The sequence below is a fragment of the Agelaius tricolor genome, unplaced genomic scaffold (genome assembly GCF_023055355.1).
Source record: "Agelaius tricolor isolate 1412-34295 unplaced genomic scaffold, bAgeTri1.0.p SCAF_11, whole genome shotgun sequence".
Classification (NCBI taxonomy): domain Eukaryota; kingdom Metazoa; phylum Chordata; class Aves; order Passeriformes; family Icteridae; genus Agelaius; species Agelaius tricolor.
The window spans coordinates 12,277,696-12,564,563 of record NW_027269271.1 but is presented as its reverse complement, the minus strand read 5'-3'; the positions used below and the strand labels follow the sequence as shown (position 1 = coordinate 12,564,563).

The 286,868-nt window shown below is 38.3% G+C and overlaps 11 protein-coding genes and 3 long non-coding RNA genes across 34 annotated transcripts; 9 read left to right on the top strand and 5 right to left on the bottom strand.

Annotated features, from left to right (window-relative positions):
* Positions 1-27,945: 27,945 nt before the first annotated feature.
* Positions 27,946-51,609, top strand: PALMD (palmdelphin). Its single transcript, XM_071436187.1, has 8 exons — positions 27,946-28,383; positions 33,591-33,671; positions 38,683-38,813; positions 43,226-43,340; positions 44,210-44,243; positions 44,340-44,450; positions 45,144-46,241; positions 49,993-51,609. The coding sequence occupies exons 1-8, from the start codon at positions 28,339-28,341 to the stop codon at positions 50,034-50,036; spliced, it is 1,659 nt and encodes a 552-aa protein (XP_071292288.1). The 5' UTR covers positions 27,946-28,338; the 3' UTR covers positions 50,037-51,609.
* A 1,858-nt stretch (positions 51,610-53,467) lies between these two features.
* On the bottom strand, positions 53,468-68,855 carry FRRS1 (ferric chelate reductase 1). 10 transcript variants are annotated; one of them, XM_071436177.1, is made up of 17 exons: positions 68,618-68,855; positions 67,589-67,740; positions 64,899-65,094; positions 64,534-64,670; positions 64,091-64,185; positions 63,273-63,423; positions 62,274-62,453; positions 61,323-61,421; positions 60,681-60,828; positions 60,188-60,304; positions 59,286-59,401; positions 58,935-59,021; positions 57,937-58,034; positions 57,723-57,781; positions 56,960-57,103; positions 55,807-55,868; positions 53,468-55,701 (listed from the first exon to the last, which is right to left on the bottom strand). In XM_071436177.1, exons 2-17 carry the CDS (start codon positions 67,637-67,639, stop codon positions 55,609-55,611), a joined length of 1,833 nt encoding a protein of 610 aa, XP_071292278.1. In that variant the 5' UTR covers positions 67,640-67,740; positions 68,618-68,855; the 3' UTR covers positions 53,468-55,608. The 10 variants fall into 10 exon arrangements, with proteins under 10 accessions (XP_071292278.1, XP_071292279.1, XP_071292281.1 ...); XM_071436178.1 differs by having other exon boundaries at positions 68,674-68,855; XM_071436180.1 differs by having other exon boundaries at positions 68,687-68,855.
* Positions 68,856-77,848: 8,993 nt separating this feature from the next.
* On the top strand, positions 77,849-112,292 carry AGL (amylo-alpha-1,6-glucosidase and 4-alpha-glucanotransferase). 6 transcript variants are annotated; one of them, XM_071436173.1, is made up of 34 exons: positions 77,849-77,864; positions 78,772-78,912; positions 81,766-81,976; positions 82,849-83,015; positions 83,461-83,664; positions 87,547-87,728; positions 87,941-88,052; positions 88,345-88,465; positions 88,646-88,748; positions 88,837-88,934; positions 89,511-89,650; positions 91,359-91,546; positions 93,121-93,244; positions 93,791-93,954; positions 94,473-94,574; positions 94,803-94,955; positions 95,036-95,186; positions 96,321-96,445; positions 96,556-96,668; positions 96,782-96,916; positions 97,440-97,570; positions 98,136-98,272; positions 98,527-98,660; positions 99,780-99,955; positions 101,614-101,716; positions 102,937-103,162; positions 103,576-103,687; positions 104,064-104,199; positions 105,381-105,493; positions 106,208-106,419; positions 106,965-107,062; positions 107,615-107,702; positions 107,789-107,922; positions 109,220-112,292. In XM_071436173.1, exons 2-34 carry the CDS (start codon positions 78,831-78,833, stop codon positions 109,335-109,337), a joined length of 4,593 nt encoding a protein of 1,530 aa, XP_071292274.1. In that variant the 5' UTR covers positions 77,849-77,864; positions 78,772-78,830; the 3' UTR covers positions 109,338-112,292. The 6 variants fall into 6 exon arrangements, 5 of the variants coding, with proteins under 5 accessions (XP_071292274.1, XP_071292276.1, XP_071292273.1 ...); XM_071436175.1 differs by lacking the exons at positions 77,849-77,864; positions 93,121-93,244 and adding exons at positions 78,035-78,349; positions 92,636-92,759; XM_071436172.1 differs by lacking the exon at positions 77,849-77,864 and adding an exon at positions 78,036-78,221.
* A 35,939-nt stretch (positions 112,293-148,231) lies between these two features.
* LOC139594027 (uncharacterized) lies at positions 148,232-151,301 on the top strand. Its single transcript, XR_011680492.1, has 4 exons — positions 148,232-148,614; positions 149,250-149,267; positions 149,815-149,850; positions 151,259-151,301. It is a non-coding gene; the product is annotated as an uncharacterized lncRNA (long non-coding RNA).
* Positions 151,302-151,742: 441 nt separating this feature from the next.
* On the top strand, positions 151,743-181,109 carry LOC139594061 (loricrin-like). Its single transcript, XM_071435643.1, has 39 exons — positions 151,743-151,748; positions 152,232-152,261; positions 152,492-152,527; positions 153,493-153,528; positions 154,742-154,777; positions 155,748-155,783; positions 157,495-157,527; positions 159,007-159,039; positions 159,722-159,757; positions 159,882-159,917; positions 160,242-160,289; positions 160,882-160,911; positions 162,052-162,090; positions 162,729-162,770; positions 162,974-163,015; positions 163,983-164,021; positions 164,526-164,567; positions 166,950-166,991; positions 167,674-167,715; positions 168,774-168,815; positions 168,942-168,983; positions 169,455-169,496; positions 170,123-170,161; positions 171,170-171,208; positions 171,890-171,928; positions 172,177-172,215; positions 172,492-172,530; positions 172,793-172,831; positions 173,572-173,601; positions 175,013-175,054; positions 175,447-175,485; positions 176,259-176,297; positions 176,554-176,592; positions 176,944-176,982; positions 177,347-177,385; positions 178,808-178,843; positions 179,580-179,609; positions 180,513-180,548; positions 181,017-181,109. Exons 1-39 carry the CDS (start codon positions 151,743-151,745, stop codon positions 181,107-181,109), a joined length of 1,506 nt encoding a protein of 501 aa, XP_071291744.1.
* An 896-nt stretch (positions 181,110-182,005) lies between these two features.
* Positions 182,006-186,282, top strand: LOC139594288 (uncharacterized). Its single transcript, XR_011680571.1, has 6 exons — positions 182,006-182,131; positions 182,549-182,587; positions 183,769-183,807; positions 184,341-184,379; positions 184,642-184,671; positions 185,038-186,282. It is a non-coding gene; the product is annotated as an uncharacterized lncRNA (long non-coding RNA).
* LOC139594287 (uncharacterized) lies at positions 183,460-186,755 on the bottom strand. Its single transcript, XR_011680570.1, has 3 exons — positions 186,521-186,755; positions 186,272-186,417; positions 183,460-183,832 (listed from the first exon to the last, which is right to left on the bottom strand). It is a non-coding gene; the product is annotated as an uncharacterized lncRNA (long non-coding RNA).
* SLC35A3 (solute carrier family 35 member A3) lies at positions 186,586-208,638 on the top strand. Of its 2 annotated transcripts, none has more exons than XM_071436170.1 (8): positions 186,586-186,894; positions 196,663-196,867; positions 197,716-197,870; positions 197,986-198,108; positions 199,228-199,399; positions 201,418-201,536; positions 202,040-202,173; positions 204,767-208,638. In XM_071436170.1, exons 2-8 carry the CDS (start codon positions 196,681-196,683, stop codon positions 204,855-204,857), a joined length of 981 nt encoding a protein of 326 aa, XP_071292271.1. In that variant the 5' UTR covers positions 186,586-186,894; positions 196,663-196,680; the 3' UTR covers positions 204,858-208,638. The 2 variants fall into 2 exon arrangements, with proteins under 2 accessions (XP_071292271.1, XP_071292269.1); XM_071436168.1 differs by having other exon boundaries at positions 186,731-186,858.
* A 3,559-nt stretch (positions 208,639-212,197) lies between these two features.
* On the top strand, positions 212,198-226,377 carry MFSD14A (major facilitator superfamily domain containing 14A). The gene is made up of 12 exons (XM_071436161.1): positions 212,198-212,429; positions 217,742-217,837; positions 218,865-218,927; positions 219,479-219,606; positions 220,650-220,764; positions 221,874-222,092; positions 222,385-222,498; positions 222,937-223,008; positions 223,467-223,579; positions 223,734-223,831; positions 224,320-224,483; positions 225,053-226,377. Exons 1-12 carry the CDS (start codon positions 212,343-212,345, stop codon positions 225,257-225,259), a joined length of 1,476 nt encoding a protein of 491 aa, XP_071292262.1. The 5' UTR covers positions 212,198-212,342; the 3' UTR covers positions 225,260-226,377.
* Positions 226,378-226,909: 532 nt separating this feature from the next.
* On the bottom strand, positions 226,910-239,293 carry SASS6 (SAS-6 centriolar assembly protein). Of its 2 annotated transcripts, XM_071436156.1 has the most exons (17): positions 239,201-239,293; positions 238,161-238,221; positions 236,494-236,573; positions 235,199-235,303; positions 234,717-234,888; positions 233,699-233,776; positions 232,598-232,717; positions 232,318-232,509; positions 231,919-232,113; positions 231,496-231,585; positions 231,222-231,401; positions 230,519-230,600; positions 230,087-230,196; positions 229,149-229,271; positions 228,712-228,800; positions 228,173-228,264; positions 226,910-228,083 (listed from the first exon to the last, which is right to left on the bottom strand). In XM_071436156.1, exons 1-17 carry the CDS (start codon positions 239,266-239,268, stop codon positions 227,995-227,997), a joined length of 1,926 nt encoding a protein of 641 aa, XP_071292257.1. In that variant the 5' UTR covers positions 239,269-239,293; the 3' UTR covers positions 226,910-227,994. The 2 variants fall into 2 exon arrangements, with proteins under 2 accessions (XP_071292257.1, XP_071292258.1); XM_071436157.1 differs by lacking the exon at positions 238,161-238,221 and having other exon boundaries at positions 239,201-239,289.
* Positions 239,294-239,299: 6 nt separating this feature from the next.
* Positions 239,300-245,093, top strand: TRMT13 (tRNA methyltransferase 13 homolog). Of its 2 annotated transcripts, XM_071436162.1 has the most exons (11): positions 239,300-239,461; positions 239,783-239,829; positions 239,909-239,975; positions 240,800-240,862; positions 240,985-241,054; positions 241,443-241,549; positions 241,847-242,014; positions 242,288-242,360; positions 243,027-243,101; positions 243,982-244,387; positions 244,681-245,093. In XM_071436162.1, the coding sequence occupies exons 1-11, from the start codon at positions 239,300-239,302 to the stop codon at positions 244,874-244,876; spliced, it is 1,434 nt and encodes a 477-aa protein (XP_071292263.1). In that variant the 3' UTR covers positions 244,877-245,093. The 2 variants fall into 2 exon arrangements, with proteins under 2 accessions (XP_071292263.1, XP_071292264.1); XM_071436163.1 differs by lacking the exon at positions 243,027-243,101.
* On the bottom strand, positions 244,517-255,968 carry LRRC39 (leucine rich repeat containing 39). Of its 3 annotated transcripts, none has more exons than XM_071436167.1 (9): positions 254,842-255,968; positions 252,531-252,723; positions 251,579-251,684; positions 250,212-250,368; positions 249,526-249,662; positions 247,944-248,089; positions 247,420-247,572; positions 246,234-246,373; positions 244,517-245,215 (listed from the first exon to the last, which is right to left on the bottom strand). In XM_071436167.1, the coding sequence occupies exons 2-9, from the start codon at positions 252,653-252,655 to the stop codon at positions 245,160-245,162; spliced, it is 1,020 nt and encodes a 339-aa protein (XP_071292268.1). In that variant the 5' UTR covers positions 252,656-252,723; positions 254,842-255,968; the 3' UTR covers positions 244,517-245,159. The 3 variants fall into 3 exon arrangements, with proteins under 3 accessions (XP_071292268.1, XP_071292266.1, XP_071292267.1); XM_071436165.1 differs by having other exon boundaries at positions 244,517-246,373; positions 254,842-254,887; positions 255,427-255,968; XM_071436166.1 differs by having other exon boundaries at positions 244,517-246,373; positions 254,842-254,883; positions 255,427-255,968.
* A 137-nt stretch (positions 255,969-256,105) lies between these two features.
* Positions 256,106-268,203, bottom strand: DBT (dihydrolipoamide branched chain transacylase E2). 2 transcript variants are annotated; one of them, XM_071436159.1, is made up of 12 exons: positions 267,958-268,030; positions 264,889-264,953; positions 263,818-263,941; positions 263,570-263,645; positions 262,509-262,690; positions 262,035-262,162; positions 261,432-261,675; positions 260,491-260,657; positions 260,030-260,107; positions 258,855-259,046; positions 258,636-258,707; positions 256,106-257,782 (listed from the first exon to the last, which is right to left on the bottom strand). In XM_071436159.1, exons 2-12 carry the CDS (start codon positions 264,949-264,951, stop codon positions 257,615-257,617), a joined length of 1,494 nt encoding a protein of 497 aa, XP_071292260.1. In that variant the 5' UTR covers positions 264,952-264,953; positions 267,958-268,030; the 3' UTR covers positions 256,106-257,614. The 2 variants fall into 2 exon arrangements, with proteins under 2 accessions (XP_071292260.1, XP_071292259.1); XM_071436158.1 differs by lacking the exon at positions 264,889-264,953 and having other exon boundaries at positions 267,958-268,203.
* Positions 268,204-268,901: 698 nt separating this feature from the next.
* Positions 268,902-276,643, top strand: RTCA (RNA 3'-terminal phosphate cyclase). Its single transcript, XM_071436164.1, has 11 exons — positions 268,902-269,122; positions 269,229-269,329; positions 270,208-270,351; positions 271,126-271,249; positions 271,738-271,796; positions 272,313-272,454; positions 273,597-273,721; positions 273,855-273,913; positions 274,491-274,585; positions 275,636-275,740; positions 276,073-276,643. The coding sequence occupies exons 1-11, from the start codon at positions 269,078-269,080 to the stop codon at positions 276,175-276,177; spliced, it is 1,104 nt and encodes a 367-aa protein (XP_071292265.1). The 5' UTR covers positions 268,902-269,077; the 3' UTR covers positions 276,178-276,643.
* Positions 276,644-286,868: the final 10,225 nt, after the last annotated feature.

Here is a 286,868-nt window from a genome sequence, read left to right as displayed (position 1 = left end):
TCTTACATGGAACTGCAAACAAGCAAGCACTGCACATCCCTCTATCACAGCACACATCAATCAAGGCAAGCAGTTCTTGACAGGACACTAATCAATCACCACAGGGAGACAGCAGCATGGGGAGACATTCCAATATGTTTTCCTTCATTCTTCTTCCTGAAACAGGAGAGGGAAGTTAAATAAGGCTCTGCTGGAGCTTGTGATGCACATTTTTTAAGGTATGATAATTACTGCATACAAAGGAGACTTTGAGGCCTGTAAATTAGAATGAACAAGTCTTGGGGCAAACCAGGAAAAAAAAAAGGGCATATTTACATAGGGACTCTAAGGAGAGATGAACCTAAAAAGAGAAAAGAAGATGGGAAACTTGGTCTTAGAAACAATAAATATTTCTGCTTGGTTTTAATTTCCACATCCAAGTCCTGAGAAAATCTACAGAATTAAAACCAGCATTAAATAGACACTTCTTTAACAAACAAAGTGGAAACATGTCTAATATTTGGATTTGCAGAAGTGACCACTTATTTTGCCTGAGTACTAACTTCAAATGACAGTGTGCTGAAACTTACAGATTCTGTATTTGCTACTTATTTTTGCAATGACAGAAGAGAAGTGGGGCAAAGTGGCTGGACAGCTGTATGAAACCTCCATTCTGAATTCAAATCTGAATTGGACCTCAACCAATACATACAGGTCTTGAGAACCACTACATGCCTCCCTTAAAAATCCTCACTGCTCTGAATACTGGATGAATGTCTCCTTATGCATCCTGGCTGAACTGGGCTGAGACTTTCAGACCCAGTTGGGAACTGGGAGAAGTAGAACTGCACTCCCAAGGTTTAAAAGAAGTATCAATTCTAATAAAGCAGCACAGAAAGTAAATATGTACCTCTAAAAGTACTCATGTCAGCACAGTTAAATATTAGAGGCTTGAGGAAACACCTTTTATACAGTTGCTGGTAGAAGATGTGCAGACAAGCCCTATATTGGCCCTATATAACATTGTATTTATTTCTTACACCACCAGTTTTCATAGGCTTGACCTGTGCAACTGTAGAATAAAAAGAAAATAAAGAAGCAAATCACATAGAAATATGTGCCCCATATTCCTCACTCGGGGATTGAACAAAACAAAGAATGTTTCATTTCAACTTTCAAGCAGGCTCTCCATGTTTCTGAAGAGTGCTGATGCCCTGTGATATCTGAGCAAGACAGCATTAGGACTGTACACACTGCATTCCTCCTTGCTTTATTAATAAAACAATAATGAACTCAGTGGTGCAGAAGCAACAGAACATGCTGCTATGAAGGAGACCTCAAAGCCCACTCAGCTGCTTCACTGGTGTGTATTAAAATTAATGAGTTTCTGCTGCAGAAGGAAAGAGGTGTCCTTACAGGGGAATGAGATCTATGATCTTTATATTGTAGCACAACCACTGAGAAGCACAGAAAGCTGCACAGCTCAGTCTCAAATAACAAATATCTTTTTACAGAGGAAGGCAAGGACAGGCTGAATACACTTGCTGTACATATTGAAAGAGGGGATAGGAGAGTTTTTCATCTGCATCTTAAGCACCTTCCCACTAGTAAAAACTAGATCAAGGCTCTCTCCCTCCCCCACCCCCATTTTTATAGCTAAGTGAGAAAAATATTGGTGATATTGAATGCCAGCCAGCAGCTGAGGCTGCTAACTCAGCCATTATAACCACAGTATTTAATAGCTGTCAGTTAAAGAGCCCTGATATTTGTACATGGGAACACATACCTGGAGGTCAGCACACCTCATTAATATTTCTGTTTATGTCATCCTTCACAGTAGTTTTGAGCTTTTAATGCTTTCCAGTTAACAAAGCAAAATTTTGAAGAACTATTAGGTTGGTAAATAATACCATTTTAAAAATGATGTTTCATTAAGACAGCTCAGTTTTATTCCAAATACTTCAAGGCTTCATTCGACTGCAAAGAGGAGTTACTAACACACTGCTACAATAGCACCTCTGTAAAACTTATTTCCTGCTTAGAAGCTCCAATGAGAAACAAAAGTTATTAGCATGTTTCATATCTGAAGCATGTCAAGTATTTTGTGAGCTCAGTTCAAGCCACTTGCTTGGACTGAAGTTGTAACTGGAGAGTACTTTAACCAGAGATTATCCTAATTCTATAGAATAATTACCTAAAATCTTAAAGAGGATCATTTTCTTATCACTTCCTTTTCTTAGGTATTTCTAGAGATACATTATTGACCTCAGATATGTTAATGAGTGCTAGCTTCGAATATAGTTTAAAACAACAAGTGCTGAATCATGATAAAATTTAGAAAACCAGGATCAACTCAAAACTTCTCTGAACTGTACTCTGAGGCATCAGGTACTCCCATTAAATGAGGATATTTGACCTCAACCCATTCAGATTTGAATTTGAATGCACTTTCTATTCTAGAGTTCATTGCAATCTGCAGAAAATTGCTACAGAGCAGGAAAAAAGAGGAGGGGAGAAGGTGGGAGGGGGACACAGACAACACACAGGATAGATAGGCCCAAACAAAACCACCAACAAAGAAAGAAACACAAAATACCCACACCAAAACCAGGCTTGAGGAAGCATCAACAATTAAATTTCCTAATGTGTGGCTATGATTTATACCTAAAATCTTTACATCACTTGTGTAGAGCTTAGTGTTTTCCACAGCATAACCTATATCTCAGTCTGCAAACTTCTGTTCTAATTTAGTCAGCCTATTAACAGTATCATATAAAGGGCAGCATTTTTTTAATATCATTAAAATCCAGAAATTTGCTACACTGCCCTGCCATTAAGTCCCTGTTAGTCCAGAAACATTCCATTGGGGCTGCATTAATTCTTTACTGAAATATACTTTTCTTTTAGTTTCACTAGAGTCAAGCTTTACCAACAACATATTACATGAAGAAACATGTAGTATGTTTTGAAGTTCAGCCTCTTTCACTTCTTTTTTGGAGAAGGTTTTTGGAAAGGCAAGAAAGAATATGGAAGGGAAAATCTGTCCCAGAAGACTCCAGAACCAGTTATTTATATGACATAAAGAGAGGATGATCTATTTTGTCACTTGCAAATCTCCCTTTGTGTCTCTTTCCTCTCCCCTACTGTTTTAGATGGGGCAAACCTGAAGTTGAGTTCCAGAAAGTACCTGGGGGATGCTCTGATTTTGGGGATAATTTGAACCCAGCCACAGCTGATTCCAGTTTGTCCAGTTTAAGCAGAGCAGAATGTCAGCACTGAGTGATCTGACACATGTACAGCAAAATCATACACTGGGCTTTGGCAAAGAATTGATTTCCTTCCTTCTTCCCCCCTAACATGGAGAAGTGCAATTGGGTGTGTGGCCCCACAAAAGAGTGATTGTTGAGAGACATTTCCACAAGTACTTGCAAGGCCAAAGAGTCAGAGACCACCTCTGCTAAAAGGAGCCATAAGCAGCCAGAGGCCATGTCCACATCAGCAAGGACTGGGGGTCACTGGAAACAGAGCTGGGCAATGGGAGGGTGCTGATGACCTGACATGCTACCATGAATATTTCATTAGGGTTTATCTCAAAAAAGAACAAATCTGGTCCCTATAGGGATTGAATGCAGCCAGTGAGCATTGAAAATGCTCTTGGAAAACATTGTCCTTTCAGTTTAATCTGGAAGAGATCCAATAAAACACCCCAAGACTGCTCCATGGTATGAATCAAAGCACATTTACCAGGAACAAGCAGATTAGCTTCAGAAGCAGATTCCTGATCTGAACTAAACTACTAATCTAGATGCCTTATAAATTCTTCTGCAGGAGATCCTAACAGCTACAGAGGGGGAAAAAGTTATTTTGTACTATGGTCAGACATGCATTTCTGAAAGTGGAATCAGGATGCATCTGGATGCATCCAAAGTAAAGTGATGCTATGCAAAAGCCAAACAGATAGGCAGGCAATTTTTAAAAAATCAAAGATAATGGAAGGAAGCAATTTAAGGTAATTTTACTCCCTTTAAGAGTAAAAATTGTTTTTACATTTCAATTAAATGAGAGTATCTATGCAACATAAGCCACATAAGCCACAGAGCTAAGCACCAAGCAGTGTCTCCTCTACTGTCTTGGATGTTTCTCCAGTGGCATTCAGGTGACAGAAGAAAAATCAGGATTTTTTACAGGCTTAAGACCTTTGACACTCTCAGTTGTTTTTTTTTTTTTCTTTTTAATCTAATCCCACAAAATTAATTTAAAGATATTTTGATATGCCTCAATGGAAATAAAGTTCTTTTTATTCAGACAGAAATTAAATATAGTAACAAAACTCCAAAACAATCTATTCTCAGCACCCTGTGAGGGGCTAGAAGACAATAGCAAATGTGTATATTTATCTGGAAATGTTTACAGCACATTTAAGAATTTCTTTCTTAATTAAGAAATTTCAGAGTTACTAATGTCAATGGTGATCTGGTGCCAAATGAAACACAATTTTTATCCCCTGCAGTTGCTCAGTTCATAGGCAATATTTGCAAATCCGTAGAGACTTCAAGTCAAGCTGTGAACTTGAGTTTTGATATCTCAATGTTTTTACCCAATTTTAAGGAAGCCTAAATACGTTCAGCTCTTGACCGATTTAGGTGGCACTACATGAGAACTACATAGAAAAGTTGAGACTTCACACACTTTTCTTCTGCCTCTCAGACCTGGACAGTAAAACAAAAAATAATGAGCAAAAATCATGAGCTGCCCTGAATGTTTCAGTTGTTTTCTATTCTGGTTCAACTGAACAACAGTGAAAAAGATGATATCATAACAGAGGAGGAAAAGGTGCTCTTTTGCTTTGAAGTGGTTTTGGGTTAAAATTCAATAGTAGCAAGAGTCAAAAGAAAGTAATCAAGAAATTATCATGACATCTATAATACTGTGTAGCAGTTCTGGGAGTAAAAATCACCGCTTCACAAACAAACAAAATTCCTGTAGTCCAGCAAATAATTTTAAGTTACAGACACTACCATATCAAGACAAAGGTCTCAGTATAACATAAAGCCAAAGTGGTCAGTGCTCCTTAATGCACATGTGTGCATAGATTTGATTGTAGAGCACTGACTGCATGATCCTGCCTTATGCACCACATAGATGCAGATAACGCTTTCATAAATAACATTTTAAAAAATTATCTTATGGGAGTAAATTTCCTACCAAAGTATGGCAGGTCCATCTCTGCTCCAGTCTTTTTTCAGTATTTGGGTAAGTTCATTACCTTCTCATCCTGGTTTTAATATCATCATTCAGGCATTTGTTTTACTCAAAATTGACCAAAACTTTTGCAGCAGACCAAAATAAAACTTTTGTAACACTTGAACATGGTACACAGTAAGTCGTTATTAAAAATGCATATATAAGGGATGCATAAAAATTATATCATTATATCAATTCTTTAACTTCTCACCCCTTTTAAAATATGCTGATAGGCTTGTAGAAAATAAACAATTCCACGTGTGTATTTTTAGAGATCATTTAAAAACAATTCCGGCGAGAAATACTCACAAATGAGATGCAGCGGCCGCCAGAGGGAGAGCTGGCCGCGCCAGAGCCCGGGGAGCTCGGCAGCGGCTGCAGCATCACTGCCTGCACCGCGCACACACATACAGACAGACAGACAGACAGACACACACTGCTGACAGCCGGCGGATCCCCCATGCACAGAACTCCTTCTAAAGGAAATGTCTGTACAATCTCAGCATTTGGGTTCCTGTGTAATCTAAAGATGCAAATCTCGACTAAAGGAGTTGATACTCAGTGCCGTTAAAGATTAGACTCTAAACATCCTTTAAAATTATTTTCTTACTAGTATTTAAGGTATTTTTCTTATCTTTTCCTGGAGAAAAAATAACTAGGGCACTAACTCCTCTCTAAACCACAGAGAGGAGAATAAAAGGATCTGTAGGAGTTCTACCTGGCCAAGAGAGGAAAGGACATCTACAAAACTGTATTTGAAGAAAGGACACCTACAAAACTGTATTTTCCACTTATATTTTGTTTACCTACCCACAAGATGGGAATAAGTCAAGAAGGAAAGCTAGGAGGTGGTACCATGACAGAGTTCACCAGCCTTCAGTCTCTGCTGGTAGGAGGCCAAACCCTGTGACCAGTGAGTGGCAGAAGTCAGTAGATCTCCTGTCAGAAGGAGCAGACCTTACTTGAGCTGGTAACCTCAGCCAGCAGGAGAAGCTCTGGGACCTGGAGCACTCTGCTGCAGAACACAGCTGGGACCAGCCACATTGCAAGGACCTGGTCACAGATTGCCACACAGCTGGTGCTCTGTGCTAACCAAAGCCTGTGCCAACCTACTCTGACTCATATTACAGAACATATAACAATATCCCAGCTGGCCTTTGAATATTCCCACAAAGCAAAGAGATCCCACACTGCCAAAATGGAAAGAATTAAAAAGACCACGCCTTTCTGTTACAGTTCAGAGATTTCCCAGTCCCTGCAACCTCCACAGCAAAAGGGCTATGGCCCCTCAGATTTCTGACTTGTTCACTATCTCCCTGCTCCCTTAGCTCTTTGATCCTGACATATCTGTTTAGAAAAGCAGCTTTTCCAGATTATTCAATTTGTCTCATATACAGCTTGAACAGTTCAAAATGAATATTCCTTTGGCTAAGTCTCCCAAAGATTTGATGGAGATATTCTCTGTTATTGAAGTGTATGTTGAACCCTGCAGAGTCTGAGATATGGCTCAGAGGGCATCCTGCCAAAAAGCAGAGGCATTTTCCCTCTCATTCTTCCCACACAACTAAATGGATTAATCAAGGTGTCGTGAAAATTGACACAGGAAAATCCAACAGGTGCCATGAAATTATTGCTTTCAAAGCAATTTTGCATCAAACAAAACATGTATTGATTACATATCCAATATAGCATTCTCATTGTATCTCTAAGAAAATTCCCTGATCACAGAAGCTCCATTTTAGAATACATTTGCTGTGTTTTTTCCTGAGTACTGTCAAGAAACAATTTCATTTAAAACAGTTCATCATATGAAAATTTATCATTTTTTTTTAAAAGCAACCTTTAGCATCTGCCCAGCATTTTTATCTGTTCAGAAATTACAGTTAATGACAGCCTTTACCTCACCTGCTAATTTAGCTAGGATATGTCCAGAACAAAGGGCCACAATAAATGCCAAAGTGAGGGCTACACCCACTTATAAATCACACAGCACCGGGTCTCTTAGTTAGCAGGTTAAAAATTTACTAGATTTCAACTGACATACAAGACAAGTAGGTCCCTTCAATGACAACTGATTTATCAGAGGAAAAGTCTTTAGCAAGTACTCCTTAGCCCACTGTGGACTTGTCTAAAGTATCTGTTTCCATCTGTTTATCTTAGCCCCAAAAAAGACTTTATCGGGATTGATATGGGCATGAAGAAAGCACCATAACTTAACATCAAAAGGATTTATAATCTCAGACTTTGCTGCTTCCAGTCCTCTACCTTGTTGTCAATTGCAAAGAGGTGGTGATAAATGTGACATCAAAATGCAGTCTCACACTTTAGTTTCTGAACAACAACAAAAAAGGTAAGATCACTATTTCTTAAAAAATGTGTCTATCAAAATCTGTCTTTACATTGTATTTTCATCCTGGTCTTCATTCTGCTTTTCTTATTTACTACAAAAACCTCCTAGTTTATACATCTACAGTTATGATGTGGATCTGGAATATGAGTTGTTGTGCTTTCAGATGTGGGAGGAAAGGAGAGAGAACTATTTTTATGAATGCACTATAACTTCAATGCTTTTGTGCCAGCTCACAATGGAAGAGTACCTATTTCAAAGGTGAGCTACACAAATCTTAAAATATATGTGTGCCTATGACTGCAGCTATTCTTGAGAGACAAGGGGAGAATGGTGAGAGAGGATAGAAAGAGAAGATGGAGAAGAAAGAAGATGGTGTTTTTGAAATGTAGGTTGATTTAATCTAATTGTTCTAAACCTGCTTCTGTGACATTAAATAGCATTAGAGAGTGACTTTGAATACAGAAAAATACAGTGACCAAATCACTGTGCTGATTTGGTCATCAGCAAAGCAGCAATGCATAGCAATAATTCCAATTTACATAAATACACTGATTCTGTGGTTTGGCCCTAATTTAAATCAGACTTTTTCACTGTCAAAACTAGAATAATTTATTTTAATATGTGAGTCTAGTTAGCCAGTTCTTGTTGTTTAAACATTCTGTATGATCAGGAAAAGCATCAAAAACCACTGTGAGGAGAGCCATCACCAGGTAACAAATATACTTATGTATAACAAATGTATCAACAAATGCTACTTCTGCTTTGCTCTGTGCACATTCTTCAGACCTCAGAGCTATATCCAGCAGTGGACTGCATTAAACATCCCTCACACTGAGTTTCCTGCTGTCTCATGTGATGATTCCATTATCAGAAGTCACATTCTCATGAAGATTCTATCTGACGTAACTTCTCAGTCCCTAACCTCTGTAAATTACAATTCCTGCTCAGCTTTTCTCACTCTCAAAATTGGTTATTTCACCTTTCAAATACTCTAACACCTTAACCTTCGCTTTAAGTTGCTGAAAAAAGGTAATTTTAACCTTCTCCTTCTTGCCTCTCTAAATGATATCCTCAGATTGAAATAAAAGGACAATCTCAATTTTCTCTGTTGTATTTTGCCCCTCCCCTCCCTAACCCCCAACCTATCTATAGTTGCCTGCACAGACAGTTTTTCTTTTGCATGGAGACATTTCCCTTGACCTTTACCTTTCTGTCACACCCTGCTTTAATAGTGATATGCAGAATATTCATTTCAGATTTAAGTCTCAGAGAAGAAAATTAACAACAGTGATTTTTGCCTGCTTGTGGTAAATTATAGCCTTGGACATTCATTGTTTTGGATCTGTTTTGGTAGAGATATTTGTCTATTCTAGGAAAACAAGCAGATGAATTAGTAACTGCTTGAGAAATTACCAAGTTTCTCCCACATTTTCACTATTGCAGTTGGTGTTCAATATTTCATTTAAATCATACACATAACATAAAATATGGGTTTCTTCTTTTCATGTGTAAAGTTACAAATCAAATTAAAATGTTCCTGTGCAGGTTACCTAGGAATGTAGAATCTCAGTTCCACTGTCAATCAACTCTCCATGTACATCACAACAGAAATATTGATGCTTACACCAGGCACCCAAACACACTGTGTGAAAGGACACAAAGAAGGGAGAGGAAAATCAAATCCTACCTGATCAACATGGTATGAATTCTAAGGCACTTGCTGAACTCTGAAATCTACCCTACTTTTATGGTGAAGCTTGCACATAGAATTGGTGGAATGACATTTTCCACAAACTTCAAAAAAAATATTGGCATGAAATTAGTTTAATCTCAGGATACCTATCTCAACAAAGAACTCCTCCACAAAGTTCCTGGGAGAGGTATTAAGCAGATGCAGGGTAATCTAGTGAAGACTTTTATTGACTATGGTTTTTAAAATATCACTTATTATAAAAATTACAGGGCATCCAACCTCAGGCACAGAGAATGCTGAAATCAAATTCTGGCAACTTTAGTCCAACAAATGGCCATTGATTTCCATAGCCTTTTTTTCCTGAGGAAAGGACATATAAAGTTGTCTCGGTATTTGTGTGCTTCTGTTGGCTAAATATCATGGTAAATTCCTCTCAGAAATCTATGACCTAGACAAACATAAATGTTTTCCTGATTTTTCAGCAGTGCTATAGTGCTGTTCTTTTCCTAGTTTGCATCAGAAAAAAATATTTTAAAAAAATTCCTGGTGGGACTGTGTCAGAAGTGACAGAACATGGCTCTGCAGAGCAAAAGGCAGAGGGCAAACAGCAGCCCTGGGATTGCCTGGCACTGTCTGTGTCACCTTCAGCCTGGGACTTGCACAAATCAGTCACAACCAGCTCTGCAACTGATAGCAAGGTTTGTGTGCACACAGAGCCACAGGAGCCTGGATGAGATCACTAATTTGAGCACCTAGAAGCAGGAAAGAAAAGGCATAATAGTCTTGCCATGAAAGTCTGAAGGTAAAAGGATCAGGGGAGGGGAGGAAGGCTGGGTGTTGAGGGGAAGTCTGGACTGAGTCGGAGTGCCAGCAGTAACAGCCTGTTCCACTGTGGTCTGCCAGTGCACACAACTTCCAGCAGTGCTACAGAGCTGGACTCAGCAGTGGTGATCACAGCTCAGCACCTTTCCAGCTTCTTCCAGGTGGTATTTTTTGTAACAAAACAGAGTAACTTTACGAAAAAACTTAAATCACAGTAAACTGCTACTCACTGAACATGATCAGGTCTTAAGAGAGATGCTTCTATTTGTTTAAAGGCATGTCAAGTTTTGAAATTCCAGTGGGATTTCACAATCTGCAATGGAAATACAGTGTCGGATTCTCCAGTATTATGTATTTCCATACATGCCAAAGGACGATGTGATTCCTAGCAAACACTACAAAGGTGTGGCTATAGGGTTTTTCCTACCTATAGTTTTCTACATGTAGCACCAAACCTTCCCTTATTATAATTTTAGAAAGTATTTCTCTTATGTTAAAGCCAACACACTTCTATTCCTTTTAACTCCTGCACACCTTGTAGTACCTTTGTCCATACTGATTACTAAGGAGGTTCCAAGAGCCAGGTTTCCTGGAGGCTGATGGCAGGCAGTGAGGATGAAAGGGAAGCTGCCAGTGAGCAGCATTTACCTATTAGCCATTCGCTAGGGAGAATGGAAAGATTACTCACATTTGAACAGGAATATTCCCAGCTTGGGAAGGACTCATGCTTAGTAGATGGTAATAATTTTAGTCTAATATTTAAAGTGTGTCAAGCAGTGCAAACAGGTTAAAATATTTCATTATGGATTCATTGAAGTATAAATTAACTCAGTGGTGCTAGGCTGATAGCTTAATTCTCAAATTCATATCTAATTTTCTACTTTGGAAGAACCAGGCATTGATTGAAATAGTCAACATAGACCTGTGAACAAATAAAATTAGGGAAGAGGAGGTGAATTTTTGCCAGGTTTACTTTATAACACTGTATTTACTTTCAGTCTACAATATAGTCCCTGAAATGAGCATACCAAAATAATTTTCAGGCAATTAACACGTATAAGACAGATTTGGAGAGATCATTGACACAGCAAACACTTGACAGGCCTGACAATGAATATTCTAATGAAAACAAACTCATAGAAGCTACTGGAAGTTCTTTCTCAAAATGTCTGCTGGGGTCCAGACATCAAGTGATGGGTGACTGTCACACACTATTCCTACAAAGCAATCATTTCTAGCAATCACATAGTCTATATAAATATGCAAATAAACTTGTATGAAACAGGACTTTTTGCTGGTATTTTTTACTTGTACTTTTCTGGCAAATGGCACATAAAAGCTACAGAAAAGCATGGTTCCCTTTGTAATATACATACATAAATGGAATTACCATTCAGTGAATAATCCATTCCCATTTCATAATCTGATTTTAAGGCAGGGAGATCACAATATCTTAATATTTAACAATGAAATCTGGTCTGTCTAAATCTTGTTACAGAAAGTTTAAATGTTTTTTACATGTCCATTTACTCACAGCTTCATTGGTGCAATTCTATTTTAAATGTGCAAAGCTGCATTAACTATACAGTTATTCCATACAGTCAATGAATCTGAGAAATAACTCAAGATAGCAGCATTTTCTACCCTGAACAAAGTTCTGTGCAACTTTGTCTGCAAATTGCAGAAAAGGAATAAACACTAGTTGTGCTTTTTTGGGAGGCCTGAAAATATTGCCTTGAGAAAAAAAAAAGGCCAGATTTGTAGGATCCTGAATCCCTGTCAGAAAAATTACACAAGACTTGTCTTAAGTAGGCTACAGACATCTTTGTTACTGTGGTTGCACCCATAATACCTGACCCACTCCCAGTGACAGAACAGGATCAACCAACATCAGGACAAAGGCTCAGAGGTCCTTGCACTTTAACAGCTGTACCTGGAGGTGGACAAGTGGCCCTTGAGCCCAGTTCTAAAGTTTCTGCTGATGACTACAATGGAATTTGGGTGTGAATCCATTCACCTTCAATTCCTCTATCTAGAATGTGATAAGACCAAGCCAACAGTTCAAGCTATAGCTGTGCTTATACTTAAATGCCTTCTTTTCCTGTTGGCCACATTTCCTTTTTTAAAAGGCCATCCTGTGGGAATAAAGAGCTCAAAAGCAAAATAAAATAAAAAACCTTTTCCATTTCATACTGAGATGTTTAAAGCACTCATCTTCCTTCACATTACCAAACATTTTTCCAGCTCACAGATATTTCAAAGATGTATTTGAGGTCTGGGCACAAACAGTGCTTTGTTTCTACATTTATGGTAAGATTTTTGTATGTAAAGATTATAGATGTTTTCCATTTTCAAAGAGATGACTTTACAACTTGCTTCACTCATAAGAAAGTTTCCATTAATCTGGAAACAGCCAATGTTGGCAATGCTAGCTGAGGAAAGTGTAAACTGAAAAATACAGCAGATGTTACATGAGAGAGAATAAAGTAGGAAAATCAACAAACATTTCTCTCCAAGCCTGGGCTTGTCCATCAGTTAGTTTCACTGTGATGGCCTCCCAGAAGCAAGTACTTGAAGGCAGGTATTTGTCTGCTACATAAACTGGAATGCCAAGTATTTGCAACTTGCTCTAGGTTGCAAGAGATGTGAGTCAGTGCTGTTGAAATCATTATAACATGATGCTAAACTTGGGGTATTGGAGAAAACTACCATGGGGATTATCAGGTACAGAAAAAACAATTGCCCAAGAAAAAAAACATCACAAGACAGCCAGTGGGAAAAAATCTGAGCATGGGTATTGCTCTTCCTAGTGGGATCACACAAATGTTAATGCAAACAACTTTCACTACTTTTTGTATCAGCTTAAGATATAGATGAAATAAGTCCCTACATTAAGAGTTAGGGGAAAGAAGAGCAAATATTTTTCTCTGCTCGTAACCTTGACTGCAACCTAGGTGAAAGATTGTAGAGACCAAGCCTACTATGACTTTTTACACATAGCAGAGAGGATGAGGTAAAAGCACAGGAATCAAATAGTAAAAGGAACCTATGAAGTCTTTTGGGCATCAAGAGACATTTAAATGCATTGGTAGAAACAAAACATTGTCACAGAAATGCCTTTTATAGCTGACCCATCCCCTCATTTTCCCACAGCATACTGATGAGCCTAGGCATGATTCTTAATTTTTTCATGAGATTTTTTTTCATGTTTCACTGAAAACTGTGAAAAGGCAAAACCCTGTCTTTGCAAATGCAGCTTTTATACTGGCAGCAGCATGACTCATCATGAAAAATGAAAAGCCATGCTAAACACTGCAACCATTACAGAAAGGCTCTGAAAAGAGGATTCTCCTGTGAGATTCAGCACAGTCTTTATACTAAGAAGCTTGGGACTTAGTACAGTTATAACTCCTCTGACTTCAAAGGTACCCAAAGAATTAATTTGGCCCTGTTTGTTTTGGTTATGGCTGACTAGCCAGAAACAAAACCCAAAAGGTTCAGGAAATACCAAGGTAATCTTATTTCCTTTCTCCCTCATACAGCAAGGATAGAGCTCCCAGCACATAATACCCAGGATGATGTGGGTCTTGACTGTCATTTGTCAATGCTGCTGCTGCTAGAAATCAAAGATTTATGTTCTCAAAAGAGCTTTTTGGCAGAAACTCCCAATTGCACTGCAGGGTAATTCAATATACTGAAGCACATCAATGCAGTTTGCTTTGTGTATTTGCCCCCTGCCCAAATAGTCCTCTAGAGACTTAATACTTAGCTGTCAGGCAACAAGCATGAGCTTGAATCTGTCCAGACAGATTTTGTAATTATATGTTTTGAACAACAAATGCTTCATTTCTAGGTGCTCTTTACCTCCTCAGCTCTGCATCAAAGAGATTACCATGCCCTGGGATTGCTCAATTGAGTCCAAAAAGAGTCAGCAAATTCCTTACAACAAGATGAGACTTTTTGCTAATTAATCCTCATATTTCAAGGCATTGTTTTGCATAGTGAAACATAACTAAACTCTATCAACATGTTACTTTATTTAAGAATTAGAATTAAGAGATGCTTAAACTAGTAATGGATAACTGCTGTTTTGGTATTTACATTGAGATCCGTGCAAAACTGAGCATGGAGGTGGAGAGAGTCCATTCCCTAAGTGGCATTTTTGCTTGACGTCCAAGAACATTTTTTTCAAAATAAACACTTTCTTTTCAAGATGCTCACAAAGTACACAGAAATTGGCTTCTTGAAGTAAGAATTGCATAAAGAAGAGATTGATTTCTATCGACTCAGATCTTTTCAGGGGCTTCCAAGGCTCAATCCAAGTTATTATCCAAGTTATTATTACTCCCAGCATAACTCTAGAACAATTCTCAAAATAAAAGACAATGACAATGCTCCTTACAAAATCAATGCTAGGGGAGTAAAGATTGCATTTGTATGTGTTGCTACAAAGACACTCACAAGGAACATTGTTCTTGAAAACTACCCCCAGGAGTCTATGAATGAGCCAAAAACTACCTTAAGCATGCCACTGAAAATTACTTCTAGCTTTCCAGGCAATTTTGAGTACTGCAAGAGTAATGTTCCTTTGGTTAATTACCTCAGTGCAGATGAGGTGCTAAACCCTTTGGCTGGCCCCTCCAACAGCCCAAGCTTGCCATATCCCAGCAGATGCTATAAAGAAATTACATTCCACAGCCAGAACCTTCTTTAATAAATTTGATCTCTACAAATAATTAAACTACTCCCCCCGCCCCAAACCCCAGGAGCAAACTTTATGCTGTACCACAGAGGACTAAAGCTCTTTGAAACATCATGCTGCTTTGACAGTCCCCAAAGCTGCTCACAAACAGACCTGATTCTGTGTATTGCTGACAGAAAATTGAAGGTTTCACATGAGTTTAAGGGGACTTTGACTAGATGGAAACTGGTGAACAGGCACAGAGGATCAGGCTCTATAAATTGAGGTTTCATAATTTTCAGGTTCCATATATTTAAGTCCCAGACACATTTAGTTGTTAATAACAATTTCTCCATGCTGCAGGCTGGAAGGATCACAATCAGTCCCTATGAAGTGTGTGCTAGTGCCCACATGGCTCACGGAGTAATGGTGTAAAGCACCTGCAGACACTTCCTTGGCAACATTAGTTCAATCCAGTATAGAAAGCAAAGGGAGCTGCTGGTACCCTCAGAAAGAACCATTATCACATCACTCTTACATTAGACACCATCTCAAGCAGTATCCTGACCTCGATGAGTTTCATGTGGTCTGATGATTGTGTCACTATGTTGTTTCCACACAGCTACTGTGTCATCCCATATTTACCTGTCAGAACACAGCACAGCCGTCTTTCATAGGCAGTGAAGATGCCAGGGTCTGACAGAACATGTCCAGGATCTCCCCACCCACCACAGACAGCCAAGCTCTACAAGCCCCAGCAGGTCCATCCCAGGAGGAGCACCAGTTTCTGCATTTCCTTTTCTCAAAGTGCTTCCTCTGCTGCAGCTGAACAAGTAGTACTGGATGTGTTGTTGGTTAACCTGTCCATGCTCTTACTTCTCCTGCAAACATTGGTTGATAGAAGTTTAGTCTACTACTGTTTTCACTGATGCCCCACCAACTCCTGCTCCATGTCCCTCCTGTAACTCAGTTTCTTTGTCAGAATGAGGTATCAGCTGAGCAAGCCCTGCCTCATTCCCAGTGTGGGAGCTGAACTGCTGATCAAAGAGCTTTCAAGCTTTGTTATTATATACCTGATGAAGGCCAGACAAAAGGCCAAACTATAGATCGTGAAACTGCTTCTTCAGCAACTTACTTTCTCATGTATCAGTTAACTTTTTCCTAGTGTTCATCATGATCTCTGAACCTCATTATATCTTCCCTGGTTTTTGTGTTGTTGAGGTTCCAATTACAATTAAATATCTTCCAGAAGTTCAAGCATGATCTATTTGAATGTGTCCAGAGGTGTAAAGGTACATCTATAAGTTAGTAATTGACATGAAATAGTACCACAAATAAAATGAAACCAAATCAAAAGCAAGTAGTGGGCTTCCTGTATGCTTTCCTTATTTTTTTCTTTTTCTGGTCTAAAATACACTTTCTGAGGTTAATTCTCCCCCTATCTTGCTCAATGTTAGTACTACACCCCAGAGAAGTGTCCTACTACCTATGGCCATTCACTAGAAACATCAGTTTACTCTCATATTGTGTGTGTTTGGGACCATGACACACTATCCTATGGTCTGCCCTTCCCATTAAATTTTGTAACCTCTCAGGCAGTGAAATTTTCTGTATCTACCCCAACTGAAAGGTATTGTTAGGAATAAACACCATAAACACCCTAAGTGAGGTTATTGCCATGAATAAATACAGACAGCTGAGTTAGAAAAGGAATTATCTAGTTAGAGCTAAAGTTAAGGGAGTAGGAGGCTAAGTAATTCCAGCTAGTTTTACATCAGCTTTGGTCACAGTAAACATTGAATCATGTTATTTAAAGTACATTTAATGTCTTCTAACAGCACACTTTGCCTGGTATTGATAAGGTCTCTAACATTATCAGAAAAGGTGGCACATACAAGGCATCGCAGATTCAAAGCCAAGATTTTTTTAAGACCTCTTTCACTTTCTTAGTTTGTAAGCTCACACTGGCACCACTGCCCAAATGTTTGTAAAGCCCCCAGTATGACTGGACCAGAGTATGCAACACTGGTGATAAAAGACTGCACAGACTGCACTCTGTCAGTGGCCAAATCTCTGAGTGAAGGAGCAGTTAATTTATAGAGATACACATAAGAAGAGTATTTATGGATTTTTACATTCCTAGATACACATTTTAGTAATATGCAGGCAGGCCTCATCACCAAACCTAGGGCTGTCATCTGTTAATGCATGACATCAGTCTGGTTGCTCATTTAGAAAGGGCAGCAGATGAGATCATAGAGTCATTAGGGTTGGAAAATACCTCTAAGATCAGCTGAACTATAGCCCTCTGTGAAGATAGCCAGCCTGCTACACTCAGTGTCAGCATGCAATCAAATGAGAAGTCAGCCAAGCCATACACAGAGACCTTTTTTGAGAGGGACTAAATCACATGACAGGACCTCCCCCTGGCAAATGGACAGGGCCAGGCTGCTTTTAGCAAGGGCAGCTACTTCTGAAAAAGGATGGTGCTGGCATAAAATGATTAGCATAGGAGACTGTTCAAGGACAAAGCACATTTGCTAATGATGACTGTAGTGCATTAGCCTGCTGCTGGGTCCATGCCATCTGAAATAATTTGTTCAAAGGTAAAGTTCTGGAGACCAATAAGGCACAGAAGCCTATTGCAACTGAAACAAATTAGAACAGACATCCTTTGAAACAGAGGCAGCTTATACTTCATGGTGAGCACTCATGAGTTCCAGGGTTTTCAACAAAAATCAAGCAGATGCTTCCATTCTCTTTTGGTCTGGGCTGGCCTGAATTTTGGTAGCACAGTTTAGTAGGCAGTATTCCATTATTACTATGGCTGGCTGCAATTGTCATTTTGCACAGAAATCTATAAATTAAAAGGCTGTTTAAAATTATTTTTTTCCAACATTTATTTTACCAAATGACCAACCATCATTTTAGGTACACTACCAATTCAAATATCACCTAAATGGCTGTGCAAGGAACAGTCCATATTTAACAATGGCACACTTCTCTGTGAGCTAGGAAAGTACCATCCTGTCCATCTGGCAGATGGGAAGCAGGAAATACACAGAGAAGCAGGGCTGATTTTCCTGACTTACATAGATTCATTCACAATTCTCCTTGGCTCATGAAAAGACAGCATCTTTATACTCTCATTTCTTGATTCATGACACCAAAAAGAACGGCAAATTCAGTGCCTATTTGAAAATCACTGGTTCTGGGTTATAAAAGGTTACTGATTAAAATGTACAAAGTTCCAAAAGGAAGGCTGCAAGCAAGTGGATCCAGTAGCAATTGCCACGTCTCTTGTAAATACATTCTGTAACTGGCAGAGCAGGACTGTAGATGATATTATAATAGTGACAGCCAAAATAACCATCTACCCAGGACAAACAGCAAATTCTGAACTGTTAAAATTTTTAAGAATTGCTTCAGGAAACGTGAAAAGTCAAAAGGAAATTGAAAAAATATCAGTAAGAAGTCTTTTTAAGTTGCCCTTGATTAAGCCACTTTTGTATTATCTAACTAGTCACTTTTCTGAGCATGCTAAGAAAGTTCTCCGGTTTTGTGATAGGTTTCATCACTTTTGTCACTGCCCTGGAATTATTGCCCCTCTTAAAAATTTCTTCTACCATGCAATAATTTCATCTTTCAACATCCAATCACTGAATTTTCTTATCATCATTTTGCCTTTTACTGTCAAATTTCCATCAGTAAGAAACTGTGTTTTCTTGAAGAGCCAATTAACTTTCTATTTAATGAGTTGTACTAGTTTTGTAGAACATACTTTCTATTAAATTCTTCTATTATTCTTCTTATAACATGCCAGTCAGATTTCAGCATCCCCCTTGAAATATTTCCATCAAAAGTGGACAATCTATTCCCCACAACTGTTGCACTCATCCCTAACTCAGAGGAACTCTCAAACTCTTTAGAACATTAGCCATTCTAGCTACAGGTTTGCTATCAGAGTTAACATTCATCTGATGATTCAGTATGACTCCCAAACTCTCCTCAGAATCTTGAGACGTCAGGGCATGCCTGAATCTGAGGAATTTCATCCTCCCTAAACACACAGCCCTGCTTTTGATAGTATTCTTACACGTGTGAGCCTTAACAAAAATACATAAGATTCACTTTCTTACAGCTACAAAACACATATAGAGCAGTTTGTTATTTCTGTATTGCAGAGGGCCACAGCAAAGGTCCATTTGCCATGTTCAGACATCATTGTCAGTGAAAAAATATGAAACACTGCTAAGGAAGAGCCTTCGTGATGGCAGAAGTGCAAAGGAAAATAGAAATCTTCAGCTAGTCCTACAAAAGGCTTTGTTATTGATACGAGCCTTGTGAACCAGGGTTCGAAACAAAAAAGCCCAAAAGCCTTTTTTAGCAAATCTAACTCTTGTCATTAAACAGATTGGAGGCAGAAGCCATCAGAGACCCTCTGTAAAGTTCTGAAGTGCTGAAAAAACCCAGGCATGCTACTAATTCAGCCTATCATTCCAGAATGCCTGACAGACCTGAAACTTTATTAATCATCCCACATACACATGGAAAGAGAGAGCACCTTGTCCACAAATTATTGTAAACCTTTTTATTGCTCAGGAGGATCCAATTACTTTGAATTATTAAGCTGCAAAATAATTAAATAATCAAAGTTGTACAAACCAAAGCATTAAACTAATTCCTATCCTGCCTTTGTTTCTGAAACTGAGAGTATCTAGATAATAAACTGAAAATTAGAGAGATTAGACATTGTTCTCAGCAGCTAGGAGTGTTCCTGCAAATCAGGCAAAAGTTTGTTGGCCAACAAATCAAATGGTCAGGAGAAATAAGGAAATTAAAGTCAAAACTAGATTTAGAAAATACAACTAAAATGATAATGTAGGAAAATATATTGTAGGATCTAACTGTTTTGGAATTTGTTGACAGGATGCAAATAGCTTTAAAAAGGGGGGGAAATGGAACAGATAAAGAATTCCAAGATGCTGTTTTAGCACAGGAGGGTTTGTGTCAGCATCTAGCCCTTTATATAAAATGTTTTTGACAAGCTCTACTACAGGTAGCTTTTACCTTCAAGAATTAGAAAATCACAAATGAATAAGTACATTCAAGAAAAAGTTAATTAGAGAATGTAAAGTAATTTTCTGCAAGCGAAACAAGAAGAAACAGTCAGGATGTTTTTCTGATTGAAATCTCCATGTAACCAGGACAGAATCCCACTTGCTTGAGTCATGCTCATGATCCTTCAAAGTGTGACCTATACATCACTTTTTGCATTATTCATGTTGTTTTCACAACTGAAATTCAAATTTCACTTACTCAAAGACAGTTCTATACTACAAGCATTACATACAACAAAACCAAAAGGACCAGTATGTAAAAAAAAAACATTTTCAGAACATCTTATGAGCACTTAGAGCTGCTCTGTGGATTTCCTAACTGTTTGTTAGGGACAATTAAATGGGGAGATTCAAGCTGTGGTCAGATTTTTGCAGCCTCTCAGTACAGATGGTGCACACTGGGAGCTGTCCCCTGGACCTTCTTCATCAAATACTGACAGAGGTAGGCAGATTTGCTCAGGGTTTATGGGATTAATATAGGATAGGAGAAAGACTGAGGATTAGGATAATGTCTAGCTGAAGCAGGAGGAGGTGGAAGGGGTTGAGGCTCTCACAATGTTTTTTGGAAAGCAGGCACTGTCAGAGGTATTGCAGGACCAGCCAGGACCTGAGGTATTGCAGTCAGTTCTGCTGAAGATATAATAAGAGTAAGGCAATTAAGAAAAAAGGTTGCAGTCAAAGGAATAAGGATTTGGAGGAAGAGTTACTTTGAAGCCCCTAATGGGAGCCACCAAAGATACCCATTCCACTACCAACATTGCCAATTCTAATTGCTAATTTGCATATGGCAGCACACAGCTGCAGTGTGAGATCAGCTCTGGAAAACCCCATTAGGGCCAGTACAGGACACTCACACAGCTCTGAAATGGGGATTAAATTTCTAATTCAAACCCCAAGAACAAGTTTCTTAATGTCTTGTAGCTGCATCAGCTGTATGTCTGACAATACAGCCAGATCCATTTGGCAGCAGGCTATTATAATAGTGAAATGATAAATTACCTGACAAGCCCCTTTTCCAGATTAACACAATGCATCAAACCCTTTTCAAATAGTCATTTCACCTACAGGCTATACACAATGGCATTCCCAAATTTTCAAAGATTTTGTTGAAATAGGTTATTAAAATAGTATTGAACTCCTGCCTTTGCAGGCCATCAGTCTCCAAGTGATTTGGACAGTGAGAAATCTGTAAAGACCATAATAGATCTCCAAATCAACTACAGGTCCTACTTGCCAGGCTGCAGAGAAATTTGCAGACACTCTTCAGAAATTATATCTAATGAAGCAGTGCCATCACATGCAGATTAGCTTGGCTCTCCTTAAGTCACTGGGTAAGGAGCCCATTCACATCTTAAGAAGATATGACTAGAAAAGAACTTTTATAGTCCCCAAAATATTCTTTCATACAACCAGATTATTCTTTGCATTCATGAATGGTAATAAGACCTTTGATCTGATGAAAGTGTTTCAAAGGCCTATTCACCTCCAGGGGGGAAGAAAAGGAAAAAAAGAAAGCTTCCATACATTGTGTTACATAGTCTGTAAAGGTAACTTTACAGTTAACAGCTTATTTTATCTAACAGCTTAGCACTTTCCCTTTCTTCCCACTTGTCCCTCCTCTTCCACTGCTCTTTCCTGCTCCTTTGCATTTTCCAGTAGCCACAGTTTCACCTTCTATCCTCTCTTTACCACATTTTGGCACTCATCAGGCTTCCCTGGGCAATGATGTGACTCATCAGCATAGCAATAACCACCTTTTAGCTTGGTTACATCTCAGCCAGCTTAGTGAGCAGATTCAGTGAGCAGACAGCCACGTTACCTGTGGGAATATGGTACATAGAGACAGAAGCAGGATGTCTTCCTTCAGCTCCACAGAGCCAGTATATCAGTTCAAACTTCTTACAAAATTTCACCAGAAGCAAATACCAAGCAAAGAGCAGAACATCACTAAGAGGATCCACTTCAGATTCAGGTGAAAATAAGGACAATAATACCTTTCTGATTGGAAAATGTAGCTACGAAACAGGTCTGAGATCCTGACAATCAAAACAAAACTTCCACGAAAAATAAGGAAACTGTATTACAACACATTTTTTGGTCCTAGTTAATAATCACCACTCTAAGATAAAGGGTTAAGTAAATGTACAGTGCTGTGTGAAGCAGCAGTGAAATATTTGGATCTGCTGGAAAAGAAGAGTTGGTGACATACTGTCACAGGCATCCGGATGACTCCTTGGGCTCAGCTGCTGCCCTGGCACCCGGCACAGCCGGCGGCAGCTGCCAGAGCCCCGTGTCATTGAGGTGACCTCCCTGGCACTGCGAACAAGCAGGGGACAGCTGACATTAAAGTCTGAGTGACTGACAAGCTGAGAGTTTTTCCTCAGTCACTGCTTCCAAATAACAAACTCCTCAGCAAAAAACAGACCTTCAATGAAGAAACTAGGCCTGGATTTGCAACACTCATCATCTGACATAAACAATCTTATCACCTCTGCTAACAATAAAGTTTTGCATAATCTTATCATGTTTTTTTTTTTTCCATTAATACTTGGAAAGGCTTACGCAAAACAAATTGTATGTGGGATATTTTTTGCCCACCCACAGTGGAGGATACTTAATATCTGGAAGCACAGGAAGGATTGCCAGAGTCTGAAGTCATCGTGTTTTCACAGCAGTTTCAAGCTTCAGATAAATAGCTAAGCATACATGCTTATCATACATGTCAACATGAGGTCTCTTGTGGTCCCTGGACCACTCAGTGAGGTAAGCCTGAGGCCTGCAAGCTGGCTGAGTTTGTCTCACTGCTGCCAGAAGTCACATTTCCTACATCTTTCTTCTCTTGCTGCTTGTCTCCTGATCAGAATTAGAGTTCTTCTTACTCCCTAATACTACTGTTCCTGTCATCTCCTATTGAGCCTATTCAGCTCACTGACATAGTGGATACTCATGGATTTGGGAATTTAGGTTTGTTTTCAAATTTTCTTTTTAATTCCTTTCCTGACAGATTAGCAAATATAATTGCTTCACAGATGAATCAGATGAAGGAAAGTGACAGGAAAATGTGGCTGGAAGTGTGGGAGGAGAAAGCAGTAACTCTTTGCTCTGCTGGGAGCTATCAGATAAGGTTCATCCCATCTTGCAGAAGTCTGAGCTCCAGTGCTACAGGCACAGACTTGTCAGGCAGCTTCTCAAAGGAGCAGCGTGAGAGCTCTGCCCATGCCTCGGGAGAAGGGAGCCAGCTGACGTCACCCACACTGCTGCTCAATGCCTTCACCACCTCCAGTCTTGTCCCTGCCTCTTCTACACCACACCCTCCCCAGCTCCAGCTGCAGAAAGAGCTTTTCTCATCAGCAATTCCTACTTCAGCTCATCTAGACCAAACTGTCTGTACTTTTAAGGCTTTCACCAGCAGCACTCGGTACTGTGGCACAGGTACACCTGGCACTAAGTGTTCACAAAAATCCATCTGCAAGGCCCTAATTTTGCTCTGGCATCCTACTGAAGTCTCTTACATCCAATGATCACAACTGTCCTCATTGTGCTCTCCTCATAAAATAAGAATCAGAAGCATATGAGATGTAGTTTCCTTGTTATGGACAGCACAATACCTATTTTGTTACTTTTTTGCAGGATTTGGCCCTGGTTATGGGGCAGTTTGTTTTCACTTAATAAAACATAACCAAACTATGCAATAACTAAAGATGGTTCTTAGAGCCAGGCTAAAAATTCCCCACGCAGTTGGCTGGGTAGGATTTAAAACTCTGCCCTATTCTTAGAAGTGCATATCTGCAGCAGTTGGAAAATACTAGGTTGTGAGCAATGTGTTCCACAACATGTGTAAGGCACCCATCCTGAGTATTTCTGATTCTGTGGGTTTGTTTCAGTTTACATTTATAAAACAAAACAAACAAAAAAAAGCCTGAAAAAACTCCTCAAATGACCACAAAACAAACACAGTCCTATCACTTACCTGGGCACCTGAACACATTCTATTAAGAGTCTCACACTTGATATCACCTTAGTAATTACACTTAAACTATTCACTGAAGTGGGATTTTTAGATGAGACACAACAGTGTTAAAGGTGCTTTGGAAAGCCTCCCACATGCAGAGGTTCATAAAGTATGCAAGACTAAGAACAGACAAGTCTGGGAATAAAAATGCCACACAAAACACTGTTAACTGATTAAAAAATAATCAGTATACTTCAACAAAGTTCACTGTGTAATTTTAGAAAAGAGGGGCAGGATGGTCCATATTTAGCACAATAGCACTGTTAGCTGGGTTTAACTGTGTCTTATCAACATAAGATAGACCCCTACCACAGAAGGGACACCTAAGCCTGTGCTGCATTCTAAAACCTCTCCATAGCATTGAGAGATGCCTGAGCAGCAGATATACCAAAAAATAAAAAATCAATGTGTTAAAGAAACCTGATGATAATGACAAATAGCTGGGTTTTTAGTTTGAGTTTAAAGAAGTAATACATTTATAGTTATGAATAGCAACAGGAAGGGAGTTGTACCAACTGAAACATAATAGTCCAAGGCTTTTCCTCCCAGAGATTTAGGGTGTGTATCTATTGAAACAAGTAAATGAGGTAGAATTTAGCTTCATAAAACTGTATAAATCTGAGATATTTGGATATTGTTTTGTTTCAGTGAGAGGACCCAAGAAATTCATTATGTTCAAAGACCTGCCTAGTAGGGCATTACTCCTCCAAAACTGGTCTTCAAAGCAAAATTTAATCCCTCTGAGAGCTGGCACGTGTTTTGTTATAAACTTTCTCTAAAATCCTAAAATTTATACATTTTATAATAATTTCAAATGTATAATTTGATGGAGGGATGTGACCCTTATTTACATTTTCAAATTTCTATTTCTTGTTGGTTTATTTTCCACCTGCAAAATGCAAAACTGGGGTTCTAGCTGGAGAAGGGTCTGTCTCTCAATCATCTGAGGCACCCCCAATAACAGACTTTTGGGCCAATTGACAGGATGGCTGCAGTAAATATTTCTATTGAGAGACCTTCAATGAAATTTATCTCCTCCCTATTCCTGCTGTCAGAGTCAAGGCTACATGTAGACAAATGCATAGGGGCTATTCATTTGCTCAGTGTAAGAATATAGAATTCCTTTTGGTACTGAGTCCAAAACACTGTTTTTGTGTTTCAAACACATTTACCAAAGGCAGCTCATCACAAAGTAAAATTATCAAACTAGTTAAGATGAATAAAATGTGAATTAATGACCTCAGTAACCACTCTTTCCAGAAAGTGTAGGCTATGTTTTCAGCTGATAATGATCTAATCAACTCCATTCACTTCACTAATCAAGTAATCAACTTCCACTCACTTTTTGAAAAACTGAAAGCTTCTTTTTCCTTACCTTTAATACAATGTTTCTTCTCAGAGGCAATTGTTTGCTACCACAATAATCTATATCTCACTGTACCTTAGGCTAGTTACGTGTTTCAAAAGAAATCCCAGTACAATGAGCAAGAGTAGAACTGAGGCTGATATTGTATGTAGAGTATGGCCAGGGAAAGCCAGTACAGTTATCAAGACCATTCCAGGACTCAGACATTGCTCCAGAAATGAACAACAGATCTTGCATTTTCAGCTGTGAAAGTGCTTCTATGGTCCTTCTAGATTTTGGTTCATGATATTGCATTCTTCTAAATTAGCAACCCCTTTTCCGTAAGACTTCATAATGGTACTCTCTCACCTTGTGCTGCAAATTCGCATTATTATTCCAAAATGATACACAGTGCAAAAGGAAAACAAACAAAGAAATAAGTGAAGCAAAAAAAATCCAACCTGTATGACTCATTATATGATACACAATCATTTTCTGCATCACTTATGGAATCTATTCTACCAAAAGAAAAAGAAACTTTTTCTTAAAGTTGCAGAATAGGTAGACAGTTTCCTCTGAATATGTTCCTGGCAGGCAGGTTCTGAGATACCTTGTTCCAAGAATCCTGTGGGCTGAAAACACAGCTGTTCAGATTCACTGCTCTAACCTTTACTCCATGGATACTCCTACTAGTAAGGCAGGCTTACCGGGCAGACAAAATGACAGCTGGTCCATTTCTTCTCTTGCATATAAATCCCATTTAGAATAGGATTAAGATAACTGGAAAACAACCTATTGACTGAACAACAAATCCTGCCTAACAGGGGGATATATATGATTCAAACAATTTAAAATATTTAAAATGGGTTTTACATCCTTTCTTACTAATGGTCACCTAAAAACAGAAGCAACATTCTAGAAACCTTCAGATTACCTCAGCTTACTGGTTTGGTTTAGGGAAAGACATGCTAAATACTTTTCCAGTCTGTAACTGTATAACATCCACAAGTAGGATTTTTATAAACAAATAATTTTCAAGCATAAATTTAGGACAATATTTTAGACCATAAAAATTCTAAGCAATACAAGCCTATTGATTTTAATTTGATCTTGAAATACAGATCTAATTCCTCCACCCATTGAGCATAGATCCCATTTATTTCACTGTACAGATTCTGGCCCAAAACAGATATCCTTACTTCTGATGTAATCCATTGCTGCTTTAAATATTTTTAAACATTCTCAAGTCCACCTACACACTTAATATTTAAGGTGAACTTCACAGAGGACAAAGGTAAAATAAGTTGGTTTTGGTTTTTTTCAGTGTTTCGTAAGGCAGGCTATAGTAACTTATGAAAGCTTAAACAGAAAAACTCTCTCTATTGGCTTCTGCAGCAACAATATATTTATTTTCACAAGGTGGTTGAATTTATTCTCTTATCCATAAACCAAACTTATTTCAACTCCCATATAATCTGTCTCTTGATACACCTCAATATACTTGCCTTTGAACTTTGCATTTGCTTTAATATTGTAATTTTTAACATTTCAGATGCTGAACAAACAAAGCATATATTAATATTTTAAAAATAGAAATTAACTCTTCACTGGAGATTAAAAATGGGGTCTTTGCAAGTTTGAACAAAACCTCAGGGTGGATCAGAGTATAAAGAAAACATTAATGAATCCTTAATACCCATGCAGAGGGGGGAAATCTGCTCAAGTATACAGAGGAGTGATGACATACTAGAAAGGAAGAAATTGAAATTAAATATTGGTTTCTATTGGATTATAAGACTGCAATTTCACCATCAAGTGTTCAATTCTGTAGCATCTTATAATTTGCTAATAATGAGCTTGATTTGCCATTCAGCTTCAGGTCACTGTACCAACAAGTAAAATAAACCCTGTCACCAAATCCTGCTGAGTGGAGTCATGTCAGTGAATTAGCAGGAAAAACCCAAACATGCTGACTGACTCTTCTGCTGGTGTCCTTACAAAGACTTAAGTTACGTGATACTGAAGGTAACAAAGGGATTCCAGATTCACATTACACCTTTATGCTGTTTGATTTGCTTAGAATTCTTTCCACAACTGGATTTTACTAAGGCAGTTCCACTTGTTCTGCAAGTTTCCTAGATTGATTTTGGACAGCTGACTCTCACTCAGGTAATTGGAAAGGTCAAAACGTGCACCATTTGAACAGGCACAGAATGCTGTTTTCAGCAGAAATCTGCAGGAAGTCAACTGACTAAAAATCCAGCCTGAGAGCCACCAGCATTTTAGATTCATCTCGGTAACACTACAGTGATGATCCTGAAATCCTTACTTAGACAAAGCTTCCCCTGAGTCCCAGATAGCTGACCAGTAATTGCACAGATTAACACTTGCATTTAATGAAAGACCTGACTGCTTAAAGTTTATCTTACTTCAGGTTAGCAGTTCTAAAACTCTTCCAGCTATGAATACAGCTTTTCTAGAAATTTCATCTACAAAACTAAATTGAAACAGCTGTCTCAAAAAAACTCCATGCCATCTACAATGCTAATATTAAAACAGGTTAAAACATACTGGTGAAATAAGGTAAATAATTTAAATAATAAACTTTCTTAGTTTCAATAAATTTAATAAGTTTAAAATATCTGTTTATCACCAGTAGTATAGAAAAAGAAAGGAAAGATAAATAGGAACACAATAAAAGTTTACTTCAACCGTGGTCCTGTAAGAGTCTGTTTTGGGCATTTAACAGTTAAAGAAGCAGTGGCACGCTAACCGAGCACATTAAAACAAAGAGTTGGCAGCTCCTGAAGGAAAAGAGCTTGTGCTCCACTGTTCCAACTTGTCAGTCAACTCATGCCAGCACTCTCCCTGTCTGCCTCTTCTCCACACCCTCATTACATGTGTCTGTCTGGACTGATCTGCTCATCTGTTCAGGGACTCTTCTGACAAGTCAAAAATTCTGCCTCTTTCTGCTTTGGAATTGGATCAAATCACCTCAGCTTTTTTTTTTTTTTTGTAACCCCACCAGGAGGTTTTTTGCTTATGGTCTCATTCTCTTTGCCTTCACTACTTGTCTGTTTTTGATTTGTAGAATGGAGGAAGCTGAATTGCTGAAAGAAAGATTCCAGGCCATAACAGTAAGTGCTCATGGTTATAATTCTCTACTTAAAAAAAAAATAAAAAAGGCTTAGAAGTAATTTAGAAGTAATATTAGCAATGAGCTGCTGTGTGTTTGCTGAATAATGATTTAGCTCAGGACAGAAAAGGAAAAGACTTTGTCTGCTTGAAATTGTTACTTAATAATTTTAGTTTATAGGATATTGCTTTAAGAGAGCTAAGATGACTGTACTGACTTCATTATGGGTTGTATTGGTTGCATTGCACCTTTAAATTAAATTCAAAGCAGTGAAAGTATGTGTGCAAATCACTACTGGACAGTGTAAAACACACATTACAGAATGTTTGCCTGAAGGTCAGAAGGCAGCTAGAGAATTCCAGAACAAGTCAATTTTTACATTTCACAATGTGAGATTAGAGATTTTTCATTTGTACTGCGGAATTAAATACAAGTTCTGAATTATTAATGATCTCCCATAAGTATTGCTGTCTGAAAAGTAAAAAAGGACAAGCTTGGATTAAGAAAATTCCTCCTGTCAGTTTCCAGAGGACAGACTCAGTGAAGTCTGTGCTGGAGACATTAGAAAACATTTTCAGTTTCTCTTCTAAAAGGAAATCCAAGCAATGATTTCTAGTGTACAAAAGGAACAACTAACCTATTTTTAAAGTAATACAACCTGATGTTATAAAAATTGGCTGAAGCCAAATTGTCCTCTGATTTGATCTCCAACTCAACTTATTCACTTACAAAAGACTTAAACTGAAACAACATTTTTCCCTCTGAGATGAAAGGAAACCTCCGGAAGGATCACTCACTCTCTTAGTTAATAATAAATAATACAAACAAAGGTATTTGTCACAATCCTAACATGACAGATTAGTTGTGAAGCAAAACTAGCAGAATAAATGGTGGGCAGAATTAAAGAATACCTTATTGGAATCAAAATAAATGCAAGAAGGCATAACTGGAAATCTATGGGAATCTAACAGGTTGGATTTTAATTCAGTTGTGTTTTAATTATCGCACTTGATAAGAGCCAACAGGACCATTTACTGTGTTTACTTGAGACCTGACAGAAGCCCACAATAAGGTAATTTGAAATGTTTTAGAGGGTTTAGAGTACATTTGTTTGTTTAACTGCAATGCTGCCTGAACCAGGGTCATAACCTGGACTTTGTCTCTAGTGCATGGGCTCAAAAGATATCAACAGCTTTGGCACTCCAGAGAAGTCCAGGCCTCACAATGTTTTGTGCTCCCTGGGATGCAGGGGCAGGAATGGGGCAGCACTCTTGGCTGGTGAGGACTCCTATGAACACACTGAGGCTGGCATCCTCCAGCTGCAGCTTTACTTCCAAAGGAATACTGAAGCAGTTTTCTTTAAAGAAACTGGGACAGCTTCCAGTGTCTTGCATTAGAAGAAATAGGAAATAATTTTTGGGTTCTGCCTATGACTTCATTTATTACACTTGATGTGTGAAGGAGCAATGTGCCCTCTGCTTTCATCAATCCAGAGCATTCAGTTGAAACACATGAAGTGTTCCAACTGCAGAAATGAAGTAGCCTGATTAAAGTGAAGCTATCAGCCCTACCAACCTGCAGAAAGAGTTGTCCAGGGAAACAACACCCTGCAGTTACAACAGCAAGCTACTCCATGGCTCTGGGGGGGTTGGCTCAAGTAAAGTACCTGGGAATTTCAAGCACTACCTTCCAGATGTTTGCTGTACAGGATCTAACAGGATAGCAAGGGGCACTCCAGCAGTCAATAACTGCACCTGCACTGAAACTTATTGGTTTCTGTTGTTAAATACCTGTCTCCTTGACAGCAACACAACCAGTAGGAGCTCTCAAAGCCTTTTGCAAATCTTTTCTCCCTATAGCAAACAAAAAGGAAAACATGATTATTGTTTATGTTCATGATGTTGCTGTTATTAAATGTTTTGATGCTCCCACGGCTCTGAAAAGGAAACTTTTTCCTTTGTTATGTAGCTACCACCCGCTGCTGGAGTATCTAGACTAGAAAAGCAAAAAATAAAATGCCTTCATTTTGTTAGAAAGACTCTCATACCTTAAGATATGAAAGCTTTAATACCTTCATGCTTTAAAACCCTTAATGGGTTTTAATGTCTAGAAAATTACAAGAAAATAAAAATACATTAGTTAAAACATTAGCTGCTCCATGGAATTCACAGTATGTGGCATTTGCCAGGGGATCAAGACCACCATCTTTGGCCCCACTGTAGAACAATGACACAAACTAATGGACTTGGCAGACTAGATATTTCACAAGACACTGTTCTGTGGATGCCATTGCCTTTCTTTCAGGCAGATCCAGCCTAGAACACAATTCATTTTTGTGCACAAAAGTCAGGAAAGAGTCCCACATGTTTCAGTAGGAGTGAAAATTAACACCAAGTCTTACCTTTCATGGATGCACAACAGAAAGGAATGGTGAAGATGCTCTGTCATGAAAAGCAAATCCTGCACACATTAACAAGAGCATAGTAAGAGAGGACTCCTGGACTTCAAAGACTTCTGCCAGCAACATGATCATCTGGAGGGGCAGAGCATGAGGTTTAATAGAATCATGCCTCCCTTAGCTATCCAGGAATAAACATTTATTCCATTAGATGTACAGTCAAAGCTTCATAAAGCAAGACATGATGTGCAGACAAAGCATAGCAGAATGCATGGTAGAAAGTGTTCTAACAGGTTTTAAAAGTTATTTTGGCACATAAGGTTCAAAAAGATTCCTCATACTTCTTAGCTTCTAGAATTAGACTAAATTATATAGATATATAAACTAGGTATATAAAAGACAATCCATTTCAGCTGATTCAATCTGGATAACTGTATAACAGATATTTAATACCTACCAGTGAAATTAAAGCATGCTAGAACACCAGAGGATACAAGAAGAAAACTTAAAGAAAAAACATTGGACATAAAAGAATTATGAACCTCTGAAAAAAAAAAAAAACCAGGCAAAAGTTTCTTTACCAAATAGGTTCCTTATTAACAGTTAGTTTAAAATACACTAATTCATGCCTTTATACTCAGGTTTCTTTCTGCACAGTAGTTTATGTACAAACAACTCATTTCAGACTGCCCAAATTCTTATTGCATCCCCACTGGTAAAAAAAGAATACTCAAATTGACTTAAAATATTTTTTAATAGTATAAACCAAGTAAGAGTTCATTCTCTGGCTAAGAATCCTATCCAGAACTTTAGTAAAGACAAAAAGAGTTTTTCTTAAGAATTGTAATAATCTGTAAACACAATATCCTGTCACACTGCTCATCTAATGATGGGTTATTTAAAGGCCATTTATACCATGAGGGTATAGGAATATTTCCTAAGGAAAAGTGTGAAAATCAGAGACCAGATACTTAGTCTTTAAAATCAGGTCTGGCTAAGAAAAATCCAGCATAGCAGCTTTTGGATAAAGGCTCACACAAGGGTCATTGCAGAAAAACTACATATTGTAGTGATCCTAAATCTGTAACTTGTTTAATTGTATTAAAGAGCATTGGCAAAACACAAAACCACTGCAGAGATAAAAATAGCATGTATTTTGAGGAAAGAGCCCCACCTGTTCTGCTTGGAGTATTAAAAAGGCAGACTAACACCATCAAGGAAAAATTGTAAAGGGTTTATAAATAACTGCTATACTCTTCAGACTGTGAGAGATCAGTGTTGATATTCACCTGTGAAATCCCAGCACAGTATCAGTAGTGCCTGGCCAGCCTGTATCCTGCCCTTAAAGCTTGGTGGCTTCTTCCACTTCCTATCCTATCCTTCAAAAATCATCCTCAGAGCCTGTGGCCCCACTGCCAATTTCTCATTTCCAGTAACAGTGAAATGATTCAGCCAAGCACACCATGGCTCTTCCTGTTACCAAATCCCAGATCCCAGGGAAATGGTGGAGAACAACTCCCAGCCTTACATCCAGCACTTCCTTACTGACTTTCTCCAGTCCTTACACACAGCTGGTTCCACAGGTGGGCTGAAAGGGCAAGGCTTTTCCTCTGTTTGTGAAGGAGTTAACCCCTTCCTAAAGCATACTTGTCTGAAAACAGACTCTGTATTAAAAAGCTACCACCTTTTTAACAGAGCCAGGCTGTTCTAATTGAAAGGAAAGAAGGATTAGCCTCCAGTCAACAAACATTTCTGCACAGGACAAACAGAAGATTTACTTCCCCAAAATGTATCAAGAAACAAGTACAAATGTTTCTTGATTGGCATATGGCAAGGTGCCATGCCCAACAACAGAATTTTACAGCATTAAGGATGACCAAGACAATAGCCTATTAATACACCTTATTAAAGTTACTTTCCTTTGGCAAGATTTCCTTCCCCCGGCTGCTGAGGACACAAGGTACTAAATCAGTGTTTGGCCTCACACAGAGGAGCCACAAGGTTACTCCATGTGACAGTGCTATCCAAAAACAGGAGAGACTCAAGCAGTGCCAGTGTTTAGACATTGTTCACCCATTTCCTTTTTTCTCTAACCTGTAATAAAAAGGATTAAAGTGGCACTAGGATAGACCAGTACAACATGAGGTTTATCCTTCTAAATATCAGCAGCCACAAAAACAGTCTGAGCACAAACAAAAAAATTCTTTTTAAATTGAGAAAACAACATATATGAAGTATGTTACATTGCTCTTTTCTCATCTTTACCATTATTTGACTAACAAAACAAATTTCTAAGTCTTTGTTTATTCCTGTTTATTTCAGCTATTAGCCACAGGATACATAAACTCAGTGCTGGATTCACTGACAGCCCATTTCATCTAGTGATGTATCACAGCTGCTCAGTGCAGACCATGCAGACTCTTTCCTCTCCTAAATGATGCGTGGGCTGCCTCAGGAATTTTGATCAGGATCCATTTTTAGTCTCATTCTGCATGTACAATTTTGTTAAACTGTACTTTCTTCCTGTTTTTTCCCCCTACCCTTCCCAAGAGTAAATAAAATTATTTTACACCATCCCTCCTCAGTGGTCATTAACACATTTAATTGTACTTTGGAGAAAGAGCAGTGGAAACCATACCTGTGTAGGATCAAGTTATTGCTGCAAAGAATTATGCACTGCCTAAGCACCACATAAGATTTATAATAAGGCTTTATTTGCATGGATTGATTTCACCCTACTGAACACTCACATAATAATTTTATTAACAAGTAATTTCTCTAAACAAAGTTTTATTGTTCTTAATTTGTAGGACAAAAGAAAACTGCAAGAAGAAATTACACAGAAACGTCTAAAAGTAGAAGAGGAAAAAATGAAACACCAACATTTGAAGGTAAGTAAAGTGTTAGATTTATGTAACTAAAGATAGCCTCAAGTCATACAGCATGAATAAAGGTTGGGGATTTTGGAATGCAAATCTTCATGCATTAAAGTCGTGCTTTTACTGTCAAATTTTCACAGCTTTGTGGAGTCCTGCCAGGACTCCATTTGACTTTAATAAGCATCACTCTTTGAAAAAAATTACACTGGGGAGCTAATGTTACTTGATCACTTACATGGCATAAAATGAGATCATAACCAGGAAAAACTCACAGATGAAAATTAAGCCTCACATTTCAGACTGGGTGTGTTCACTCCCTAATCCCACAACAGCAACCCCACTTGGTACAGGGTGCAGCACAATGATGAGGTCTAACTGCATTTTTTCCTAGAATAAAAACACCATATTTATTTGGCTGTAGGGTTTTGTCAGTTTGTTTAATTATTCTTTAGTAAAATAATGCCTTTTTTGTATATTGAAAAAAAGGTATAAATGCTACAAATATTGTCCTCAAATATGGCCTGGTAAACTCAGGATTACAAAGTCCAGAGGTATAAGAAACCTAAAGATCCATCTCTGTAGAGGACTGAAATTGCACTGATTTCTACCCAACACCACTATTCTTAAAATGTTTATAGCAGTTTGGCAGTCCATGTCTTTTCGTTATGTGAGCAGATAAACAGTCTCAAGTGAGATATATTGAATCTAACACCAGGAGCGTGGCGTGTCTCCTCCAGCAAATGTGAGAGGAGTATATTTAAAACAGGCTCCTCTTCAAAACAGCCACCACCAGATCCTGAGCTTCCTCCACCCTTTTTTTTTTTTTTTGTGTCAAGCCAAAAAAATGAAAAGCCATGATAGACCAGTACACTGGGCCAGGCAAGCCAACACAGAGCTATGCCCAGGTTTTATTGGAAGCTAGTTACTCCAAGGACAGGCTTGGCCATTTGTGGAACATCTTGTCTAAAAGGGAGGGGAATATCCCTTCCAAGTCCTGTAACCTTTGAGTAGCAAACATGTGACTCCTCCATCATGGTACATGGCTACATCAAGTACTGAAAGTTTTATTTCAAGTTTCCATGTCTATAAATCCAGATGACTCTTTTGCCCTTCTTTACAGGGGGATAAACTGATCTGTTGTAGACAAACAGCTAATCCTCACAACTGCTGTGTGCAGACAGAGCCCTAGGGCTGTTTCCTTACAGACTTAGTACATGTTCATAGCTAAAATTAATAGGTCCAGTGGAGTTTTAAAAGTTAAGAAAGCAAAAACCAACCTTGTGCTTATTCTGAAGAAATTTTATGGAGTTTTCAGAGAAGCTAAAACACTCCTGGCAAAATACTACTGAAATGGTTTTACTTTGGAAGAGAACAGAGGATGTGATTTCTCTGCCTGTTGTATGAGAAATCATACAGAAAAGCTTTTAAATTAAATCAGTCCTCTTGCATATACAAAGCAAAGCAAGGATCTGTTGAAGAAATTATTCACTTGGAAAAGACGAATCAAGCATACATTTAAATATATACTTACATACACACGTATGCTGTATAAATACATGTACATCATTAGTTATTTGGAGCACACAAAATGTAGACTACTTTTTCAGTTCAGGAATACGACAGGCACCTAATATCAAACACATTAGTACATGAACAGCTTTTGCTTTATACCCCACAACTTTTGTCCCTTAATGAACATTCTTGCTTCAGACTAATTCAGGTATTTCAATGGAGTCAAACAACAAAAAGATCCAAAGCATGAATTGCTTTAAAACAGATTTAGACTTCTAAAACACTTAAACACTGCAGAAAATTTTATTAAGGGGTCATTTTCCTAGGGATTCAGGCTGATTCCACCCATTTATACACATACCAGTTATGTGCATGGTGAAATCCAGTGCTCCGTGATCTATTAATACAGCTCACACCTGTCCCCTAGGAAATCATTGCAGGTTAGTAAATCTCACTGCCAGAGATGTTCTTGCTAGATGGATAGCACTATCCTGTTCCTCATTTTGTCCTTCCCATTTATAACCCTTAGCAACAGGTTTATCAGAAGGTTGTTGGTTTGGTTTCTGGTTGTTTGTTTTTATTGGAGCTTTTCTTTGGTATGTTTTTTGTTTGTTGCCTAAAAAAGGAAGTTTTAGCTTCCTTTTTGCAAATAGGAATCCCTGCTCTAGCTTCCCAATTTCTTTATTTGCTGCCCCCAAGTAAACTTCTTACTAGAAATACACATGGGGCATCATGACAGATCTTAGTTATTTATTAGTTAGTTATTTGGTACAAGTGGAGAAGGAACATTAATTCCCTACAGGTACTCTTCTCTCAAATGAGAGAAGAGTACATGTGGGGAATGTAGATGTGGAGGCATGCAGGCAAATACACCTGTGTGGACAGGGCTTCACAGAGCTGCAAGGGTTATTGGAGGCTGCTAGTGTGGGTACAGAAGAAATTTTATCAGTAATTCCAGATGGTCCAAAAACCAATCCTTCCTTCTACTTGGAGTCCTTCTCACTGAAGCAACAAGGGAAAGGACCAGACAGAATTGTTTGAAAAGTGCAGTCAGTACTGATTTGCATGTACTTTCTAAGAGCTTTCACAGTTTAGTTTATTAATTTTCAGGCTTCTGACATGCCTGAACTCCATTAGTGCTACCTTGTAGGTGCTTGTCACACACCTCCTCCTTCCAGTGAAAAACCTGTCAGGCCCAAGGCAGCTGCTCCTGCACTGGCTCGTGCCGCTGCCTGGATGGAGCAGACCTGAAACCCTCTTTTATTCAAAGGTTCTTTCCAAACTACACAATGTGTCATTCTTTCAAAAATGGCTAATTAAATGAAAAAGATTACATGGCATTTAGTTGTGTGTAGCAGCAAACTGCTCTAGAAACATGCAAAAATAACACTATTGTGTTATGTTTGTATTTAGGGAGTTTGCTCTCTTGGGCCTAACCCTATACAGACAGAAGCTTTTGTTGATTTTAATACATGGTATTGGTTTCTGAGGTCTACAGTGCCAGCCCCACTCTAAATCTTACAAGGAATTATCCATTTATTTTTGGAGACATAAGTGCTAGACTAACACTGTTCCAGCCAAGATGAAAACCTCACTTTTCTAGAGGCCCTACTTATCATTAAAAGCTAAACAGCTTGATAGAAAGGGAATTAATAACTATGTGCCCTCCAGCTTGAGAATACAGTATTTAGTGGTCAATAAGAGTTATGCCAACACCAGGCTACCTGAATCTACCAGATAATGTAAAAATATCCTACTAAAATCTGCATTTATTTCATTAGAGCCCAAAAAACAACTACAAGGAAGTGCTGCAAAGTGATTCTACAGACAGAGTCAAGGCTCAGAACATCAGTTTTGAGCAATCTGTGTTTACCAAGATTTCCTAGGACCCAGAGTTGAGAGAGACAGACTACTGTCCTGCAGGCAAAGGCAACTGTAAACATTGCTCTTACATCCCACAAGTAAAAAAATTAAAAGCACCACAGTGCCCAGACTTCTCAGCAAGCCTGTTTTAGACACACTTTCTATGACATTATATGTCAAGTGGAAAATTACTTTTGACTGCAATAAGGTCCCACATATATATTCCTCTGCCAGTTGGGCCTCAGTAATAACCTCATGGAAAATGCAAAATAAATAGAAAAGTGCAGGAAGCAACAGCTGAAGTGACTCAACACAGGATGCAGGCAGGGATTCCAACAGCCCCTGCAAGCAGCACTGAGGTTAATGCAGCAGTGCTGGGCACACTGCCTCAAGCAGCGGTAGTCAAAATTCAATGTATCTGCATCCACATCCTGCAATTAACAAAACTGTATGGGGGGAGAAAACCAAAAACTTAATATGGAAATTAGACAGCTCAAGGAATCTAAATTATAACTGGGACATTCATGGTTAATTAAAGACTTTATATGTGTGCTCCTTTTTTGCCTGTTGAAAGAGTATTTCTAAAGAGTCCCAACTCCTTCCCCAAGGCAGCAACTGCATTTATACCCCTGAGTTAGACTGAAAGGAGTAAAAAGAGTGCAAGAAATGTGGCATGGTTTACAAGTTTCAGCCTGCAAATATGAACTTATCTCCAAGAATATTTTTTATTTTACCAGGAGTATTTTTGAGAGCTTTGATGACTTTCAGGTACCACCTTCCCTAGTGTAAAGCAGCTGTAGGAAGCAATCAATGCATACAATGGCATTTTTCAGAATTTGAAAACACAGCTGAGAGAGATACATTTACCTGTGCACACACAATACACCCATTTGTAAGCCAGCACTGCACAGGAAGAACTCCACAGGCACTAACCAGGTCAGGACCTAAATACCTAAGCTCTGGACTGCCCCTGCCACAGCAGCTCTAAATACACAGCAGGTCTGCTGAAACACTAAACACAGCAGCTACCCATGCTCCACCTTTCCACTGCCTCTCTTACCCCACACATCTTCACCAGATGAAATGTGAGTTCACTATCATAAGTACACAAGATCCTTTCAACTTCCAGGAGTACCACTGCATCTTTAACTCCCTAGAGATCTCTACTCCCATACAATCTTATTTACAGAAACTTCTCATCTTTTATACCTCCTTCCAGAAGCCATGCAATGCCAGGACCCCAGAAATTCTGGACATTGAAACAAAACTGTTGTGCTTCTGACTGGAGTCTTTCACATGAGTCTGTTGAATGTATGGTTGTACAACTGGTTTGCTTTACTGAAGACACACAAACCACTGGATCCACTTACCCATATTAATCTGTTTTGGATAACAGCTGACATACTCTACATTTTTGTTGGGTGAACTAATAAAATGGGGCATTGTTCCTAAAGACTTTGCTTTTAAGTCAATCTCAAAACACAAAAATTTAGTTTTTCTCTTCCAGTGACACTCACTGTGGTCAGGTTGCCTTATGCTGGATAGATCACAATGCTGCAGATCACATCTGTGCCATCAAGACAAATACAGCAAATGGTTAAATAGCTTAAATCTAGCATTTACTTACTTGTCTATTTTTCCCCACCAGAAAAAGGCCTTGCGAGAAAAATGGCTCTTGGATGGCTTTAGTTCTATGACTCCAAAGGAAGAAGAAGAAATGCAAAAGCAGAATCAGGAGGACCAACAACGGACTCATGAGCTGGAACAAGACATTTTCAGGTAGGGAAGTACGCCTGCCTTTGTGTCTCAGTTAAAATGGTCCCATCTCACAAGTCCTACCTTATTTTGTAAAAGATGAAAGTATCAACAACTGCTAAACACACACAGAGCAAAGCAATTCTTGTTGTGTTTTCTAGTCAGAATTAGAGAATACAGAATGCACTCCATCTCTGACACAGACAATAATTCTCTTGGCTTACAGGTTGCAGCCTCATGCTAGTTTGTCCTATAATTATGCTGACTTCTTGCTCAAAAGCACTTTTCTCTACAGAATATCTTGGTACACACCTCTGTAGTGCTCATTGTTGCAGTGGTAGGAGGCAGCCAGCAAGCCCTGAAAGCATCCCAGAGGCTGTCATTTTGAAGGCATGCAAGAGGGGCCTATAAGACACTAGGTACCAGAAAAGAACAGCATCTAGGGCTAGAATGGGCTAAGGAGCAACAAGGAAATGGTGCTGAACAAGCATTTCCCCATCAGACCACTGGAAGTTCAGCCCTTCTCTAAGCAGTGAGAGGAAAGATTAGATTCCAAGTCCTGTTAACTATAAGCAAAGCCTGAGCTAAGAACTTAGGAAGGTTTATTCACATGTCTTTTGCTATAAATTAAATTTCCTACCACTCCCTAATAACTATTTAGCAAGGGCATCAGGAAAAACATCCACACTGCCTTCTAAATAACATTACATCTTGTTTATACACACCCAAGCCAGTTTCAAACCAGCCAGCAGTGATACAGAAACCTAGGAATGTAGTCCACTGATAAATATAAAATATGCATCATACAGTTCTTGCACAGTGCTTTTGCTACACCACAGTTATCACCAAAGCTAACAAAAACCTGTCTGAACTTTGTCCTGCCCTGTAAATCAAACATTGCTAAACTGATCACATAGACACATCATACAGTAGAAATAACAAACTGAGAGGCTCAGTAGAATTCTTTCTCCTAAGCATCTGACTATTAAAACTCACTTGATTTGGAGATATCCAGTTCACCCTGTTGAATATTCTGTGTGTGTTTTGTCTTCAGTTAAAAATTATGAATCACTTTAAAGACTCTTTGATTACCCTTGGACAAGTCTTTTCTTCTTTCTCCTGAGAAGACAATTGCAAGTATTGACAGATTATTTACAGTAGTGGCATGGGCCTTGCCATCACCTTCCTAAATGGGATCTCTGTTTTGAAACATTCTTTACTTGAGTGTCAAATTTAGGTGGGGTATGTCTGCTAATCAGTTCAGATTTGAGCTTTTTTTTGTAAAAGGAAGAAGTTCCATTCTTTGTATCAATGACAAAACAGTGAATAGCAAGCAGCCTGAGCCACCTTGGAGACAAATGGCTGAATACTTTGGTTACAGACAAAAAATTGCATTTACACTATCTGTCCCATTTCCCCTCTGTACATAGTTGAAGCTTCAGTGAACCAAGTGAGCACATCCTTGGTCAGGGTACAAGCTGAATAAAGAAATAAGAGTCCTGTTTTCTCACTAAATCTTCAGCTAATAACACTCATTCTTGATGGAATTACTTGCTTAACAACGTATTTAAAAATGCAAAACAACTGAGGTCTATTCAATTGCTTGTAATGTGCTGCATGAAAGCAGACTCAAGGCTATACTAGAGAGCTGCTAAAGCATTTGACTCACCTCAAAGCCTGTGAGAGCTTGCTAAACTGCCTTTTCCCCTCAGTCTAGAATTCTTCAGAGTGGTATCTTCCTATCTGCTTTTTGTTCTCAAGCCATTTATTTTTTTCCCCGGGGTGGTAGTGATGCCAGCTGCAGCAGATCAGCTGATGGCCAGCAGCATCCAGGCAATCTCCATAGATCTGAATTCAGCTGCTACTTTGTTAGAGAAACCTTTCAATTAGTGTCTTGATTTCTAAGGTTTCTTCTCACATCCACACCTCTATACTACTCATTTCTCCCTCTCAAATAATCAGTGCTACTTGAAAAGAGGACAAATATTCAAAGGATAGATTTAATACAGTAGCTGTGTCATACTTCCATTACTCTCCTAAAAACTGCAGCACTGTACAAAAGGTAGTTTCATATAATTGCTAGAATAGTTGCTAGACCCTTTCAAGACAAACTGGGATATAACTTCATAAATATGTGATTGACTTAGAAGCTTGTAAACATTTAAACACACCAGAAAGACCTTGGCCTAACTTTGCAACCGCATGATGTTATAAGAGCTTCAATTTCTTTGAACTATACAAACCACACCTCTTAGAAATTTTCTTTCTACTAATCCCAGAGTGCACACTCACAGCACACACTGAAATTGAACCATAAAATCTGGTTTTGCAAGTATAAGTGCAAAAGAGACACTTTTAGAGTCTAGATGCAATTCCCATTACATGGGTATGAGAATTTCTCTCTAAACCCACTGAGAATTGAATCACTGAGAATTTAATTACCATATAAAGTGGGTATTGGTATGGGTGAAAGAGCATATATAAACTCTAATTTGTTTCTTGATCACTCAGGTAAATACATGATGTTTATAATCTGTGATTTATTTGGGGTATTTGGGGTTGTGTTTTCTCTTTTTCCCCACCTCCCTTTTTGAAAATATCTCCAAGATTTTTTCTCCTCTTCTTACACCTGTGTGTCTAGAAGTGTTTAGAGCCAAGACTAAAATAAATCCACAGTATAAGTGAATGATTTTTCAGCTCATTATGCTTCTGTGAGTCTTTAATGATTTTCAGATTATGAGAATATTGTGATCAACTCTCATCTAAAAATAAACATGTCAATAAAAATAAAACATCTCAATATATTAAACAAAGACTGTTCCATAAGAAGTGCAAAAATATGGCACATCGTCATTACTTTCTTTTATAGCTGTCCAAAAATATTCATCCCCCTTGAAAATTTTTTTAAATTTTAGCACTGTAATTGGTACCTTTGATCAGGGTTCTAAGGCCATCTTGCAGAGCTCAGGTCCAGAGTGTGAGCAGCTTTTAAATATTTTTTTAGCTTTTACTTTCATCCTGAAGGTTTTTTTTCCTGTATCTGTTTTGAGGTCTGTGATACCTTTGTATATCAAAGAAGAGACGTTGTTACCAAGAGATAAAAGTCCACGTAGCACCCTGTTAGTGTAGCTTTACATATCTGAGTTTAAATAGGGCAAGAGCCATGATGGTAATTCAGATTCCTCAGCCACACAGAAGGAAATCAATAATGCTAATCTGTCAACCTGCATTCAGCTTTTCTAGACTGATTACTTTAAAGGGATGGCAGACTTTAATAATTCAGGGTGACTTTGTGTAATATTGTGAATCCTAATACACAGTAAAGAAGTCAAAGTACAAAAATCCAACACTTCTTTCCCTCTGGGTTATAGGCCAACACTTCTATAACCCTGTCTGTGACTTGTTCTCAGCTGTAACTATTCTGACTGCTCTCAGCAAAAGGTGGTATCAGTTGCAGCTGCCTTAGGTCTACAGTCATTGATTTCCAGCATGGATTATAAAAAAATAGCAGGCATATTTCACTCATATGGAAAATATGGAAGCTTTTGGAATTTCTTTTTTTTTTTTAAGTTAAAAGAAGTTTTTTTAAGAAGAACTATGAGACTAAAGTTATACAGCATTAACCTACAGCATAAGACATTCAGTTCAAGTCCCACTTCAGAGTTAAATCTGGAGTTAGATTCTAGATCTTCATGGAGAATTGACTTCCCAACTACTCAGCTAGTAAGGCAAATTCCATTTAAAACCCAACAAATATGCACTTATGAAGAAAAGAATAGTCTTGATAAGAAAGAATAAAAAATAGGAAACAGGATACCTGCTTAAGTCACTGCCTTAGAGAAAAAATTGACTAAGATGCTTTACTTTAGCAGTGTGCTTTCTCCCTCTCTGACACAATTTTTTATCTTGGACTTTTCTGTCTAGAAGTGTTTGTCATACACTAAGAAAATAAAAACTCTGATCAGGAAAAAAGATACCTTGATCATTGTACTCAGTTTTAATATGCAACAAACCATACAACAGAGACTTACCACAGAAGAAGGGTAGGGAAAGGAGCTGTAACATACAGACCTACAGCAAGTGTCAATAGCCCAAAAGAAATTTTTACTTCTGAGCCTCAATACTGCTTTCACATAACAATAAAGGTTTTTAAAATAAAATAGTTAACCCATCAGCCAAGTCCTAACTGGCAAAATAGTGCATGTTTAAATGTGGAAGGCTTTGTTTATTGTTGGGCTTGGGATTTTTCTTTTTAAATGAAAATACTATTTCACACCTTTCTCCCAATGTGTGTGAAACCATAAGTTGATCTCATACAAGAGCAAAGTTTGTCAAGGTAAGTAGAACCATCTCTACTAGTGTCCATATTCCCAATGCATCAATTCCACAGTGTTGCTCTCTGCCTGGTATTAAATGAAATGCAACTGTGATTGCAGACTGGAGAAGGAAATTGAGGCTCTGGAAAGACAAGAAATGGAAGTCTCAGCTAAGGAAGAAGCAATTTTAAAGAAACTGAAGTCTGTTGAGAAAACAACAGAAGACATAATAAAGGTTAGTGTTATATTATTCCAGAAATAGAATTTATTACTCAATCATCATCATATCCAGGGAAAGGGGAACTAGCTGGATCCCATGAGTGGTCATGAGCTTTTGTCCAAAGTGACAACAGTTCAAACACGAGAGGGGTCAAGATGTTACATTGTTTAAGTGCCCATGTCTCCATTTGCTTATTTATGGGGGTGGGGGAGCAATTCCTATCTTGACTCATCTACAGCACTGCCACTGACACCAGCAGCTTTGCATCTCAGCCAGAGACAGACACACCAGGCACAGACCAGGTACCGAGGCTGGTCTGCTCATGCTCCTTCAGGTGACGTGCCCAGTTAAACTGCATCATGCTCTCCACCAAGTCCCTGACAGAGATCATGATGCATCTTAATATTATCAGCTGTTAGTCTTCGTCAAAAGGTAATTTTAGTATTTTTTAATTATCTTAAACCATCTCAAAAAATACAGTGATGAAACTAAACTTCAGTTCTCCAGCTGTTCTTACATACACTCACACATTCTCTGAAGCTACACAGGGAGATCAGTAAAACTGGAAAGTCAAAGTAGGACCTGTAAAAAAACCTTTGACACCAACCAGGCTGGGCCACAGTGGGAGGCCAGGTCACTGTTTAACACTTCATAATATTTTTGTCCTTCCCTGTGTGACTTGGAATCATAGTGGCATAAGACCCCAGAAATTTCTCTTTCTCACTTTCTATGCTCCAACTGAGCATATTTCACTTTTAGGCCCTTCTCTGTATGAAGCTGTGAACACAAAAGGTTAAAACTATCAGGGAAACCAAAGCACTGTCTAGTTAACATCTTAAAAGTAACTATCACATTCATTGTTAATGGTTCTCTTTCCCACCTAGTCTGTGAAGACTGAAAAAACTGGATTTGAAAAAGGTACGTTTAGTCAAAAGACTATTTTTTAAAAGGTTCTTGTAGAAATAAGTTAAAACATACTAATGCTTTGTGGATCTGTGGATCTTCTTTACTTAGAGGCAGCAGACTACATATATGCCAGCATCCCTGACCTTCCCAAGTATTTCAGACCTTCTGCACTGAGAAGCACAGCACATGCTGACACGGATGATGAAGAAAAAAGAAAAGGTACTGCTTATTAGTAACTCCAGAAGGTGTCGATATGTACAAGAGCTTCCTATATATTGAATCTAATTCACTGTAAGCAAAGACTACACATTACAGATATGAGACATTTGTTCTCATTTAAGCTGTGTTGCCAGTTAGGTCATCAAAACTGAGAGGTGAGACAGTGGTGTAAAGTATGTGCCACTGGGAATAACTTTTCACCACTGACACTTCTTTCCAGCACTTCATTCTTCTGCCTGTCATATGTACAGACTCCCTTCATATCATTCATTTCTCATTTTCTATCTGCACTTACAGCTGTTGGGTAGCCAGCAGTAGTCAGGCAATTTCCCAACTACTACAAAGCCTCCTAACCCTTCAGAGTGCCCAAGATTCTCTGGCATCACAGCACATGGAGCTTTTCAGCTGCTATTGCCCAGCATAACGCCTGAGGCCAAGGTTAAATCTGGATTTCTCAGTCTATCATGTAATGAAAACTGTCTCAACAGCTGATTCTTCCTCACAGAATGAAAATACTTTTTTCCACTGGAAAAAAGGGGACATCCAAAATGAGAATCTAATATACAGTTTGTGTATGTGATAATTTCACATATTTAATAATTCATTCTGACAGTTGTTTTCTATCACTGTCAGAAGTCCTGTATTTCTTGCAGCTACTGCATTGCCAGTTTAAGCACTTGTTTCTTTCAACAGCATTGTTTGCCATGGAAATTAAGGTTGAAAAAGACATGAAGACAGGAGAAAACACAGTGTTATCAACAATACCTCTTCCCTCAAAGGAGTTTAAAGAGACAGGAATTAAAGTCTATGATGATGGCAGGAAGTCAGTCTATGCAGTGTCCTCAAATGGGACCACAACACAAAATGGGATGGATGAACTTGCTCCTGTTGAAGTGGAAGACCTGCTACGGCAGGCAACTGAAAAAAATTCTCAGTCTCCCACAGAGTACCACGAACCTGTCTTTGCAAACAAATTCTGCAGGCCAGTTACTCCTCAGAAAGACAAATTAGTCCCGGGACCAAAACCAGAAGGCACTGATAAAAGAGAGATGAATGGATTTAGCAATCATCAGACAGGATTCTCTTCCAAAACAGAGCCCTTTATGCAGCAAAATAAAGAGAATGGCCTTGATCTTCCAAAGGTAATACAACCGAAGTCTCCCTCTCCAGTAATTTCTCATACAGAGAATAAAGTGCACACTAATCCTGACAACAAGATGATTCATAATGAAGAAAGAAATGCTGCACATGAGGAATTAAAACCTTACCAGAACACAACAGAAAAACATAGTGAGACAAGATTTTTAAATCCCTGTCATGCTAATGCAGCATCCCCTGCACCTCAGGATGAGGAAGATGTTCGGTACAACATTGTGCAGGCTGTACCTTGTTACGTGGATGAATCTGAGCCCGTGACGATGGTGTTCATGGGTTACCAGCGCGTTGACGATGACGACGCGGAAGCAAACCAGAAGCTGTCCCCATACGATGGGGTCATCCGTGCAGAACTCGTTATCATTGATGACGATGATGAAGACGACAGCAAATCTGAGAAACCAGCATATCATCCCATAGGCCATTACAGTAAAGTTTATCAGCCACCAAACAGGAAAACCACAGAAGCCCAACAGACAAACCCTGTGAGCAGTCTGGGTGCAAGCCTGAACAAGGTACCCCACAAAAATTCCATCTCCCTGCAAGAACAAGAGGAATGCTTAAGCTCACCAACACACCACACTCATCTTCACAGCCAGATGTCTGGAGATGGTACAGAAGATCCCTCACTAACAGGTAACAGAAAAGGAAAATCATGTAACTGCTGCTCACTCATGTAGCAAATTGATCTTGCTCTTATCTGCTGGCAACTGTATCACTTCTTATATTGTTTGGATTGTTTCAGACTAATACGCTATTAATAATCATTTGTTTGCTCTTCTTTGTTAACAAATACCAATCTACATTTTGGATCTGTTGAATTATTTTGTCTTCAGCAATGCACTAGTTACCATACCAAAATTTGGAAAATAAACTACTACAGAAATGCCATTCCTATAACCTTGAAAGATTAAAAATGGTTCTCTTTCAAGTTCCATTAATGCTACCAAAATTAGCAGAATTAGTTTTCATTTCTTGCAGGTAACTAACAGCATTGCTACCTAACAATTCCTCCTCCCTCACTGGCATGTTCTTCTGCCTGTCTGCATTCCAACTACTTCCTAGACCATCCAAGTTACTCCTTAAATAAGAAAGACTGCTTAATAATCACCTTTACTTTGTATTTTTAAGGAATCAACATTGCCAACATTGTCATGATAGTGTTTATGCAAGTTCTAACATTTTTCCATTAACCGGAGTTAGACATTTTTGTAACTTCTGAAAGATAATGAGAGAGTTTTCATCACTACACACTGTTTGTTCAGTAGTCCACAGAGTTATTTTTGAATAATTTTTATATTCTATAAATACATATGGTACCTATTTCTTACTATAAAGTTTTATAATAAAAGTTTGAAAGCAATAGCAGAATCTTCCAGAAATATAGAAAACTCTTCTTTATGATTATGTTGCATTTTAACACATACAATTATACTCCATTTAAGTATACTTATAGAGCAGCAGATTGCAGACTAGTCACATTCCACTTGAAAGAAAGAACAGTCTGGTTGAATTACAGGAAGATCAGGGGTCCTGATGCCACATTCTCTCCTCCAGAGAATTTGCAGCAAAAATGTAAATTTAGACCCTGTCTAAAGCTGAACTGACAACCCAGGAATTCTTTACACTACATGTAAAGCCAGGAAAGAGGATGATCTTTGGATCATGTAAGAACTTTCAAGTATTTTCGCATCAGTAGGCAGTGATTGGGAAGAACTGTCCAGCAAGCAAGGCTCTCAGCTTTTAAGAGGATCAACATTGTGGAGACATGCACACAAAAGCCAGAAACATTGCAGCAGTGCTGCCCATCCTTTCTCGTCAATAGGGCCACTACACTTTTCCATTACCTTTGCCTTCCTCAAGCACCCATCCTGCCATCTCTGTACTTCCCTGTGTTCTCCAGCACTAAGGGCTGCTGCCAGGAGCTTTTATATCAGCAACTGGAAGCAGAAGTAGTTAGTACAGGCAAAATAAACCACTCCAGAATCTGCTCCAGCCCATTATATTTTGGGGATGATCCCTTAATTCCCACATAACATAAGTATAGGATAACAGAGAAGGGTCACTTATAACTATTCCACCAATAAGAAAATGGCCAATTGGGAAAAACGGATCCCAGCTAAATTAAAAGCAGTTTGGCAATTGCCTCAAAAATTCCCCCAGTCAGCACTGCCTCCAAGTGCATATCTTCATGCCTAGCAGAACTTGGAGCTAAGCCATACTCTTCTTTAGCCCTCCACTTATTTATTGCCACTCCCTGGGACATTTTTGATCAGTGGAAAAAGCCAGGAAGTGACTCAATCTTTCCCAAGGAGCCCTATAATCCTACTGAGACTTCTAAAAGAGAAACAAAACCAGGAAAGCCTCTCAATCTAGAACAATGTAATTATACAGAGCTGTTTCTTAGAGAAATATATTGTTTTCAAAGCAGTCATTGATGCCCACCCTAGCAGGTTCACCCTAAGCACCGCTAGAGAAAAAAGTGGAGTCAATTATTTTTGGTAGCGCATCATTAATTAAACTAAAACAACGAACAGTAAAACAAAAAACAAATCCTCTTGGAAACTAAAGCTTTGGCAAGCACTTGCAGCATTTAAACATTAAACAAGCACTGGGGACTCTGAAAGACAATGGAAAACAAAGCACAGGACAGACCAGCATAATGGCCCCTTATGTAACAATTTTTCTTTAGGAAAGAGATGAACCTTCAGAACAAGTTACTGAACCAGTTAGCAATGGCCAAGGAGAAGGAGGCAGAGGCATTGTTCCATGTGCCAATCTATATAGAGACAGATCAGATTAAATTAAGAGCTTTTCATGCCCACAATCTTACAAAGATGTAGGACATACCTTTCCACATAGCAGCAATTTTCCTTCTCCCACAAGCTCCCTTCTTGACCAATATCTCAAAGTATGTGCCCTCAGAAAACCAGAGGGCAGAGATACAGAGAAAAGGATGACAACTCTATAATTGGTACACCCGTATTTGCATTATTAGGGCTTGTTTTCTTCTTCAAATTTCAGGCAAATTAATTCAAGTGCAAATGTTTTGAAGATGCAATACTCATTAGGGAAATGAAAAGTCCTTGGGAGGGAACAAAGGCTAGACATAGTGAAATGAATAAGGAAATGCAAAAGTAAAGCTGAATAAGCAGCAAAACATACTGACAGTGTGGAACAGGCTCTCATGGGACACAAAGGTCCAAGGGTTTTGGCAGCTAGCTAGTCTAGATGAGCTTTTTTTCCTACCACTGGAAGCTTTGCAACCTTCAAAAAACACAATGGAGACAGCTCCATTTGTGTTGAAGTAAAATACGAAAATCTTTTTTAATGAAGATTCATGCACACCATCTGTTCCTGTAATGTATAGAACAAGACAAAAACAGACTATGAGCTAGAAGTGAGGCATCAAACTGACTGTTCTCAAACCATGACCAGAGCCTGAATCCTTCAGAATTCCTCAGCCTGTAAAAAGTACACAGTGTCTTTGTAAGAGCTAAGGTTAACATAATGGCCCTATGATATAAAGTTACTCAGATGCTTCTATGATTTGCATCAACTTCAGCATTCAAAACATAACTTGAGCTGGACACTTGCTGACACGTGTAAATCAAGTAAACAGCTGCTTTGACCCCTCGTGTCTCAGCACAGACACATATGCAGGGTGCAGGAATGAGACACACTATTTTTGGTAACTCTTCAAACTAGCAGGTCAGAGTAATGGAGATTATTCAACAATGTGCTGGGGGGAGGCTTTTACATATCAAACAACAGCATTATATTGCTGTTCCAAAAATAACCTTAACATTAAATCATTTGCCTTTTGCTGTCCCTTTCAAACTTACCCCCATTATACCCAGTAACAGACAATAGCCATACTGATGTTTATACAGGTGCTGTTACTGCATCAGATGAAATCAGGAACGTGACTAACTCCCACTCTGACTCACAACACTGGGAAGAAAGGAAAGTTTTCTTTGAGCATCATCGAAAAGGAAAAGGTTTCCAAATAGTTATAGCTCCCACTGAGGAGTTTAGTTTAAACAAAGAGTTTGTTTAATTATTAATGTGTCCTTTTAATCTGTCAGCATCCAGTCAAGGGCAAAGCCAACTCAGTGTTAGTGATGGTAACAGAGACAAAATAGAAGGTAGCTGTGCTAATTTTTAAATAGCAGTTATGGAGTGATTTCTAAATATACTCACTTTATTGCAAAATTACCAGAACTAACACCTTCTACTGATTTCTTTCTATAACACTAAAACAATGCTTATTCTGCTGGATTAACCACCGGAGGTATGTGTATTCTTCATTTTTCTAAATAAGGAGATTTTGCTTCAGAATCAGAAAGAAAGACTTAAAATGCAATGGCTTTGTTTATTTTTGCAGCTCTGAGGATGAGAATGGCAAAGCTGGGGAAAAAAGTCCTTTAACAGCTGTAATGAAATGGAAGTAAAAATTACCACTCAAAGCAGATAAAGCTAAGAAGACTTTCTTCCACATACTTTTTCTGGATCGTAATGCTTGTTTTGCTACTCTGTTTCATGGGCTATTTTGCCCTCTGCATAATGCAATGGACTTTAACAGACTTTCAGATTTGACCAACTTCCACATGCACACACATCACATCCTGGGTTTTATTAAAAATAGTAGGAAGTTACATAAGGCCATAAATGCAGGGTATATACAAGTATGAAGACGTGCATACCTGTTCTGACAATCAGAAATATGCTGTTGCTATATACACAGAGCAGATAAACACCTATCTCCATGGAACTTCACGGGATGTTGTTTCACATTAAAGTGTGCCAATCTATCTGATTTTGACTGAAAATGCTGTTGCAGCATTCTTTTTGTAAAAGCATTGGTTAATAAAAAGCAAAATGTGAGAGAGGAGCAGGAAGACATGTAAATATAAAACATGCTTTCCTATTATACTACCTTGGATGAAATGTAAAGCATTCCTTTTTAAGTGATAGCAGAACAAACAAAAAATAATTAAGCCAGCATATTGAAATATTTAGCATCCTTCTAGATCTCCACAGTCCATTCACCCTTCTATGTTACATATGACAGTGTAGCCATCCCCACAGGCTGTTCTATTCACCATCCCACAAACATGCTGCCCACCCACAACCTCACAGATCAGTCCTGTGCCTAATATGAACAGCCTGACCTCCTCCTGAGCATGGTTTCGCCTCCCAGCCTGCTGAGAAAGCTCCTTGCTTTTCCAAGAAACTGGTTGCCAGACAGGCAGTGCTGTCCATCAAAAAAAAAACACAACAAAACAAAAAACAACCAAAACAAACAAACAAACCCCCAACAACATAAAAAAGGACTCCAACAGCCATAGTGTTTAGGTTTCAGTGGGCTGGGGAGCTAAAATCAGGCAAGCCTCCCACCAGAAATGCTGAGCTGCCAGTAGCTTGTTCTGCAGCTGAATACAAAGATCTGTTACAGGTGCAGCCACTGCTGGGCACAGTTCTCCAGCAAGTTTCAAGGCTCCCACCAAAAAACAGGTTAATTCTTTCCACATGGTAGAGGAGGTAAGAGCCCTAAAAGCAGGTTCAATCCCATCTGGAGAAATCACATCCAAGTCAGATTTTCCAGTACATAGTTCTTGGGAAGAAAGTGCCTCATAGGACGCTACACCATTATACTCAAATCAGTACAACAGCTTTAATTTACTAGGTCTTAGCCTCAATTTGTAACACTAAATAGATAAAGCTCATGTTGTGTTATTCTGGTATAGTTGACTCTAATTATGCACCAGTAAAAAAAACAAAAACACTGTAATTTTTTGCTGGTATTCTTTTCAAAGCAGGAAACTGAAGTTACTACCTCATACTGAGGCACGATGGTAGTAATTGACTGATTTGTAGCCTCTAAATACTTGGTGGCTCCCAGTCTGATGTGGGTAATAATCTCAAATTTTAAGACTTATCAGAAATGGTTACCTGGAGAGTGGAATAGTAAATAAGAACAAATAAATTTTATTATAGTACACTTCCTGTATGCCTATCCTCTTGTGTTTTGCTGTTTTATAGTGGTTTTTTTCCTTATGCTTCTTCTGTCATTTGCTGGTTGTGAAAGCAGAAAGCTTCAGCCTCAACTCTTAAGGATACACCAAAAAATGAGAGCAGGTGAGTGATAGGAAGTAGTCACAATTTTTGTAACAGAAGCAGATAGCTATGTACACTCATCCTCTGCTCCCCCAACAACCTGTACTTTTAAACATAAATAATATGGAAAAGGGAGCAACTATCATTACAATACTAGCCCAAGTAGTTTAAAGGAAAGACTAGAAAGCTTTGTGCTTCTGGAAAGTAGGAATGTTTGTCATCTGATTGCTACAGCCCCAGAGCTTTCCTGCATTTCATATCAACAAGAACAGAAATACAACATGGCAAATTATCTTTTCAAATGTCAGTAGAGATGCCATGCAAAACTCTAATTCATCATTAAAGCCAAGTGATTTCTAAGGCCCCACAAGACAAAAGTCTCTCAGAGGCAAAGCTGAAGCTGCAGTCATTCTTTGTGTGGGATGATGGTCATAAACAGCTGGTTCAGAGTGATGCAGCTTTGTGGTTCACATTATGTGAAGTCACTTTTGCACAGCACAAGGAAGACCAGCAGAAGCAAGACAGTGGTTGAACTAGGCCAGGTAGGAACTAAACCAGGTGGCTCCAAGCATGTTCTGAAGAATTTGTCCTGTGCCAGTTCTGCTGTACCACTTACTCAGGTATGTGCAACAGTTTCCTCCTTCACACAAACACGTTGAAGAAGTCAGAATCAGATTTATGTGAGCAAAGAATTTCTCAGACCTACTAGGAGATCATCCCTGTTAACCACCCTTCCACTCACTTAGACTCTTCCTACTTCAGCCTGCACCAAAACCACTGAGGTATTAACTTCTGCATAGAAATGCAGAATACTGCAGTTTTTCCTTGGCAACTGCTGCTCATCTTCTGTTGTCTGGACAAGAATATACTCACATGACACAAGAAAACCATCCATATCTGCTCAAACAAAAGCTTAATAATAGATAGACATTCTGGAATGGGTGTTTGATGGCTATCTGTATGAGATGGTTTGAATTTAAAGACTGAGTTTTTGAAAATTTTTCCAATTAGTTAATTTAGGAACACCCTATTTTGGAAAACCTTTCCACGTCAACCTCTCACGGACAGGTTACAGCAAGCAAGCAAAGCAGAAGTGCTGTTTTTTGAACAAGGGCGCCACGTAGCGTTTGTTAGGCACTGATGGAACACAAAGCAGGCAAGCTCTCCTCTGCCTTCCCTGGGTAAAGGAAACACACGGCCATTATTACAAGAACTGAACGTCTCCCTATCTTGGGATTTCTGACAAAACAGAAAACAGCGCAGCACTCCGTGTAAGAAGGAGAAATGAAATACACCTTCCCTGCTTCGTGCTGCAGCCTGAAATGTCAACTAACTAAAAACTACTTAAAGCAAAACAAAGTAGCTGTGAACTCCATTACATTTGCAGCAAGTAATTTTTGTTCAAAGCACAGGCAAAGCACATGATTTGTAGCTAAGCCAAGAGCAGGTGACGAGTATTTGGAGGCTGCACCTAGTAACCAAGACAGTAAACTACTTGTGAGACTATTCACAAATTTCAATCTGTCATCTATTTTCCTGCCAATATCAAACCCTTCTGCAGATTTTTTTCAAAGAAGTACAAAAAAAAAACTTTGGAAGATATTGGAATACAATGACATATTACTTCTTACTAGTTATGCAGGAAAAGGGTAGAAATGATGTAAAATAAGCAAGACTTTCAATCAATTAAGTTACAATATTGTACATAAGGGTTCCCATAAGAAATTAGACAACACCGCAAGCAGTGGGAAGAAAAAATTTATCCAGAACAACTGACAATTTTGTCAATTTAAAAGTTGAATTAGATGTGGAACAAGGAAACTTTTTTTCTTCTTGAGGAAAAGAAACTGCTTTAAAAAGTGAAACTATTTTAACATTCAATTTCAATAATAGTTTCTCCAGGAAGGATTTACATGGCTCTAATTTATAAAACAACATCTACAAAAAACTGACAATCCATTTTGCTCCTAGGCAAGCTTCTTCTAGTTTCCTTTTGACAGCATTTTCACATTACTAAAAGGGACAAGAACTTTTATTGAGATATTTACATTCATGTTTTAAAACCCATGTTCATTGTCACATGTAAATGAAACAACCCTCAGTACAGCTATTATAGAAAGAATTTGGCATTAACCTTAACTTAAAAAACTGACAATCATGCCTAGGTTGAGTGACTTTTCTTCTATAAATTCACAGTAGATGAAAGAGTCCCACAAAACTTTAGCAGTAGATGAGCCTGAGATTCCCAGGCTTTTTGAGATTAGAGTTCTCTAAAAAAACCTCACACCCACCCAGTTGGCCCCATACTCCTTGTCCTTCAGCTTGGGTTGTGACTCATTTCTTTGTAGTCCCCCTTTCCCAGGCTGCATGTGACTTTCCTAAGGAAGATGATTCAAGTTGGACTCACTGACAGTCAGCTGCTGCTGACAAAGGGATTAATCCCAGCTCCATAAATGCCCTTATGGATAAATCAGATATCTGAGCAGCCAAAAACATCACTGACTACAAACAAACATTCAGCTTCCTGACTATTACCTGCCCATGCAACAGGCTGCACTATGGACTTGGGAAGGTGGAGGAAGAGACAGAACCAGACAGCTTTGGTAACTGCACAGAACCACCACCTGACCCACGCCTACACGTGTTTTAGAGCTGCCCACACCTGTAGAGATGTTGCTGTAAAAGTCTATACTAAGTCAGGCCTCACTACTCACTCTCCTATCCAATCCTCCCAACATTTTAATTCCCAGCTATCTTAGTCTGCCTACCTGAAAAACATACCTTGAATTGCTACAATACTTTTCAATAAGAAAAATGAAGATGTGTGGGAGCAAGCTGTTCAGAGCCACAAAATACAACTGCAAAGCATATTAAGGTTTCATTTCCAAAATGTCATTTCAAGAGTATCCTTCCATACTTAGGCAAACCATGAACCAAAAATGTGAAACAATATAGAACCTTTTTAGTCTCTGTACCTAGTTCATATATTTGGAGAAACCTTTTGTTGACTAAAAAATTGCTCTCCAATATTCTTTCAGAATAAAGTTGTTATAGAATTATAATAGTTCTGTCTTCTAGATATGCCAGCTCAAAGGACTCTCACTTAACATTAACAGAAGCTACTTTTCCTGAAGTCAACCTAGCTCCCAATTTATGTTTTTCTCAATAGCACAATATTGAGAATATACAACTGCAACATTCCAGAGAAAGTATTTTCACTTCCATTAAAGCATCAGTTGGCATAAATGATTTAGAAGACAGAGCAGTATTTTGAGCAAGGCAAATGGTGGTTTTACTAAGTACTGAAGTTCTCTTAGAGCAGACAGTGCTTTTTGCATTTTATTTTTATCTATTTAGTTCATTCATCAACCTGCATTTGTGACAATCTTTCACTAAGTTTTGAGGTTTGGTTGGGGGTTTCTTTATGCACAAAACTGTCAAGAGCAAGAAGCTGCCATATCCCATATTAGAACACAGTAAAGGGGACAGATTAATCCAGACCAGTCATACCAGTTCCCCCAAGAATATTCACAAAAGGTTTAGGGAAATGACTACTCAAATAACACTTTTGGCACATCTTCTCAGTCTTCTTTTCACCTATAAGCTTCAATCAAGTTAACTAGTGTGTTTAAAAAAAATAGAGATTTCATTCCTTACTCAGGCAAAGGTTCCCATTAAAAGTCCCATCAGAAGACAGCTTTTGTAGGACTGCAGGATTTCTCTCTAGATTTGAATTCCCATCTCCCTAACACTGAGCATGACATACACATGCTATTCTTCTTCAATTACATCTTCAGGACCATGTTGAGAAAAAAGTTGTAGTAAAAACTTGCAGATTTTTCAATTGCACAGTATTTTGTCACAAAATTCTCAAATACTTATTTCATACTTGGTTGATTGCTATCAGGAAGGCAACAAGGAATACTATATTTCCACAGACATAGATGGTTAACACAATCTGTTTAAACAGACGACCCTGCAAGAAAAGGGGAAGAAAAGTCATTGGACAGTCAGTCTTTTTATTGGTTTAAACAAAGAATCATCCCATTTCACAGTAGTTAGTAAGCAAATTGTGACTCACCTCTGCTTCTGCACATGTGAGTGACTGCAGTATCTGTACTCTGTCATCCTCTATCACTTCAACTGTTCATGGGAAGAAAAACAGATGTCAAGTCTGCCCTTAAGAGGAAGGGGGGTTTCATTTTTGCACTGCGGAAGTCTCAATCCTGCGACTAAGTCTTACACAGCATCAAATCTGAAAAGGACTTGGGAGTTTCATTTGACATTTCAGGGCCTGTTACTATCACACTCACAGTACAAATGAAAAATTATACTGGTGCTGACATACAAAACAAATTCTGAACAATGAAGTCAAAAACACATTTTGTCTTTCGCTAGACTGGATAATCAAAACACTGAGTTTTAAACTAACACATCTTCCTTTTATATTTTAAGATAACTGGATTTCGTAAGAAATATTTTCATTAGCCAACATGAGAACACTCATTGACCAAACATTTCAGGTTAATTTCCCTACTTCTAGGAAGTAATTACTGCAGTTAAATTTAAATTCACATCTTTTATAATCACTCTGTCCCCACATGCCACCTTAAACAGACTCTTAATTAATCAAACTTCTTCAGTTCTGCAGCTGTCTCATCTCAGCCTTAGACCCAGGTCACTCACATGTGCAGTCAGCTCCTCTCTGTGACACCAGCCAGTGAATATAACAATTTCTAATTAATTACTACCCATCTCTTCCCTAGACATATTGGAGTCAGGATTTCATATTCCTTCCCCGGTCAATGAATATGGCAAGTATTCAAGCTTGCTCCTGCAATAACAGCTATTTTTCAACATTTAAATGAAGATTAAATCTGCATTAATTAATCTGGACTTAATATACCCACCTGGGATCAAAATTATGGCAAAAAGTAATAGAGTCTCAGAAAATATTTACGTATTTCAGTCTGCACACTTTGGCCCCCTATGAACTGTGGTTTGAGAAATGAGAAGCTACTATTTAAAATGGCACAAAACCCACTCTTCTAGAACCCTTGTCTTAAAAACTGGTTTTCTTCCATATTCATTTGTCTACAGAAGATACGACACTACTAAAGAGTTACTCCCTTTCAGCTTCCAAGTTAGAGGCCAAAGAACACCTCCTGAAATTCAACCCACACTGGTTTCATTCTCAGCAAGCAAGGAGACAGCAGGAGTTTGCTGGTGTGTACCTTTACGAACAAGACAGTAGCTGTGTATTTCCAGAAGAACATCAGTACCAATATGCCAAGCTACAAAGCCCATCATGGCATAGGTGTCCCATGGGTCTGGCAGGTCAAGTGCTGGCAGATCCATTCCCAAGAACATAGTCACAACTATTCAGTAAAAACAAGATAAAAAACCCAATAAGAATGAGGTGCCAGTGTGCTTTAAAAATTCTATCAGTGCTTTTTAAATAGATTTCCCATGAATTACCTAAAACTGCTTGAGGAACAACGTTAAAGGAGTTCACACAGCTGAAGGTTGTTGAGGACTTTTTTTTTGGAGGGATAGGGGGTTGTTTTGGGCTTTTTTGGTAGTCACCAGTCACAATATTAGTGCTTAAGGTTGCTGTGGAAGCTTGCCTCTATTACTAGAATTAAACCCAGCTTCTGGATCTGTAAGTGAAATTCCTGTCTTGCATTCAATAACATTGAACTATGCTACTGTAAGAACACTATTCTCACATCTTCCAAGGCAAAAATAAATTATGAAGATAAGGACAGGTCCTCATTACAGAGGAATTTCAGATTTGTCAGTAATTCCTTTGGTTTTAAAGTCACTTTTTCTCTCAGTTGTATCCAATGGCCCCTTAAAACTCACAAAAAAGATGGCCAAGAAAAAGGACCTTCAGACATGCCTGGACTGGATGTACATAGATGTTTTAAATGAACAACTGCCCAGCAAAAGACAAAGCTTCTTTAAATCAGTTAAATGGGAGTTACTTCTACTCACCAGCTAATATTCTAGCTGTTGTACCAGTACTCCAGTGAAACCAGTTAAACAGTTGCCTCCTACAAAACAATGAAACACATTTTATTGATTCCACCACTGGGGGAAGGAGTCAGAAATCAAAGAACATCTTTTACTTTCAAACTGTAAAAGCTTTCCATTTAAAGAAACAGTCACATTTAATTCTTGTGGCTGTAATTTAATGAGTCAGCTGTACCTTGGTGCATGACGAGATGGTCTGAAACCTGCCATAAGTGGTTGAAAGATGGTCAAAGCCATCACTGCACAGCCAAGATAAGGATGAAAACCTGCTTGCTAAACAGAGGACATTTTTCTTAAAAATCATATCTATATAAACAGAGAGAAAAGACACCAAAAAGTTGCAAATTGTATTTCTTCTTGTATTAGTAAGTTTCAATGGAGCAGCACTGGCAGAGGCAGCAGGACACAATAAGCTGCCCTACAGCCAGGTGGAGATTGTTTGCCTTGGTAGCAGACACGCTGGTATGTCCACTCAGGGCTTGTCTCACATTTCTGCTACATTGAGAAATTCTACCAGCTGAAGAGCAGACTAACATGACTATAGAAACCACAGTCCAAGCTCTCCAGCCTCAATCCTACGTCTCCAGGATAGACCTATTCTATAGCTCATCCCACCACTGGTCTTCTCTTTCACCCAAAAATGTTTTATTCAATTACCCCAGCTCACACCTGTGACCATATTCTTGCACCTTGAATTCAGATACTCTCTAGGTTTTCCAGCTTCTGATGTAACCTTGCATCAAACAGAATACATGTGACAGCAACAGGTATAAAATCTCTATCTAGCTACTGCTCCAGACTAAACTTATCACTCAGTGTTATGTCTAAGTTCACAAAAACCCTCACTCCCATGCTAATGTCAGCATCACATCCTTACTGCCCTCTCAAGATCATGTTCTTTGAGGAAGACCAAAGTAGTACATAAAGAAACTATGAGCAAAGTTATTTAGGTGAAAGAGGAAGGAAGGAAAACACCAAAATTTTTCAGCCGTAGTTTTAAAGGAGACAAAATTCCTCTTCTGGGCTGCCAGAATTTGTAATCAGCCTACTTAAAAACATCTTTTACAGAAAATTGGTTAGAAATAGTCATAATAGCTGACAGTGGACTTCCTTATTCTTTTAGTCCCACCTTTACCTTTCAGTTAACAAACAAGACAAAATGTACACACTTACTTGGCTCCAGCCTCCTCGGTATACAAAAGGCAACACAAAAGAAATGCTTGTAAGCATGACTGTGGTCAACATAAGCATACGATGCACCTAGAAAAGTTGAGTTTGCTTTTAGAAAATCTACAATTAATACATCATTAAAAGACATTAAGGAGACCTACAGTTAAAAGATATCCTTAATCCCCACGTTAGACTTAACATTTACTAGTAAAGTAGGTGAACTTCTGATTTTTAATTGTTCTACTTCATAAGATTATACCATGTTTAGTCTATTTCTTGGATCTAGTAGGTTTATAATTCTGCTCACAATAGTGCTAGAAAATACAGCTGGAGATAGGTGGGGATTTTGCCCACCTGAAACCACAACTCCTTTCCAAATAGGAATGAGTGAGACCAGACAGGTTTGAAGAATCGTGCAACAACAACACCAATACCAACTGTGGTCATCCAAGCAACAAACATTAGCGCTCCTGAAAATAGAAAAAACAAACAAACAACCCAACAAGGTAAATGATAGGTAACTTAACTGCACACAAATACAACTTCCAAATCTATGTAATTGTTTAGTCTATATGCACATGCTTAGAATTTAACAATAATTAAAAACATATCACCTGGTTCAGACTACAGCTTTATAGCCTTAATCTTGCTAGAGAACAGGAACATCCATGCAAAAGATCATCATACTTTTTCCACACAACACAACAGAGCAGCTCTGGTTACTGCACATTTCACGCATGCTAATACACTTTGTACACACTGGTGAGAGAAACCATTCTATCACCAACTCAGACATCAGATGATGACAGATGACAATGCTACAATTTGTGTGACAAAGAATGAGTGGCAGTCTGATCATGGACCTGTACTGAAGTCCAGTAGTGTGGGAGAAAAAATTCGCATTAACTTCAGTGGCTCTAGACTGCCAGTTCAGTGATGCCTCATTTCAAATAGAACTAAACCAAATATGCAACTACAACAACTTGAAATAGAGAAAAGGAGATAAACAAGTCCCAGTTTTAAATTTAAGGGAAAAGGCAATGGTGGGTTCATTTTCCTGGGCAAAACAATCTTCCAACACTGTTCTTGAAACAAAAAAATCAGGAACTTCAATCTGCTGCCAGAGTACAAGATCTTGCTGCCAACAGAATGTACAACACAAATGCCAGAAACACATGAGGGACGAACCCTGCAATATAACCCTCCAGTCTCAGCAGCTCTAGAGCTGAGAGACAACACCAGAAACTGCAGCTTACCATGAGCCTTGATGAGCCGTGGGGCCCGGGAACCTCCTATATCCTGAGGCAGGCCTGTGACATTGTACAGTCCATTGGTGACCAGGGGCTGACGGCGATGTTTGTATATCAGTCCACCTGGGCAGTGACAAAGTGATTTATTTCTTGCTAATGAAGCCACTGCACTGGTGTGCCCATCCCTCATTCATGAATTCAAGCCCTGTTGTGACCACTGCACATAATCATACAAGCTAACACACAGTACAGTAAGAACCTAACATCATCTAAACTCACCCAGCTACAGAAAATACAACACATATATGAGTAAATTTGCAATAACTTCCACAAGGAAACCCATGATCCAGAGAAGCAGTAAAGTTGATTGAATTAAAGGCCTCAAGCTTGGAAGCCTTAGTTCAGACACCAATTCTCATCTAAACCATATCTTACAGAAGAGTTACTAACTCATTTGGAGCTGTTAAAAGAGAAGCAACCATATGTAAGTCAAGTTTACCTTCACTAGCTTCCCCATCTGCCAAAAAGATGTAGTAACTGGCATCCAGATTAAATCTCCCTTTATAAGCAGGGAGACGAATCCTCCTTCTGAAAGAACATTGAAGAAGACCATCTGCAAGCCTCCAGGACACATCTTCAAGGGCATTCTGCAAAACAGGAGATACTCAATATCCAATGTTTTCAGACTGGCTGAGTAATTGGCTTAAAACTAACCCTGCAAAAGACAAGAGTATCACTGATATACAAAGAAAAAAAATGTAAATTATCCAGGAAAAGGGGATCCCTTCTGAATTGGCATACAAGAGGTAAGTCAGTAAGTCAACACAGCAACTTAGGGTTTGAACTTATCACAAATTTTTACAGCCTGCAACATTTAACTCAGGACATACCAGTTACAGCTGCAGTTCTAGCAGCTAAGCTAAGCTTCTAAGCTCCCATCATATGACTAGCTTTACAAATTAAATTTAGACTTCAAAAGTTAATACTTACTAGGAAGTAAGAGCCCAACCAATCTCACCTTAGAGAATTATGGATCCACCTCAGTATTTACCCCTGCTGTGCAAAACAAAAGCACAAAGCAGCAGCATACCTTACTTCAAAGCTACACCTGTCAAAGTGTCTGAGTTGTTCTAAAACACACCTCTGAATCCAAAAGAGGATAACTTCGCTCCTTCAGATGGGCGGTGCTCACGTGAATGTGGTGATCCACATTAACACACAGATAGGCATCATCACCACCCTGCAGAGTCGAAAAGAAAAATATAGCCCAATAAAAAACACTACTGGCAGTCTCCAAAAGGTCTTTGATTTAATATAGGCAGCAAGACCTGAGAGATTTCTGTAGTTATCAAGCTGTTATTCCCCATTTTCCAAGCACATCAGTATTATTACTAAGGAACCACATTAAGTCAAAGAGATGACACACAGAAACACACATTATGATTCACACTCCCCTCCCAGAACAACAACCATATTATCAGAAGTTTCTTTAATTATTTAAAATTTATCAAATTGACTAGACAAGACAGAGATGGATGTCAAAAATCCACTTCAGTTACAAGATTTTCTCCTGCACAGCTGTAAAAAAATAAGGGTTGTTAAGAACCAAGCATTCCTGCATTAGGGAGATAAACGTAAACAGCATCTCCTTTGTGCAACAAGCAGCTTATGTATTATGCATTTGTCAACAGCATTATCCCTTAAATTTAACATAAGTCAGAAAGAAGTATCTTTCAACATTTCTAAGACTGTTTGTATAGGAGTAACATTCAAGGATCAAATGCAAATGGTTTTCTGAACAACTCAGTTTCAGAGAGGTAAGATTTTTTGGATAGGTAGAGATTGATTTAACCAGGAATTTCAGACAGGCTGAATTCTACCATAAGAGATATCTAGAGGGAAATTCTACTGCAGTTATTCAGTCCTGAGCTAAAAGTGAATAGTCACCTATAAGAAACAACCTTTTTTTTTAGCACTATGGGATAGTCACACTTTGTGTGACATCTGACAGTATTTCTATTTTCCATATGCATTTCCATTCAAACTTTACTAACATCAGAAGAAACTATGGAAAAATAAACAAAACACTCACCATCCACTGGTCCTGGGAAAAAGCAAATGCTAAATATCCTTCACTTGGACCACTCATTTCAATAAAAACTGAACTCTCCTCTCGTTGGAAGGATAGAAAAAAACATGAAGCACTCCCAGGATCACAGTTTGTAGGGTTCCTAATGCAGAACTTCGTAATTCCACAACCTGATGCACTAAACTAAACAATTAAGCAAACAAACAAATTGTGAGCAATGAGAGTTTCCATTCTCTTCCTCCTTTTTACCCATGATAGAAAAAAGCATACAAGGAACAACATCTGTGTCTCCATAACAATCCCTTAATCCATGTCTACAATTACCCTAGGACTACTAATTAAAATGATAGTGAATTCCAAGTGAAATTTGAGTTGAATTTTCGTTTTAAAGACATTACAATATAATAACTTTGAAAAGTCAGCAAGAACTTCAGGAAAAATAAAAACTTCCTTTGGTCTAATATTTAGAGAGGTAGCATCAGCTGTAAATGAGAAAGAAAATAAGGGACCTACAGCTTTATGCTTGCTTTTTAAAGTAGAAACTCCACTGATACACATTGAGAAAATACATTGATTATAAGCCACAGTTATCCTGGATCAAATAGCTTGCTCGATCCCTTCAAGACTCAGCAAAAAATCAGTGAAACAGATGAACTCAGAAAGGAAAGCTTCTGAGCCTGCAGTTGCTAAATAGGAAGTTATTAGTCAAGAGCAGATTGAGTCTTTTCCCATCTCTCATGAGAAGTATGCATAATATTTTCTGATCATTGATTTCTAAACTTTCTGTTAATCTTCTCACCTGTGTGCAGCATGAGAACATTTAACCCTGCAAAGTTCAGGCAACTCACCTAAAGACAGCTGTCATGTTCTTAGCCTTAGATATCAAAGTTACTCATCCACTATCTCTCCATTTTTGTTACTAGGCTGTATCAATGTCCTCTCATTAAATTCCAGTCATCACAAGCATTAAAGACTGCCTGATTTAGCTTTATCATTACTTACTGGCTTTGATATGTAGGAAACTGGGTGTGAAGTTGACATAGCCTTTGATGTTGCATGCAAAGGTGGTGTTGGGGACAGCACATCAGGCTGAGAAACAATGGGACCCGGAATTTTCACCCAGAAAATCCTGTATTTCTTCACAACTGTGGCTCTTAAAAAACACAACACACACAGAATAATTACAGTATATATTTATAGTTGGCTGTTACTTTAAAAAAGAAAATAATCTATAGTTCACAGAAATTATAAAACCCTCATCTTTATGGAGATCTCTACCATTTTAGGGATTGAAGAAGAAAGTATCTTAAATCCTAGAAAAAGAATTTTAAAACAGAATACCACATGCTGCACAGAATATAAGAAACTTCCATGCCTATGGCATGGATTAGAACTTCAGAGAACAGTTGCATTGCTTCTATCCTGTAGTTCAGAAAAAGCTAGTAGTGTAACAGGAAGGTATGCATATCATTTAGTGAGGTACAGCAAAGAGAAAGATTCTTAAGTGTATATTGCAGGTGTGAGAAGTGAGAAGGTAGCTAGAAAGACTAAAGGAACCAATCTTCAAATCCCCTTATACACTCCCTGGGAGAAGGAAAAAAAAAGGAAAGGAAAGGAAAGAAAAGGAAAGGAAAAAAATCACCTTCAAGCTCTTCCTAAAAAAGTATCTGCATTAACACAGACTCTGCAGCAAGTAAGGGGTGTTAACTTTTCAGGTCATTGGACCCAAGGGCTTTTCAGTTGCTGGACAATGGTACAGGTTTACCTTTTCTGCATTTTAATAAATATAATTAATATAAACCTATACCAAGTTTACTTACAGAAACTGTACATGTTTTGGAGCATCTTCAGGAGCAATCCAATAAACTTTTATGTCTGTCTTTTTTGCTTTACTTGTGTGACTGACAGCTGAATTCTGAAAACACACATATATCAAGAATTACAGTGGATAAACATTTTGTTACTTAACACAGTCAGGAGAGGCTGCAGCTAAATCCTACACAAACACTGCATTTACACTGCACTACCCCAGTCATGATCATGCTCAGCACAGCAACTTACTCATACTAACAAATTTCAAGACTAAAAGGAAGGACTTTCAATCCAGAAAATTCCAGAAATGAGCTAGAGGTCCCTGCAGCATTTTATACAGAAATAGTGAGATTTTCTTAGTAAGGATATGCTCCACCTTTTAACAAGAAGATGAAGAGATAAAACAAGCCCCTCAGTGCCCACTAAATAATTGTGAAGCACTGGACTCTACCTTGGTACGACCACATGTCAGCAGCTGAGAATGTCTCTGGTCAGCTAGCACAAAAGATCCAACTGCAGGGCTATCCTGGTGCTCTGCATCCCGAGCCTGTATGAAAAATCCTTCAAAATCTGGTCCAGACAGATGAACTAAAGCAAGAAGAAGAATAAGGAAGTTTAACTCTACTCCAGAGGAAGAAGGAAGTATTTCAACAACAATTACCAGACACTCATTTTACAAGTACTGAATGATGGTTAATGGATTACCTAAACAAGATTCAACTGCTTAGATAAATCCAGTATAGAAAACTGAGGAAAGACACACTATAATACAAAGAAACAATAAATTAAACTCTTCAGCTGTAACTGACACAATACCTTCTATATTGTCCCCTGGTTTAAATTCAGTCCCATTCACTGTAATGGTGTGCTCAGGTGACAGATGAGGAGAGCCACCATGACAGGGTACCATGCTAGTACAGGCTTCTCTTACTTTTCCATTTGGATAGCCAACCACAGATGCATAGAGGCAAACAAACATCCAAACAGCAACAGCAAAACCAGGCAGCTCCATCTGTATAAAATAAAATTTACAGGCAATTAAACACAAATATTTACATTACAGGTCACCATTCGTCTTTAGGAATCAGTTGAATGGTAGAATACAAAACCATGTTCAAAAAAAGCATTCATGAGAAGACACCACTCCCAGCTTCTGAATAACTTCTGCTTCTGATAACTGCCAGACATTGTTAGAATGTTCAGATACCATATTTCAGGCCATCTACAGGCTGTCGATGGATCCCTCCATCTACTGGATGGATTATTTCCCTCCATGCATTTTGACAGCACTTTTTTAAAAAAAAAAAGGTCTTTTGTCAATCCCTCTCCTGTTCTCTCTCTATCAAAACAAAAAATTCAAGTTCCTTAAACATCTGCACAGGACAGATAGATCTTAAAACATGCTTCACAGATATATAAAGGTCAACAGTATTGAGGAACTACACAGCTAGTATCAAGCCCATTTTTGTTAATCATAGCTTCAAATTTTGCATCATTACAGACTGCCTTTTGTTTCCACAACCCATGTCCATTTCCTCACAGATGACAAATAATTCCCCAGTAACAAGTTCTTCTTTCTGCAGGGAAACTAAAGTTGCCAAATGCCAGAAATAAAATTTATACATGCAAGAATTAGAAATTGGTATGAAGATTTAGATAAAAAAATATGTATGTTTGCTGCAGACAAGCCCAAGATTTCTTCTTTGAACTCTTCCTTTTGGATATTGGACCTCTAGACAATTAGTCAAACAATGGATTTGGCTTGTCACACTGTTGTCAAGGGAACAACATGCATGAAAGACAAGGGATAGAAGGACTCCGGATCCTAAAACAGAACCCCTAACCTCAGCTTTCATCATACAAAGTTTTGCCCCACCACAATACTGTTTTCATAAAAGCTGTGGCAATCATTTTGCTGCTCCAGTAGCATGCAGGGCTTACAGCTGTACTGTGGTTTTACAGAACACCTTAGCGAACAAAAGAAAGCGTTTCCACATCCAAAAGGCCAGGAGAACAGAGAGAATCTTTATTTCAGTCCTTGGGCACAAGAAGTGAGTTATCAGCTCTGGTGCAACACAGACCAGGCAAGTTGGCCTGCCTTCTGGAAGGGCCATGCCCATTTTGCAACAAGTGATAAGATGTATCAGGTTATGAAGTTCCCTGACAGCATGGATGGACATGAAGATAAGAAACACACAGAGCCATTTCAGACTGAACTCTCGACACCTAAAAAGCAGCCAAATGAAGACAAGGCACATAATTATCTTACACAACAGGAGTCATCAACATGAACTCTTCCCAAAGTTCTCATACATGGAAACCCACAATTTTCAAGGCAATGATATGTTTGTACTTCAACATATGGGCTCCTCAGCAATTTTACACCACTAAAGAGAAGAAAATCAGAGGTAACAGTGTGTTGAACAGTTAGGTTTCAAGAATCAGAAAATTCTAGTCTCTCTCAACACTCAACTCCTCCCAAATATTCAAGATAACATTATGATCATATCTTTAACTTCTAGTTCAAGTATTTCCTTCTAATTGATTTTTTATACATAAGTTAAAGATGCCTATAGAAAGCTAAAGACTAAGGTTTAGTACAATTATATGTACCAGAGAAAATTTCAAAACAAGAAGAGATAAGGCTGCATATCACAGAGACAAGAAAAAGAGTAGGGTAGTATTCTGCTTTAAGTAGCAGAGGATGTGGTAGGGATGTAAAGGAAACAAGACATATTCTTGTCAGATTCAACTGACTCAAAAGCTGCAGAAGAAAAAGATTAAGTAGAGTTTAATAGAATTAAAAAAAAAAAAATCTGAAAAAGATTTGGATAAACGGAGAGCAGTAAGTTACTTCTTCCTGTGCTGAAAACAACTCTACAGTACCTGCAGGTAGCCCTGGTAGCCTAATAGCTCATAAGCACAATGCTCACACTCAGGATCTCTTCATAGAACTAATCTTCTTTCAGCTGTTTAAATTCATTAGCTGCCTAGTGTGAAATCTATAACTTCAGAGAGGAGGAAGAGATGAGACAACAGTAAAGGAAAACATACTGCCAACTCAAAGGTACAAAACTACCATTGACAGAAATTTCTCCTGAGCACCATCAGACAAGAGGGCCAACAAGAAAGGAAAGAACCACCTAAAGGGGAATAAGCTATATTAATATAAGGGGTTTATGACACATTCCTTTAGAAATAGACCCCTACAAAGGGAAAGAAGACAGTGTTGCTGTCCAAGAGTCACCTTCCCTCTCAATTCATAAAAAGAGCTTGAGTTGTCCTCTTCTGCTTAGTTAAAGGTGGTCATATCAAGACAGCTGGATTGAGCAAGGACAGAAAACATATTCATACTAATTCATTACTTTTAAAATATAAACACACAAACCCCCCCAGGCACACAAAAAATACACACCTCAGCATTGTGTTCTTTCTAGGAAAGAGAATTTCAAGGGCATATGTGTTTCAAAATTATTTTTTGTAACAGTTTGAGCGTAGGTACTTACAGTACAGCTAGTCCTTCTGTTGCAGTGACAAAGCCTGAGTAAAACTGCCATTGGCTTTCTACTTGTAGTAAAACAATTTATATGACTTTGTAATACCTTCTATTTGGTTTGCATCTAACTGTATTAACCTTTACCATATCCAGGAAGCTTATCTGAAAAAAGAAGCAGTACACACACAAAAAAAAAGTAAAGTTTATAAGAGAATCTTTACTTCACGTGCATGTTATACAGCTTCCCCACAGTTGAGCTGAAATGCATGAAGCCATAATGAGACACTGACTCTGCAGCTTCCTTTGCTTTTTCAGACACTTTCCCAGACCTCAAAGAGTTTCATACTAAGTAATTACTTCATTATCTTCTGGTGCAGTTAAGGGCAGGCAGGCAGGGGGAACCCACAACCAGCTTTTGATACCTTCTTCCTCCAAGTATTAGCTGACATAAATTTGCAGCATGATTTTAAAACTCATTATATATTTACTCCCTATCAAAGAGGCACTTTCTTTTAGAAGAAGAATAAACAATTTTTAAAATATGGTAACCTTCTCTTTTTTCTATATATCTCACCAAGAATGAACAGGAGTCAAGGATTTTGCCCTTTCATTCGTTTGCTTTAATGATTTTACTTGGGCAGCTGCTCTGCATAGAATCTTCATGGCCCCATCCTTGAAGAGCTTTTATTTATATGAAGAGCTCAAAGAGAGACTCATCTAAAAAGATGTAGTTTGCTATCCCAACAAGTAACTTCAAGAATAGCACGAGCACATTTACTGTCACAGTTACCATAGAGCCGTCTCCTATGCACGTTAAAAAGAAACAAAATACAAAACTAATATTCTCACAACAAGAAGCAAAAAGGATACCAGAGGAACGTTGGTGGCATGGCTTTGAGATAAAATAAGCCATAGCTTACCTTGACTCATTAAAGCATACAGGTTTAGGAGTTCTCTACAGCAATTCAGAAATCTTGCATAAAAGGCAGCATCTACACAGTGCCCTAAAAACGCCATCAGATTTTACTTTGCTTCATACCTGCTGCAGATATTCTATTAAGCAAATACACTTTCCAAAAAGCTTGCAGTACCCACTTCGAGCACTCACTGGCATCAGTTTAACCAAAGCACGACTCCAAAGGCTACAGCAGCTCCTCAGCCCCGCACGCCCTTGCCCCAGGGAGCCCCACCCTGCTCTTCGGCACCGCTGCAGTGGAAAAGGACGAGAGGAGAAGCGCAGCCGATCCAAGCAGGCGCTCCCTCAGCTCCAGCCTCCCCCGCGGCCGCGGCGCTTTTCTGCCTGCGGGGGCGGCCGCACGCGGGGCCCGGGCGGGGCCGCGACCGCTCCGTGTGCCCGCCCCAGGTGCCGCCCGCCCCAGCCGGGAAGCTGTTAGGGCATCTCATTTCTCTTCAGCCTCCCACCGCCGGCGGTCTGGGTGCCGGCCTGGGTTAACAGCTTGAGTTTTACTGAGAGATTGCCCTTGCTAAAGCTTACAGAGCTCATTAGCTGCGCTATCCGTGGAACGAAAGGTGGTCTCATCTACAGGCTTGCAAAGTCAGGCCTTTCTTATCAAGAAAGCAAATAAATACTGGCTGTAACTGGGCCTTTGCTGGCTGTAACTGCAATTGCTTACATAGGCTTCTCTGACATCTGTAGTGTTTAAATCAAAGTTCTCAAATGCTCACAAAGAGACCCAAAAAGACAATTACTTAGAAATCCAACAGTAATTTTGCCCTCACACATCATAGAAATATTGTGTTTGTGTTAAAAAACACCTTTACTGGAGATCTATAGTGATTCAGTTGCTTACTAGTAGTTCAGGGCAGTTTTAGAGATCCTTGTACTATTAATTTGGTAATATTTTCTAAAAAAATAATAACTATCTACTAAAATATGACAGGCTAGGAAATGCTGTGTTAGTGTTCACTCTTTTCTCAGTTTCCATAAAAGCAGCATTAACCTTTAGAGGTACCCTGTGGTAACATATTAAAATATATATTTAACGTGAAAAACAGTAAGGGATTATTTTGCCTAATCAGAAAAATTATTTGACTGTTACTTGTATTATCTTGCTCATGGGAGTTACTGGGAAGCTGAGATCTCACTCAGTGTTCAGTAACTGAAGAAACATCATGCATAAGCAATAGCTTGAAGTGAAAGTGAAATATGTCTGTTTCCCCCTAGCTGGGGGAAAAAATAATTCTGTTTCCAACTGCATTCATAAAGTTCCCACATATGAAAGAGTTTGATAGAATTGCAGGCCTAAGTACATACATGCTTTATTATGTGCCTGTGTGTTTTTAACTAATACAGATACATTATTAGTAAGACAAGTAATAGTATAAATATATTTACAGTAGGGAAACTGGTGACCAGAGGGACCTGTATTCTTGACAATATTTAGGTTCATAACTTTCACAGAGTATAGTAGATTTAATACAAATATTTTAAGATATTATTTTAGGGTCTTGGTTCATTGACAGAATGGGGTATATATGTCTGAAACATTATAATATATATAAGTATATATGGAAGTAATTTCCTAAGACTCATGAGAAGGGATGAAAATGCAAGCTACAATTCTGTTGGAAACGATAATCAGAGTTTAAGAAGAAAAAATAACTTTTATGTGAAAAGTAACGAGGGTAAGGGAAGGAACACTGTTTTGCTTATCATTGTATAGCTTCTCTTATTTGAAAAGATGTTAGCTATTGCTAAAGAGCTGCAAAGCAAGAAAACCAAGATAAAACCAAGAGAACCAGTGAGAAGAAAAACCAACTCTGTAACTACTGGGTACAAGTCCCCGGCAATCATCAATCTCTCTGGAAGGGCTCTTTTCAAACACACCAGCCTCCTTTAAAAATAGTACAATCAATAATTCTGCAGCCTTTATGAAAATGTTTCTATGAAAAGGTACTGCTTGATAATTTTTTAAGTGTCATATCCAGTATAAAGTAAACAGAATGCATTAGGGTATATGGACTATAAAAAGTCCACAGCTGCATTTTCTTTGTAAAGTGTACTGAAACTGTTGTTTGTGTATTCATAACAATTCTGTATTTATTTCAGAGCAGATGTTCTACCTTAACCAAATGAGATAGAGACATTGAGGGCTGAGGGTGGGTTTGAACCCTTCCTGCAAGCCTGAAGAGATAAAGCTGTGTAACCTACTATTGACCTGTGTCAGAGGATGAGGACGTCAAGTGGCAAACGAATGGAACAACATCTAACATGAAAAGAAGCTGATGAGGCTTTTTGCATGGTTTATTATAAGCACTTAAGGAAGTAAGTGGAAGCTTATAATTTTGAAAGCAACAGGAATCTTGTAGAGGAGACTTCATTCCAAGTATATAAAGAGGAATTTCTCTTGCTTAAGAATCAAGAAAGCAATTAAGTAAATATATATAATTTTGGAAGTTAACTATTGTGCAGTCCAGGGTTTATACTGATAGCTATTCTATTTTTTAAGCCCAAAGCTATATGGAAAACAATAAACCATTGAAGAGAGCCCATATTACCATGTGAGTCCTTCTAATCAACTTTCCTCTTAGGTATTAAGCTAACTATTCAGCAAAACTGTGGCATTTTAGGTCAGACCTTGCTCAAGTTTCATATATGTGCATTGAGCTCTATGTTACTGGCAAGTTATCATCATAAAACATCACTGGAGCTCAAATCAAGTGATATGCAAAGAGGCTGCATCCCTACCAGATTGTTTTGATTATGGATAACTAGATCGAAGAATTTTTTGTTACTAGAATTTCCTATTTTGGAATATTGAAATATGTTTGAAAAAGTGCATTGGAGTTGGCTGAATACATGCTGGATACTAGGCTTTCTCTGAAGAGAACAGTCCTGGCACCAATATTCACCCACCTCTCTCTTGTGTAAACTACACATACAAAACCATGCATTTCAAAATTTTTCAAGCTTTTCAGCATTATTGTCTTAGTTAAAGATTTATTAGGGAATTAATGACAATATTGTTATCTTAGATATAAAGAATTCTTCCTACCAAATCAGTTTGTGTATGGTGGGGTTTTTTCCTCCCAAAGAGAGGAGAATGTTGAGTCATTGAAACAATCCTGACCATCTAAAAGGAAATAAATTGTGATAAAGTCATAATGTAGGATGAGATTTTTTTTCTCCATAATTAATAATTTAGTTTCCCTTGAGCTTTGGCACTGTTTCATATTTACCTGGTTTGCCAACTTACTGTTAATTTATAAATTAGATTAAAGTATTCCCCTTATGTTCAGAAATGTCCTTCTACTGTATGCATTTTTTGATTCTTTACTAATCATATTAATTTCATAATTTTTCTATGTCACACCTAAAATGTAGACTTGGAACCGTATTTAACCGAAAATATTTGTTAACCCAGAGGTAAAAGGCATTTTACAGTTTTCAGTCAATGACTGTAACAAGCCACCTGGTGGCAGTAGCCAATCAGTCAAATAAGATTTGCCAGTTGACTGCCAGAAACCTGCTTTGGTTTTGCATCTTTATTCTGACTCAATAGCTGAAGTCCCTGCCCCACAGCTTTCTACCAAAATATGTATCGACTATGACTTACGTAGATTTTTTTTTTAAAAGTACTTCCTCGCTTATCTGACACTAAATATTTTCATTGGTTCCCTGATACCAATTTGAGACAGGTCTATATGGGTGTTATGAGAAAATTACACACAAACTGTCACCTTTCTAAGAGCCTCCACTTATGCAGTGCCCAACACACATAAATTGATAAAGGACTTCAGTAAAATCATTTCACCCTATTCAAGTGATGTGGGTAAGTGCTTTGTCTAATGCACATTATCAAGTTTTATCTGATGAAAGTACTGCATTATTAACTTGAGTTTTATGTACTTTCTGACCATTGCTGTGATGCTTTTTTAAATTATTAATTTCATTACATCAGCAAGATGTGATATGTTTTTATTGTTCTGCTTTACAGGGAGCAAAGAGCTTGCTGGCAAAGGCATTGACCTGTAAGTGCTTCAGTGTAAGGCACTTTAGACCTGATTACAGAATTCATAATGTCAAGCTAAAATTAATTGAAATCTTGTACAACGTTCTCTCACATAATAAGTTTCTTTGCCAGCCAATCTCAATTCCTCCTTTTCGCACCCCCCCCCCCCCCATCTTTTTTCCTCTGCCCTTTCACTTGGATTAGGAACTAATTTTCGTACCCTTTTTCATCTCATCTCAGAAATCCTTTCTCAGACCACCCAATTCCATTTCTTCATCTTTTCTCAGCAGCTCCCAATTTAATTCCTTCATGGCTTTAAATGCATTCTCTGTTCAGACCCAGCATGTCTGTGGTTTTGCAGTTGCTTTAGGTCCAAGCACAAGCAGTGCTGCTGGAGGGATGATGCTCAGCACTGTCAGTTGTAGCAACATTCCAGTTAGTTCAGTGCCCCTGTGGGGGAACCATGATGTTTGAGTACTCCCCATGGGAAGGGGGACTACTTCATCCTGCTCATGTTTAATATCTTTTAAAACAAATGCTTGTGGTAGTCATACATTTGGTGAAATATTTTCCTTCTGCAATATATCACCCCATGTTAGCTTGTTCAAATTACCCTGGCTTGAATTCTACTTGTGCTGAAAGATTACAGAGCAGGACTACAGTTCCCAGTATTAGCTTTCAGATAACTTAATGTAATTATTTCTTTGCTTAAAAGTCAGATGTCAAATATATAGAACAGAAAAGAAAAATCAGTTGGTTACCATTTGAACTCAAAGACCTATCTAGGTAAGATTTAAGGATTATTATTTTAATGGACCAGGAAAATATTCATTATATTCTTAGTATAGTTTGATATATTAGGAAGGAACATCATGAAGGAGATGGAGTGTGCAAGAGACACTCTGAATATCTATTTTTGAGGAGAAAATAGATCTGCTTGATAAGACAAGCTACAGTTCATTTAGGAATAGATCCACTGAAGTCTTAAATCTCGGCATATCTCACTAGTATTATATGGAACAATTCACAGGAAGACAGAAGTGGTTCAGCACACTGGTATGATAAGTTCTCCTTCTACAACAAAAGTTGGCCAGGTATATGTGGATCAATTTTACACTTAACTAAGTTAAATGGTACAAGAATATAATTCAGATAGTTTTGTTTGCCAAGTCCCACGTTTGCAGATTATTAATATCAAAATAATGTGATGCTATTAGCCAAAGCACAGTCAAATGTATCTTAAGCACTTATGTGAAAAGCTGCCTTTAATGGCATTTTATATGGTCCTCTTTATAGATATTTGCATTGAATTTTCTATTAAAAATTAAACCTGATTAAAAATTAACTTTCCATGGATGTTAGAGCATAGATTGTTTGAGTCCACACAGTAAAAGAATGGCCAAAGTGGAACTGAAAACAAACCCAAAATGTTAATCTTTGAAAGGTCAAACACTTCCTTACATGAAAGGACAAACTGAATAGGTTCATGTCCTAGCCTCTCCATCTCATACGATTTCTGACTTAAATAGACATTTTTATTCCAGCCTATCATTTATTCACTGCCCACCAGGCTATTGCAATCTGTTTAGCCATTTAGAAGGGACTTTTAAAAAAGGCTATAGGTGATTACATCAATGTTCTCATGAATGTTTTCACTCAATACTAGATTCTAATACCTAATTATGTTTGAGAACATATCCAAATTTCTGCCGAGCATTTAACTGTCTAAGAAAGCAGTTGTTTTCAGTAACTGCATAGCAAAGATCTAACTCAGGAAAGACTGAAGTTTAACCAAACTGCAGATATACACTTTTAAAGAAAAGGAACTTTCTTTCAAGTTTGCGTTTCTGGTTGAGAAATCCCCATTAGAAAACAAAAGTTAGACAGAAGACTCAACACCTCTTAAGCTTCTTATTGTTGGAACAATAACACAGTGCTAATTCATGAATTTACAGGGCATGAGTGTAGAGCATTGAGAAGAAATGTGCTCACTTGAAATTTTATGAAGTCTCATATTTCCTGTGTTCAGGTCAAAGGAATCTGCTTTTAATTTAGTTAGATGTTCAGCTAAGTTCTCTCTGTGCTAGTTGGCCTTTATTGCTGTTATTGGGGACTGTTTTTCTGTTACTAAAAAACTACTGCCACCATGTAAGTACTCCAAGCTCCCATACTGTGTTTGTACCCTTTAAAAGTACTTAGGGTACTTTTTACCCTTTAAAACAGGCATAAGCACTATGACATTAGTGAGATGTGACACCTAGTGATAAGCTCCCCAAAGTGTATTGACACCACTACTAGGATAAGTGCTCTGTAACACTGTGTTGCAAAACAAGAGGAAAGAAAAGTGGACCACTAGGAAGGTGTATGTAAAAGGACTGAAGAACTCCAGTATGAGTAGATTTGCAACTGCTGCAAAATTATTTCCTGATGATTAATATTGATACGGTATACACTCTTATTTTGAAGCAACTATTGATCGTTTCCTGCTGTGGTGTATCATAATCACACACTGAGAAACTGCAAACAAGATAAAATGGCACTGTGAAAATCACCCCTTAGATGCCAGCGTAGTAAATGCTCAGTTGGTGTTGGCTGTGTTCTAGACAAAAGTGCAATGCTCAAAGGTAGCACTTGTGCAGTCATGTTTTGCTGGCTTCCATACAGAGAAAAACTGCTCAATTGACTTGTGCTAAATGAACACAGACCCAAAGTCTGTAAGGGATGGGCCAGCAGAAGAAATGATGGCGATGGAGAAAGGATTGGAGAAGTCTGCTCTGTTCCTGATTACACTTCATCAAGAGACCTGCAACATTCATTATCTTTGAAACAGCATTTTTTTAATATTGAATTGAAAGCCAATGAAATTATACTAAGTGATTATAAATATATAAATTATACCAATTATTAAGTTATTTCACAGTACCTAGGAAACTTTTTTGCTGTGTAGTGAATCAAGTTCTTTATTTACACTGTTGACATCTGGTTTAGCTACAGTCACAAATGATGTCAAAATAACTGGCTCAGGCTTAGTTTCACAATGATCTAATGTCCAAGACACTAAAAAAAATTCTTTTTCATAAACCTGGTTCCATTTCAAAATCTGTTTCAATGCACAGTATAGAGGAAATGTGCCAATGCAAACCTAGTCAGGGTAGGGTGAGTTTCTGTATGGAGTAAGGAAATCAAAAGAGCCACATTTTAAAACTTAGTAACAGGAGAGAAATTGCCTTCAATTTATTCAATAGGAACCCTTCTGGTTTCTATCTTGCTTTTCACAAAGTATTCAACATGCACTTTAGGATAACTATTTATGCAAAGGACTTGGCTACATAGGCATTATTTGCTCTCCCTCTCTTAGAGCTGCTTTCTATGTAAGCAGCTAATGAAATTTTAAATCCCAGCCCATTTTCAGTATGTGACAGGACAACAGCAAGCCTGGAAAAGACATTTGTGCAAGGCTCTGTAGCAGACCAATTGCAGTCACTTCAAGGTACTGAAGCTTGCAGAGGACCCTAGAAAAAAGATGGCCCACATCTCTTTCAGTTACCTCAGTTGTTTTTTTTCCTATGATTTCCATAACTATTGAAGCTTCCTGTATTTCCCATTCCTATGTTATATCATCTTCTTTTCTGGGACACATCCAATTCAGAGGAACAGCCAGCATGCCAGGAGAGCCAGGGTTCTGCTAGGTGCAAGTCTGTCCTGTATATGAACACAGGCCAGCAAGCTGACTAAAGAGTAAGGGGGCTGGAAAAGACAAGGACAATGGGAGGGAAATAGACATTATGTCACAAGGACAATAGGGAGGGAAATAGACATTATTTCACACGTCTATTTCCTACTGAGCAGGAAATAGACGTGAAATAACTCAGATTGTAACTATCACATCTGAATCATATCTGAATGAGCCTTGATGAGGTGATTCTGCACTCACAGGGGCACTTGATGAGGTGATTCTGCACTCACAGAGATAAGGGAACTGCACTCACAGGGGTGCTTTTCCTTTTTGCCCCATTCTGTTTAGGAAACCTAATATATGTTAAGGGCTTACAAGTCGACATATTCACCTATACCAACATGAAAACCTTTCTCAACAATACCAGAAAACATTAACTGTAATGAGGGACAAACAGATTTCTTGACATTTGCAGAGGGAGGAGCAAGTGAAAGAGAAAATAAAGGAGAAAAGCTACCAAATGATTAAAAAACTTCAGTTTGAAATGGGCGGAGGTGTTTCCATGAATATCAAGACCTTTAGACTTTCCCTAAATGCACAGTAATTGGCTAAACACCCTGCAGTAAAATACACTTATAAGGGTATGCATGGGATGGCTACAAGTAAATGGTTAAGCCTGAATTGTTTTGCAGACTCCTTCCAATTCCACAAAATACATATTCCACCTTCGAGAACTAAAAAAGAAAAAACAAACTCAGTATCTAACACAGTGACTGTAAATTGAGAAGCACTTTTTTAAAAACGTATTTCTAGGCAATAAAAATAGACTGACCTTCCAAAGCTGCAAGGCTGACCTTTACACTGGGGTGCAGTTAATAACTTCGGTCGTGAGAGGCCTGGAGCAATTGTTCCAGGTGTTCTGCAATACAAAGCAATGGTAGGGGCTGAATGGTGTCAGCACTTCGGATGACAGTATGCTGCAAAACAAGGCGGCGGGGGTGTGTTGTTCTGGTGTGTGGGATTTTTTTAAAAACCATGCTACCTCTTAGTCAAAGACAGATCCACGGAGTTTGTAGTCTTGTCCACACACTATATATAGCACTTAAACTCTGGCTGACATCATGTTTTTTCAGCAGCGCAGCCTATCAGGATGGAGCCGGCCGCCCGGCGCCGGGTGCCGGCCCTGAGGCAGCGGGGCGGGAACGCTGAGGGAACTCGGCGGAGCGGCGTTTCAGTCACCGCAAGGAGCGGCTGGGCCCAGAGGCATCAGCCGGGATACTCCGGACAACCTTTACAGCCACCTAGCCCTCAGCAGAGTGCCCGGTAAACCGCACAGAGCTCCGGACTCAGGTGGCCGGGCCCCGCAGGGACGCCTCCCGTGCGCACCAGCCGAGCGCAAAGGCGCTGCTGGGGCTGTGGCTGTGGCTGTAGAGGCTGACAGCAGACGGGAGCAGCACACCGCGCCGTCCGACAGCCCTGCCGGGCTGCAGGGCCCAGGCTCGCGGAGAGATCAGCCCGCTCGCTGCTGCAACAGCGCGGGGCACGGGGGGAGCCCCTGAGGTAGCCCTGAGGTATCTCTGGGAGAGCCCCGGGGTAACCCTGAGGGAACCCTGGGGTACCCCTAAGGTATTCCTGAGGTATCCTCTCCCTTCAGAGAGCGCTTCGCGGAGCCGGGAGCGGAGGGGCGGGGTCAGTTCGGTGGGGCAGGGCCGAGAGCGGAAGAACGGGGCCGGGAACGGAGGGGCGGGATCGACGGGGCGGGACCAAGGCCGGAGGGGCGAGGCCTGACCGGGGCAGAGCGAGAGCGGAGGGGCGGGGTAGCCCCGGCCCGGCCGCCCCGCAGTGCCGTCGGGGCGGGCCCTGGGCTCTCGCGGGAGCTGCGCCGGCGCCGCCCGTCTACGAGCGCGGCCGCCGCGGAACCAATAAACTTTGTTTAAAAAAAAAAAGGCAAGAAAAGGGCAGGAAAGGAGCGCTGCCGCCACGGCTACGGGCAAGTGCGTCACTGACCGCCGAACCGGCCCGAGGTGGCCGCTGCGGGCAGCTCCAGCCCCGGCTCCGCTCGGCCTCGGCAGCCGTAGCCCTCCGCGGGGAGCGGCGCCTCCGCCGCTCTGCGGGCCAGCTCGTGAGTATGGTGGAGCGGCTGCGGTGGGCAGCGCGCCCCGCGGAGGGCGGCGGGGCGGCCGTGAGGGGCCTGGCGGGGCACTCCGGCAGCGCCGGGGCGGGCGCGAAGAGTGACAGGTGTCAGGCTTCCCCTTCCCGGGGGCACCCGTGTAGCTCTGGCTGCGGGCCGGGCCGCGCTGTGGGACGGGAGCTTCTCCGGGGTGCTGCCAGCGGCGGTCCCCGACCGGGGCAGGGCTGGGCTCTGCCTGACAGCTCGTCCCTCACCGCCTCCCCTCCGCCCTGCCTTGCGGTGCCGAGTGTCCGCGCTCCCCCGGGACCGGGGAACATGTAAGCGCGGCCGGCGGCGTGAGGCGCTCCTGAGCGGCCGCGTGCTGCCGGGGGTCTCCGCTCACCCGCGGGGTTTTGTCTGTTCCCCCACGGCAGGGCTCGCCTCTCCCTCCCCGCACTGAGAGTCCGGGAGCGCCGGACGGGCGGGCGCAGCCATGGCGGGCGGTAAGGAGACGCGGCTGCTGCATCTCGGCGAGATGGAGAAGCTGGACAAGACCCTCTTCAGGCTGGAGCAGGGTAGGACGGGGTGCCGGGGCCGGGTGAGAAGGACATGGCCGGGACCTCGTCGTCGTCTTTGGGTGGTAGTGGAAAGAAGAGCTCATCCTGAAGTGGAGGGCTTTTGGGGGTGTGTGAGGGGTGTTGTTAGCTTAGGTTTGGGGGTTGGTTTGTTTTGTTTTGATTTGTTTCCACTGCAGAGCTCTATGGACTCCGCACACAATTTAATCTGACTCGTTAAACTCTTGAGAAATGAAGAGCAGATTGGCCAAGAGCCGTCAGTCTTCATGGGCGCAAAGCATTTTTTAGACAGGACTTTTCCTTCTCCTTTTATAGCCTGTACTTCAGTGACCTGAGAAAGTCCTCATAAGTCAAGGTCTCCAGTGTTTATCTTCTTATGCAGCACCCCATGTTTTAATATTGCAGTTTTGAAATCTATCAGTAATACTTGCATTTTGCAAAGTCTGCAGGTTTGAGGTAGTGTTTCAGAATATAAGCTCTTTAACAACTCCTAAATCTTGTTATCAGATTTGTTATATGATCAGAGCTATATATCATGGTGCATACTTAAAAGAACTTGATGTTATTTCTTCCTGAGAATGTTTTTAAGTTTATTTGTAAAAAAAAGTCCAAAACCAAAACCCATCTACTAATTGGTCTACTATTGTGCTGCTTAGCAAATTGAGACTATAAAACTAAAGCCCTTGTCTTTAAAAAACATTTTTAACAGTGCAACAATTTTTAGTGAGAGTTTTTGTGGATTTTTTTACGGTGTGTTACTAATCTAGGAACATAAAGGAGCCAGATTTTGGTTCTTGAGAATAAAAATTCTCTTCAACTATATTGATTCCAAAATCTTCTGACCAGCCTAATATAAAGAAATGTCAATAGTGAAGAAGTGCAGAGTTGATCCTAACTTCCATTTTTAACTTATCCATCAAGTTGTGTAAATTTTCTTGAAAGGAGGAAAGCAGAAATGCATGGCTGTCAAACATTCAAAGTGCCCCTGCTGGTAGCAGTCTCTGAGAGGGCATAGCTAATTTTGAGCACAGCATTTCTGATGTCAGTGTAACTCTTAGAGGAAATAAGATATCAGTGGTATATATCCCTGTGCTCTAATTTTAGTAATCCCTCTAACAAAATGTCAGGCCAGTACTGAAGAGAGCGTACTTAACCTTCCAAAAGTGGTTTTATATCTATATCTATTACATTTGAATGAGCTTCATTTTACCTGACAGACATTCAGATCTGAAAACAACTCCTTTACCTGGTGGGCTTTGGTGCAGTGATGATTTTGTTAATGAGAGAAACACAAAGCTGGATAACACTTATGTTTAAATGTATTCAGATATTGAACTCTGGTATTAGAGTCCCCATGATTCTATTTAATAAACAAGTAGTGTTTTTCAGCTTAAGGTATTGTAGCTCGGTGTCCAGAATTTTTTACACTTTGATTCATTATCTGTATACTAATAATTTTCCCCTTCTTTGCAAGCACTCAGGTTTCTTTTACTCCCAGTTTTGTAGGCTGCTAGGGCTAGTAGGTGATTTACTGCACTTAACTACGTGACTGGCATGTTCTGTGTAAGAGCTTACATCTGTTTCGTTCACTTGAATGAGCCCTGTACTTAGCCACTTGTGATGGTGAGCCTCATACCTGCAGGTGGAAACCTTTCTAAACCCTCCTGACTAAGCAGAATTTTTTATGTCTTACTCAGTAGAGTACATATACTTTTATGTTCTAATTTTTTAACTTAATTTTTTCTCACTCTGACAAGTATCTTAAGCCTAAATTTAAGCCTTTTTCTATGTGTGTGAGAGACCTGGAGCACACGTACAAAATTCCCTTTAGTTTGTTGAGCTCTCTCAAAGTATACATAATTCTTCAGTTAAAGCATAAGAAATTTACCTGTTTAGTGAATCCTTAGTGAATAACGAAGGTATTTGAAATATTTTCTGGTTTTAAATGTGTTCCTGTTTTTTTTCAGATGTTTTCATGGGTCAGCCTACTATATAGACTTGGTAAACCTAAGTACTTAAAGACTATGTAATCCAAAATCTACATAAAATTGTGTGTAGTCTGATGATCTTGGTGTTTTGCTGTATTTTATTTTTGAAACTTTATGTAGCAAAGACAAACAAATTGGAAAGAAGATGAATGGTGCCATGTAAGTAAAGGAAAAAGGATATATGTAAAGTATGCCAAGAACAATCTTACGAAGGAAGGGAGAGATGGTGCAGTTTTGAGTGCTGCAATATAAGGTTTGAATCTGTTAGAGAGTGTCCAAAGAAGAGCAGTGAAGATGGTGAAGGTCCTTGAGGGGAAACCGTCTGAGGTGTGGCCGAGGTCACTGGGCCTGTTCAGCCTGGAGGAGAGGAGGCTGAGGGGAGACCTCATTGCAGTCTGCAACTTCCCTTGTGAGGGGCTGATCTCTGCTCTCTGGTGCCCAGAGACAGGAGCCAATGGAATGGCATGGACCTGTGCCAGGGGAGGTTTTGGTTGGATATTAGGAAAAGGTTCTTCACCCCCAAGGTGGTTGGGCACTGGGACAGGCTCTCTAGGGAAGTGGTGACACACCAAACCTGACAGAGTTCAAGAAGCATTTGGACAACAGTCTCAGGCACATGGTGTGATTCCTGGGGGATTCTGTGCAGTGCCTGGAGTTGGACTTGAGTGGGCCTTGTGAGTTGCCTTCCAGCTCAGGATGTTCTATGATTCTATGCTGTAGAAATTTATAATTGTGCTGAAATTCTTAGCAAATATGATGGTGTTATTAATATGGTAGCAAATTAGGAATTGTAATAAAAGACTAGAGATATCTAGTCCTCCTGATCAAGTGATTTTACCTTTTGCCTTTTTCTTTTTTTCTTGAGGTTTTGAGCTACAATTCCGATTGGGCCCAACTCTTCAGGGCAAGCCCGTTACTGTGTATACAAATTATCCAGCTCCTGGAGAAGTATTTGATCGCCACAAGTTCAGGACACTGTCGTGGCACAATCCCACAGGAAAAGAAGATGACTCTGACAAATACTGCAAGTTGGATCTCCAAATTTCTGGGTCATACCAGTACTATTTTAGTCTTGGGTAAGTGAAATTGGTAAACCTGCAGCCAAATGCAGTTTGCTCCCTTGGTCTACATCTTCACCTGAAAAACCCCCTTTTTTTCATGCATTTTTCGAATTGCAGCCAAGGAACCAATTAGAATCTGCCAATGAAAGATAGTAACTGGTGGTTATATAGTACTTTCTGATGCAGAAATATTCTGGAGAATATACAGAACCAAGCTGATCAACTTTCTGTGAATGTTGGAGAAGCAATCTGTTTTTACAAGTTGAAAAATTCATCAGCATTCTGAGTATCTCAGTGATTATTTTGTACTTTCTTCATTGACTTTGAGAGTTGTTTTCTATCTAGCACAGATGTTCTGGCATTCTTTACTTGGATCCTTTACTTCGTCTTTTGTTTTAGTGGGACAACTGCAGAAGAGAATGCCACTGTCTGTAATAATTGTAGTCTGTTATTTTGTGTTTCTGGAAGATGGGTGGTTAAATTCTTCCAGGCTTAAGACATTCAGCTCAGGTACCTTCCTGGGAATGGGGCTCAAAGTGTAGATCTAGATGTAATAGATGGGCACTTGTGCTTTCTGTGTTTCCATATGCCAAAAGGAGAAACCAGTACTCCATCTCAGAAAATGGCAAAGGTATCTCACTTTTCCAGAGTTTTAAGCTCTGTATCCCATTTGTATTCTTTAAGTCCAGTAGAGAGATGATGCATAAGAGATGAGCATTTCAGTGTTTACTATTTCCTTCATGTGTCATGCAGTCCTGTCCCCCTCTCTCTCTAGCCACTGTACTGGGCTACTGTATTTCTGAAAACCTATGGTATTAGAATTCTCTCTTTGAAACAGACTGGTACAATGGGTGTTAATTATACCAATGCAAATTACTTTTTCCTAGAAATGAAAAAAGTGGTGGTGGTTACATAGTTGTGGATCCTATTTTGCACGTTGGAGCTGATAATCATGTGCTGCCATTGGATTGTGTTACACTCCAGACATACCTCGCTAAGTGTCTGGGACCATTTCATGAATGGGAAGATAGGCTGAAAGTGGCAAAAGAAACAGGTAATGCTAATAGACATATTCAAGGAGAGAAGTTTTTGTTTTATGATCAAAACCCAAAGTTACATGGAGGAGCTTCAGTGTAAACAATTAATAGATTCTTTGTTGATAATATATTTTCTACTGTATTCAATTTCACTAACAGATTTAATCAATTCGCTGACTTAAATATTGGCAGAAGTGCAGAAATTCAGGGATTTCCTAATATTGGAGACCACTTATTTTATTGTTTTAATTTCAGATAGACTTGGAAGTTTGTAGAACTGACAGGGTGATTTTTTAAAACTTGTGTTACGTAGAATTTCAAGGGGAAGATTCAGATGAATTTACATTGGTTATTCCAAACAGCAGCTCTGAGTACATAAGTGCAGCTTATTATGCTTCTTTCAATTAATTTTGATTGGTTTGGTTTTTTTTCTCATTTAATAAATGGGTTTTTATTTCATAGGTTACAACATGATTCATTTTACGCCACTACAGATGCTTGGACTATCTAGATCATGTTACTCACTGGCTGACCAGTTAGAAGTAAACCCTGAATTTTCAAACCATAATAAAAAGTGCACTTGGAGTGATATAGGAGCACTTGTGGAGAAACTGAAAAATGAATGGAATATGCTTTGCATCACAGATGTAGTCTACAATCATACTGGTATGATTTTCATTTGTTAATAACCAGATTGGCCCTATAATTCTATTTTGTTATTTCCCTTAACTTCTCCCTCTTTAACCCATTTTTAGTAGCTGTTTTAAGCAATGTAGTTGTGTCTGTCTTTGAGTCTCTCAAATCGGGGACAACTCCTTGCCATTATAACTGATACGTTTCTGTAACAGGTATAAAAGAACTTAGTATTGCTACTGAAAGAGTGAGGAGAGCCCTTCTTAAAAAGAATTACTAAGTTGTGTATCTGTATGTATATAATATGCCTATCTTCATTATCTGTGGTGTGCAGTGACCATATATTTGAACAGAGTCTGTATTATGAATTGTTTGATGAATATAACTGAGTACTTCCTTGTTAATAAGGTATTATGCTTGTAGCTGCTTAAAAGTAACTGCTCTAATTTGGGTCTAACATGCAGACTAGAAACAGAGTTGGGACAAGAAGGTAGGATTAAGTAATGGGGAAAATGTTACAGCTCAGTCTGTGGGGGAGGAAAGAAGAGAGCTTTGTATTTGGGGCAGGCTGTTTTTTAAGCATAGATTTGTTAATACATCAAAGCTGTTACTTTTCTCAATTGCTTGAGGGGAAGTGGATTTTATTCTGTGTGATCTGATGAAATTTAAAGTGTAGTTCTTAAGAATTTGTAATTTTGTTGATTATTTGGATAATGAATTTTCTTTGTTTTTAATGCAGTTGCTACTGCATACTATAATCCTAAAGATCATAATTACCATTCTCATACCAGAGACTGCAGAAAGGGGTTATGTAGATTGACATCTTTTGAGGGTCAAAAATGCCTAAAACTAAATCATTTGTGAATTTCAAGCTTTATTTGCTTTGGTTCTTTGGTGTTGACTTTTTCCAAACATTCCTGTCCAATCAGTCTGGAACACAGTGCTTTCCCTGTCTGTTGGTTGAGAAGTTACTAATTATAGTTGTTGGCTCTGTGTCTGAGGGAATCAGGCTTTTGAACATCCTCCCAGTTCTCAATAAAAAATTTCTTATGCTTTTTAACTAGATGTTCAGTTTCTCTTAGCAATGCTTGAGATCGTCTCATTTTTGAACAGTGTATATTTGCATGCTACTAGGGGGAATTTTTTTTGATGGACAGAAAGATCTTAACTACAGTAGTTACACACCAGAATATATTTGAGAAGGAAAATGTCATGTTATTTGGCTACATTTGTAGAAGGACTTTTTCAGATTACATTCAAAGTTAAAGTAATCTTCATTGGGGTGGATGACTCAATGTTTGTACTATGGTGGAAAGATGTTCAGAAGTATCTTCTAAGAGGATAGAAATATTCAGATGATTGTGGTTCTTAGATCATTAAGCAAGGTATCCTTGATGACTTTGTTGCCTCTCATGACCCTTCAGCTTCCAGGGGTTCTATCTGTTGGTAGTTTCTGCTTTCTAGTGGAGACCATTGTATAAAAATGGCATTGATTCCCTTCTCCCCCTGTGGGAGCCAAGCAGCATCACCTGTAGGATCAGGCATTAAGCTGAGGTGTTTGGTTTGAAGCCCACAGTGTGAGCACAGCAGGGAACAGTGGGAATCAGCTCTGGATGTCTCTGTGAGGCTCTAATGAAAGGCAGCATCTGTGGCTCAACTTGAAAAATGAAGTCATGTGCTGACGTAAAATGTCCCCAAGCCTTTGGCATCTTTGCAGGAGTATCACAGATAAACTTGCAAACCCTCTCTGGTAACTGCCTATATTCAAATAAGAAATATATTTACATTTACTTTTCACCAGGAGACAGAAGAAAGACAGTTGGAGGTTTTTTCTCTTTTCTGAGCTTTCCATGGCTGTAATAAATCATATAAAGTTGTAAAAATAAGTGAAGTAAATTATGTATTACTTTTCTTTCACAAGAGGCAAATGTTGTACAATTGAAATATAGCACTTGAGTAAATCTTACCTTCAAGTAAAGTTTGTGTTTAATTTATGTAAAAAATGTGTTAGTTAAGAAAATAATTTTGGATTTTTATGAGAAGAATGTAATGAATTTTAGAAAGTTTTCTGTAGTTCCTTATCTTGGAATTTCCATATTCCTATACTTACTTTATTCTATACACATACTCTTTATTATGGTATTATTTCCTTAGCTGTAGCAAATGTCATTACCAGTGATGTTTTGGATAATTTTTCTTCTGCAGTTATGTTACATTGCAAATCACTGGAACTTAATTTTTGATCAGGAAACATCCTTCTGTTCTGTACCAGAATTAATGGAAGGCCTGTTGACTTTTTTTTAATGCTAACTCTTTAGGTTTAAATTATGTGTTGTCTTTTTAGAATTATTTGTATTTAGTTATGAAATTCCTTTATAGTAAATTATAGTTCTTGTTAGAAGAAATAGAACAAGCTGGTTTTACTTTTTGGAGAAGCAAGTTTTTTTCAGAAGTAGTAAAGGATAGAGAAAAAAAGAGTAGGAGGGAATAATCCGTTTGGCCTGGAACAGCCTTTGACGGCCTAAACTTGATATTGCTTTACATAACTTTAAAACATGGTGGATTTAGTAGTAGATTTTATTGGAACCACAAGGATTTTAATTTCCACAAAAGGTTTGACCTTATAATAATGAAATTTTGCTATATCTTGAGATACAAGATGGGTGCTCAGAAGAGCTGTTCACACCATAGACTGAGGTAGTATTTCTCTTTTCCGCTTTGACATTTTTGTTTTAACTTCTTTGAACTAAGTACACTTGGGATTTTAAGTGTTACTTGTTCTGCTGTAATTCTGGACACATCAGTGACTCTTCATGTTTTCAATATAATAATTTGTTATATATTTTCCCATGTGTGAAGTACTACTTCTGTTTTTCTCAGCTTTTCTGAAAACCTGTTTTTTGTTCTTAGGCATTCTGTGAGGTTTTCTTTTTATTTTCAGTTTGAAATATTCATTCAAAAGAATATATGAAATTTATTTTCATTTAAACAGCATAGCAAAAGAGATGCAAAAATAGAAAGATATTAACTCTGGGATTTTTCTTCATTATTATGCTTCCAAAATGAAAATTCTGTGCTATGTATGTATTTACCTGTACTGCTGCATGCATGCTGTCTATATTAGAATACCACATACTATACCTGTGTTCCAGTGAAGTCTCCTTACCTTCTCTCAGTTAATTTTTAATGTCCAGCAATCTTCTGGTGCTTGTTGATGCTGCAGGGGAAGCTTGGCAGATAGACACAGGGTACAGTGTTTGGCCTGAATGAGTGTTCATTTGCATGCACCAGACAGTGCACTCATCTTGCTGTGTAGGACTCAGGGATGCTGCTTCCTACAACTCAGCTTCTTTCTCTGGACACCAGTATCACAGCTAATCCTTTCTTAAATGCCCATTTAACTATATTTTGCATTAATTATTTTTGGTATGTGGGCACTCTTCCTCTCTAGCTGTATGTAGCATCTTGACAGGATGAAGAATATTAAAAAAGAAACAACTTTATATTATAAGTTCGGGATGTATGTTTGGCTTTCAACACACAAGAATATCAGTATCAAATTCAGTATTTGATGTATTTCTTGCACCAAAATTTAGTTGGTTTTTTTTGGTGTTTTAGAATTGGTGGTACTATTGCATATCTTTATATAACTAACAGAAAGTTTTTCTAGAGTCTCTGCAGTTGTATGTTTGACCAAAAAAATCAGTAATAATGGTCAATCAGTAATAACATTTCTGCACAAGATAGGATTTTCTATTGACATGGGAAACTTCAGTTTAAATGTGAATAAATGAACTGTATGTGCTATAGTAGCTCAGCTTCTCGATGTTAGGATTTTTACAAAATACAACTAAGGGTTCAGCTTATGTATTTATGTTTCTGTTTGGTTTTTCTCCCCTCCCTTTCTTCACTAAGCTACTAACAGTGAATGGCTCAGGATGCATCCGGAATGTGGCTATAACCTTGTAAATTCTCCTCACCTGAAGCCAGCTTGGGTCCTGGACAGAGCTCTGTGGCATTTGACTGGTATGGTGGCTGATGGAAAGTGTATTGCCAAAGGGGTCCCTCCCTTGATTGAAAATGATCAGCACTTGAATGTAAGTGAATGAGAACGAAGTATCAGCTAATGAACTGCATAAATAGCTGAATAAACCTTTGATATTTCTAGAGTTGTGTAAATACACAAAAAATGGTGTGTGCTTTGCAGATAGATTTACTGAAATAAGCCCTTATTTCCCCTTTCTTTTAACTTTTCTTAATTATATTAACAAACAACCTTAGTAACTAATGCATTTTTTTATTTTTACAGTGTTTACGTAAAATAATTTATGAAGATTTATATCCAAAACTGAAACTATGGGAATTTTTCCAAGTGGATGTTAACAAAGCTGTGCAGCAATTTAAAACCCTTCTAACTCAAGGTAAGGGAAGATCATGTTGCTGAGGCATGTGAATTATGTATTTATAGTTCAAGAGACTTGGGTAAGCTTAACAGTTAGACAGAAAACAAGATAATGCTATTTTTTGCTATGTGAGACATCCCCTGTGCTGATTTAGGCATACAAAAATGCTTTGAGGGCTAGGAAAGTCTTTAAAGACCTTCAGTACCTTCATCCACCTGCATCTTGGTTATGCTAGAATTATAAAAATTGTGTGTCTGTTAAATGTAATTCCTGTTTTTACTTTGAGTACTCATTTCTGTTTTGTTCTCAGGCAAAATGGGCACTAAATCTGATCCAAATCAACATCTTCAAATACTTCAGGACCCTGATTATAGACGGCTTGGCTGTACTGTAGATATGAACATAGCACTAGCAACATTTGTACCACACAGGTACTGTATTACTGATTACAAGTTAAAATCTAAGTGAAGCTAAACTTACAAAGCCAAAAAAAGACATTCTTTTCAGACATGAGGAAAAATTAGTTTTTGATTCTTTTTAGTAATCTATGCTGTATGTTTTTAAAATATTTTTCTCTAATTGTTCTCTGCTTTTTATGTCCTCCTGATAAGCAATGGACCAGCTGCAATAGAAGAATGTTGTAACTGGTTTCGCAAGAGGATTGAGGAACTAAATGCTGAGCAATACAGACAAACTTGTCACCATCAAGAACAGGTGTTGAAATGATTGTTTTAATGCTGAATTGTTTAAAATTGCAAATAAACAAAGACATTTCAATAATGCATCATTTGATTACTTCCAGGCTGTCAATTGCCTTGTGGGGACTGTGGTTTATGAACGAATCGCTTGTAATGGTCCTAAGCTGGGACCTATCAGTAGAAAACATCCCTTGGTTACCAGGTATATACATGTTTTCTTGTTTGTTTGGAAACTATTAGAATCTACCCAGGGAAAGCAAGTTCCAAGTTCAATAAAAGTATACATTTATATGTAGAAATACAGGTTTTCTTTGACATGGACAAATGCCACTTAGCAAATTGACAGGGTTTTTTTAAGCAACAGCAATAGCTATTTCAGAAACAAATGTGATCAGAAAGCATGAGACAATACTCAGAGCACATCAAAACCTTACATAGTGCAAATTGCTCTTGTAGGTGGAAGAGGAGTAGAGCTAGGAAAGTTTACACCTTTCATGTTTTATGTGCTTGATGCCCCTCATATCTAAAGAGCTACGGCTTTACTCTTACATTACCAGCTGACACCAAGATAGTGGCAACATCTGTTCTTGCTCCTTTAAAGCTTCCTTCAAAATAGAAAACTCTCCATCATTTATGCAAGTTGCTCTCTTTTTTATCTGTATTATGTACAAGCCACTTCATAGCAGATGCTTTAATTTCAAAGACAATGAATCGCAGCTTAGGTTACCATACGTAATTTCTCTTTGATTTCTCTTTTAATTGCCTGTCTATTCCATAGATATTTTACATATCCATTCAAAGAGCTGACTGTGGAGGAAGAAGAAGCTATGATACATCAGCCAGATAAAGCTTGTTATTTCATGGCTCATAATGGCTGGGTTATGGGAGATGATCCTCTTAGAAACTTTGCAGAACCAGGTTTGTAAAAGAAATCTGAATTCTTACAAACCATTTAATACTCTAGCCAAAGCAATAAGGATTTTATTTAATCTGTCTGTTTTCCAGATGTATTCCTATGAAGCTGCAGAATAGCAGATACTAAGCTTATAGCACTTTAATTTCCCATTCAGCATACAGATGAACTATAAGAACTGGAATTTGAGGTACAGTTTTACAAGATTTGAGAGGGAAATTACCAGCTTTCTGCCACTGAAATGGGGATGTCCTGCCTCCCCACTTTTGTCATTGTCTTTGTTGCTTACTTTGTACTTTGTTCCAACACCAGTGCTTGTTGGCATTTCCATGAGACAATGACAGTGTGGCAGAAAAACTAATGCAATGAAAAGGTGAATAGTGTTTTACTGCATTAGTGAGCAAAAACTGGATCCTTGAAAAGTCCACTGAGTGGCAGTCAGGCAGTCAAGAGATGACCCAGTAAATCCAAATTAAGTATGCAGATTACTTGTGAAGGTAAAATAGGGCATGAAATCACCATGCACTAAAATACTGCATTCTAACTCCTTTGGAGACAGTGTTGATATCCAATAAATGAAAAAAAAAATTGTGTTCAAAGCCATTCACTTGGTAAACTAAATGAAACAAAGGCCAGTTTAATTGTAATTAAAAAACATCTGAAAGTTTGAGTTTGATTTCTGCAAAGTAATCTACACCCCTTTCACTAAATTTTATTTACTTTTATTATTCTCGAGGATTGAGATAATAGGTGTTTCAAGTTGTTTTTGTTTAGTTGCCTTCAGATTATTGCCCTTTCTTCTAGACAGATTTTTGTATTTTTTTTTTCTCTCAGTCGCTGGCTTTAGTTAGCATTTTTAATTTCCATTACTGAGGTTTCTCTTGTTACTCAGCTACAGGGTTGTGAGTACTTTATATTTGTGTTATGCCTTTGTTTTATGCCACACATTAATTCAACTTAGAACACAATGTGAAAATGTGGTACACAAAGGCACCATAAAGGAATTACAAAACAAATGCAGCCAGTTCTCTAAATGATCCTTTGAAAAAATTGCAGTGTACATCCAAAGAAACACCGTTTTTCTCTCTGTCTGGCTGTGCTGTGGTTAGTGAAGAAAAGGGTTGGCTGTGCTTACGTGAATGTTTTGGGAATTTCTGGTAATTTATAGTTCCTTTTCTTGTGCTTACTGGCTTTGGAAATTCATCAGAGTCTGCTGTTAATAGAAGATAAAATTGTAAATTGTGACTGTGACAGATTATGATAAAATAATGAGATTCTTTTTTGAATTTTACCAGTGTGAAAAACAAAACTACTCATTTTGCTTGTTTGATGGTTTTTTCTTTTTCTGAAGTGCAGGTTTTTATACTACTTTAAAGAATTAAAAGGAATTTTATTTCAATAAGAAGAAATGTTGCAGTATCACTATAGAAGCTAAATGTTCCCATGGAAGAGTGTGAAATTTTGTATCAGTGTAGTATATGATATTGATGTGATTTTTGTTAGAATTTTTACTGTTCATTAGTGTTTTTCTGTTCTTCAGCAATAGAAAATGCCACATTTTCATTTTGGTGCACATTCTATACTCTTTCTCTCTCTCTGTGTATATATATACATATATATATATATATATATATATATATATATATATATATATATATATATATATATATATGTACACACTAAAGTGAATTTATTTATTTATTTCCTTTACAGGTTCAAATGTGTACTTGAGAAGAGAGCTCATTTGCTGGGGAGACAGTGTGAAGCTGCGTTATGGTAATAAACCTGAAGACTGCCCATACCTCTGGGCACATATGAAAAAATACACTGAAATCACTGCCAAGTATTTCCATGGAGTTCGTCTGGACAACTGTCACTCAACACCAATTCATGTAGCTGAGGTACGCAAAATTAAACGTGTTTGTTAGAAAGCAGCTCCTGTCAGTGAAATAGATCCTGCAGATCTCACAGCAACAGTGCAGGACTTAGGTGGCAGAGTTTAACTGGGAATGAATCTTCCTCATTGCATGAAATCAAGGTTTCTTGTCAGTTGAGGTTCAGAAATGGTTTCAGCTACCTTAAACAGTAGAGTGGTATAGCTTTATATAGTTTGTATCTTTTACTTCTCTACTTTAGCTGAAATACTGTGGATGTGGATGGGCCTGGCTAGCTTTTCCCTCACTGAGCTGTGGATGTAGTGCAATGACTGCCAGTATCCAGTATGTCAGTTTGAGCTGGAGTCATTGCCAAGACTTGATTGAAAGTCTGGCTGTTTTTTTTTTTCCATATATATTTTGCTATTGCTAAATTAAACAAGTGGTTCACTTCACAGAATTTAAAAGCTGGTAATGAACTCCTGCAACAAGTTTCATGTGGCAGGTGTATTGCTGAGACTAGTGCTTCTTGTTTCCCAGGGAGCTGACTACATCCCAAAGTTGTATTTGCCTAGTAAACTAGCTTTAAATAGGTTTGGAGTAGTGCATCTTGTTAGTGCTTAGTCTTAACTTTGTAACAGAGCTTACCCAAACCTATGAAGAGGAAGAGCTCTCTAAAACAAGTTGATTTACCCATACAACTTGTAAGTAGCTCCTAAATGCAGCCCTTTCAAAACTTCTGCCATTCTTTTGTTTAGTGTTACTATTTTTGGAACGGTAACTACAAAGGCTTAAACTGAAGTGGTGCTCAGATTTCTTTGTTCAGTAGATGTCTCTTTTATCCAACCTTTGCTTTTGTCTTTGGAGCTAAGATTTTGTTTTAAAACAAAGTAGTAGTTAGCTTAAAGTCTATGGAATATTTCCTAGAAGTACTCAATCCATAAGTAGTATCTGTAAAATGTAACCAGGGTTTTCTGAAACTTTCATGTTATCAACATTTTTAATGTGCTGCATATATTGAATTATCATTTATGTTCTGTTAACATTCATGTTAATGCTTGTGTGTACATAGCTGACAATGGATGTCTTGCATTAAAAATGTATTGTGATCTATAGGAGATGCTAGCAACAGCCAGATCAGTCAGACCTAATCTTTATGTGATAGCTGAACTCTTCACGGGCAGTGAGTACATTGACAATGTTTTTGTCAACCGCCTGGGAATTACCAGCCTGATTAGAGGTACAATAAGCAGTTGAAAATTATGTAGGATTGTCATGTATGGTTTGGAGTTTTAAATGTGAAACTAACATTGGTATGCTTTTTTTATTTTTCTTACATATTCATGTTCTTTGCTTATGCAATTACCTTTTCTTCATGTTCTGTTTAACTTCTCCTGTGTTGTATGCTAATTCTTGGTTTTGCTTATGTTTGTGTGTCCTCTTCTGTGTAACAACTTGTTTTGTTCCTTAATTTTGGCTTTCTGTTTATCTTTGCTGCATGGCATTTTCCTATTGTCCAATCCCTGCCTAGCTTTGAAACTTGTCCTTTTTTGTATCTACCTTTCCCCTTTCTGTGGCTTTTTTGGCTGTGCTTTTTGCAGTACATGCTGGACACAGCTAGAAAATTGCGAGCCGATTTGTATGTAGTGGCTGAACTGTTCACAGGAAATGAGGAGCTGGACAATATCTTTGTGAATAGGCTGGGCATTACCTCCTTAATAAGAGGTAGGCTTGCTGCGTGTGTGGTCTCTTTCCAACAAGAGATTATAGATGACATGTTCTTTTCAAGAAAAAGTTTTCTACTGGATTATGTCCTTTAAATTTCCATATTGTGACTTTTGATAATTGGCAGAAAATAAAGTACTAGCCATAAAATAAGAGAAGCTCTCCTTTGTTAGTTTACAGAAGGCTAAATATTTCATTCTTGATCTAGTGAAGGAAAAAGGAGTTGTAGCACAGTTCTGCTATGTAAGTCTTGCATCATGTCTGATTTTTGTTGCATGAGTTTTTTAAAGCCTGTGAGAAATAGCTTGATCTCTGCTTTTTAATCCTTTTTTTCCGATTAGCTTTCTCTTCCTTAATCTGTTATAGTAAATTGAGTGTCCCAAGGCTGTGTTTCCACACTGGAGAATATAGCTATATGTGTTTTGGGTTTTTTTTATGATTGAACACACCAAAATAACAACTCCTAAATGCCACGTTAACATCTTTGTGAGTGCTGTGTGTGTGGTAGTTATTGTTATGCAAACACTTAGGTGTTCTGTTCTGTAGAGGCCATGACTGCCTACAATAGCCATGAAGAGGGGAGGTTGGTCTATCGCTTTGGAGGTGAGCCTGTGGGATCTTTCGTTCAGCCACGTTTGAGGCCTTTGATGCCAGCTATTGCTCATGCACTCTTTATGGATATCACACATGATAATGAATGTCCAATTCAGGTGAGCACGTAAACAACAACAACAAAAAAATTACCTTTAATATTCTCAGGAGTGATATTTCCGAACTGTGGGAGGGCTTGATGCAATCTGGATATCCTGAACAATATTTAGAACAAATGCAGTTCAGCTCAAGCTTTCATGCAGAGAAAAAAAATTTGTAGCAATACCTTCTGACATTTAAGACTTTGTCTTTCAAGGGAGAAGTATATAAAGTTCCTAAATAAACTGATTTGAGTCTTCCATCCAGCTGCTTATTGACCTGTTCTCCTGAGCTTGTTTACAGGCAGGAATGAGAGGAGGTGGTGGGTAGGGAGTGATTATTTTGATGATTTTTCTAAGTTGCTTTTCTTAGTTAATTTGTAGAAATTTTCTCCAATAATTTGTATTTTAATTGAGGAAATGATGACCATGGGATTAGCATTTCCTTTATTAGATTGAGTGCATCTTCTGTATGTTGAATTGGGAGAATTGAATTTTCCTGGTTTCACTATTCATTACCTATATATTTTTTGATGTAGCACCGATCTGCTTATGATGCTCTTCCTAGTGCAATGATTGTTTCCATGGCATGCTGTGCTACAGGAAGTACCAAAGGCTATGATGAACTAGTACCACACCAGGTACGTGTCTCCAGTTCAAATCCTAAGCTATCTTTAAAAATACCTTTTATTCTCACCGTAGAACACATATTTTAATGTTGTTTGGAATCCCAAGTAGTTTGCTGACTGACATTATTTCAGATTGTGTAGCTTCATAGGAAATTTGAATTTTTTTCTACAGTTCAGACCTCAAGGTGTGGTTATTTCCCAGAGTACTTCATATTTGCTTAAATTTGTTTTTTTTTACAGATCTCTGTAGTATCTGAAGAGAGGTTTTATTCAAAATGGAGTTCAGCAGCACATCTGACCTCTGGTGAAGTTAATTTCCAAACAGGAATTCTAGCAGGAAGGCTGGCCATAAACAGGCTGCATCAGGAGCTGGGGGCTAAAGGCTTTAATCAGGCAAGAAGTGAGGGTAACACTGCAATTTCTTCATATGTGTGCTCTGAGTGAGCACAGTTGCAATGTTATGTCTTTTCTAGGTGTATGTGGATCAAGTTGATGAAGATATAGTTGCAGTGACAAGACACTGCCCTAACACACACCAGTCTGTTGTGGCTGTGTGTCGAACTGCCTTCAGGGATCCTAAAACTTGTTTCTACAGTAAAGAAGTACCTGAAATGTGTATTCCAGGTAAACAGACTTCTTTCCAAAAGCTGTTGTCATGTACAAAAATTTCAAGTTATTTATGCTTTTTAACTTCAAGCACATGCTCACGAAATCCATATGAGAATTTTCAGTATATAACACTCCTTTTTTATGTACTAACATGTATGTCCCAAAAGTGGTTTAAGAACCAATAACAGGCTTGCAATGCTTAGGGTTTTCAGAAACATTCATATTGAGTATAATCCTGCTGCAAGTTCCCCGTGAGGGGAGGGGGGTTATAGTCTTGTTTGTGAACTAGTAATAGTTCATAGTAATTGTACAGAGTTGGGGGGATTATTGTTTATTCTGTTATACAGGGAAGAAAGGTTAAAATTTTATCCTATTCTTTGATTTGATTGTTGTTCAGCTTTCAAATATATATATGGTGGTTTTGAAGCTTGAAAATATATCTTGATAAATCTCTGTATTGAATAAGTTAATGTGAAGACAATATGTATGCATTACATATATTAATACATAGTATATGTATGCAATAAATAATTAATTATGCAGAGTATTTACTGTACTTAAAAGTAGCAAAGTATAATGACTTCTATGCATTACTTGGAAATGTTTCTGAAGAGAAGCTTTCCAAAGTGGCTTTTTAAATATGCTTAATTCTTTGAGTGCATCTGTGTGCTTGTTTTAAAATCAGTTGCATTATATTTTAAGTTATTTACAAGACTTGCATACCTTATGTCTGTGAATTACTTGAAAGATACAGAAAATTAGAATTTGTATATTAATAATAAATTGTTACCGCTTAAAGATAAACCACCTGTAGCTGCAGTTTGGAAAGCAGTCTAGCATAGTCTCCTAAAAGACAATAGGCAAATTAAGAAAGCTGATGACCAGTAAAAGACATCTGATTTTATTATTAATTTATTATAAAATAACAAAAATTGCCATTTTAAATACAGTACAGCATATGAGTGTGTAAAGAATATTTATAGGTATTTGAAATACTTGCAATATGTTTCTGTTCTTTTCCTGTGCGACAGAGACTTGTCTATTGAATATTCGGCTTTTTCATTTTAGCTTTTGTTTCATAATTTCAAAAGAATCACTTTTTTCATTTCAAATATCCTAAGAGCTGCAACATGGTTGAACTTTTTCTAGGAAAAATAGATGAAGTAGTACTTGAGGCAAGGACCATTGAGAGAAGTGCTAGTCCTTACAAAAAAGATACACATTTTATAAATGGATTGCCTAATTTCACAGTGGAACTCAGAGAGCATATCCAGGTAATTAGCCTCCTTCACTATTTTCTGATACAATATTTTTTAATTTGTCATATTTTGTATTAAAAATAAAGACAGTGGATTTCAGTTGCAAATTTATTTTCTTTTTTAAGATAAAAGAGAGTAAAATCATAAAGCAAGCTGGAACTGCTATAAAAGGGCCAAATGAATTCGTTCAAGAAATAGAATTTGAAAGATTAACACCAGGAAGTGTAATAGTATTCAGGTATGTTATTATCATTGCCATATGGCTGTGTGGGTTTGAAAAGTGTGAAAGGAGACTGGAGAATAGTTCTTCTAAGTGCTGTATTTCTATAAGATGTGCATTTTTATGTACAGAGTTAGTCTGGACCCAAAGGCACAAGAGGCTGTGGGGATACTCCGCAATCATTTGATCCAGTTCAGCTCTCATTTTAAATCTGGAAGTCTTCCTGATGATCACTCAGCACCGATATTAAAAACACCATTTTCTTCGTAAGTATTCTTTAAGTTTCTGACTTAGAACCGAGAGAGCTACTAGAGGAGCTGAGAATATTATGTACATCTACTGGGGGTTGTTGAGTTTTGGTGGTGGTGATACAGGTGGAGTTTGAATTGTCAGAGTGCAATGAAAACTATGAGAGGTCTTCTTATATGTGTAATAGTAAGTGGAGCTAATACTGAAAAACTTCCCAGTTTGTGTAATTGCTGCCTAAAGTAGACTCTTTAACATGGTCAGTAGACTGTTTAAAAAGTCTACTTCTCAGTGTTAGGGTGTGATTGTTTGGGTGTGATTTTGAACATAATACTGTGTTTCTAAATAAACATTGAAACATCTGGGAGCATCTTGAAGACCTGAAAAATTAGGCTCCTAATTTCCAAGATGAAGTATTGAGAGAACTGTATATATTTTAGTATTTTAATTTAAGTCTGAAATGAGAATTGTTTGTGAAATCCTTTCCCTCTTTCCTTACTGATGTTATTTTGGGTTTTATTCTCTTCTCCCCTGTATTTTCAGAATTGCATCTAAACTAACTTTGGCTGAACTAAATCAAGTGCTGTATAGATGTGAGGCAGAAGAACAGGAAGATGGTGGAGGCTGTTACAATATACCAAACTGGTCACCCCTAAAGTATGCAGGCCTCCAAGGTAATAGTTTCAGCATTATTTTTTCTGTCAAGTAAAAAAAGTAAATGAGAACTGGTCAATTTAGATCACATCACACAATAATGCTGTTGTGTTGCTGCTGCCATTGTTTGGTATAAAAATTAGGTTTTTTCTGCTTGACCTTGCTACTAATTGGTGTTGTACCCAGGAAATCTCATACTAGAACAAAACCCCTCTCTCTCAATGCTTTGAAGCTGAACACTGTAGCCCAGGATGTGTTTTAACACCAGTGCCTTGACTTTTAAAGTAAAAGAAAAATATACTTCCAGTGAAAAGTTGCATTAATCTAACCTGAGCTGTTAGTAGATTACTGAGGAGTGTCTGTTATTTATCAAACATACAAATTCCATCATGCTAGTTATTTGCAAAGATGTTCATAAATTTCTAGGATTTATGCTGAGGAAACTAGAATTGGGTTGTAGCTTGTTATGCAGATGGAGAGAAGCAATCCGGTTAGAGCATCTGTTGCTATGTACCTTTTGCTCCTGCATTGTAACTGCTATTTGTGATAATGTCTTTTAATACAGAGTTGGGTTTGTATCTTCAGGGTTAATGTCAGTGATGGCAGACATTAGACCAAAGAATGATTTGGGTCATCCATTTTGTGATAATTTAAGATCTGGAGACTGGATGATTGATTATGTCAGTAATCGTCTGATTTCACGTGCTGGAGCCTGTGCAGAAGTGAGTAAAAATACTTATTTGGTAACTTCAGGGTTTTAAATTGCTAGTTAGTTTCATTTCCAGTTACTAATTTTTTTTTTTTTTTAATTCAGACTGTCTATAACACATTTCCTAACTCTGAGAAAGTTTAGAGCACTAGGGTACAGCACAACTGGGGTGTAATACATGTACAAAAACTGTAACAATATGGATCCTGAAGGCACTGGCTTTTGAACTTGGATGGATCAAGTTCTAATTCTGTTGTATTTTACTAGGCTGGTAAATGGTTGAAGGCCATGTTTGTGTACCTAAAGAGAATTCCACGTTACCTGATCCCATGTTACTTTGATGCCATATTAGTGGGAGCATACACAACGCTTCTGGACGTGGCATGGCATCAGATGTCGAGGTATGCTTGGCCTGTTTATCAGAGCTATAAAGGCATCTGGGTACTTATAAAATTTTATCTGCTGGAGAATGCAATTTGAATGTTTTCATAGTCCTCTAATGTAGAAGGGAAAATTGATAGAGAATTATCAAATCCATCTTCTAACAGTGGTGGTTTGGAAGACTTGAGTGTTCAGACATCTATCCAGGGTTTTAATTTATAACTACTGTTGGGATTGCACAGTAGGAGGAGGAAACCCTAAGCCAGCATCTTTTTTTGCCAAGCTTTGGAAGCTTTTTCTTTGGCCATAATTTTGGTACCAATGCAATGATTCCTTAAAGTTCAGGTAACTAAGAAAATACCAGATTGTATTTGATGCCTTCTTCAATACTTCTTCATTATTACTCTCCATTACCTGAGCACTCTGCTTACTTTTTGAAATAACGTCAGAGTCTTCTTCTTTTTTTCTTGCAGAGGGAAGGAAGACTCATTTCATGGAGGCTTCATTGTAGCTATGACTATACTGAACAAGTCAATACTGTTTGATATGTTTTGTAAAAACAGGGACGTTAAAATGAGAATAGAATCTGGTATGGCTGTGCAATCATGGAACGTAATGCATTTTCTGAAAAAATGCTTGGAGATCAGCTAGTCAGGAATGGAGATCAACTATTTCAGGGAATGCCTTAACAGATTTTTTGATTTGCACTTTTTGTATATATATGTAAAAATATGAACTTTAAAAATACTGACTAGTTTTGACAAACTTTTGTTCATAGTAAAATATTTTTTATCATATTTTTGAAATCTTAGGTGTGTATAGGCATTAACTAAACCAAAACAACTTCTTGTTTTTAACTGTTTTGTAGAAGTACATGTTATAAAAACTTCCATGGCAGTAATCAATTAAGATTTGACTCTTAACATTGGGCACCCATTTTAGGAAAATATGTGGTTTACAAATTAAATCTTAGATAAAAAATCAGTTAATGCAAAATGCTAGTATTAGTTCATTGCTAGTTTTTTTAATTTCTTATGTGTAATGCTTGTCATAGCCTTCTGTAAATGAAAAAGGGTACATTTTATAGACTGCTATAGTTGAATGCAAAGTTATTTTAATTTAATTCTGTTGAATTACAGCTTTGTGCAGAATGGATCAACATTTGTTAAACACCTTTCCTTGGGTTCCATTCAGTTATGTGGGATAGGAAAATACCCCTGTCTGCCAGATCTGTCTCCTTCCTTACATGATGTTCCCTATAGGCTGAATGAGATTACAAATCAGAAAGAACAATGTTGTGTTTCCTTGGCAGCTGGTAAGTGAGAAAAACCTTTTAAAAAAAAATAAGTCTTCCAAAACAGTTAAATTGCTTTCAGTAACTATATTAAAATCTTCTGCATCATGTTTGAGAGCCATATGTCAGAAATGGTGTATAAAATGTAGCAATTTCACTCACTTTGCCTTGTGTTTAAGGTAAAGATTTGCTCATGTTAAAAGTATGGGAGTTTTCTCTAGCAGTAGTCATGGAGGTTGGGAAGGAGAGCTTTGTGTATAAATGCTTTATTTAGAGACTTTTCTTGCTATATTTGCTGTTACCATATACAGAGTTCTAAAAAACGTTGTGTTCCTTTCCAGAAGACTTGTTCGAGATAAGTATACTTATCATAAGGGGTTTTAGTCTGTCTTTTATAAATGTGAAATTAAAAAGTGAATTTTAATACAGAAACAAGAGTGAATTTATGGTTTACCCATTCTCAGAAAGAACTATTCGCAGACCAGAACTCCTGATCTAAAACTGTCTCCAAAAGGAAAGAGCATAAAAGCAGTCAGCAAGTAGTATTTATACCTCCAAATGTTCTGCCAGCATCTGGCAATCTTCCTATGGGCATTTGCCTATGTCCAAAGTATTATCTCCTGTGGCTTAGAATGAGTTTATTTTGGTTCTGAGTTGGCTCATTCCTTTTCTGAAGCCATGGAAACTTTTAAGCATCCACAGATGCAGTGGCATCTCTCTCAGTGGAGTGCTTTTCTTCTTTTTGCCATCGTTCTTGTGTAGCTTTATTGCTCTTAGTTTCTGGATTTTAATAACATTCCATCTGCCTGCTTCAGTGTAACCTAGAAGCAGAGAGACACAGTGTTCCCTTAAACTGGTCATAAAGATTAATTATACTGAAGGGTTTGGTTTTAAATATTCCTTTCACTTACTCACTGGTAGATGTGCCTGAGATTTTTAAATTGTACACAGATTGTCATTCTCAAGTGCTGCTGCCATATACTGTAAATTTGCAGAGATGTGGAGGCCATAATTGAGAATTAGCAAATACTTTGTTAAAGTGACCGAGCATGCACAAGAGACTTCTGGTTTGAAACTTTTGCCATGTGGAGTTTCTGTTTAATAGATCATGAAAGGAAAGAAATGGCAGAAAAGACAAGTATGGATGTTACTGTTGCAATTATTATGCCTTATCAGTAGGATCATTCCTAAAGCTGCATGTTATAATGTCTGCAGTAAAATGTAGATGTCTAAGCTGCTGGAAAAGAGAAGCAGGATGTCTTTCACAGTGTCTGAGAACAGTCTCATCCCCTTTATGCTGCTGAGATGCCACAACCCTCATGCATAAACTCTTTCCAACAAAATGTTCCAATCATAATTCTGATTTTTTGGTTAATTTTCTTTCTGTTTCTTTTAATTAACTTTTGGTTAAGTTGCCAGGTGATTTAATAAAAATTTAAACATCAGTGTTAGTGGTATGAGAAATGCTTTTGTGTGATCTTGAAATTCTAGAAGACATTATTCTAGAGTAGGATGTATTTATCAAGAACTCAGTCTAGGTGATTGTTTATTTGAAATATCTTAATCTAGGAAAATGTTATATATGAGGATTTTTTTTTACTTCTGGTTATTTTATACATGTGTGCTTGGAGATTTCTGCTATATCAATTAATTAGATGAATAATGACGTTTCTTTTCAGGTTTACCTCACTTTTCTTCTGGAATTTTTCGTTCGTGGGGAAGGGATACTTTTATTGCACTAAGAGGGCTACTGTTAGTTACTGGGCGCTATCTGGAAGCAAGGTAAGACTGGCATAGCCTTGGTTCTTGTTGGCTTTGTAGGCACTTAAAAAAAAGCAATGCTCTCAAAACCTGAGCTGAGGGACAAGATGTTTGAAACACTTGATGTGCTGTATAAAACTTTAATGACACTAGACATACTTGGGAGCTCCCTCTAAGTGGGATTAAAAATACTACTCAAATAGTCTTTTGCCTTCTTAGCACTGATACAAAGCTGATGTTCTGTAGAGATAAGATAGTTTTAACTCCAGCAGTGCTACTGTTTGTCCTTAAACAAAGTGATTGTTTCACTAGTACTTGCATCATTCTTGCTGAGCAATAATTTCAGAGTTGTTTATGTAAAAACTTGAAGTAGCAAAAGAGAATACTGTTCTAAACAGAAAGGCATGAATGCAGGTCTTTAATTTTTTTTTGTAACTGCAAGTATTGGTCTGTTGATACTAGATATCAACTAATTGTGCATTGTTGTAACCTGGTAGCTATAAATATTTAACCTGACAAATGAGCCAGACATAAGCCAGATGAATTTGGTACTTTGATTAATATTAATTTGAATGGAGTTTGGCACATAATAGAAACATAAAAATTAATTGGTGTAAATCAGCATGTATTTATGCTGCTGTACATTTGGCCAACTGTTAGCTTTGTCATGCAGAGAGATCTGCAGTCAACTAGGATCTTTTAAAGCTAGTTGGAATCTGTGTTTTCTGCAAGGTATGCGCAACGGTTCTCAAATGAAACTTCTCATAACCTCAGTTGCTGTCACCTCTCTGTATTTTAATAGGAATTTCCCATCTACTCCTGCCCTCCGTCCCCATTCCACCCCACCCATCAGAATGGATACCAGGGTAATCATATAAAAGGTCATTAAAAACCTTCCCTGTGACCTCAATGGGATTTGGATTTAGGATCTATATCACTAACTATTAAAAAGCAAATCATCTTTTCCATATGAATAGATGATGTATGTTTTGTACAAACTGACTTAAATGTATTCATGTTGAGGAATTTGTTACGGAATGGGTGGTTTTTTTATTGTAAAAGAAGTTCATGCTAAATTGAGTAATTTGTAGCTTTCAACAGCAAACTTTTGGAATCTATCTTTAAAATGCTGTTTGTCTTCTTGCTATTATCATAACCCTGTATGCTTTATACTTGATACTTGGTCTAACAATGGCCTTGAAGGCAACTTAGTCAAGACTGTGATTTTTCTTTTGTTCTAGAAACATCATTTTAGCATTTGCTGGGACTTTAAGACATGGTCTCATTCCCAATCTGCTCGGTGGGGGGACACATGCCAGATACAACTGTCGTGATGCTGTGTGGTGGTGGCTTCAGTGCATCCAGGAGTACTGTAAAATTGTTCCCAATGGATTAGACATTCTCAGGTGTCCTGTTTCTAGGATGTACCCAAGAGATGACTCTTCTCCTCAGCCTGCAGGCACTGTGGTAAAAAATTCTTCTAATTGAATTATTTAACAAAACTATAATGTTTTAATGAAAGGATGAAATTTTTTTCTAGCTACAAGAACCTGTTGCTATCTGCTATTTATGGTGAAATTTGATTATAGCACAAGAATTCCACATTTTAGGCACTTCTTGCATCACCTGATTAGACCAAGTGCAAGGACAAAAAAAAATTCCATCGGCTTCTAAATCTTTTTGTTGCTTTTTGTCTTGAAAAAATGTTTATATGAAAAGTTGCGTACAATGTTATTGCCATTGCCAAGAATGCTACTTGAAAATGCTTGATGGTGTGGGAGTTGCTTTGGAATATCATATAAACTAGAGGTTTAAGAAATGCTTTCTACTCATTTTTCATCTTGCTTTTCACATGTCATCCAAACATGTAATGAATCTAGGATCAGCCACTTTATGAAGTAATACAGGAAGCAATGCAACGACATATGGAAGGCATAAATTTCCGAGAAAGGAATGCTGGTCCTCAGATTGACCAAAAAATGAGAGATGAAGGTAACATACACAGAACATTTGCTGTGCAAAACAGCAGAAGTTGATGAGTATATTTTGTATTTCCTTTTCCTCTTATTTTCTCTTTCTATTGAGAATTTTTTTTAATATATATTTATTGTAACTAAAACTGTATTACTTTATATATATATATGTAATATTCTTGAAGTGCCTAAATAATAGCTTATTGTTAGCAACTGGTCATATGTTATGGTGCAAGTTACCTTTAAAATTTCACTTAAAGTACAGTTGCCTTCAGAAACCTACCTCTGGTCTCTTGCTGGAAGGCCTTTTTGTTAGGAAGTTTGGGTTGGGGGTGTGGGTACTTGAGATTTTGTTTTGCCTAAAAAAATTAACACCTGATATTCTTTCTTGTCAGGTTTTAATGTAACTGCAGGCATTGACCATGAAACTGGCTTTGTCTTTGGAGGGAACCGCTTCAATTGTGGCACTTGGATGGATAAAATGGGAGAGAGCGACAAGGCTCGCAACACAGGAATTCCAGCTACTCCAAGGTATGAAAGCCCGGCTTGAGGGAGGGTTTTTTAAATTTATTTTTAACTTGAATTCTTCTGCAGAACCTATGAGTTCTATTGACACATCTGAGAGGTTATCTCTCAAATGTTCTAAATGTTTCCACCTACTAAAATGATTATGGATTTTTTTTTCTTTGTGCTGATTTGAAGTCAAAAGCTGTGTTCTTGGGCAGCTGTGTTCTTGGCTGAAGCCCATGGCTTCTGTCACAGTCTTAGCTCCATGCCAAGAGTTGACTTCTGAATTCAGGTAGTAAAATATAATTTAGGAAATAGTGTATACTTGCTGTACTAGCAGTACTTTGTTATTCAAACTTCTCATCTGAGTTATATATTGATAATTGTGTTGTTTGAATGCTTCTAAGTTTGAATTCAAAAATATTTACAGCATCTACATTTTAAGTGTTGAGATTAAGCATTTTGACATAGACTCTTTATTATGTGCTAGCAAACTGCTGCAGGCATCCTTGCTTGAATTTAGTACAGTATCAGTTTCAAATTAATTGCCATAAATGGGTAAGAATTGAGGAAAGTGTTACCTTGTTGACAAGTTGAGGATTTTAATTGGGAACCAAGAGCGGTTGAGGTACTTTCCAAAAGAAGCTGAGTTGGTGATATGAGAGAGAAAATTCCATCAAGTAGACAGTAAAGCTGAGTATGATACAATATGAAATATTTGCATATACTGATTACATGAATATTACCTGAAAAAAGAAGCAAGTCCAAGAAGTGCATTTAGTCCTAATTTCAATCCCTCACTTTTGACTTGAGTAATCTCTTATGGCAGAACTGTTACCTAAGTTACAGAAGTGTGTGTGCAGTTGAGAAGCTTTGTATTGAACAGTTTTAACATCAGAGGACCACATTTGGGGTTGATCCTTTTTTCATGTTCTTAATCACTGGTATAAAATTATCTTCCATTTGTGCTAATTAGGTGGGTATGATAATACCACTTTAAATAAGGCTGTTGGACACAAACAGATAATTTGCTACCCAGTTTACAATGAAGTTCATTCCTTGACTGAGAAATAGAGGAATAGTAGGAAAATAAGAAAAAAGAAATTGTTTAAATAAGAGACTTAGGAATTTGTTTCAGTTACTTATTGAGCTTTAATAGCCTTCTTAAAGTAAATAATGAGGGTTTTTTATCATTATTATTTTAGAGATGGCTCTGCTGTGGAAATGGTTGGCCTGTGCAAGTCGGCTGTTCGCTGGTTGATGGATTTATCTGGGAAAAACATATTTCCATTTCATGGAGTCACTGTAAAAAGACATGGTAAAAACAGGCACATCTCATAATTGTATTACTGGGGTATAAAAATAACTAAAACAATGAAATAGTAACCATATAACTTCAGAAGAAGATTTAGGGGTAAAAGGGCAAAAACTTGAGAAAGTATCTTGTATGATCAAAATCAATTTGTCAGTATAAAATTATTAGATGTTTATATTGTCTTCTCAATCTTTCAGATAGTTTATTCTGTAGATTACAAAGGAATTTCAGAGCCTGAATACCTTTTCTCAAAATGGGTATAAGTGATGAGGTTGCTGTGTATTATGATGATTGCATTATTCATTACAAGAATGCAAAGTAAAATGATGCAGGATACTTTGTTATCTTTCTGTCCCTCCCCCAGTATTCATAACACAGAAAACCCCTTGCTGGGAATATTTACATAAATATCGTAGGAAGTCCCTTATCTTTTGGAGGGAGTACTCTTCTAATCACAAATTTACTTCAAGCTTAGCCAGCCCAAGTGAATATGTACCCTGTGCAGACTCTGATGTTGCGTTAGTATCACTAGAAATTTCACTGAGCTGTTGTTCCTGTGATCTGTACAATTGGCCTAAAGGTAGGGAATCACAAACTGAGAGAGGTGCTCTTGGTCTGCTCCTGTTATATTAAGTGTCAGGAGTTCAAGCAGCATACTTCTGCTGTTGTTGCTGTGGCTGATTGCAGAAAATTAAAACAGTGTATAATATCTTGCAGGAAAGGAGGAGATTATCACATACGATGAGTGGGACAGGAAAATTCAAGGGCACTTTGAAAAGCTGTTCTTTGTCTCTGAGAATCCAGCAGATCCTGATGAAAAACACCCAAATCTTGTACACAAACGTGGAATTTATAAGGACAGCTATGGAGCTTCGAGTCCATGGTGTGATTACCAACTCAGGCCAAATTTTCCAATAGCAATGGTTGTGGTAAGTGTGGGCGAATGGGAGGAGGGCTTTGCACTTAAATGCAACCTTACCTTAGTTTTTTATATAACTGAACTATGTCTGCATGGCATTCTATCAGGAGCATACATTGCTTGGAATAACTTTTCGAAAGCAGCTTTTTTTCCATGCTTTTAATATTCATCAATTTTGGACTATGTCCTAAAAATATATCAAGACAGGACTTGCCAATTTTCTGTATTCACTGTATTCAGAATATCTTTCATGGCTAGGTCTGGGAGGCTGCTTTTCCCATCAAATTGGCTCTTAACAAATCCAACAAAGTCTTTGTCTTCATTGGATTTGTAAAGAGCTTCAGTGATGATATTTGTCAAGGGTATATAAAATAAAATCAAAATTGAAAAAAGAACTGGATACCTTCTGTGTTCTTGCTTACTCTGACTTTCAGGTTCCAGAAGTTGATTCAGTAATCGAAACTCAGGCTTTTTGTTGTCTTCTGCATTTGTATACACAGCCTTATCTATGTTTATGCACAGACATTATTCATTAAATCTTTATTATTTTATTAGGCCCCTGAGTTGTTTACACCTGAGAGAGCTTGGAAAGCTTTGCAGATAGCAGAGGAAAAGCTTCTTGGTCCATTAGGCATGAAAACCTTAGACCCAGAGTAAGTACAGTAGAGATAAGATCAAGTGGTAATTCCTAAGACAGTAAACAGAAGAGTAGGAATTATTTGATGTAGGGCAGGGGTGGTGGTGATGGTGTGAAATCTTCACTTATACCAATGAAATAAGGCTGCAGGAAGTACATCCAGAACAATTGTTTTGAAGTCTGTGTAATTGATTTCTTTGTATAGGCAGTGGCTGGGTGATTTTGGATGGCTCACAGTAAGCAAGTCAAATTTGGTATCATACCAAAAATGTTGAATTTGCATCTTGGGACATAGAGTGTTTGGTACAGTGCACAGCACTACAGATTGAGTAAAAGTAAAAGGGTAGAATTATGACTCTTAAGTCCTTTCAAGATGTTAATCATTTTCCTACAAATTTAAACTTTATTTGGAATTTCACTGTCATGTAAAGTACAGAACCTATTGGAGACCTCCCTAACTTAACCATCAATAAATGTAAATGACAAGTTTTTTGGTTAATTTCTGTTTTCATTTTTTGTGTATCATTTTTAATTAAGACTTTGTTTGAATAATTTTTTTTTTTTGCAGTGATATGGTGTACTGTGGAGTCTATGATAATGCTCTTGACAATGACAACTACAATGTAGCAAGAGGGTTTAATTATCACCAAGGACCTGTAAGAGCTACTTCCTTCAATTTTAGAGAAAGTGTAGTCATCTTTTCAAACCAACTGCTTTGATAATCATCTCTTTCTTTGTTTAGGAATGGCTGTGGCCAATTGGATATTTTCTTCGTGCCAAACTGTATTTCTCTAGGTTGATTGGTCCAGAGATATATGCAAAAACTGTAGTTATGATTAAGAATGTTCTTTCTCGCCACTACGTTCATCTTGAAAGGTAAGGTAACAACAAACACAGATACAAAATACTGAAAATACCAAGCTAGTGGTATCCACCATCCAAATGCATGTAAGAGTACAGATCTACTGTATAAAGAGGATCTCTTTTCTAGATAGGAAGTTGACTGCTATATGTGCAATTGCAGATCTCAAGTCAGATTTCAAATACAGGTGAGATCTAGTGCCTTTCACAGATTGCAGAATTCCTAATACTTACCCATGTTAAGACTGGGTGAAATAAATCATACACAAAAATTAGCATCTCATTTCATACAAGAAATCAGTTTCAGAAAAAAGTGTCAGTGAGTTATTTTTTAAAAAAACTGAAGTATTTAAAAACAAACTTTGTAGAACATAATAGTTGGAGGGCAAGTAGTGACAGATTAAAATTGCAGCAGATAAAATGATGGAAAATATTGTTAGATTTACTGTGTTCTAAGTGAGAAAATCAGGATTCTGAAGCTGTCATACTAATAACCTTGATTTTCTAAAGAGACAGAGGAACTTGCATTTGGAGTTTTCCGTCAAACCAAACCCACACACTGTTTTTCCTCTTTTGCTATTTTAATTAATAAGGATTTGAGACAAACTAAACTAAACAAAACACCTTGCCCTTGATATCTCTTCTGTATAATCTGTTCTGCAGCACATGAAACATGTATTTATTTGTGCCCAAAAGAGTAATTCAGGACTCATGACAAAAGAGTTTGTCTGACCACACAGGGAAGAAAAAAGAATTTGTGAAGCATTAAAGTAGTGTACTTTTTTTTTTACTTCTCTGTTTTGATACTTTGTTTCTGCACAGAATAATTAATGCAGCAACAGGCTTTATTTGTATATTTGTAAGTGTGCTAGTTTGTTGGAGGAGTTTTTGTTCCTAAGGAGGAAAAGAAGGTTTATGTAAACACGCTGTCTTCCAGCCCTTGTCGCTTTTTAGCAGGATAATCAATTTAAAGTATAGTTTGAATGCTATTGTTATCTCATCTTCCAAATGCACAACTACCAGAATGAGAAACAGAAGCAGTACACCAGTTGTGTAAGTTCAGTTATTATTAGTAGCAGAGAGTCTGCTTTGAAGAGACACTTCCACTACAATTAACAACTGCAGGTGAAAAAAGTATTAGGTCTCAATTATTAAAGGCTATACTATGCTTGTAGCAGAGCAGACTTCTAGTCAAGCTTTTCAGTTTCCTACTGAGCTTATCTTCCAAAAGGCTTTAAAATGAAATGTTCACTTTTTTTTTTTTTCAACCTATAATCTAACAACAGTACTTATTTCTGTTTTCTTTTATCAGATCATCCTGGAAAGGACTTCCAGAACTAACCAATGAGAATGGGCAGTATTGTCCTTTTAGCTGTGAAACTCAGGCCTGGTCAATTGGTGTTATCCTTGAAATCCTTTATGACTTGTAAAAGTTTATTTTGATTGATTTGGTGAAACTTCTGTGGTCTTGTTATTGGGCATAAATGAACACTTGGCTTACACTGCAAGGGAAATTAACTGTTTTGCACAATCGCTTAAGTTGTATCCTGACTTTCAGAGATGCTGAATGCCAGCAGCTTCTGTGCCCTATAACTGTGTGGGGCTTAGGTGTTTTGAAAATCAGGGCATGACAATAAAATAAAACTGCAGTGCACACTCGATGCAGCAACTTTTAGTAAGGAGCAATTTCAAGAATATGCACAAACTTAATTTTAAGTAGCGTTGGTTTTTTAGCCTTTTCAAAACAAAATCTTAATGTAACAAAGTAAATTTTCTCCTTCCTGAGCTAAAAATAAGCTGCACAGCTCTTATGTTTTTTTTCTTCGTCTCTTAAAGAGTAAATGGATGTTTTTGCAAATGCATGCTTAAGGGGGAGTAGACTAACCTCTAGCTTTCTAAGTTTGGTATGCTTTGTGCTCTAGCACCTTGCATTAATGAAGGCATAATATGTTATCTCTCCATTGAACTGTACAATGGGGATGTTTCTGTATGTGTTCAATTGAACACTCCACTAAGCAACCACAGAAATCAAGTGTATGAATACTGTAATAAATCAACTTTTGAAGTTATATATAAAATTTTAAAAACTTTACTTTGAGAGTTAAGCAATAACGAGGTAACATCCTATGTTAATCTGTCTTTAGATTTATTTAAATACCATGAGCCATATAGCAAACCTGTTTTTTCATTTATATCTGGTTTTCACCATGGCTAAAAGAAGTGTGCATACAGTGCACAGCCTATATGTTAGGGAAGGCCAAAGTGCTTGACTGCTTATGAAATTAATTTATTGAAGAGATAGGGTCACCTGAGCCCTTCTTTCTTGGGAAAATCCTAGCTCTATTAATCAGGTAGAAATGCTTAACACAATGGGAAGACATAGTAGCCTACTATCAGAGAGGAGAATATGAGGCTTCTGGACCTTCTGAAATTGCACCAATAACAATAAGCATACTGTGTGGTGTCCTTTGGGAACAATCCAGTGAACATGATGCAAAACATGTTTTTTCATATTTGGATGCCTGCATGTCCTTATTAAGTTCAGGGTTCACAAACTGAGAGGAGAGCAGTTGGTAATTCTTAAACTCTTCGTACAATTTTTTCATCTTAGTGCAATAAACAGGCAGAGAGTGAGGTTGACAACACCTCCCACACCACAAGGCAAAAAAGCAAAAGCACTATTTCTGAATGTTAAACAACATATGCTGAAAAAATAAATACAGGATGTAATTTTAATGCACTAAAACACAGATCAAGGTTTTATCATGTCTGTACTTTAAAGTTTCTGTATTCTGTCTAAAGTACAGTGCACATGCTGTCTTGTTCAGGGAGATGTATTTCAGGTAGATACTGTAAGGGCAAGTTAACTGGTTCAAGAGATAAATTGTAGCAAGTGGCTATACTCATATACTCATTAACCTTTGCTTGAAAGGTTAATAAGGATTTTAACTCCCTTGCTCAAGTGTTCAGTCTTTAGAAGTTAGGAATGGGTAACGTCTATATGATACCTGAACTTTTGAGCTGCAGTACATGGGTTGGGAATTTTTTATTTTCTCAACACAATGCATAAGAAATGTCAATTGATCAAAAATGTTACTGAAATGTCAGCTACAGATTATTTTTTTAATGTGCAAGAGGCATAGAAAGTATTTTTCATACTGCACTGAACTTTCCAAAATTCTTGATAATTATATTGAAGTTTCTGTCCTACTGTTTCACTAGCTTTACTGTTTTCCTGGATACTTATTTCTTGTCTATTATATCAAGGTATGTTTTATGGCTCCTGTGGCTTTGAAAGCAGGAACAAAATGGCAGAAAAGAATTTCTTCTTACTTCATGAAAACATTTTAAAATTGGAAGTGAAGCTTAAGAGCTATAACTGTTGAAGATTTCCACCAGGGGTCAAAATTATATTCATTGGCAATAACACTCTTTAAGTGTTGGGAAAAAAAACATGAGTAATTTTTCATCAAAACCTTCCTATGCTATGTACAGATTGCTTTCCAGTTTTGCAACCTGCACTGCTGATAGAGACTGCATATTTGTCACTGCTAGGGTTTTTTTCCTAATTTAATAGTAAAATTTTAAAGATAAATCACCACTGTGTACACAAAAATACATATGTTATGAAACTTCTAAACATGCCCATTTATAATGTTGCTTCTGCACTGATTAGTTGAGCATAGTTTTAGTGACAAATATTTTAAATAGGGAAAAAATATGTATTGGTTGACTTTGCTGTTAAGTAGCAACAAAAGTAAGATTTATGGTTATTAACTTTCTTGGGGGGTGGTGGTTTATTGGTTTTGGGGTTTTTTTCTTTTTTTTTTCCTCAAAAAGCTACTCAACACTTTGTCAAGCCAGACAGTTTAAAAATGAAGAGGGAAGAAAACAGTGTTAACTTTGAACATAAAATGAGCTGATATCCATATAGATCAAGTCATTATCCCCTAAAAATAGCTGACTTATATTGACTGATCCTGAGCTGTATCATTATCATTTATAGTTTACACTCAAGGACTTGCAGTAATGCAAACTTATGATTGGTAAAATAGAATTAAACTAAATAACTCAGTGAGAACTGTGCATCCATTGTGTTCCAGTTGGTGCTTCTTGATCTATGTTATATTAAGAATTGGTTTTCCTCCCAGTTGAAATAACTTAATTGTTACCAATGCTCACACAGTTAATAGCTCTTGATTTATTCAAAGATTATTAACTTGAGAATTCAAGTAAACTAATGTATCATTCTCACACTGCATGTTGTAATGTAAAATGGAAACATGAGCTTTACATGTCTGTCTATCACAGCAGCAACTGATTTTAGAAAATGTCATTATTCATTTCTGAAATGCACAAAATAAAATTCTTTAATTCAGAGTTAACCTTTTCTTGTGATTTTTTTTTAAAAAGGTCAAACTTTGCAGTTGATGTTGCTTGTTCACTTCTTGCAGTTTACCCACAATGGAGAGATTGTTAACTCCTCAAGGTGAATGTTAAAATGTGCTAACAACACTTACTACAAAAACAGCAGCTTATTAGGAAAAAAGCATAAATCTGAGATTCTTATGTTGGTGTCAGTATCAGCTGCCCTAGCTGAGTTGAAGTGGGTTTGGGTTAGCAGACCTTCTGCTATGCATGTTTATATAATTTCAGTTACAGTATTGCAGCTTCATTAAGACAACAGTCTTGATTAACTGATTTACAGATACCCAAGTGACACAGTGATTCACTTTTGGAGTAAAACTCCTATCGCTATGGAGAAGGCATTTTCACTTCTCAGCTCTGCCTTGTAAAATCAAAGTCTCACAGCATAGGTGCCTGGTATACTGAATATGTTTTGCAGTGTCCCCATTTCATTCCATGCTTTATAAAATAGGATTTTTTCTAATTCTCTATTCAAGCATTTTCTTTAGGAAGTAGTTTATTATTCTATGTATAAACTTTTAATAAGTATTCTATTGAAAAATGGGTAAGGAAATGTAAAAATGACAAGTCACTGAGGTGTTGGGGGGCATTGGTAAGGTCAGAGCTGCCACCTCAGCCCTCAGGGCACCTCAGGCAGCTCAGTCGGGGAACAGATGGGTAAAATGTTATTGGTGGCTGGAAGGTTTCTCTTGAAAGGTGCTCTGGAGCTTGCCGATGGCAACTGGGGAAGCGCCTGCGGTCAGGACGCCTCACACAGCCCGCGTTGCTGTGTGAGGTGAGGCAAGACCCTCAAGCCCGTCGATTTCGCCACTCTGGAGGGCTTCCCCCGCCGGGCGGCTGGGGCGAGGGCCCGGCGGGCCCGCGGGCACACGGCCCCAGCCCGGCCGGGGCTGCCGGGCCCTTAGCGGCGGGACGGGCCTCAGGGGGGCTCTGCCCACACCGCCGGCTGCGGCGGCTCAGCCGCGCTCTGCTTGGAAAAAACGGCGAAACCTGCCCCAGCTGACAGCTTGTTTTGCTTTTTGAGTGTGCCTGGAAACAGTTCCAAGGAAAGTGTACTTGCCCGTGAGCATCATGGGGTTTGTGCAAACTTGGGAGCTTGTACGCCTGGTGTTTAGTGTAGCAGTACAAGGGAGAGATCAGCTGTATTCACATTCTGCCAGATTTGCCTGTGCATTGGTATTTCTCAGAAGTTACTGACGAAATTAAAACAGAGGCTTCCCAGTTCTGAATTTTGCATCAAAGTGCAGGTGACCAAGTGGACCAATGCCTATTTTTAATGGGGAGTGTTGATCTTAGAGTGGCTGAAGGAGGCGCTAAGTTGACTGTTAATTGTTTTAGTGATAGCTGTTTTTTACGGGGTCAGATTCTGAAGCAGAATTAATGTGTGGTGGTACAAAACCTGAGAATAATATCGAAAGCAGACTGTGGCTAGTCAGGCGGCAGTCTGAGCCACCTGACTAGTCACAGTCTGCTTTCCAGGCTCTTGTGCTTCTGCAGGCACTTGTGCAGTCCCATTGGCCTGTGACACGTTTGTCTCATTGTCTATTACCTGCTTGAACCTGTTTCTTTCAGAAATCTTAATCTCCAACATGTGTCTGTTCTGTTTGCAACCTTTCACCAACAGGCAGCTGTTCACCCTATGAATAATAATCTCAGCATATTACACAAAGTTCAATACCACTGACTATATTTGACAAATAATAAACTTGTTCAATTCACATAAGCCTATGCAATCTGTGAGATCCATGAGCACTTCCCTTCCTTTTTGTGTGCCACAGCAATATATCAGTACAACTTCAGATAGAGAGACTATGCTTCATATAGTGCCTTTTTGCAAAGAGAATGAAAACTGGCCATGAAAGAAGAGAATAATGCTGCAGCCTGGCAAGGGTCTTAAGTTGGATGATGTGGACTCCAGATACTAAAGGAGGTAAGTTTTTTTTTTTTGAGTTCTGTATTTCTGAGTTGACTGGCAAGTAAACCAGAGCTTAATTTTGTGTGGTGGTGAGAAACATAAGATGACGTCTTCTAATCAGATCTAAAGGAAGATACTTGCAGTCACATGGTTTACAGACTTATAAGTACAATTATTTTAAAACATGATGCTCTAGATGCTCTAGAGTAGGATTAAATTATAATAGTGGGAGTATTTTTAAGGTGGTTTTTAGAGTCACAACCACATAATTTGAGAAAGCTGAAAGATTAATTCTTGCAAGTGACGTCTCAAGGAGAAGGTCTCTACAAAATGAACAATCTGTTCATTTGTGGGATACATTCAGGGGCTGTTTTTAAAATTTCTTTGTAATTGGTTTTATGGCCACTGTCTATAGGGGGCCTGGATGCAACCTAGACCTGGAGAGGGATACCTGTTTTAACAGTATGCAATGAGAAATGGGTTCCAAATGCAGGAGTGGGGCTCCCACCTGCTTGTGAAACACCCTGAGGAGCAGCCAGATAATGAGCTAATAGTGTCTTAGAGCAGTCGTTGGAGGGCAATAGTGGGTTAAGTGTTGCCAAGATGTGTTGCAGTATTATACCTAAGGAGAACTTAGGGTAGGATTTTGGGGTTAGTTAGTGTGTGAATTTTGTTGATATGAATGACTGATAAAGTGTCAGGGATGACATGTTAGAAGGGATCTTACTTGAATGTCTGGTAATCCAGGGACTAGCAGGGTGGGCTGGAGGTGAACACCTCAGTAGAAAGCTGGGGATGATGCGGTAAGAATGGTGCATCTCCCTGTTATAGACAGAAATTAACATTTTCAGCCTGGCAGCAGAGGGTGGCGCCAGTTAGCCCCTGTGGCCCTGCTGGGCCGGCCCATTCAGCCCCGGCTCCCGCCAGGGCTCTGCATTCCCGCACAGCTACACTCGCTGTGCTGGCCCTTATAACGGCTCAAGTCTCCTTTCCTGCACGTCAAAATCATAATTAAATGTTTATAAAATGTTTCATTGATATATGCTTATGTGGGAGAAGTGGGAAAGGAATACATCTTTGATGGTTTAGTGACAGCTTGATTTTTTAAAGGGATAACTGGAACTAATTAATATTTCAGTATTAAAAGATCCAGTAATCTATTTCTGTGTTAATGCAAAGTTCAAGAGTCTATTTATGTCCTAAAAATGGGAAATGTTAGGATAGGAAACCAGCTGTATGTTAAGCATTTATTTATTATTTGCATCATAGTTCATTTAGTGCTTCTGTAATTGCCGGCAATTTTTTTCTGTTTCCTTAAATGCTTGTTTATGCACACCAAAAAAAAATTAATATGAAAATTGAAAATAATTCTGCCTGGGCAATCTTTCACTATAACTGTGAGTATTTTAACTTAAGTATGTTGTTACATGGATATTTTTTAGTGGCAGTCATTGTGTGTTTAACGGGCTGCATTTTCTAGCAGTTATTCCACTTGTTGAAGCTGGATGGGAACACCCACATGTTCAAGATAATTTTGTAATTTGTAAAGCCTGTAATCAGACCTAGTGGGACAGCTGTTCAAGAGCTGGTTTTGTTTTCTTGTAATGGCTGTCTGGCTAGTACTGCTAGAGGTCTCCCTGCAGGCCTCTGCAGGGCCAGGTTCATGTGTTTGGAGCTGTTAGGTTACTGCAGAGCTTTTCCAAGGCCTCCAGACACCATTTGGTTGAGTTTAAGAACTAGATGCTGCTATCACCTGAATGAGAGTAAATCTAGAGTAATTTAATTTCTATGCCTTGAATAATTACAGGTTTATTTTTGCACAATTTTGTCTTTAGACCGTTTACACACCTTTGCAAACAGGATTTAAAAGCATAAATCAGGTGTAGCAATGCAATGCAGTTGTTTATTCCAGGGTAGGGGGTCTGTACTGTGCTGGGGTTCATTGTCACTATAGGTTCCTTACAGCAGTTTCCCCCTCATGCAGAGAGGTGTTGTGCCTTCCTTGTAGGTACCTTTGCTGGAGTGTAACAGAACATACTCTAAATTCTGCTGTAGTCCCAAAAATCTGGTAAAATTTTGTACTTTGGATTTATCAAATTGCTGAAGACATTCTCTTCAGGAAGGTTAAAAGCAAATAAAACCTAGTTGAGGATCAGGGGGCAGGGAGTGATAGTGGTAGCAGTAGACAGGTGTTCCTCTGGTTATTTCCATCAGGTTTTCAAATAAGACCTTATAAAAATTCCTTAAAAGCACTAGGATTTGGAAATTTGTGTTATTAGAAATTCTTGTTTTGTCTGTGCTGGAGGATTGAGCAGAGAAGTCTGAAAGTTATAATATTTAAAAAGTCAATGTTTATTACTTTGTAGCTGAGATAAGAACCCTTCAGTTAGGTAATTAAGCATTTCTTCCAAATTTCAGCAGATACTTTTTATTGGTTGTGAAGTAATTGTTCTAAACTGGATATTGATGTTAAATGTCATCTTGCTTCATATCTGTCTCCCTGATTTCATTTAACAAAAAAGGCTCCATGTAATTGTGGGGAGTGGGTGTTTCTGTGTCTACTGCCATCCAAATTACAAAGCACTTCAACATTTCTTTAGAGAGAGAGCTGCAGTATAGCTCTTTCAAAAAGAATCTCTTGGAGGGCAGAACCCCAGTGTTTGAATTTTAACTTAATGTTTGACTGTCTGAAGAGCGACCCTACTGCTTGGTGGTCAGTGAATCCTTCAGGAAGGTCAGAGATGGGTGATGGTTGAGGATGGGTTATGACAGAAAGGGAGAGTGACTTCTAAGTGAACATCCAAGAGAGACAAGGAGGATGTTTCCTCAACTGTGAAGTGTTTCAAAAGGAGGAAGCAGGAGAGAGAGGAAGTTCTGATTTCTGGTGTGTCTGCATGCTGTAGTACAGCAAAAATGATGGAGAGGGGGAGGCTGCAGTTTACCTCAGTCTGGGCCTCCTGGCTTGTCTGTATGACCCTGTGTTTCAGTGGAGCAGACAGCACAGCCACAGGGCTCTACTGCTGTTACACCAGAATGCAGCACTGCCCTGACCAGGAGCTCTGACCACTGAAGGGAACAGCAGCTTGAGGAACTAGTTGTAACCACAGATGAATTTCCAAACTTATTTCAATTATCACCTGGTTTTCACTTCTGAGCACTAGAAAATTTTGAAATATTGAAATCTCATGGGGAGGAGAACTCCTGTAGGGGCTGAAGAAACATTTTTTACTTGGCTGAAGTGAAAAATTGGCATTATTTTTTCAGCCCTATTTCCACCTCTTCAGCCAGTTCACTATGGTGTCTTAAAGCAGACTCAATTTCTCTATCTTTCACCCTTCCTCAGCATAGCTAAAATGCTACTGTGAATTTCATCCAGAAGTCATCAAAATCCCTGGAAATGTAAGTACTACATCAGACTCAAAGGTTTTATGTGCTTGAATGTAACATTTTAAAGTCTTTTGATGTCATATACAGAAGGTAATTCAGAATAATAATTGTTGTAATAGTATATTTTGTCTCATAAATTTAGTTCTCAGCGTACTCTCTTTAATTTGCTATAATTATATACTCAATGTGCTGCTAATAAATACACTCTTTCAACATGCATCTGTTTGATGTATATATATTTTCAAACATGGGGGAAGCAGTACAAGCCAAGGATACTATATCTTTAGCATTTTTCACTATGAATGCTTTGTTAAATACCATGTTACATTTCTTTTCAGGAAACTGACATAAGGATGCTTTGAAATAGGATGGTAAATAGTTGTGACAGAGATTAGTACACACCACTCACACTTGTATGTTTCCAGTGCTAAAAATTTAAGGATTGCTCTGAATTAACTGAAGGGGCATTGGCATAGTATGCAGGTGTCTCTGTGCCCTTATCTTGCCTTCTTAGAAATTGTGGTTGCTGCACTCTGAGAACTTTTGGTGGACACGCTTCCTTTTGGAAAGTTTTCATCTTTGTTTCTTGCTTGTTCATTTTCACTGTCCCTCACAATTAATCAATAACTACTTTCTGCTGAAAATAAGAATGCTGGTAACCCAAATCCTACTTAGCTGAATCTGTCCTCTAAGGTAAGAACCGTTGGTTTTGCTGCCACTGTTGCATGTGATTTCTAAATGCTGCTTCCATTGCTGGGGGTACTATTAAAAGAAAAAACCCTCCTGTTGCTAACACATGGATGAGGAGTGACTGGTAATGAGTCATAATTTTAGACAGCAGCAAGTTCAGCAGAACACAGACATTTAAACACGGGAAGTCCAGAATTAGTTTCCCACCTGTACAGTGTTAATTCTGCCTGCTTAGGTCACTCCCACTGTGCCCCAGTAACACTGATGTTTTGTCTGAACACAGCCCTTCTCAGGAGATGCTTCTGTCTGCCCTGTTGGCAGGATCCACCTGTATGTGCTTGATCTGTAATCCCACTGTATGTTTGCCAGGGATTATACAGCCCTTCACACCATGCCAAATCTCACCATGCTTTGCAGCAGACCTGCAGGTCTGCTGTGTCTTTAAATAGCACTACCTGTCTATATTTTACTTCTACACAGGTTGATTTTTTAAAAAAATATTCCATAATTTATATCTTTGGATGTGTAGACCACAAGTTTATCTACTACTCTAAAAAACCACATTTCTATTACTGTTACTGGAAGCCACACACTCCTACCTTTGTTTTACTTCCATATCAATAGAGAAAGCATTGGAAATATTTTTAAAAATTACCTAAAAACCTCTCTTGTTTCTGTGAAGCTTATATTTGAAGTTGAAAGTATCTAGCTCCACTGCTAAATAATGTGGACTAACTATCTAGGAGATGTATGTTCTTCCTCAGGTACTTCTGACTTGAGATGGGTTTCCATTTTCTTTTTACCCTTTTCCTATGCTGTGTTGCAGCCCTTTCTTCATTTTCAGTTGTATTACTTCACTTGAAATAATGTTGGGAACTATTTCAAGCACTTTGTGGTGTGGGTGTTTGACCCATTTACAGCAGAGCTGCAAAAGCACATTTGTGCCTCAGCAGTGCACATGGCACAGTGACTGTGGCTGTAGCACCTGGGATAATGTATTTCTTGAGTGGCTGTGGAAATTCTCCCTCAGTGCTTCGTGAATCACTACAGAGTGGTGAATCACTGCAAAGTGGTCCTTAGACAACTGACCTTGAGTTGACTCTCCCAAATATTTTCACTCACTAAACCTAATTAAAAGATGCATTAAGGATATTTATATTGCTGTATCTCTATAATTACAGTTGCTATAAGGATGCTATTCTTTTGTGAAAGGGTGATAAGATGTTAATAAATAGCCTCTCTTTCATACTGAGGATAGCATCATACTAAGCTTGAAGGTCTTTATAATAATGGATTATAGTAAATTAATACTTCATAAGGAAGATTATGTATCATAATTGTATTCAAATGTATCACAAAAATAATGCATTCTGTAAGGAATTTATTTAGTAGATGGAACACCAGATTGCAGGAACCCAAGAAAACTTATTCATCAGCCCTCGTGAGCAGAAGTGCCCTGATTGTAGTGATCTGATGGTCCTAGGAAGTCAGGGCAGTAGTTCTTAGTGCAGAGCAAAAATTAGAGGACTAACAACTTAATTTGTGGGACATGCTACACAGTACCTGTTTACCCTGGCTCTCTGTACGCCCAATCATGACAGGTCTAGCCCAGCAGGGAGGGACTCTGTACCCACAACAGCCTTGATGGTCAGCAGCTTCTCTGTGGAACCATCCTAACAAAAAGATCCCACTAAAGACCAGGAGTGGCCTAGGCCTTCACTCCTTGGGAATATAAAACATTAGATCAGAAATGTCATGGAGCTCAGTTTCTGGTTTTGTCCAAGTTATTTTGTATCTCATGGGTATTACAGGCTTTCACATTTCATATATTCCCTGTTTTATATTGTGAGCTTAACATCTAGTGCATCCTGTCCTTCTGGTAGAAAGCTCTGTGACTCTGACTGTTCCCTCCGTGAGAGTCACCTCCTTCTCCTCCCTGACCTCTGGCTAAATGGAGGAGTGGATTGCTAGCAGAGGAATGTAACACTTCCAATTTGCCAGGTAGGCGGTAATTGCTGCGTTCCAAAGAGGTTACCACAGCAACCCCCTCAGAGATACACGCAGTGCACTCTGCTTCCAGAGTTTGTTAACGTTATAAATCATGTTCAGTGTATACTTGCTATATTCTAACTTACCTGTTTAAACTCCAAGGAAAACACAAATAAATAGGTATCTGTTTTCTCAGGTGACCAGCTTCTCACATTAGTTTTCCCTACCAGTCCTAATAGAAAGTAATTATTATGATCTCAGCCATTTCCTTTTCCTCACCTTCCTATTTTCCATTACACAACTATAATTAGTATTGATTATACCTAATTAGGATTCATTGTGCTTCAAAGGTTTAATACTTGGTCTTTGGCCCTAAAAGGTGATAATCTTACATTTAGGCTTAACATCATGAGTAATACAAGAGACAAGGGGAAAATCAAATGCAAGGACAAGAGCGACTACTTCAAAAACACATGATCTTTTCCTTAGTTAATGAGCTAGTTATCTGTAATTTAGTAAAGTGTAAGTTCAAAGCATTTTCTTGGCTAGTATATGGAAGGGAATAGTACTAGTGTGAAGCTTATTTATTTATTTCAGAAAAATGTGCTGTCTTGAGGGCAGCAGTATTTTTCTGTATAGCACACATGAACTTTACTGGTCTTGTAAATTGCTTGGCTTGTTTACACACCAGGGACTCCCTTTTCCATTGCACAAAAAGGTACCCAATGAGTCATGTTCCCTGTAAAACGGGCATGTTTAGATGCCCATCCCTCACCTGTTTGCAGCTCTTGGTTGTTAATTCAGTTAATTTCTGCATTTTCTTCTATGTTCTTGTCTTTGTGTGCACTTTATATCCAGGGTCATGTGACACTGAAACGATGACAGGATTTTGTAAGCTGCATTCCCGTTTTCCTCCAAAACAGATTCTCCTCTTCAAAATACTAGGACTTGTGTGTATTCTCATGTTATTAGTTTATCTAGGAAGTCACATGTCATTGTTAACATTGTTAACATTTTGCCTTATCCTGAAAAAGGGAGACTAAAGAACCTGATTCTTGACTACTCAAGGAAAAAAAAGGATTTCGTAGCCTAGTTAAAATTATGGTCTATAGAAATGAAAATTTTCTGGCTCGGTCTATAGGAGTGAAAATTTTGGCCTGGTAAATCAAGCCTCAGGACTGAAAGTCTTGCCAGAAGAGTATGAAGGTTTACAAATTGACTTTGCCAATAGGAATTTGGTACAAGGTACAGCTCACACAGGAAAACCATGTTCTTTCTGATGGAAGAGTCAGTGATGATGTAGGAAATACTTTAGGAATGAATAAATTTATAGGTCAAAAAGCCTCTGTAGACATGCTTGGTCTTCAGCCTCTAGATCCATTGTCTCTTATTCTGCTAACTGTAGTGAGCAGTGTTTGCAAGCTAGAGCTACTTGCATTACTAAAGCATGTATTACATTAGTTGCTCTGAGTCTTTGTCTGTTACAAATTCTATTACTGTACTTCTATTAATACTATCTCTTACCATGCAATAGGAATCCCAAACAGAAGCCAGGTTCTTTTGTTTTGATGATGAATTTGTGGGCATTGTGGGGATTGTGTTGGGAAGCATTATTAAGTTCTATCTCAGTCAAACAATTGCAGAATGGTGAGAAGTGCCTGAAAATGTAGATGTTCTAAATATACTGCACTTCTAATTAAGTATTTCAGATATGATTCCAGGAATATTTACTATTTTGAAATAAAAGCGAGACATTGTTCCAGCTGCTAGGAACTGACTATTTATAGAAAGTGAGTTGGTTTTTTTCTTGTAGCAGATTTCAAATTCACCATGAAAAAAATGTTATAAATACTGAACAAAAATTGTTACCTGACTATTCCATTTGAAAGGGAAAACTCTGTGCAACGCAGGTGACATGAGAACACATCCTGTGGTGACTTCTCACTGCTATGAAGAGTGAAAGGAAGGGCTTGGGAAACAGGGAATACCTCTGGAACTATCTAGACTCTGATTGACTGACAAGTCCTCAGTGCCAAGATGCATGTCCCAGTTCTGGTACAGCTAGAGAAGACCTGTAAATACTTAATAACAATCAACTCCTTCTACTGAGAAAGGCCACAGTAAAACAGTTTCTTACTGGGCTTCTCTTGGGCCTTCCAAGTGTATATCAGAAAATTAATATATTTATATTAAGGCTTTCTCTGGAAGCCCCAAGAAGCCCCTTGTGTGGATTATGATGCCACAAGCAAACATAACCCTTGTTTCACTAAGCTTACTAAATCTTCTTGCAAACATTTTTTTTATTTATCTAGTAAGTGTCTTTTTATTTTTACAAATTTAAAGAGTCAAAATGATGGAAATGATAATTAATTATCAAATGAAATAAATTACTCAGCCTAGTAGGAATTTAATCCAATAGATTAAATTCCATGCACCATCTCCATGTTACCCACTTGCTCTGGCTCATCAGTAGCTGCTGCAATAAACACAAGAGAAATCTTTCACTAAGTGTTTTTCACTAAATCTTTGTGTTCAGGTCACAAAAGTAAGGTATTTTAGATGAATGAGTGAAGCAACTTCCAGACTCTAAAATATTTTAATAGTCATTTGCATTTAGAAAAAATGTAAAAATAGATTGCCACCAGGAATTTATTTAACTTACACACAGAAGAGTCCTTCTTGATACCATATGACAACTATCTCTCAATAGAAGAGTGTGAACAGCTAGTGAGAGATGCTAACTTGGCATAATTAACCTGGTGGATCAGGCAGAACTTGGCACAGTATAGTTATTGCCAAGGCTAGATGCACTAGAATGACCTCTGCAAAGTACCTTTAAAAAAAGGGGAATAAGATAGATTTTGTGAAATTCATGAATGCAAATGCTTCAGGAGGGATGTGAAATGTACTCCTGGTCTGAGCTATAGCTTTTACATAGGTGCAGACAGACCTTGCTTAGAATCAGGAGGGCTGCCTGAGATGGAGCTGCCCTAATCAGTTATCTACTCCGGACTACAGTTTGCATTCTCAGATTCCATCTTGGATCATTAAAATCTCCTCACTGAATTTTTGTTAGAAGTATTACTTGGCAGTGACACGTGTGTTTGGTTTGTTGGACAAAGTTTTCAAAATATTTTTGCTCAGTCTTTGGTATTTGGACTTTTAATCTACAGTCAAATTCACAAAACACATTTCCTACACCCAGCCCAAGGTAGGGAAACTAGGCCATAAGGGAAACTTTTTCAGTTTTAGGTAATTTCTTCACCTTTAGGAAGTTCTCAGGTAGGAGGGAAAAGGAGTGTCCTTTTATGTGATCACATTCATGTTTTTCTACTTCAATTATCAATAGCTCTTTACTAAATTCTAATTTAATTAAGTTTAAGTTAAGATACTGTTGCATTTAGGAGTAGAGTAGGTACATCTTTACCAATCTCCTCGATTTATAAGGCTAAATATTCTACTGGTTGAGTTTTATATTTTTTAACCAACAACAAAGCTGGCATAAGTAGTTTATCAGAAGTAACCAGGTAATAAGGACAGTATTTTTTCCAAAATCTGTAATGTGGGAGCAGACCTTTTCTGTCTTTCAAGAACTAATCAGTTGTAATTGTTATATGTTTCTATATTTTTTTCTAAAAAGTCATTATTATTCTAAAAAGTCATTCTCAGAGAATCAAATGGTTCTCTGAGAAAGGAGGCCATAATAAAGCATTTTCTTCAGTTGTTCTTTTCTCTGTGGTTCCAATTGATGCATCTTTATGGCAAGTTTTGCATTTTGTAGAAAAGATCACTTATGTTGTCATCTTTTAAAGATGTTAAGTCAGAGTTTTTAGTCTTATACATAGTTTCAAGTACCAGAAGGTCTAGAAGTAATCCAGTAGTAATTACTATACATTTTTAAAAAAGGTTGTATATTTGAGTTATGTTTGGCTTATGAAAATAAGCCAAACATAACTTTCTTGCTGAAGATGCAGATGGAAATTTTAGTTCCTGAATAGCCATTTTATACATCAATTTTGAAAACATGTCAAGTTAGTGTTAGTATATGATTTGTTGCATAATAATCTGTTGGATAGTTTAGAAGTAGCTCACAAGATGGAGATATAAGGAAATTATTGACCATCGGCTATAGTAAATTGAGCTGTGCTACACAGTGCTCATGCCTAATATGTGCAAGCAGTTGGCATCCAATAAAGGGCTCTTGTTCCGAGTCATTGAGAAATCTTTGCTTATATAAATTAGCTAGTTGAGCCACCTAAGCAAGTTCTTTTCTTCTGATGCTTGAAAAAAGAGATGAATAAATGGAGAAAAACCAGTTATTGTTATTTTCAGTTACCAACTTAACCATTTTCAGATATTGATATGCATCAGACTCCTCATATGTTATCATTAAAGAATAAGCCTACCATGAGCAGTGTCACTGATCAGTGCCACCTGCCTCTTCCTGAGCCACTAATGTTCTTCATTATCATTTTCTGAAAGTACATTTTCTCTCATTCTTCTACTATCAAGTGCTTTGGGATTAATCTTCTTTTGGAACTGCAAAAATGACTTGGATATAAAGTAGAAGATAGAGTTCTGATGCAATGCCACCTAATCAAGTCCTGAAATAATTATCACAAGACTGATTTCAGTGCAGTAAGCTATCTGCAGAAATGATAATAGGTGTTGCTCAAGCCTGGCACACCTAACTTGGTGTTTCCCAAGCCATGTAAATAAATAGTCTTCTTGGGTATCCACACCTCTCCTGTCACACCATTTCTGAGCAAAGAAGGGTCCTTCATCTAGATTAGCAAATAGATTGAAGCAGACACCCTCCTATTTTCATAACACTAAGTATAATTTTGATATGCTTGCAAGTGGAGAGTATAATTACCATTATCCTCTGGTACTATAAGTGACATTGCTGTTACTGGTTCCCAAGCTTCATTTTTAGGAACCTGTTTTCATCCAATACCACAAAAAGAAAGCTACTTTAAACTTCAGCTCAGATAATGACACATTTTCTCTAACATTAAATTTAACCTTTCATTATTAAATACTTTTATTAATAAACACTTTTGTTAGAAAAAATAGTGTAAGAAATAGCTGATTCTGTGCTTATTTGCCTCTCATCTTTCCAATACACTGAACATGCTATGCAGATAGTTCTAGCCTTGTAAATGAAAACTACATTATATGAGTGTATATCAGCATATACACTCATATAGTATATGCTATGCTTTTAATTTTCATTCTTCATTAGCACCTCAGTTTTGTATGATCCACTGGATTTCTGCATGTCAAGTAAAAATTTTTTGAAAAGTTCAACTTTTTGTCATTCTAATCTAAAGATAATATCAATAAGTCATATTTGATCAAGTAGAAACAAGATCAGATTACTAAGGTGTGTTACAAACTTCCCAACATTCCGAGTCAAGACTTATGTGTCATCTAGAACTTTGGAATGCAACAAATAATTTGCTTTACAGACTGTTGATGAATTTGAAAATAGTTTATGGCTTAGAATTATCGTCAGTTCAGTGTGAGATTCGGCAGCACAAAGCCAGGAAAGAGCAGATATCCTTAGGGTGCTGCAAGATCTGCTCCAAAAATTAATTGTAGGGTAAGTCTAATGAAACTGTTGAAAACAGGATGTGATGAAATATGAAGCACACCTTTGGCTCCCTCACAAAACCCTCCCTCCTCTTTCTATATTCTCTCTCAAAATAAATAGCTGTGGCTGAGTTGAAATCAGAATTCCACTAATGCTGCACTTTCCATTCTTTTTTTTTCTGAGTTTCTGTGGTTGTTAAATACTGGAGACTGAGCCATAAATAGAAGCAATTTTCAGTGATCTCCCACTTTTTTTACCTTTTATCCTGATTTTGGAGCTTATCACAGTTATCCACCATGTGTGTTTGTTTAGACAGAACTTCAGGGTCTTACTGGACCCCTACTTCTGTAGGACAGTGTGGATTAAACCCTCTCCCATGCTGAAGTAATAAACTCATGTTTGCACTGTTCCAAACTTCACCATAGTGAAAAGAGTCTGGTTTGGTAATGCTGCAGCCTTTGTTTCTCAGTCTTGTATTGCAAAAATTAAAGAAAAAAATTCACAAGGTTTCTGATATACAAGAGGTTTATGGCTTAGAATTATCATCAGTTCAGACCAAAAGGTTGGTCAAAAGGGACTGACTAAAATGAACACACCTAGACGTTTGTGTCTTGAAGGCATTTGAACACACATTTCCTGTTCTAGCAGTAAGTCAAAACATTGCTCTAATTTGTTATTATTCACATTTTTAGAATACATGAGCAGTTCTAATAAGTTGTTATTTAATGATGTGAAATGTCTCTCTCAACTGCTTACAGGAATTTCAGTTTTTCATTTCCACAAGTGGCATTGCAGATCAATAGCAGCAGCTTGGCTGACATCCTAAGCCAAAGCCGTGGGAATCATTGGATTTTGGTCCAACCCCAGTGTTGGTGTGAGGGAGTTCTACAGCAGCAGTCTCCCCTTTAGCTAGAAAAGCAAAAGCACTGAGAATCCAGGATTGCAAATTCAACCCTACAAACCTAGGGGAGCAGAAAAATAATAACCCTTGTTCTCAGTACTTAAAATACTGGCAATATTTTCCTTTTTTGGGGGGGCAAAAGCCCATCAGTTTCATGTCTCAAAATGAATTTGCCCAGAATTTCTGTAAATTTTTTCTCCTCTCCACATCATCTGCATTCAGCTGCAACAGCATATTGAGAAACGTCTGTGTCCAGCTAGGCTGTGTTTCCACAATGAGGGAATTGGAATCAAAGTTACCATTAACCAAGAGGCCAGAAAAATTTGTGATGTGTCTCCATTAGTGACAATATTAATTCATAATAAATTCAGGGCCATCCCATTTCTCTAGGACTCCAGGTCAGTGTCAGCCTTTGAACTTTGTGTTGAACCATTCCAACAAAGTGGCCCTCTACAATTAAACATCACTTAAACTTTTCCAGAATATAAATTATAAATGTATAAAATTTCAGGTACCTTGCAGCTAAGCACCTAGACATTACAATTTGAGGTTTATTACATATATGAATAATGAAGAGTGAATTTCTCTGTACTTACTAACATTGTATATTACAAACATGAATTATAATGGAAGTTACTTTTTATGCTCTGAAATTATGAATTTCCTGTTGTTGCCCATTAAACATTTAACACTGAGATAGGAAAAAGGGGCAAATTTGTTTCAGAGGCTAGCTAGGCCACTGATCATTTTTTGGTCATCTCTGCCTTTGTCTTGTAATGGGGATTTATGTGGGGAAAAAATTGAAAGCTTATGACTTTCAAAGACCTCTAATTGCTCTTACAAAAAGCCTATGGGGAAAGAGCTGCATATGAAGGTAATTTCTAGTAGCGCTCTCAGTCCTTTAGGGCTACCTTAGGGTCACTCAAACCTGAAGCTTTGCCAATGCTGAGGTAGAAAATGCATATTGTTTGCAACTCTTACTTTGGGAAGCTCGGTCCAGTCAAATATTTGACTTTGCTGTCCCTATTACTTTCAGTCCAGTCCAGTCAAATATTTGACTTTGCTGGCCTTTTTCTCCCCTTTTTCTTTTCTCATTTAAATGTTTATATGTTTCTGCCTTCTTAGCAAGGCACAAGAGTTTGTCCAATTTAAGAGCTTTTCAGTCTTGGTATGGTAGTTTCTGTAGCTGCATGGTATGGTATGTCCTTTATAATTTCACACAGTTCAAATTAGATGGAAAGATAATCACCTGGGGAGTTTGAGAATGAGCTGGCTGGGCTCAATACACAGTATTATATCTTTCTCCACTCATCAAGCAAAACAGATTTCAGGAGCAAGATTCAGGGGAAAAATAGGTAAACTGTAACTTCTTCCTTCAATGTTTTAAATGCCTACCTCAATTTTTTTGTATTTTTTTAAATTCCCAATTTGCATAAAATGTACATGCACCTTCTTCCTAACGCTTTTTTTGAGAGTGGTTTATTTCTGCTGTTTTTTACATATCAGCTGTATGGAAGCTTGTCCCTGTACAATCCTTCTGCGAGCATTTCATTAGAAGAAATAGGCCAAATTTTAATACTCTTGACCTTGCCCATTCCAGTTCATCCACTCCCAGCTGTACATCTTCTAATGCCTACCTCAGTCATGCCAAGCTCACATTTTTCTCCATTGAGTGTCAGGTCCTGCTGGCAGACACTGCTTCTCAGTTAAAAGTAGGGCTCATTCTCAGTTATAAATCTCTGTGTTGTTCTAAGCAAGTGTAGACCTGTCCAGACTTGTCAGCGAGATCATCTTAGACAGAGTAGTTACTGCATTCCTATTGCTGAAAGCAAATGTTTGGAACTTAGATGGCCTGATGTAATTTTAAAACTAGAGATACTAGAATATAAACACATGCTAGAGAAGTCTCAGCTTTAATAGACGATCAATTTTAGGTGTAGGATAGGTCTTGCCCCAGTTCATCTGTTTTTTGGCTATCTGCAAAACAGGTCAATCTTATTGTTTTAAAATTTAGAATAAATTAAACTGAAAGTTTTCAGAGGTTTAATGCTGTCTCCTGTAACATATCTTCTATAATTTGACTTGCAAGAGTCTGCATTGGGCACCTTAATAGAAATCAGTATTGAGGTTTTTCTTGTAGCAAAGGGTTTACTGAACACAACCCCTTCCACCCGACAAAACCAGGTGGAAAAGAGTAAGAGAAGTGGAGCAGTCTGTTTGGGTATTGCTGCATCTAATTTCTAATCTTAACATAAGAGTTTGTAATTTATCATTGATTCAAAGTACTGATACTAACAGCGTTAGCATTATTCAGACACTACCAAGCAGAAACATTCACTTTCAATGTGGGCTACACATTCCTATTCCAACTCATTTATGATTGAGTTTTTGAAATTCGCTATAGTAGATGATAATTTTTTCTTCCTTTAGGGATATTGACTAATTAAATCATGTGTGTTTCCTAATATACTAGGTGCAGAATGAATGTTTTAAGCTGCTCACTCACTGTAAGAGATCTGGACACATATATATCATTAATTAGCCTTCTGTTTTGCTTGTATTGATGTGAATCAACTCACTTGGTGATAGAACTGAAAAGTGCAACTAGCTACAAATCTATTTAAATTACACCTTTTGACCCTACTCAGAATTATTCACTTTCCAATGATAGAGTAGTTCAGTAGGCCCCAGTGTGGTGTTGTGGAATGTCCTGATCTTTAAGATATGACACCATGAAATGTGACAGGTATGAGAGGATCCTTGTTCAGCTCTGTTGCTGTGGACAGATTTCAGTAGACCATTGCAAAACAGTGTGCTGAAATCCTAAATGCTAGTTGCCTTGTGTTTGACCAGATATGTGAACATCACAATTGTTCCAAGATCTCATTTTTTTCTGAACTGTGGCTCTCCTACACACAGATAATGTTTCCTAGAGAAAATTCAGTTTGATTTGAATGGACTAGTGCTACAGTTTGTAGTGCCACTATGATTGGACTTTATTTTTGCTATGATTGTAATACACACCTGTAATGCTGTGAATGCCATGCTTTACCTTTGAGAATATCTTCTGTAGACAATGATACAAGAATAGCTTTCTCTGTCCTCACATACTAGGTTCTCAATCATAGAATGCTTTTGCTCTTCCTTGGTATTTAGTAACACATATTTGGTGAAAGGGAATGCTTGATTAAGTTTCTGTTTCAAGTAAAAAGGTGGCTTGGTATTTCCTGTACTCAAGGATCTTGCTGTGGATATTGGCTATTTAGAAACAGTGTATATAAACAGATATATTTCCTTCAGGCCATGTTTTAATTTGAAGGGGGAAACAACACATGGGCACTGATGTTTTACCAACATTAAAACATCACATTGAATTTAGGTGACCAGCATAAACCCTTATCACGAATGAAATGAGGATTGCTGTGGTGGAAGCAGAAGCATTAGTTTCAAGTTGTTGCCCAAAAATAGTTACCAATCATTTTGTCAGCATGAATTGTTTGAGGTTGTAGGAGATAGTCTCACATTTTTCATGGCCAAAAACAATTTAGAAGCATATTTGATATTCCATCATCTTCTCAGTAAAAGGAATATAAACCTAAAAAAATACAAATCCCAGCAAATATAGACAGGAAGAAGAGAGATGCAGGGACACTGGGAAGAGGTGAAGCCTTAGGAAATTAAAACTGCTGAGTGTGTGTAACATTAGATACCTACATCCACAGGGGTGCTCCAAAAAGGTTATGTAGGGCTTTCTAGAGATCCTCCACAGAGTATTCCCATCTAAGAGTATGTTAAGGCCAGACACATTGGTTCAAGTCCCTTTGTTTTCTAGAATACCAGAGGGAAAATCAACAAAGAATCAATTTATGTGCTACTGTCTATGACTGATCTGTCAAATGGTGGGTTGTACTAATCCATAGCAAATTTTAAAGCCCATAGGCATTTTTATAAATCTTTTGTAGTCTGATGTTTGCAATTAGATTCTAACAGTAGAGAAAGGATGTTTTATTTTCTAAAGACAGTGTCTCTTTCCATAGACTTACAGATCATTAAAAATTTGTCTTGATTTTGGGGTCCAGACAGTATGCACAGATACCACAAATGAAGGAAAACACAAATTTCTCACTAAGTGACTCACTTGCTTGGCTAATCTTGTCTGTGTAATGCAGAATTGTGATATTGTTACAAAGGGACTCTCCTATAACCTTCCCAGCAAACATCATCACGCTATTACTGTTTACTCTGACAGCAGCTTCTTTCCATCTGAGAAGCTCAGCAAATTTCACAACCATTAAGCCTCCCAATGAAATAGTTAAATGTCATTATCTCATTTTCTAGATGAGGCATATAGAAATTAATGACTTGTTAGAGTCATACAGGAAATTTGTGACAGAGCAAGAAAGAGATGGCAACTCCTCCAGCACTCATGCCTTTTTTTCATTTTCAAAATTATTCCTTTATTCCTCAAATAAAAGGCACTCCTGGTTTTGGAACAGCATTATAAATGAATGAACTGAAAGGCTCAGTTATTGAATAAGTAAAAGAAAAGTACCAAGTGCAGCTCTGCTATTTTTCTAGCAATGCAATGCAATGCTATTATTGGCATAGGATTGCTTTTAATTAGAAACACACTAGAGTGCAAGAATCCTAGATCTCAATTTGAAAAAGGTGAGAGAGGGGAAGGAGGACCTTAGTGGTTTGATATAGCACTAGAAACCTGGTATGAACAGCATAGAAGAAATGGTTCTCTTTGATCTGCTATCATGCCTTAAATGTGCTGATTCATCCCTGGGCTTCTTGATTTGGCTGTGGCTGAATCTCAGTATTTCTATTTAAACTGAGCAAAAGCACTATTTACTGTATGGGTCACACGTGAGGTTCATTTAAGTTTGTCACACCTAAAGAAATCCCCATTAAGTCCACTAACTGTTCTAATACACAAACACAAGGAGATAAGATGTGAAATTCCTCACATTATTGCTTACACATAAAATACATCAGAGATTTTGTTTGGAAAGCTACTGTAAAAGTGAAACACTTTAGGATGTGTGTTTCATTTCTTTAGATTATTCTTGTTATTTCACTAGTTACTTACATATTCCCATCTATAATATAATACTGTCTATACAGGAGGTATTATGCTATCTTTATGTGTGTTTATATACATATATAGATATATCCACATTGTATGGCATGAATTTATGAAACTTTGAGCTGATTTTTATTGTATAGGAAAGGATGGTGGAGGGTTTTAAATGCAGTAGTAGAAATGGGAAAGTTTGTCCTGAGAGAAATATGTATGAATCTTTGAAAATAATTACTGCATGTATTTATTGTATGGATAATACAGCCCAACTTCTTAGGTTTAAATTAGAGGAATCCCTTAGGAGGAATTTCTGGCAGAGGTGAAAATAAAGTACAATCTTGTAGATGATCAAGAGCCCTAATCAAAAAGTTAGAAAGCCGGTGATCATGCTCAGCCTGACTCTGACCTGGGCTGATGAGTTTTCTTCTTCCAGTCAAGGTTAGGGTGGAAGATGATACTTATGAAATCTTAAAGATGCTGGCCTATGCAGAGAAAGGGGTTGAGTGAACTTTTTAGGGAGTGTCACTGAGTGCTGACAAGGACTGACACATACCCTGAGTGGCAGCAGACTTTCTATATGACCTTGGCCAAGTCACTTAATCCCTCTGTGCCTTGGTTTCCTCATCTGCAGAATGGGGTGTAAACAGCAATACTTCCCTGCCTCACAGGGAGCTGTTTGCGAGGTGTGTTCAGAGACAAACAGGAAGAATGCAGTGGAAGTGTTACTCTTTGTTACTGGAAACCTGTAAAATATCAAATGCCTTGTTGGTCATGTCCTGGAAAATGTACTATGAACTGGTTGTTTCTTGGGAATTGGATATTATTGGAAACCACATGAGCCCATCATGCCTCCCCTCTTCACCCTGCATCCTTTCTGCTCTCCAGTAGTTGTAGGCAAGTAGTGCACAACTCTTCCCATAAAAAGTATGCTTCTTTCTAAGATGACAGGTTTTTGGCTTCTGTAAATGATGAAACTGGGACTACCCAAATCTACAGTCACATCCTCTTACCTAAGAACAACCTGTATAGATTGACACAAAGATAAGTAATCTACTTAACCTTTGGTCACATTTTTGAAGTAGTTAATAGCAATTTTTTAAAGTTGATTTTGAATTCCAAAGGAATGTTCGCTAGTAAGGACATCTCCCTCTTGGCCTGAGAGATTGAAAGAAACTCTTAGAAGCTGCAGCTCTATGTATATAAATAACAGATCCATGGCCTTTTTGATCTCACAGTGGTGCAGGTCTCATGGGTATCTGTTACAGACATGCAATGATCTCCCAAATTAGTCAAAATTCAGTTAGCCTAAGCAGCCAACATTTTTCAATGACTGGGTGTACACCAGCAAAGGAAGTTTATACAATCCAGTTTTGTATCCTATATTTATGCTGCTTTTGACCCAGTACTGTTGGATTGACAGAAGCTCTAGAGCTGAACTTACATGTCTGAATCCCAGCTGCTCACTAATGAGTGGACCATACAGGCATAGATTTGCACTGCCTTAACCCCACTGTGCAGAATTCTCTAGGCCACAGGGACTTAGAAATAGCCTGTAAATATATTTCAGTGGTACTTGAAGTGTTCTGGATCTAAAAATACAAATTACAGTCAAAGAGCATTTTTCAGTAATACCAGTAGGTAATGTATGTAAGAGAGACGGTTTATCTTTTCCATGACTGAGAAAACAGTGAATTTTCATTGTTAATATGAAGGCTCCAGTTTTCTTGTGGACTGCATATCTTGGTAGCAGGATCCCTCTAGTATAATTTCTTCCATTCCATTAACATGTTTAGGTTTACTTAAATCTGAATGTAGAGTCTGGTAAATCACTAACAAATGGTAGTCACTGTGGCTTATATGAAGTATTGCATATGTTTGCAGCCACACCCAGGCACTCACCTTAAAAGCACATAGGGACAATGGCACTTGTTAGCTTGCACAATGCCTGAGATAACGTGATGCAATGTTCATAATGTCATTGCTCTTGTATGTGCTGTTCATGTCAGGTGTTTCTCCTAAGCAGCACGTAAGTGCATGGCACCCATCAGCCCTGCAGTCTTGTTCACCCTCATCTCTACTGGGACACAAAAGGTTTGGTGGAAGTAATCCATTTGATCACTCCCTTTCTACTCTTATGTCAAGTCAAGGCAAACCTGTTTTTTGCTCACTAATTCTCATGTAAGGCTCCCAGTGACTTCATCTATCTAGGACTTAGAGGGTGTGAACCATTTTGTTATTTATAGAATTACTTATTTTTTACCCAGGTGTTGGCAGGGTTTAAATCAGACAGGAAAAGTGCTAACATGATTGAAGACAAGAAATTAAAGACAACAAGGAGTTGAAATTTTTTAATATGTAGGAAAGGATAATTCTCATATCTTTTTTCACTAGAAAAATGTGTTTTTCTGAATTATCAAAGAGTTGAATATTTATCAAGAAGGCATTTAACATATTTCTTTGGGAGAGCAAAATGTACTATGTAAATTTTATTTGGTTTTACAATTTTTTTAACATTTTTTTCAGAAGAAAAACACCGTATTTATATCTAGAGTTATTTTGAGCAATATGTAATATTACTGTATGATATGTTGGTGTCTTTTCAAGATGGGAATCTATTTATTTAGCATAGGAATCAAAATGTTCCTTTATAAATAAAAAATGTGGCAATACTTTAAGTCCTTGGAAACAGAATGTAAATATTGACATGCTAGTATAAGGCAGGAGACATGCTGGTTCTGAAGGAAGACTAAATAAATGTGTCTTTCCATTTAATCATTATTCACATAGCTGTTAAGAATCCTTACCACTAAATTTAGACTAGAATGTTTTTAAAAATAACTCCTGTTGAGTACTCTGGAGTTATGCACAAAAAGTGTACAATTATAACATCCTCTTATCACACTAATACTGTAAACTGAGAAACTGCTTTAATTTGGAGATGAAATGTGGAATATTACAGAAATTTCTCAAATGGTCAAAATAGATGTTAGGAGAACAAATTTCATTTCTGTCATTTGTAGGAATTATTCTTGGCCTTCCCTGTTTAAGAAAGGAGGAAACAAAGAAAAGGACAGGGAGAGCTTGAGAAGACACCTGGCACTTAAGAGGAGTCAAGGATGTTCAGAAATAGTTGTGATTTTTTTCAGAACTATGAAAAATAGTGCTTGGAAGAAGTGAAGTTTCTTTCCCTCCCTTCCCACTCACTTTTCCATAGAGTCAGTTTGGAGCACTTAACAAAAGACATAGATTGTTATAAACTCAGCTCTTCGTATCTGTAAGAGCACTTGTTATGTACATTTTCTCAGAAATCATTTTGGAGCAGCTACTGTTGCAACATTCATTGTGTCCAGCACATGTGAGGCGTCTGAGCAGAGTCTGCCAATTCTCTGGCCCAGGCCAGTACTCAGGAGTCTATCTATTGCCTATGGGAAACATCAAAGCACTTTGAGAAGGATACCAGAACCTGATGAAAATAACACCATCTATTTTACCATGTTATTTATGTATGTATGGTGACTTTAGCTGAAGGTTTTTTAGGCTTTCTAAGATTTCCACTTGCAACATAAACGTCCAGATTAAAAATAATCTTTGGCTCAGTTGTTGCAGAGAGCAAGCAGAAAGCTGTTGAGGGTCATGAAAGTGGTTGGAGGTCCTGATGTCAGTGAGGAAGAAGGAAGTGGGCTGCTTACTCTGATTTGTTTCAAACAGCTTTTAGTAGAAACAAGGTAGTACTGGAAACTCTGCCAGGGTTTGCAGTCCTTTATTCAAGAAGACAGTCTTTTGCTTATGTGAGTAGCTGGCTTCCCCTGTGTCCACCATGTACCCTTTTAAAATTTTCACCCACTGCCCAGTAGGTATCCCCTTCCTTTCAGTGTTCTGGGCTCTGGCCTCTCTGCCATGCTCCCTGGCTCCTTCCTAAAATGAATTGGCCCACTGCTTGTGGGACAAATCTAACGTGATTATTTGAAAGAAAGACCAGCTCACTCCATAAGGGCTGCATACAATCAGAGATCTAAAAAAAGAGGCTAATATTCCCACGGGAATTTGCATTGCAGGCATTCCAAGCACCAGGGAATTCCATGGGCACACAGTGTAGTGTTGTTCTGCACAGGAGTTTCAGTACATAGCAAACTTTGTAATCATGGTTTCACTAGAGTCGGGAGTTTACCACTTGTTCAACTAGTATTTAAATTATGATCTCAAAAGTTTCCTTTCACGTGTGTAGACCTGAAAAAGACTTTATTTTTTAAACTGGCATTTTAGAGTACAGGTAAATTAATACAGAATCAGTCTCCTCTGTTTGATTCAGAGGGAACACTACTCCTTTGAAATAAACTGCCAGCAGAGTGTTGTGTAAGACGGACACAGGTTTACAACTCTCTCATTGTAAACTAATGGTCTGAGTCTTTACCAGCTTATTCACAGTAGTATTTTATTAGTGCTCCAGCCAACAAAAGCATATTGCTTGTGTTATCTATGCTTCTTTATAACCATATTACCAAGATTACAGCAATTCATTGCCTGACATTTATCTATCTGACTGTCAAATCAAATATTCATGGAGTGCTCACTGCTGCTCAAAGTAGCCTGGAGAAACAGTTCTAATCCCTCTGGTTACCTCTCAGTATCTTCTAGCTGGTTGTGAAGGAGGTCTTGCATTATGCATTTGCAAGATCCCATCTCTTTGGTTATGTGTTTCTGGTGTGAGCACTTGTCATTCCTTCACTGTGTAATTTATTTGATGGTGTTACTGGTATGCTATTGCATTTGTGGTGTGCAGCATGATTTTGTATTGCTATTTATAACAATGGTAAGTTTGGTGGTATAGTAAGAGAAGAAAGATTATGATCTCCTTCCCAATGGATACCAGCAGATAGGAAATAAGGCATTTCATAATGGAACAGTATAAATAAAATGCTACTCATTAAAGGCAATTAACTGAAAGAGAATACAGTTAGTTAAATGCACTGAATCTTAAAAATAGCTTATTTTCTTAAAATGCTGTGAACATTTTGATTTCAAATACATTTTAAATTAACAAGCATTAAGGAATTAAAGAAGGCTCTTATAAACAGTCCTTGGGTTAAAGGATTTCCATTAACCAAGGACTCATAGATTCACAAAATTCCCTGGTTAAATAGGAATGTCTGTCATATTGCTAAGGTCCTTGAAAATGTCCAGAGGAGGCCAACAAAGGGCTGAAAGTAATGTCCTGTTAGGAGCACCAAAGAATTTTGAGCTTGTCTAGTTTGGAGAAAGGGAGGCGGAGGGGTGACCTCACTGACCTCCACAACTTCCTGAGAAGGGGAAGTGGAGAGGGAGGTGCTGATGTCTTCTCCCTGGTGTCCAGTATAGGAAGTGTGGGAATGGTTCAAAGCTGCTCTGGGGGAAGTTCAGAGTGGACATCAGGAAACATTTCTTTATTGAGAGGTTGTTCATGCACTGTAACAGGTTTCCTAGGGAGGTGGTCAAAACCCCAGGCCCATCAGTATTTTAGAGGCATTTGGACAGGCATGGATTAGACAAATTCGATCCCATCCAACTGAAAATATTCTATTCTATTTTATGTCATTCACGTTTTGGACTTCTAGTCTCTGGTAGAGACCTTGTGAAAATCTTCTGAAGAGTAAAAAAAATGTTAGTTTTGAGTGCAGGTCAGTTGGAATAACTTCAAGTTCTTCCCACAAAGTGCATGAGGAAAAACAACCTAATTACCTCTTTGCTCTGAGAAAATGCTTGGAAGTATGAAAGTCATTAGAATTTTCCAAGTCTTTTCCAGCTGTGAAAAAGGAGTAGAAAATTAAGAAGCAGCAGCAGAATACTCTGTAGTAACAGATTAATAAGACTAATATAGAATATTTTACTGGAATTGCTATGAAATACTAGTAAGGGGTTTTTGTATAGCATAATTCTTTTGATTTTAGTTGACATACTAGTTTAGGCTACCAGCCTTCAGAAGCCCTGCCAGTGCCAGATGCCTCGATAAAGGTCAGAGGGGCGTGACTCACCTGTGAGGAGGGTGTTGTCACCACCAGCTCTGGGCAGGACAGTCCCACCTGTGGTGTCCCAGTTTCCAGGTAGGATGCACCGCCGGCCCTGATTGGCCGCGCTGGCTCCCGCCTCGGCACGGATTGGTCGAGCCCTCCACCTCCTCTGTCTCATCTTCCTGGGCACCGGCACTGCCTGGCTGCAGCTCCTCCGCACTGACCACAGAGCAACCGGAGGATGCCCACGCATCAGCACTTGGTCGATAAGGTGTGTTGCTGGGGATGTGGTGGACAGGGTGCACACTAACTGGTGATGTTTATTCTCAAGGGCTAAAGAATTGTGTCTGTGGCTCATCAGGAGCATCTAGGAGGAGAAAAATAACTCATAAGGAATGGGAATAGAGAGGGGTATACAGGGGCTAGTCTTAAACTGTTGGCAGGATGGACTTGCAAGGACTGTATTTTTCAAATTATGGAGAGGTATTTATCATATTCATTAAATGCTCTATATTTTAAAGCTTTTAAAACAGTTTTTGTCTCTATTCAAAAGTTTGCCTAAGGCTTTGGAGGAGCAAACCACCAAAGTGATTCTTCCCAAGTCCAGTAGACTTTGAATGCAGTAGCTAACTAACAGGGATTTAATTGGTGGCCTGAAGACATATTAGAATAAATATGGAATAGAATTCTTAAGGTAGCAGCTCACGTGTTGGAAAGGTGAGGGCCACATAGACTCATAGGGAGAAAGGTTTGAATCTGTGATAAAAAAATAATTATAATTTTTCCATCAGATGAAGGAACTGAGGATATAGTTAGTTTTTCATCATTATATCCAATTAGAAGTTTGGAAATAACATTTATTTGCCAGAATTCTCTATGTTTCTATTTTATAAATATTTAATTTTTGGTTTTTTACATTTTTCACTGAGAAAATGTAAAATATGTAAAGTAAGGTAACATGATTGCATGGATTATGTATTGGAACTCAGAGCCCATGGAAATTTTCTGCCTCAAGTCTGGACTTGGAAATTTTTAAGATGCTAATATCTCTCTTTCTCATCTAAAAGCTAGTTCCAAAAGATGACATGATGAGACTCTTAGAATACCTCTTGAACTATTAAATCAGAGAGCTGATGCAAAGAGAAGGCATCTCAGCCATGTTTCAACTTGTTGTACTTGTATTTCTGGCTCTTTTCTAGCAAGAAAAAGAGGAAATATTTCAGACTGGCTTTCTTTCATGGCAGAGTGCAGTTCCAGACAATTTTCCAGTTCTAGCTAAACTAGGACTTTGCGCTTTGAAATGGAACATCTAATTAGAAAAAGACTTTTTTTTCCATCTCTCCATGAGTCAGACAGAGATTTCAACAACACACAGACTGGTTCATATTAAATCACTGTTTACCACATCTGTTGATATAATAGCACCCACATGCTGTATTTAAAACTTAATTAGAGGTGGGCCACGTCAAAATCGTTGCAAGAGATTGGATAACCGCGCCCAGTGTGCTGATACCAAAACACGATGCTCACCAGATCCCATTAGAGTGACACTGATGAGGCTTTGGAGAGGTGCAGCCTTCATCGGCTTTAAAGACGTGATAACTTGCATCTATCACTTTCCTGGTTGGTGCTCTGAGCAGTTGTGACACCTTGCAAACCTTCATCATCCTACTTGGAAAGCTTCAGCATTTCACAGTCACCTGTTTTATTATTTGTTGACTCAGTGGCTTTTAAAAAAGTTGTTGAAGTTCAGGGTTAAGTACATGAATATTCAGAGTTGTGGTTTTTTCCCCTGCTTCCAGATGCTTCTGTTACTTATTTCATTAGCACATACAAAACCAAATGATCTTACACAGTTCTGCATGAATTAAGATACACAGGTAGATGGTACAAATTGAACACATCTCTTACATTGTGTTTGAAATGCTTTAAGAAATCTCAAGTAAATATCTCAACTCTTTCTGTTACTGTCCGTTGTGTCACATGAGGCAATCCTGTAGCAGCCAGCATGTAAAATAGCATTATTAAAGACTTCTGGAGACTGAACAGCTGTATCAGCAATTTTGTAGCTGGAAGAGTGAGTTGTTCATAAGGTGTAATGGCCTTTTAAGTATGTAGTGCTTATTATTCGGTGCCAGTTGAATATTTAGATTTTGAACATGGGCTGAAAAATCTGATGTTAAACACCTGAGAATACTTCTGGGAAATGTTTCCTTTCTTTCTTGGAAATAGTTTACCATCATTGCAAGTGAACTATAGAGAAAATACATTTTTTTCTTCCTGGACGGTCCTGGAAAATTGGACTTCAGTCTTGTCTCTTAGTTATTTTTTGTGAATTTCTGTACTGGCTATAGTTTCTTTACTGGTTATAGTCATTCTTTACTAATAGGAAGCACACAGTAGTTATTTAGTATTTTTAAAATGTTTAGAAGTTCCAGAGGAATTTGCAGAAAATTTTCGTTAAGTCCTTCAGGGAACAAATATTTGAAAATCTTTAAGAGTACTCCAGGGCATTCAACAAGATTTCTGGACCGTCCCTTGAAAGTGAGAGTAGGGAAAGCAGTCAAAGAAGAGCATGCTAATCATGGTTATATCTACAGTTTGAGAGAGCAAGGATTCCCTCTGAATTCTTGCATAGCCAAGGAGCTGAGCTAAATCTGCCAGTGCAACAAGGAGGAACTTTGCTTTAAGGACTTTTCTAGTTCAAAAGTGTAATGCAGCAGACATGGCTGTTAATGAATTGCTGATATGTAACCTGAAAATTTAAACTACCTTTAATAATTCTGTATTTTTAAATGATAATATTTGTGTCTCTTATTGCACTTTTCTGCCAGTGTATATAAGTATTTTATTGTAATTTTTTTTCTTCAAAATACATGAATGCAAAGAAAGAGCAGCTTTCTAGGCTTGCTTTGTTTCTTGTCCTGGAGAAAAGCTGATATTTGCCAAATATGGCAACTACTAAAAGAAGTTACTATGACCTGTACTGTCTTTTTGTTCCACAGATGAGGAGACACTCCTGCTTTGTTCTTCTGTTCTGTGGGATATTTTTGCCTGGAATCCTTGGTTTTCCACAGACAAATACCTCAATTGATTGTGATTCTCTGTTACCAAACTATGAAGTTGAACCACAGACATCTGCACCACCATATATTATTGCTGTATCTTTTGATAACTTTGAGCCAGGAAATGAAGTCCAAGGTAAACAATCTGAATGACATAAAATCTTTGTCCATGACTTCCAGAATTACCAATCTTCATAAAAATGCCCCCATTTCCCTCTCAGTCTAGATAATTTATTTTTTAACTTCAATCTTGTTCATATATACCTGAGATATTATATTTTATGTTTTATATCTGTATGGACATACTTGTATAACTGAAAATGCATTCTTTCTTTTTTTCTTTATCTAATAAATATATCTTAACTTTATGCTGCAATTTTTTGTGACAAAATCAAAATTGAGTGGGACAGCTAGCCAAACTGGACTAATAATTAGTTGCTCATTAACTTTGTATTTGATTATTTGCTGTTGAATCAGGCCTCTGCAATACAAAGGGATCCTACTCATTAGTTCTTCACATGCTGTCATCCTACAGGAAAATAGACATTCAGGACGCTGTATGGGACTACTTAAGAGTGATACATTTTGAGTCACCCTTCTAAGAGCTGCATCCCAGATTTTATCACATTGCAGGAGGTGGAGCTATTGTGGCTTAAACCCCCTTTTTGTTTCCCTAATCCCAAATTGCTCTCTGGATGGAGCACCTTCACAGCAGGGCCACTGCTCTTTTGGTGGAGCAGAATTCCTTTTGAAATTGTCACTAAATAATGAATTCCGTGCTACTTTACAGAGAAGCACCTTTCCAAATTTTTTCTTTTACCTTTATTGTCATTCCCCTTATAATTAGGAAAAGTGTTTTAAATGTTTTTCTCTTAAACTTGTACAGGGCTTAAAGTAATTTCTGCACTGCGCAGAATTCTGCACAATGCAATCTTGTGCCTTGGAGTGAAGCAAATTGCATAGTAAACATTTAGGCAGTTTTGGTGGTACATGACATTCACGTTTCTCAAAATGCCTCTTTTCACAGTAACTCTAGAAGCACTTGGAGATGCTGGCTTTAAAGGATTTAATCTACAAGCTCGAGAAATAGATGGAGATGTTCCTGTTGGTACTTTTAAAATTACAGATCCAAACACCAAAGGCTTGGAATGTCATAACATGAAGGTATGTGTGTGGTCTTTGGAATACTTACGGGAGCTTGCGTTTCTTTAAAATAATAGAAGTAGAGATCATTTTTATACAGCAAAGCTATTTCTTCAGTAGAGTTTAAAAGGTTGGGTTTTCTCAAGAACTTCATCTATCCTTTATATGTGATATGAACCTAATATAGAAATTCACTGGCTCTTTGTAGCAGGACATCAGTGTTACCTAATGTAGTAGAGACAGTTTCTGTAATAATATAGCTAAAAATCACTCTTACATCTTATATAATTATATGTATTTCTTTTTAATTGCAGAATTCAGCAGTGAGTAATGCCAATTCAGATGTGAAACAGAAGGTTACAACAACATGGATTGCTCCACATGATGTTAGAGGAGAGCTTCAATTTATGTAAATAGTTGCTTTTATATTTTTTTTCCTTGCCTTGAAATTTTCTTTCTATATTGAGATAGACCTGTGCTGCTGTTTGAGATATTCTTGTCCAACTTAGTTTTTTTCATAGTTTGCCATAACTTCACACTATGTTCATTAAATGATTTCCATTTCAAGATATAGTTGTAAAAGTTAATGTCCTAAAGATCTTAATATATGTAAATAATTCCATCCAGCATAATGTTATTAATGGATCTTCAAGTAGCCATTTTTTACACTTTGAATTCTTTAATTACAACAGCAACAAAATATGAATGTAACTCCTTCCCTGAAAAAATGAAATTCAGACCTATTCAGTTATACCTTTCTTCATTTTGAACAGTGGTAGAATAGTAATTTGATGTAAATTCTTCTAATATAAATTTTAAAATAAATGTATGAACTATGAACTAACTTCTGAAAACATGAGAAGACATATTTAGCCTACTTTTAATGCTACATTTCTTGCAGATATGAAGCTTGTAAAAACATCACCTACTCTAACGAATGCATGCTTGAAGTATATTGGAAAATACCTAAACATTCAATAGCTTGTATTGTTTGAAGTACAGATTTATGATAGGGTCACCTTTGCCTTGCTTCATTAAATCTTGAGGAATACCAAGAGCAGCCAAAAGAATACAAAACCACAATTGCTTCCATTTATTGCCATGAGAATCAGTTCACCATCATAGATGCAGATTGTCAGAGCGTGTAGGACAATTCTTATGGACATTTGAGCCAATGCTCCTTGCTGGTGTCAGAGCATCTTCAAACAGCATCTATCCCTCTTCTGCTTGTTCTCAGCATTTGTTTGAGTTATCTTCAAAGTTATGCTGGATACAAGCCACTACAAGGAAAAGTATTCTGTGAAACTTGTACTGTATGCACTTAAAACCAGAACACAGTGGATGTTCTTGTCTGGGGGCAAAGGGGGACAAGAGTTTATTAGCATTTTATAATTAAATACACTGATAGAAAATAAATTATTTTGTTTCCTCTAGTGCAACTGTTGTTCAAAATCTAGAGAACTTTTGGGTTGGAATTCAAAGCAAAACTCTCACACCTACGCATTCTGAGTCAGTTAATGCAACAGGAAAAAGTAAAAGGAAGGTATGTTTTAGTGTATTTGAATGATAGAAATTAATACAGTAATTAAAGTATCTTTGGCTTGATACAAGATATACACTTGTTGTCATTTAGTCCTTAATAAGGCAAAGCCATTAGATGTTTTCAATAATTTTAATTTAACTGCCTAATCCTCTTATAAAAATGATGAAAAAATAAAGTTAATACTCTTTTTCTCTACAGAAATGAGGAAAGTAATAATCTATCTATCAAAGCAATCCATGTCTTAAAGCAAAAAAAAAAAAAAAAGAAAATAGAATTGGTTATAGAACTGTACTGTACTTCTGATGTACAGTGCAGTTCTTAACTGCTGCCTCAGCTCTGGGAACTATAACTGTAGCATCTTCTTGAAAGGAGTTGGTAACATTTTTTTTGCCAAGAATTATGCTTCTATGAAATATATTAAACATTGGCAGCTCAAGTAAAGAAAGTCTCCTTAAATCTACTGCATTGGACTGCAGCAGCAGTGATTTATGTGAACTTGTGATGTAACCAAGAGTGAACACCTGTCTTAAATCTCTCAGTTCATCAAATGTATTATCTGTTTCCTATAATAAGCTGCTTTTTTTCCCCCAGTGAATAATTTGGTAACGCTTCCTCTTTTGTTCTTTTCCCCACAGCTTATGATAGAATTAGAATGTAACAAGGTAAGAGCAATTTTTCTTCAATTTCCCAACTTCCAGTTACCTCCGTTTTAGAGTTCTTCTCCTACTGGTCCAGTTGTTTCATGCTTGTTGCATGAAGATTCTATTGTACCATTCAAATTACTTTCCTAGCAAGATGTCATTTATGCTTTCATTTTTTTATTCAGTTTTGAATGTATTTTTATTTTTAATTAGTTAACATCAGTTGGCGGATGAGATTGTTAAAATGTGTAATATATTGTCAGCAATTAAACACTTGATTTCTTCACTCAGACCACCAATGTGAATTCAGCTGATTTCCTGTTTAAAGTAATTTTGATATTTTTATACCAGTCAATAAACAGTAACTGGAACCTGTATTCTCTTGCAGCGTGGAGGGACTTACTCAACAGGCCGATGCATCATGGTAAATATTCCTTCTCCAAAGACATTGACATGCTGCTAACTGCCCAAGATCTCAAGGCCTAGTCAAAAGTTGCTTCTAGAAATGTCTTTATCCCCCTTGTAACTCAATTTAATTTTCTTTTTGTTAGTTTGTCCTTTTTTATTAAAAATCTTGTCAGCCTTGTTACCATTTCCTTCTGCAGATTCTCTCTGCTAATCTGTAGTAGCTCTAAAATAGAAGTTTTCCTTTTCCTCTTTTCACTCTTTATTCTTAGTGTTTTCTTGCTCTTCAAGATCATTATTTACTTGCCTTCTGCAAATCATGATCTAGATATAAAATATAGCTATTTGATTTTTTCCTTTGAAAACGTTCGCTAGCAGCTCAGTGAAGAACCCTCTTTTCCTTCTTTGCTTTTTTACAGCAAATATGTTAATGATTACATAGTCATGTTAGTAAAAAGTTTTCATCTGCTTTTTAATGATTGTGGTGGTATAGATCTCTTCCTCGATGATGGACATCAAGTGTGTGAGGTCAAATAAAAAGGATGCAAGCAGCAGAATTATGTTATTTATAACAGCTGGATTGGCACAGTGTTGATTATTTGTCTTGAAAGAGCTCTGAAATGATTTTATTAGTATCAGCGGAATGAAGTAATAGAAAACTACTTTGTGGGTTCTTCCTTTTTCCACCAAGTAAAACTTTATTTCCTGAAAATCACTTATTTAAAATAATGTTTCAGCAAGATTATAAATACCAGTCTGGTTTCTTTTCAGGTTGGACCTTCCAGTTCCTCTCAGAGCAGCTATTCAGGCAGTCAGGTATGAGTCCCAGATTCCAGCATTTGTATGTTTTCCTTCAGTAACCTTGAATGACTAAAATTCTGTAACATGAGGTGATTTACTGTAATGAAATCTCTTCTTTGCTAGTTAACCCAGAATGGCAGAGGTGTGTTTGCAAACCAGCCCAGCAAACAGTGTGTTTGTACCTGGGCTAAGTTCACTACCTCCACTCTCTTTTACTCAATAGCTTGCTCCAGTTTAATGTCTGTATTGCTTTTAGTACTGGACTATATTTGCAGTTGAACATTCGGGGCTATCACTGTCTAGTTAGCCTTTCAAAACCTCTGGGGTATGCATTGTCTGCATTGTCACCATTTTCACTTCATTCATCACAGCAATGTATACTTGGTTTTTAGTTGATTATCTCCACTACCACTAGTATGCCTATTTTCTCTTTAACTCTTAGATACTTTCTGGTGAGTCTCCAGTGTCTTGAATTGAGATTATCAAGGACGTATTTCTTACTACTTACTAGTGGTTATATTAATTAGTGAATTATCTGGTAATGTTCTATTTCTTCAATCTTTACTGCTTGTAATGAATTACCAGATACAGGGAAATACAAATTATTTTGATACATATGCTAAAACCTGGTTTTCTTGCTTGTATTTTTTTTAATATATAATATATATTCTTTTATAAGAGTTGAGTTTCTCATCTTGTCATATAACTACTTGATTTTTTTCAGTAATATTTTGAAAGATTTCATGACCAGTGACAAAGCTGATGAAACTTATATGAAATACAGATGATGTCTCACACTATATTAAAATCATTATATAGGCAGTGTCAGCAAACTGGTAACCTCATTACTTGCTTATCCCTTGCTTGCATATACTCATTGTCAGCTGCACAGCTTTTCATGCCATAAATAGCATGGCATTAGGTTTTTTCTCTCTTGCCCCTTTGAGTTTTTTATATGGAAATAATTGACTTCTGTTTTTATTTCAGGGTGGAGTAGTCTACACAATAAGCAAGAGTGGATGTGGCCCTGTAAGCACTATTTTTACATTTTCTTTTTTGTCCCCAGCACAACTATATTCATAGTAACTCCTAGTTTTCAATGACATTATTTAAATAATGTTCATATGGGAGTCTCTGCTACAAATAGAAAATACTGATGAAAAATAACTGGTTTATTTTTTATTTTTTATTTTCTTAGGGAGGTGCTGCTGGTGCATATGGCCTAAATGCCTGCAGAGATGTAAGCTGATTACATATGTTTTTACTGACTGTCTCCTACTATGCTTCTTAACTCATCTCCTTATTGAAATTGCATTTTATTCTGTTCTGTAGAGCTATGGAAGTCTTCCTAAAAATATTCAGGATAATACTGTTAGCTTGAGGTATTATTCTGAAATTAAATCCCAGAATTAAAAGATGTTACACTGCCAGTTCAAAGCCTAATAATTTATGTCTTAAGGTGTATATGTACACATAGTTGATACACAATATCACCTAGTAGAAACTCTTAATTTGTTTCCCTACTAAAATGTCAGAATTCTTACTGCGTAATGCTTTTTATCAGGTAAAATTGTTTTCTTTGGATATTTTGGAATATTATTAGGGGTTCTTTACAATCTTTGCATATTAATTCTTTAATTAGTTTCTATTGTCCATCTCATTTATTTCTTTTTCACATGAAAACAAATTAATAATTAGCAAATTATTGTATAAATAAATACCTGATTTATATTTTTATTTCAGAGTGCATCCTTATCCAGCAGTGGTCTTGCTTATGGCCAGGTAACTGTATTTTCCAACATGTTTGTAGCTTCCTAAGGTATTCAAAAGCTAAGCAGTTATGCCCAAATTTACCAAGCAATAATTAGATTTGTGGAAGGGGATAAAGGAAAACTCTCTTCAAATGATTTAGTAATGATCATACCTGGAAATAACTTCATCAGATGAATGACATATTTGGTGTTTGTTGCTGTATCCTTACTTCTATTTTCCACCATATTTATTCTATAAATGGACACCAGTTACTTTTACTATGCTTTTCCAAAAGTCAGTGCTTTGTTTGATGGTTACTAAGAATTAAAAGGTTTGGGGTTTTTTGGTTTTGGGTTAGTGTTTTGGATGAAGGTAGAAGAGCTTAATTTTTTTTTCCTACTGATAGATTTTTTTGATGAAACATTTGCAGCTTTTATACAGTACTTACTCTGTAAAATTAGCAAAATAATTTGGCTTCTTCAAAACAATTTAAAGTAGTTGATTTATTGCAGCTGTTAATTTATTAACTGCCAATACATTAATTTTCTTCTGATTTTACTTTTTTTGGTACTTCACGAGTATCATGTTAGTATAATATTCTTGTGGAGAATAGTGCTGTAGTTAATATGCCATACATTTAAGTAACAAATGAATTCTGTATTTTTTACAGTCTGTCCCTTCAAGCAGTTCAGATTCCAGTAAGAAGGTAAGCACTCCCATTCAAAGGGAAAAATTCTTACAGTTATAACTTGGCATGGCTTCTGTTATTTCAGTCGAGAGTTTTCAAGGCTTTAATCCAGATTGATTCATATGATTTGGTTTGGTTCTTAGAGGCTGAGAGAGCTTCTAATGAGAGAACATTAACACAGCAGAAGATACAATTATTCAATTTGGCTTATGTTGGATATATGTTAAATGAACTCATTATCAAGTCTTTCTTATTTTTTATCATTATACTGAATAAAGACAAAATAAATTCGTATTCTAGTTTGGGGTGGAAAGTTGAGGATCAAAAAAGGGCACACAGTACAGGCAAGTAGATATGGTACAGGACAGGAAATCCTGCTTCTGCTTCTACACCTGTGTCATTATGTGGTTTGGGGCAAATTGTTTATCTGCTTATACTCTTGTGTAAACTATGTATAAATAGTTTGAATAGTCATTCTTTTTTTTAAAAAATCAAATTTTTTTTAAATGCCATTTTATGAAAGGGACCTTCCATAGCATTATTATCAGAGTTTGTAAATTTTCACATTTTAGTATTCTTCATTCTTCTGACATATTTAGCAATATATAAATGGTCTTTATGGTAAGTAAATAGCTTCCTCTGGTTTCTCTATAGGTAGTGGTCGTTGCCAACAGCAACCCTTTCCCACCTGTGGTAAGCTGTTTTTCTCTACACATTTTCCCTACAAATAACTTTGACCCAAAAAGCTTTCAAGTATCAATATTTTTAATTTTAAGAAATATCCCTGGAGACAATTTTTTGGCAGGCAGGATTTACCCCATGTGTACAGCTATCTTCAAGGAAGATGTGTTACAAGATAGGTACAGACCTCGTGGTTCTGTGATTGCTGTTCATTCTTGCAGGGACAATGGATTAGCTGCAGACACCAGGTGTCTCCATCTATGCAGTCTCTGTGCTCCCACATAGTTTTGATTTTCTGTTTCTATTGCAATTTTCTTCTGTAAGTTTACTTCCATGCTCACTTTTAAATTATTACATTTCCACTCTGCTTACTTGGAACTAAAAGTGAGGTTAGCCTTCAGGTGCTTGAAGTGAACTTTTATAATGTAATATTTTAAATATGTTGAATTTCTAATAGAACATGTTGTTCTAACTTGAATAAAGGTTAAGATGCATTTATTCATGCCATCCTTTTTATATCATTCTTTCACATTTCACTATCTATTGCATCTGAAATATCAGGGCCCCTTTTCCCTTTCTCTGCTGCAATATTCTGTTTAGGCAAGCCCTTGTGCAAAATAATGAAAGATTTTTCTGTTTCTTTGCAGCGTCACACCTTCCCTCAGGTACGAATACTTTTTCTTTTGATTCCTATAGGATCATTATAGTTCTTATGGGATCAAACCAGTTGTCTCAGGATGGTTTGTGCTACTCTCTCATGTTTGTCCCTCATGCCTCAGAATTCAGCAAAAAATGCCTGGATGAGGAAGAGGATCTGTATGTGTTGATGTATGTGCAGTGCAGGTGACAGTGAGACAGATTGGAGGGGTGATGATGTCTCAGCTTCCCTCCCCACATTTGGAGACCCCAAGCTGACTGCTAGTGCAGAAAGGTGGTGCACATAACCTGTGCTCTGCTGCTCTCCACAGAAGATGTAAGGGTAGAAAATTACTTAGTAGGGTCAGTCTGCCTCCCCAAACTTTCAGAACTGAGAATAAACTAGCTTAATGCTGGGTGTTTAGAATTGGTACACAGTACATTACACATACAACCTTTCCCTTTATTCTCACAAACTAAATACTTCAAGTTAATATATCTGCTTAAGTGTATTGCATTAAACAAGTCAATTAAATGTGCTGCATTATGCTTCTTTGTTTCTGGATTTTTTTTCAGAGTTTGGGAAGCTCTGCTACAAGGATCATAGTACAGGTAGACATTTTTTTCTCAATTACACTTGAATTTTTAATGAAGATTTGCCTTAGTAAACTAAGTAATAATTCCTCTCTTAGGCAACACATAAGTGTGGGTAACTTAGAGATATCTTAGATGTCCACAAGCTACAGTGGTGGGTTAGGGCATTTCTGTGACTACATCAAGGGGGATATCATAGCTGGCTGCTGAATAAAGACTATTGCAGCTGTTTTCTACACATAAAAATTTTAAAACCTCTGTATGCAAATTCCTTTGTGCTCTCAAAATTGGCAAAATTTGACCATCTCAGTCTGCTCAGGAAGGAGGATGGAATTCCAGAACTAAAACTTGAATGTTACTCGGTATAAAATCAAATATAAATTGCAGCCTGCACTGTTCCATTTTCATTTAAACAGTCCATTTTTTAATGGAAACACCCAGCTCAGAATTACATTTTTAAAATCCTGCTCTTAATGCCCAGGTGAACTGTTGCATTTGTAATGTTGTTTCTTGATAACCAGGCACTTGGAAAGTTGATTGCAGTCTAATCTCACTACAAGCATGATTATAAAGTATTATGAATATCATTCAGACATATTTTTTTGAGTTCTTTGTAATTTTAGCATCCATCCCAGTCTTAGTCAGTCCATTAGATGCCAGTCCATCAGACTACAAAAACAAATTCTCACTTTCATTGAAAGATCAGAAGCAGGTTACCCCCAGCTGAAATTTGTCTTTCCAAAACCATTGCTTTCAAAATGTACAACATTATTTTCTTCCATGACTTGTGGTGAATGCTGGCAAAGAAAGGAATATGATTTCCTTGTTATTTTATTTCTGACTTTAAATGTACAGTGTTTTGATTACACAGGTTAACTGTTTTCAATGTGTAAATATAAAAACTGTTTTATTCCTCTCATAATCTATTTTCTGGGAATCAAAATACTTTGTGCAGTGGTTTTTTCCTTATGTTAAATTGTAACTGTGGATTTTTCAATTTTTGTTTTGGCAAAGCCTTTGTCAAAAGTTTGTTGGGCTTATTAATGAAAAAAATCAGTCATAATGTGAATACAAATAGATATGGGTTTAAGGCAATTTAAGAGGTACATTTGAAAGGCAGAATTATTTAAACTCACTTCAAATAACACAATATGACACAAAGATGTATTTTACAATTAATTTTCATTAAGAAAATCATATCAATATATATAAATACTTTTAACACTTTATTTGTGTAGGATTTTTATATACCTTTTCTAGCACATGGAGATGGCATAAAGTAAGAAAAAGTGTAATGAACTCTATTTGTAGCCTTCAAACGCTCTAGTAGGTAAAAGGATAGAGTTGCTTCTTGAAATGGCTTTGTGCATAAGCAATTCTCCTTAAAAATAAATAACCTTTTTTTTTTTTTTTTGTTCCTGTGTAGAGTGGACAAAAACAGCAAACCAGCAGCAGTACTTATATTCAGGTAAGTAAACTTAAAAAGTGTTATAAATATTCCTAGAGACTTCCTAAAAACAGTGCCAGCACAACTTATGAAAAAATTATTTTCTGCATTTAAAAATGGATTTCACAGGTGCAGGTATTTCTATTTCCCAGGCTTTTGTTCATGAAAATGCCATCTGATATTGGTATTCAAATGATTTTGGTTTTGATGCTCACAAATGCATTTCCATGTGTGATGAGTTGCATGAAATGAGTGTATTCTACTCAGAGCATAAGGGTCAAGGCCCTGAGAGGAAGTGATTATAGGCTCATTACCACCAGCTCCATACTGATAGATTCAGATTCCATGCATATTAGACCTCAAATTCCAGAAGTTGTAAAGGGTACTTGCTGAGCCATATCAAGAATGATGAAAAATCATAATCGTGGAACTTTGTGCAATGTCCTCCAGCATTGCTTAAAGCATGAAGGTAAAGCTACTTGTGTGAAAAAAAAAGAAAAGAAGTGAGGGAATTCTAGAAAATACTCACACAATGGCATAATAAATTATTGCAAACTAAAACTTGGGAATATTCATTGTATGAACTCAAGTACAAAGGCTCTTTAGGTCTTACTCCTCTTGGGGGCTGGGGGTAGGAGGGATGCAAAAGTCCATCAATATTCTCTGTAGCACTACATGCAATCAGAAAACTGTTTCAAAAGGGTAGCTATGAGATTTAGGGATTAGGGCCACAGGAAGGCCACTACTTAATATCAAGAGTATTCAATATGCACAAGGTTGGCAGTCATGGCTTCCGATGAGAATAGGACAATCTATTTCAGGGCTGTTAGCATACTGCTCTGTCTCCTTTGTGCTTTTTGAGAAATCCACAGAGAGCTTCATTTCTATAAACATCATGCTCTTTAAAAAAGGCTCCTTGTCAAGATGGTAATTATCTTCTTTTTATTTAAAGGGTTCCCAAGGCAGCCAGTCCTATGGCCAGGTGAGACTTTGTTGCTGAAATGTGTTGAGCTTTTCTGTAGGAGCCGCTCTTTTTTTTTTACCTTACTGATGTTTTTGAGTGGTCCATGAATCTAGTTTTTACCACTGAAATACAATGTAGGAAAAACTAACATAATACAGAGGAGCTTTAAGAGGAAATGGACTTTTCTGTTGCTGCTGTACTAAGACAAAATAGCTTTGTTTACAAATGACTTCTTACCTTCCTTACAGGGCTCCAGACCTCAAGGTGGCATTTCCTATGGCCAGGTAAGCATCAGTCAGAATAGAGCATGTCAGAAATGGCACTATAAAGGCACTTAGCAAACCCTCAGAACCCTTTGAACTTCAAAGGACATTTACTCTGAAAGTGTCAATTCACACTCAACATCTATGCAAGTGCTACTCATTGATCTGGAATCCCAGTGTGTGAAATCATCACTCAGCATCCTCAGGAGGGCCAGGAGTTGCCTGGCTCTGCACTTAGCCCTGCATGGCTTTAGGATGTAGCTGCTTGCTGTTGCTAATGCAGGCTGGACCCCTTACTGAAAGGGAAGTAACCAAATGATGTCCTTGTCTTAGGGTGGAGCAGGTTTCTCAGGCAGCAGCAGCAGCTCCTATGGCCAGGTAAGCAAAGTGGCTGCTCTGTAGAAAGTTCTTCACTGATCTCTCTGTGACTGGCATGACTGGAAGACTTTTGAGAGTGATGTTTCCCTTGGCAGTCTGTGCCTCAATTTGGGCCATGGCTTCTGCAGAGAATAAGACAATCTGCTGCACAGATGCACAGCTGTTAGCACACTGCTCTGTGTCCTCTGGCACAGGAAGAGCCTTTTAGGGAATCCCACATGCAGCTGTTATTTCCATAGATATCATGCTGTAGAAAGAAGCCTCTTTGCCAAGGTGGTAATTATCTTCTCCTTATTTAAAGGGTTCCCAAGGCAGCCAGTCCTATGGTCAGGTGAGACTGTTGCTGAAATGTGTTGAGCTTTACTGTAGGCGCCTGTCCTGTAAATGGGCTTTGGGACATGGGTGGTTTTTTCCTTCTCAGTGTTTCTGAGTGGTTCTTGAATTTGATTTGTGCCACTGAAATACCATGAGGGGAAAAGTAACATAGTAGAGAGGAACCTTTAATGGAAACGGGCTTTTCTCTCTGGTATTCTGTGATTCTGCTTCTGCTGTGCTGGGACTATACTTACACAGCACTTTTTACAACTGACACTGTGCCTTTCTTACAGGGTTATCAGCCTCAAGGTGGCAGCTCCTATGGGCAGGTAAACGTTAGTTGAAATAGAACATTTGAGAAAGTGAAGTGCCATTGCCCTGAAAAATTAACAAATTTTAAAATATTCTTTCTTCAATTCATTTTGAATTCTTAACCAATGTATCTCTGAATCTATTTTAAATGTTTTGTTTTAAACATGACTGTAGTGTTTCTTGTAGACATATACAGCAATCCTAGATTTCTGCTGCTATCTTATCTTTTCCACAGGTGTGGAACTTTATAAATTTATGGTAGAAATAGTCTATTTGATGATGTTCTCATTGCAATTAATGGTATAATACAAATTTATTGTCAGTTCTTTGCTGCCTGCTTTGCTGTCAGCAGAGAAATAGCGCTGAGAAATTAAAGAACCTTGGGTTAGATTCTCAGCTGAATGAAGAATTTATCTTGAAGCCTGCAACTAATGAATATCTACCTCCCTTCACAATTTTTATGTACAATAAAGCAGTCCTAAGGTAGCTATGAGTTTTGTCAGGATCTCTATGTCAGATAGCAAAAATAAACAGCATACTTCAAATACTTTTTGGTAATTCCTGTCTTCATAACCCTGCCAGGCAGTTGTGGCACAGGTCTGCAGGTAGATGAAAAAACTGCACTTTTCTGAGATTATATTAAAGGCAGATTTCAAGAGCAAATTATAACCACAGTAATTTTATATTAATGAGAATTTTTTTTAAAAATACAGTCATCCCTGGTCAATTGATTTGACCTGCTACTTTGAATTGCATTGTTTTGTTTTCATTTTATGAAGCTATATTTTTTCTAAGATTGTCTTAACTTTTAAATATTATTTTTCACCTTAATTTTCTCTCAGATAAAGGGAATTATGCAATTGGGGCCAATGGAAAATACAAATATATGAAGCAATATTCACCTACTATTCAGCATTAGCCATCCAAGCCCAGTGTCTGAAAAAGAGAAGGAAAAGTAAACATAATAAGAAAATGTTTTGTCCCTTCCTGAAAAACTCTCATAAGATGAGAGTACTGTCTGAGACAGACGTAAAACTACTCTATGATTGTCATTCAATGGTCCCAGTGTGATCGCCTATTTCTCCAGAATAAGAAATATCAAAATAAGTCTAGTTAAGCAGTAGAGTCTGTACATTGTCTTATTGTGTTTTCTTACCCCAAAAATAGACATTAGAGAGGCAACAGCTTCACAAATAGAGTAACTGTGAATCAATCATTAATTTCCCACAGGGGTACCAGCCTCAAGGTGGCAGTTCCTATGGCCAGGTAAGCATCAGTCAGTCACCAGTCAGAATAGAGCATGTCAGAAATGGCACTATGAAGGCACTTAGCAAACCCTCAGAATCTGAACTTTAAAGGACATTTACTCTGAAAGTGTCAATTCACACTCAACATCTATGCAAGTGCTACTCATTGATCTGGAATCCCAGTGTGTGAAATCATCACTCAGCATCCTCAGGAGGGCCAGGAGTTGCCTGGCTCTGCACTTAGCCCAGCATGGCTTTAGGATGTAGCTGTTTGCTGTTGCTAATGCAGGCTGGAGCCCTTACTGAAAGGGAAGTAACCAAATGCTGTCCTTGTCTTAGGGTGGAGCAAGTTTCTCAGGCAGCAGCAGCTCCTATGGCCAGGTAAGCAAAGTGGCTGCTCTGTAGAAAGTTCTTCACTGATCTCTCTGTGACCGGCATGACTGGAAGACTTTTGAGAGTGATGTTTCCCTTGGCAGTCTGTGCCTCAATTTGGGCCATGGCTTCTGCAGAGAATAAGACAATCTGCTGCACAGATGCACAGCTGTTAGCACACTGCTCTGTGTCCTCTGGCACAGGAAGAGCCTTTTAGGGAATCCCACATGCAGCTGTTATTTCCATAGATATCATGCTGTAGAAAGAAGCCTCTTTGCCAAGGTGGTAATTATCTTCTCCTTATTTAAAGGGTTCCCAAGGCAGCCAGTCCTATGGTCAGGTGAGACTGTTGCTGAAATGTGTTGAGCTTTACTGTAGGCGCCTGTCCTGTAAATGGGCTTTGGGACATGGGTGGTTTTTTCCTTCTCAGTGTTTCTGAGTGGTTCTTGAATTTGATTTGTGCCACTGAAATACCATGAGGGGAAAAGTAACATAGTAGAGAGGAACCTTTAATGGAAATGAGCTTTTCTCTCTGGTATTCTGTGATTCTGCTTCTGCTGTGCTGGGACTATACTTACACAGCACTTTTTACAACTGACTCTGTGCCTTTCTTACAGGGTTATCAGCCTCAAGGTGGCAGCTCCTATGGGCAGGTATGCATCAGTCAGTCATTAGTCATTATTCAGCATCTATGTGTTGTTCCCATATATGTATTGAGAATCCAGTGGTTTCTAACTTGAAACAATATGATAAGTATCTCTTTAGAATTAAGTCCTGTGAACTTTTTTTGACATGGCTTTGGCAACAATTGGCTCACTGAAGCTGAACCTTTCCCTGTAGAAAGGAGTGTATTCAGCTCTCAGCTTTCTGATGATGCACTTTGTTATTCATCATACTTAGTATTTTACCAAATAATTCACAGTTGGATACAGCTGGTCTTCTACCTTTGAAGCAGCCTGGCAGCTATAGCCCTTGAAAATGTATATCTGTGTTTGAAATGAGAAGAGAGAATGAGAATATTTGGATCATGAGCTGATCTTTTTCTTTTCCCCAGCAGGGTGGATCTGCAGCTTATTTTGGCAGCAGTGGTTGTGGACAAGTAAGACTTTTTCTCCAAACTATTTGAAAACTAGACCCAGATTTCTTTGCAATACTAACATGTTTTTAATATTTTTTATAATTTTTGTAGTTTGAAGTCTATTGTTTTCATTGTTGCATGAATTCATCTATCACAGAGGTCAAGAAAGGCTGATGTTGTTGGGCATTGTAACCAATATTAAGTGGCTGCTTCCATTCAGAGTTACACAGGGAGAACAAACAAGTGATTAATCTGTCTACTCATTAAATATATAAAGTCTTTGCTTGGGAATTTTTGGATGTTGCTCCATTTATTTTCTATAGAAAAGAACAGGAATAGACAGTGGCTCAAATGGAGCAATAATTACATTAGTTGTTTTCATCCTGGTTCCATTTCAACTTGTCTATATCTACAATGGTGTAAAAACAATGTATTCAGTGATGAGATCCCAGGGGAAAGGATCATGGATGAGGCCAATAGTAAATCTACATTTAAATAAATATATCGAGCAAAGCAACCAGAATGAAAGATAATCATAGATACAGACATTTTAAGCAGTATTTAGCAGAAATATTGGGATTAATGTAAGTTAGGCAAGAATGGAAATGCCTCTGAAAGCATCATAAGGAGCAGTACAACAATGGAAGTGATAAACCAGCAATGGAAGTGATAAACACTGCAGAATATGTTATTTCCACAAAGCTGTGTCACAGGTTGACTTATCAAGAGAAGACCTGTACTGTAATAATGGGAGGGTGACAACCAGGGTAGAACCCTTTCTGTGTACTGTTCCTCATCCTCTTATCACAAAATATACTCAAAACAGTCAAAAGAATGGCTCTGAGCAGAAACCTTGCCTAAAATCCATGGCAGTGAATCTAGCAAGAGATTGATGGCCACATTTAGATAGATGGTCACCCAACAGTAACAGTTACTTCCAAAAAATCCCCACCCAGTTCTTCTTTACCAATCAAGAGGAGATCAAGGGATCATCCCAATCAAGGGATGATACAGAGAGACATCAATTCCCACCCTACTGCTTTCCATGCGGCTCACAAGTATTCCTTTGCTCATCTGTTTGGAAGTGTCTTGATGCATGTATGGGGGTATGAGAGTGACATAGGGTAAAGCCACACACTTAAAAGGTTAAGCAAAACTAAACTCGTCCTCTGTAAAGTTATATGTTGAATTTTGTTACACTAATTCTCACATAGGAAATTTAAAGGAAATTAATTACTTTGCAAGAAAAATGGCATTTACTTTTTTGTCTGGTTGGTTTTTAACAGGGTGTCTCCTATGATAGCAATCCCTGCCACCAGGTAAATGGGTTTTTTCTCTTATTTTAAGATGCATCAGAAATTAGTTTTGCCACTAACTCAATTAGTCCCAAATTCAGATTCAGATTGCACAAATCCATGTAATCTTACAAATTTTGAGATTAGAACTCACTGTCTTCCTATACACAGGAGTATCACAGGGACTTTGGAGCCTTTTTTGCCCCTTTTTCCTGGCATTATATTTTGAAATGTCCAATTAAATAGGACATTAAGGCCAGATTCTGGAAAGAAGAAGTCTGCTTCAGAGTTACTTAATTGGCATGACTTAAATCAGGGCTGGAGCTCACCAGCCTCTCTTTTCCTATCAAAAGCCAGAAAATATTTTAGGACTTCACCTGAAGTCCCTGAAAAAAAGATTGTGCAGTGAACCTGTGTATCTACATGTGTATATGTTACAAGTTCACGTGTTGGAGTTCTACAAACCACTAGCCTAAAAGATGTCACCTATGTTTAAAGAAGTCATCCTTGTGATGCTAAAAATTAGGCAGAAAATGGCAACAGATTATTTCCTTTTTATTCACAATATTTCTTTTGATTCTTACTGAGTTGTCACAAGAAACAGAAAAATTGGATAGATTGCTTCAACAAATACTGTGTTTTAGCAATATATATATAAATATATACTATTTTTATAACTATGCAAACAACATAGATGTTGATACAATGTATTATTATGTGGTACAGTATATGCAATGCATTGTATGTAATATATTATTATAACTTGATAGAATTATATATTTAATAGGTATATATTTTATAATAGCTTTTTTTTAAGAGGACCTATTTCTTTTTAAGACATAAGAAAATGGTTATATTTTGTTCTGAAATCTTCTAGTATATTGAAAGCTGATACTTTTAATTTCATTTTTCTCTGACTGTTCTGAATGAAGCCTTGGTCTCATTTTAGTGAATAGCAAATATCCCAGTTGCTTAAATAATTCAGTATTTCACTGTTCTTATTATGCACTTTTGACACTAATACTTCTACAAATGTCTCTCTTGATTTCACTGGAAGGAGTTACATTCCTCTTCTAAAGAGGGCACATTGAAACATACTGAGTGTTTTCTTGAAAACCTTTTCCTCAAGGCCACTGTATCTCACAGGTCACAGTTTCCTGTATAATAACACTAACGGGGGAATTTGTATAAATTCATTCCATTTGTAAAAATTAGGTTTTCTATAGGAAAAAAAAAAGATATATTCTGTAGAAAGTGTTCTGAATGGAGCTCATCTGTGCATAGACATTACTTAAAGTTAAATGTTTGGGGTTCCTTGATTTATGTCTCATCTAGTATTTACCATTGCATTACTGGCAATCTGTGCTCGTTACATTAGAAATTATATCCATATTGCATATCTCCCTTTGCTTCTTACTCTTCCTAAGAAAGTATCATAGCTTTCATCAAAAATATTCCATGGTCAAACAGTGAGTGTCTAAAGCCTTTTTGTCTGCTTTACAGGGTGGATCACAGGGTGGAGCACAGGGTGGTCAGGTAGGTAGATCTTTACTTTCCATTGGTAAAAACATCTAAAGCAATTCTAATCCACAGTACAGTTTTCTTACATGTGGGGATACAGACTCTTGCAGAGTCTCTCCATGTCCAGTCTGTAACTCATTCTCTGCAAACATACTTCTTATCAGCCCTGAAATTCCACTTACATAAAATTGGAAGTTACATAGAATTTCCATAGAACTCAGCAACATAGGACAGCTGTATTCAGCTCTCCAGCATTATGACTGCTGCTGTTTGGTTTTCACAGGGTGATTCATACTCCTCACAAAACTATGGTGGTAGCCAAGTAAGTATTGCCTCCCACCAAGGTTTTATGATGGTTTTAACTTCTGTAATGACTGATCAGTATCTGATTGGCAATATGGTGATGTAAATGATGTAAATTCTAATTATTTTGTTGGGTTTTTTTTAGCAGAGTGGATCATCATCCTCCCAAAATTATGGTGACAACCAGGTAGGCAGACCTTGATTTTCTCCTGGTAAGAATTTTTATAATGTTTGATAATTTATCCAAATACCTTGAAAATTGTATTTGTTCAAAGGAATTCTAGGCAATTGTTTATTCCAGCTTTACAGCCTCTGAACCAAATCACAGTTTCTTCTGAAGTAGAGAATTTATATTTGTTTGTTTTATAGTAATTTATATTTGTTTGTTTTATAGGATGGATCCTACTCACAAAACTATGGTGGTGGCCAAGTAAGTAATACTCTATTTCACTACTTATACATCACTTCATATAAACTTTAGACTCTGCTCAAAATCAGGCTTTCTATATTGTAGCTTTCTCCAATTTTGATTGAGTTTTTTGTTTGTTTTAAAGGGTGGATCATCCTCAGACACCTATTATGATAATCAAGTAAGTAGTTCTTTCTCCTAGTTACATAATATTATTGTCCCTACATCAACTAAAAGATCTAATAAAACATAATTGTTTCAGTGCTCTCTGTGATTTGGATTTATTTTATTGGGTTTTTTTCTTTACTGAGGATTGGAATATTTTCTGTCAGCCACTATTGCAGCTATGGATTTGGCTCCTTTTTTTCGTATAAAGATCCTAATTTAATTTAACTCTGCTTCTTCCTTGCATGAACATCTCTTCTGTTGTGTAGAGTAAACATGAAAGTGTACTTGTAGAAATTCATTTTTGTGAGGAAGTAACTGGTTTCTGATGTTCTTCTAGGAGTCACAAGATTCCTCATATGATAGTAATCCCAATGCCTGTGATGATGTGAGTATCCTTTCTCTAATATATTTTCATCACAACATTTTTAATGTAGATGAGAAAATATTGCTCTGCTAGATGCAGTCTTTGGAGCAGAATTATCCAGAAAGAATGCTGAGTTTCCACACTAACAGCTATTTTAGCAACTGTCTTTTCTCTTGCTGAAAATTGTTGTATATATGTTTACAGATACAGTTCATGCTTTTAAATGCATTTAACTGAATGAAATGAAATATGAAAAACAAAATTCAATGGCTTTGCAGTAACAGATATTTTCCCCAAAATCTAAGGGTACATTTTACATTAATTGAAAAAAAAAAACTGCAAGAAAATCTTTAAGTACATACAATGAATGCAAGAAGAAGGGACAGATATTCCACTGCTTTTCATGTTACATTTGTACTGTACTAAGGTTGTTATTATAATGTTTTTCAGACTGCAATGGTAGAATTTCAAACTAATTTAGACAAAGCTGTGGAGAATGGGAGCAAAAGTGATTTTGTTATGTCTGTATGTGATATCAGAAACAATTAATTTTCTTTAAGCTTGCTTTATTTAAATAATTCTTTAAAAAAGGAAATAATGTATTCTTTTCCAGAATGACACTACCTACAGTGCCAATGGTCAGGTAAGTACTTTGTTTGTTCTGTAGTGTTCAAATCCTAATGATTAATGACAACACTTCTATATTAGACCTGTGCACCTTTAGTATATGATTGCTTTATACTACCCTTCAAAAAGTTAATTTCTCTGTACTCAAGGCTGCTGCACAATTACTTCAAATGACACAATACTTCTAAAAATATGTACTAATATATTTTCTTCATAATATGTCCACTTTGACTGGATAATTTGGGAATTAATCACCTGTGTACATGAGGCATGTAACCATGTCAAGCTTTCCTCACTCATTCAGATTTAATGTCACTTACATGATGCTGTCGTAAAGTAACATTTGTGCCTGGTATTACCCAGTATTACTCTCTCTGTCAAGACTTTCCCTCTGTCCTACAAGCAGAAACAGTGATTACCATGAATAGATTGTGACCCAGCAAATACACTGTTGTGTAAATAATTTATGTGTAAATAAATTACATTTTCTCTACTCGTTTCTGTTCACAGAAAAGCTGTTTCCATCCGTCACAGCCTCTTTTTGTTTTACTGCCATCTAGAGTAACCTTCTCTTATCAGCTACTTGCCTCTTCAGTTCTCAGCCATTCACTATTCTACTTCATTGTTTTCCCTGTTTTTCCTCTGGAATTCATTGCATTAGGTTCAATTAAAAATGTTCTGAAAAAAAATCCTTCATCGGCAAGCCCTGTTTAGGAGCCTCCTCACTTCCTCCTTAGTACATGAAATATGTTAGTATTCCCTTGGTTATCTCTATCCAGTCTGTATGGCTGGACTGCTTTGTAAAATAGTTGGCATCTAAAGTCTCTCACAAAGAAGGATGGGGAATGCTAAAAAGTAAAAAAAAAGAGAGAGAGAAAGGATCCTTATACAGATTGTGAACTAAACTAGAGTGGTTCAGCTGAGGGATGAGGGAGACTCCCTAAGCAGGAACTTAGGGGATTTCCCTCTGTTGAAAGAGATAAACTGAAAACAGACAAAGAATATGCTTTTTAAGAATCTTACTGCTAATAAAACAAAATCTCTGGATATCTTCCTTTTCCAAATATCACCCTAAAAAGTAGTAGATTTTAGTTAAAGTATTTAGTGTAGACAACTACAGCTATAAAGGACTAACAGTCTTGTGGCTCCTTTGCAGCGTTCTGGTTGTGCAAAGAAGAAAGTTGTTGTTGCCCGAGTAAGTAACACTTTTCTTCTTTTACTTTTTGCCTGCTTGTAGGATTTTAGACCTAACTATACCTTATCTGTCTTAATTATACCTAACTTTTCCCTAATCATGTTTATAGTAGTCAATATCCTCCTGCATAAGGAAAGAGGAAAATAAAATTACTTGGGTATTTGTTCTTTGGATGAATCTCTTTAAAGAAAGTATATACATGACAAAAAAAAAAAAAAGACATGAAAATCATGCTTTGAAGTATAGGCTAGCTCAAATTCCTGTTCTTCATTAAGTACATACAGATTTGGTCCAAGCTAAAGTTAAAATTAAATGAGTATCATACAAACAAAGGACAGCTAACATTTTAGCTGAAGAAAGATAGAATAATAAGTAAGGAACAATAATATTCCTATATTATTATGCTCATTATAGGAGATACAAATATCTGTACTGTATAGTTGCAAGTCAGACTCAGTAGTAGCCTTATAAAAATTATAAGCAAATAGCCTTTTATTTTATAAGAATGCATTCCTACTCAATGTACACAATAATGGGTCTAGTGCTCTTATAAACAAATAATATGGAAAGAAAAAAACACCTATCACTGATCACAGAATTTTCATCTCCTCATTGTAAATGTTATTATTTTTTTACAGGACACATCACATGTTCTAAGCAGAAGGGCCTATGATGTACAGGTAAACCATTCCTGTCCCTTTTTCTGAACAACTGCTGGTAGTAGTAAGTTTGTAGCTCCTTGTGTATTACCTACAAAAAAAAGAAAGATCTAATGTCCACAAAAAACAACTAATTCTCTTTAGGGTTAGGTGTTTCTTCCCAAATAGAACTATGTATTTTATTTTATTACACTTACAGATATGAGTCTTTTTTTTCTTCACAGAATGCCTCTTCTCCTTCAAATAGCAGCCACTCTGACATGCAGGTAATAATGTACTGTCAACTGCATAATATCAATGGGATTTCTGATAAACTATAGATCATTTTGAAAGTTAGGTTCCAGTGATTGTTTTTGTGCTGAAGGATGCTATTTTGATTTGACAGCATTTCCCTCTAATGTTGTAATTTTGCGCAGTTGTAAATAGTGATATTAGGCCCAGAAAATACAGTTTCTTCTGTTCATTCACCCCACGAACCAGGTAAGAATTGCAGGTGTTTCTTTACCTAGCATTTTGTAAAATTAATGTGAAAAGCACAAACTACTTATTTTCAGATTCTTATTTTAGAAACATCCTTGCATTCTTCATTGCAATGGTCATACATATAATTGTTTCATTTTGTATTTGGTAAGAAGGTACATTTTAGGGATTGCGTACTTCTGTTACAAAAGTAGGTCCAACTTTCATGTTCTGTAGGATATACAGAATATATGCTGCAGCAGTGCTTATATTAGAGAATTATGTGAAATTTAACTGATCCAGAGTGGCACCTTGTTCTGTTTTTCTTGATATCTTGGATTGGTACCCATCAGACCTAGGGGTCTGAAATCCTGCTACATCAGCAGGATTTGTAGATTTAAAAGTAGATTATTTATTATTTTAAGTAGATTATTTATTATTTAAAAGTAAATTATTTACATTTAATTATGTAGATTTAAAAGTAGCACAGTCCTCTGTCTCAGAGAGTTTGGAGTTTAAATCAGCATTGCAAACAATCTCTGAGCTCTGGAAGGTAAGAGTTTTCTTAATTAGTTTCCCTAATGCCCATTCCCTGAGAATTGTATCAAGTCGCTTAATTAGGTTTCATCCTAATTTATATTTTCACAAAAATTCAACAGGTTATGTTAATTGGTGCAGGAAGTAATAGAGTTTGTAATAATGTTTCTCACTACATAGTTTTGTACTTTAGATTCTAATAAAATGCTTTAATAAAATATAATTTTTTTTTCACAGGGCGGATCATTTATTGCAACCAGTGGATCAAGTAATCAGGTCAGGATTTTCCTTATTTTTAACTGGTCTTGTTCAGATAGCTTCCTATTAATTAAACTAATTAAATTCAGAAATCAGAATTTAAGTAGTTTTACATGGAAGATTGGTGATGATATGCTTTGATTTGTAAATGAAGTGGCCCTATTCATATTAAATTTATCAGAAATGGCTCTCTGAAATCACTTTTTAGAACTGTTTCAACATAACATGTGTTTTACTGGTGATAGCATAATGGGATTCTCCTGACTACCTTATACTTCTCTCTTGCTGAGGCATCTGTCATTGGGACATCCCACTGGGAGATGCAATATCAGTCTGACTTCCAAAGCAAATGTTAACAGTACACACCTGTGCTGTCCCCTCATTTGTTCTAGGTACAGCAAAGGTCATACCTTTGTAGTCTCACAGACTTTCTTCCCCTAAACAGTTTTGCATCTGAAATAAGATTTTATTTTAAATTTCCACAAAGCAATAACTATTTCCTTTTTTTTTTTTAATTTGTAGGGTGGTTGCATTTGTCCTGATGGAAGCAGTGGTCATAGACCGGTAACTATATTTCTGAGTTTATACTTCCTTCTATATAATGGAGTACTTTGAATCAATCACTTGTAAATATGGCCAGTTGGTTAACACTAAATATTAATGGTGATTTCCTTAATGTGGGTAGAACTATATACAATTAAATGAAAGAATAAGTTCCACTTAACTTCATAATTACCATTTGACCACTAATTTTCTGTAACTGTTCTTGGTGATCCACATGCTCTGTCACTTAACTATTATGTGCCAATTATTCATTGTGCTCAAAAACCAGTCAATATACTTTGCAGTAACCACAGTACTTAGTTGCATCCAGCTTAGTTTCCTTGTCTTTCTCACTGGTGCAATAAAATACTGTGAATAAAAATATCAAAATTTGATACGTATTTCAAGATATAATCTCTTAAATCAACATTTAAACTGTTCCTTCCTATAAAGAGAATAATTGAAATTTCAATGTCAGCTGCACTGGATAAACTTTTCTCTTAGGCAATGCCTCTGGTCCAGGAAAAAGGCCAAGGAATGTGTTTATGTGGACATTATAGACTAGCTCTACCAGGCTCCTGGCTTTTAAAGTCACCTTGGATTTTAAAGTAATGTGTCTTCTATCAGGATATGTATTCCTGAATCTTTTATTGAAGCTGTATTTACATAAACCCATTTGAATGTTGTAGAGTTTTCAATTTCAACAAGAAGCATTTTGTTAATTATTCTTTCTGTAAAAAAAACCCACACTATTTAAACAAACTAATTGTATAAAGAAATTACTGCTTTCTGAACTTATTAACTTAAAATATAGCAACAGCAATTTTGGTCAGATGCAATACCACCTCTTTCATCTAATTGAGGCTAAGCAGTAATCATGGTTTACATGCCTTAAAATATAAACTGGTCCATTAAAATAAATAATAATGAAACTTTGTTGAGGAAAAAATCTTTTTATTTGTTGCGTGATTGTACAAAAATCAATTTATAAGGAAGGTGGAGACCTTTATGCAAGTTTTTTTCATTCTAATTAACATTTTTCTTTGCATGCTTTAATTGTTGCCAAAAAAAAGTTTTTAACAGAAATCTAGCACAGCTTGGTTGAGAAGAGTGTATTTAGTTGCTATCAACTAAAGGAAATTTTCAACATTAAGAAAACAATATGTCAAAATAGGACAGATTAGAAAACCAGTTCTCAATGCAGTTGTGTCAACTTTGATACACAAGAGACTTACTTTCCAATTTGCCATCGTATCACCTGATCAAATTAATTTTTGATAAATTATGTAGCAGTAGATTTGATCTTTGTTTTCATGGTCTTATCTTCATTTTCTGTCCAGGGCCCTCCACACGTGGCAGCTACAGTTCTCACAGTAGCATGTAAACAGATTGGCCAGGACAGGTTCCATTCTAATAATAGTAAAAAAGCAAGCTCTGGGTAGATGTATATGTACACATAAACTACCACTCATAAATCTTACAGAAAAGAGAGAGTGATCTACTTCCTAGGGCAGTGCTCCCAGCACCAAGCCTGACAGAGTTCAAGAAGTATTTGGACAATGCTCTCAGTTGCATGGTGTCACTCTTGGGGCTGGTCCTGTGCAGGACCAGCAGTTTAACCTGATAATCCTCTTGGGTCCCTTCCAACTCAGTTTATTCTGATTCCTTGAAGATTCTTCAGTAGAAGAGAAAAATCATTGCAAAAATCTTTCTTCTGGATTTAAAAGCTGTGAGTTACACAAAAGTCTCTTCAAACCTGGAGAATATTATAAATTAAGAGTCAGAGCTACACATATTTAAACCATCTTGTTTCAAAGGAAAAATGTATCCCAGGATACATTTCAAAGGAAAAAGATCCCCAGATTCCTCACACTGCAATTATTCTGCTTTTTCTCCAAGCTTCATTTAAAAACAAGACCTTAGTCTACAAATAGTCTCAGAGGAAGCAGTCTAACCATAGAATAATGCTTCCCGTGTTTTTATAGCAGGGGGAAATGGCAGTTATAGGGAATGTCAGGAACTGGTAAATAGTCTTCCCCTTTAAGTGATGAGCTGAAAAACATGCTGTCCTAAATACTCTTTACACTTTGAAAGTCTGGCAGTTTTTAAAAAGGCCATCAAGGTAATGATCATCTATAAAAATGTGGAGCCTGCAAGGTATGACATAGGATTCTGAGACTAGAAAAGTAAAACTAAATGTTAGTAGTACTTTCAAATCTTTTACCCTGAACAGGAAATGACAGAACCTGCCACAGGTTTCCTTATCTCTCAAAAAAGTACAAACCAACATTCTCTTTTAGGGGCTGCTGTAAAGTTTTATTTGAAAGAATAGAAATTCACAGTAGACTCACTTATGTAAATGTCTGTTTGCAAGCAAATAGCTAGTCTGTGTTTTCGTTTCAGGGAGCCCCAGGTTCTTCATACAACACATATTCTGGTAACCAGGTAAACATTCAGATAAAATGCCCTCTCTTCAGAACTTCACCTAAATCCTTCCCTGAAGGAGTAGCCAGATATAAACCAGTAACCCATTCTGTCTTCTGCACAGGGAGGGCCTTACTACTATCCTGGAGGATCCTATGGACAGGTAGTAGCTCTTTCTCCCTCACCAGGACAATACAGACTCCCATTCTCCTGGTTCCTTCACTCCCAGTATTGTGGGTGCTATGAAAATTAAATTTCAGACCTGACTGTTATCCCTTAGAGCAGAAAAATTAAATCAACCCTGATGTGACCTGGTGGTGTGAAGCTTGACAGAGAACAGTACAGAATGGTCCCTGCAGTTTCTTTGCAGAATTCAAATTTCAGCAGGCCAAGAAAATTGCTGCCTGAAGATTTCTTCCACTTTAAAAACAATGGTCTTGAGTTTTACTTTGGCACATAAAAATTAAGTATAAACTGGGAGAAAGGGTTTAGTGAGAACCAGCTGTGCAGGTATTTAAACTGTCATCTGCAGGAAAATAGCTGGTCTGTGTTCTCCTTTCAGGGTGGCCCAGGTTCTTCCCACAGTTCTTACTCTGGTAACCAGGTAAATATTCTGGTCACTGTGCCTGCATAGGAGCAACCTGAAAGTATTCTTTGATAGAACATTTAACTACAAAGCAGTAAATTTCTGTTTTCTCTGCAGGGAGGGCCTTCCTACTATGGATCTGGTGGATCTTACGGACAGGTAGGAGCTCTTTCTTCTTTGTAGAGATAACAGGCTTTTATCTTCATTCCCATATTTTCAATGCAGTGGTTGCTGTGAAATATAACACCCAAGAGTTAAGTCTATCACAGCACCTAATAATTCTATCAGCTGTCTGTACCTTACAACATAAAATCTGTCAGAGAAAAAGACTAAATTGTGCTTCCTACTTCTATGGAATGATCTTTCATCTAACTAATTACTGATAAGAAGCCTCTTCTTATTTAAGAGTACTGCCCTGGATTGAGATTTAGATCCATTGGTTTTTACACCATCCCATTTGCAAGCAAATAGCTAGTCTGTGTTTTCATTTCAGGGAGCCCCAGGTTCTTCATACAACACATATTCTGGTAACCAGGTAAACATTCAGATAAAATGCCCTCTCTTCAGAACTTCACCTAAATCCTTCCCTGAAGGAGTAGCCAGATATAAACCAGTAACCCATTCTGTCTTCTGCACAGGGAGGGCCTTACTACTATCCTGGAGGATCCTATGGACAGGTAGTAGCTCTTTCTCCCTCACCAGGACAATACAGACTCCCATTCTCCTGGTTCCTTCACTCCCAGTATTGTGGGTGCTATGATATATTAAATTTCAGACCTGACTGTTATCCCTTAGAGCAGAAAAATTAAATCAACCCTGATGTGACCTGGTGGTGTGAAGCTTGACAGAGAACAGTACAGAATGGTCCCTGCAGTTTCTTTGCAGAATTCAAATTTCAGCAGGCCAAGAAAATTGCTGCCTGAATATTTCTTCCACTTTAAAAACAATGGTCTTGAGTTTTACTTAGGCACATAAAAATTAAGTATAAACTGGGAGAAAGGGTTTAGTGAGAACCAGCTGTGCAGGTATTTAAACTGTCATCTGCAGGAAAATAGCTGGTCTGTGTTCTCCTTTCAGGGTGGCCCAGGTTCTTCCCACAGTTCTTACTCTGGTAACCAGGTAAATATTCTGGTCACTGTGCCTGCATAGGAGCAACCTGAAAGTGTTTTTGATAGAACATTTAACTACAAAGCAGTAAATTTCTGTTTTCTCTGCAGGGAGGGCCTTCCTACTATGGATCTGGTGGATCTTACGGACAGGTAGGTGCTCTTTCTTCTTTGTAGAGATAACAGGCTTTTTTTTCTCCTCCTGTTCTGTCCTTGAAAGATGGAAAACACTTTCTTGGGAGAATCAAATTAATCAGCTTTGTGAAATTTTCTTTGCAGGGAGGGTCTTCTTATGATGGCAGCAGTGAATCCTATGGTCAGGTAAATACTGTTTTTGTCCACTTTGTGTAAATGTTGCTGAGGGCCAATACCCTGGGTGAAGTAAATATAAAGCTATATCTGTATTTCAGCTCTCACTCTGCTAATGAAAGTGATCTTTTATTTGAGGAATGGGTGAATTTGTATATACCTTTACCTAAGTAGCCTGAAAGTTTATAGGGTAGTAAAAGTGCCTCCAGCCTTTAAGGGTTATTCTTCTCAACAATGTTAGCTTTGAATTACATGCAAGATGGAGGTCTCTTTAAAAGTGGAATTAGAATTTGAGTTTAAAAATATGTAACATTAGTATTTTACAGGCACATAACTCAGTTGCTTAACAGTTCTGATAACCAATTAAATAATAAGATTTTTTTAATCTGCCAGAAGAAGATCTCTACAGTAAGGAGAGAGAAAAAAAAAAAAAAAAGGCAGCACCTGTTTGCAATATGAAAATTATTTATGTTTTCTGAACAGGGTGGATCTTCTGTATATAGTGGTTCTGAGGCTTATGGCCAGGTAAATGTCATTTGTCTCCTACATCAAAAACTTAAGCTTGCTGTGTTGGTTTTTATGTGTACTGGGTTCTATGCTTCAGTTATTTTTAAGTGACCATGACCATGAAAATGCCATTTTAACTTTTTTTTCTCTTTACCTTTGTAACAACTCAAAATGTTTCCATAATGTAGAGAACATGATGCACTGTGCATGCTGTTTTTAACTGTGACTAGCCCTGTGACTATTCAGTGCTTTAAAAACTTTATTGCTCATATGTTAGCTCATTCAAAAGGAAAATACTTCATGCATTTACTTTACATACCTTATGCAGAAGCTGTTGAAGGTTTAAATAATGGGATTTTTTTTTTATATTAAGAATGATAACTTTGCAATTTAACTTCATTGAAAAGTTTCTCCCCTGTAAAAATGCATTTTTGCAAGGAGGGTTTTTTCCCAGCCTCTTCTGCTTAAGCCTCTTCTCAGGTAAAGTTAAATATTTTTTCTTTTCTTGCACATCCCCTAGTTAGGTAAAATTTGAGATTCTAAGCACTTAGCTAGTCTTATTCTTCTATTTTATATATCCCACAATTAAGAACATGTAAGAGACATTTTTACATGAAAATAAATGTTTTTCCATTATTTTACAGGATTCACCTGCCATGGGAGCCAGTGAAACTGAAGATAGTGTAAGCATTTCTTCTCAAAAATATCAATATCTTCATTCACTACCTTTTAAAGTATCTAGGTGCTTACATGGACCTTTACCTTATCTGATGTCACGTGATTGTGCTATACATGATAAGGACTTCACAAATTAAAATTGCAGTTACAACAGTTCCAACTTCTAACAATCATACATTTTTTAAATTTGCTGTTAGAAGTAGCAATTACAAAGAAAGCTCTTTTTATTTCACAATTTCTATCAAAACTCAATATTTTTATATGACTACTTCTCTCTTTCCATCCCCAATTTGCACTACATGTTATTTGTTTTTCCAATGCCAGACACATGATTCAAGTTCCTTCAACTACATATTGCATAGGAATGGTTTGTTTTCACGTAGCGTGGTGAAAATTGCCTGCTTTTCTTAAAAAGATGCCTTTTCTCCTGACTAAAGTATATATTCTATTAACTCTGCTGAAGCCTGTTATAAAACTTTACAATTTTAAAGTCTTTTCCAGGGTCCTGGTTAGTAGGAAATTGCTCTCTGCAAATAATTACAAATTCAGCTGTGCACTTTAGTCACAAGTATACTGTGTCAATAGCTTCAATGTAGTTTCAGAACCAAATCTTCTTATGGATATTCAAGAAAGCTAAAATATGATACTACAGGGGGTCCAAGAAGCCCTCTGAAAGAAACTAAAGTGTAACAACAGATGTGCACCACATTTTGGTCTTTGAAAAATCAAGACAGCTTTGCAAATGCTGATGTTTTCCCCTGAAACATTCTGGAGGACATAAAATAGATTGAGATGTGACCTCATTCCTTTATTTCACTATATCAGGATTCAGCTTTCAAAAGAAAGAAATGCCATTCTCCAGAAATGAGCTGAGAAAGAATTTGCAGACTGCTTATCCTACAGCCTACATCTTCAACCTTCCCACAAGCAGTACCTCCCTTTGCTTCCCCCCCTTGCTTAGAAAGAAACAGTAATATTTGCCATGGCAATAACTAGATTCTGGCCTTTTTTAGGATTCCTCCTCAGTGTCTGGTGGCCGCCAGAGTGAACGGGTAAGCAATGCCTCCTTTATGTAGTGCCAGGTGCCAGCCCAGTGCCAAACCTAAACTACATCTCCTATGGAAAGCCTGAGGCTGTTCCAGGGTGGGACAGAAAGCACTCAAGCCCATCAGGAATGAAGATATGGTTACAGAGTTTAAGTACTGCTAGAAATCCCAGCTGATGCTGAGGTGTGCTCTTGAATCTCAAGCTCACATCACAATGTGATAGCACAATTTACTTATTCAGGTCCTTGCACTTTTTAAATAATTGATTGACTGCAAAGAGCTTCAATACCATGATTTTTCCAGCACATATTCTAAATGCAACCCTTTGCTTGTTGTGCTGTATGACTTACTTATGAAGGCTTCCATTTTCCTATCATTTTTATATGGCACATATTGCAGTTATTCTAATGACACAGACTGAGAAATTATTTTGTTAGAGATTTAACTCTTTCAGCTGTTGTATCCTAGAGAATATCTCCCACCAAAAGAGCAATTATCAATAGTCATAAAAGGCATGTGCTGTTTTATATATAAAGACAGTAGATTTTTTTTTGTTTTTCTTGAATAATCCATGACAGGAAATAAAGGCATGTGGAGAAGAAAGGAGTGTTTTTCTTCCACTCTGATCTTTCCAGTTTTTGGGGTTTGGTTTTTCCATGTAATTTCATTTTAAATACATTTTTCCAGGATTTTTATTCCCCAGGAGGCAGCCAGTCAGGTGGACATGTAAGCATCTATTTTATTTATTATTTGCCGTTCTCTTTCAAACTGGCGGTACTATTTAAAAATTATCCCAATGAGTAAATGACACCAAACCATTAATTTCCTAGAAATTCTCATGACATCTGGCATCATGTCTTGTGAAATCAAATTGAAAACTGTTTGAATAAAAAAATTAAAAATTGTGTGCGTAGAACAGTCTTGTTCTCCATAAGCCATTTCAAACAAAAATAAATTGGGTCTTCTTTTTGCAGGGGTCATCTTCTCAAAGTGGCAGCTACTCCAGTGGACAGGTAAGTACTAAATCTTTGTATTTTTTACCTGAAGTATCAATCATACAAAAGTTTGAGGCCTCATATTGTATTACAGCAATTTTTAATCTATGAATGAAAAAGACTTGTTCATTCTTCCTTACATAGCTCTATGTAAAATTCCAAATGCAAGCAGAGTAATCAAATACAATTACTGTATTAACTGATGTTTTAACATCAGGAAAAATGAAAGTAATAAATATTTGGCATTAATTTATATATTTTAAATATAAAGTAAGTGATTTTTATTTTTTTCAGGACTCATCCTCATCTGGAACCAGCCAGTATGGTGGGCAGGTGGGAAATTTTTCTTCTTCACTGTTATTGTGAGGGGTTTTCCCCCAATGTACATATTTCAAGAAAATATTACCAGATTAGCAATACCTAAGTTTCCAGACTACTCTGTGGTTAATTTTATCCTCATTGATCTTTCTATAGATAAAATTATGTTCTCAACTAATATCAACTTTTCAAACAGTTAAAAGCGTAAAAGACAATACTTTGTATTTAAATGCATGTGTCACAGAAAAATCTTTAAACAAGAATGTAATGTTTTCAGGGTTCATCTTCCTCAGGAGGCAGCCAGTCTGGTGGACAGGTATGAACTTCTTTCTCCACAGTCTTCAGCCGGGCTTGTGTCAGGGACTCTAATTTATTTCTCTCATCTTTCCTGTACAAGAACTGTTTTCCTTCACCAGGAAAACAGAACTGTCCTTCTTGCCCAAAGCCTCAGCAACACATAGTTTTCTTTTGCCATTTGTTATTTGGATATCCTGCAAGCCAGAGTATCCAGCAGTAATTGTTTGGCACATGCATGTCAGCTTCTGTACCTGCTTTAGTACTAAACAAAGTTCATGCATATTGAAAGTGTAGAGTGAGACACTGAATGGTGAACTCCTGGCAACTTCTCAGTTAGTTTTATCTGAGGAGAAATCACCTGTTTTCTGTATCATCTGTAACATGAAACTACTGCATGTACTCTAGGTGCTCTGGCCTGTTTGGAAAAAATTTTGCTTTCTGTGGTCCTACTCAGAATTTTGTATTCATCCTTTTGCTGAGTATTATTTTTATGGTAAAAAGTATTATATTATTTTTATGGTAAAAATTGTAGGTAAGAAAATTTGAAGATAAAAAAATGAGCATTTTGTTGCCCCATCAGAGCAATAAGTGCAGGAACAGTTGCATAGGATGAAACAGACTCAGTGCTAGAAGCTGGGCAGTTAAAATGTGGCTTTATGGTTTGCATGCCTGGGATGGTAGAAGTAATTTGAGTTGTAGCTAGGACCCATTTCAGTCCTGTGCTCTTGACATCTTAAACACTTTCTGCATTCTTTACAGGGTGGATGTGATTGTTCTGGGACAAATTCTGTAAGTGCTACTTGTTCATTATACATTTTCTTTTACTAAACTATTTAACTGAAAAAATATGTGAGATCCTATTTATTTCCAACTTAATTATTTTAATGTATTCCAAATTTTACATTAATTGTTCTTTTGGTGAATTAGATGGTTCTGGTATGGTAGGAGTTATTTCTTATCATGCCAAGATTCAGTGTTACAGAATCATTGAATCATTTAGGTTGGAGAATGCCTCAGGCCCAACCATTAACGCAGCACTGCCAAGGTCACCACTTAGCCATGTCTCCAGGTGCCCCATGTACATGTCTGTTCAATACCTCTGGGGCTGGTGACTCAGCCCCTTCCCCAGCAACCTCTCCAGTACTTGATAATCCTTTCAGTGAAGAAATTGTTTCCTAAAATCCAATGTGAGCCTCCCCTGGAGCAGCTAGAGGCCATATCCTCCTGTTCTATTGCTTGTAGCTTGAAAGAACGGACCAGCCCCCCGCTGGCTACAACCTTCTTTCAGAGAGTCATTGAGAGCAATAAGGACCCACCTGAGCCTCCTTTTGTCCAGGCTAAACAACCCAGCACTGCTCCTCACAAAGCTTGTGCTCCAGACCCTTCCCTAGCCCCTTTCCCATTTTTGGACACAATCCCACACCTCAAGGCCCTTCTTTGAGAGGCCCAAAAGTGAGCAAGGATTCAAGGTGGCAGCTTCATCAGTGCCCAATCAGTGTAGGGGGACAATCCCTTCCCTAGTGCTGCTTGCTGGCCACATTATTTCTAATAAAAGCCAGGAAGCTCCTAAGCTGGCTGTGAGCTGCATCTCTGAGCAGTGATGTCAGTTGCTATACAGTACTTACAAAGATGTGTATCTCTTCTCAAAAAGCCCAAAAAAGATTGCATTAAATAGCAGAATTAATTGACAAAAGACCTATCATGAAACCTAAATTAATATCCAGTCTATAAAATTGCCAATTGCAAAAATTTGTATCAAAAATCAATCTTTACAAAATTTAATACACAAAGAAAACAAAAAATGGAGCGACTTCTTACTTGTGCTTTTAAGTCCATATGAAATTATTTAAGGACTATGAAATAGGGTAATCCCTGTTTTCAAAGCAAATGATATGTGGACAATCAACATGTATCATGTAAAGGACATTCCTGCACCTTGGAAATACTCTTATTTCCTAGGCAATGAATTATAGGTAGATACAATATGATACTTCATGATTTATGGTCTTCTGGGCCAAAAAAGGGTTATTTTATCTATTGGCAAATTGATAAAAGTAAGTGAAGTATAAGTGTAACTAATTTCAGGTTTTGATATTCTTCCTTTGAAATGCCATGAAACAGACATTCTAAGGTTTTGTTTCATTTATAGTTTATGACCAAAGACAAAGGCTAATTTTTCTTTTCTTGTTTTTCTTTATAGGGTGGATCCCCTACTTTAGTCAGAAGTGATTCCTCTGCAAATGTAAGAAATGTTCATCAGCTTTTAAGTGTGTCTGTTTGCTTTATCAATATAATAGCTAGAGAGGATAAAAAGAATCAGTGCCTAATAGGAGTCATGCACTTGTGAAAATAACCTACTTCAGTTACAATTTAAAATACACACAGGACATTCTTTTTAATTGTAACTAAAAAATGCACACAAAACTTTCATGCAGTGCTCCCAGTTTCCCTTTCCATTTGAAATAATTTTCACTCAAAGAGAAGTCTTACAATGAAAAATGTTGTTACAAACACAGGTAGATAACAGTGCAAATATTTACTTTGGGAGTCAATTCTATTGGCTTCCTTGGAATTATACAAAAATATCCCCCAAGGATATGGATTTATGTGATTTTATTGCTATTTTTTCCCCAGGGCACATCTTCTTCTGGAGGCAGCCAGTACAACAGCCAGGTAAGCATTCATTCAAAAAAGAATGATTTACCACTGCTGAAAATGATTGTTAATTCATTCAGTTAAATTCAATTTTTATATAGGAACTGGATAAAAAGAACAGAAGCCCAGCAAGTGAAATTCATCATTGAGTTAGATATGTCCTAAAAATTATAACAATGGATTTTTTAGCCAAAAGTGCCCTGACTTTGTGAAACTTGCAAAAGGTAGCTTTAAAAAAAAAACCAAAAAAACCAACAAACAAAAAAACCAACCAAACAAGTGTGGGGAAAGAATGAATCAAACTGCATCATTTTGTATTCCTATTTGACCTAATTCCATTACAAAGAAAAAAAAAATCCAATCTCCCCTCTTTAAAGAGACCTTTTGTTGTATGAGGTTTCAGCAAATTTTCTTAGTTTGGTTTTCAGAGTCCTGTTGGTAGGTAATATTTTACTGCTAGCTCTGGTCCAGCATTCAGCTTTCCAAATTAAAAAAACCTCATTCTCCAGAAGTGAGCGGAGAAAGAACAGGAAAGAATGTCACTTTAACCTTCCCAACATGTCACACAAACAAAGCACTATGTCTTTGCCTTCCACTCTTGCTAAGGATCTCGGGTATTTTCCCAAATTAGCCTGCTCAACTGAAATCCTAGTTATTAAAGCATTCTGAAAGCCCTGCTCACCTGCCTTCCCTCTTACCTTGCTCTCTTGCTCCTGTTGTGCTGGGAGAGTTATGTTTTTATTTAAGGAAATCCTACTGCAGGTAATTGACTCATCTGGTACTCTTTACAGGATTCATATTCCTCTGGGGCTAACCAGTATGGAGGACATGTAAGTTCTTACTTTTAAAATTTTATATTATATTTTTAATAAATATTTGACTCATATTAAGGACTTCAATTTAATGTATCAAGAAAATTGGCAGTGGTCTATACTCTGTGGTAATATTGTGAATTCAAGGAAGACAAAAACCAGAGTTTATTTTGGCATAATTACACACAAACACTCTAACAAAATATAGGTGTCTTTGTCACTTCTTTCCATGAATTAGATATTCAGAAATAACTAATTATCAATTTTTTTCCAGGAGTCATCTTCTTATGGAGGCAGCCAGTACAGCGGACAAGTAAGCATTAATAGTCCCCATTTTTGTAGTTTATTTACTGTCCACCTGACTGACTCTATCTTAGCTTTAATTTTATCTAAAATCTTTTCAGTAAATCTTTCTCTGTAGTGTTCTGATGCTACTGTAATTAAACAAGAAGATCATTATCTAAGACTAAGAAAAAATCGAATGTGAAATACTTGGCTGACTCAATTGACTCTTGAAATTTGCAGGACTAGATATCATGTCTCTCTGAAATAAATCAGTACTTTATGAAGCTAACCATAATTTTTAAAGCCTCATGAAATGATTCTATGCATTTATGAAGCAGGTGTAACAAGGTTTCTGTTTCCATTTTTTGTTTATTTTCAGGGGTCACGTTCCCCAGGAGGCAGCCAATATGGTGGACAGGTGAATATTCTTCCCTTCTAGCAGTTACTACTTCATCAAAGAGATTTGGCAGTTCTCTGAGTAAAAGAATATTTTAAGGAGATTGGGGTTTGGCTTGGGGGGTTCTGTCCATTTTTTATCTAATTTGTGGCTAAGTATATAATGGCTATAATTGTATGGGATCCCAAGCCACAGCAGAGTTTTTAAGATGGAATTTCTGAGGCACCATGGTAAATGCGGATGAGCCTCAGCCATTTTGGCACAGTCTGGTTCAGTCCACTCACAGTTTTGGAGGGAAGGAAACTGGGTACTACTTCATATGGAGCATGGTTTAAAGGAATACAATGACATGGATATAGAGATGATTCAGTTCTTTTTTGTTCAGGGTTCACATTCTTCAGGAGGCAGTCAGTATGGAGGACAGGTGAGAATCTCTTCTTGTTCTACACCAAAACTTGGTACTTTTATATTGACTGAAAAAATACTTTGTGAAAAGTTTATCTGTTTATCTGATAAAACATAGGTATCTAAAGATATATGCTTTGAAGCAATACAAAAACTGTGGAGATCTGCTGCCTCTGTTGTATTAAGTGCAGTTCTGGCCTTGTTCTACCCTCCAACCTGCCCTGTTGCTGTCAAGGTTTCTTATCTCTAACAGTAAGGAAGCAGATTCCTCCCTCCTCTACCTCATTTCCTTCAGAAAAATGCAGTATCAGAGTTGATATCTGAAAAGCAGTATGGTTAAAAATAGGAAGAGGGGAGAAGGTGAGGAGTTACTAAGACTCCTCATGCCCCTGTGAAATGAAAGATGACAAGAGTTCCTAGTGCTGCCTGGAGGTATAGCCTCTAATATGGAGTGACACATAAAGCAATAGGCTGAGTGTTTATCTTCCTGACATTTTTCATTGTGCAACAGAGGAAAAAAATAGTGTTTCTTTAAAAAGCTCTTAAAAAAGTTTTTAGATTTGAGAAATAATTGGCACCTTTGCTACAGGGTCCATCTTTCTCAGGTGGCAGACCTTATGGAGGACAGGTGAGAATTATTTTTCTGTTTATGGGTTGTTTTCTCCATTGTTTGCCCTTTTTTTTTTTTTTTTCTAAAAATCAGAATATTTTTTAAAGGAGCGTCTTACCGCAAAACAGTGTTTAGGCAGAATAGCTGAATATCTGACTCTGCTGTGTCAGGCCACAAAAGCAAAGTATAGAAGGCTACTGTGAGCACACAGTCCAGGGCAGCAGCACTACCCACACCTGCCTGAAGCTGACTTTGATTCAAACTTCATTGTTCTGTTTAAACAGCAGCCACTGTAAATGCTTTCAGTGGATTTCAGTATGGTTATAAAGTAAATGTTCATGTCTCTGTGGCATTTAAATCCAAGGAAGACAAAAATGTGTTTTTCTGTGACAGGTCATGAGCTAAAGAATGTGCAACAAATACAAATGCTTTTTCGTTTCTTTAGGGTATAGCTTCTTCAGGAAGCAGCCAGTATAGTGGACAGGTAAAACCTCTACTTTCATGGTACTTGCAGTTTGGGTACACAGCTCATCAAGAAAACAGACTGGTATTTTTTTTCAAAAAAAGGAACATTCTGAGATAGAATAGCTTTAAGCCAGACTGAAGCAGGATTGCTAAGTATGAGTCTGTCTGGAATATCAGATCATGTTAAGAGCAAATGACACAGAGCCCTGTGACATTGTATGGAAATGTTTCTTCAATATATCATGGTTTAAGATATTTTTTGTGTTATGTTTAAATGGAAGCAATTTGAAATTCTGAGAACCACAGAGAAGAAGTGAGAATGTTACTCAGTAACACATAAGTAATTAAGTTACTCATTTCTTCCAGGGCTTTTCTTCAGGGGTCAGGCAGTCTGGTGGACAGGTATGTTTTCTTTCTCTGCACTGTTCAGTTCTGCTAGTGTCATATACTCCCAAATTGCTTTGTGTAACTTCCCTTCACAAAAACTGTTTCCAGTCACACATTTAATCCAGATTGAATATGGAAAGTGAGACACTGAATAGTGAACACCTGGCCACCTCTGGGTTTTACCAGAGTAGAAGTTACCTAATAGGCCTCCACTGGAAGTCATCCAAAGAGCACTGCATGTATCCATAAGATCATAGAGTACACTGAGTTGGAAATATCCATCAGGATCATCCAGTCCAACTCCTGGCCCTGTGCAGGACACCCCAAGGATGACACCATGTCCCTGAGAGCATTGTCCAAATGCTTCTTGAATTCTGGCAGGCTTGGTGCTGTGATCACTTCCCTGGGAAAATTCTAATTGCTCTGGTGTCCTCAAGGGAAAATAAAACATAAGCAGTATTACTATTCAGAATTTTTTACTTATCCTTTTGTGAGTAGGCTTTTACTGTAAATTTTAAATGAGAAGTTAGAAGATTCTATTTAAAATTTTGATTAGTAAGTGTACAGCCAGCCTAAAAGGCCAGGGGAGAGATAAAAAAAACCTGCCTTTTTAAATGGAGCTTGATAAGTTGATGAGCATGACTTTATAATCCATTTTCTTAGAGTAGCAGAATATGAGTTTGATTTACTAATTCAGAGGCCTATTCCAATCATAGACCCAGGAAAGTAAGTTTGGTTGTGTTTTGTACAGGGTGGGTGTGTGTGCCCCGGTGGAGGTTCAGTAAGTACTTTTTGTCTTTATACATTTTTCATAGTATGTACACATACTGGAAAATTCCCAAGGAACTACACTTCTTGAAATAATTCTGTCTGTCAAGTTCTATGTATGATGAAATCTTTTTCCACGTTATGCTAAAATGAGCAATTTTGAACCTGCAAAAGGCAAAAATAATAAGTGACTTGCAACCATAGTATTGTATTCAAAATGAGCTACTCAGTTTGTAAGAGAGGCCTGGGACTTTTCTAAAAATCTGTTCCACAGATATCTCATAGTGTACCTGTTGGGTTTTGGACTTTGCTCTTATGATAGTTATTAACAATATGATTGAACTAGCGAAACTTAGATTAAAATCTTGGCTTCAAATGCTTTCAGAATGGGGCAGAGAAACGCATTTGGAAAAGTTAAAGCTATTTCCATTTTTCTGTCTAATTAGTATATTTCCTATTTCTTTGTAAATTCCTGAGAAAAAAGCCAAAAAACCCCAAACATATAAAATCCCCCCTACTGTTTTGCTGAGATCAATTTAATTTCTGAAGGAGGGTTCAGTTACCTTGTTTTTTTCAGTACAGTCAAAAATTGCTTCTCTTTGTTGGTCTGTGTAATCAAGCAAAATGACATGCCCATGGTATATTTGCCAGTTCTGAGAATCAAAAGTGTTGAAAACAACATATAAATTAGAGTTTATATAAATATAAATTATATAATAAGAAGAATAATAATACTCACTTATATACACATTATATATATATACATATATATTCCTTGTCATATAAATCAAGATGAATCATAGTAAGCAGCGTAAATGACTTGATCACTGCAATAGGTCAGTTTGTTCTCTTGGATTTCCTCTGTGTGACACTGAAGCTAACACAGAGTAAACATTGCTGTTTCTGTTGAATGCAGGGCTCTTTTGCAGGAACCAGCTACCATGGTGGACAGGTAGGCAGTTTGTCTCTAACATCTACACAGATTAGTTCCTCAGGAATCAACATGGCTCAGTTGTCATATGTGCCAGCAGCCATTAAATATTGAGCTCAGTTTAGTAACAGAGATAGGTACAATAATTCCAGAGAGTGCATGGGGTTTTTATTCAATCACACTTGACATTTCAATTATATCCTTCTATATACAAGAGCCAAGTTTTTACTTTGTAATTATAGAAGCTTTCTTACCTTAAAAAATTACTGAAGAATCATTCACAGGGTTCATCTCACTGCACAAACCAACAATATCATGTGTGCATAATTAGTCATTTGCCACTGCATTAGTAACTGTGTAAAGTTCTTCCAGTTAATCAGTGTCAGGAGTATTGTTGATATTATATTAGGTCCAGGATGTTTTTTTGCCATTTAAAAATTTGTTGCTATTAAAAAAAACTTTTATAAAAAATTTGCATTCTTTTTATAGGGTTCATATCCTGGAAGTAATCAGTATGGTGGACAGGCAAGCAAATTTTCTTTGTTTTCAAGATCTTACTTCTATTTGCAATTTATCAGCTAAAAAAATATGCAGTATATATACTGCCAGTTTTTTAGGGTCATATTACTCCTAATAAATATTTGAAAACAGGGACTGTCAGTAGCTGGAGCCTACTCAAAATGGAGTAGCATGAACAAATTTCCATGCAAAGAAATTTCATAGATCATAATTTTAGTTGTTTTACCTCAGAATGCCTCTTATCTCAAGTGATTATTTTAATATTTACACCAAATACTTGGAAAATTTGGTACAGAATAAAACAATAGATACTGCTTTAAAAATATAAATTCAGGTGTGTTGCACACAATAACACTAGTTTCCTCTACAGATCACCTCAAGACTCTTCCCCTTAAGCATTTACCTTAGACAGACTGTTTGCCACTGATTCAGAAATGTTACTAGTGCAAAAAGCTGACAGATGAAATGCATGACTAACTCAAAAGATGGAGCCTACTTTTCATTAGTATTACTGTGTTTGCAATGTCTCACTCTACCATAGTAAAAAAAATTAATTGCTTTTTACTCCACTGGAAAGCATTGGTGTTCAGTGTTCTCTATTTAAAAGATAATCTCACATAGAATGGAGAGGATTCTTAACACTGCAAATAATTTTTTCCCCCAAACTACCTTATTGTTAATATTAACAATGTTTCTACAACAATACACATGGTGCTCTCTAAACATGCCTGACATAGTAGAAAATCACAAATAAAGTCTATTTTTTTTTCTCTTCAATAGAGCCATATGTAAGACACTTTTGATCCATTTATTTATGGAACAGAACAGTCTCAGCAGGTGTTTTGTGACTGTTTGCCCAATTTATTAATTTCAGCTGTTGAAGAACTTCGAGGCATTAGATCAGAAGTCTTTTACTGCATCTTTTTAGATTAATATACTTTCCAGATTATGACTGAGATATCCTGTAAGAAGTCCTGTGATGTTTCATTTTGCACAGAATAACAAAAAGTAACTGCTGTTAATTTTCTTCACTTTTTTTTTTATAGGGATCTTATCCCTCAGGAGGCAGCCAATATGGTGGGCAGGTGAGTATTCCCTTTCCATCCCATCACTTCAAACTCTTTCCTAACACACTTTCTAGATCATGTCAGTTACTTGATGATGACTGATACATTAATTTGGCCATTTTATTAAGTTTAAACAGTGGAGGTAATACGGATTGAAGTTGTTTCAGTAAGGTGACTAAAAGATTTGGTTACAATGAGTTACTGCACTGAGTGAAATATTCCTTTGAACATATTATAGTTGCCAGGCTGTGTTTTATAACACTGCTTTCTTGATTCTTGTGGTGTGTAGTACAGAGTGTAAATTTTAAGCATCCCATTTACCTTTTTTTGTTCAAAGAACACCCAAATAAACTTGTCCTAAGTAATGCAGAAATTGTCTCAAGACAGTGATAGACAATTTTACATCCAATTATTACAAGTTTGATTGACTTACAGGGCTCATATCCTTCTGGAGGCAAACAACATGGTAAACCAGTAAGTACAAAACATTCAAATTTACCTTTCTCTTTTCTTATACACCTGCTGAAAAAAAAACCGTATCAAGTTAGTTATGGACTAGACAGTTAGAGAATTACTTTAATATGCAAAGAGTGGCACATGATTTACTTATCTGGGATACTCTCAGCAAATGCAAACACGATATTTATTTTCACACAGTTTTGAGACAGCACTTTACTGTGTAGCTGAACTAGTAATCACAGAATGAGACCACTGGATTTTTGTGTGTGTGTGTGTAAGGAACTTCTGAACAGCTATTTCTGTTTAAATTCATAATAATAATACACTTTGTGCTCAGAGCTCAGTTTTTCATTGATTTTGTATGCATTTGTCTTAAGTATTTCTGTCATGCTTTGAAGAAAACACTTTCTCTTTTCAAAGGAAATAATAGTTGCCATTTAACTATGCATATTTTAAACTTCTACCATTTCAGACTACTCTTTTTACTGTGTAATTTGGACCTCACTCTTGCCATTCAATTACAGTTGATACAAATGTTTTAGCTTATTCTTATAGAGAAGATGTACTTGTTATTAAAAAGTGATCATAAATGTTACATTTTCTAATTCATGAATTCTAAAGGTGAGACATTTTCCGTATGTATTTGATGGCATTTCTTAAAGACTTAATGATTGTAACATTTCCCGCTGGCAATGCCATTCAAATAAGCAGAGCCACTTCACCAGAAAACTGAATGAGATGCTTTCAGAACATCTAATTTTTCTGTATCTACTTTTATTTGCAACTACCTTTCTTATTAGAGTTTCCTTTAAGTAGGGGGTATAGAGTAAAGGCCTCTTATAATTAGCCTTTTTTTGTTGGTACTGTCTTTTTTTCCCCAAATATAACCATAGACTGATACCAGGAGAATTATGGTTTAATTGGACCTTATTATTTTTTCTATTCCATATATTAAACACAACTATAAACCAGTTCTTTTTTCTTGAGAATTTTGCATAAAATTTTCCAATACAACATTTGAAAGAATATACATCACAGAAGATGTTAAATATATGTATTTCAGATAAGGTTTTGCCTGGGATTTTTGGATGACTGGATACAAAACAGTGTTCATTCTTCTCTGGTCTTTAATTACAGATAGCAAGACTATTTAAGCACAAATAGACTTAGAGTCAAAAACAGGTATCTTTTTTCAGGGTTCCTCTTCCTCAGGAGGCAGTCAACAAGGAAAGCCAGTAAGGATATTCTTCTTTCAGTATTCTGCAATCAAATTAGAAATGGGGATATTGGGTTTTAAGATAGGTAACAACGAGGGTAAAATTTTAAATTATGTTACAATAGTAAATGTATGAGAAAAGTTATCAATGAAAATTGGAATATTTTGCTCAAGCTTGAACCTTAGGATGAAGCAGCATTTATTCCTCCCACAGCAAAGTTTTTACTCATAGGAACATGGTTGGTCATTCTGATAAGAATGATGCATTTAAATATCAGGGTAATTGTTTCAGTTTCCAACTCTGTAGTTTGGACAAGACACATTGCTTTGACCCATTCCTCTGAAACTCTTCCTGCAATAAAAAGGACATAGCTGTGCTTATTTGAGACCATTCAATTCAAACGGGGGAAAAGTGCAGTGAAAATGGTAAAACCAAAATCACTATCAGACCCTCTTATATCCAGGGCATTTTCAAGACTGCTGTGTGCTCTTTGGACACGGTCCACTGCAGCCTTGTATGACAAAATTAAATGGCTCATAATTATTTCACAGGGTGGCTCTGGCTCAGGAAGCACTTACTCTGGGAAACCGGTAAGAATACTTTCATCACAGCACTTAAATCTTCTTTTCTCAGTAAACAAAGAACCTGGGTGGTGTGTAGAGAAATTTTGGGATGACATGGTCTGAAGAGAACATTCTCTGTTAATATTAGCTCAACCTTCCTCTAGAACAACTTAAAACCATGCTGCGGGTTAAGCTGTTAAAATCTTGTTGGTCACAGGAAAAAACTGTGTTAGAAACCATTGGCTGGGAACACCTCTATAAATTTGTTTGTTTGTTTGTTTGTTTTCAGCAATCACCTTACTCAGGCGGCAGTCAAGTGGTAAGAACTTTTCCTCTATAGTTTCTACTGGTCTCTTCCTATAAATGTCACAGAAAACTGAAAGCTGTCAAATTTCCTACATCTGAATAAATGTTGGAGAACATATGTGCAACATAATAAATGAAATAGTCTTAACAAAAATGAAGAAAAGTGGGACCACATAGGTGCTTTATACTTTTGACCCTATCACTGAAAAATATGTGTTGATATAAATGTGGCACGTGATCTTATGACGTCAGAAGTGTCCATGTAATAGGGCTAATAGAAAACAATTTCTCTGAAAATGTCCATGTTTTTATAATAGCAATAAAGAGAACTATTTAGGAATGGGTTTATCAAATTTCTCTCTTTTTTTTTTTTTTATAGAGCTCTGCTGGGAAACACTCAACTCCCCAACTCCTGATGTTATTCAGTGTTTTGAGTGCCTTTGCTCTCTCTGCTGCTGTATCAAAATGGTCTATATGAACTTCTGTAGTGTTACTTGACATCCTAAACACTGATTATAATCTGTATTATTAATTACTTAATGTATAAAAAAATACCATTAAGTCAAATTGGCAGATGCTACTTGGCTGTTATGTTGCATGTCTAGCTGGTATGTCATGTCCCTCATTAGTTTACCTCTGGTTTTAGTCATTAGTAGTTCTCATTAGTTGTGTCAGTGTTTTAGGCAGCATTTTAAGAGAGCATATGGTACCCTACCTATAGGATATGTTTTTATTTCCAATAGGGAATGCGATGAACACCTACATGAAATGATTGGTGTGACAAATGAATACTTAGGAAAATATTTGGTTATTAGCCAAAGTGGACAAGGTGAAATAAATTGTTGTATATGCAAACTGAGCACTGTGCCTGGTAATCATGGCATAAGGTAAGGCTAATGTATACTTCTGATAAGCAGTTCTCCATGGGACCGAAGAAAAGAAGAAAAGATACTGAAGTAGTATCAGAGTATTGGTTTTAGTATTTTGTAATCAAATGCAAATTCAATATGGAGATTGCAAAGCAAAAAAAAAAAAAAAAAAAACAAACAAAAACCAACCAAACAAACAATCAAACAAACAAACCAAAAAACCCCAAAACCAAAAACTCCACAGGACTGCATTTTTTTGGTTAATAAAAGTCTATTCATTAGAAAAATGAAACAGATCAAAGACATTATGAACTCCATTCAAACCAACTGCAAATACCTAGAGTTCTGTAAAGAAGCATATGAGGCACATGTACCCCAGATCAGGCTGATGAACTAAAATCTGCTGAAAAATAAAACCTTTTTCCTTGGAAGGAATAGAGAAATAATTAAATTCATAAAACTAATACCATCTTGGCTCCCTTTCTCAAGTATTTAGTTTAACCTGTGATACCTTGTGTATCTGAAAGGTTAATTTCGGGAGTGCATCTACAAGCAGGTACATCAGTGTGCTTGCTGAAACACCAGGGCCCATTTTTGAGTTCAGCAGCAGTTCCACACCTTGCAGTAAACTCTTCTGGAGCTCTCAGAGCCACCTTCTGTTTGGTGTTAACAAAGCGCATCCACCTAAAGCATACTTCTAATGAATGTGTTATCTATTGAACATGTGCCTGCTATTAAAATTACCATTGTTAGTAGTGTGCTTTTCTGTCACGGTTTACAATTGGTGGGAGAGGTTTCGATCCAAGTTCTCCTACCAGCTTCCGCGGGGCCAGGATTTCACCCGGTTTTGATGTGCAGCACTACCGTTTGCCAGCCATCGGTAAATCAACCTGCAATTGACGCACAAAGTTATGCCTGTTTACAATCTTCAAAATTCGGTGGACCATTTGCTTCTTGGACAACACAGGAATGTTCTGTTTGAGAGGCCCGTACCTTAATTCGAACCAGCCCTACCATTCTCTAATAAATTTGTGATGGGTTTCATACAAAACGCTGGTGTCAGTGGCTGCCGAAGCGCCCCGCTCACGGCTGGGGCGGATCGCTGCCCGGGCCGCAGGGAGTGCGGGCTCCGGGAGCCGCCCGTGCCCCGCGCTGCTGCCCTCACACGGCCGGGGCCCGGCCCCGCGCCCGCCCGTCCGCTGCCGGCTCTCGCTGCAGCCGCGGCCCTGGGAACCGAGCGGGCGGGGCTCGGCGGCAGCCGGAGCCTTTGCGGGACGGGACCGCGGCTCCCGGAAGCACCGGGAGCCGGAGCGAGCCGAGCTGGGCCGGCGGTGAGCGGCGAGCGGGGCCGCCGGGCGGGCGCGCAGGTGGGAGTGGAGCCCGGCCGGGCCGCCCCAGCGGAGCGGTGCGGGGCTGGGCGTGAGGGGGAGCCTGAGGGAGGCCTGCGGGGGGGAACCTTTGGGGTTAGTGGATGGGGCGGGGAGCAGGGCTGTGGGAGCAGGCACGGGAGGGAAAGGGTGGGATTGAAGGGACACCGAGACAAATGGCTGGAAATGGAGCGGTTTGGGCAAGAGGGAGGAGAGGGTGATGTTGAAGTTGCTGTGGGGAAGCGGCCGTGTGTGAAGTTGGGAAGGGGCAGGATCTGCCCAGAGCTGTGTCAGTGCTGCTGAGGTTGTGACTGCCTTGCTGGTGCTCTGCTGAGGAGATGCTCACTATGCGTGATGTGGTGTTGCATGTAAAGTTCACAGAAATGCACATTTTGCAAGTATTTGCATGGTTATCATAATTTTATACCAAGTTTTTAAAATGAGAAACGCTCTAGTGGTTCAACACTTATGGATTAAGCAGAAACTCAGAGGATAGAGAGATAACAAGTGTGATAATGCATATTATGGAATAAACTGAAAGATAAAAGATAAATATTAGAAGGTACCCGAAGTTGTTTCGTTTTATTAAATACTATAAACTATCTTTTAAACCAGAGGAAGGAAGACTTGGATTCCAGATAAAATATTTTAAGGTAATGATTGGGTGAAGAAGACTGACATAGCTTTGAGCAAAGAGGGGTGTTATTTGGGACATAAAGAAGGTACGCAACAAACCTTTCTAAATCTGAGTGAGCACCACAGTGGGAAGTTTTATTTTTCATTGGGTCTCTACACAGGAGAATTGGTATCTAAGACAACCTTTGCTTTTTAAAGACCTTATGTGCAGAATGACAGAGTGGGTCTTGGAATTAACATTAGGTGATGGACTGCTTTTCTTGTAATCTGTGGGGTTGCTTCTTTCCATAGGCACTGCACTTGACTTACCAGTGTGCTCACCAAGTTGAGCTACAGGCTGCAGGGTGAGTTTGAGGGAGGTGACAGTTGTGGAGAAAGTGATTTACAATAATCTCTCCCTTTGGAAACTGTAGTTCATTATTCCCTTGTACATTGTTAGGCATTATGAGAAGAACTTGTGGTTGAAAATCAGTTCTGAGCGATAAGTATCCGTTGGTTTGGGATGGATGATGTTCTGGTTGGTAGAAGTAGTATGTGTAGCACAAATACTGGTTTGGTTCTAGTAAGTGTAAATGTGCTTTCTTTAGAGCAATGTATTGTTAGGAGTAACTCTGCCTCCAACAATCCCACAGGCTGCCTACACGGCCTAATTGCTTATTCAGGTGATGCTATTGTTTGCAACAAGGAGTAAAAGGCAGGGATCATCTGTGCTAATAACCTGTGGAATTCAAGTCACGTGTCCCCTTAAACCGGTTCTGGATTTGGTAGTGTTCAGGGAGCACAACACATACTTATTTTTGGGAAGGCTTGCTAGACACAGTTATTCCTCCCAGACTGTTCTTGAACCGCTTGCTGCCTGGGCTTGTTCTTCACTGGTTACTTCAGTTCCCACCATATGGAAGCTCCTGTGCAGGCTATGTGCCTTTGCTGGAGCTCAGGAGGCTGCACAGCTGGATCACATCAATGGAAGGTGTCTCTGGAGGGGAGGAGAGATTCTTAACATCTCTACTTCTCAGGATCTGGCATGATAATGTCAGATGGTTAGGAGTTAGGTGTTCAGGATTTTTGCCACTGGATTTCTGAATCTTGTCTTACATTTATATCTCTTCAGTGCAGTTCAGTTGTCTCATTTTATTTGTAATCACTAGCATGCTGCAATGCCTACAGATTGATTTTCCCTGGAGGATCTAGTTTGTGTTATTCTACTCCAGGTAGGTCACCTTGACTGAGGTGTTTGACACAGTGTTGCCTTGGGCACCCAGACTTGATTTGTAATTCATAAATAGCCTAAGTGTAAGCTGCAGCTGAAGCCCAGCTGGATTCAATGTTCAGTCTTTCAGCACCTTAAATCAGGCTCCTTCACTGGCTTGATACATCTGCAGGAGCTGCATTCCGGCACTCCCTTGGTTCATGGCATTGCACTCCTGTGTGCTTGAGGAGGGGTGGGCATTTGAACTGAAACTGAGAACTGAATGGCTCCTTGCTTGCAGAGGCTGAATGTGGCTGCTGGGATCTATCTGTGCTGTGATCTATATAATGAGCACAGTGTATGTACTGTGTGAAAACGAGGCAGCTTGTATCAAATTTCTGTGTTGGCAGGCAGAGTTTGGCTTAATGACTGTTATGTCAATATAAAACTATTGCACTACTGGGCAGAGTTGAAGTCTTCATCTTATAAAAAAGTGCTGGTGTTAACATTTAGCTTAATGAGGGCCTGAAGTTCCAGAATGCAGAATATTTATACTCAATATGTGATTTGCATAACATTCATCAAACCAAATTTTCATCAGCCAAAAAAATATGATCTCTGGATTCTTGGGTCTGGTGTTAAGGATAAGGGTGGTGGGCTTAAAGAGCACTTAGCCACAGATCCCACATTTTAAGATTCACAATGCTTTACTCTTCCTGCCTGATACATAGATTAGAATGCTATTTTTTTTTTCCCCACAAAAGCAAGAAACAAATGGAAAACCTTTGGGAGCTCATAAAACAACTCACCTATGTTCCCTTTCTGCTCAGTTTTCTGTCATGTAAGAAAACCTTGCCTGAGTCCCAAGGAATTTATAGCTTTCTCTGAAATGATACTTTAGTTAATAGTTAATATGGAATTGCATTCCCTTTGTTAAACTTGGCAGTGATGGAATTTCCTGGTTGAATGATATATATGGCCAGTGAATTACTGATACATCCTCCACTATCTTTGGCAGAAGCCAAGGTTTTGGAGTAAAGTTGAGAAGAAATCATTGGTTGATCTTTAACAGTTACCATTTAATGTGTAACTGCTCTGAACCTAGGTGCACTTGCCAGTTTTGAAAACCATCCGCGTGGTTTTAAAATGGCCAAGAGTTGTGGTTTGACCCCAGCTGGCAACTAAGCACCACACAGACACTTGCTCACTCCCCCTGGTGGGATGGGGCAGACAGTCAGAAAGGTAAAAGCGAGAAAACCTGTGAGTTGAGACATAGACAGTTCAGTGGCTAAAGCAAAAGCTGCACATGCAAGCAAAGCAAACCAAAGAATTCTTTTACCACATTCCATGGGAAAGCAGGTTTTCAGCCATCTCCAGGAAAGCAGGGCTCCAGCATGTGGAACAGTGACATGGGAAGACAAACAGCATATTCTGAACCTCATCCCTCCTTTCTTCTCCCAGCTTTATGTACTGAGCATGACTCCATCTGGTCTGGGATATATCCCTCTGGTCTCTTGAGGTCAGCTTTCCTTGCTGTGCTCCTCCCAACTTCTTGTGCATTCCCAGCCTCCTCACTGGTGGGGTGGGAGGCAGAAAAGTGTAATTCCCGCTCAACAATAGTGAAAATGTCCCTGTGTTGCCAGCACTTTTCAGCACAAATCCCAAACACATCTCCCTGCCAGCTACTGTGAAGAAAGTGAACTCTACCCCAGCCAATGCCAGCACACGAGATACGGTTGTGCCTAGGGAGCAAGATGACGTTGCAGGAGCAAGGTCCTGCAGGGATCTACTGTGTTCTACTTGATCACCTTCTCTTAAAAATACCATTTCAATGCAGTTATGTTTTTACTTCTTTTCAGTAAAGATTTTTTAATGTAAATTGAGAAATTGGAAATACTGCCTGAAGGAAACTTTCATATGAAAAAAAAACTTTGTTCCTCAGTTTCTGCTCGAAGAGTGAGGAACAGACTTTGCTAGAGGATTTTATTTTTACCACACTTCTGAAGAATTGTACAAACTCAAAGAGAAGCACAGTTTTGTTTTTGTTCATAGTGTACTTAGTGCACTTTATGTCTCCAGCAAGAAAAATGAGTAACAAACTGGAAAACAAAAGAAAGAGTAAGGTAAGTTTTAAAATGATGAAGTTATTTGCAGTGATTTAGTGCAAAGTGCCAGGTATTTGGGGAGGAACAGCTGACAATTGTAGATAGCTTATGGGAGGGAACAAATAAGAAACCTGTTCACAGTATGAGGAAAATGGAAAACGTAGTAGTGACATTTTAAAGTGAGATATACAAAATTTTTAGGACATGTATTGCTACAGTTACAGTGACATGACAGATTTAATCTTGTGGTGGTGAGGGGAGAAAGAAATGTATTGTCAAATTTTAGCAGTCCAAATATGGCAGTTAAATTATTTGTGTGTCTGTAAAATCTACTTCAGAATGCAGTTCAGCAGCACTTAACTAGATTTGGAGAGGTCTATGCAGCCTCTGTACCATGGGGAATATTTGTCATAAAATCACAGAATGTTTTGGGTTGGAAGGGACCTTTAAGATCATCTGTTTCTGACTCCCTGCCCTGAGCAGGGACACCTTCCATGAACCATCCAACCTGGCCTTGAACACTTATGGAGTAATGGAGTTTCTCCAGTTTCTCCAGTTCTCTGGGGAGCCTGTTCCTGAATTAGCCCAGCCCACACCCAGGCCCTTGCACTTGGCCTTGCTGCATTTCATGAGGTTCCTTTCTTCCATTTATTTCTATACTTAAAGTATAGGTTGTATTTTACACCACTTCTGATAAATACAAAGCTATATTCACTCAAAAAAAAAAAAAGAATATTTGTGGAATAGAAGTTTCTCTGAGGAATGTAGTTGTGTTGCAGGAAATGACATTGTACTTGTGTGTTATCCAGCACAGGGAAGAGGGCAATGCGTGTAGAAAGTAAGTAAAGCATAGAATGAAGTTTTATAGTTTTTTAGGTTCTGTGAGTTCTCTATCTTACTCCACCTTCCAGCTGGGCTTTTCCTTTGTTGACAGCTTATTGTATTTGTATAGGTGTGGCATCAGCACTAGGTTCATATTTCACTGGAGAAATATGAGAACACCATCCTGTTTCTTTAATCTCTTATCCTAACTTCAAAGCAAATGCTCAGGAAGTGTGTCCATACATGTACCACTGGAATGACACAGAAGCAGATTCAATCAGTGTTTATTTTCCAGCAGAACCCATATGGAGAATTTGGTATAGTAGCACAGAAAATTTAAACTTTGCCTTTGGAAGTTTTGAGAGGCTGGTTGTCTCCTTCTGTGTTGGGCCTTGCATTTTAACTGATACACAAATGCCTTTTGTTGGTTGAGCAATGTTAAACTGATTAGTCATAAAATTGAATAAGACCTAAGAAAATAACTCCTGTAACTTGGCTTTTTTACTCTAAAAAACTGTCAGCAGTAAAAACATTTCACAGCTAGGCTGGAAGGAATTTAATTCATGTAATGACATCACTGTGAAGATTTGGAGCATGATACTAGTTAGTTTATTTTTCTTTTTTTAAATTAAACTTTACTTGTGATGGGGTATGGAGGAGTAAAGAAATAGTTGTCAGTGGAGGTTATTTTTGTGAAATCTTTTGGTGAATTTAACTTACTTTTTTGTGAGACTTGCTGGAATTTACTCTTAATTTTTTTCTTGACTTTCATCTACTTCTTCAGATAATGTTGGGTGCTTGGAGTTTTTCCTATAAGTTTCTCTGATACTCCCTGTAATTCTGATTTTGAGTCCTTCTACAAAGTTAAGAATAGAATCAGTTCATAAACTAATCCTTAATTTTGTACAGGATTTTGCAACAGTAGATACTTCTACAGCTGAAAACTTCAGAAGTTTATACCATCAGATCTTTAAAAGACAAAATCTTAAGGTTAAGAAAAGTCCCATAATCTTATTGCTCTGTAGGAAACACTGATTAGTACCAAGGAGTTTTGGTGTGCCATTCATTAAATCAAATTGATTAGGGCCTAATTTCATCTGCAAATATTAGAATTTACCAGTATTTGAGGAGGGAAAGTGTAGGGATGAAATAAAAATAAAACATAAAATATTAAGTTTTAGCCTGGGTTGGAGGTATTACAAAGGGAGATGAAAATCTGCAAGTCAGAAATGTATTCAGTTTTGAATTAATATTATGAGCTGGAAATATGTGATTTTCCTCTTCAAAAAATCTGCTTCTTTTGAAGAGTTATTCTTCAGACTTTGGGCAGTATGGTACTTTGAGCTGAAAGTATTACTTCCTGTATAGATTGCTTTGCTTTGGTTTGTGTTCTGAGAGCATTTCAGCATCCTTCTCCTTTTTACTTTCAAGGAGAACAGCTCTTCACATAGAATCCAAATTTTATGCAGCTGTGAGTACTGAATCCAAATGTTCCGTGCTGTAAATGCCACCTTGGCTTCCTGTGGATTGGCTCCCGTGTGGGCTGCCTTCCTTCCTTGTGGCTGCAGGGTGTGTCCCTGGCACACCTAAGAAATGACGCAGAAGGAACTGATTTTTTAACGTAGACTGACAGAAGAGAAAGTACCGAGCCCAGTCCCTGAGATGAGTTGTTTAGTATCATAGTCAGGGAACTGCAGGTCCTTAGCACATCCCAGTGTAAGGTACAGTTCAGAAGACAGGGTTCATGTCACCACTCAACTTCCAGTCTTTGAATGAGCAAACCTAAATCTGAGTTTTCAAACAGATTTATCCTGCAGAGTACCAAGCAGTGCATCCAAAGCCAGTGAGAAACCTGAGTTGTAACTCTGTACAGGAAATGCACTGGGAACTTTGATATCATTGTTGGTTTAAGACAATCCAGATGTGGGCTGTTACTGAAGGCAATAGTTCATTTGTTCTGTGACTGCACAGGCTGCTGCTGTGAGGGTAGCAGGAGCTCATGGCTACAAGTGAGCTCTCACACCTCTGATAGTCACCTGTAAATCTAAAAGTGCTATGAGACTGCAGTTGAAGACTGCCCCACTCTTTAAAGTTCAATATCTTGCTCCTTTTGTGGATTGTTGACAGTTTGCAGGAGAGGTCTGTGAGCTGATAAGCTTCTCTTTTAAAAGAGAAGGGACCAGGAGAGCTGATGAGGTGTTCTGTGTGCTTAGGAGTGATTATATTATTGGCATCTGTACATTTCAGAACTCTAGTTCCTGCTCAGTGAACCAGCTTGTAAGTACAGCATGCAGCTTCCCACACTTGCTGTCTACAAGCCTGTCTTGCTGACCACTGATAGGACAACTTTTAAAAAATACCCTTATTTCAGCTATCATGCTGGACACTTAGGTTCCCTTCTATGTGCACTTTTGGAACTCTGAAATGCATTAGTGATTTCCTTGCATTAGCAGGAAATATTTCCTGCCTTTTTGAGATACATTGTTTGGGGAAAGTTCCCTTTTTCTATCATGACTTCCAAGGAAGAGAAGACAGAAGTTAAATATAATGATGTGGTATGGATTCTTTATGGCTTTGTTTATGGGTTTATCAAAGTGTTGTGCTTGTTCGTGTATTTTCATGCTGAATGCTCTGGTACTTGCTCATTAGCATACTTGTGATTTACTTTTAAAATTACATTTTGAGCTGCTTCATAAATAGATGGTTGTATTTTACAAAGAAATTAATGTGAACATTATTTTTAATACTACTGTCTGTTTTGAAGGTTACAGAATTGATATCTGATGATTTTTAACATTTGTAAAACCCTTTGTCATTTCACAGGCTGACAGAATGCAGAAATTTGGGTTCAAGTCAGGTGGGATATGTGTGTTCAGAAGCATTTTGAAAACGAAAACCAACCAAACAAAAACAGCCAAAAACAAGTTTAAAAACCTACAACCTAAAGTTCTAAGGACTTATCTGTATGTGTGCTTTCATGAAATTTTTGTCTTAACAATATGTTGCTCTTTATTTCCAGTTTTTCAGGTTTGAATACTAAAAAATGAGATAGATAGGAACAGTGAAAGTAATTGTTTGTTCAAGTTGGCTCACATAAATGTCAGTTTTCTCTAGTATCACAGGCAAGCCTTTTAGTGACATTCAGTTCTGTATCTTCTCTCAGTAGGTTTTTTTTTCTTTACCTTTTTTCCCTCTGTCTCTGTTGCTGGTACCTCTCCAGAAAGCATGGTCTCTGAATGTGCATGTCACTTCTTCATCACTTTGCAGGAACCATTCTTTTTCTCCTACTTGTTCTCAACTGTAGCAAATTTATTCTTCAGTTGTTGTTCTTCAACTAAGAGATCATCTCAGTTTTGTTGTTTAGGATGCATAATTCCACAGTTAACACCCTCATGTAATGGATTATTTCACCAGAACCAGTGGAAAACAGCAAGTCTTGAGTATTGTCTGCAGCTTTCTTCTCCTTCATAGTTTATATTTCTGTTTGATTCATATTGCTCTCGTGCATCTTTAGTATTTGTTTCTTCAGAAGTTAAATGAGATTGTAGTTCATGCAAAAGTATCTCTTATTAAGATTCCTTAATGAAACCTTGTGTGTTTCTTCCTTAGTTTCAGCATCCTGGCATCTTTTTCTTCCTTATTTGCCAGTATGCTTTTACAAATATTTTTACAAAGGTATGATTTTTTAAGACGAATAATTTTATTGCATAGGATACAAATGTGTGCTTCATATCTTTGTGGCTGTTGATAATTCACTCCTGTTTGCAGGTTACTACAGTGTCTTTTAAGTGTCAGTGTTGTACAGGTAATAATTTGACTTTGAATATTTGACTGGAGAAAATCTATAAATGCTTAGAGACAATATAAGGACAAATCAGAAATATTTGAAGAGTTTAGCTCTCCAAATGTCTACAAAACCAGCAATGAAATGCATCTTGAGCTAGAGAAATGCAGTTAGCAAGAAACTGCTTCAGTTCTAGCCATAAATACTTGGAGGTACCAGCACATCCTTGAGCAGCGTGGACAAAGCTGTGTAGTTAATGAGTCAGAAGTTGGGTGCCTGCAGGTATAAAACACGAGGACAGCTCTGCCATATGCACCCAGCAGCTGGGCTGTGTCTTGACTTCTGAAATTGAGAACAACATGCATTGTCTTGGCTTGTTACTCTTCTTTTGCTTGTAAACATAGTTGTAAACTTCTAGCTATTGATTTGATTTAACTTTGACATTATTAAATTGGCTCTGTTTTTGAGTAAGTGGGCAATGAAGGGAGTAGAAGATAATCTTTTATAGAAAGCATTAGTTTCTGTGTATGAAAGTTCTTTATATGAAGCATAGCAAAATTTATGTGATAGTCTGAGTAGCAGCAAGCTTTTTTAAAATCACCTTGTCATATATTGTGCTTGCAAAATGAAAAATACTGTCTCTATTAGTCTTCTGCAATAAGTTAATCCTTTAAACTGGTGACAAATTGCAAAGAAAACAGCATCAACGTGGTAGAGATGAGGATGGTACAGCTGTACCAACATGAAGTTTATGGTAGTCAGCACAGCCTGAGAAAGCAGTTGCAGTCACCTAGTCATCTATATTCAATGAATTCTTTTCTGGGCAGGATAATCAGCAGGACAGGTTTAGTGCTGCCTCCCCTAAAGCTTCTCTATCCCATGTCTTCCTCTCCAACTCTGCTTTCCCTCAGCTCTGCTTTCCCTTCACTGCCAGGCATACCTCTCATTCTCATTTAAAGCAGCCCAACCCTCACCCTTCTTTTGCTGGTATGGTGCCACCTGGCAAGGCAGAGGCTGCAACCTGACAGCCTTGGGAGAGCTGGAAGAGTGGGAAAATCTCTTCAGTCTGGGAACAGCTCACTGCAGCAGGAGCACTGGGCATTCTGCTGTACCCCAGCAGAAAACACCTTCACCTTGAAAGTACCCTCTGAGCCTTCACCTACATACACAAACCAGTGATTCCCAATATCTGCGATATGACCTTTGGGTTTGTTTCTTTTTTTCTGTTTCAGAGAGGAAAAGGTCAAGAAATGTCTGCCAATTTAAAGTACCTTTCCTTGGGCATCCTGGTTTTTCAGACCACAAGTTTAGTGTTGACCATGCGCTATTCTCGGACACTGAAAGAAGAAGGACCTCGTTACTTATCCTCTACTGCAGTAGTTATTGCTGAACTTCTGAAGATTTTGGCCTGTGTTGTATTAGTCTACAAAGACAGCAGTATGTGTCAAATTTTGCACCAAGTAATTTTCCTAATCAATATGCTGTATTGTAGTGGCAACTGCAAAGCAGCCATGTGAGTACAGGCATACAACAAAGCATTTCCCTTCTCCTTGTGTAAGAAATAGTCTTGGAAAGACAATAATCATACTGCATATTTACTTGAGAGAATGGATACTGAAGAGGACAGGAATGAATTTTATGTTAACATCTCAAAGTTTGTGTTTTCTCAGGCATTTTAAGAAATCTGTATGTAGAAGTAGGAAAAAATGAAAAGCTTTAAGTGTGGCCAAAGGATGAATGATAATTTAGAAACTGGTGATAAACAGCAGATACAGAAGGGAAGAAGCAATTTTATTGTTACAGGAAGAATCATAGTTTAAAGCTAAAAAAAGAAAACTATATTCACATTTACTCTAGTTTTTATTTTGTATATTTAAAACGATTTATCTGGTTTCTGTTTGATTTTCAACAGCTTAAAAATGTCATTGTCTATTCATAAATATTGATGACTCTGTAGGATTCTAAATGTGCACTTTTTAGGTGGTACTCTTTGATATATTCTCTTAAGTTATTGATAGAGTTTCAATAAGTTTAACTCAAAGTATTTTGAATAATTGTTTTCATGCTGATATTCCAGGCTGCAGGAAGACACTTGCAGCCATATTTCCATAAGGAAATATACAAAGCCTGTGAAAGTGAGACAAACATAGATGGTATTTTCAGGTCTTGGTGTAGTGATAGCTATAAAAAGGGGCAACAGTTTAAGAACAGAACATTGCTGTTTCTCTTTTTTCCACTCCTTTCCTTTTAGTGAATGTCTATTTCTTTTACTGTTTCTTTGGTAGAATGCAATTTACGGACTCTGAACAGAGTGCTACGTGATGAAATCCTTAACAAACCCATGGAAACCCTTAAACTTGCTATTCCTTCAGGAATTTACACTCTTCAGAACAACTTGCTGTATGTAGCATTGTCAAACCTAGATGCAGCCACATACCAGGTATTGCATATTTGGAATTCTCTGTAATTAAAAAAAAAAAAAAAAAAAAAAAAAACAACAAACAAAAAACCTATGAATTGTGGCATAGTAGCAGTAACTGTTCTGGTTCTTCTAGGTTACATATCAACTGAAAATTCTCACCACAGCATTGTTTTCTGTGTCCATGTTGAGCAAGAAACTGGGTGTATACCAGTGGCTGTCACTAGTAATATTGATGACAGGAGTGGCATTTGTGCAGGTAAATATTTGCAGGTGATTTGTGGGGTTTTAATGTGTTTATTCAAGAAGCATGGATTTCTATACTGATTATCCAGCTTTCTGATTCTACCAGCTGCACACGAGCCCCAGAGTATAGTCAGGAGGTACGAATCACAACTGGCCAGGTCTGGAGGACACCAGAAATGGCTCAAAGGCAGAAGATAACACCTCTTTTGCAACCCAGTGCTCTACTACAGAATGTGACAGGGCCTCTGGAGCAACCTGCAAGTAATAATGATAGCAATTTTATTAGCACATTTCTTCAGGCATTAGGAATTCAGAGATCTTCTCTGCCAGTACAGGCTGTGTTTACTTTGTCATATGGATTCAGCATGGCAAACTTACTTTGGACTAATTTAAAAAATCTAAATTGGCCTCAGTTCTCAATAGTGCAGCTATCAGAGTTGATAGTTTTCAGAGGGCAGAATCATAGGATGAGAGACTATTCTAAGAATTTTTAGCAGATTTTAGGATACCTGGAAATCTTTTACTTTAACATTTAAGAATTTGGAAAAAGATACGCTGATTAAATTCAATAATGAAAAATTAGAACAAAATACTCTGGCAATATTTAACAGACTCCTCAGAAAGTTTTTGTCCATGGCATTGCATTTTATTCAGTTAGCCTTAGACACATTGCAAGATTTAACTGGTCTGCACAATCACCAAAGAGGGGCACATGAAAAACACAATTCATCCTACCTTAAAGACAATTGGTGTAAGTAGTTTCCTAACTGTGCCTATATTTGTAAGGTAAACAACTGTTGGGTGTCACAAGTTGGTGGCAGAGAATGACCATGATAAGTCATACTGGGATTCAAAAACAGTTCTTGCTTATAAAATATAAATCCTGCAGCTGTTTAAATTGATGAGTATTCTCCCAGTTCGGGCACAATTTTACTCCTTACATGTACATAGGAGAATAATTACAGCTTTGCAGTCCTTTAGAAGTATTTATAGTGCAATATACAAAATTTTTCAAGTATGTGATTGTCTGTATTTAGTAACTGTTACTGTTGGTGGAAAACAAATTTGCATTTTGTAGATTCTCATGACTTGATTTCATCAGTGAGTTTTGTGTAATTGTTTTTACATCCAGTGGCCTTCAGACTCTCAAGCAACACCTGCTAAGGAGCACTCAGCAGGATCACAGTTTGTAGGCCTGATTGCAGTTCTCATAGCGTGCTTTTCTAGTGGATTTGCTGGAGTTTATTTTGAGAAAATTTTAAAGGAAACTAAGCAGTCTGTGTGGATCAGAAACATTCAGCTTGGTAAGTTTAATTTTAATCATCTGTTAAGAGATACTGCATTCTGAAGCATTAAGACAATTGTGCAAAATAAATGTATAAATAAAAAATACCACCAACATGTTAGTATGCTACATATAAGTGATTTTAAAACCAAAATTCAAACTCTGCTAGAGGGAATTATAGCCATTTCTTTCTGATTTCAGTCTAGTTCTTGATTTACTTTGTTAATAGAGTAACTGTACATTTGTGCAGAAACTGTTAATTGATTTTTTTTTACTATTTTTTAGAGAATGTAGGAATATTAAAACAAATTACATTTCCAAGTCAGTGTTTTGAGATGTTTTAAAATTAATGTATTTTTTTTTCTCATGCCTGGGTAGGCAGCTTTTTGTATTAAAAGTGCAAGCTATAAAATCTGCTTTGTTTGTGAACAAAGTGGAGGTAATTATTTACTGTTATTTCAATACCAAAGGTCACTTTCTTTTGTGTGCATAATCATTGAGGAGAGGCATATGGAAAAGACCAGTTCATCTTAACTATTTGTACAGCTGTACCTACAGTGCACCTATCAGTGTGTATCACATTATATTCACATCACCTATATTAACATATATTAACCACTCTCGTCTTCACCTGTAGGCAAAAACTATTTATGGCATATTTGAATGAGTGCACTGAGCAGAATTTGACCTTCCCAGTGCCTTAGGATGGACTGGGGATCAAATCCACAGTGTAAAGTTAAGTCATGAGATGATTCAGTGGATCAGAGCTGTGTGGAGAGTGGTAGAATGTAGCACAGTACTATAAGAACAGGAGATGGTGTGGCTTCTTTTGTAATTAGTTAGTTGGTCAATAAGCCATTTTTTTTCCTTTATTTTCTTACCACTGTATTTTAATTATAAATGGTTTCAGTTAAAAAAGCAGAAGTTAATTTTGAATGCATTAAAACATTTTTACATCACCATAAGTGTTAGCCAGACATTCATAAGCAAGAGCTCTGAAGTAGAGTTTTTCTTAAAACACAAGCTAAAAACCTGCATGTCCAACCAGGTTTTCATTTTCATATCCATAGAGAATTATGAAAACTGTTGAAAATAATGGGAAAATAAATTAGAATTGTTTTAAAAATCAGTTTTTAGTGCACACCAATACTATAATAAGGACGTATGAATAGGTTATTGTATTTCTTTATTTTAACAGATTAATTGGAAATTACAAGTAAATGGTTTAATCTGAATGATAACTATGTTTTTAGATTTGCCTACAAAAGAATTATTTCTTGTCAAACAGAAGGTGTTATTTTGTTCAAAACAATTCTGGCTTTTTCAGATGCTGAGAAATATGATGAAAATCACCTTTTCACAGAGAAGGAATAGAAAAAAGTGTTGCCCCTTTCCTGTTCAGGACTATAGCAGACATAATCACAGAGTAGCTGCTTACAGGCTCGAGGAATTAGGAAAAGCTTCCCATTTGATAGAAGAACAATGGACTCACCAAATTAAAAACTCCACAGTCTCACCTCAGATTCAGCTTTCGACATTAAGTCTCTACTAGTAAAAATTCATTGTGTTTGAGACTGGCTCAGGAGAATCCCATTTCAAAGATCTTGTCTGAATTGGCAAACTGCTAATTGCTGCTCCTGCTGTGCCAGAGACCTTCTATTCCACTGAGTGTTTTCCCTGTTTTTCTCTCCAGGTTATATAGGGTGACTTCAGCCTTCAATCATGACTAGTTTCAGGAAAACTGAAATTGCATTTAAGTGAATTTTGCTATTTGCCATAAACAAAAATCTCTCCATTCCAGTAGAAAGCAATGGAAGATAAGTATATAAGGATTTCTTTATGGAAACAATCAAAACTTGTTTCAAATGTGGAGAATAGCTTTTAAAAGAGAACAGCAAACTGATTGCATTTGGATGTGATGCTATTGCAAGTGACAGTCCAATTTTAAAATCAGAAATGCATGAGCAGCCTTTAAGGACAAGGAACCTGTTTGCATGTTTTTCACCTGAAGCTTTTAAACCAATCTTGTACTTTCAGGGTTTTTTGGTAGCATATTTGGACTGATGGGTGTTTACATTTATGATGGAGAACAACTGTCAAAGAATGGATTTTTTCAAGGATACAATAAACTTACTTGGGTGGTGGTTGTTCTACAGGTGAGACCTCGTGTTGCATGTTTCTGTGAAGGCACTCAGAGATTTACTCTTCTATAAATAACTGGGGAAACTAATGGGGGTGTCCTTGAAGGTGCTGAGAATTCTACAGCTGAAAGTCTGATTTATCATTATTCTCATACTCTGAATGAAAATCTGGAAAGTATATAGCAAGTATATGATTAAGTATTGTGCAAATTAAAAGCATGTAAGCATTATTTATTTTGTGATGTTTAAATTTATCTCTCTATATGCCCTTCCTCATGTGACTAAAAATGTACAGTACAAGCATTTCCACTCATTTAATGGTGGTAATGTGATCAACAATTTATTTAATGGGGAAAGAACTACTCCTCCAATATTTATTGTCAACTGTACATATTCCTAATATAAAATAAATGTATTGCTCCTCAACACAGCTTTTCCTAAAGTAGGTGCATGGTGTCAAAACAGATGCTCTCAGTCAAATTATCAGTTTGTGAATCCAAACCTTGCTATTTTTCCAGGCACTTGGAGGGTTGGTGATTGCTGCTGTTATAAAATATGCCGACAACATTTTAAAGGGATTTGCAACTTCTCTCTCCATTATACTGTCAACATTGATTTCCTATTTCTGGCTGCAAGATTTTGTCCCTACAAGGTAAGAATTATTTTCCATGTTTGCTGAAAAAAAATAGTTGAAAACTTACTGCTTACCAGATATAACTGCGAAAATAAATAAAAAACAAATCCCATCCAAGTCCGCACTTCGAAATGTCTAGGTCCAGCTTCCACATCAAGGTTTAGCCTCATCCCGTAGCTAACAGGGAGTTTCTCAGGCGGGTGAGGAGCCGCTGGCTCGGGGTCCTGCGGCTCGGGGCCGCGCTCCCTGCGGCTGCTGCCGCTGCCCGGGGCCGCTCTTCGGGCCGGGCGCGCCCCCTGCGGCCCCGCGCGGGCACCGCGCCCCTGGCGCTGCGGGCCCGGGACCAGGGACTGCGCCCGCTCCGTGTCCCGCAGTGAGGGCCGGGACCACGGACTGCGCCCGCTCCGTGTCCCGCACTGCGGGGCCGGGACCAGGGACTGCCACTGCTCCGTGTCCCGCACTGCGGGGCCGGGACCAGGGACTGCCACTGCTCCGTGTCCCGCACTGCGGGGCCGGGACCAGGGACTGCCACTGCTCCGTGTCCCGCACTGCGGGACCGGGACCAGGGACTGCCGCTGCTCCGTGTCCCGCACTGCGGGGCCGGGACCAGGGACTGCGCCCGCTCCGTGTCCCGCACTGCGGGACCGGGACCAGGGACTGCGCCCGCTCCGTGTCCCGCACTGCGGGGCCGGGACCAGGGACTGCCGCTGCTCCGTGTCCCGCACTGCGGGGCCGGGACCAGGGACTGCGCCCGCTCCGTGTCCCGCACTGCGGGACCGGGACCAGGGACTGCGCCCGCTCCGTGTCCCGCACTGCGGGACCGGGACCAGGGACTGCGCCCGCTCCGTGTCCCGCACTGCGGGACCGGGACCAGGGACTGCCGCTGCTCCGTGTCCCGCACTGCGGGGCCCGGCACAGGGGCATCACCTCTGTGCTGCCTTTCATCGCCCGCAGCACAGGTTCTAACACAGGTGACTGCAGTCACGCTGCAGCACTGAGTTGCACAAGGGCACCCAGAAGCCCAAAGGCAGAGCTGTTTCCAAAGGCAATGCTACATTTTGTAGTGAGAACAGCCAAAAAAGAAAAGGAAGTCCTTGCTCCATTCTTCTAGGCCCTGTACAGTGTCCTGATGCTTTGGGGATCAGACTGTGGTGGCTCTGTGTGCCACAGGCTTTGTACATGGGTAGGTCGAGAACACTGCTTGTCTTGGCAGTGCATGTTCCTGTATGGAGTGTAGAATTAATAATCCCACTTCCAGGTGTAGGAATAGGATTTTACTTATGACTGACCAACACTCCTTGCATATCTTACATGTACTCATAACACAAAAACATTTTGAATAATATTTATGACTTTTGTATCTGGTACAAAGAAACATCTTTTTAGATAAAAATATATGTTTGCAATACTGTGGTCCCTTTTATCCTTACCCATTCTGTGATTCTGTATTATCAGGACTTAAGCATTCAAAAAAAGGAAATTGAATAATTGTTTAGTCTTAAAAAGTGGAAGACATTGAACTTAAATTATAAGTAGATTATACTTGTCCCATTAAAACAAATATAGAAAGTGCTTTAAGAATTTCTGTGTACTCAAATGGAAAATTAATAAGTAACTTAACAGCTTCTGCAAACATGCTGAAAATTAAATACAGCCAAGTAGCAGTATGTAGAACTTGAGGCGATCCCACTTAATAAAACTTGACTAACTTGAGTTAATCAAACTTAATCTTTAGTCCCTTGCTTATGCTAACAATGCATTTAAACTGAAACTGTGTAATTGTTTCTGTCACATCAACAGTTTTGAAAGGGTAATCGATGTAAAGTACTTAAATGCTTGAATGTGTTGCAAGGGGCCATGTCCCAAAACAGGTGAAATGTATTCTCTGAAGGATTATCATATCATATGCCACACTTTTTTAGCATTTGCTTCAGAAGATGAAATTGTTGATGATGTCATGTCTCTGATGAGATTCTTTTCTAAAATATATACTGATTGTGTGCTGGCTTCGGTTATTTTGTATCAGACTTTAACTATCAAAAAAACTTGAAAGACCAAAATGTCACAATAGAAAAGATGCCTTTATTGTCTTTTCATAAGACAGATCTTTCTGCATCTGACAAAAATTTGATTATACTGACTTGCAAACTGGTTCTTGGGCAGCAGTAATTTATTTTGACACAAGCTTTGGACTTCAAAGCAAACACAGCTCCAACAACATGATGTATGTAGTATAAGAATGGGTGGGTAACCACAGAAGCTGCTTTTCTTCAGCTCCTGATTCCATTTTGCATAAATCTTTAGGTAAAAGTTTAAGGAAAAAAGGATTAATCTGATTGCTTTTGGAAATTCCATGAAAGTGTAATTTTAATTTTCAGAATATGTTAGTATAATGATACATTAATTTGTAGTTACAAGTTTCTTACCTCAACAACTTTCTGCATCCCTCTAAAAGAAATACATACAAATAATTTTGCTCTTTATTAATTGGACAAATATAATTTATCTTTCTGTTTTCCTCATGGAAAAATGTCCTTTCTTTTGACTGTATTGCATAAATAAATTTGCATCAACTAAAACAAACTTTTTTTTTCATCCCTGTTCTATTCAGTGTCTTTTTCCTCGGAGCCATCCTTGTAATAGCAGCTACTTTTCTATATGGTTATGATCCCAAACCTGCAGGAAATCCCATTAAGGCATAGCAGACTTCCTCATCAGCCTGCTTCTCGAGATCATGCCCTGGGGGCCTTGCTAGCACTGGCATGTGGGAAGTGTCACTGTGCACTGCAAGGGAAGGATGACTGCCCTGCATATATTGAAGAAATGCTGAAGAGTAGTTCTGAACAGCCAGAGGGGTTACAGGTGGAGGGTGATGCTGTCTGCAACTGATGGGGGGGGAAATGTCAGGGGAATGCCCAGTGCAACTTGCTAATAAAAACTTGAAAGGAACCAAAAGTTTCCAAGAAACTACAATTAGGAATGTTTACAGCTTTGACTGAGATTGCATCACAAGAATTACTGTATTGACTGCTGCAGAAATATGTCCTATGCACTCTTTGAAAGAGCACACGACAACATTGTCAGATTGTATGTTTTTGCTATTCAATTCTATTTAATCTTAGTAAATATGTTTTTAACTGTTTGTCTATTTACGTGAAATGAGCAGAAAGTCATAGTTCTAAAGTGATGGTTCTAATTAGGTACTCCTTATTAAAACTGAAAATTTAAGTATGATTGAAAGACACTTTCACAATATAAAATATTTTTATATTTTAGAAGGCTGATTTAATAACAGAAATCTGTTATTAATTGATAGTATTTTAATTCTGTTGCTTCTATAAAACTGTTGTAAGAATGTTAACATTCTCACTGAAATACAAAGGGAGGAATACTCCAGCCTTCATCAGCCTGTAGTGTTGGAGCAGATGAAATAACTCTGGGAACACGGGCTGGAGGTTACTGTGCTAACCTGGGAGCAGCAGTAGGGTTGTTATGGCTGCTTGCTCAGATGTGATGTTCATTCTTTTTTTTTTTACTGATCATAAATCAACTTTTTGGTAGAACCTTAAAAGTAGTTTTTGTGCTTTAAATAGCCTCTGAAGATTTTTTTTAAACCATGATTTCAAAAAACAAAGAGCTCATAATAAGCATTTTAAAGGCATTATCATTGTCTGTAACAGCTCCATCTGGAGATATTATGGTATGGCATCTGTATACTGTACTGTACTTTATTACAGAGGTGTTTTTTAAACAAGTGTTGTTTACTCATGAACTCTTCCAGGCTTTTTCTGTATATTTCTATGTAATGGTTTAATTAGAGTTTTGGTGGGGTTTTTTAAATTATTATTATTTTGTTCTGAGAGTCCTTGAGCCAACAGACCAAAATGGGCTCTCTGGACCTATTTGTTCTAGTAGTGGAATTACTTTAATAGGAAATATAATTAAAAAGCAATTAATTGTGCAATAGGTAAATATAAAAGCATGCTGTTATTCTGTTTAAAGCAAAAAAAAAAAAAAAAACTACACAAAGAAACCTTGCTGCAATTAGATTAATTAGACTGTTATGAACACTTGAAGTATCTGCATATAGTCAGACACACTAAAAAAATCTGGAACTAATAAACAAAAAAAACTGTCTTAAAAATCATTGGTTTTCAGGTTCACAATGGATGTTAATGTCGAGTGACTCATGTGACACCTGTGATGGTGCATTTATATAAAAGCATTTTGGGAGTCCCTTACCAGTAGAATGGCAAGTGGTAAAAATGTCTTTATTCCTTTGTTCCTTGCCGCCACCCCCTCCATTCTCACATCTGTCTTGTACTAAAGAAAATGTGTAATAGAAAGGTGTTTTAAAATGTTTACCGAAGTACCTCATCTGATTGACAAGGAGATTCTGTAGGAGTGCTCTGAGATGTCTTAGTGAAGTATTGTAAATGGGAAAGGAAGAATTCCAATTATGTTAGTCAAGTAAAAATGGTTTCTTTCTTCTGTTGGCAATTACATGTTTTATCAACATTTTGTTTGTTTGTCTTATCAGAGCAAGACATTAAAGAAATATCAGAGCTCTGCCTAGGGCTTGTTAAGCTTTGTGAACTGTGAATCTGTCCCAGCATGTTGTAATTGCAGTAGCTTTGCTACTTGGCAATCAAAGCTATTTAAATGGGCATTCTGTGTTAATATGAAATCTTTTACACGTAGCATTCAATGTGGCACAATCTTTGAAAAGTCACATTTAGCCATTTCCCCCTGCAGTGCAGCCTGAGGTAAGATGTGTGTGTAGAGCAGCAGCTCACGGTGGGCCAAGCATAGAATGGGACCTGCACAGCTCTGAAATGAGGTGGGAAGTGGTGGTGGTAATCTCTCATCTGGAGTTTGGCCCTACGCAGTGATACTTTTGATTTTGTGAATCACAGTAGCAGGAGTGTTCAAGTGATATAATTGGTTACTTTCTTAAGAAAAGTCTCCAAAAAACATAAAAAGCAGGTTGAGAACACTTTAAAGCCGGTTGTACTGGAAGGGACCAGAAAAGCCAAATAATTACCACGTGGCTGGAGCTCTGTGACATGTAGCCTGGTTTTAATATTTCTGGTACACCTGTCAATATTTGCCAGGATGTTTAAAGGAAGGACCAGGCATATGTCCTGGTCTTTCCTTTTCCCTATTTGCTTTGGAATAGAATGCCACGCAGCTTTGGAAAACTGCCTGCTGTACTAAGGAACAGTAGCTCCTTTCTGTAAAGGAACAGTAACTCCTCTCTGTAAATCAATGACTTCCATGCTTTCACTTGACAGCCCAATTCTGTTTTCCAGCAGAAGGATAGATCTTCTCACAGACTTGTTGCTGAAAAGGAAAAGTGAATTTGCATTTTTAGCTGTGTTTCCTCACAGAGAGGAAAGGCTCTTCTCTGAGGTGTGACTCTGGACAAGGGGAGGCAGCACTTGCTTTGTGAGAACAGAAAGGATTTCAGGAGGGCTTACTGATTTCTGTAACCTTTGCATTGGGAAGCATGTGCACATTTTCTCACTGAGATACTTCTGTATTTGGATCTTTATTTTTTTAAAGTAGCTTTAAGTCTATAACTCATTAACTAACCAAAGAGGAATAGCTAGCACAGAGTTTTGGGAGGTAGTGGATAATGTGCTTTGAGTTTGCCTTAAAAGCAAATGGTGTAAGAGTCTAACTTCCCAAAAATAAACTTGTCTTTCTGAACTATTTTCTGACTTTTAGACAATGGTTTTGTTAGTTTAGTTGTATATTTAGGAGGCTAACTTATACTTAGCAGAATTTTGTTTAAATATTTATAAAGTTATAGAAGTTATAGCTAGCTATTTATTTGCAATAACTTGAATTATGTGATTTTTCTTTCTGGACTTATATATTGGGTGTACTAGTATTTATTGAATACTTGGATATTTGGTAGTTTTATTTGAGAATCTCTGGGATATATGGTAAATGGTCAAATAACGATAAACTTAGGACTATCTTCAAAGCAAAAGATATCAGTTCAGTGGTGAAAAAATTTGAGTGTAATAAAGCAAGATAAACTTTTCTTTCAACATTGTATTTCTAAGCAATCCATAAGTGCCCAAAAATGTATTCTCAAATAATTCAGATAATTCTCAAAGAATTCAGGTAATTGTATAGTTTTATTCAACTTCATTGTTTTAGACAAACTTTAAGAAAACCTCCCTTTCTATTTGTTTCAGTAAAGGATAGATTAATGTTCTAGATTAAACTTCTATAGTGTAACACCTTTGGTTTTTTCCAACAATGTTTTAGTAACTATTGTGTTATTTTTCCTCAAAAAGACAAAACAGTCTCATTTTGCTTGTGTTTCATGTGCATACAGGCCTCTCACAGGCTCTTAGTGGTACATAATTCTTTTGTATGTGTTTCTAACTTATTTTTGTGGCTGTAATTCAAAATACAGTAACAGATTTTGTTCATTTTTTTAATTGATAAATGAAACATTGCATTTTTTCTGGTTTTTTTTTTTGTCAGTAACTTTCATATTTGAATGCATTTCCTGATCAGCCCTGCATGTTCTGTTGTATTTCAGCAATTGTCATTTTCCAAATTTGAATTTGTTGCTCGTTTCCTCCTGGTGACAATGTTTCTTGCTGGATATTGTGTTGAGGAGGATTATGCATTCCTTTCATATCTGAAATCTATGTTTGTGAGAATGAGTTATTAAAAACCAGTAAAAGGGGGTTTTTTGTGTATTAGAAAGGTAACAGTTATGTATAACATGGTATTATACCATATATGTGTAATGTGTCATTACCTAAGATGGTGCATTACTGTGAGGAAGTCCAAATATTGTTTCCTTGCCTTTGTTTTAACTGTTCTTCTCATTTTTAATGCTGATTAATTTCCAGAGGAAGGGAGTCCTGTTCTTTCCAGGTAAGCTCATTGGATGTTTTAGGTATCTAGAATTAAGACATTTTATAAAGAAAAATTTGGGGTAAAATGCAACAAAATATGTGGAATTGATTAGATCATATCTTCTGCTTCAGTTACTGTCCAAAGTTCTGTTCAGTTGAATTCTTAGCTTTTTATATGTATTTCTCAGCTGAATTTCTAAGTCTTTCTAGAAGAAAAAATAGTGTCCTGACTTGCCATTCAGTGCTTGTTCTTGCTCTTGATTGTCTGCTGCACATTTGCATCCAAGAGTAGACATGGCACATTAACTTGTCTGCACTCTCCCATCATCATTCTGACTGTAATTAGAAATATTAATTTCATTAGTGATTTATAGTTTAGTAAGAATTGCTTATATGCTAAGCATATGTTTGTATTTGCTGCCATGATTTTTTTAGATTTTTTTTTTGTCCTTGTTGTCAATATATGAGTCCAAATATATTATTCAAACATTGTAGCAAAATTTTTAAGTTAGTCTTAGTTTTCTATATGTTGATATTTGTGTGTGATTACACTGAATACAGTTCTAATATATGGTGTTTCCAGGCAATTTGGAAAAGGTTATTTTTTTTGGTCTAACACTGCTGAACACTGGAATGCATCTTATGTGACCTAACACAGTCCTTCTTTTAATCCATGTTGAGGTAAAATACTGTATTTTTTTTTCTTCTATATGAGTAGATAATGCTACTATAGTAATCAAGTGGTTGAAATTAAGCATTGGCTTTATTAAGAATATGATTAAAAATTTGTTTGAGAGCTTTGTTAAAAGGAGAGGCTTGCCTTATGCACGTGCTTCTTTTTGACCATTGTGTCATGACTTCTTGCAGTGTTCTTGTGATGCTCTTCTGGTCTGAAACCCCGGATGTGCCCTGAACCAGGGGTGGTAGGAAGCACCTGAGTATCAGTACCTAGTTATAGTGTGGGGTGTGGCTGTAAAACATGGTAACACTGTAAGAGCCATGAATAGCTGTAATCTACAATATATCAAAGACCCGAACAGAGTTCACAAGCAGTTTCTATAGATGATGGATAACATGTTTCTCTGCCCATTTTGCAGATTCATATAATAAAACTGGGTCATTTCACCAGCAGCTTTCAGGACATCTCATTTCTATCAGTTTCTTTTGTCAATTTTGCCCTGCTCTGAATGTTAACATGCAATATGATTTAAACTGAAAGTTTTATGCTATTAGGTAACAAATTAATGATTCCTTATCTAGGGACATTGTTCTTCAAGCTTGGTGTAAAGGCACTCCCTGAGGAATCTTACCTGAAACTAGTGAAACCATCATCTGCCTGTGCTTTGGAATACCCCTAGGGAGATAAGTACTCTGTCCTTTTTCATCCCTCTCCCAAAATGATGGTAATGACTTCTACAGCTAGCAGGTAGTAGTATTTACTTAGTAGAGAGGGTTGAACACTGTGGGTGTTTAGATGTTACAGACAATTCTTGTTTCTCTTCCTCAGGAGTCTGTGTTAAATAATGTTAAATATGAAGGTTAATGTTATGTTAATATATAAATTAAATAATGTTAGAGCAGATTATGTTGTGACTTGTGTAGGTGACTGGAGTTTATATTTGAAAATATGTAGCTGGCTGAATTTCATGACAGCAACAACAAATTTATTCTACATTCTCATTATTTGAATCATCTGCTCTCTCTACATGAGCAGCCTTGATACTTAAATGCATTTTGAGATAATGACATCAATAACAGGTGTTGGTCTAATATGAAGGTGTGGATAGAAAACAATATTGTCAGCCTAGTTACCAAACGCCTTTGCTGACATTGTAGTTGTGTTGACTTTTTACATGAATCCCTTACACGTCACCTACATGTCTGTGTGTGACTTTCCCACCAAAATCTAACAGCCCTCTGAGGAATAGACTTGAAACTATGCCAGCATCTTCAGACCCTTCTCCTTTTCAAGTAGAAGTGGGACAGAATTGTCAAATACTTCATGTGACACCCTGGTACTTGTAACAAATGACTGATAATAGCAAACATCCCCGACCTGCTAGATGCACTCTTGGTTTCGTGAGCTGGAGTTGGCTTGTCTTTGTTTAGATCCATTGGTCTGAGTAGGGCTGTGCATCGGCAAGTTCTAAATTCCTTAAAAGGTGCATTATGATGAGATAAGAGGTGCTTGGTCTTAAGGCTAAGAGTTTAAGCTAAGCCCGCACGATCTAAAGTGGTGAGTGATTGACACCCGTTTGGTAGCGCGGTGGGAGCTGCGGTGCCGCTCTGTACCTCAGGGATAAGTTCCACTGTTGGTAGGGACAAAAAGCTGTTCCTGTGCAGCTGAGGTTTTGGGGGAAACGGGGATATCACAGGAGCTGGGGAGATGGAGATAAGCAGCAAGAGAACTGAAAGGTGGAGGAGTAAGAACATAGAGAACAGACTGATACATGGATACAGCCATGGAGACTTGTGTCTGTATCATGAATGTAATGGTATAGCATGGACAGTTGTTGCTCCTTGGTGATGCCAGTCATCAACAGCGGATGAATTTATAAGCCACAGAAAACCCAATAATGCCAGCAACATGTTTCTAAAATATTTTCTCCGCTAATGGGTGTGCTGCTGTGGGGAAGCTGATCCCTGTTATCTTGTTACTTGCAGGCGCTGTGGTGAAGCAGAACCTGGGATGACCTGCCCCTTTGAAGGTGTTAGAGCTTTCATAAGCTAAGTTTAAAGCTTGATAGTAAGAAAGAAGAATATCTGTCTCCAAGCTCGATCATTAGGGTGGATTATCTCTGTTTGTGTACTCTGGTTCTAGAAATGTCAGGTATATCCTGTACTAACTGCCTTCCTTTGGTCCTTTTTCCCGGGCGCCTCAGCAGCTCCAGGAGGGAGGAAGCGGGGCCAGGTGTTTCGATTCGGGAGGGACGGGTGGTGCTTGGGGGGACCGGATGAGAACCTGAGGCTCCCACGGGGCCGCGCTCTCTGCTTTAGCCCGTGGCTTTGCCAGGCTGGGGGTGCCGAGTGGCGGAGGCTGTGGGGGCCGCCCAGCGGCGCCGCCGTCCCGGCTCGGCCCGCACTTCCAGGGCGGGGGGGGCGCTCCGCACACGTGACCGGCGCGCGGCCAATGGCGCGATCGCGTGATGCGCAGCGCCGGCTGCGCGCGCGGTGGGGCTGCGCAAGATGGCGGCGGGCGCGTGAGGGGTGGCGGCGGCCGCGCCGGAGGGACGGAGGGAGCCGAGGCCCGAAGGGAGCCGGGAGGGGCCGCTGGTGCCGCCCCCGGGGTGCGATGGTAAAATGACCCAGGCGGGGAAGAAGAAGAAGCGCGCCGTGAACCGCAGCATCATGCTGGCCAAGAAGATCATCATTAAGGACGGCGGGACGGTGAGGCCGGGGGCGCGGGGCGGCCCGGGGGACAGCTGGCGGCGGCGGCGGCGGGCCCCGGGCTGCGTGGCGGTGCGGGGGCCGGCCCCGGACGGGAAGGGCCCGGTCCGGCGGGGGTCGGTGGGCCCGCGGCCCTCGGGCGGCCGCGCCTGTGTCGATCGCGGTGCCCTCACGGCCGCCGCAGCCCTGATGGCCGCTCTCGGCAGCCCGGGCCGGTGTCCGCGGAGCGGCTGCCCCAGAACACCTGTGAACGCGTCGGGCTGCTTTGCCCCGCCCGTGAGCGCAGTTCGTTCCTCGTGTGGGTCGCGGTTTGGGTCGCGGGAGCGAGTGCGGCCTCAGGCGCCGGGTCCGGCGGGTCGTTAGGGCCGGCCGAGGGGGGCATGTGAGCGGGGCATGTCCGAGCCCACCCTCGCCGAGCGCGGCTCCCGTGAGCGGCGGGTGCGGGGCTGCCGGCGGGGCTGGGAGCGCTGTGCCCGCCGTGCCCGTGGTCAGACAGAACCGGCCCGAGAGGGGGACAGACACCAGCGCCTGAGCAGTTCCGCTTAAGGGGGCCTGAGAGAAAGGCTTTGTGGTTCTTCCCACTGTTTTGCTTCCTCGTAAATACATAAATTCGAAAAAGAAAGGAAGTTGTTACGTGTTTTGGCTGCTGGAGCTTGGAGTTGGTTTGGGTGTGTTTTCTGGTAGTTTTGTTTTGTGGTTTTTTTTTTATTGATGGGTGCCATTACTTCCAATGTATCATTGCCCCTGGATTTTTTCCACTTTGTAACACTATGTAGCTTCGATGTGCCCAGTTCTAAATACAGTGGCTTTATTTCAAGTAAAGAGACGTCTTGACAGACTAAATTGCTGATGCCCCTTCAGTTTGTCTTTTTGGAACAATAATGGAGAAGAGACAGGTGTGAGTCACTATACTTGTTCATCGAAGTGGCCAACTGGCTGGATTACTGAAGTGTTAGGAAGCAAAATTAATTCTGGTATTGGTTGTTGGTGTTTTCCTGGATGTGTTTCTGCTGTTTTTAAAGATAGAAATGTATGAGATTACCTTGTATAGATGTTAAATGCAAATATTTTAGATCAAGTAGTACAAGCAGAGTAAATGTCACTCAGTGGACATGGTGCTTCATAATTTCTCTGGAAGTATCGTTGATTAAGATACACTGTGTTTCCAAGCGTCCCTAACCGCTCAACTTTAATTTCTTTTTGCCAAGAGAGGAGAAATTATGTTACAATTACCTGCATTCTGTGATACTTTTAGTACATCATTCAGTGCCACTAGTTTCAATAACTGAGTGCCAACTCCCATGAGTTCTGTATTAATCTAATTTTTGGAAATCACGTAAAAATGAGCCATAAACATTACATGTATGGCTACATGGTATGTAGATTTTTGTTAGGCAACAAAAACTTCCACTTGTGATACTTTCTGCCTTCAAATAAATGTTTGGGAAAATATTTGTCTTAAATACATATTTCTAAGTTATGAAGTTTGATATAAGAGTGTTTTTATAGCAACAGCAGAAACTTAGTGCATGGAATTTTTTAATATTTGCTGGGATGATAAGTTGGCCTTCAGTGTCCTCACCTGCTTCATTCGTTCCCCAGTGTGGTGTGTGACATTGTGGGAAACAGGTACCTGAATATGGCCCCCGTGTCTTCAGTGTTTCCCACTGGCAAACCAGTAATTAATCAAGCATCTTTGTGCAAACTTTCCAGCCTGATTGGTTTATTTTGGAACTGTTTGACATCAGACCAAATTGTGTGAGCCAGAATGGGTAATGTACAGATGGTTAATGAAGCAGTGGCACAGGCAGAAAGAGTTTCTGATTGAAAACCAAAAAAACCCCACAAACAAGCAAAAAGGAAAACCCACCCATTGTTTCTGCAAAGCCTCTCTTCCCACTGCAGTTTCTGCTGGGTCTCCTTGACAAGGCAGTGGGTGGTGCAGGAGCTTGGGTTGGTGCTTGGTGATATTTTTGTGTTTTTCTATTTGCAGCTTTAGTAGCTGTATCACAGAAAGAATGTGTAATGGTGTGTTGTACTCAAGTGTGTGTTGTCAGATTTCACCAAAGGAGAGGCGGTAACACCAGTGATGTGGTTTCATAGAATCACAAATGGTTTGGGTTGGAAGAGACTTTAAAGATCATCCATTTCCAACCCCCTGCCATGGGCAAGGACACCTCCCATAGACCAGATTGCTCAAAATCCCATCTGGCCTGCCACTGAGCACTTCCAGGGGTGGGGCAGCCACAACTTCGGTTTCAACACTTTTTCCCCCCCCCAACAATTTTAATTTTTTGTTCTTTTATGTATTCATCTTTTGTACGATGATGCATTTTTGAAGCAGTCATGAAATGAACTAGAGATTAGAACTTTGTTTGGTACTTTTTTCCTTTCCAGCAGAGGAGCAGCAGCTGTGGTCTTACACACGATACCTTTGTGGCTTTTATGGTTATTCTGTTGTTGTCAGCTATGTGTTCTTAGGCTTGCCTGGCATGTACACTTTTTATCACTGGCATGACTGACAGTACAAAGTGTTTGATTAAAGGCATCTTCTCTCTAACCAGAGGAAAAGGCATTCTTGGAGCCCTGTTTGTGCAGCGGGTTTGGCCAAGCACAAATGCACTCTGCTGGTGCCAGAGGAGGGTTCTGTTACTGTGATTGGAACATCTCAGTTCCAGCTTGTTCTCACAAGGGCTCTGCATCTTGTCTTTCCAGGTCTGGGGCCTTCTGCTTCAGTTGCACTTGTGCCATTGCACTGGACTGTGTTAGCCCATTAGGAAAGCACAGGGGGCAGGGGTGTGGGGTACAGCAGGGCTGGACACCCAGCACCTGCACTGCACCTGTGGGCTCTGAGAGTGCCTCTGGCTGGCACTGAAACCTTGGGGACTGAATGCTTGTAATGTGTCTGAATACACTGCACTGTAACTTATTATCCCCCCTTGCTCTCTCACCTCAGAAGCACCCCTGCTGGCTGATAGTTGCCACCACCTTTAAAAATTACTATAGAGGTGAGGATCTAAATGTGACTGAATTACTTCTTTTTTAATAGATAAGAACAAATAACAGTACCTGTGATAAGTGAGCACTAGCAGCAGGAAAGAGGGGAAGTTGCACCAAGGTGATCTAAGTGTCACTTCTGCTTGTTCTCATCAGCGTGTTGGAAAGCTCCGTGGCTGTTGCTGACAGCTGGTGACATGGCAGGGGGCAGCAGTGACCCCCCTGAGCGCTAAAGGCAGCAGCAGTTCCCCTGTCAGAGAAGCCACTGCTCTCGTGCTGCTGTTCGGCTTTGTGCCGGTGCTCAGGGAGCTGCCCGGAGCGGGACAAAGGCAGCACAGGCACAGATGGAGTCACTCGTGCTTGCTGGCAATGGGGGTGCTCTGACCCCCACGCTGGGAGGGCTGGGATGGGTTGGGACACCTCCCTCACTGTCTGGCAGGCCTGGGGGACACGGGCCAGCAACATGACAGGAATCTGGGGGCTGTCAGAGTGAACCTGATTTCATGAGGCTGAGTCAAACAGCTAACACTGATATTGCAGTTTGTGCAGAGCTGGATAAATTTTTAACCCAAAGCTAAAATAAGGATTGTGGGTGGAAAGGGAAAGGAATTGTGGGAAGAGAGGATAATTATAGCCACTCTCTGTACCTACAAAGACTGTTAATTTACATCCTTGGGAGAGTGGGCAGAAAAAACAGTAGAAATATCGGTATGGTATGTCTGTATTTACTGAAGAGGGCTTGGGAAAGAAAAATAGCACAGTGCTGAGGTGCTTTGTATTTCACCTTTTACAGACTGTTATGGTTACTTTTGAAAATTATCTTTTTGATTAATTAAAAATTATCTTATGATCTTATTTCGCAATAGGAGTAATTAGGCAGTGAGGTTTTCTGCATTTATTTCCTACATTTGTTCAGTAAGATTTTTTTTCTACGTTGGAAATATTGGAATCTAGATAGAAAAGCTAGGTGTGGCTGCATAAATCTAATAAAAGAATGACTCCAGTATTACCTAACTGCAACTTAAAATTGTGTAGTATTTGAGGCTGGAAGGCACCTCCAACATCACCAATCCCACTGCCCCAGTCTCTTACCCCAGACAGGTCAGCTGGAGCAGTTTGCTCAGGGCTGTGTCTAGTGGGGCTTGGAGGCTGGCAACTCCACACTTCACTGAGCAGCCTTTTTCAGGAGGGGTTGCTTTTCTGAGGTTCAAGTATAATTTCTTGTATTTCAGTATGTGCCTGCAGTCCTGTCACTGACACTTCTGAGAAGAGTCTGGCTCTTGTATTTACTCCTCCATCAGCTACTTACACACACTGATAAAATCCCAGTGAACCTTCTTGGGAAGCAGCTGAGGTCCTTAGGCTGTGTGTGTGCTCAGTGTGAATGCCAGGTCTGATCACATCAGGGCCGCTCTGTTAGTAACTCACCTTTGCACAAAAGCAGCACAGCAGATGTTAAGGCAGCGCTTCTTAGTTGAAAGAACACGTATGAAATTTCTGAGGAGTTATTCATACTGCTTTCATATGAGAATAATTAGTGAACCCTATCCTTAATGTGCAAATGTTGAATTGTGGCATGTTGTTTGACAGCATTTACAGAGTCGACAAGATGAGCAGGTTCTCCCACCCATTCTCTTTTTGTTCTCTTCAAAAGCTGCTTCTGATTCCACCAAATCACTGAGAATTTCAAGTTTCTTTTGTCAAATCTTTTATCTGCATCTCTTCCTGCATTTGAAGCACACTGTAACTGATAGGCCTGCACTCAGTATTTGGGAAGTGATCAGTGCTGTTCCTCTGATTTGCTTCTGGTGTTTATGATTTTAGTTTCTTTCCTGGTTTAGAGCTATGTTTAGTATGGAGCAGTGGTGCCTTTTAGTAACAGAAGAGCTGTTGATAGGCTGGGTAGTGAGACTTGGGATAGCTGAGTGTGAGCACTGCATGGAAACTTGATTCCATGTGGCTTTGTGTCCATGTGTACACTTAAGCACTTTTCTCAAGGAAAACTAACTAATTGTCTGAAGAAGAGTCTCTTTTCCCTGTAACATCCTTGTTTCCTGGACAGGCAGTGTAAGTGGTTTATATTTTTGAGATGGCAGTGAAGGATTCTGCAGAGTAAGAGTAGGACACTTCAGGACATTTGCATCAAAGGGTTAAAAAAAGGAGGCTCATTCCATACCAGTTAGTTGGGTAACTATTCCCAAGTTTTGAATCCTGTTTCATTATTAATTGTTCTGTTTCTAGTGTTCAGGTGCATTTCTCGTGAGTCTTACTAGATGATCAGATGTTTTAATCACCTGTCTTTTCTCCTATTTCAGCCTCAAGGAATAGGTTCACCCAGTGTCTACCATGCTGTTATCGTGATCTTCTTGGAGTTTTTTGCTTGGGGACTCCTGACAGCTCCCACTTTAGTGGTAGGTGATCCTTAGGAGCTTTTTCTCACTGTATGAGAGGTGGGACAATTACTGCAAAGGCACTGAGCATCTTCTAAATTGCATGAAATGAAAATTACATATCATTGAGCTGCTCTGTTGTGCAAGTGAAAAGTTCTATATTTTTAGATAGTATCAGAAATTTCATTTATTTCACTATAGCAGTGTAATGGTGTAGCACAGCTGTTTACATACAAGTCTGCTAACACTCAAGCTTACATGTAAATAGTTTCTGATTGAAACCAGTAAGGTGGTAATTAAATTATCTTTCCTTTCAAGATACCATAAAATATTGGCATATTACAAATGTAAGGACAAAAATAGACTTGAAATGTGGTAACCAGTTACACCAGTCTGTTAAACCAGTCAAAGCATCCCCATGATTAGTGAAACAGCCATACCAATGTGTTTGTATCAAGGTACTCTCTCATGTAGTTGGTTGCTTTTAATTTGGATTTAATTTGTGAGTGACACATGATGACAAATTGAAAGGAGTGAAGGCTTAAAAATCTCCCAAGCCAGCTCCACTTTAAAAGCAGTCTTGGTGCTGCTCTGAAAGCTGATGTTACCCATCAGCAGTGTCTGGGGCATGAACTGCACATCATCACTGAATGGAATCCCTCTCATCTAAACACAAATCAGACTGAGACAGCTGCATTTCTGGATTCTGCTCACCAAACTGAGAGCCACTCCAGGATGGTGGCATCTCTCCTCTGTCTCTCCTCAGTTCCCAAACAGATGACACAGTAGCATTTGGAGAATCTGGTCAGAGATAATTTTCTAGGTTCTCTATGGTATATTTATATTTCAGGCACTGAAATCTCAAAATGCCTTCCATGTAAATTAAAGACTTGTCACATTATTTGTGGTTTGCCCTTTTTCCTTCTATTTTTTCCTCTGTATTCTATGAAAAATAAAAAAACTGCTGTGCATCCTAAAGTTGGATGTATCATGAGCAATATTTGTAGTTCATATTGTGTAAATGACTGTATTCATATTTCCTCTCCAGGTTTTGCATGAAACCTTCCCAAAACATACATTTCTAATGAATGGTCTAATTCAAGGAGTAAAGGTAAGTTGACAGAAGTTAATCACAAGCACAATTTAAAGTGAATGGTGGGAGGAATGTAGAAATAACTGCCAACTGAGAGAAACAGTCAAGAGGTTTTTCAATATGGCTTTCACAGCATGAATAAAATGGGAGTAAATTACTGCTGAAAGTGCAAATGTGCCTCTCTTTACTTTTAGTAAGTTATTGCTTGGTCTGTATCTACTGTCTGGGTTCAGCAAATAAAAAGGTAGTTCCTTAATCCCAAATGATGCATGTGGTGCTGAAAGTGGATAATTTTTCACTTGGAGTTTGTTGCTCCTGTAGATTATAAAGCACAGTTCATGAAACTGCTTGTATGACTGGATCATCTGCATTTTGAATTTTGTGTAGCTTTTGAGATGACAGATCTCAAGTTTTATGGAGTCAGACGTGGGACAGAAGATCAGTGAGGCCACATTGCCTTTGGTGCATTGCACTGTAGCCATTGGCTTGAATGGAAGCAGAGCCCAGGCTGCTCTCAGCCCCCCGAGTCTGACCTCTCCGTTCTGACTTCACACGTTTTGTTTCACCAGGGCTTACTGTCGTTCCTCAGTGCCCCACTCATAGGTGCCCTGTCTGATGTGTGGGGACGAAAGTCCTTCTTGCTGCTAACAGTATTTTTCACCTGTGCACCAATACCACTAATGAAGATCAGCCCATGGTTAGTAAATTGTTTCATGCCAGATTGGCTGTTGTTTTTCAAGGTTGCTATCAATGCTTGTGTGTGTAGCATTGTGATAAAATGTTCTTTTGTGCTTCATGGAAGGTGGAGGCTTTTGTATTATTTCTGTGCAAAGCTGGGGATACAGTCAACCTGTAGCAGCTGCCATAGGCCAAAGGCCTTGGTCAGAATTTCAGTAGCTGTTGATTTTGATCTGTGTGCTGTAAGCCCTACATCCAGCACATCTGCCAGAGCTGGAGAACACTGTCCAGTGAACTGTGTAGGTCTGCATGGTGGCCACAGTTCTCACCCAGCTGCCAGCCAGCAACACTACAGTCAAAACCTTACCTAATGTGAGTGCATGAGGTAACCATTTGTAAGGTACAGTGTTGCAGCACTTTTACACTTTTGTTTCTCAAATCGACCAGCTTTCATGCTGTGTGCACTCTGCTGACCTGGTAACTGGCTGGAACACTGCCCAGGCAGGGCAGGAGTCAGAGCCCTGGGCTTGCTCCTGAGCCATGCTGTTGCTGAGGGTGGAGCAGCAGTGGCACAGCCTGCACTGACACAGGCCAGTGCCAGCAGCCCAGGCACCTCCGTCAGCCTTTCCTGTTTCCTCTCTGATCACACAGGCTGCTCATCTCTCTTCAGAAGGAGCTTGTTTTCTAAGTGTACTTTAAGGTTTCCAGTGCCAAGTGCTAGTGTCTATAGCATCAGATATGGCTAACGTGGAGGCCTTTCAATGACCAAGTTCTCAAAATACTGAGGTTCCTAATTTGCTTTGGGTCATAGACCAGTTAAGTTTAGTAGTCATTAATCACAGCAGCTTTTTGTAGATGTTACAAAATCGTGCTGCTTGTACTTAGTGCACATCTGTGTTACACAATTCTATCAAGACACAGTGACATTGGCTTTATCCAAGATTATCTCAATAAATTGTCAAGATAGGTTGGACAAGGTGATTTACTGTTTAACTGCACTTGGATTGAATAGACTGTTTGTTTCTGTTTAGTTGTTCTAATTTTTTTTTATCATGCTCTTAGGTGGTACTTTGCTGTAATTTCCGTGTCTGGAGTTTTTGCAGTGACATTTTCTGTAGTTTTTGCATATGTAGCAGACATAACCCAAGAACATGAGAGGAGCATGGCCTATGGTCTGGTATGTATTGTTTGGGCTCTTTTCCTGTGCTATTCAGTACTAAGGCCTTCCGTTTGTAATGCTTATCAAAGCTGTGGCTTTGTTTCTTCTGTGGCAAGTTAATTTTAGTTTGGAGTCAGTTTTTTCTGTTTAATTGTTCCTGTCATCCAGTATCTATCTCTTGAATATTCTGCTTCTAAATGAAACAAAACATGGCCTTGTCAAAAACTGTCATGCCTGTCTTAAGGGCTGTTATCAGCCTTAATAGTGTAATTTGAGGAGGTTTAGTTATTTTTGTATTGTTGCCCACTCTGGTACTACTCTGTCATTGTTTCAGAAGTCTCACCTTTTGTTCTGGAACTGCCATTGTGTGATACTGGGTTACCCCTGCCTGTGTCTCCTCTTCTGAGCTGCAGTTCAGAACAAACATAGCTGACTTACTTGTCTGTTTGAAGTTGTTACAACTCACCTCTGTTTCTCTGTTATCTCCTGACAACCTGCTGGGTCTCAGGAGCCTTGACAGCCTCATGTTATTTTGGATTAGCAAAATCATTTGTTGTGTTTAAGTTACAGAATCCATTACCATTCAGCAGGAAAAGCTGAAAGCAATGGATATAGAACGAAATAGTTCCTTGGTGCCTGTACACATCAGGGATTGAGATATATTGAGAAAGTTGTTTCAGTTTTTAAGTTAGTATCTTTCACAAGGCCAGCTGATTAACTGACAACTACTGAGTTGGATTAACCAGCATATTACATTTAATATACCCTTTATACATGTGCTTTTTTTTCTAATAGACGTTGCCTATTTCACTAATATGAAGATTAAATACAGCTCATTGCTTCCCAGAGGTATCAGCAGAATCTACAGTTAATTAAACCTAATGATGTCAGTACATGCAAGAGTGCTGTGAGCCTCACATTGCTGTCCAGTTATCAGAAAAAGAAAATCTTTCTTAAAAAATTGTGATTGTCTAAAATGCACAGCTGCTCCCACATAGGCATAGGGAAAAGGTTACTTTTAATCACTGTGTGATTACAATGGTTAGGCTTCTGAAAAGGAGGAAATGTGCATAATAACACTACTGACTTGTCTCACTGCAAACCTTACCAGCTGTTATTTGTTTCAGGTTTCAGCAACTTTTGCAGCAAGTTTGGTGACCAGCCCTGCTATTGGTGCCTACCTTGGCCGAGCGTACGGCGACAGCCTGGTGGTGGTGCTGGCTACAGCAATCGCCTTGCTGGACATTTGCTTTATCCTTGTTGCTGTGCCGGAATCGCTGCCAGAGAAGATGAGGCCAGCGTCCTGGGGAGCACCCATTTCATGGGAACAGGCTGACCCCTTTGCAGTAAGCTACTTCAATTGGGGAGATTTTGTTATTTGTAGATACTGAGCTTTGGACACAGCCAAGAGTCTGAATTTACAATAGTTCAGGCTTGCAAAAGAAAGCCTTCAATTCCTTCAAGCTTGACCTTGCTTCACTGGTGATCCTTTTGCTGACAATCTTGCTAAACATGCAGAGAGTTCTTTGGTGGTGCTGCATAACAACTTCATTAATTGTCAGGCTTTTCAGGGCCCAGCTAGGGATGCTTTTTGGAAATAAAGGTGGAATGTTTAGTAATTCTTTTTTCTTGCCGTAGTCCCTGAAGAAAGTCGGCCAGGACTCCATTGTGCTGCTAATCTGCATAACAGTCTTTCTTTCCTACCTCCCAGAGGCAGGCCAATATTCCAGCTTCTTCCTATACCTCAGACAGGTAATGTAACATTTTGGTATGAATTCGAACAAAATTAAATTTACAGGACTTAAGAAAGTTTTCAGTATTACTGAACTAATATGGAAAATATAGATAACTGATGTAAGTTCCACTGTTGTTCAGTTTTTCTCTTTTAGATAGGCAAAAAGAGAGGAAAGTGATGAATGAGTTATAAAACAATTTCTTGTATTTTGCAATTATTTGCATTATTCTTGGACTATGAGGTTCAATATGTTAAACTGGTGTTATTTTTTGAGGGAGCAATTTAATTGTTTTTTATTTATGCCTCTTTATTTTTATTTATTTGTTTGATGTAATGGAAAAGACAAGGAACTGAATAATACTGGTCTTCTGCATTGTGTGTTCCCTCACCGGGGCTTGTGACATCATGATACATGGTTTATGGTTAATAATCAAATTGCCTTTTTTTTAATATAGATAATGGGATTTTCATCTGAAAGTGTTGCAGCATTTATAGCAGTTCTTGGGATTCTTTCCATTATTGCACAGGTGAGTTATTGCTCTGTGTGTCATTGATTTGGCAAGCTGAAAAGAAGGAAGCACTGTGGAGAATGGAGAACACTGTGGTTCCTTCCATAAATGTAACTCAACTTTTCTGTGTCTGTTTTTTTCTAGATCTCTAGAAATTGGTTAAGACTCTAACTTAGATGAAAACACTTGACAAGTGTTTGGTTCATTAAGGGAAAACTAAATCCTTTGTGCATCAAAGAAGGGATGATGGTTTAATCATGTAACTTGCTAAATGCTGCCTTTTTTTTTTTTTTTGGTAGAGGCAAATACTGCTTTTGAAGAACACTACTTTAAAATAATATTTCTGCATGTATTTGACTTTAAGAGTAAAATGTTTTCAGGTGTTGTGTTTTTAATTCATTAACTCATCAGCTTACTTGTGTTTAACCTTTAAGAATGTTATTTTTCTGACATTTTACTTTTGCCCTCTCTGTTAGACAATAGTGTTGAGTTTACTGATGCGCTCCATTGGAAATAAGAACACCATCCTGCTGGGCCTGGGGTTCCAAATACTGCAGCTGGCCTGGTACGGCTTTGGGTCAGAGCCATGGTACGCACATTTCCCTTTGCTTTGACTGATGCAGGGTTGGTGTGCACTGCAGCCCTTCTCCAAGGGTGCAAGTGCAGGAGAGCCAGCCCAGCATCCCTGCGCTGCCAGGGCAGAGCTCCAGCCCAGAGCAGTGACTGCAGGCTGTGTTTTGCAGGATGATGTGGGCAGCGGGCGCCGTGGCTGCCATGTCCAGCATCACTTTCCCAGCGGTCAGCGCCCTGGTCTCACGAACTGCTGATGCCGACCAGCAGGGTAGGTTTGCTCCTGCTTCTTGGAGTTCTAGTTGAGGAATACTGTGCAGACAGACATAATGGGGGCTGGGCTTAGTGCCCGTCAGCCAGGCTGAGTCTTGGCAGGGCAGCCCAGATACCTGAGCTTAGGGCACCACATTAAATCCAGCCTGCTTGAAGGTGCACTGTGTGTGTACCGTGTACTTCTGCTGCAGAGGGAAAACTCAACAAAGCCTTACAGTTACAAAACATTCAGCAAACTCAATGCACCGTTCCTCGCTGTAGCACACAGTGCTCTCTCTCCTGTGTGAGACAGTGTGCATATCCCAGCCTCTGAACTAGCTTAGCATGGCAGGCACTGCCACTCGAATATATGATCATGACAGGCTCTTTGTGACCCTTGTTTAGAGCTTTCCTGCTTGCATTAGTTTCAAGTCAATTAAGGCATTAGAAATAGTTAATTATGTATGTATAACTACAGATAGAGAACATGTATTTTACTTTTCCCAGGTGTTGTTCAAGGGATGATTACAGGAATCCGAGGTCTGTGTAATGGTTTGGGACCAGCGCTTTATGGTTTTATATTCTATATCTTTCACGTTGAACTGAATGAACTGCCCATGCCCGAATCATCGTCAGGAGGTAGTGTGGTTGCACAATACCATTTACAACAGGTACGTTTCTTTTGTACTTACTGCTTCCAAAAGAAGTTAGGAAGGGCTCCTGTGCTCATCAGTTCTCCAGTTTGATGCTGTGGTACATTTTCTTAGGCTGACTGTAAATGGAGGGTGTAGAAAGAGGTTCCTAAGTCCTTCTACGGGAGGGCTGCTGTTTAATTGCATGCACCAGTAGAGTGTAATTTTCAAATAGCTACAGCTGACAATCATAGACAACTGTGACCTTTGTGAGGAAAATACTTTGAGGGAAGGATGGACAGATAGCAGTGGTGAATGTTTCTGTTTTGTTGTCCTTATGCCGAGTTGTTTTTTTTTTAATTGAGTTTTTGGGGAAACTCAGCAGGAAGAACTTGCACTAGAGAAGGAAGTTGGCAAGCATTAATAAGAATCATGCGCTCCCTTGTTCTAAATCTTAGGATGTAATGTTCTTTCACATTCCTTCTCAAAGCCTGTGCTGTATTCACTGCTGTGTCAGGCAACAATGCTTGAAAGTGGGTAATTAGCAATTGTAGGCTATTTAAGGTGTGTTGAAAGGCTCCTTAACACTTTGTTGTTGTTGTTTTCAGAACTCCATAATTCCTGGACCCCCATTCTTATTTGGAGCGTGCTCTGTGCTGTTGGCACTACTTGTTGCCTTGTTTATTCCTGAACATACCAACCTAAATGTAAGATCCAGCAACTGGAAGAAACACTGTGGCAGCCACGGCCATCCCCACAGCCCACAAGCTCCTGGTGAAGCTAAAGAACCATTACTGCAAGATACAAATGTATGACAAAAATCCAGGAAGACCGTTTGGACTCTTCTTTCATCAGCAGTCTGGGATACACATTCCAACTCCATCAAAATGTAATTTCTTAAGGTAATCTTAAGAAGCATCTCTCTGCATGAAATCTGTAGGAATTGAAACAGGAGCTTTCTCCAAAGATGTTGCCATGAACTAAAAACTTACTTGCTTTTATAAACAAACTGTTACATACTTGTCTCTTGCCATGAAATACTGTTACTGCTAAACTTTACATTCTTAGTTCAGAGACAAACAATAGAGTCAAGGCATGAGCATGTGTCCTTCTGTTTCCTTACGGTGGTGAGCTTTAATTCTAGTCATGCTACGTCTCAATGAGACAGACTGGCATCCATGTGGACCCATTCGTTTTAATGTTGTAAAATCTTGGGTCAGCTGATTCAAAGCCTTAATGTAAATGTACTTCAGTAGGGAGGTGAATTGGTATCATTTCTTTTAAAAGTCACATGGCAGGTTTTTTTTAAGTTTGTACTAATATAAAAATCACACGAGCACGCTTGCTGAACAGTAAAAGTTATTTTTATGTAAGTGCATTTACTCTTTCTATTTTTAAGAAACGGTCGTATCAAACACTTGTTGAAATACAAAGTGGGTGTTTTGGGCCTACAGATTTTAATACTGGCTCCAAAGCTCTGCTTTCCTCTGTACCGTTTATTGAACCACTCTATTTCCGATGTTTGCGTAATCATCAAGGACCTCAAAACTTGAATACACAGACTGAACTCTATAAGCTGATAGCCTTGAATCTGTCGTGTGCTATATAGTGGCCTTTGAGGACTGTCACAAGAACCCTTTTGCATTACAGAGCTAAAGTTTTAGTCCTAAATTTTCAGGATCCTTAGTACAGAAGAGAGCTTTATACAATTACTGATGTGAATTTCTCTAAAAGTGTATATTTTTGTGTCCAGTTGTATTATTTAAGTGTTCCTTTGTATAAATTTGTGTATAAAGTATTGTATAGGTTTAAAATGTTTTCATCTTGTGGTTATTGCTTAATGCTTTTTTACCTTTGAACATTCACCATGGTTGACCAAGAGCAGGAAAAAAAATGTAAATATACTGTTAATAAAGTTGAATATTTTAATGAATTTTTAAATAATGTGAATGTCTCTTCAAACCTTAAGTGCAGTTCAGTAGTTGCATGTGTGTTATACTTCAGCAGGTGGAAAAAGTCATCTGGAGTAGTGATCCAGCCTGGAGCTTTATGTATTAGCTAAAGCAGCCCTGAGCACAGTAGAAGGGTCCCTGCTGAATAACAGCACAGCTGCTTGCAGCTGCTCCTTGTTTCCTGGGGACCCAGTGGAACAGGACCACCACAGAGCCAAGGCACCAGTCAGTGACTCAGAGCCAGGGCTCCCTTTGGATTGCATGGCCTGGAGGGGCTGCCACTCTCCTGTGCCAGCAGCTCCTGTGCACGGCAGGATGGACACAGGCTCAGGCACCTGAGGACTGCAGGAGAGAGGAGCTCTGCAGGGCTGGGCCTGGGGAGCAATGAGCACATGGAAAACTGCAGGAAAAGGTAAACAAAACACAGCTGTTCTGGTGCTTACCTCAGCTGGGAGTTCCAGTACTCTGGAGATGTTGGTTAGTACTACTCCTGAAAGAGTTACTAATCAGAGCTTTTGATAAAAACCATTTAATATTTTCATTAAAATGTACACATGACAAAACCAGACACAATACATTAACATGGTGCTAATTTATAAACAAATGTACACATTTCACACAGCAAAACAAACCACCGAAATGTACAATCCTCTGGGTGCACCTGAGTTAACCAAGGTAAAAGGAATGAAGTATCTTTACCAAAAGTAAGGAATGGTCATTGTAAGGGTACTGTGCCTGGCACAAGTCCACACATGCTTGTTCTGCAGGGGACACCAAGTCCCAAGGGTTATCCCAGCATTTGAACCCAGACAGCTTGTAGAACAAGCTACAGAGATGTAAGAGTATCTAAAATTTCTGTATAGTCTTACAAGTTGTAAAGTATGATTTATAAAAATTAAGTAACTTTAAGATGTTGATCAGCTACTTCACCTTTTAATGTTTTATGCATGATGGCCTGTGGAATGTAATACTGAGAGATTAACAGAAAAGTTAGGGGAACCAAGACAGAGAATTTTTAATTTTCTACCTTCAGTGAAATAATTTAGCATTTTTAGTATGAGACTATTTGTAAGTCTGTATGCAATTCAAATAAGCTGGTTCCAAAATTAAGCAAGTTTTTAAAACTAAACTGTAAGGGAAGATTAGTGAGGCAGTCATGCCCCCCCATATGAGCTTGACCATTAACTGAAATGGACAGCATAGCACAGTTCTCCTGTGCTCCATTCTCTGAAAGGAGTCAAGAAATAGAAATTCAGGTAATTGTTCTCACTCAGGGAATGTACATTTCACCTGTTTTTTATAAAAAAGAGAACTTTGGTGAGTTTTTAGGATTTACAGGGTCAACAATATACTACAAAAATTCTGCACAGGCTGGTGATGTCAGGGTTGTTCCCACTAAGGCTCCTTAAGGCTTTATCTTCTTCTCCTCAGGCTCAAGCACCCTGAAGCATCAGCCAAGTTGGTCAAGATCCCTTCCTCAAAGAAAACTGGCTCATAAAATTATGTCAGTTCACACTGATACTTTACTAACACACTATTGCAGGACATTTAAAAATCCCCCAATGGTTAAAAGAAGGCTCTTACTGTAAGAACCCTGTCTATGATCCAGGAAAATAGGCTGAGGCAGGTGTCGCAGCAGTTTTTGGCGATGGCTGTGCTTTGGCTGGCAAGTAGGGCCTCAGGTACTCTGCAGAACAGCACAGGACACTGCAGTGAACCATGGCTCTCACTGCCCTTCAGGTACATTTCAAGCAACACCTTCTGTTTTCTACTTACCCGAGTTAAGTGTGTTTTGACTAAGCCCTCGTAAAGGAATGCTGTCATCTTTTTTCTTGAAATACTTTGATTCCAGCCCCAGCTGATCACCACTAGAAATAGAAAGGCAAAGTAAAATTTAAAGCAAATGCAGTTTGTCATCAGTGCATTATAACATGGGCAGCTGCAGACTTGGTCAGGAAAACCTCCACTAGAAGTGCAACTACTGTGTTTCATGACCTTTACTATGCAAAGTTAAACCATCACTGAGTAGCTTGAGAACAGCCTAGAACTAATTTTTTTCAGTGACCCAGCACCTGATGGCTTAGATCTGTCAGCAGGAGCAACACTGAACTGCTGCTCCTTGGGGCCCACTCCTGCAAGCACAGCTCTTCCTTTGGTTTCATAAAACCAACACAAAACTGGTGAGCATGGTAATGAAGAAAGGCAGATCACAGAACCAGGCCAGAACCTTTAGTAAGCTCCAAACACACGAAGCTGACAAAGGGCTTTATAAACTGAAATAACAAAAATCCTGAAGAGCAGTAGCTGACACTCACTTCTCCTTGTTTGCTGCATGGCCAGCTGCAGGCACTGTGTGAGCATCCGAACACCGAGTGGCTTTCAAAAGCTGTGAGTTCAACTGAACCTGCAGAGACCAAGAGCTGCAGGTTAAGACTTACTCCAGATCTGAGTTCCCTCCCCCAAGGGCATGCACAGAGCCAAATTCCCAGAGATTCCTGTTTCTATACCTCACTGGCCCTGCTGTGCAGCAAAGCCTGTGAGAAACAGCCTGAAGACAAGCATTAGCTATGAATAACAGGCATAATGCTCAAGGCAGAGAGCCTAAGAGTAAATACAGTAAATAGCACTTTGAGAAATAGTCAAGATGTTGTGCTTTGATATTTTATACAATTGAAATAAAATTTTATATTAAATAAATAAATAAATACAATTTTATACATTCTTAAGCAAACAAAAAAGTCAAAGTGCCTGCCTTTGATACTGGACATTGGGAATTTCCATTTTTGCTGTGTATCGGTTCCAGAAAGTTCTGGAAGGCATAGAGAGGCGAAATGGGATGACTGAGTCCTGAGCTATGAAAGGATGGTCGGTCAGGCTGTAAAACAAATAGAAACTCATCCATAAATGAGAAACATAATTTTACAAGTAACTAGAGATTAAAAATTCCAAAATTGACAACTAACTGCCATTACAAAGCCAACATTTATGTGAGTCTTCCTTATGGGAAGAAAACATCATTTTTCCAAGATTCACACAGTTAAGGAAAACATAACTTTAAAAAAGTTACATGAGATGAGATGAGCACTCTCAGCTAGTAAAAAGCTACACACCCTGTCATTGATTAAAGCAATGAATGTATCCAGCTACAAATCCAGAGTCCCCTCTGTATGAACAAGCAGCTCATCAATTCCTGTTGTCACTGTGACAGCAGAGCAGAGTACAACACAGGGTGAGAAGCAGCAAGTCACTCTATTCAACAATGACTGCAGGCTGCATTCCTTAGCCCCTGACTGTGCTGTTTCTAAAAATCATTAGTTAAGAGTATTGAATTAGTACTCTTTGGGTTTTAACCTTTACAAAGAGAATTAGTAAGTTAACCTCTCAACACAAAAAAGCCTTCTTTTTTTTGCCTTCACTCTGCACTTCATCCTTTCCAAACTAATTCTGTTATTGCCTTGTGTATTTTATGTAAACAAGAGCTTATAAGATTCTCACCTACAAGGCCCAGGGCATCAAGAAGCACCCAACAGAGTTTTATATTATCAAAAAACAAATACACAGAGCCAAACCTCACCCACCCAAAACTCTAAGGCCAGAAGATGAAAGCACTTTCTTTTTCCTCTTTGAAGGCCCTGCATTTTAGCAACTGATGCCCACCTCACCAGCCTGTTATTTACAGCTCTGCCTTACCATGCTGAGAGGTGAAACAGCAGCCCTCCCACCAGCATGGGCACTGGCAGGGCTGTCCAGCTTCTTTGCCATCTGAACTTCACTCAGCTGTCTGTTCAGCCATGTGATAACTGCAAAGAGGGAGAAAAAGCTCAAGTCCATTTGCTGCCTCTTACAAGCTGCTTGAAATGGCCACTAGGCCTTCCTCACAAACAAACAGTGACAGCTCCCTGGGTGTTTTTCCTCCCTAGTACCAAGCAAAGCCATTTGTTGAAGGTCCCTCTCCCCTCCAGGCCTCAGAGCACGCACCCCACAGCCCCAGGCACCAGCCCCAAAGGAATCCCTACCTGCAGCTCTTAACAAAAACCCCAAAAACTGCTCCTATCAATTTCAGTACCAGTGAGATCACTAGGTTATTTTTACAGAGGGAGAAATCAAGCTTTACAAACCTACCATTTTCATTGGTTTTCAGCAACTGCTTACTTTCTTCAAGTTTTTGTATTGTACTTTCTAGCTGCTCTTGTAGCTTGCAAACCTGTAATTCCCATAATTGTAACACTATCAGGAGTGTTATAGTACTAGTGTTATACTACTAGCTACAAACAACAACAAAAAAAGCATTTATGAAGTTATTCTAAAATTAAAGAAGTTTGAACTCAGTTTGTTGCTTTTGTACCATGTCACAAAAGCAAGATGGTAATTCTTTTAAAGGAAGCCCTACTTTCAGCTAGGATTTTGACAAGGTGGCAGCCAGAATCCTTTCTGACCTTTATTTTTCTATGAGTAAATAGTGCAAGGACTCTAAACAGGGGAATGTCCTGTTTAATGGAAGAAAAAGGTTCACTCTGTCCTTGTTCTTATTCCCTTCACCAACTTACCCATGAATGTGCCTTCTAAAGGGTACTGACTCATCCATTACATTGCTTTGTTCTTGTCAAACCCTTCTGGTTGCCTTCCATATAAATGGATGGCTTTTACAAATCAGGTTAACATTAAAAATTCTGAAAGTTGCTGACACATTTAAATAAATATATTAATAAGCAAAGAGTACATTCTATTGCATGGAAAGATTTAAGATCTTATTTCTGTAACTAAGTCAAACCCCACAAAGTCCATACAATAGCATTTCCAGCTCACAAGGTTAACCCAGCAGTACCTCCTGCTCTTTCATGCGAAGGGATTGTCCCATCTCCTGTGATTCCCTCTGCTCTTTCTGAAGTTTCTCTTCTTTTTCTGCCAATAGTTTTTCCTGCTGAATTGTTACTGTATTTTTCAATTTTAATTTACTCATCAGAGTTTTCAAATCTCCTTGTAATTTCTTGATAATTTCATTAGCCTATTAAAAAAAAAACCCAAGTCATGTATTACAAAAATAAACACCTAAGAATAAGGGAGATGTTGCACAAGGGAAGTGCCATGTTCAAACAAACCTTAAGGAGCTCAGCTGACAGTGATTTAATTGTTGTCTCGAGTTTTTCAATATGCCTTTGTTTTTCCTCTGTACTCTCTTCCAGTATCACCTTGAAAAGAATGTTACAAAATATAATAAGGCTGTGATCCACATTGGTTATGATTTCAAGTAGATTTAATTGTTCATAATTCTTTGAGTACTGTCCTTACAAGGAACCAGCCAGTGCTTTTCAGTCAAATTTTATAGGATCTGGATTACCCAAAATCCCATAAACTATTACTCTAGTACCACAGGATTAAATCTGAACCCAGTATACTTTTGATGCCATAATTTAGAATCTGAACTACATTTGAAAGCTGACAGGCTGCATTCATAAAAACTGGTCAGCAGCTATTCTATGGAAAGCACAATTAGGAAGGTTAAAAAAAATTAATGAAGAAACCTTTTGCTCCTGTGTCGCATCTAAGACTTCTTTTGTTCTGGTGACAAGCTGATCTTTGTCTTTGATCTCTTGTTCCAAGACAGCAACTCGTGTCTGCAGCTGATTAATGAGTTTCTCTTTTTCATGACACTCAGCATCCAGAGTTGTGTTCTCCCGGCGCAGGGACAGCACCTCCTGCTTTGCTCTTTGACATTCCTAAATGTTGGGAAGGAAGTGAATTTTATTCTTCAAGAAAACCTGTAACAGTCATTTAAACAGACATATTGAAATAGTAAGCATAATAAGGAATAAAGAGGAAATAAATGAGCTTAATATGCTGTATTTCCTATGACGTGCCAGGCAGGCACTGTTAATGCTCTAGCAGCAGTAAGTTTAATTTTGGATATTGGGAAGCCATACATCTTCTAATCCAGAAAGCTTTGCTTTCAGTTCTCTGACTGTGGAGTCTCCTTTGTATCTCCTCTCTGTTAGGTCTTTATTGATGACCTCGAGTTCTGAGAGCCTGTTCTGCAACTGCTGAACACTTTTCTGATGCAAATTTTCCAATTCCTTTTTCTGTTGTTCATGCTGCTGCTGGTACTGAGTTTGTGCCTGTGAGAAGCAAAGAAAAGAAGCAGTTGTTCGATGACTCTGACTATTCCCACACAAGAATCTTGTTCATTCCTTCCAACCATTGTACCTGGAGAGCTCTTTCCTTCTCACTTGTCAGCTCCTGGGAGTGTTTGTTGCTCAGAGCTGTAGTGTAGGATGTCCATTCATTTTTCAGTTTGTCAAGTTCCCGGCTCTTCTCTGACAAGCTCTGTTTAAGTTTGACAAAGCACATAAAGTTTAAAAATGTAAGCATTTCAGCCAATACTGACTCTTTACTGTTACTTACTAATAGGACATGGAATTATTAAAAAAAAAAAAGTCTAAATTTCAGCACCAGATGCTGAAATATGTTAATTTTGTAACCAGGAAAAGTAAGGCACTGAGAAGCTGAAGAGCACTGTTCTAATGCTGTGGATAAAATAATCTTAATTTCCAATTGCATTTTTTTCCAGCCACTATTCAGGAGTGAAAAAACAGCCTGCTGATGCTCTCTACCCTTGTAACACAGAGCAGTCAGGGGTAAAAACAGGGGGAAAAAAAAATAAGTTCTTCAGTGGCATCTTTTCCTTTTTTTATTTGTAAATCTGCATTCCAATTTAGCAAATACATTCCAGTAACACAAACTGAAGCTGCAGACATGAGGCAAACAAATATTCCATTCCAAAAATAATTCTTAACAGTTTTAATGGAATTGTTCTGTTTCATTGTGGTCCAAAAAGTCACCTTGATAAGTGCAGAATCTGACCCAAATCATTCTCTTGAAATACAGAATTACTATGCTGACTGCAAAAACCAAAATGGAGTAATTAAAGTCCAAGACTTCCAACTTATTTACTGCAGTTTCATAACTTTCCAAATAAAACAATTTCCAATGATTCATGGAATATATGAAATATATTTATCATTTATCTTCACATGGCCATATATTTAGTATTCAATTTGTGTGTGCACACACAGACCTCTGCACAAAATAAAGTAAAATTCTGCTAGAACACTGCAAGAGCTCAATTTAATTCTTCAGCTCCTGGCTTTACTCACTCTGCAGAAAAGCTAGAGTAGACTATTCTCTTCAGTCAGTCTCAAGTCAATTATCTTGGCTAGGTAGTGGCTAAGCAACCAGCCTACAAAAAGGGACATTTTCCATAAATCAAAAAAGCTGCAACACACAAAAGTTAAAAATTTATGTTACCTGTTGAGTGTAGCTCAGTTGCCTGGTAAGATCCTCTTCAGTTCTCTTAAGCTTTTCTTCCAACATCATTTTATCCTCCTATGTACAAATTGACATCAAGTCAAATCCTTAGCTCCCAAAGCAGAAGTAGCATTTAGCTCCCATTCAATCAGCACAGCCTGCCTAAGCACCCAGATACTCACTGTATTTGTGAAAAGAGTACCTTGTTAATGAAGTGTCATACTGAATAAGATATCATTAGTAAATTCAAAAGAAAAGGTATTAGCCCACAATGTAAAAACCCCAAATTAAATTCTTACCAAATTTCTACCAGGAAATATTATCTTATTTACAAGATATGCTTACAAAGGAGTTACTTAAACAAGAGATCAACCGAAATACTGTAAATCTATGTTATTAAATTGGCTTATTAGGTGTCTGGAAACATGACAGCACAACAGGAGAGACAAATCCCAGGCTATGAAACTGAAACAGACAGTCAAACTATGAGACCTTTAGTTTCTCACAAAATCAAACCTAGCATGCTACCAAACTGCATCAACATTCCAATTTTAATTGGCTTTTATAGCTGTTAGTCCTTTGAAGCCCACCAAGCCTCACAACTACCAGCAGCCCGTGCTCTCCTCCAGCCCAGTGCAGAACAGACTGAAGGTTCCAGTAGGTGCTGCAGCTGCTCTGGCCACCAGCAGCACAGGCTGTGAGCAGGGCAGTGCAGCAGCCAGGGCACTCAGCAGCTGCACAGCACCTGCACTGTGTGGAGAACACCTCCCTCCTGCTGCTTCAAATGGCACTGCCTGCCTGGAAATGCATTCTCACTGCAGGGGGATGGCAGTGACACAATTCAGATTTTACAGCATGCACCCAAGTAGCTGCATGCAATTACATATTTGGGCTAAAAGGAAAAAGAAACCAGAGCATACAGCTTGGTACATACTTCTGAATGACTCAGAATGAAAAAAATGCTTAAGTACATACAGCATTGAGGCTTAGTTACAGTTACAATAAACTTTCATTTTACCTTAAGGCATTTCAAACAGTTGGCTAAAAACTTCTTTATCTCTGCATCAGTTCCTGGCAGGAATTTTAGAGAGAGATGGGTAAGGTGTTTGAAAGGGTTGGTCTCCACTACATTTAAAGAGACAGGTGTGTGATCTAGAGCAGGTGCTGAAGAAACTAACTGCAGCAAAAACCTGGGGAAAAACCAAGAGAATCAAATGTTTAGCATTTTTTTTTTCCTTGAAACTACCTGTAGATCCTAATCTATTTCCCAATAAAATATATTTGATATGTGCAGTAAAAGGCTGTCCAGTTTTTGCTCAAGAAAGAATTCTCCTCCAAAGACTAAGGTTTTGCCACATCCACCAACACATTCAGGTCAGATTGCCCTTTTCTACTGCCTCTTCTCAGTCTGAGTGACTGCGAGGTGTTTTAAGAACTCAACAGGTACACACAGAGTAACCAGGTACACACAGAGTAACGTGGCACACACTTGTGACCTACCTTGGGATATCTTTGTTCTGCTCCTGAATGCATTGCTGAAGCAGATCTATAAATTTTTGTGGGAAAGCAGAGAAGTCCACCAAGAGACCTTGCTGGGATTTCAAACTATATGAACAGACAGGAAAAAAAAAATGGTAATGATATAGAGAACTGTAATTTATTTCCTATAAAATATTTTGTTTACAACATTATAAAGAACCAGTTCTGATCATTAAAGTTTACTAGCATGTCTTTTTCAACCAAAAGTGTGTCCACATATCACAAAATCACAGAAGTGCTCAGGCTGGAAGAGACCACAGTGGGTCAGCTGGTCCAAGCTCCCTGCTTGAGCAGGGGCATCCTGGAGCACTTCTTGGATAAGAATCCCCAGAGGACACTTCTGATCACAGGAGTTCTTGCAAGGGGGCTGCACTAATTAAAAACCAGAAGTTGCTGTGGTGAACAAACTTGTTCCTTTGAGGAGGCATCACCCTCAGAGCACAGCGTGGAGCAGGGATGGGAAAGGCACAGGACACAAGCACGTGACAAGGAGGGAGCCTCAGCCATTCCCTCAGTCCCCCCTCGCCCATCTCTGCCCCCCCTTCTGCACAGACACAGCAAACCCAGACAAACACCCCACGGTGCACACACAACGCTGTGCCCCCGAGCAACAAAACACTCCTGCAAACACCGCCTTGCTTTTGCCTTTTGATCCTCACGCTGATCACACCTCCCTTTCTGAAAACAACACCAAAGCCACTCCCCCTGCCACCCCTGCCAAAACCCCTAACAAACAAAAAGAACCACACCAAAAAAACCACACCAAAACAAAGCAAAAATAAAACAAATAAATACCCAAAGAAAGCAGAAAACTGTACTGATCATCTGTTCATGCCTGGAATCCAAATTTGATGATTTGCTCAAATTCTGAGCAAGTAAACGAGACCCATCGATACAATTATGCAAGAAGCTCCTAAGTTACAGGCACAGGTCTGTAAAACCATGTCCATTCCCGTAATCATTTCCTGAACTAGTTCACACACACATACACACACAGTAGTCTGTAAGAAGCAGTTGGGATAAACAGAAGATACCAGCAGAATTCCTCTGTGTAACCCGAGCTGGTCACCCTCCTGAACCTGGCTGTTTGACCCACTGGTCAGAGAACAATACTGGCAAAACACTGACAAAGCTCCACAAGTGAAAACTGCCAAAACCTGAACTCTAACATGGACCACTCTAGGCTAAAAACGTTCCCTTTTTCTTTTTTGCCATTTAGAAATATTTCACAAAGAAAATACTGTGATTTCACTTACCTTTGAAAATCTTCCTCTGATATGACAAGGTTATAAAGGAAAAAAGGATCATTATCATCAGTCAATCGAACAGCTAAGTCCTGAAAAGATGTACATTTAAATAAGATTAAGATACTATAAATATTTTAAACCAGCATTGCAAACAGTATTGAATGCTTTCATTGTTTAGTCAAAAATACAAGAGAATTGTGGCAACTGATTCAGAACATGTAAAACATTACCCTTTAACACAACTTCAAATGTTACAGCAGGAAAACAAGGAAAACTCTTTCATAAAACCAAACCAAGTCAAAGCCATAACTTTGAGCAGCTAAGGTTTTGAAATTCAGTGTGTATCCATAATTTTTCAGAGAAAAAGCTATTTGCTCTTTTTTTCCCCTCACGAAATAAGTGTAGCACTAGCAGTCCACTGTCAGGCTTTACTAATACATCCCTCCCATAACGGGAAGCCTTTCAGAGCACACTGCTCTGAAGTTTATGAAACCACCAGCTGCTTTTATACTCTGGAATACAGAGCTCTGCAGATTGGATACAGCTGAATCCAGGAATCCCATATGGCAATGCAGGATTATGCTGCTTAGCTTTGATACAGACCCTCACTTGTTCACTGGAGGCCTACACAGCGTTTTGGAAAACCTGCCCTCTCCATAAGCATTAAGCCTGGAATTCCAGGGATGGGGTTATTCAGTCATTAGGCTCAGGCAGCTGCTCCCTGGAACAAGGCTCACCCCTGTGGCAGGGATATTCCTGAGCAGAGGTACTAAAGTAAAGCAGAAAGGTGTCAGCTGCTCCAACATAATGCAATGTGACACAGCACTACTGTACATACACAGAACTGAAACTTCTTTCAGTAATTCAGGCGCCAGTAACACCAACAAAACTCTCAACTGGAGATGCATAAACAAACTCAGGGATTTACACCCACAGACAGCTAAAATCAATGCTACCCAAGCCAGCTGGGGTGGATTGATGGCTGGGATAAGATGCCTGCTTGGGCTGCTATCCCATTAGCTGATTAGGCATTGGGAGTTCCCCTTTAGACTGCTCACTCCCTGATGGACTCCAGTGCGTTTCCAGTTTCCAGGCTCCTCCTGACACAGGCTGCAGCTCAGCACACACCTCTAACTGAACTGCTTCTGCTCAGAGGGAAGCACCACCACCACTGCCACCAGCAGCAGAATCTGACCAAAACTGCTGTACTCCCATACAAACAAATCTCCACCCAACAACAGCATAACCAATCTTAGCATCATGCTGGGGGGATAACAAAGAAGAGATGACAAAGTCTGCAGCAGTGAGAACTCATTGTGATTTTCCCTGAGAAAGATTATTTTTTTACTCCCAATTTAGAACCTTGAACTAAAGGTATTCCTAAGCTCTAACTCATGTTCCCCTGAGCATCTCCAAATACTCTACATATGCAAACTTGCTAAGACCCATCAACAGCCAAACTAAAATAGAGGGCTAAAAAAGGCTGGGGGAATGGGGGGAAAGAGTGGAAAACCACAATACCAAACCAACTAAGTTACTCAAAAAATTGTATAAAAAATAAACTAAGGTCAAACGGCAAACACTAAAATTCCACTTTGATTTTCCTTTTTCTACTTCCATAAAATGAAATTCAGATAATACCTATTTAATTAGAGAAATATGATTAATTTACAAACCTTTTTATGAACAGGATTAGAAATTGACAGTAGTTCAATATTCACTCGAACATTTAATCTCCTGTGTACAAAAAGATGAAACTCAGTAATAAATCAAGAAAACATTCTCCAAATAAGATGTGTTCATAGCCGCATTAAAGGAATCAATGACAACTCAAAAATAAAAATTTAGGCAGAAACATTAAGAAAGTTTCCACCGATGACTACACTTAAAATATAAGCGTTTCAGTCACTGCAGCTCCTCAGTCAGAGCTGGATTTTCGCTGCTTTCTTGTTATCCACCAGACTTTAAATGGCAAGGCAGAAATTTTGAAACTGTCCAGAAACTAGAACTTTTGTAAAAGCCTGTTGAAATTTATTAACGATTACTCAAACTCCTAATAATCATTTATCCAGTACTCCCTTGTCTTAAGTGATTTCTTATCCGGTACTAAGTCACTTATATTACCACGCACACCACAGACATCAGTCTTTCCGTGCCTTCTTACACTGCCTAACCCCGACAGGGCCCACAGTGCCGAAATTCATCTATTTTGAAGGGACGCTTCACACACGGAATATCTGGGCTTTCCCAGGCACCACCGCCTCGCACAGGTGGCTCAACCCGCGGTTCCCTGGGCCGCGGGGCGCTGAGGAGGAGCCGCGCCTCAGGAGGCCGCGGAGCGGCGGGTACGGCGGGGGAGAGGCGGGAGCGCCCGCGGGCAGCGCCGAGGCCCGGGAGACGCCAACGGCCCCGGCCCTCGGGTCGCCTCAGCCCCGGGCACAGCGGCGCTTCCGCCGAGCCACGGCGAGCTCGCTCCACTGCCGGCGCCCCGCCGGCTTCGCTCCCTTGGCGAGGCACCCACGGCGACCGCCCGGCCCTCACCGGCTGCCCCAGACAGGTCCCTCCCTCACCCCGCGGGTGCCCGCAGCAACCCCGAAGCGCAGCACCGCAGAGCGCTGCCCAGCGGCGCTGAGAGCAGGCAGGAGGAAAGCGCCTATGGCTCGCAGCCCCTCTGAGGAGCACAAAAAAAGCTCCTGCACAGCCAGACCGCACTCACCGCTCCTCGCAGCCACAGCCCCGCACTCGCACCGACACCGCCCGGTCGAAAATCCGCTCCGCCGCCATCTTGCTCCCGCCCGCGGGGAGGGGCCTCAAGATGGCGGCGCGGGGGCCGCCGGGAGCGGCGATGGCGATGGCGGCACCGGAGCCGGAGCCGCAGCCAGGGCGTTGCGCTCACTTCGTGCTGAGGAAGAAGCGCTTCTGCAGGATGATCCCCGCGCCCGGCAGGCGCTTCTGCGGCGAGCACGGGCACGAGGAGGTGCAGGGACCCCTCGGGCTGGGAGGGCGGGCGGGCTCGGGGTGGCCCCGCTCTCGTGGCACGGCTGGAGAGGCAGCGCCGGTGCTTCCCTTGAGCCTCGGTGTGCCGGGCACTCGCCCTAGCCCAGCAGTAGCCCTCACCTTGCATTAAAAGTTTATTCGTTTAGGATCCAGTCAAGTATTAAGTTCTCGTCTCCGTTTCTCCGTTCCGGTTAACTCACTTATTCTGAATAGATGTTTTATGAAGCTGATGCCCCTCAAGCTTCTTTAAAACACAAAACTGAATGCATGCTGAAGTGTTTTCTAAAACTTTTCTAACTAGGAACAAAATGACAGAAAAAGAATTCCGTGCCCTCTTGATCCAAAACAGTGAGTATATGTAAATACTTTTCCCGTTCTTTGTCAGTATTCACATGATACTTACTTTTCTCTCCATTTGGCTTTTTAGCACTGTATATGAAGACCAACTACAAAAGCACTTAAAAAAATGTAACTCAAGAGAGAAGCCAAAGCCTGTAAGTGCAGTGCAATTTCAGCACTTCCTCTCGGATTTAAGACCTTAAACATTCCAGCCCTGCAGAGAATTTTCTGTGCTGACAGCAGCTGTGAGCTGCGGGGCAGCAGGTCTAGCAAAGCACTGCTGTGAGGCAGGATGGAAGCTCTAGAAGTACTTGCTGAAATGCAACTCACATTCCAGTCCCCTGATATTCTCTGCCCCTTCTCACTGTAATTTGGTACAGTTTTTCAGTTCTTGGTTACAAATAAAAATGTTGAATTCGTTTTTCTCAGAAATATACACAGGGAAGAGGCTCTCCCAGTGCCATTCATTTCAGAGGCTGGGGGAGAGGCTGTCCTGGGAGAGCAGAACCTGCAGAGAAGCTCTGGGTATCCCAGCCAGCTGCCCACTCTAGCCAGGCTGGCAGGGAGCCACGGAGAGCTTGGCTGGCAGCTGCTGAGGGAAGCCACAGCACATGTGTTTAAAATGCTCTTTCAAGAAAGCAGAGGATGGCTTCTTTATTGCCTGCCTTGCTGCCTTTTTAGAATTGCACCTTTAGTATTCCCTGGGAAACCTGAAAATGGTCTCTGGAATCTGTCTAGTAAGCCCTCATTGCTTAACTCCTATGAGCATGTTCAATCTTGTAAAACTGTGTCAGAATAGTCATTTCTGGCTGGGTGTCAGGATCAGACTATAGGAAGGAAAATTACTTGGAAAATCTTACTTTGCAGTGGATTCCTATTACTACATACCTTACCATAAGAACACTGAAGAATTTAGCCATTTGCTTCCTGGTAATTACCTGAATCAAATTTATTTTCTTCTCTTTTTTATTTTTTTAAGGTCTACTTTGTTCAAGATATTAATGCTGGTTTAAAAGATGTAGCAGAAATACCAGAAAAACAAGTGAGTACATTATTTGGTTTTAGGTTCAGTCCTTACATTACATGTTGCAATTTATGACTACAAAGATACAGAAAATTTCCTAGGTCTGATATTTATTGGTGTCACTTTTTGTCCCTAAAAAGGTTCCTCTATCTTCTCTATCTATCGAAGAGCTGCAGAATTTAATTACCAGGTTGAAAAAAGCAAGTAATGGTGAGTTTAATACTAAATACTAAATATGTTTTAAATTTAATTGATTAAATATTTCATTGTTATTTTTGTTGTTAGATACCTGCAAAAATATGAGATAGGTGCCATAAAACACATCTGAAATTATTATCAGGCAGACCTCTAATAGCTAAATTTTACTGCAAAAAGTAAACTAGATTAAAAGAATGATAAAACTCCAATCCTGTGTTCCCTTTCTTTTGTTTTTCTTTTTTTTTTGTCACTCACATACCACTACAGATAACAATACAGCTCTGTTATGAACATATGATGATAGCTTTACACTCCCAGCAGACTGTTTTGTTAGTGCTACAAACTGAGCTCATGTCACAATTGTAATCATGGGTGTTACAAGTTTTGCATTTGCCTCCAGGCCTGGAACTCCATCTTGAGGAACAAATACTGTCCCACCAGGCTTTACAAGAAGCCTTAAGTGACCCAAAGAATGGGGAATCTGCTTTCAAACACCTGAAACAACAGGTTTGGTCTGATTTACTAGTAACTATAGAGGAGTTTGGACATGGAGTTGTGCTGCTGTAAATTTGAGTGACTGGGTGCATAATTCCAGCTGCTTCCCACAGAGGAAATGTGATACAGTAAAACAGAAGATATAATCCCTTTCCTCTGTACACACATCATCTTTTCCCTAATCCCTCACTGAAAGCAAGGCTTAAAAAGTCTTCTCCAGTTTGGTGAAGGAATAATTTTTCTATAAGGCATTACAAAACACAGGGTATATATTTTCTTGTTTCACAAATAATCTTTTGATGTTTGTAGGCTTCTATTTTAGGTAACATGGAAAGATTGCATTTACTTGGTCCAGGAAGGTGTTTTGTTGAGTTTGGAGCTGGGAGAGGAAAGCTGTCTCATTGGGTTGATATTGCCTTAGAGAAGGTTGAAAGTGTTCAGTTTTTGCTTGTGGAAAGGGCAACCACAAGATTCAAGGTAAGAGGATATTGTTACATTAGTAAAGTATAATTTTTAAACCATTGCCATTGAAGCTGTTAGTATTCGTTTTTTTATCCTCAGTACATTTAAATTTTACAAGTTATACATTCCATACTTCACAAATAGCAAATTTATCAGAAAAAAATCCTGATGTTTAATGTTGGAAATTCAAATGTTGACTTGACAAAAAAAAGTCTGACATTAATACCTGGAGCAAAATTATAGTTATTAGTGGCCAGCCCTATGCAATCTCTTGTTCTCTTTAAACAGGTGGATGGAAAACACAAAAAGAGAGATTCTATATTTGAGAGGCTTCAAGTAGACATTCAGCACTTATGTTTAAGTAAGTTCCTTCTTGGCCTGTGTCATTCTGAAGCAGAGGCTTATTTTTAAATTTTGAATTGGGGTTCCAGTCAGTTTGTAACATGCTTAAACATTGGTTCTGAAGATTATTCTCAGTGGTTGCTTGGACATATTGATGCTGTATCTATGTATACACATATATACACACAGGCATGTGTGAATGAATATACATAAATACACATAGACATATATTTTAAATGGAGTTTTAAAGTTTTCTACTTTTTATACACTCATAGGAACATCATTATAGGTGAGAAAGTACCAACACAAATACATTTTGAAGGTTTTTTAGCACTTGCAGAATTCAACACGTTTGCATTGTTTGTTTTATGTGTAGAATTAAGCAAGTGATGCACTATCAATGCTACAGAATTTGTGGGAGCACCTGTCAGCAGGAGATGCATTAATGTCATATTTACCTTTCATAGGCAGTAGAGAAAGGCTGAAATGGTTAAATGTGCTTCCCAGCCACTGCATCCTACTCTTTTAATTTGTCTTAACAAAATGTGCCAATCAATGTAGTTTAGTAGTGGCAAACATTGATTTCTAAGTGTGCTGAAATGATACTATTCAGAAAAAACAGAGGTGCTGGGGTAGTTGTGGATTGGATGGGGGTTTGTTGGTTGTTTTTTTTTTTTCCCTCCAGATAAGGTACCTATTTTGGAGAAGAAAAAACTACCAGTGGTAGGAATTGGGAAGCATTTGTGTGGCGCTGCAACAGGTATGAATTACAGATGTGTGAACTGCAGAAAGTCAGGATATAAACCTTACACTCTGACTACACTGATCTTCCAAATTGTCCTTTTAAGCTGTTCTTGCCCTCTAACCCTTTTCTGGTGAACACAGTAATTATATTCTAAATATCTCTTGACTCCAGTGGAATAGTAAAAGGACAATAGATGTAAGGATACTTTAGGCAGAAGTGCAGCCCTTCTTGCCTTTAATAGATTAGAACAGAGAACAGTGTGTGGTGGCATGGGTCGTGTTTGAGAGTACTTTTTTTAGCACAGTTGTCTCTTCTTTGAGACAATTTTCGTTCTAAAATTTTATTGGCTGTCTGAATATGTATCCCAAACACAAATGAGATTGTGTTTCTCTCGTGACAACTTTAACCTAATGCAGTTTTTCTAATGTTATATGGCTACTGTGTAGAGAAAGACATCTCAAATATGACACCTTTATGGGTAGTGTGACAAAGATGGCACAGTTAAGCATTTAAGAAGTACATGTGCATATTTAATAGACTGTGTCCTAGATATCAAACTTTCAGAGCAAATACTCATGTGTTTTACAGGGAGGAGATTCTCCTACAATATGCCAATTTTTTAACCAAACTATTTTAAATTCACTTCTGCAGAACAAATATTTCAGAGGATAAGCTCTTAGAAGCTCCAGAGAAACCACATTTAGGGTTTTCCTGTTTTCAAAGCATGTTTGTAATTTTTAGTTATCATTGAACTTGCTTTTTGGCTTAGTTTGTGATGTGTAATTTTATTTTTCTTTGTGGGAAGCACATTCCCAACCATGATACAGCCTGTATAAATAATGGCATGGTAGTTATGGATATTTTTGTTGGGGGGGATGTATTTGTTCATTCCCAGATCTTGCTTTGAGATGCTTGGTTGAAAGTTACACCACTTGCTGTGATGGGAAAGATGAAGAGCCTGCACCAAAACGCTGCAGGGCTGCTCAGACAGAGGTGGCTCCTCACAAATCAGCTGGTAATGAAAGCATCACAGAAGACCATAAGCCTGTAGCTGGAATTGTTATTGCTCTGTGTTGCCATCACAAGTGTGACTGGACACATTATGTAGGCAGAGAGTTCTTTAAATCAGTAGGACTGGGACCAGTAGAATTCCATTATTTTCAGAGAATGAGTAGTTGGGCCACCTGTGGCATGCAAGAAACCACAGGCAAAGCTTCTACAAGTGAAGACCAAACTAATGACACAGAAGAACATGAGCACACACTCAGCAGGACAGCAAGTGGTTCTGACACTTTACAAGGGTATGTACGTTTTTTTCCTAGCAAATGGACTCCAGCAGAAAAGCTATGTATAGTGGCACATTAAATTGTTTTGTGTCCTCAAAAGGACTAATTTTGCAGAAACATTTAATTATTAAACTAATAGATATATTTTACTTAAAAAATATTATTTTCATGGACATACATTTCAAAATATTTCAACAGTCACGCTTACCTGACTGAAATGAACTTACAATGATTTCAGTAGTTTTTCTAAGCTTAACTACAAATGCTAATTACCAAAACTCTTTCCTTCCCTCCTTTATGTGGAACAGGATACTGAGTGTTGAGGAGAGGAAGGAGCTGGGCTGCCTCTGCAAACGGCTGATTGATCACGGGCGGATTGAGTATTTACAACAGCAAGGGTACAAGGCTGCACTGCAGTATTACACAGAGTCTGCTGTGTCCTTGGAGAATGTCCTGTTGACAGCTGTCCCAAAGCCTTCTGTGATACCAGAGCCAACTAAATAACAGGAGATAGATTTGGAATTGGTAGGGGAAAAAAACAAACCCTATAAAACTCATCTGGGTTTTTATAAAAACTACTTCATTTCTTACAAAAAAAAAACCTTTATCATTTTTCCTGTACCCAAGAAAAGGTCTTATATTTTCCAGTTTCACTGGGAATTACAAATATGCAAACCAATTCTCATCAATGGAAAAATAAAATCCCTAAGAATATTTGAAACCTGTTGTAGCCTCTTTGCTGTGAAGAAGTGTATTTGATATTTTCTTCCATTCACAGTTACATTCTTTATTCATTAGGATTCATGACAGGAGGAGAACCAGAAGTAAAACTTTCCACATTTCCTAAAAGACAACAGAATAAAATAAGTTGACATACTTTATTCTCACTTTGAAGTTCAGAGTAGCTTTGTATTTCCTCTTAAAATATTTAAGTAGGCCTAAGTACTTTGATCAGCCTGTGCTGCTAGAGAATCTATTCAGAAAGAAAACTTATGTCTAAAGTGTCATCTTGGGATATTTTTGCTAATTTGATAATCCGTTCATGAAATATTGATAAGAAAAAAACTGGCTTAGTGTTCTAAAACAAGAGCATTACATTCATTTTTTTAAGCCTTCATAAAACACAGAATGAAGATCAGAGAGATCATTTTATATCTGCAGTGAAGTGCTTGCTGCAAGTAACAGCTGCCAACTGAATATCTGTTCCAAAGTGCTTATTTGGGTCTCTTACTGCCCCATTAAAGCTGTTACCCCAGAGACAATGAACAGCAAATTTCTGTCATGTTTTAGAAATGGGATGAAACTGGGGGTGTTTGTTTAAGTGACTGTATTTTGTGTCAGGGAAAGCAAGTTGTGAGAAACATCTGTTCATCAGGTGTTGATAGTTCATTGCTAAAAGATGTACCTTGGGAACATAGACACTTCTTATCTTCTTCTAGAAGTACCATCTGGACAACATCCAAAAATAGGAACAGTTGAGCTTCATGAATTAAAGGATGCTAGAAGACCTTCACTATGTAAACTGATTAAATTGCAAATATGAAAGACAGTCATCAGCTTCTCTTTATCCATGGTGCAGGTAACTCACCATGGCACGTTTATTACAGTGCTCCATGGTTCCAGCATGTTCCTACCAGAATCTGTGCTGTTTGTTGGAGACCTACAGTGCCAACTCCTGTTAAAAGTGCCCCTGTTCTCAGTAAAAGCCTGTTTACAGATTTTTTTTTGGAAAACATTACTCATTTATTAAGAAGGTTATTCATGTTTCATTTTTATACATATCCTACATTTTATTTATCCGGTTTATCCCTCTCTTCCTCACTGTGCTGTGGAGAGATCAGAATTAATAAAAAAGCCATACCTGTATTCTTGAGTGATTCCTGGATATACATGTGCATGAAGTCAATGCCAAACATTTCCTGCTGTTCCTCCTCGTCTGTGTTCTCACACGGAGGGAGTGTTACCTGTAGCTCCAGTGGGTTGTCTCTGAAGTTGACAAATCTAGGAATTCACCAGAAAAGGTTAATCTTGCAGTAAGTTTTGTCCAGAGAAAATAATTCTTTTGAAATTGAATTAAGATTTCTCAAACGCTATTTTAAGCAAAAGGAAATTAAGTTCTTGTTATACTAAACTCACCATTCTATCAGTAGTATTAAGTAAGCTAAGAAGATGCTTTATAACAGTAACTGATTGTGGTGGGAAAAAACACTGTGTTCCTCATCATTTTGTCTTCAGTTTCTGAGCCCACTGTCAGATGTATTGAGCTTTCACAAACAGGTGAGTGAATGAGAACAGTGCAAGTGGCTCCTCCCAGCTTTGCAAGGCAGGAGCCAGTCCTGTCTCTCTTTATTCTTGTTCATCTTTGGGCCTATGCTTGTATATATTTAGTTAAGGATGTTCTTCCAAAAGAGCTGAGGACAGGAATTGTCTTCCTGAGTTAGGCATGATTTATGCAGACCAGCATTCTTTCTCTAAAACAGCCAGCATCCAATAATCCAAATGAAAATGCTAACAACAGGGAGGTTTCTGTCACAGTACACTAAGGAGTAGTTCAAATTCCACCAATTAAGAATTTACATTATTTTTTATGTTTCATATCAAGTACATGACAGTTTCATCCATGTCCTTAAACCTAATAATTTTGTTTAATTCTGAATGCTTGAATTCTCAATGGCAAAATTCTACTTTTTGTCATTTTAATGCCTGCCACATTTTTCTGCAAACTCTTGCTTTTAGAGAGTGGTATCAAAGGGCAGTTATAGTAGGAGGGCTATGAAATGAGAAAATGTTTTATAGTCTACCTTCCATGTGAGACTGTAACTATCATAATTTATGTCTTTAACTAAGTTTCACTACACAAAGCTTACTTCACCAGATCCTTAATTGTTATGAATCTGTGTAATTATGCTGATTTATTGTATCCATGTGTACAACGGTGAAATGCCTTTTCCTCTCCCTTAGTATCACTCTGTGATCTACAACTCAAGGAGGACTTTAAAAAGTATTTTCTAGTTATTTTCATGTATATTACTGGTGCTTTTTCTTACCTCAGATTTGTCATGTCCTTCATACAAGCTGGAATATTCTTAAGTTTGTTGTTGCTAAGAACAAGAGTACTAAGGTTTTTCATATTAGCAATGGTTTCTGGCAAAGAGTTTATTTCATTCCTTTGGAGCCATAAGGTGTGGAGGTTTTCCATTCTGAAAAATAGGTATTTGTGCAATAAATCAAGATTCATAGAATTATTCCTCTCAGTCATTACTATAAAATTAATTTTTCAGCCACATAAAGGACTCATAGTGCAACAAGTCTCAAAGGAAACCCCATATCCAAGACAATCACCTCTGTCCAAAAATGTAATTGACAATACATATTTAACGTTATAGTTGATACTGAATTTATTGTTAATTGAATGGATTATTCCAGCTTATCCAAACATCACATTAGGGCTGATAAAATCTTGACTTTGGAGTGAGGTTAACAAAAAAATTCTCTTTAGAAGTAGTGTTTATTAATTAGAATTTCAATGCAGTGGAATTGAGAACTAAGATGAGCTTTGAGCTGTATTTACCTGTCAATTGCAGCAGGAAGCTCCTGGAGTCTGTTTCCCCCCATATCTAACCATTCTAGATTTGGCATGTTGAGGAGAGCTGAGGGGATGGCAGTAAACTGATTCATGCACAAATCTATGTGTGACAGCTTCTTTAAATCACTGAGCTGAAAAGAAGGGGAGATTTAATGCAGCTTTGTGTAGCTGCTGCAGCAGTACAGCAGTAATCTAAGAAACATTACAAAACATTTTGGAGCCAGTAAACACAGAATGGTGTTGAGTTCCAATAGCTGATAGTACCTGACAATAACAGTTTTGCCTGGAAGGTAGATAGGTTGGGAACTGATAAGGCAGCAGAACTTTATCTCCCACCCAGTAGTGAGTGCCATAACTGCTGACTACAATGTAGATATGCCCCAAGCCTCAAGAAAAAGAATGTTAAAGACAGCACTGTCCTTAGAATTTCATACTCCATGCAATATGCCATTTTTCATTAGTCGAATATTTAGATTTTTATGTATCAAATTGCATGGACTATATTGTAGAGTGAACCATGACACCTTCCATGCTGTGAAGTCCACTACTCTAGCAAGACATTCTAAAAATGCAACATAGTATCACAGCACCCAAGTCCTTTGGTGAATGATGCCTTCAGGTGCTTTTGAAATGTTCAAGTGGTTACAAAGATGTTTTCTAGCAGATCTGGTACAATTGCCTCAACACTGAATGCCACTCAAGTGTACATAACCAAAGCTTCCCAGTGTTCACATCACTGCAGTCTCCATCAGACAGAACTATGGATTTTCTACATTACACCCTGCAACCTGTATCCACATAGGTTTTGTAAATTCTGGATTTTGGTTAATAGTGGATATTTCCATTTGAAGATTCTATGCTATTGCTATTTGGACTCACTCAATATTGCAAGGCACTGATTGCTGTCAACTATTGCCATGACTGTTTTTTTAAAGTAAATTAAAACAAGTAAATATGGTTACATACTTGTCATCTCTATCTAAGAGACTAATAGTTACAGATGCAGGTCTCACATTTTGGTCTGTTCATATTAAAGTTCAATAGTAGGTGAGTAGTTGTTTTCATTCTCTCATACTTGTTTTCAACATTTGAGAACAATTGTTCACCTCTGCACAGGCAGTTGTATAAATCACACAACCTCTTTTCAGATCTAGCTGTTCTGGCAAAAATGCTTACAGCTGTCTCCTGGCATGAGCTATGAATTTGTAGTCTAAACCATAAAAGAGAACTTCTCTGTGCTAAGGCATCAGATTCTTAGTGGGGTGAATAAGTGACAATATCCAGCCTAAACAAATTGATATGGAGTGTGTCACTGCCCCCAGTGCACTGCCAAGTCATTTATCTGGCCAAAATAAAGACTGGCTCCTTCAGCTCCTCAGGTGTGTGTATGTGCTTCTCATGTGGCTTCACTTTGACCAGTCATGGAAATATTGTTCACATCAGTGTGGAGTACTGTGAAATCACAGCTTCACAGCAAGTCTGAAAACAGAAATGCAACATGTAATGATAATTGGCTTTGGATAAATCAAAAATATGCGTGAAACAAAACTAAACAGTCTGTCAAAACCTGAGGAGGAAGATCACAGATACTTCTGTTGACAGCCAGTTCCAATCTTTCCAGACTGATGCAGTTACATATTTCCTTAGGAACAGATTTTATTCTGTTGTAACTGAGAAGCAGCTCTTGGAGGCTGGTCAGCTGGCCTGCAGAGAGCACAAATGAGAAATGTTAATCTTTATTCTATTTGAAGCACTATTATTTGTTTTGCCTTATCCTTTTACTGTTATAAAAATTCTCTGTGTTCTCACGAAACCAAACAAAAAAAATCTCCAAACTGCAAATAGCAGCACCTCAGGACTCTTTAGTACAGGACTGCAATGTAGTGGAGTGCTTCAAGGAAAAACCCAAAACCAAAAAATTGTGACTAGGCTACTCCTGCCATGGACTCAGACCATGCAGTCTGTTTTTCAGTATCACTTGGCTGAATTCTGATGTCTAGTCCCTGCTCTGCAAACAGGTCCTTTTTTTTGTCATGGGGAGCTTTCATAGTGATATGTCTCTTCCATCCAGCCCCATTTTTAGTTTATAGGGAATTTATGGCTTGGAGATCTCTATCTCACTCAGATTTAAATAATCTGTTTTCGTACTACCCAATAGGATTATTAGACAAGCAAAGGGCACAAAAATGGTACATTTGTGTGAGACCAATTTTCTTGGAAAAGCAGCTGAAAATAAAAGAAAGCACAGCTCACCAATTTCTTTAGGTACACTTTCAATTGAGTTCCGGGATAGATCCAGAACAACAAGGCTGTGAAATCTTCCAATAAACTGAGGAATTTTCTGCAAACTAGTTCTGTGAAGCTGCCATTCCTGGAGATGGATTAGTTTCAATAAGCATGAAGGTAATGTCTACAACAAGAAATACAAACCAGAAGAAATTCAGCTTAGAATACAAGCTTGAGGCAGAAGTTTTATTTGAAACACTAAAAGCCTGTACTTTTTTTTAAGCTATACTGTAATATGTAGGTTACAAAATGAATGGTGATAACTAAAATATGCTAGAAATAGCAAGCATAACTGATACGATTTTACTAACATACATATTAGGAAAAGGTTTACATTTTATAAAGCTTTACATCAATATATTAGGAAAGGGTTCTTCTCCCAGGGGGTGGTTGGGCACTGGAACAGGCTCTCCAGGGCAGTGGGCACAGCACCAAGCCTGACAGAGTTCAAGAAGGGTTTGGACAATGCTCTCAGGCACAGGGTGTAACTCTTGGAGATGGTGCTGTGCAAAGCCAGGAGTTTGACTCAATGGACTCAGCATATCCCACGATTCCATGATCCCCAAGTGAACACCAGTGTGGGTTGTCATTCTGATCACAGATGGAACCTGCCCTCTCTTGGCTCCCAGGATTTACATACCTGTCATTGACAAGTTTCAGGCTTGTTTTTGTTTGTTTCTTTTTCTTTTTTAAAATTTTTTTAATTCAATATAACTGAAGATGAAACTGCCCTAAATAGATTTTTGCACAGAGGGCTGGGTCTGGCTGTCATGTTCTCACTGGTCTCAACACAAACTAATTCTCATGACTTTCTGGGAGCTGGTCAGTGCATTTCTGCATGGCTCAGAGCACAGATGGCCTTCACTCTGCCAGCATTAACAGCAGATTAGCTCTGCACATGAGAAACACCAGTTATAGTGTTCTGGGAATCTACTGGCTCATTTTCACTCTTAGAAAGAGAAAACAAACAGTAAGAAATATCTTCATGCACCCAAACACAGAGGGTTTTCATCTTGATACATTACAGTCGTTCTGGTGTATGAATGTTAAATGAGAATTTACATAATGAAAATCATACTCTGCAGTGAAAATAATTTCTAATGCAGAAAAATCTTTTGGGCTTTGTTTTTGCAGAGTAATGCTTAACATTCAGGACTAAGAACCCCCAGCTTGCTTTTACACTCACAACAGTGTGTCCCAATTCACTGTTAGCAAAGCACAGTGAGCAGTTAATAGAACACAAATAGTACCACTGTAAGTGTAAAGTTGTAAACAGTAGTCTTCTAATGCATGAGTCATTCAACACAAGCAGCATTCATTCCTATCAACCCTACCTTCCATTCTTCCTCCTCTATCCTTAAAATTGCTCTTCCACCTTCATTAATAACTTTTTCTTTGAGCTTTGCTAAAGCAGCTCTCTCCTCCCAGACAAGCAGTAGCCTACAAGGGAAAAAAGATCTGCCAGTGGTGCCACAATGAATACAGCCAATAATTCCTGTCCTATCTATTTTCTGGAAAAAGACACAAGCACCTTATTGTCAAATAGCATTAATTTTATCTGGATGTTAATATACTATCAGTTGGAGGGAAAAAAAGCCCTAAATGTTTGGCTAAGGTAATTTATAGGAATTCTATTTTACAGTTCTTTAAATTTACATTCAGAAGGAGGACATAATTCACTTTCAACACGTTGCAGCAGGGCCACAGAATATAAAGTCATGTGGAATTAAGTTCTAAAGCACATTTTGAAGCAGACTCCTAAAATGAAAGCCTTCCAGTCCATCACATATAAGTGCAAGAAAATAGGTCAATCAGTTTCTTTTAGCTTGATTTCCAAAGGGTACCTACACAAGAGTTATGATAAGGTCATTCTCTGTCTTTCTGCTTGTATTCTCCCTGAATAACTTTTGAATTTGTTGTTCCACTTCAAACACATCTGATAAATTAGGAGTACCAAAAATAGTATCCTAAATCTCATAGAATTGCTGGCCAAACAGAAGACCAAGCAACCCCGTTAATACCTCAATGGAGAAGAAAGCATAACAAATCTTCACTGGTTAGAATATTTACAGAGTAGAGGATTTTAGCATCTGAGTTCAGGGGATTTATTCTGTCTATTAATATTTTTATCACAGACACTAGATAAATTCTAATCACTGGGAATCCTGCTGGAGTAACAACTAAGGAATTAGAGTCTGCATGAGTTTGAAGAAACCAATTGCAGTCATCTGAAATGTAACATAAGGTCTGGCTTTTCACATACTTGAAGAGTTACAATGTACCTACCTTCCCGCAGACCTCTGCCTGAACTCCTTTTCTCTCTGTAATTCTTCATTTATCTTGTGTATTCTCACTTCCCAGAGCGTCTTCACAGCAGAGAATGTTCCCAGGCAAACTGCAGTTTCAGCCATGATCCTTTACATGCTCAGATTTGCTTGCAGCAATCTGACTGAATTTCAGGCTCAATGCACCACTTCAGCTATGGGTTACCAGATGGGGACAGTGACATGAAAACTAAAATACTGCAATACCCACTTCATTATGTTATCAAATGAGTTAATATAAAGAACTGACAGGATTTTATCAACTGCTTTCTCTGTGTAAAAATAGATAATTGCACCTAGTTGCATTTTATTATAATAAGAAATGGTATTTTTTGCAATCTCTGCATTCTTATTCAGTGAACACTGCTTCTCTCATTCCTTCAATGAAAGCCTAAGTGTTGACCATAATTATTAAATGCAGATTTGAGCATTCATTCCCATGCCAGGAAGACATTAAACTGTTACCTGCAATCTAAGGCAGTTCAATTCTGATAGCTGCATTCTGACATCTACCTGATATAGATACTTGTCACTGAAGGGGTTTTGCACTTTAAAGAAACTGAACTGTTCCTGGAAATTAATTAGTATACTTTATTTCCATTCATTTTCTTCATAGCTTAACTCAGTACAATGCATTTTATAGTTAGTAATGCATCACCTTTAGGAAAATGCATTTAAATCCTTCTGATTTCTCTTTGAATGTTTGTGTATCCCTAAGTGTCAGAATTCCCATTTAAAATGAAATGCACTCTAAAGTATTGAAATTATGTATCCTTTGTGAGATAATTAATACATATTGTCCTGAAGAGCAGCAAAATAGGATTCTCACTCATTCCAATCACTGCATCCCTCTAAAAACCATTCTTATTGCCATTACTGGAGCCAAGATACCGATATTCAGATAAGCTTGCAGGGCTAAACTTCATACCAGCAGCAGTGTACTCTGAACACTGATGATCTGAATGCTCCCTTTCTAACTTTTTACTGATACTTGTAGTGGCAAGTAAGAGAAATGTCCTATATATGCTTTAAATTAAAAAAGTAAGGATAAGTTTCTTCCAAACAAGCAGGTAGGTAACAACAAAAGAGGAATTTCATGTCTTTTCATACATATATTTCCCTATAATAGCTGCAGGTCTGTCTTTTAGAACCAATCTTTTCTTTCATATCTATTTCTGTTATAATTTTGTGTAGCCTGGATAAACCACAATTGCTTGGTGACCATTTTTGTGCTCAAACTGGCAATCATTCTATTTTATGTTTACATGTCCTTTGCTAACATACTTATTTGTAAAGTCCAAAATTAAGTTAAAATGTGTAGGCAAATAAAATGTAAAATGTCAGGATTGCTTCCTGTTGTAAAGACAGCACAAAATCAAATTATAAAGCTTGCATAAAGAAGAATCTGGTCTAATACACTAATATTTATGATTCTTATGTGTTCTTTGCTTGTTAAGGAAAAATGGCAGGATTTGACAAGTAACACAAATGGCACCCCCAGTGTGGCAGTGCAGTCTGGCCTTTGGGTTCCTACAGAGGGATTGGATTTTTTCCTGTAAAGAGAGGACTGTATATTTATTCCCTCCCCCATATAAATGTGATCACATTTACTAGTTTGAAGGATCAGCTTCTCTTTCAGTGGTCAGAGTAACTACCCTTCCCAGTTCCCATCCCAACATGCACAGAAAGGCTATGTATGCATGAGGTTTTTGCTCCAGTCAGTGGTTACAATTCAAATTGCCAGATTTTTTTCAAGATTAAATTTCTATTGAGATCAAGTGATTAACTAATCTATCATTTCTTGTTGTTAAGAGATATTTTTTGAACTACAAGCCCTCTTAGGTAGAAAACTAGAAATCTTTTTATATAAATTGTGCAGAAAAGAGACATTTGTTAATAGTTGTACTACCAAACCCAGTATCATACTGTACAGTCAAACCAATACTTATTTCTAGTAAAGCTTACCATGAGCAACTCTCATTTGCATATCATTCAACAAATACTACCCTAGAACCATGAAATATCAAAGGACCTAAGTATATGACTATTTTCAGGATGATTTCATCATGTAACTGGATTCCATCAAAAAGATCTTGTTCTTAGATATTATTCATCAAGAAAATAATAACCACAATAATCTTGCCATCACAGCCAACAATTCAGAAGTGAATTCCCAAGGGTGGCTGTAAAACAACTGCAAATTCACTCCCAAGTAATCAGATCTCCCAACAACTTCACCTCCAAGCATCAGAAAGAGTTTAACAACAACTCACCTTAATTATTTGGTGTTTTCAAGGATTTTCTGTGACTCATTGCTTTCTGGACAAGAGCAGAGACAAATTATGAATCTTGTCTGCATTACCAAAGCCATTTAAAACTCTCACTCAGACTCCAATGCAATGTCAGTCTAGTTCTAATTTTAACCTATGCTGAGAATAGAAGGCATCACATGAGGCATTTTGCAACCCCCCCAAGCATTTACCACTGTTGAAGCCTTCCCAGTTTGTTGAGTGTGACTGGGCTTCCCTAAATTGGACTCCCATTAACAGAAATTGTGAACAAAGAAGAACAAAGGAATATTGTTATGCTACACAATAAGTTGGTTTTGAATTAAAAATTACAATCATAAACAAAAAAGGCTAGTATTGAATTAAAAATGACTGTTTTCTTCAGTAATGTTTCTCTGCAAGGTAACTGAGCTTCAAAATGCTATTAAACAGCCACATTGACTAAACAGACAAGAAAAGGTATTACATCACCAAGTATTTTACTCATTACTTTTGCCAATGCTGAAGAATTCTCTTGCTGAAGAATTTTACTGCAAATTTTAAAAGTCCAGACAGAAAAGTAATCTTTACCAGGATGTGCAGAGGGGTTATTACTCATCCCTTTTCATGGCTCCAATCATGAAAAATATTTAACATTCTATTTCTTCAAATAGCCCTTGGAGAAGATAAAAGGAGAACAAATCTGTCATAATCTTTTACTTCAATCAAATGGTAGGAGAGACAATAATAACTACAAGGTCACTATTTGAGGCAGAAGCCATAAAACTGGATAGTTCAAACCAATTGAGCTAGAGTATAAAATGTGAAGATGAAATTTTAAAAGTATCATTAATTTGGTTATAACTCTATTACACAGAACTTTACAATAAAAAACCTCAACCCTCTCCAGTCCACAAACAACTAAATACATGAATACCATTACCTACTTAAAAAGACACTAAGTGCTTTAGCTTTCAATCTTCTCCTTGTGTAGGTAAAATTATTCTGTCTTAAGTATTTCAAAGTAATTTTATTGCTTTCTTTCATATACTTCTGTCTTCTCAATTTATTTTCTCAGTGATCATTAGATTAAAAAATATCCTAAGCCTTCAGACTAAGTCCTTACCACAACAATATACTTGTAGAAAAGTAGACATTAGGCTGTGTTCTTCTGGTAGCCTTGAGTACAGTATGTTCTTTAAGGCAAGAAGAAAGAGTTTGAGTCACCCATACAGGACTGCCTGCATAAAATTCACAAATAAAAACAATATTTTGTGGCTTTACATTTTTTATTAGGAATAAATAAATCTGATAAAAATGAAATGGGTGATAAACATGATATAACAGTCAAACTTTGCAAGAAATGACCTTTATATAAAAGACCCTTATAGCACAATAGAAATATTAATAGCACCTTACATGGATGCGCCACACTCCATACATTACCAGCTTTTCTCTTATTCAGTCTCAGCATCATGGATAGCAGGGATTCTACCTCTGGTAGCCTGTCTCACATCTTCACAGCTAAATGCAATAGATAACTTTGGTCTATAATTTTGAAGAATGCTCCTGTTTTTGATATCTAAAAAAAGGAGAAAACGTCTGTTTTGTGCGTTACAAATTCATTTTTAAGGCTACGTAACTATCTTTTCTTGTCTCTGTGCGAAATGTATCTGTTTAGAAGGTATTTATATCCAACAGTTTTCTTCATATCTCCCATTAAATCAGCAGTGCAATCATCATGATCTGTTTCTTTTACCTTAAAGCCACATAAGTTTTCTGTTCCAAAGTCATTAATTTGAACCTATTCATTATGTGCCTCGTGTCTGAGTTTAAGAAGAAGTCCTTATCTCATAGTATTTTTTAATATCCATTCTTTGTTCAATCTGATTAATCTATCAGATTCTAGTATCTGAATATCAATAACAGAATGCAAGATCATGATCAATTTACTGTCAGGCTTACCTAATGACAGAATAATAAAACAAGATCCTTCTTTTTTTATTTTGTTTTCTCTTTCTTTCTCATTTCATTTTAACAGACAGATATTTTCTATAAGAATCAAAAATAACTGGAAAGCATTAAGGGCTGAAACTACTTTCAGCCTTTAAAAATATAGGACATTCTAGAGAGTATTAAGGCCTTGATCATTATCAATCAGTGTTGTCAGTAAGCATTTGAATAAATATGGCCTCTTCATTTATAGTTTGATAAAGAGTACCTGTGCAAGTAACTGCCAGAAAAAGTGGACTAGCAAAACACTTAAAAGGTTAACTCAATTAAACAACAAAAAGCTCTCTGGACATCTTACAGCAGAAGCATTAAAGGCATTTTATTTGTATATGATTTTTGCATAATCCCTTTTAGGAATTCAGATATTATTTGTTAAAATAAATTTATGTGTCCAAAATAGAAGAACTATGAGTACTCCCCTCCAAAATTTCCCTTCAGATTATAAATATTGCAGGTGTAGAGCAGTGGCACTCAGTCACTCCAGCCTGACAATCATTATTATAAAGGCAAAATAAAGACATTCCACCACCATATTCAGAAGCTCTGACCTATTCAGTTTGACAGTCTGCTGTAGATGAAATTACAGCAATACAAAATGAAAGAAGCAACAACTAATTGAGACTGATATCAGCTGTTGAGAACTTTCAACCACATAACATTATTATATAATGCACGTAGTAAAAGGGCACATGTTAGCAGAGACAGCTTGTGTAACTATTCAGTCTAATCCACAGAGTTTAAAGGCATTTTCTAGCCATGGTTTCCTTTATTTAAGGTCCATCAGCATTGAAGCAGGGTTCTCCAAGTAAGATTTCCACAAGTTAGAAAACCGGGCCATGGTAGCTCCATCAATGATGCGGTGATCAGCTGACCAACTCACATTCATTATTTGTGCTTTAACTACTTCACCTTTGCTATTAAACCGAGGAAGGACCTAAAAATCAGAGGAAGGACAAAACCAGAATTATTAAATTAAATACTTTCATTAGCAAATCTGCTTTTTCTTGTTTTTGCTAATTTGTTGAACTAAATTACAATTAATTTTGCTGAATTAGACAGACAGCAGTAGCACCATGCTAAAAACCAAGACCTTTCCATTACTATTTGTGTTGTGGATTAGAATATATTGCAAGCTTGCATAATGAACAGTCACAGCCTTTTTCCACCTTCATGGAAGTACTGAAGTAGTAAAAGCTTTTCCTGACTCCAAAGTTTTCCTCCTGAATAGTTTATTGCACTCAGTTCTCAAAGTGGCAGTTTCCTTAAAGCGCCTCTAAAAAAAAATGCTCAGAGGAAGAACATAGAGGTAATTTCAGTTAATACTCATTTCATTTCCAGCACTGAGCTCCAATGTCTGTATTTAAGAATTAAACCCTGAGATTCAGAAAATATAAAACTGCCTTCACATCCAAAATTCTGTATGGATTCAGCTACCTGGCTTATGAAATTGAACTTCATTTTCAGAATACTTCTCAAGTTTTCTCCCTCCTGATAGCAAAATTGCTATTGCCACGTTGCAAAACTTGCAAAACTGTATTTATATTTTTTCTTACTAACCCGAAGGCTAAACATAGATGTGATAAACAGGATTCTGGAAAATAAATACAAACCTTTGGTGTAAGAAACTTCTAATTAAACATTTGGTATGTGCATAGTCATTTGAAAACACCACAAACTTTTCAGTCATGAGCTATGCATTTTCTCTGCAACAAAGACAGGCTCCATGTTCCATTTTTGTTAAGATGACCTTAGCTAACACTCTCATCACTGAGATAAAGTGAATATACCTGTATCTTTCCAAGTGCTCCAATAGCTACTTCAGGAGGTAGTATCACTGGTTTGGCATAAGTGCCACCAATCTAGAAAAGAAAAAAATGAGGTTATTATTTAAGAACTTTTTTTAAGCTGATTGCCTCTTGAATTAATTGCTACAGATTTTGTTCTTGGCATATTAAACTTCAGTAAAGCTGCATTTCAGAAGCAGCTCTCATTTTCCCTGTACTTACTGTGCCAATATTTGAAAGGGTGAATGTTCCCCCCGTGAGGTCACTTGTTCCCAGCTGGCCTGCAGAGCCCAAGGACTGGAGGCGATTTAATTCCACAGCAATGTCAAACACACTGCAGACTTGAACATTTTTCACGTTTGGGACAATTAAACCTTGCTCTGTGTCCATTGCAACTCCAATGTTGTGTGAAGCCTGCAGCAAATGCCATTAACCAGACATTAATATAAGCTGTCAACATAAAATGTATTTTAGGTAAAAAGGCACTTCAGTCACATTTTCCTTATTTATCTTTTTAACCTGGAAAGTGCTGTATTTAGTAAGCAACTCCTGCAAAGAACTTTGAGGGGAGAAAAGGATATAATTTTTTTTAAATTAGCCTCACATCTGCAAACTGTAAATTGATGTAAAAATGCCACCTTCAGAGAATACAAAGTCCTGGAATCAACTTCACACTGAAAACATTGCACTTTAGGATAATCATATGTGTAACAAAACATAAATAACATATTTTAAAGAGAACACTAAAATTAAAAAGAAGAAAAAAAAGAAATCTGGTGTGTTCATAGTCATCTAAAAACACCATAAACTTTTCAATCATGAGCTATGCAGCTTTTCTGCAACAAAGGGAGACTCCATGTTCCATTTCCACTACAGATGACTTTGCTAACTCTCTTTTTATGTTTTAGAAGGAATATTAGGATGCTTAAAGATATTTATAAAACAGCACAAAAAAAGTTTGTACTGCAAGGTGCAATTAGGTATCATTTAAGAAAATAGATACTTGCTTCCCAGAAGTATCGCTTTGATCAGGACTGTAGGGTTGAGTGCTGGAACAGTTGAACTACCGTGCACAAAATCCCCAAAAATCGTTGTATTATATTTGAAATGTTCTCATTTTAAAAGCTTGGCCCATATTCAGGTGAAAAATAGAAAATTAATATATTAATATGCATTTTTGAGGCAAGTCTGAATAACGAAGCTACTTTTACCTAACAAACTAATGCAATAGGGCCAACAATACATCAAATCTAGATCTCAGACACTGAATGCACAAATTATTTTCCTGCACAACACCAAAATTTTGGTTCTTATAATTAGCTCAGACATTCTGAAAGGTCCCTGTTAGACATTACTTTTCACTTTCTGCTCACAACATTTATCCATAGTTTACAAACCTTATATGTGACATTTTGACAGTTCTCATCCAAAGAAGCATTAAGAATGGGATACTGCAGCAATCCCAGAGAGGCTGCCTGTTAAATATAACAAAAGAAAACAAAATAGATTTTTATAGTTTATAAGCAGAGAGCTTCACGGAAAAGAAGTAATGATAGGAGAAAATTTAGATTAAGAACAATATGGAATGAGTGTTTAGGCAGCATTCTGAGTGCTATAGCATAACCAGACTAATCTGTACATTCACTGCACATGAGCACAACTGCCTGCTTTTCTGAAAAACAGAAGGAACAAAGTCAGTGACCTAAGGGATTCTTTAGCAATACAAATATTACAATAATAGTTTTCCTGTGATCTGCCATAACTCAGATGATAGAGATACATCTACAACAGTCATTGAACAGATTTTGGCAAAACCTGTGTATAAGTACTCCAAAGAGGGCTCTGCTGCAGGCCTCACCTTTATGAAGAAAGGCATAAAGGAAAGCTTAACTCCACGCATTTCAGCTAGAGGTTTCAGCTCTTCTCGCAGCTGAACAAGCTGAGTCAAATCAATCTCATCAGAATAACCAAAGTGGGGGATCTTCAGGGCTGCACTCATAGTCTTTACCATGGCCTTCTGAAAACCTGGAAAATATTCATTGTCTTCTTAAACCAACAAAATGAGCTTCTGTGAAGTTATGGTGAAATTTCATCTGTTTCCATTAACCAAATGACACAACTTACAAAAACCAAACCAAAACCAAAGCATAACCAAAGAAGAACAGCATAAAGAGCACTTACTGAGTTGTTGAGTTCATAGAACTCAATTGTGACAACTGTAATACTCCCAATTATATTACTGCATCTCTCTCCTATGTATGTATAAATTTGAAATCATAGTATGATAATCTGCATTATGCTTTCCAGCCTCTCCAAATAAACACTGCTTGAAAGGCAAGGAAAAAATTTTAATCGTCCCCTTTTAAAGTGATTTTTTTGTTACCTTAGTGTCTTTTATGGCACTGTTCTCCAGAACAGGTGTGAATGCTACTCAATAATAGTGCAGTATGCTTTTACTAAACACTGATAATCCCTTAAATTCACTGCACTTCACCACTAATTGCATAATGACTCCTACCATGACAAATCCATGTTTAGAATTCCTACCTGTTTCAACATACTCTTGAAGAATGAGCAAGTACAATTTGCAGCCCAACTCCATCCAACCAAAACATGAACAAATATTTAATAAAATAATTTCAGCAGAAATGCTTCTTACAGAGAATGTTTTCCTAAATGCTCACTTGCATAACAACCACATGAAACACACTCCCATCAAAAGGAATCAGCTACTCACAGAGCAACAGCTACTGGTAGTCTACCATGACCATGGCCTCAAGACTATTTTTCGTGATTTACCTGTTACAGGTTCAGTTTTATCTTTCCCTGCAAATGCAATGGGTCTGGGAGCAGGTACGGGGATTTTGCGCGCTTTGTCCTTTGGAGCAGCTGGCACAGCCTCTGCTCTCCGCTGAGGTGGGACAATTTCAGCCTTCGGGGATGGAGGCAAAATAGCTCCTGTTTGTTTGGCCAAGTAGTTGAGTATATCTTCTTTAAGGATTCTGTTATCCTTTCCTGTCCCAACAACTTCACTCAATTTAATCTGAAAAGTACATAACAAGCAGTGATACTTTAGTTTTACAGCAACATAAAAATATCTTCTATTGTGAGCTATGGTTAAAAATCATTCCCATTTCTGATCCAACATATTTGCAGTTTTCTGTTCCTTTCTGTAGTTTATTAGGTATTCAACATAGTGCAAATCATCCAAAAGTCCCACTAGTCCCACTAGGTATTTGACTGCATACTTCAAGCACAATCCTCTTCATTTCTACAACAATTTTCACACTGTAAAATGTATTTGAAAACAAGTGTTTCCTCTAGATCAGTGCTCTTCTAGTCAGTCAAAATGCCATGTAAAAGCTGGGTAAAATGCAGCAGGACCTTATTCAGCAAACCTACATTGTTCTCCATGGCCAGGCGACGAACTGCAGGGGTTGCTAATGTTTTGTGACCTTTTATCTCTTGGTGAGTGTGCTCTTCATGAGACATAGGAGGTGTTTCAACAACATCTTCTTCTGAGGCAACACCTGCAAACAAAAAGAAAAAAATTAACTTTACTACATTGTAAGCATTTGTTAAATTCCAAACTCAACCATTCTGTGAGAGCTGAGTTTTTTACGATTTACTTTGAGTTAATGTGGATGGGAACACAGCTTGCTAAAGGCTGCTGCTTAAGCTAAATATTCAAGAGGAAATGGCTAGGAGATTTAAACTTTGATAAACATCACAACTTTCTCTACTCAAATTTCCTGACTTTATAAAGGGAAAAAAATCTTTGAAGATTTTCAGGAGGAAAAAGCAAGCTTCTCTGCCACTGATTGTTTTATGACAACAAACATAAAATATTCATGAGAAAAAAATGGCTTACAATACCTTTTGAAGCATCAATTTCAATGTCCACTAGTGGTTTTCCAACAAAAGCAATATCATCTATGCTGTAATGGAGTTTTCTGATGATGCCATCATAGCGACTGGTGATAGTAACAGAGGCTTTGTCACTCTGCACCTCACAGATGCTGTCAAACTGAGACACACTGTCACCTTCCTTTATGTACCTGGGAGGAAAGACAGGCTACTGGGAAACACAGTCAGTGTAAAAACCTGTGCTGTGTATTCCTTTGGTAAGTTCAATAATATACATCCTACAACATGGAAGTGCATTCCAGACGAGAAAACAAATTCTACATGCTTGATATGTTTGCTACATGCATTTTGTCACAGAACTCTTTGCTGGGTGAAATGACAAAATTATTATGAATATCACTACACACATATTACATTTACTTTAGTAGAGTTTTCCTGTCAGATTATAAAGCATCGAAAAAAAGAATGTTTAAGTTTAATCTGAATGCAAGGAAGTTGTTAGTTCCAACTTGTCAATATACAATCAGTTTCAGAAAGGAAATGGATAGTAGGGAGCACTGTCTTCATGCAAAGAGAGGTGTTTGTACAAAGAGCAAGGCCTTTCAACACTGCCTTCCTTCACTGTACACTTTGATTTTGTTTAATCCATTCATCACTGGCTTTTTACAAACAATTCAGAAGTTCAAATCTTTTACTAAAAGCAATAGAGGAGGGGTACAGGATAAAATTATGTTCATTCTTTAGACTAGCTATTTGTTTCTAAAGCTAAGTTTAAGTAAACATAACAAAAGACAGGCCACCTGAACACAAAAAACATCAATCACTAAAGGAAAAGCCTATATACAGTTGCATCCCTTTCCTCCCAATTCTTCCACTCACAAATACATGAGACTGCAAACAAACAAAATAAAAAGCTCAGTATGTACAAGGTTCCAAAATGTGCAAAATGAAACCTGAAAAACTTGACTAGTAACCCAAAATATATTCTCAGTTAATTCATTGATCACACACCTAAAGCTACTAAACTACCTGCTGATTTCTTAGTGTATTTCCAGGAAAGCAGAGCTTACCATTCTTTTACAGTCACCTCTGTAATTCCTTCTCCAATGTCAGAAAGCTTAAACTGGACAATTTGGCCACATGAAACTTGAAACATAGAATAAGAAAATACAGCATCTTTAATATTAAATACAAGTTACCAGACAGAAAAATCTGAATGCATCAGAAATAATCTACATATGAGCCATATGCAAACCTCTAACATAACACTCATAAAATAGCAAAATAAAAGAAATTATTTTATTATGAAAAAGATTACCAGCAGATGTTCTGAATAATCGCTGTTGATGACTAAACTTGAGGGCAGATTTGTCAAACACGCACACATATTTTGATTTTATAAAGCGAATGCTGCTGCACGATCTAACGCGATGAATGCAAACCTGGGGAGAAAATCTCAAGGGTTAATACACTGCAGGTAGAGCCCATTTAATATCCCCCAACAGTCAGACTAAAATAGTTTCATTCTAGTCTATGTAAGAGAAGTTCTTATGGAACACAATTACACTGAATGCATTCTTGAACATACAGTAACCTTTACATTAGCAAAAGCTTCGCCAGGTTTTAGCTTCTTTCACTAACACAACACATGGGGAGATCAAAGCCACGGGGACATAACCAATTAACAAAAATCATGACAGCATTTGGTGAGTGATTCATTGCTATTGTTTCTCTCAGAAATTAGCTTAATCAGGACAGGCACACAAAAAGCACACACACTATCAACCACATCAGGTATCTGAAATACTCCTATCCAGGATGAATGCTGGAAGGTTTCCCTAGACTGCACAGAAAACCAGCATATTTGTCCCATCAGAGGTTTATCAGAAGTACTAACGAAAGGAAATTCACACCACAGGGCCCAGAGAGTTGCCCTTTCATTTTTGTTCCTATAGAGGAGGCAATCATCTTCAAGTAAATATCACCTTAAATCAGCTTCAATGATATTTTGTAATAACTAGCCATGAGATGGTTTTCTTTTATGGTTATAATTATATTTATCCAGAAATCAACTTTAAAGAGTCTAAAGAATTTTCTGAAAGATTCTTCAGACAAAACTTTATGTTTTAAAGTCTCTTCTAATCAGTCATGATTGTGATCATAAGCAAAGTTGGTAGTGCTTGCATTGACATAAACAGGTATTTTATTAAGATCAACACAAGTTAGTTCAGACGCATTCTTATCCAGTAAAAATTATTAAATTTAATGTAATTTTGGTGTTATGTTGTCTTAAAAGTGCTGTATAATTTATAAAAATAACAATTTATCTGTAGATACTATCTCTAACTAATTTAGAGATATGAAAAAAAATTCAGGTGCTACAATGTACCTCAAGTAGCTCAAAACTGTAAAATTTAGAAATTATCTTCTTAGAGGAGCCAGAAAACAGCATACCTGCATGGGAAAGTTCATTTTAACTTCTTGTTTAAAAAATCCTTTCAGTAATTACAGAGCATATGAAACTTCTTGTTTCCCTCCCCACACCCCAAATTGTTTAACTATTTGCTATCACTTTTCAGAGTTTAAAAAGTACATTATTCAGCAGGCCATACAATTCTGAACTGACAATGTACTCATTTTCTCTATTATTTAACCCAGCACTGCAAGTTATATTTAATATCCCCTTTCTTTAAAGAACAAACATTTATACAACACAGTCTATCATGATGGACACAACAAAGTTATATAATTTGAGTTACCTTTCAGTTGCCTGCCACTAAGATGGTACCTACTGATCTAGAATGAGTATTTTTCTAATTCCTATAACAAGCAAATACAAAATCTTTTCATTAGTCCTCCAAACAACTTTCTATATTCAACAATCAGGTAACATAGCAATTTCAAGCTATGAAAAATCATACTCTAGGAATACATTTAAAGTTCACATTAAATTACAAAATGGGTATACAATGTACATCTTCACAATCCTGTTTTTCTGCTATCTTTAATTCTGGGTTTCTTCCCACTTGAAGATTACATGTTTACATAAAAATGTCACCAAAAAATTTTTTCAACTAGATCTTTTTGTCACAAACTTGCAAAAACTCTCTTTTCTCTTTACATGACCCTAAATGAAAAACATTCAGTATTTACCTGTGAAGATGATCACAAGGAGCACATCAAATCTCTGAACTATTTCTAAATGTGAAGTTTCACAATGATTTCCATGTGATTTTTAACCTTTGGTTACCAATGCAGGTAGTGAATTAGTAATGTCACTGCCAAAAAAAGAGACTGGTGTTGTTATTGAAGAGTTACCATGCTGTTTCATACTATATCTGTAGGAAAAATTCAAAACTACTGCATTTTTAAAACTGAAATCTTTCTGATTTTAAGTTTTGCAGATTCCCTACCAAAAAGTTGCTGTGCTAGTATGTTAAAGTAATAACACAGGACACAATCTCTTCATAGAGCAGTGTTCCTTACAAATAAGGAAAAAATTAAAATCCATAAAACAAAGAGACTGTGTTTACAATTTCAGCATTTAATCACCATAATACTGGTGTAATGCCAAGCAAGGAAATAAAAATGGCACATAAAAGACAAAATTAGCTCTAATATCCATAGCATACCCATCTATATAGTTTGATGTCTGGAAAAATCTATCAGTTAACTCCAAAGATAACTGGTAGTACTAAGCTTGTTAACGTGGCTACTGTTACACTAAACAGCAACTTAAAGGCAACACTGCCACAGCACGGTAACACCTTCCCTGTGCAAGCCTGGGATGTGCAGTGACTCTGGCAAAAAGGAGCTGAGGGCCACTGGGTCCCTCACTGGCACTGAGGCCGCAGCAGCCAGGCTGACAGAGCACAGTCTGACCCCAGCCAACGGGGCAGCTGAGGGCACTCCGGGGAGCTGCTTTGCCTCTCAGGTTCAGCTTTGCTTGTTTCCTTAAAAACAAGCCAACTCCAGCTGTCTAAGTTACCACTGATCCTGAAAATGTATGCTGGCCTCAGACCAAAATAGTTTTAAGCAGCCTGGAGAGAACTGATTACCTGATGGAGTAACACTAAATTTCCAAGTCAAATTGAACAGTTCATGCTCACAGGCAATGACTCTGCATTAAAGGATATTGCTATGCTGAACTTTCTTGACTTCTGTCCCACTGAGTTATTTTAGAACATTTCCTCACATTGGCTGTGTTTTGCATACATATTCTATATTTCCGAGTATATGGTTACCTATACACTAAAGCAACATCCCTGGTCATGTGTTTTAATCAGATATCATCCCTCATCCAAATACCTGGCACGTGTCCCAGTGTCCAGGTAATTGCCATTTCCCTACCACTTCACACAAAGGCTCCCTGGCTCAGATTCAAAATGTGCTTGCAGGAAACACACACTATAAACCAGCCAGTTCTATAGTTCAGCATGCACATAGATAAGATGAGTGTTTCCATCTTATCAGAAGAAAGATAAGATTAAGAGTAGAAGGTTAGAAATACAACTTAAAAGAAAGTGCTATTTTTAATGCTTTTAATTAGTAAAATTATTTATAAATACTTATAAGTTACTGGCTGAAAACTGGATTACAAAAGTATAATTTAAAAATTCCTCATCATTATGCTTTAAAATTACAATATGAATTATTAAGAGAAAAAACATACTAGAAACTGGAATGGATCCTTAATTTTGTTTCTAAATTTCAAAAATTATTTCTTCTCTGACATCCCATAAAATAGGGATGACATAATAGGAAACCAAAGCTCTTCACAATAGCAAAAAGACTATGATACAGGAAGACAGAAGAAAGCATGAACTAAGTCTATGTTCACGAAATTTTAAGTATCTCAAAAAGGCAACCAAGTAGATTCACTTCTTATGGTAAAGTATCTCAACTACTTTTCAAGTATCAAGGCTCCTGGGATTCAAAGAAATACGTTTCCCTTTTTTGTACGTGTATCCACACCGTATCCGTGCAGATGCGGTATGCAAAGGGAGCTGATGCGTGGGCGGAGAAGCGGTGATGGCAGAGCAATGCATAGGCAAAGCAATAATGGGATGACTTAGAAATAACAGAAGAGGAGGATGTCACTGTCTTATTACAGAAAGGCAAACGTTTCTTTCCTAGGGAGCATGGGCAAGGGCAGCGCGGGGGGAGAGGGTGCAGTTCTGGGGGTTCCCGTGCCGCGCGGGGGGCGGTCCCAGGCACTGCCGGGGTCCCGTCACCTGCGCGGAGCAGGGGGAGCGCACAGCGGGGAGGGAGCTGAGGCGCTGCCCGGCCCCGGACGCCGCCGAGGCGGCAGCTCCGCGAGCGCGTCGTGTTTGCAGAGGCGCGGTGCGCGCTGTGCGCCCGCCGGGCGGCAGGAACAGCGCTCGGGGATGCCGCGAGTTATCTCTCCCCCCCGGCCGGCCGGGAGCGCCGCCGCCCGCGGGGTTCCCGCTCCCCTTACCAGGCGCCCCGCGGCTCGGCAGCTGCTCCTCAGCGCGGTCACGGCCGCCATCTTACCCCGGGCAGAACGGCCCCGCACACACCCCCGGCACAGCCAACCGGCGGCGGCCGCGCCGCCACAGCCAACCAGCAGCGGCGGGGGCCGCGGGCCGGGCTGGGCCCGCACACGCCCACGGGAGGGACCGCGAGAGGGTTCCCGTGCGGGCCAGAGCCGCGAGTGGCCGTGCACGGCGCGCGGCTTCCCCGGGCCGCAGTAGCGGAAAGGGCAGCGCGAAAAGCCCGGCCATTCCCCATACACGTGTAATAAAGTCCCGAGCGCGCCTGCCAGAGCAACACGCCCGTGTCTGTGGCTCTGCGTGCAGGTGATTGTAACCAGGTGGGGATCGACCTCTTCTACCAGGTGACGAGCGACAGGGCATAGTCTTAAGATGCGCCAGGGGAGGTTTACGTTGAACATTAGGAAAAATCTCTTCACAGAAACGGTGATTAGACATTGGAACGGGCTGCCCAGGAAGGTGGTGGAGATACCAACCCTAGAGGTGTTTAAGGAAAAGATTGGACGTGGTACTTAGTGCCATGGTCTGTTTGACATCGTGGTATTCGTTTATAGGCTGGACTTGATAATCTCAGAGGTCTTTTACAACCTAATTAATTCTGTGATTCTGAGGAAAAGTACCTTGTAACGAGGAGGGCAGCAGTCCGGCCGCTCTCCTCCGGCGGCAGCGCTGTACCCATGGCTCTGATCTCCCAGGTGCCGCGGTTGTTACCGCTCCGGCCCTCAGGACAGGGGAAAGGCATTGCCTCCAGCGGGACGCGGTCAGTACCGCGGGGATAATGGAGCTACTCCCGGCCCCCGCCTGAGTGCCGGGCCCGCCGGCTGCTCCTCCCCGCGGCGGAGCCGCCCCGACCAACCCGCGGCGGGCGGGCAGGGAGGCGCCTCCGCTCTGCGCCTGCCCGGCACCGCCGCCCGCCCTTAGCGCTGGTACCGCAGCATCCCGGGCGCGCCGCCGCCGTCAAGCACTCCTAGCTCCGGGCTGCTTCGCCGAGGGCTCGCTGTGTTTAGGGCCCCGCTGGGATCCCATCGGCGCGGCCTCTGCGAGAGACACCGCTCATCGCCAGCCATGGACGGGGACAGGGTGGATATAGACGGCGGGATCATGGAGGGGGTGAGCGCCGGCGGGCCGCGGCTTACCTGGCCCCGGGCAGCGGTACGGGCCGGCCGGGTGTGCGGGAAGCGCCGTAGCGTCTGACGAGCGCCATTTCTCCGTGCAGGGCGGGCAGATCCTGCGGGTGTCCACGGCGCTGAGCTGTCTGCTGGGGCTGCCGCTGCGGGTGCGCCGGATCCGCGCCGGGCGAAGCCAGCCCGGCCTCAGGTGAGACCCTCCCCGGGCGGTCCCGGGGCGCTCAGCCCGTCACTTACGGCGTGTGGGGCCCTCCCGGGCTGGGGCACGGCCACGCAAGGCCTCGGCTGCTCTCGTCTGAAACGTTTGCGTTTCCTTTGCTTTAAAAGAGCCTTTTTGCTAGAAAATCCCGTCTGTGGCTCTCAAGGAGTGAGGGGGAACGCTGCGGCGTGAAGCGCGCTCGGTTCTCTTGCCGGTGCCCTCAGCGCGGGTCCCGCCCGGGCCGCAGGCGGGGCAGGTGAGGGCGCGGCCCGGGGAAATGGTTCCACGGGTGCTGAGCGGAACACGCTTTGAAACGGGGAACACACTGATGTAGTGCCTGAGCAAAACACAGCTTACCGAGCCTACAGTGCTAAGAACAGATAGGGCATATCCTAGTGTTGCTACAGTTAGCGTATTTCCAGTGTTAAGAACAGTTGGTGTATTTCCTATTTAGATTACCCTAACAAATGGAAACAAGCACAAGGCAAGTACATAGCAAACCTGTTAACTCTCTTGTAGCCCTGCAACTGGTTCTGGCTCAGCCAGTATTGCCATCATTATTCCACTGCACTTCTGTCCAAGCATTTATCACATTAGGACAAGTGGCTGCTCTTGCATCTCATCTATCTGTCTTGGGCCCATTCTAGTGGAAAAGATACCAGAATCCTGCATATCCCAGTATGGCCTGAATGCTATTCCTTTGGCTCCTGTGAACTCAGAAGTACTGCAGCAACCAGAGTGAATTTCTGGTCCTTGTCTGATCCAAAATTTGCAGTTGTAGTTTTTTAGTGTGTTTAGTGGTTGTTTTAATGTAACATAAGCACGTGGTCTACTTGTATGTGTCTTTAACTGTGTATTGTCACTCTAAGACCTCAGCATTTGTCTGGATTGGAGATGATTCGAGATTTGTGTGATGGGAAGCTGAATGGTGGAGAAATTGGCTCAACAGAAATAACCTTCACTCCTGGGAAGATCAAAGGTGGAACCCACATAGCAGATACAAAAACAGCAGGGTATGTCTTTGTACACTAGCTTCTGATAACTTTAAAATTATCACAATAGATGGGGTGAGGGAAAAAAGAACATTTATGCTTTGTTAATGAGCCCCAGGATATGTGCTGCCTGAGCCAGATTTATGCGACCAAAGAACTGTAGTATTGGTAGGATATGCTGGAAGTACATGTGAAGTTTAAAAGTATGATTGATATAAAAGCTGAATGCTTGGTTCATGTCATGAAAAAAGCAGCTGCCCGTGTCTTTAAAACTTCAGGTGTAATGTCCTCACACTAGTGTGTTACATACCAGACCAAATGCATTAAATTAGATGAGTATCTCACATCCATGAGGTCTGAAATAATCACCATATAATAAGGTAAATTTTGACATTTTACTTATGCTCATAGTAGCACAGTATGTCATATTGCTCTTTTGGAAATGGGACATATTCCATCCATGTATTACAATGTTACTGCTGCCTAAGCCTTTTCTGCTACCTAAACCCACAGTTTTCATGATCACATCACTATACTAAGGAAGATACATAACTTTATTTCAAATAGAACTATTAAAGATGCAATTAATGTGAAATGAAAACTTTCATATTTAGGCTTGGTAAGGACATGAAGTTTTAAAGTAGTATCTTTTAAGACTAATAAGTTTATAGATAATTTTAAAAATAAAATGCAAAAATAAATGTTCTAGTAAAATATTCCTTGATGTATAATAATTCTATGGAATTGTATGGATTATGAGGGTGTAACATTTGAGTATGTTTTAATTGCTTTTAGGAGTGTGTGCCTACTGATGCAGGTAGCAATGCCCTGTGTGCTGTTTGCTGCTTCCCCATCAGAGCTTCATTTAAAAGGTGGGACTAATGCGGAGATGGCTCCTCAGATAGACTACACAGTCATGGTAGGGAGAAATTCCTTTGCCTTGGTGCATCTTCCCTGAATATGTATGCAATGTGACTGCTGTGCCTCTGTTGCTCTTACTGCAAGTCTATTTGTGATTATGGAATTAGGCATGGAACATAACACTATTAGTGTACTGGCTGTAAAGAGCAACCAGTGTTTCATGGAATTTCCTGAAATGACAAATAGTCTCTTTGGTTTCAATTACTACAGAAAATTTCCCTTAAAATGTTTTTTCTTTTTTCTGGAAGTGCTGCGAATTACTCTTCTTTTTTCCATAAGAAAATCCTTTTACACAAAGTGACATTGAGAATGAAGTATGAGGAATGTCAAATAAGCTATATGGATGAGACTAGCTTTTTTTTTTTTTTTGATAATGCAACTGAAATTTTTGTGTTGAGCTTTTTTTTTTCTTTTAAGATTGTATAACATAGTGGGAAATTATCAATGCAAAATAAATTCACTGTGTTTTATATGGGTTTTTTTCAGGTCTTCAAGCCAATAATCGAAAAGTTCAATTTCACATTTAATTGTGACATAAAGAGGAGGTGAGTTGTGGAGCAGTGCAGCAGAGCTGGGCCTTACTGAACCCATGTGTGAGCAGAGGCACACAAGAGGCTCTCAATCAAACTGAGGAGTGAATTTATAATACATGAACTAATCCACATTAGCTGTCCCTGTGTGTACTGTCACCACATGATGAATGGGATAGGGTTCTTGGCTGTCTTTTCTTTTCATTGCTGAGTCTACAGCTGCTGTGTAATGTTTCCTGTTGGCTCCCCTGAGGGGAGCACATGCTGAACAGGCAGTGTGTTACTGAGCTTTTTCCAAGGAGCAGTTAGGTTGGTGTTAGGAAGTTAATAAGATGTTCATTACAGAGGATTACTGTTAGAGAGCCTAATTCCATTATAAGGGTTTCTAAGGCACACATCAAGAAAATTTGTATGTACAGTAACAGGGAACATAAAAATGTATAGTGAAATGTATGAATAGCCTCCTGGCCCTTTTCTTGGTTTCCTTGTAATCATTGCATTTAATTATGTCCAATTACTGTTTCTAAATAGGGGCTACTATCCTCAAGGAGGTGGTGAAGTTGTAGTCCAGATGTCTCCAGTCAAAGAGCTGAGCCCAATAAACTTAACAGAACGTGGCACAGTGACAAAGATTTATGGAAGGGCATTTGTTGCTGGAGCACTGCCTATCAAAGTAAGTGCTTATCATGGCTCTGGTGGCATCTAACTTTATATAGCTGTATAAAATTGCATGCAATCTGCTCAACATTCCTCTACTTTCCTGTCTTTTGCAGTCTTACACAAGCTAAGCAACCTTATTAAATGGTTGCTTTATAATATTCTGCTTTTCAGGCTGCAGAATATTATATTGGACATACCTAAAATTCATTCATTGCACAGCAGTGTAAAGCTAAAACAGGAAATGAGAGCAGTATCCTCATCCTTCATAGGACTATTTACAAGTCTTTGACATATATTGAGGGATGTCTTGTATCTGATTTATGTATTCTTCATATTCATGTGCATTATTTTTAATCTGAAATTAGGGGCCTTGTTCATAAATTTATGAGCACAGTAATAGGTGGAGGCCAGTCTACAACAAGTTTTTCAACCATTGCTAAGGGTATTAGAACAAGTTAAGGGTAGGTTTAGCCAAAAATAAAAAGAGATAAATTTGCTTCTTTATATCTCCTCTCTTCTATTCTTCCTGTCCTCAGTGCTGGGATCTCCTTGAGGTTCCTTCACACATACAGGCTAGGAATTAATAGAGGAAGGAAGAGAAGCTAAGTTACTTTTTGAAAAGCTATGGACTGCTGGTTTTGGTCTTAAAATCTCCAAACCTGTGAATGCAGCTGTGATTAGATCACAGGAATGGGATAAGCTTCGTATGTCCCCATTTGCTTGCAATGTAAAATTGCTATTTTGTGTATTCTCTCATACAGAGTATATTCTGTACAATTGTGGGGTGGGGTTTTTGCGCTTGTTTTTGGGGTGAGTTATTTTTAGAATCAAAAGTTTTGTGGGAAGACTAAAATAAAATGTTTTTTCTCTATGAATGAAGAAAAGTTCTTGAATTTCTATTGATATTGATTTCTACATATATTATTCTAACTGTCATTTTTGTAGGATCTAATATTTGAATATGGTAGAAAAACTTTCAGAAAAAAATCATGTTCAGTTCTTGCTTATGGGGGTGTATAACAATCCTTTGTTTTTCTAGTTAATAAAGTAGCCCCTTTATACAGGGATTAACTGTAATAGTTGAATTTATGAGGAAAAAACATTGCTATATTACATAATTTAATTACTGGATTTATATCTTGTCTTGTTTGTTAGCTGGCAAAAGACATGTCAGCAGCAGCAGTGAGATGCATCAGAAGAGAAATCAGAGACCTTTACATTAACATTCAGCCTGTCAGAGAACCTGATGATCAAGCTGTTGGGACTGGAAGTGGAATAATGTAAGATGAGTCCAAGCTGTCTATTGTTACCTCTAATCTTGTTGGTTAATTAGCTAGGACCTGATTACATATCTGATAAGTAAACTGTAACATGAGTGATTTTGATTTGAATTATTTTTGGTTTTCTGCTTAGTATTGTTGCAGAGACCTCAACGGGTTGTTTGTTAGCTGGGTCATCACTTGGCAAGAGAGGTAAGAATTCTGTGAATTCTTTGAGACTCAATATACCAGTAACAAATAGGAATCTGAAGTATTACCTGTTTAAAGATCTGATGCTCTGAATGTTTCATTATTAAATACATGCTTTTAGAAATAAAGGACAACAGAAATGAGCAGATTTAAAACACAGTAAATGGAAATTTACAAAAATTACAGAACTGTTAAATTTACCTTGTATCAGAATGGAGAATCACTGGAAATATTTCTGAACTTTAGGAGCATAGATTTTAACATTTGAAGTTTTTGCTCAAGAGTGAATCTAGATTAAAATTAATGGAAGTGATCTTGGTTTTAAATTATTTGAATCAAATGTTTTTATGACTAAATGACACTACTTTTTTCCACTGCTTAGGAAATATAAACTATATATGAGCATAAGATGGGAAGGTTTGTTTTTTTTTAAAGCAGACACTTGAGGCAAGAGCATTAGGTTTAAAGAAAATAAGATCTAAAAAGTTGACAATTTCTTGGGTTGTTTTCTGGGTGGTTTTTTTTTTTGTATTTTTAAAACTTTAAATAGTAATTTTCAGCTTTCTGATTTCTCTCTTAGGAAAGAATGCTGACAAAGTTGGCATTGAAGCAGCAGAGATGCTGCTTCAGAATCTGAAACATGGGGGAACTGTGGATGATTCTCTGCAAGACCAAGTAAGGTTCCTACATGTGTTTATATGAAGTTGAAGTAGCAAGAACATGCATGCAAATGAACAAGATGTAAGCAGTCTCAGAGATGTGTAGTCACAACATCACTAGGATTAGCAAATTACATACAGTTTTTAGGAATCACAAATGCTTTTAGCATTGTACCAACACCCTTAAATTTTGCCTTTCTGTAACCCTCAGTAAGTATGGAACAAAGAGGCAGGAATTTGCTTCAGTTTAGCATTCCATGTGGTGCAGTGATAATAGCTCCCTCCTTTCATATATAGAATGATACTAAGGGAAGGAACTAGGGAATATCTAGGACATGCTCCCAGTTATCTTGCTCCCCTGATTTAATTTGAGAATGAAGGCCCTCCACTGCCTCATCTCAGCCTGATAAGAATCTTGGGCTGGTTTAGCTAGGATGATGCTAGCTCTTAGCTGTAAACACCTGGACACACTACATATTATGTAGTATAGTAAGTATTTGGGTCTTGGACTCAGCCTACTTTTTTCAAAGCATGCAAAGTACCATAGATGGGAACAAGCCACAGCCAGAGTCACTGTGTATGGGAACTGCACAGAGTTGCAGTGTTCTTGTCATGGTGATGGTTTTAAGTCAAATCAAAGGGTTTTGGATGTCTGTCTGGTGAATATGTGTTCAGGAAGTGTTAGAATTAAAGTATCTTTTCTTGAGGTTCTCTCCCTGTAGGTAAACTACTAATCTGGAGTCTGACATGACTGTGGAGAATTTTGGGACAATACAGTGGGGGAGAGCAAAGTTAAATGTAGTAACAGGAATTCAATAACAGGAATTTAGGGGCAAACTCCACTGTGGAAAAGTAGCCCTTCTGTAATAGGCATTACAGTAGCAATCTCCAAACTTCTGGAGCCATGGATCACTCTTCAAACTCAGCTTCATTAACTTTTATGAAACTTGGAAGACAACATTTTTATATTTACAGACATTTTGCATGTTCTGGTTGGGTTTTTTTTAATCAATAAATTCCTAGAATCTGAAGAATGTCTTAATAATGAACTTTCCCTCCCTTTCAGCTGATCATTTTTATGGCATTGGCAAAGGGAGTATCTAGAGTGAAAAGTGGACCAATTACACTGCATACTCAAACAGCTATACACTTTGCAGAGCAGCTAACAAAGGTGAGTCCAAACATTCAGGAAGTTTTACCTTTCAGTTTTCTTCCAGTAACTTGGCCATGTCCAGTTCATCAGGCAGAAGCATTGATAAAACAATTGCTATAGTATTTACCTGGGAGTTTTCCTGTAGAAAGTGAGCCTACTCTAGAGTTAAAGGCTTTTAGAATGGTTAGATACTTTTACCACATTTATTTAAATGGTTTTTTGAATTAAATCTGTCAAAGCTGTAATATACATAAACATGTGGCAGTACAGTTATTGGACATCAGCTACTCAATATTTAAACCACTGCATGTGATAACTTAATTAGTGATGTATTTCTAATCCTCCTCTAGGCCAAATTTACTGTGACAAAGTCAGAAGAGGAAGACCCTGGTAATGATACCTACATCATTGAGTGCCAAGGAATGGGGATGATAAACTCAAACTTAAAGTGTTAAAAAAAAAAAAGGCAGCAAGCTGCCAAAAGCAACACTCAACATACCTCAGAGATGTATTGCACTACACTTCATTGGATGTATGATCTGCCTGAAGAGGAGGAGCCTTCTGTCATATCTGAGTGATTTAACTTGAAGGCTGATGTCAAGTTTTTCCTTGATATGATGAAAATCTGTCATGTGAAAATGAAAACTTTACTTTGTTTTTTTTTTTACTATTAGCAGCAAAATAAGTAGCAACAGGACAGCAAATAGCATATACTGTATGTATGCAAGAGCTTCAGCTGGAGGCTTTGACCTTTACCTGAGTAGAAAATAACTATTTTAGTTCAATATTTCTTTCACTTTTAAGTTCTGTTCTCTGGAAACTTTTATGTTATGAGGTACATGGAATGAAATGCACCTTTAAATCTGTATTGCTGTTCTTCCTTAATCATTTGCTAAATAATAAAGCAGTATCACCCTATAATAGGCTGGTAGTTATGTTTGCTGGTGTCTCAGCAAATTGTGCTTGGGAAAGGTGGGTAGAAAATAACTTTTCAGCAGCATAGTTTCTTTTTCTCACTGCAGAAAGAAGACTTGATGCATAAAACAATCTTTTAAATCTTCTTTTTTCATCTCTTTTATGATAGATGCTCAGGCAAGCTAAATCAATGTACCACATTACAGCCCAGACACCAAGTATTGACTCCATGATATGATTTTATTTTCTAGCTACAGCTGTCCTTGTCACTTAGCATACTAACTGAGGCTGCATTTTCACTGAGGTGGTGTTCTTTTTGAAGGGAGTCCTTAATTTCAGCTGAGATTAGGGTGCTGTTGAACACATATATAGACATAGTACTTCTGTGTGTGGACATGGAGCACTGTAAATACACACAATTTGTGTAGGCAGATAAAATCCAGGTGTGTTATCCCCTATCTGGGCATTAAGTAAAGAAGAGCTTCTACCAGGCTGGTGTTGATCATGCTACAAAAACTTTCTCTGAAGTAGAAGGAAGGTGAAAGGAGAAATTGGGCACAATAGGTTTTGCATATGAAGACTCCAATCACGGAGTTGGAATCACTTAACCAAAACTGTATAAATGCACTCTGGAAGCTTGAACTGATGTTCAAGTTTCCCAGCCCATCCTGCAGCCGTTGTTCTAAGATTTTTTTCCTCAGTTGTGACTATTGAATCTAACTGCTGAAGATGCAACTTGAGGTATTGTTTGCTGTACTAATTAAGATAATTACTTACTTAATGCATTATTGTACATTTCTAATACCAGGAAAAACCTTTGCTAACATCCAAAAAAGTTCACCAACTCTCTACTTAACAGTATCTTTCTTCTTAGGGTTTTTCCCATAGTGCAAAGGAATGCTATTAATTTCCAACTAATTATTTTTCTCTAGTACTGGGAGTAGTCTGAAGGGGGCAATAGTCACTTGCTGAAGTAGTTTTGGGACACAGACTCGACATCCTTTGAAGAGCACCTCTCTGAGTTACTCAGCCATGCTGCTAATGATTATCTGTGTTCCCTTTTTTGAAGAATTCTGAATGTATTTAAAAAAAAATTTGAAAGAAAATCCCAAAGAAGTTGCTGTCTGTGCTTAAAAAAACAAGCTCTTAAAACCACTTTTGAATGGATCTTTACCCATTTTCAGTATTCAAAATATTAATATACTTAACTTGGGTTTTGAATGTACAGACTTTGTTACCAATGAAAGTTTTAAAAAATATTTTTTAAAAATCATTAAATAAACCAAAATTCAGTTGAACAAAAAAATCCCATTGAAAAATGGAAGTGCAATTTTGGTTTTCCAGACATAGAAAAACATGTAAATGCTCAGGCAGCACATTTAACAAAGATTAACAGACCCAGGTTACCAGTGATACTTTGAGAGGATACCTAGAACAGAGGCTAGACAGAGCTAAAGGAATAAAGTCAGTGTTTTTTAAAAAGGCCTGCAAAGGATACACCTCGGGCAGTACAAGAGCCTGGCTGTGGCTCCACCCAAGATGGACTCTGGGTCACGAGTTTTTACACTTTTCTAAGTTTTGGTTCATTTACATATTGGGTTAATTGTCCAATTACAGCTCCAGGTTATGAAGTCCCACCCTCCCAGACTGCTTTCCTCAATTCACCATGGTTTGCTCTTTTTGGGCCTGAAGCTCCAACGCTGTCCTTGGCTGTCAGGCTGGAGCAGGATTGTTTTGTCTAACTGAACTGTGAAGAGAACTTGCTGACACTTTATATGAAGTTTAGAGCTATATACTAATGCAGTACAGAATCTGGAGAATATGAAAGCTAAAGATGAAAGTGTGTTCCACAGAGCAGCTGTCATTCCTAACTGGCAGCCCTTGCTCCTTGTGCCCCAACCTTGGGGCTAGCCGTGGGCAGGGGAGAGGCTGCAGAGCTGCCCCTTCCTTGCCTTGTCATTGTGAGGGCTGTCCCCTAATGCCATCCCTGCTGGGCTTCCTGCTCTGGAGGGAGCTGGAGCTGATTTGACAAGGATTTACATGCAACCTTTTTCTCCTTGGAAAAGCTTTAGATGGGAGTCATCCACAACAGATTTTACTCCTCAATGGGATTAAATTCCCCAAATAATTGTTACCCCCTGCTACACACACATACAGAATTCTGTTACCCAGGCCCAATTCACATCCTGTCACTTCATGGTAACCTCTTACCAGGAAATGTTTATTGTAATTCCTCTTCTATTTCTACATATAATAATTACTCTTCATTACATATATACTTGAACAAATTTTAACTGATGATAAAAACCATAAAATGAATTTGGGATTACTGCTATCATTCATATTCTACCAGGTTCCTACCTTCCCTTTTCAATGGGCTTCTGCACCATAAAACTTAAATCCTCCAGGCTTACATTTACTTTCAATTCACTTGATTTTAAATCTACAAGTCAAAACACAAGCTGCAGACCTTGTTACTTCACACTCCTACATTACACATGCTGTATGTATTTGAGCTTAAATTTTACAGCATAAATAATTCTTTAAATTAATGCAGTGTGTGCAAATTAGTTGTTGGTAGTTAGCGGTGTAACTTTTTTCTTTTTTTTTAAACACCCTGTCCTCTCTGAATATTAACTGATATTTACAGGGCATTACTGGAAGCTTTTTAACTTTCATTTTTATCCATTTGCAATCACAAATCTTTTAACTATAAGGTTGGATTAAGTCACTGGTGAGAATATATTAACCTTTTGTTCAGGAAGAGATGAGACATTGCTTGCACCTGCTCCACAAATATGCACTGGGTTTTCTTATGTTAATCAGGCACATTTGAATCTTATATAAAAACTTCAGTGTGGGTGTACAGATACAACTAAGATGCTTACATTTAGTACTGCTCAAACAAGTAGTGGCAATGACTCAGAAGTTCTATGTAGCAAGGAAATGGGATAAATCCTCTCCAACTGTGTGTCTCTGGTGCACTTGCATGAAAGAGAATTGTGTTTGGATGAATGCAGTGATCAGAGGCACTGCACTCAGGTATGTGGGGACTGGAGTTGCAAGACAAATAAAATGGGCATTATATGCAGTCAGTTACAAAACTTTCTCCAGGAAATACTGCACTCTGGTTCTGTCTGAACTCTGTTCCTCTCAAAAAGGATATTTTTGAACCTTTTCTCCTTTCATGCCCCTAGATTGTCTGGTGACTGTTCCTCTTCTGAGCTCGGGTGTTTTGTTCTGGTCACTGAAATGTTAGTTACACATTCACTATTTTCTAGCCCATGCTGGGACCATGGCATCCAGTTTTGGGCCCCTCCATCCAAGGAGAACACCAGTGGTGAAGCTGGTCTGGGGCTGGAGCTCTGTGAGGAGGGGCTGAGGAAGGGGACTCGCTCAGCCTGGGGAGGGAATGGGCTCAGAGCTACCAGCAAATGGCCAGTGCCTGCACAGGGTGAGGGAGGAGATGGAGTCAGGCCCATGGAGCATGGCAGAGGGTAAGACCAGAAATGAGAGATGCTCAGGCTGGCCAGAGCCCTGACTGAGCCAGCTTGAGCTCAGGGCTCACCCTGCACTGTGCAGCAGTTTTGACCAGAGCCCACCTGTGATCCCTTCCCACCTCATCCTATGATCCTGAAATCCCTGTCCAGCAAGTAATGGTTATCCAAACATAGCATGGAAGAATTCTCTAAAATATTCCAGCACAGGTTATCTAGAAGTGACAATGCTGTAATCAACCAGAGGTTAAATAAAACGCTACTCTAAACAAAGGTGCATATAGGGAAAAAATCGTCAACACAAATTCTTTAGAATGGGAACAATGAAGAAACTTTAGAATTAGAGCTACATTTTTAATTCAAAAGAAGTGACTGCAAACACAGACATCAAATCTGTTGGTGATTGGAGAGAATAGGAAGTAAATATCAATATCTAATAATCAAGTAAAATAGGTCAGCTGAAAAGTGCTTCCCTAATATTTGACTGCAGAAAGGTCAGTAAAGGCAGGTAAAACAAGTGAGAACACAGTCCTATGTAAACTTGGGCAGAACCAGATTTTTTCTTTTAATCCCAGATTTTCTATTGCCTTGAAGACCAAAGTTCAAGGCTTAGGAAGCCTACTGATAAGTGCACTTAAAAGCTAAAAGCCCTTGTGGAGTGTGCATATGGAGAACGTCCTAGTGCAAGCTGTGTGACTTTGAATTTTTGTCCCACCCAACTCTCTCTCCTCTGCCCAGGAGGCTTTCTGTGCAATGCTTTCCAAATCCAGAGTATTTGGGATCCCATAATGATAGGAAATCTGCTACACAAGGAACTCTTATTTGAAAATCACACTTTCAAATAATAACTGAATCTTTTTCTTCACATAAAACTTTTTCTAGGATTAAATTTTAGACATTTTATGTCACACCATACCATTACAAGAACAAATATTAGTTCAGAAAACATCTAATGTTATTTTTCTTTCTCTCCTTCCAGAGATATTTTTCTAGCTACTGTAGACTTTCATTATCAGATAAATGATTCCTATATAAAAAGACAATTTGTGACAGAGTTTAATGATTTTTTTCCATATGGAAACCACTCTATAAACAGAATTTTACATGCATTGCACTTTTCTAGTTTATAAAACGCCAACTGACTTGAAGTTTATCCAACTCTTGTAATCCAGAAGTGCTCTAGTAGATCATATGCTTTCTCAGCTATTAATGTTTGTAGCATCAGAACAAAGTCAGGCTTCTGTTACTTCTTTCTTATATTGGTATAGCATTCCATTAAAAATTATGAATAAAGCATTCACTTTTTAACAGAATGGGTCTTACAGAAAATGTCTGTGCAGACTAAGACAAATTCCAGTATACTGTATTTTAGAAACAGCAGTCACGGCTTCTTTGTAATATAATAGCAAACATTTGCTTTTAAATGATGAAACTATGCCTGGGAATTTACATTTTTTAAACTGAAGATGGAACTTGGGCTATAGACATAAATTAAAATGGTTAATAGATTATATCATTTGGAAAGAAAGGAAGGGAGAGTAAGTAACTATGATTTTGAATTCTGCTTTGCTGAAATGGCTTGCTAAGAAATATTTTACAGCAAACGTTTTATGCTCACTCAATATATCTTTCAGCCATGAAAATTTACCAATTATATTGCATTTTACAAAAGTTAGTCCTTTCTTCCCCTGCTCCTTTTCTCAAGTTTCCTTAGATTTTTCTTCTCTCCCTGATCAAAGATAAGTTAAAAGTTAGGTTCTCTATCAGCACCTCTCTATTCTAAGCTGCAAGCACAAAGAAAGAGTCTCAATTCACAGAATATCCAAGTAAGTCAAAGTTGTTGTTCTGAAGTAGCACTGGGAAGCACTGACCCTGACTGAACAGGGAGTATCAACAAGTGCTGACATCTTAGATAGCTACAGAGGACTCGTCATCAGAAATGAGGATAAGCACATGGCCCCCTTATGTTAAAGAGATTTGGTGGTGTTGTATAAATATCTCTTATCAGAACAGGATTGCTAGCATTCTCTGCTATGTGGGAAGAGTTCATTTTCATAATCAAATAATCAGATGTAAAACTATAAAGAAAGATTCTGTAAACTAAGCTGTACTGTTTGAACTCAAAATAGGACTTAAAAATTAATTACATTTCGTAAAGACTGGCAAATCTTGGGCCTTCTATCTATTGAAACCTTTCATCTTTTTATCCCCACATATTCCCCACATCATAGCTCTGGGCTTTGAACTTCAGCTCCTCAGTTTTACCAGTGATCTTGCTACACGCTGTTGAGTTCTCAGCTGAAACATTATTAATATTACCTTTGCTGGGGTTGTTTTCCTCTTTCCATTGCATAATATAGAAGTCTCTGCTCTCAAAAGCATTTGAAAATACTTCTTAATTCTGGTTTGTTTTCTTTATCTCTTTTTCAGTTCAAAAATGGAATTATTTCATAAAACAACTACCAAAAATCCATCTAAGCTGCTCATTTTGTTGAAGGGAAAGGAAAATATCTATGCAGTCATCTCATGGAAACATTTCAATGTAGTGATTTCTTTCACCTTATTAAGTACAACTGGAAAAATATTTTCAAACTTGATGGACTTCTGGAGGAAAACAGTTAACTGGTTTGGAAATTTATTTCTTTCAATAGGACTGAGCCTGCTGCCAGGTAAAGTTGAGAATATTTACATACCTGTATGAAGTCTTGATTCCAGAAGTGGCTCTTCGTATTCCCACTGAAGTTTACAATTGTTGCAGTGTGCTCAGCTCCGCTGAAATTGAGGATATATTTAAATTTTCTTGTCTTTTTTTTTTATCAGTTGTAAAACCTGCATAGATAAAGACAGCTTTAATTAGTAAAAATGAAATAGACTATTTAGAGTGGGTTAGATAGTACAAATGCCATACACTAAACTAAAATACTTTCTATATTAACCCTTAGTACTTGCAGTGAGAAATTAATGTAATAGAATCAGTGATAGCTACCTTCACAGAGGAAAAGGTCAATGTGATGGTGAACTAACTTCCTTTTAACATAGCTTGGCCAGTCAGCAAAAAAAAGTTTTTAAACTCTGCTTTTAGATAGATTTGTTTGCTTCCGTCTCATAGGATGGTGACCTCCAGGACAAGATTTATGTCCTCTGACTGCAAGCCAGATTCCTGTATCCTGTTTATTATTTAATATGTGCTCTGTAAAATAAGCACAATTCAAATGCTTTGCTATTCAGTCAAGAGTCAAGCCCAAGCCCATATTTAGACAGAAAGTGGGTGTTTTATCCAATGATTATTTAATGATCCTGAAACAGAACCAATGGCACTTTCTCCCATATGAACACTGCAGTCATCCTGGTTATCCTGCACGAGAAAAGGAGAGGCTCTGTCCTACAGCAAAATGGACAGCAGTGATTGTTGCAGTTTGGAGGGAAAGGCAGTTAAATCCATTCTGGCAGAGGAAGAAGTTAACACATGAGTATTTTACTTTCTGAGAGATGCTTTAATGCACATATTGTGAAAGAAGGAAACCCTACCACCTCTTGTTCTGTCTGTTAATTGACTGCTATGGCGTTCTGCTCAAAAGGCTGCTGGTCCCCCACAGTGCAAGATCACAAATGAAAGGAATGACATTCCTGCAGGGTGGACCAAGGTTTGAGCTTGCCCATATAACACTTAGCATCCACCATGGGTTTGGATGGTTCCCTGCTCCACAACTCATGGGCTGCACAGTGAGTCTGGGAGCACAAACCAAGGCTCCCACTGTCCAGGAATTTGTTTTAGAGCCAGCCACCACAATCTAACATTTTCTACCTAAAGCTTCTTCTCCCACTTGTGAGTGTATGAAATTCAAGTTTCCAGTAAATCAATCATAAGCAAGCTATTTCCAAGATCCACTACTTCCCTAGATGTGTAGTATGGGTAAGAGAAATAAGGACAAAATTCAGCAGAGGAAAACAAGAAAACCTCAGCAAAAAGTGCATAAGTTTCCATAGGATCTCATGACATATTACAAAATTTTTGACACCTAGCAGGTTTAAATTACCCTATTTATCTAAGCTTTTCTTTCATTCATCTGTTGTAGCATGCGAGCCTGTGAAGAAGTGAGCAATGCCCATTTCCTGCACTGCAGGCTATCAGTGTCTCCATCTTGCAGACTCAGTTGCAGCTGAGCCAAGTACTTATGACAAATAGAATCACATTTTTTTTAATTGTCCTTTTTGCTTCTTCTTTTTTTTAAATTTCCCTTTCTGCTTCTATTTTTATTTTCCATGTTCTGCTTTCAAGTTCATTTCTTTCCTGTTTTATGTGCATTTCTCACCTTCTATCCAGCTTTCCAGTTCCCTCATTTCCCTTTTCCCCCTTCCTCTCACATTCACATCTACTTAAAGAAGCATTACAATATTAAAATATTGTTAAACTACAGAATTAGAATCACAGTCTGGCTCCAGCTAACCTTGGTCTTTGTGAAACCACTTTACTTCCTGAGAACCTTTGCACCACAATTGGAGGTGCAAAAAACATTCAAGGACATGTCTGTGGAAGCCCCTCCTACAGTGTAAATGAGCAGAGGCTCAGTTCCCGTAAAGGCAGCTCCAGCCTCTGCCTGCAGAGACAGCTGCAGAAATGGCAGTTCATGACATCTTACGAAATAGAAGGAATGCTGGATTATGGGGTTCACGTTTTTTCAGCATAAATAGAAGAGAGACACATCCTCCTACAGAGCTGGGTTGGGGTTTTCTGCATCCGACAATTTGTTATTTAAACCACATGAAACCGAGGCAAATTAAGCTCGTGCATATAGTGCTGTAGCTGAGCCTATGTTTATGGTCAAGTTCCTGGAACCAGCTGCACCCACAGAGCCTAGAGGGATAGACTTTCATGGGAACCAGGCTATCCCCATGGCTGAGTCACTCCTCCTGGCAAGTTCTTGGCTCACCCAGCTTAGACAAAGTGAGATTTAATGTGTAGGCAGCATGAATTATCTGGGAGTTCTGGCTCAAGGAAGCTAAAAAGTAAAGTCAGTCAAATACCATTCTAGCAAAAATGGATCCCCGTTGTATACATGGACATTTTTGAGGGCTTGCAATTACCTTTCAATCCTTAGCAAAATAAATTACTGGCCCATAGACAACAGACATTTTTCAAAGAAGGGTGCTTATCTTTTAGTACTCCTTGTTTAAGTGGCAGAATATTCTTCAGAGTATGACTAAGACTGCATCTAAACTGCTGGGAAGCTGGGATGGAAATTTCACAAAATTACTTGCATGAGATTCCTGAGGTTTCCCAACTTCATCCAGGAAAAGAACAAGACTGATTTTTCTCACATAAATGCAAGACTGACCTTCAGTTAAACCAAGATACACAACAGCCACAAAAAGCCCAGAAATAAGAGATTAAAGAAAATGTGTTCAAATTTCAGAATAGTCTCTTTCCCAGCATTTTATTTCTATCTGTGCTTTATCTAGCCTTCACTAAAATCAATGCCATATGAGGAAGAGCACTCTTCTTCCTCAGCAGAAGTAATAAACAGAGCAAAACCTACTCTGGCACAGCTTTACAACTGCATGCAGATAGAGACATTATTTCCCCCTTTAATCTTAGAAGCAAATAGTAGTAGTGTTTGTGGTGGTGACAAACTCCCAGATTTAGGTCAGGGGATGAAACAGCTGCAAGGATGGCTGGTAGATCACACTGTAGTTATGCTCCTCTAAAAAGGCACTGCTGCTGGTTGCCATGAATGTTACACATATATATATATACATATATATATATATATATATGTTACACATATATGTGTGTAAAGCAGCTGACTCTAGGCTATCATGGAAAGTTATTTCCTAAGCAATTTCTTTATGACAAGAGAGTAGGAATACAAACAGCAACTATTTTGACATAAAGTTTTGGGGGTTTTGGCATTTTTTCTTGTTGAGCAAGAGAGTGATAATACAAGACAAAAGGAACAAAATGTGCTCTTAACCAACTTGCTGTTTCAAAACAATGCTGGGAAGATGCTGACATACCAATATGTATCACTTGTACAGCAGAACTGCTGAGAGCAACTCAGAGCACCCATTCACCTACAGCACTGTATGTGCTCCCTGGGTTCCTTAGCAAGAGGTCCTGGTTCCAGACTGCAGCTTTCCCCAGGGGCAGTGGACACTGAACCCCCATGATGGATGGTTCACAAGCCCTGGGTTCGTGCTGGTGTCCTCTTGTTTCACCCAGCTGGGCTCTTGGTTAATAGAGTTAATGAGGTGGAAGCCACTGAAGAGGTGTTACACCAAAAACACAGGGAAGCACTGGAGTTCATGGCATGTGACTGAAATGGTCACACAACTTCAATCCAGAGCAGATGCACAAGTGAGAATTTTCAAACAGGAAAGGAGCAGAAGAGGTGCTTTCTGTAACTAATACTGAACAAGAAGTGAAAATTTCTCTTTTACTCAATGCTTATTTATTAAAACCAGAATATTTTACCTTGCCTTACAGCAAAGCTTCTTAGAACTTTCCATGATGAGCAAATCTATGTTTTCATGGGCTTTTGATGATATTGGTGATTTATGGATGATTGATCCTAAATTGCCATTTGCAACAAGCTGGAAAAGGATATGGCTGCAAAGCACTGCAGGGCAGTTGTAGGAGAGATATAATCCATCATAATATCTTCCTTTGTAGGGGCTAAATTCTGTATCCTGTGTGATCTGATGGTCTCATTAACCTTTAGTACCGGTCTTTGCAC

What these genes read in the sequence shown, in the direction of transcription:
- SLC35A3 (XM_071436170.1), top strand. Translation starts at nt 196,681, where the DNA reads ATGTCTGCCAATTTAAAGTACCTTTCCTTGGGCATCCTGGTTTTTCAG. An exon ending in TAGATGCAGCCACATACCAG is followed by an intron (nt 197,871 to 197,985) that starts GTATTGCATATT and finishes TGGTTCTTCTAG; the next exon opens with GTTACATATCAACTGAAAAT. An exon ending in GGGTGGTGGTTGTTCTACAG is followed by an intron (nt 201,537 to 202,039) that starts GTGAGACCTCGT and finishes CTATTTTTCCAG; the next exon opens with GCACTTGGAGGGTTGGTGAT.
- PALMD (XM_071436187.1), top strand. Translation starts at nt 28,339, where the DNA reads ATGGAGGAAGCTGAATTGCTGAAAGAAAGATTCCAGGCCATAACA. An exon ending in AAAGATTCCAGGCCATAACA is followed by an intron (nt 28,384 to 33,590) that starts GTAAGTGCTCAT and finishes CTTAATTTGTAG; the next exon opens with GACAAAAGAAAACTGCAAGA. An exon ending in TGATGAAGAAAAAAGAAAAG is followed by an intron (nt 44,451 to 45,143) that starts GTACTGCTTATT and finishes TTCTTTCAACAG; the next exon opens with CATTGTTTGCCATGGAAATT.
- AGL (XM_071436173.1), top strand. Translation starts at nt 78,831, where the DNA reads ATGGCGGGCGGTAAGGAGACGCGGCTGCTGCATCTCGGCGAGATGGAG. An exon ending in GCAACATTTGTACCACACAG is followed by an intron (nt 88,466 to 88,645) that starts GTACTGTATTAC and finishes CCTCCTGATAAG; the next exon opens with CAATGGACCAGCTGCAATAG. An exon ending in TTCCAATAGCAATGGTTGTG is followed by an intron (nt 106,420 to 106,964) that starts GTAAGTGTGGGC and finishes TTATTTTATTAG; the next exon opens with GCCCCTGAGTTGTTTACACC.
- TRMT13 (XM_071436162.1), top strand. Translation starts at nt 239,300, where the DNA reads ATGGCGGCGCGGGGGCCGCCGGGAGCGGCGATGGCGATGGCGGCACCG. An exon ending in TTTGTGTGGCGCTGCAACAG is followed by an intron (nt 243,102 to 243,981) that starts GTATGAATTACA and finishes GTTCATTCCCAG; the next exon opens with ATCTTGCTTTGAGATGCTTG. An exon ending in GGTTCTGACACTTTACAAGG is followed by an intron (nt 244,388 to 244,680) that starts GTATGTACGTTT and finishes TATGTGGAACAG; the next exon opens with GATACTGAGTGTTGAGGAGA.
- RTCA (XM_071436164.1), top strand. Translation starts at nt 269,078, where the DNA reads ATGGACGGGGACAGGGTGGATATAGACGGCGGGATCATGGAGGGG. An exon ending in AGATAGACTACACAGTCATG is followed by an intron (nt 271,250 to 271,737) that starts GTAGGGAGAAAT and finishes GGTTTTTTTCAG; the next exon opens with GTCTTCAAGCCAATAATCGA. An exon ending in CTGGAGCACTGCCTATCAAA is followed by an intron (nt 272,455 to 273,596) that starts GTAAGTGCTTAT and finishes CTTGTTTGTTAG; the next exon opens with CTGGCAAAAGACATGTCAGC.
- LOC139594061 (XM_071435643.1), top strand. An exon ending in GAAGGGCCTATGATGTACAG is followed by an intron (nt 162,771 to 162,973) that starts GTAAACCATTCC and finishes TTTTCTTCACAG; the next exon opens with AATGCCTCTTCTCCTTCAAA. An exon ending in CTAACCAGTATGGAGGACAT is followed by an intron (nt 176,298 to 176,553) that starts GTAAGTTCTTAC and finishes ATTTTTTTCCAG; the next exon opens with GAGTCATCTTCTTATGGAGG.
- LRRC39 (XM_071436165.1), bottom strand. Translation starts at nt 252,655, where the DNA reads ATGGCTGAAACTGCAGTTTGCCTGGGAACATTCTCTGCTGTGAAGACG. An exon ending in AAGTGTACCTAAAGAAATTG is followed by an intron (nt 249,663 to 250,211) that starts GTGAGCTGTGCT and finishes TGCTCTCTGCAG; the next exon opens with GCCAGCTGACCAGCCTCCAA. An exon ending in AAGGACATGACAAATCTGAG is followed by an intron (nt 246,374 to 247,419) that starts GTAAGAAAAAGC and finishes GTGAATTCCTAG; the next exon opens with ATTTGTCAACTTCAGAGACA.
- SASS6 (XM_071436156.1), bottom strand. Translation starts at nt 239,268, where the DNA reads ATGGCGGCGGAGCGGATTTTCGACCGGGCGGTGTCGGTGCGAGTGCGG. An exon ending in TGTCAGCTGAGCTCCTTAAG is followed by an intron (nt 231,402 to 231,495) that starts GTTTGTTTGAAC and finishes TTTTTTTAATAG; the next exon opens with GCTAATGAAATTATCAAGAA. An exon ending in CTGTTTCACCTCTCAGCATG is followed by an intron (nt 229,272 to 230,086) that starts GTAAGGCAGAGC and finishes TTTGTTTTACAG; the next exon opens with CCTGACCGACCATCCTTTCA.
- DBT (XM_071436159.1), bottom strand. Translation starts at nt 264,951, where the DNA reads ATGCTGTTTTCTGGCTCCTCTAAGAAGATAATTTCTAAATTTTACAGT. An exon ending in ACAGTTTTGAGCTACTTGAG is followed by an intron (nt 263,942 to 264,888) that starts GTACATTGTAGC and finishes TTTTCTCCCCAG; the next exon opens with GTTTGCATTCATCGCGTTAG. An exon ending in TTATGCCTTTCTTCATAAAG is followed by an intron (nt 260,108 to 260,490) that starts GTGAGGCCTGCA and finishes TATATTTAACAG; the next exon opens with GCAGCCTCTCTGGGATTGCT.
- MFSD14A (XM_071436161.1), top strand. Translation starts at nt 212,343, where the DNA reads ATGACCCAGGCGGGGAAGAAGAAGAAGCGCGCCGTGAACCGCAGCATC. An exon ending in AACAGGCTGACCCCTTTGCA is followed by an intron (nt 222,093 to 222,384) that starts GTAAGCTACTTC and finishes TTCTTGCCGTAG; the next exon opens with TCCCTGAAGAAAGTCGGCCA. An exon ending in TGCTGATGCCGACCAGCAGG is followed by an intron (nt 223,832 to 224,319) that starts GTAGGTTTGCTC and finishes TACTTTTCCCAG; the next exon opens with GTGTTGTTCAAGGGATGATT.
- FRRS1 (XM_071436176.1), bottom strand. Translation starts at nt 68,692, where the DNA reads ATGCCAGTGAGTGCTCGAAGTGGGTACTGCAAGCTTTTTGGAAAGTGT. An exon ending in CCAAAACATGTACAGTTTCT is followed by an intron (nt 63,424 to 64,090) that starts GTAAGTAAACTT and finishes GTGTTTTTTAAG; the next exon opens with AGCCACAGTTGTGAAGAAAT. An exon ending in GAAAGGAGTTGTGGTTTCAG is followed by an intron (nt 59,022 to 59,285) that starts GTGGGCAAAATC and finishes CAACTTTTCTAG; the next exon opens with GTGCATCGTATGCTTATGTT.